We start from the raw sequence: 288,358 nt of genomic DNA, 5'->3' as shown, positions 1-288,358 counted from the left end.
GCCTGGCACTTGTGTGGCACGAATGTAACTTGCCACTTGTCAGCCCAAGCCTGGATATTGTCCAGGTCTTGCTGCATTTGGACATAGACTGCTTCATTATCTGAGGAGGCGAAGATGGTGCTGAACATTGTGCAGTCATCCGCAAACATCCCCACTTCTGACCTTATGATGGAAGGCAGGTTATTGATGAAGCAGCTGCAGATGGTTGGGCCTCGGACACTCCCCTGAGGAACTCCTGCAATGATGCTCTGGAGCTGAAATGATTGACCTCCAACCACCACAACCATCTTCCTTTGTGCCAGGTACGACTCCAACCAGAGAGCTTTCTCCCTGATTCCCATTAACTCAGGTTTTGCTAGGGCTCCTTGATGCCATACTCGGTCAAATGCTGCCTTGATGTCCAGGGCAGCCACTCCCACCTCACCTCTGGCATTCAGCTCTTTTCTCCATGTTTGAACTGAGGCTGTAATGAGGTCCGGAGCTGAGTGACCCTGGCGGAACCCAAATTGAGCATCCACGAGCAGGTTATTGCCGAGTAAGTGCCGCTTGATAGCACTGTTAATGATTCCTTCCATCACATTGCTGATGGTGGAGAGTAGACTGATAGGATGGTAATTGGTTGGGTTGGATTGGTCCTGTTTCTTGTGTACAGGACACACCTGGGCAATTTTCCAATTTGTCGGGTAGATGCCAGTGTTGTAGCTGTATTGGAACAGCTTGGCTAGAGGTGCAGCCAGTTCTGGAGCACAAGTCTTCAGTACTATTGCTGGGATATTTCCAGGGCTCAGAGCCTTTACAGTATTATGGCTGATCTCTTCCTGGTCTCGAATCCACCTCCCTACCTGACTACCATATCCCTTTAACCTGTTTATAGGACCAACCCTGTTCAATGAAGAGTGCAGGAGGGCATGGCAGAAGCGACACCAGGCATACCTAAAAATGAGGTGTCAACCTGGTGAAGCTACAACACAGGACTACTTGTGTGCAAAACAGTATAATCAGCACGTGATGGACAGATTTAAGTGATTCCCCAACCAACGGATCAGATCCAAGCTCTGCAGTCCTGCCAGATCCAGTCGTGAATGGTGGTGGACAATTAATCAACTCCCAGGAGAAAGGCTCCCCACCCTCAATGATGGGGCAGTCCAGCACTTCATTGAAACGATAAAGCTGAAGCATTCGTGCTAATCCTTAGCCAGAAATGCCAAGTGAATGACCCTACAGGAGGGAGATAAATCACTTGGTTGCATGGTGTACCGAAAACAACCTCTCTCTAAAGATGTCATGATGTGGAGATGCCGGCGTTGGACTGGGGTGAGCACAGTACGAAGTCTTACAACACCAGGTTAAAGTCCAACAGCTTTGTTTCAAACACTAGCTTTCGGAGCGCTGCTCCTTCCTCAGGTGAATGAAGAGGTATGTTCCAGAAACACATATATAGACAAATTCAAAGATGCCAAACAATGCTTGGAATGCGACCATTAGCAGGTGGTTAAATCTTTACAGATCCAGAGATGGGGTAACCCCAGGTTAAAGAGGTGTGAATTGTGTCAAGCCAGGACAGTTGGTGGGATTTTGCAGGCCAGATGGTGGGGGATGAATGTAATGCGACATGAATCCCAGGTCCCGGTTGAGGCCGCACTCATGTGTGCGGAACTTGGCTATAAGTTTCTGCTCGGTGATTCTGCGTTGTCGCGCGTCCTGAAGGCCGCCTTGGAGAACGCTTACCCGGAGATCAGAGGCTGAATCAGACTGCTGAGGTGTTCCCCGACTGGAAGGGAACATTCCTGCCTGGTGATTGTTGCGCGATGTCCGTTCATTCGTTGTCGCAGCGTCTGCATGGTCTCGCCAATGTACCACGCTTCAGGACATCCTTTCCTGCAGCGTATGAGGTAGACAACGTTGGCCGAGTCGCACGAGTATGTACCGCGTACCTGGTGGGTGGTGTTCTCACGTGTAATAGTGGTATCCATGTCGATGATCTGGCACGTCTTGCAGAGATTGCCATGGCAGGGTTGTGTGGTGTCGTGGTCACTGTTCTGAAGACTGGGTAGTTTGCTGCAAACAATGGTTTGTTTGAGGTTGCGCGGTTGTTTGAAGGCAAGTAGTGGGGGTGTGGGGATGACCTTGGCAAGATGTTCATCGTCATCAATGACGTGTTGAAGGCTGTGAAGAAGATGACGTAGTTTCTCCGCTCCGGGGAAGTACTGGACGACAAAGTATATTCTGTCGGTTGTGTCCCATGTTTGTCTTCTGAGGGGGTCGGTGCGGTTTTTCGCTGTGGCGCGTTGGAACTGTTGATCGATGAGTCGAGTGCCATATCCTGTTCGTACGAGGGCATCTTTCAACGTCTGTAGATGTCTGTTACGCTCCTCCTCGTCTGAGCAGATCCTGTGTATACGGAGAGCTTGTCCATAGGGGAAGGCTTCTTTAATGTGTTTAGGGTGGAAGCTGGAGAAGTGGAGCATCGTGAGGTTATCCATGGGTTTGCGGTAAAGCGAACATCTAAAGATGTCAGCAGCATCACAGATTGTGCAACGCCTGTGCCAGAAGATGGCGCATCTGAACCCGCGGGGATAAGGAGGAGGACACCCACTGCCGGTGGCCATCAAGATGATGGCCACCCGGAACCTTTATGCCGCAGGGTCCTTCCAGATGCCAAGTGGGGACCTGGCTTGGATATCTCCATTCCGCCCCTCCCCCCTCCCCCAGTTCCCCATTGCCCTCCTAGCTTCCCACCAGCATCACTACAGGGTGTTGGCCCTGGGTTTGCTGCCCCAGCAGACTAGGTCCATAGGGCACAGGATTATGACGACTCGCTGTGAGACGAGCTCTGGTGCTCCTCATTGTTTGACAAAGTCTAACTCCTGCCTTCACCTTCCACTGTCCGCCCGGGTGATCCCTGCATGTGTGCTGGCCATTCCATCTCACATGCCCATAGAACCTCTGGGGAGGTGGGGTTGTGGTTGGGTGGATGGGAGCGGGGGTGGGGGGGGGATTATGATTGTGGTGAGCTGTGTGATGGGTCACTCACTGGGTAAGCTGTCCTACTTGCCAACCCACATCTCTGGCCCCATTCCCTGCCGCCTCCAAGGGTGACCCAGGTGGAACATCGGACTGTCCTGGGGGCTCTGCCCTGTGCCTTCCTCCAACATCCATAACCCACACCACCCATGGCCCCCCAGCTGACACCCTCTACACCCAGTCCAGCACATCCCTCACATGCGTCAGATAGAGGATCTAGGCAAATCGGAACGCCTGTGAACAGGTAGTAATAGTGCTATGTACAATTATTGTGCAATTAACACTACCCTGTGCGCTGCACCTGTACCAATGTAGTTCCATTTCTGATCAATGGTGACCCTCAGGATGGTGTTGGTAGGGGATTTAGTGATGCTAATGCCATTAGATGTTAAAGGGAAATCGTTAGATTATCTCTTGTTGGAGATGGTCATTGCCTGGCCGTTATGTGGCACGAATGTAACTTGCCACTTATCAGCCCAAGCTTAAATATTGTCCGGGTCATCCTGCATGTGAGAAAAGGCTGCTTCAGTATCTCCGCAGTTAATGTGTAGTTTGGCATCCTTTGACATACTTAGGACGTCAGCTCACCTGGGTAGTGATGTCCAATATACATCTAGTTTCAGTTGATGAGCCAACCAAAGTGGAGCCCGGAAGGTAAGTTTTAATCTCTATTTGGGAGTCCACAAATATAACAACCGCATTTGGAACACTGGATCCTGAGATCCCCCTCTCCAAAGGAATGATCCCCGCCCTCCGGCATCTCCACCCCCCCCCCCCCCCCCCCCCAACAACCACTCTTATTTTATAAAAGTTCAGAGGTCACTCGACTCTACCAAAAAACCACTGGATGCCAGGGGTCAACAGAAAACTTTCAAGACTGAGATCTAATACATTTTTTGCAGGCTAAACATTTTGGTCGCCAAGAAAAGTGGGCAAGTGGAGTTGAGGCGCAAATCAACCAAGATCTAATGGTACGCAGTGTGTTTCAAGGGCTGAATGGCCTGTTCCTCTCTCTACATTGCCGCCCAAACACTATTGGAAGGCCAATCCTCCAGAAAGGATTGAACCTCTTTCTGGTACCATCACGTGGGGTGTTGGTTTTGCCCTTAACCTCTGGAGGGACAGTCTGTTCTGTGTTTTTTCTGCACTGCAATTTTCCATTTCACATTTGCAAAATTGCTGCTGTTATTTATGTACACTCTGTTCTAGGTGCTGGGATGTGGCGACTGGGGGCTTTTCACAGTAACTTCATACTTGTGACAATAAAAGATTATATACTGTTGTGATTTGATTAGTTTGATTTTTTAAAATCGAAAGTGTATCCGCCCGAATGTCCTACTTTGCAATGAGTATAAGAATTGGCAAGTCATGCTGCAGCTGTATAGAACCTTAGGCCACACTTGGATAGAGTGTTCAATTCTGGTCGCCACACTACCAGAAGGATGTGGAGGCTTTAGACAGGGTGCAGAAGAGATTTACCAGGATGTTGCCTGGTATGGAGGGCATTAGCTATGAGGAACGGTTGAATAAACTCGGTTTGTTCTCACTGGAACGACGGAGGTTGAGGGGCGACCTGATAGAGGTCTACAAAATTATGAGGGGCATAGACAGAGTGGATAGTCAGAGGCTTTTTCTCAGGGTGGAGGGGTCAATTACTAGGGGGCATAGGTTTAAGGTGCGAGGGGCAAGGTTTAGAGTAGATGTACGAGGCAAGGTTTTTACGCAGAGGGTAGTGGGAGCCTGGAACTCGCTGCCGGAGGAGGTGGTGGAAGCAGGGACGATAGTGACATTTAAGGGGCATCTTGGCAAATACATGAATAGGATGGGAATAGAGGGATACGGACCCAGGAAGTTTAGAAGATTGTAGTTTAGTCGGGCAGCATGGTCGGCACGGGCTTGGAGGTTCGAAGGGCCTGTTCCTGTGCTGTACTTTTCTTTGTTCTTTGTTCTTGCCACAAGAGGGCAGAATTTGCTTTGCAGTCAATGTGCTTGAGATTCTCATTTTCACTGAAACGTTTTTGGGAGCGATATTGCTACCGCAGCTTGTCACCTTAAGCTCTACATCACTGAATGCCTGGGGAATAGAAGTCCAGTACCTGTAAGTTTGTTGAATAAACAAAAGTGTAGGGAATCTGCACTGGAAGGATTTTCTTCATCCGGGGTTCCACTGTCTTAAAGTTTTAAAAAAACTGGAAATGGAGCAGAATTCAACACGAGATAGAAAAAAGGCAGTGCCTCTGTTGCAGCTTCCAATGTTATCCTTTTAAGCTTCTTTCCTGTATGTTTTTTGCCTCCATGATGCTGTCTGGATCTACATTCTGAATGTTGAGTATTCCACACAAACAACTTGCTGACATTGGGCCTAAATTTGCCTTCCGCCAGTTTGCATTGACTGCACCTGATCCTAGTGTTTATCAAACATTTTTTCTGGAGACCCATGTTTGGGACCCATGCCGGCCGACCGTCGCGACCCACCATTTTTGCTTATATTTAACGCGATAGGTGAACCTGCTTGGTCCTCTCGATCTCACTTGCTTTGTCATTCAATGTTACATTTCTGTATGGGTTGCTCATCAGAGGTCCTGGAGCTCACACCACCACTGCTTTGTCCTGTTGTGGACCCTCCTGAACAGCTCACACCAGCACTGCTTTGTCTGCTGTGGACTCTCCTGTGCAGCTCACACCACCACTGCTTTGTCCTGTTGTGGACTCTCCTGAACAGCTCACACCAGCACTGCTTTGTCCTGTTGTGGACTCTCCTGTGCAGCTCACACCACCACTGCTTTGTCCTGTTGTGGACTCTCCTGAACAGCTCACACCACCACTGCTTTGTCTTGTTGTGGACTCTCCTGAACAGCTCACACCATCACTGCTTTGTCCTGTTGTGGACTCTCCTGTGCAGCTCACACCACCACTGCTTTGTTCTGTTGTGGACTCTCCTGAACAGCTCACACCATCACTGCTTTGTCCTGTTGTGTACTCTCCTGAACAGCTCACACCATCACTGCTTTGTCCTGTTGTGGACTCTCCTGTGCAGCTCACACCATCACTGCTTTGTCCTGTTGTGTACTCTCCTGTACAGCTCACACCACCACTGCTTTGTCCTGTTGTGTACTCTCCTGAACAGCTCGCACCAGCACTGCTTTGTCCTATTGTGGACTCTCCTGTACAGCTCACACCAACACTGCTTTGTGCTGTTGTGGACTCTCCTGTACAGCTCACACCAACACTGCTTTGTCCTGTTGTGGACTCTCCTGAGCAGCTCACACCACCACTGCTTTGTCCTGCTGTGGACTCTCCTGTGCAGCTCACACCAACACTGCTTTGTTCTGTTGTGGACTCTCCTGTACAGCTCACACCAACACTGCTTTGTCTGCTGTGGACTCTCCTGAACAGCTCACACCATCACTGCTTTGTCCTGCTGTGGACTCTCCTGTACAGCTCGCACCAGCACTGCTTTGTCCTATTGTGGACTCTCCTGTACAGCTCACACCAACACTGCTTTGTCCTGTTGTGGACTCTCCTGTACAGCTCACACCAACACTGCTTTGTCCTGTTGTGGACTCTCCTGAGCAGCTCACACCAACACTGCTTTGTCCTGTTGTGGACTCTCCTGAACAGCTCACACCACCACTGCTTTGTCCTGTTGTGGACTCTCCTGTACAGCTCACACCACCACTGCTTTGTCCTGTTGTGGACTCTCCTGAGCAGCTCACACCACCACTGCTTTGTCCTGCTGTGGACTCTCCTGTACAGCTCGCACCAGCACTGCTTTGTCCTATTGTGGACTCTCCTGTACAGCTCACACCAACACTGCTTTGTCCTGTTGTGGACTCTCCTGAGCAGCTCACACCACCACTGCTTTGTCCTGTTGTGTACTCTCCTGAACAGCTCACACCAACACTGCTTTGTCCTGTTGTGGATTCTCCTGAACAGCTCACACCAACACTGCTTTGTCCTGTTGTGGACTCTCCTGAACAGCTCACACCACCACTGCTTTGTCCTGTTGTGGACTCTCTTGTACAGCTCACACCACCACTGCTTTGTCCTGTTGTGGACTCTCCTGAACAGCTCACACCACCACTGCTTTGTCCTGTTGTGGACTCTCTTGTACAGCTCACACCACCACTGCTTTGTCCTGTTGTGGACTCTCTTGTACAGCTCACACCAACACTGCTTTGTCCTGTTGTGGATTCTCCTGTACAGCTCACACCAACACTGCTTTGTCCTGTTGTGGACTCTCCTGTGCAGCTCACACCAGCACTGCTTTGTCCTGTTGTGGACTCTCCTGAACAGCTCACACCACCACTGCTTTGTCCTGTTGTGGATTCTCCTGTACAGCTCACACCACCACTGCTTTGTCCTGTTGTGGACTCTCCTGAACAGCTCACACCACCACTGCTTTGTCCTGTTGTGGACTCTCTTGTACAGCTCACACCAACACTGCTTTGTCCTGTTGTGGATTCTCCTGTACAGCTCACACCAACACTGCTTTGTCCTGTTGTGGACTCTCTTGTACAGCTCACACCACCACTGCTTTGTCCCGTTGTGGACTCTCCTGAACAGCTCACACCACCACTGCTTTGTCCTGTTGTGGACTCTCTTGTACAGCTCACACCACCACTGCTTTGTCCTGTTGTGGACTCTCTTGTACAGCTCACACCACCACTGCTTTGTCCTGTTGTGGATTCTCCTGTACAGCTCACACCAACACTGCTTTGTCCTGTTGTGGACTCTCTTGTACAGCTCACACCACCACTGCTTTGTCCCGTTGTGGACTCTCCTGAACAGCTCACACCACCACTGCTTTGTCCTGTTGTGGACTCTCTTGTACAGCTCACACCAACACTGCTTTGTCCTGTTGTGGATTCTCCTGTACAGCTCACACCAACACTGCTTTGTCCTGTTGTGGACTCTCCTGCACAGCTCACACCACCACTGCTTTGTCCTGTTGTGGATTCTCCTGCACAGCTCACACCACCACTGCTTTGTCCTGTTGTGGATTCTCCTGCACAGCTCACACCACCACTGCTTTGTCTTGTTGTGGATTCTCCTGTGCAGCTCACACCAACACCGCTTTGTCCTGTTGTGGACTCTCCTGTACAGCTCACACCACCACTGCTTTGTCCTGTTGTGGATTCTCCTGTACAGCTCACACCACCACTGCTTTGTCCTGTTGTGGATTCTCCTGAACAGCTCACACCAACACTGCTTTGTCTGCTGTGGACTCTCCTGAACAGCTCACACCAACACTGCTTTGTCTGCTGTGGACTCTCCTGTGCAGCTCACACCACCACTGCTTTGTCCTGTTGTGGATTCTCCTGAACAGCTCACACCAACACTGCTTTGTCTGCTGTGGACTCTCCTGTGCAGCTCACACCAACACTGCTTTGTCCTGTTGTGGACTCTCCTGAACAGCTCACACCAGCACTGCTTTGTCTGCTGTGGACTCTCCTGTGCAGCTCACACCACCACTGCTTTGTCCTGTTGTGGATTCTCCTGTACAGCTCACACCAACACTGCTTTGTCTGCTGTGGACTCTCCTGTGCAGCTCACACCAACACTGCTTTGTCCTGTTGTGGACTCTCCTGAACAGCTCACACCAGCACTGCTTTGTCTGCTGTGGACTCTCCTGTGCAGCTCACACCACCACTGCTTTGTCCTGTTGTGGATTCTCCTGTACAGCTCACACCACCACTGCTTTGTCCTGTTGTGGATTCTCCTGAACAGCTCACACCACCACTCCTTTGTCTTGTTGTGGATTCTCCTGAACAGCTCACACCACCACTGCTTTGTCCTGTTGTGGATTCTCCCGGAGCTCACACCACCACTGCTTTGTCCTGTTGTGGATTCTCCTGAACAGCTCACACCAACACTGCTTTGTCTTGTTGTGGATTCTCCTGAACAGCTCACACCACCACTGCTTTGTCCTGTTGTGGACTCTCCTGAACAGCTCACACCACCGCTGCTTTGTCCTGTTGTGGACTCTCCTGTGCAGCTCACACCACCACTGCTTTGTCCTGTTGTGGATTCTCCTGTACAGCTCACACCAACACTGCTTTGTCCTGTTGTGGACTCTCCTGAACAGCTCACACCAGCACTGCTTTGTCTGCTGTGGACTCTCCTGTGCAGCTCACACCACCACTGCTTTGTCCTGTTGTGGACTCTCCTGAACAGCTCACACCAACACTGCTTTGTCCTGTTGTGGACTCTCCTGTACAGCTCACACCACCACCGCTTTGTCCTGTTGTGGACTCTCCTGTACAGCTCACACCACCACTGCTTTGTCCTGTTGTGGACTCTCCTGTACAGCTCACACCAACACTGCTTTGTCCTGTTGTGGACTCTCCTGAACAGCTCACACCAGCTCTGCTTTGTCCTGTTGTGGACTCTCCTGTACAGCTCACACCATCACTGCTTTGTCCTGTTGTGGACTCTCCTGAACAGCTCACACCACCACTGCTTTGTCCTGTTGTGGACTCTCCTGAACAGCTCACACCACCACTGCTTTGTCCTGTTGTGGATTCTCCTGAACAGCTCACACCACCACTGCTTTGTCCTGTTGTGGATTCTCCTGAACAGCTCACACCACCACTGCTTTGTCCTGTTGTGGACTCTCCTGAACAGCTCACACCACCACTGCTTTGTCCTGTTGTGGACTCTCCTGAACAGCTCACACCAGCTCTGCTTTGTCCTGTTGTGGACTCTCCTGTACAGCTCACACCACCACTGCTTTGTCCTGTTGTGGATTCTCCTGTACAGCTCACACCACCACTGCTTTGTCCTGTTGTGTACTCTCCTGTACAGCTCACACCACCACTGCTTTGTCCTGTTGTGGATTCTCCTGAACAGCTCACACCATCACTGCTTTGTCCTGTTGTGGACTCTCCTGTGCAGCTCTCACCACCACTGCTTTGTCCTGTTGTGGACTCTCCTGAACAGCTCACACCATCACTGCTTTGTCTTGTTGTGGACTCTCCTGTGCAGCTCACACCACCACTGCTTTGTCCTGTTGTGGATTCTCCTGGGCAGCTCACACCAGCTCTGCTTTGTCCCGTTGTGGACTCTCCTGAACAGCTCACACCACCACTGCTTTGTCCCGTTGTGGACTCTCCTGAACAGCTCACACCACCACTGCTTTGTCCTGTTGTGGACTCTCCTGTGCAGCTCACACCACCACTGCTTTGTCCTGTTGTGGATTCTCCTGCACAGCTCACACCACCACTGCTTTGTCCTGTTGTGGATTCTCCTGCACAACTCACACCACCACTGCTTTGTCCTGTTGTGGATTCTGCAGGAGATCACACCAACGCTGCTTTGTCCTGTTGTGGACTCTCCTGCACAGCTCACACCAGCACTGCTCTGTCCTGTTGTGGATTCTCCTGCACAACTCACACCACCACTGCTTTGTCTGTTGTGGACTCTCCTGTGGAGCTCACACCAGCACTGCTTTGTCCTGTTGTGGACTCTCCTGTGGAGCCACAACAGCACTGCTTTGTCCTGTTGTGGACTCTCCTGAACAGCTCACACCACCACTGCTTTGTCTTGTTGTGGAATCTCCTGTGCAGCTCACACCACCACTGCTTTGTCTTGTTGTGGACACTCCTGAACAGCTCACACCACCACTGCCTTGTCTGCTATGGACTCTCCTGTGCAGCTCACACCACCACTGCTTTGTCCTGTTGTGGACTCTCCTGTACAGCTCACACCATCACTGCTTTGTCCTGCTGTGGATTCTCCTGTGCAGCTCACACCAACACTGCTTTGTTCTGTTGTGGACTCTCCTGAACAGCTCACACCATCACTGCTTTGTCCTGTTGTGGACTCTCCTGTACAGCTCACACCAGCACTGCTTTGTCCTGTTGTGGACTCTCCTGAACAGCTCACACTACCACTGCTTTGTCCTGCTGTGGACTCTCCTGAACAGCCCACACCAGCTGTGACCTCTGGGACTGTTTGTCTCTCTGGCCCTCTCTTCCTTATTACAAAATGATCCATTTTAAATTTTACAGTCCTGTTGCTTGTTTGCTGCTGACAAAATGGAGGAATCGCAATCCCGCCCAGAGCACGTGACGTCAGTGATCGGGATGCGTGACCTGCTCTCTGCCGTTGCTTCAGGCAGGAAGACTGCATTGAAAAATCTTCTCCTGGGTGTTATGGGCCAAGGTTTAGAGAACCCCAAAGTGTATCATGGAGTTCACCTGACGCACAACTTTTAATAGATTGTGGTATGGGGAGCACACGGCCCACTCTACAGGTGTGGTACAGCAGAAATGGAAAAGTATTTTTTAAAGCAAAACAATGTTTATTCTATGAACTCAAGTTAACCTTTTTAAAACATACAGTGAACATCTTAGCAACCATCAATTCAAATACAACCCCCAAAGAATACAACACTAAGTCATCCTTAATAACTTCCCAAACAACATTCAGAAGACAAAAGAAACACCTTTTAACAGAAGCACATTAGGTTTACATTCACTACTGAGAACATTTATAATTCTGAATTCACCAAATGATCAAGAGATAGTCTTTTCATGGTAGAGAGATCAACAGTACACCTGCTCTGTCTGGCTTCAGCTCCAACGCTGAAAACAAAACTAAAACACACCCTGCTGCAAACAGCCTAGATCGGAAGTAAAAAGCTGACAGACAGCCCAGCTCCACCCACACTCTGACATCACTGCAGTAATATGAGCAGCAAAACATTTCTTAAAGCGACATTCTCATGACATGGGTCGGGGCGCTGACGTCAGGAGGAGGCGGTGTTTCTTGCTGGGCTTCGGGAATATGATGAGCACTGATGAGCGAGCACGCGTGCGCAGCGCGCCCGCATTCTGAAAGCAAGTCGCGGCCGTCATTTTAAAGCCGGTCGAAGCTGGCAGTTTTTTAAAGCCAGCTGCTGCGGCCGTTGTGTATTAATTCCCGCGATCAGGAACGCCGCGATGGATGGCTCCGCGACCCTCCCGACACCTGCGGGTCAGGACCCCGGCTTTGAAAATGACTGTCCTAGAGTCACGGTTTAAGTTGAAATATACTGTTGAATACCTCCGATGCGTTTATAAGGCCTTTTCTCAGTTAGGAATCAAAGAATGATATAGAAGGGGACCATTCAGCCCACCGTGTCTCTGCCAGTACATTAATGGAGCTATCCAATTGGACCCAACTCCCTTGCTTTCTCCTCAGAGTCCAACATTTTTCCTTCCCTTCAAGGGTTTATCCAGTTCCCTCCTGAAAGTTATTGAATCTGCTTCTTCCAACCTTTTTTGGCTGTGATTTCCAACTCATAAAGCTCACCGAATGAACTTTCATCTTTCCCTGCCCTCCACGCCTCTGGCGAGTTACAATAAGAAGGCTCCGCATTCTCAACCTTGACTCCTCCGACAGAGGTGCGGTGACCCTCAGGTTAAATCACCACCAGTCAGCTCTCCCCCTCAAAGGGGAAGAGCAGCCTCTGGTCCTCTGGGACTGTGGCGACGTTTGCATTCACCTTAGGTCTGCTGCCTCTGGTTACCTGCCTGCCGGCCGCTGGAAATATGTCGCAGCCTGTCAGGGCTACCGCGCTCAATATCTCTCACAACTCAGTCATTTGCTGCGAGGGATCAGAATCATGAAGTATCCCGTTACACGCACGCATCCCTCACCTTGGTAATCACAAACTTCACAAAAGAACAATGGGAACAAAAGTCAGTATCGTTTTTCAGGGCCTAGTTTGGCAGGTCCGGCAGCTATAAATAGTGACGATAATACCACGAGCAGTACCGAAGAGCCTCAGGCAGCCATGCATAATAAATGAGGGGGTTATATTAAATGCTAATGAACACTCTGTAGTACAACGTGGAGAGAAATCGTCCCTCAAGAGCTGAGTAGGAGCTGTCCCTGACGGCTGTCGCTGAACCATTGGCAAAATGTTCCCCTTGTGGCGGGCGATGGTGATAAATTCCTGTCAGTATTGAGGAAAGAATGTGGAAAAGATACCACTAAACATTAACCAGTAACAGAAATTAGTTTGCCAGAAATGTTGTGATCCTGTGTGTGGAATATTTCAAATCTTAGCAATTCAAAGAATCCTTCACTAAAAGTTACAGCTTTTATTAAAGGACCTCAAGTTGTAAATAGCAATAAAAGAGAACTTTCAGGATTTTTAACCAATCCAATTGTTATTTTTTAATCATTTGCATAAATAATTGGTTTTCAAACATCACCAAAGATACAATTATGTTTATCCATTATTGACATTCTTTTTGAGTTAGAAGTACCATAAGTATAGAAACATAGAACGAGACAGCAGAGAAGGAGGACATTCAGCCCATTGTGTCTGTCCTGGCTTCTTGGCAGTACTGTCCCAACTGGACCAGAACCCCAATTTTGATTAAGATCCTGGATTAAACCTACCCTATTTTCATTTGGTAAAACTGTGAGGCAAGATTACTGGAACACAGAAGTGAGAACACTGGCTAGTATACAGCTAAAAACAAACTTTAATTTGAACACAGAATTAAGCACATGAGCAGCAAATAAATAGCTTTTAGTTACGAGGTACAACATTTTAACATACTTCCTGAAACCTGCCTCTACATTCCATTAAGCAACCGATATATTTCAGATGCCATTTATGGCCAAAGTTAACAGCCAGGTTTTACTTTCTTATCTTGGAGAGAGAAGCGTTTTTTACACCAAGCTGAAAAACATCTACTCGGCTTAGCGCCTTGGAAGCAACTCCCTTTTTTCCAGAGGGAAGTGAGATATTTAGCTACACCTGCTGCAGTCAAAGTACACAGCATTATTTTGTCTCTTGTCACAAGCTGTGCCTTGATTTGTCTAACCAGGCTCAAACTGTTGCAACATTACATTAGCTCTCTATCTGCAAAGAGGTTAAATGGCTTTTAATATCTATTAGCAAAACATTTCCTCTGCAAAAATCACAGATTACCTCATTTTAATCACAGCTCTAATAGACACACTGGGTGGAATTTACCGGCTGTTCATGCTGGCGGGATATTCCGGTCGCGACAAGGGGGGGAATAAAGGGAAATCCCGTTGACAACAGCAGAACCAGAAAACCCCGCTGGCGGGCTGCCTCCGCCGCCAAAATACACGTGGTGCGTTTGTCGTTAAATTTTGCCTACTGACTGTAAGCATTTTAACCTAGGTTTTAATAATATATATTTTTTTAAATATAAATTTAGAGTGCCCAATTATTTTTTTTTCCCCAATTAAGGGGCTTTTAGCATGGCCAATTCACCTACCCTGCACCTCTTTGGGTTGTGAGGGTGAGACCCACGCAGACACGGGGAGAATGGGCGGACTCCACACAGCCAGTGACCCAGGACGGGGGTCGAACCTGGGACCTCGGCACGGTGAGGCAAGGTTTTAATAATATTAATGCAAAAATACAAACTATAAGGTATGACAATTTCTTATATTTATCTCAGCTATTCCATGTGTAATTTACACTTTGTCCTGACCGTAATTTGCCTGTTTACTCAGGTTTAATTTGCATTGGTTCGTATTTGTGTTAAAGTCAAAGTTACAAAACGTAAAATCTTATTGGTAATTTTGTCATTTGGGATTGCTCATTAAGCTTGGTTTATCATTCCTCGTGGAGATCGTCACACCGTCCTCGTTGTGTATCGTCTCTCCCTGAGGAGTGAGCTGCACATGTTCTTCCATCATGGACAAGAAAATATTGGCCAAGCACCTCCTCTTCAATACAGTACCCTTGCTGAAGAATGCCAGGAATTTTATTGTTGGTAGGAATTTGTCAATGCTTTTTTTGAATCTAACTCAAAAGTTATTAAAACGAGGGTTGCAGCAACACATAAAGTTTTTGGGAACTGATGTTTATAGTGATAAAGTACCACTGGAGTACCACAAGGATCTGTTCTGGGGCCGTTGCTGTTTGTCATTTTTATCAATGACCTAGAGGAAGGCGCAGAAGGGTGGGTGAGTAAATTTGCAGACGATACTAAAGTCGGTGGTGTTGTCGATAGTGTGGAAGGATGTAGCAGGTTACAGAGGGATATAGATAAGCTGCAGAGCCGGGCTGAGAGGTGGCAAATGGAGTTTAATGTAGAGAAGTGTGAGGTGATTCACTTTGGAAGGAATAACAGGAATGCGGAATATTTGGCTAATGGAAAAGTTCTTGAAAGTGTGGATGAGCAGAGGGATCTAGGTGTCCATGTACATAGATCCCTGAAAGTTGCCACCCAGGTTGATAGGGTTGTGAAGAAGGCCTATGGAGTGTTGGCCTTTATTGGTAGAGGGATTGAGTTCCGGAGTCAGGAGGTCATGTTGCAGCTGTACAGAACTCTGGTACGGCCGCATTTGGAGTATTGCGTACAGTTCTGGTCACCTCATTATAGGAAGGACGTGGAGACTTTGGAGCGGGTGCAGAAGAGATTTACCAGGATGTTGCCTGGTATGGAGGGAAAATCTTATGAGGAAAGGCTGATGGACTTGAGGTTGTTTTCGTTGGAGAGAAGAAGGTTAAGAGGAGACTTAATAGAGGCATACAAAATGATCAGGGGGTTGGATAGGGTGGACAGTGAGGGCCTTCTCCCGCGGATGAAAATGGCAGGCACGAGGGGACATAACTTTAAACTGAGGGGTAATAGATATAGGACAGAGGTCAGAGGTAGGTTCTTTACGCAGAGAGTAGTGAGGCCGTGGAATGCCCTATCTGCTACAGTAGTGAACTCTCCAACATTGAGGGCATTTAAAAGTTTATTGGATAAACATATGGATGATAATGGCATAGTGTAGGTTAGATGGCTTTTGTTTCGGTGCAACATTGTGGGCTGAAGGGCCTGTACTGCGCTGTATTGTTCTATGTTCTATGTTCTATGATCTGAGGTGCCCTGCTGAATGTTATTTTCAAATGACAAGTAAACTCATTTGAATGGTGTCCCTTGTTCTGGCCACTTTTCCAATACTTCCAAACTTGCTTTCTTTGCTACAAGACTCTGTGGGGGGCACTGTAGATTCTTCCACCTGTTCCAATTAGGTACTCTTTCGGCATCTTCTCTCTCACAAAATTCTAACGAGGATTAAGCCTCACCTGCATTTTACATGAATGATGAAGTTAGCTTTTCACTCTGCTGCTCGTTGTCCATTGTTTTGTATTTGTTACTGAGACCATTGGCAGGATCAGACAGTAGACATTTAATATAGAATTTGGTCTTTTTGAATGAATGGGTTTTCTTGTAAATTAGTGTAGCCTGATGGGTTTCATAGAATCCCAACAGTGCAGAAAGAGGCCATTTGGCCCATCAAGTCTGCACTGGCCTTTGGAAAGAGCATTCTACTTAAGCTCATGCCTCCATCCTATCCCAGTAACCCAACTAACCTTTTGTGCACTAAGGGGAAATTTAGCATGGCCAATCCACCTAACCTGCACATCTTTGGACTGTGGGAGGAAATGGACCACCCGGAGGAAACCCACGCAGACATCCGAGGTCGGAATTTAACCTGGGTCCCCGGAGCCGTGAGGCAGCAGTGCTAACCACTGTGCTACTGCACCACCCCAAATCCATGAAGATGCCAGCAAAGCCTGATGGTTAAAAATGCTAATTCTGCATCAACATAAGAATTGTGGGAGCAGCAGAAGCTACTGTGATCTGCAAGAGGGAACAGGATGTGGAGCCAGAGAGTGGGCACGGGGGCTGATTGGACAGTCACCTCATACGAGACATGGCTATTGCTATGCCTCGGGATGATCAGTGATTGAACACAGACCCCTGTGAGTGCAAACGCTCAGAAACATAACCTCCTGAGGGAAAACCCAACCCCCCCGCCCCACAAGCAACAGAAGAAGCAATGGAACCCTGCGTCCGGGATTCAGAGTCATCAGAACGGACTCACTGGGAGGGAGACTGATCACCCTGCCGCGCTACGGGTAATATTCAAGTCCAGCTATATCTTTATAAAAGGGAGTTTGAAAATTTTGTATTAGGGTGCTTTGATACCTTTTATAAGATCGAGTTTGGATACTTTTTATAACTCTTTGTATCATGAAATTTTGATATTTTGTGGACGAGGGTTTGGTACCTTTTGTAATGAATCTTTCATGCTTTTGTGGTAGGTTGATAGAGTGCAATAAAGGAGATTATTGTATGATCATTTGAGAATCTGAGTGTCTTTGCGTCGTCAGTTGGCCCAATTCTGAGATGCAACATTTGGCGTCCCTGGGTGGGCACAGTTAAGTTGGTTGGTTTACGGTCAAATTGTGTTGAATCAAAAGGCATTGGTGGACAAATATGGATAGAAAATGGCTGAGAAGTACAAGTCTGGCAGAAGGTACTCCAGGAGTATCTGAACGGCAAGTAGCCAAAATAGGTAGAATATGCTGATAAGGTTTATGCGGAACAGGGAGCCGGTGATCTGCAGCATTGGGAAGCCGCACCTCCAATTTATGTAAGGCAGCAGCCATAGCCAGTTGTATGGAAGCATTCGGAAGTAGAAAATTCGAGGTTAAAACAGCAGTTAGAGGCTGCAAAACAAGAAGCAGAAAAGGTGAAAGGCATCAGAACCTTGGAAGTTGAACAAAGAAATGGAATGCAAGTGTTACATATGGACCAACTTCAGATGCAGAGTGAGAGAATAGAAAGAGAGTGAGAGAGGAGAGAGGGAGGACTGTGCAAGAAAGGGATGCAGAAAACAAGAAAATTGTGGAGATGGAGCCACAGTGTAATGACTTACAGGCTGCTGTGAAGGTTTTCCATCAATCCAATACATTCCAGAGGCAGAATTGGCTGACCACAGGAAATATCAGAAAGAGATAGTCAAATTAAAGTTGCAACTCTCGGTGCAAAGGATATGATGTGTACTTTTGGGGCCAGCCGGCAAGGTGAAGATGTTGACGGTGGAGGTGATGTAGATTGGGGAGGCGTGGAGGATCAGGCCAGAAGGGAAGGGGAGAGGATGATCCTCTCCTACCCTCCTCGCTGCCCTGGGACAGTAATGGGACAGTAATAATCCCCTGCAGGTTGATTGCCTGACAGAACCATCAGCCCCACCTGAGATAGTCCCTATTAAGACCCAGGAAGCTGAGCGTTAAGGTGAATGTCAATTTATTTACGGTCACCAAAGTTTGCCCACGGCCACGATTATATTTACAGAGTACAGTCCTGTTGGGTTACTCACACACAGATGATGAATCTAATCACCTCACGCTACAATTTGGGGACTTGATGTGTAAGCATGTCTGTGCACTGGTTAACTTGCACCGTCAGGCAGAGCATACTCTTAGCTCTGATTTAATGAGGAAGGGCCAGTTATCGTTTCACCCGGTCAATTGTTACATCAGGCATATGGGAGAAGTGACAAGTTTGCCCATTGAGGTCCCTAAAGGGATTTGTACAAAGAGAGCTATGGATGAGGCCCACTGAGATGACTGAGATTCGGCGCACAGGACATCTTAGGAAAATAGAAGTCTGTTTCTGCAAATCAGAAACATGAGGTTGGATTCTCCGCTGCCTCACGCCGGCAGAGAACTCCACGATCAGGTGGAGAATCCAGCATCATCAAAAAAACGGGGCACGCCGATCCGTTTCCAATGCCCTGGTCCCTCGCTGGCAGCGGAATCAAGGTTTGTGCCCAGCCAGTGGGAGCATGCAACCAGGTCAAATTGATCCATTTGCACCTTATTAACAGACTGGGCACCTGAGGCGTCATTCTCCGCCGGCGGGAGTCTCCGTTTTGCCGGCGCCCGGGGGTTTCCCGACGGCGTGGGGCTGCCCCACAATGGGAAACCCCATTGACCGGCTGGTGTTACGGAGACTCCCGCCGGCCGGTCGGGGCAGAAATGTGGCAGGGCGGGTAGGAGAATTTCGCCCATGGTCCTCAACGCCTCCGTGATTCTCCAGTCCTCTGGGCCGGGATTCACGTGGGGGTGGATTGGTGAAGGCATCTGTCAGCGTAGCCCCGAGAGTGGTGAACCTCGTGGTGGGCCAAGGGGGTACGTCTTTAAGTTTGGTGGTCCCAAAGCCCATTGGATGGCCCCCTCCCCCTCACAATGCAAAACCTGCCCACCCCACCCCACCCCCACAAGACACACCACCAGAGACCCCCACCAGAGAACGCCCCCTCCCCCCCCCCCCCCCAATAACAGGTTGAAGTCGTTGTTGATGGCCCTGACCCAAAACCCCAGAAGTTGTACAGGTTTCCAGAATAAGGGGAAAATGAGGTTTTAAAAGTTATTACCAGCCTATTGCAGCGGGGGATGCTGCAACTGGTAGCATCAACCACCTGTAGGGGAAATGGTAGCGTAGTGGTATTGCCACTGGACTCATAAACCCAGAGTAATACTCTGGGGACACAGTTTCAATTCCCGCCACTGCCGATGGTGAAATTTGAATTTGGGCAGCACAGTAGCACAAGTGGATAGCACTGTGGCTTCACAGAGCGCCAATGTCCCAGGTTCGATTCCCCGCTGGGTCACTGTCTGTGCGGAGTTTGCACATTCTCCCCGTGTCTGCGTGGGTTTCCTCCGTGTGCTCCGGTTTCCTCCCACAGTCCAAAGACGTGCAGGTTAGGTGGATTGGCCATGATAAATTGCCCTTCATGTCCAAAAAGGATAGGAGGGGTTATTGGGTTATGGAGATAGGGTAGAAGTGAGGGCTTAAGTGGGTCGGTGCAGACTTGATGGGCCGAATGGTCTCCTTCTGGAGTGTATGTTCTATGTTCTATGTATGGCTAGGAAGTCGGAGGGCTCCTGGCTGCTCACAGTAGATTATCAGGAACTCAACCGTACCATGCCTCCCACAGTTGCTACTAGTCCTGAGAGAATGATGAAACAGGCCTCCCAGGCGACGTACTTCACTGTTTTGGCTATCAGTATTGACTTTTGGTCCATCCCCCTCAAACGGGAGTGACAATATAAGATTGCCGTTACTCTTCAGGGGCAGCAGTATACACAACGTGTCTGCCCCAGGGATACCATAATTCACCCTCTATTTTGCATCAGAGTTTAACTCAGGGTTTGATTTTGTTCTCTAGACCAGATTGCCGAGTCCAATATGTCGACGACCTTTTATTGCAAACTGTCACCAAGGAGGAGCACCTCCAATGTTTGAGCGAGCTCTTAGCTGTACTGACAGCTCTAGATCTCAAGACTAAAACATGTGGGTGGGGGGGGGCGAGGTGTGGGGAAAGACCGAGGGCAACGTTTTACATATTTATGTTGATGGGTCCTCCACGCTGGAAATGGAATCATAAAACAGCAAGTGGTATCTATGTAGAAGATCATAACAGCAAACCACAGGCAGAAATAGCACTGCATCTGCCAGCAGAAGTGAGCAGTCACTAATATGGTAAGCCACAACGATAATGTTCCACCAAACCCGTGGCCATCACTCCGACAGCATGTATGTCTGTCATAGTCTCACAGATTTTCTACTGCTATGGGGAGCCAGAAGTCTTGTACAGCAGACAGCAAGGCCCCTCCATCTGCGCCTTTCCTGAAATATACTGCTCGAGCGACACAGGGATGGGAATATGATATATTGAAGTTAGAGCACATCAGAAATATTCCCCTGTGGTCAGACGAATTGGAAAAACAAGGGTGAAAAAGAATCATGGCTGCTTCCCATAGGAGGGCAAACAAATGCTGTCACCATTGATCAAACAAAAGCTGAGGATTTGATACATGTCCATGGATTATACGATGATTTAAAGAAGGATAGAGAAGGTCCAGTTCCAGAGGCCTTTTACAGATGGAAATCTCAGTTACAAGTTCAGGACGGGCTGGTCTTAAAGGAAGGATGGTGCGTGGTGCCAAGACTGTAAACAGGTGAGATACCAATGTCATGGCAGTCACGGGCATCAGAGAGTGGAAACTGCCACTGACTGAATCAAACGTTAGTGTTGGTGGCGCTACCTGGGAAAAGCTGTCCAACAATATGTGGATATTTGTTTGGCTTGTGTTCAAAACAACCCTGAATGCTCTGCCATGCACGGTAGCATGGTGGTTAGCACAAATGCTTCACAGCTCCAGGGTCCCAGGTTCGATTCCGGCTTGGGTCACTGTCTGTGCGGAGTCTGCACATCCTCCCCGTGTGTGCGTGGGTTTCCTCCGGGTGCTCCGGTTTCCTCCCACAGTCCAAAGATGTGCGGGTTAGGTGGATTGGCCATGCTAAATTGCCCATAGTGTCCAAAATTGCCCTTAGTGTCCAAAATTGCCCTTAGTGTTGGGAGGGGTTACTGGGTTATGGGAATAGGTGGGGGTGTTGACCTTGGGTAGGGTGCTCTTTCCAAGAGCCGGTGCAGACTCGATGGGCCGAATGGCCTCCTTCTGCACTGTAAATTCTATGATTCTATGATAATAAAGGGGTATCGCGACACACCAGACCCTGGACTGACCTCCAATAGATTACATGGGCCCTTTGCCACCCTGTAAAATGGGATACAAATATATTCTGGTAATCATTGACACCTTTAGCAAATAGGTTGTGGTCTTGTACTTCATTTTGATATTGGTCCAGAACACCATGTCCAGTTCAATGGGTTTCACCCCTCATGTCCTGATGTCGCAATGGCCAATGAGCGGTGCTGAGGCCCTCTCGTGAGAAGAGACAAAAGAATGCCTTATACTTTGGGTACAGATTATGTAGTTAATGGGAGGAGTCCGGTCTGTCTGTAGTGTCAGTAGGTTCTAGAACTTTAATCTGAACAAAGACGTTTCAGTTTGGTCCTGAAAGTTTCTCTCTCCAATGAGTCTACACAGAGAAAAGCAAGTAGAAACCTGGTGGGTAACTCGATTCATGAGTGGTGTTTAATATATATTGGTTTACTTAATTGGAATACAGAGGCAGATTTAGGAAGTAAGTTAAAGCAGCACGGTAGCCTTGTGGATAGCACAATTGCTTCACAGCTCCAGGGTCCCAGGTTCGATTCCGGCTTGGGTCACTGTCTGTGCGGAGTCTGCACATCCTCCCCGTGTGTGCGTGGGTTTCCTCCGGGTGCTCCGGTTTCCTCCCACAGTCCAAAGATGTGCGGGTTAGGTGGATTGGCCATGATAAATTGCCCTTAGTGTCCAAAATTGCCCGTGGGGTTACTGGGTTCTGGGGATAGGGTGGCGGTGTTGACCTTGGGTAGGGTGCACTTTCCAAGAACCGGTGCAGACTCGATGGGCTGAATGGCCTCCTTCTGCTCTGTAAATTCTATGATAAAAAAAAAGAACTGTTGTAACGTTTAGCAGTAAAGCTACTTCTTTGTTGTTATTGTGATTAATTCCATGTTTCAATTAAAGTTTGTTTTAATATAAAAGCTGTTTACTGGTCAGTGTTATCACTCCTGTAGTGCAGTAAACTTTCCTCACAGTTTTACAAATGGTTCTTGTCCAGGATCCTAACAGCGGATGTGATTTTACCAACCACAGGAGAAACTGAATGACCATCGATCTCAGAGCTCAACCATCCCCCGACATGGGCAACAGATCCACAGCAAAAGTAACCAGAGCAGCCATGGCAACAACATTCCCCAAAGAGGCAACATCACATCAGGAATGAGTTTGCACCAGACAAACAACCACGAACAACCCACATATGAAGACCTGAATGCTTTTGATATTGTATGCAATGGGCCAGACTAAAGTGGGACAGTCTAGAATGAACAGTTTCCTGTAGATGTGCGATGATTTTCATTGTAGACCATATCTGTGCATAACTTGCAACTTCAAATGAAAGTGTATGCAGGTTGTCTATTATTTTCGTGAAAAATAGTTTTTTTCTGAGAAGTGACTTCATGCACTGTGCTGGCTAGAGTCATGTGACCTCTGTCGTCCTTTTGTGTATGGAGGCTTGAGAGCAAAAGCCATTTCCGGCCTTGGGTGACTGTTTGTGTGGGGTTTGCACGTTCTCCCCGTGTCTGCGTGGGTTTCCTCCGCGTGCTCCGGTTTCCTCCAACAGTCCAAAGATGTGCAGGTTAGGTGGATTGGCCATGCCAAATTGCCCCTTAGTGTCTAGGGATGTGTATGTTAGGTTAAGGGATTATTGGGATAGGATGGGTAAGTGGGCTTGGGTGGAGTGCTCTTTCTGAGGGCCGAATGGCCTCCTTCTGCGCTGTAGGGATTCTATGGTTCTATGATTTAATCCACCACTTAGAACAAGTATTGGAATACATGCGAATAAACATTCTTCTTTTATTAACAACCTGCTGTAACTGTTAACTGTAAACCTATTACTTTGTTGCTAACATGGTTCATTCTGTTAAATTAAAGTTTGTTTTAACGTAACATAACTGGTCAGTGTTATTGCTGCTTTGCTGCAGGAACATTTCTTCACAGTTTCAAATATTGAAAATAGTTGGGCTCTCTTTCAAAAGTAAAAATTTCCTTTTCCATCTTTTGACTGCAGATGCCTGAGACCCATGTTTCGGTTACTTTTTCAATACTTCCGGGCTTATCCGCTTATTGTTTTCTTTGACACAAGGTGCTGAAGGGACCGTTGTAGATTATTTCACCTGTTTCAATGAGGCAGTCTTCAGCTTCTCCTCCCTCACAAAATTTAATCTAAGATCAAGCCTCACCCACATTTCATAGGGTGAATGATGAAGTTACTCTGCTTACAGTGCAGGTCTATCTAACTGCAAATTACTTTGGCGACCTTCTCTCAGTAACCTGCAAACGAGACAAAGTCCAAACTGCAACTAACTCTTCCAGCAAACATCCAGGTAAATTTAAACGAGAGAACTCCTCTAAGCTCCTATCATTTCCATTACAACGTAGCCTGCTCTGGGTTTTTCCTCAAACACGTTAATTATCCTTCCCTTACACTTCCTTCTTTGATCTGATGAAGTTAATGGATTTTATAGCCCTTCGAGGTTCATTGAATGCTTTTAAACTAATTTACACAAAACCATCTCCGTGGACTGTCTTATTGCAAGGATTATAGGTGCCATATCTCCAGTTCTTTAGGTAAATTAGACCAGATTATTTTGTTCTATCTCTTCTAGTCTAACTTGATCAAGCAAACATGGGTCACCTTTTGAACTGCTATTTCTTCCGATAATCTCAAAATCCTAGCATTTTAATAACCTTAACTTGACTACTTTAATCTTCCCAGAACTTAAAATTACTTCTGAAACATTAACATAACCCATGAACTAGACAGAATGTGGCTACTGGGGGGTTTCACAGTAACTTCATTGCAGTGTTAATGTAAGCCTACTTGTGACAATAAAGATGATTACTATAATCGTGTTTAATGGTATACGGTGGTGGGGAAAAGCTGGGGGTTCATTTCTGCCTCCATGAAAAGACACAGACTGAATGTTAGGTTCGGAGATTCGTGCTTGTAACATTAGTTCTTTCAATAAATGCATATAAAAACGTGTATAAAATGGCTCCTGTTCCAATCTTCACCTTTCTGGGGTGTAACATTTCTGAGTGACAACTGACATGTTTCTGTATGTATCGGGTTTAAAAATCAGACTCACATGCAGGAGTTGAAAGGCAAAAATTTATTTTCACTTCCTGTTCATTGACAATAGTTCCACCCAAACCACACTGCACATTTGAAATGCTTGAATGGACAGTTAGACCATGGAAACTCCTACAGAGACAACACTAGCTTGTAATATTACCACCAGCACAGTCAAATTCTATATTGAACAAAGGAATTTCCACACGTTGTCCCTTTCACAAGCATATTTAGCACATCACCTATTGAAAAAGCTTTTTGATGATTCCTTCAATAAAGTCTTAGAACCTGCAATGTCAACATTTTTGACAAGAGAATCTCCTCCGGGGTAGTCTTTACACTTGTGGCTTACTGGAACCTTTGAAATCAATTGACATGGAAACGACATTACTCCGACTGCCGCTAATTATTAATGTTCTCTCCAGCGATTTTTAAAAAGTTATTTTTATTTGCCCTCGAGTGTTGCTCGTTTTAGCCTTAGTTTACTTATTCTTATTATGTCACCTTTGCTCATGAGTCGCCAGGTATCTTTCTGATACCGCCACGTGGTTCAAGTCCGAGTAATGATTAATAATCCAACACACCGCTTAGTAAGAGTTAAATCAATGTTCATTTATTATATACAGCAATCAATACTTATACAATAATTCTACTTCTAAACTACTACCTACCACTAACAGGCCAATACTTAACTTTGGAAATGGCCCACCAGGTCAGGGAAATGAATGGTCTTTCGAATTGGTTCTGAGCCTGCGGGATTCAAAGGCTGGTACAAGTCAATAGTCAGGAGCGCCTATCTGGTAGCGATCGCTGGAGTAACACTTACAGTTTTCTTTGTCGAAGGGTCTCGAAGGTTGCGAGCAGGAGAAGAAGGGTCGAGTTGAACTTGGCCCCTATTCGTATAGTCCCCAGGGGCTTCCCGCCTCTCGGGGCGGACCTTGTACCTGGTTCCAAGTGATTGGACTTGGTCCCAATCACTTGGTTCGATATGCTCCAATACTGGAGTGATTCCTTGATCGGGGGGTGGCCGTTTACCTTTCTTTGTGTTAGCCCCTGCTGGCGCCGAAAGGTCTGGATCGGCTTTCAATTGCTAATTTGTAGCAATTGTTCCCGGGGATGGCTGATTAAAATGCAGATGTCTGGGTTGTTGTGATGTTGATGGCTGCAGGTATCGGTCTGGACTGACTTCCCCAGAGGCGAATACACTGTTTTACCTGCAGCTGTCCGTTTGAGTCCTGTTGGCTGATTTTCCCATCAGCCTCTTTCGTTCGCCATTTTAGATCGGGATTTGACCATTCTAATCGGGAGTCAGCCATTTTACGTGGCTACATTCCCTCCTTGTGATCCTAACGCGAAGCGTGAAGGATCACATCACTTTGTTACTTTCCATTCCCTGACCGGGGGGGGGCACCTCCTACATGGCCTCTGCTCTGACCCTAGCTATGCACAAAAAATTTTAACTAACAATTCTAAGGGCGCTATGTCAGACAGGGACATGCATTACAAAATAACAAACTTGGAACCTCTCATTTATCCTTATTACACTAACATCGCTAAACATTCCATTATTCTATCTTCCCTAATCATACAACAAAAAAATCACAACATTTCATATAATCTTTCCTGGCTTGGCAGTCAAGCTCAGGATCATACATTTTTTTTTGTTCATGAGAAGTTTTGTACATCTCTTTATTTACAACAATCAACACAAGTGAATGCACTTTATTATTTTATTATAGATCGCGGGGGTCGGGGGTCTGGTCATAACCGAATATAGGGGATCTGATCCTATACACCGGGGTTCGAGCGCGGTACGCTCTCCTTCTCCATTTACGTAGGCGCATAGTCTGCACTACACAGCAGAGTCTCACCAACGCTAACAGTGCTTCGATCACGTAGGACAGGGAGTACCAGGTTATGAACCTGGCACACCAGGAAGATGCAGTGTCGCTGGTGACTGGGCTCTGGGTACTGCGGGGCAGTGAACACATTAACGGCTGGGAGGTTTGAAGTCATGGGGTTCACGTTCCCGCGCAACCAAATGTCCAATAAAAAAATGTTGATCACGATGACGGAAGTCCTCATGGCTGTCCTCTTTTTCTTTCTTTGAGTTCTCTTTATTTTCTCCGATCCTGGAGCTTCTGGAGTTCTGTAGAAACAAGCATAGTATCTGTAACTATCTTTGTTTAATATCCGGTGTGCTAGTGTGTCTGTCCTCTGGTGCCAATTATACCCTTACAATTGGTCACTATGTGTGACTCCCTCATTTTTTTTCAAAATCAAATTTTAGGACACGGCACACTTCCCAATCATGAACCAGTGCTGATTTACCATCCCAATGTTCCAGGATGTAAGTAGCAGATGGCGACAACCTAAAGGTTACCAAAACAACAAAACTTTTTGAAATGAAAAATGTCAAATGAGGTGCGTATGGACCGCGACGGATAAGATTTGGATGGAGTCTCCGGGTAGGACGGCTACCAATGCCGTATCTCCCCAAACCGAGCGTGATTGACCTGGGGTCCCCAGGCAGGGCGGGTCTCACGCCGTTTCTCCACTGCCTGAGCAACCGACAAGAACGGGCAAAAATGTAGTCATCGTGGTGGGGCTGCCATAGTGGTTCTATCCTTCGAACCAGAAGTGCAGTTATGATCGGGCGTCTGGTACCCGAACAAGTATCAGCTGAAAAGCTAGTTCCTCTGAAAGAGCGCGTGGTCTCTTGACCAGTCTCTGCTGATAAGCTAGTTCCGCTGAACAAGCGTGTGGAAAAATTCTCCTGTACGACATACAACATTGAACAAACTTACAAACAACATAAAACATTCTGCAGGTTCCATCAGAATACGGGACATTGTAAATCACATTTGGGCTGGGGTGTAATTAGCATATGGAGGGAGTGCAGCGTGACCGAAGAAGAAAGGAAGGAGGAGTGAAACAAAAATGAAGTGGCCTTGCTGAGGTAACGCTGCCATGAGAAGTGGTGGGTAAGCGCTCACAGTTTGCATGGGGCAGCTGGGACCTTGTAGCTGCTGTGGGTGGTGTTCTCTTTCATATCTGGGGGCAAGTCTAGCTGGTGGGGATCTCCTGCAATCTCGGGCGAAGTGTCCTGGCTGCCCACAGTTGTAACATGACCCCTGGGGCACATAAGGTGGAGCAGGCTCTCTGGTGCATTGTTCCCTTGGGTATGGTTCCCTGGGTGGGGGGTCGGGGCTGTTAGTGTCTTCGCTGGTTCGGGGGGCATTTGTGGGCTGATTCCGTTGCAGTTTCAGGGGGGGGCTTGACATTCTCGTGCGTAATGTCCTAATTGTCCGCAATTATAACATTCCGGTGGTTTCTGGGGGGGGGGGGGGGGGGTGCTGTTGCTTCCTTCGTTTACCCATGCGGGGTTCTGGTGCGTTTTAACTGGATGCATGTCTGCCTGCTCTTCCTCGGGTTCCCTAACTGTGGGTTTGTCTGCTTCTGCCTGCTGTTCTTCGGGATTTTTAACTGTGGGTTTGCTCTGAACAGATTGCTCCCAAACGCGGGACAATCTTTTAACTACCCACTTCTCGTTATGGGCCTCTTCTGAGGGATCCTAACTAGTACAGGCATTCTGTCCTGCATCTGTGGCATGGGAGATAAGGGTGCGGGTCCATTTGGCCATGCTGTCTGGGGACAAATGGGCACGGTCTACGTCTCCGAAAACGGCTGTAAAGTGAATCCACAGGCGTCCAGCGAACGCTGTGGTGTGTTCAGACTTCTTCTGCCTACATTTATTGAGGCCATCTACGGGGTCACCCCAGTTATACCCGATCGCATCCAAGATCGCGGTATGCATTTCTGCAAGGGTGCCTCCTCCTACATTCTGTGGGTCGGGAAGGGCTGCTGCTACCGATGGATCTAAACTTAGAACCATGAGCCTTACATGCTCTCTCTCATCCAGGCTGTACATGTTCGCCTGATGTTTGACGGTGGCAAAGAAATGGTGGGGGTCTGAAGCGGGAGGAACGGTGTGATTTTTGCACACGCGTCCCGTAATTGGGTCACTGTTAGGGGGGTGGAATATAGTAATTCCGCCTCGTCCGATGTGGCTGTGCGGTGGGTTGTTACAGGGTTCATTGGAGCCTGAACTACCTGCTGTGTGGGGGGTGGGGGTGCTTTTCTCCGTTGGGGCTTTCCCTGCGCACATGTTCCCTGAACATATCTCTGCGCTGTTTCTTGTAATTCTTCCCAATCAGGGCCGTCTTCCTGGTCTAATTTTTCCCCAAAGGTTTCTTGAAATCCTTTCTGGACAGAAAGCAGTGATTGCAGGTCTGCAATTTGCTTTCGGCACTTTGCAAGGTCTATGGTGCTCTGTCTTTGTTCTGTGGTTGCATCGTGGAGCGCTCTCAAGGCTGCCTTGAGATCACTACATTGTTTCTGTAGCGTCTCCACCTGCTTTTCTGTCTCTTTTCTTACCAGGACTGCACGTTGCGTACTGTGATTGGAAACTGCTTAAATGCACCAGACAAGACTGGTGACCCTGTTTGGCGTCGGCCACCTCTTCATCCTTTGCTGCCAATTTCCTCCTTAACTCTAAATTCTCTTTCTCAACTTCGCTTACATCGACTTTACTCATCCGATGTATGCCCTCAACTTTTTTGCGAAGCGTCTTGACGACCTCCTCTGTGCCTCGCAATTGTGCCAAACAGGACACGATTGCCATCGGCTTGCGAGCTTTCGCTAAGCTCTTTTTGTGTATCTCAATCATGTTCTCCCACCAAGTATGCCCTATACTTCCGGGTCCTGATTCGTCATTATCGCAGAAATCATTCCACAGGGGCCATCCTTTGCCCTTGAGATATTTCCGGATTTCCTCTTCCCAAATGGGACACTGTCCCACTCTACTGCTCCTGGTCGCTGCGACCACAAATTCCTCTGGATTCATGAGGCGCTGCATTGCCTGCATGGCCATCTTTCCTATCCGCTTGCTTCGTTTAAATTTGGAACAGGGGGCTAAGGTGGTGTCGTAGATGCGGGTACGGCTTGCGCTAATTTCCGAAAATACAGACTTCCGACAGTTTTGACGCAACAAAAATCTATCAGTTTTACCTTATAGCCCTGTTAGTTACGCATGCATACACACACTTCCGAATTATGACTATTAATCAGAACTTGAACACTTATGGTTTTTTGTTTCCAATTGGATTCTAATTCAAAATTTCTTGGGTTCTCCCGGAGTGGTTTTCCACTTCTAGATCGGGTCCCGTCAGGATGTCGCCAAAATGTTGCTTGTTTTAGCCTTAGTTTTATTAGCTCTAATTCTGTCACCTTTGCTCATGAGTCGCCAGGTATCTTTCTGATACCGCCACGTGGTTCAAGTCCAAGTAATGATTAATAATGCAACACACCGCTTAGTAAGAGTTAAATCAACGCTCATTTATTATATACAGAAATAAATACTTATACAATAATCCTACTTCTAGACTACTACCTACCACTAAAGGCCAATACTTAACTTTGGAAATGGCCCACCAGGTCAGGGAAACGAATGGTCTTTCAAATTGGTTCTGAGCCTGCGGGATTCAAAAGCTGGTACAAGTCGATAGTCAGGAGCGCCTATCTGGTAGCGATCGCTGGAGTAAGACTTACAGTTTTCTTGTCGAAGGGTCTCGAAGGTTGTGAGCAGGACGAGAAGAAGGGTCAAGTTGAACTTGGCCCCTATTCTTATAGTCCCCAGGGGCTTCCCGCCTCTCAGGGCGGACCTCGTACCTGGTTCCAAGTAGCCCTGAGATGTTGGTAAAGCTACTTTTATTGCCTCTCTGTTGTAGCCCTGAGATTTTGGTGGTGGACCTTGCCCTTGAACTGCAGTTTTTGTCATGATGGCCCTCTGTCAAGGATGCTGGTTCAGGAATGACAGAATATTGACCCTGTGGCGTTATGAGAACAATAGAAAATTTCCAACAGCGCTGTTGACTCTTAACGGCCTTCTGAAATGGCCTAGGAAGCCACTCAAAGGCAATTCAGGGTGAGTAATATATGCTGGTTTTGCAAACGATGCCACATCCAATGAATAATATATTTTTTTCTTTTCTTGAAAATTTAAAGTACCCAATTATTTTTCCAATGAAGAGGCAATTTAGCGTGGCCAATCCACCTACTCTGCATATCTTTGGGTTGTGGGGTGAGACCCACGCAGACACTGAGAATGATCATTTTTTAAAAATTGTTATGACGCCCTGGGCTATTGCTTGGTGAATTCCAGCCCCACTTAACCCGGAGTCACAACACAATTGAAATTAAAAAATAATTCTTTGAAAATACCCAAAGTCTTTGTTCTCTGGCTGCCCAATAACAAAAGTCACCAGGTTTGTAAATTTAAACACAAAATTTTAAATTAATAATAACTATGATTAAATATGCAGCCAATAGGAGTGGTTAGCTATTATCTAATTCCTCCATCCCCCACCCCCACCCCCATTCCCCCCACTTTAACTCACCCCATCCTCTATACACTCACTAGACAGGCACACACAGAGTGGAAAGAGAGGTGTAAAATAATGATGAAAGTAAAAGGATAAGAGTATTTCTGGAGAAAGAGAGAGACACTGGCAGTAGCTCTTCTCAGCAACCAGTTCCTGCGTCCTCGGAAAACCATCCCACCCGGGTAGAACCCAATAACCGCCTGTCCCCGGGCAGAATACGGCCTTCAACCAATTCATTGACCACCAGCCAATTGAACCGTAAATCTCGCCACCTCTTTATCCTCTTTTAAGATGTTCCTTAAAACTTACCATTTTTGATCAAACATTTGGCCATCTTCCTGATTTCTCCTTCTGTGGTTTGATGTAAAAAAAATGCAAAATATTTTTATTGATATTGTTCTTGTTGAGCAGCCTGGGGCAATTTACTGCATTAAAGGTGCAGTACAAATGTAAGTTGCTGTTGCTATCCTGCATGCTTTAGAACAGAGGTATGTTGGCACATGATTAAGGTACTGGAACCTTCCGGCAGGAACTATAGTCAAACCAGCCATTATGTACGTCTGTAACCCTTCCTATGCAATGTCTATTATATAAAGAAAGCAAAGCAAAATCTGAAACAACAGTCACTCTGACGATATTATTCACCACATGGAGAAAAGCTCATCAATCGGCTGCATCTTTAAAAAGTTAATAAACTGCGCTTGAGAAAAAAATTGCAGGCACTTATTGAGTAACCCTGTATCAATGTTGAGCTTTGTAACTAATCACCCTCTAGACCCAGTCCATATATAGACCCAAGTTTAAAAGTGCAGTAAACTCAGAGAGCAGCTCATCTTCAAGACTAGACCTTATACTTGATGGAAAAAATTTGCATATTTCTATAGAATTATTACATTGCAACAATAACCTGAATTTAATTAACACAACTAATTCAGTAAAACACCCCAAGGTGCAGCACAGGAGCCATTACCAAGAAAAATTTAACACTAAGCCACAGAAGGAGACATTGAAACAAACAATCCAGAGGTAGGATTTTAAAGACCGTCTTTATGGCAGAGACGTAGAGGGGTGGAGAGGGTTAGGGAGGGAATTCCCGAGCTTGGGGCACAGTGTGGTGCTTTGTAACATGGGAATATTGCACAAAGCTGCCCCCAATGGAATCGGTGAAATGGTAATTTCCTTCAAAGCAGAGGCAAAACAGATAGCAAGTTTTTTCTAATAAAAATAGATTCAGAGGAGAAAGGGGCGTTTCTTACAGTTACTTCAGATATATCTGTGTCAAATCTAGATGCATACTGTTTACAAAAACCCAAATTAAAAGAGTCAATTTAGTACAGGTTTACTGTACTATCAGGGGGGCTGATCAAGACCAAAGCTTGGAATTTCCTCAGAACTGTTCCTGCTCCACAATCAAAATCCATCTCTCAGTGCCAGCTAGGCTTCCCCCGCCTCGGTCAGAGGGTTGGCTGGCCATCTGATGGAAATTCAGTTCACATGCTGAAATATAGAGAAATGGCAAGAGTCGTTTTCAGCTGAATCAGGATTGAAGGGTGGTGAATAATTTAACTATGACACACAGACTTTATTCAGTTCTCGTGTTAAAGTCATGCATGTCTTATTTTTGTATTTTCATATCAATTTCTATTTCCACATTATAACATAGCGGATGCCGGAATTGGGTCGTGGCCAGTAGATCCCGCAAGAGGCCTCTTCCAGGATTCCCGACGCCTCAGGAGATTTAACGAGATCTCGCGATATGTTGCAGTCTGGATCCCACCCACAATGGGCAGGATCCAGACCCGCATAGTTAAGAGAGTGTAACAGCTCACTTAACTCTGCCGACACTAGATCTAACCAGCGCCTGGGAACTACCAGCCTCGCTGAGGAGACCCCAGCTGGGCACCGTTTAGCACTGGTCCCCACAAACGGGTACCAGGTGGGACGGTACTTGGGGAGGTCTCCCAGGTGATCTGAGGCCCCCTGGTGGTCGGTCTTTGGGCAAGGTGGCATCCTGGCACTCCTGCTGCCACTTAGGCAGCTTGGCATTGCCAGCCTGGCACCACCACCTGGTCACTCTACCAGTGCCATCTGGGTGCCAGCCTGACACTGCCAGGATGCCAGATTGGCAGTGCCAAGGTGCCCAGGTGACATTTTGCTTGCCCGCGGATCGGACCCAGGGGTGACCTGCCCCTATGAGATGGGATGTGGGGGGCTCAAGGACCCCTCAACTGGTGCGTTGGGGCATCCTTCCTGCATTGGCCAGCGGAGCTCCGCAGTGCAAGAAATGTGACTGAGTGTGGCCTCAACAGGGCATTCCCTGCTGAGGGGAGAACAGGGTGTTGTTCGATAACGGGGTCAATTCTGGCACTTAATCCTTCGCAGAACGGACCTTATTTTTCGCCAGATCACGCCCAATATTTTCACATATTAAAAACGGATGTGTCCAGCTACAGGAATAATGTTAAGACAATTAAACATTTGCATTAATGCACCATGATTCACTTTGATGCTGCTTGAAAAACCCTAACCAACATTGGGCGGAATTCTCCATAGCCCGATGCCGAAATCGGAAACGGCGATCGGGCGGAGAATGGATTCCGATGCGCGGAATCGCGGCAGGTGCCGGTTTGATGCCGGTTCACGATGCTCCGCCCCCCTCCAAATCGGCGTCATCAAGACGCATGGCAGCCGCAACGTCGTTCACACATCATGAGCCAGGCCACCTGCGATGCTCCGCCCCCGATGGGCTGAGTTCCCAATGGCACGAGCCACATGTAGTCCCAGCGGTCGTGAGCCTGATGTGCCGGTTGTTGACAGTGTCCAGCGCCGCTACACTCGGTCGAGATCCTTGCCGCTGGCCAGGGGGGCTTCTGTTAGAGCTGGGAGGCGTGCTGGACGGTGGGCAGGAGGTGGACTGCGGGGTCGGGGTGGGAGGGTACGCGGTCCAGCACAGCCGCCGCCATGTATTCCGGCCCGACCGGTGAGGGTGTAGGCGTGCGCAGCTGCAGCTTGTCAGCCCTGCACATGCGCGGCCCGGGACCCGGCAATTCTCCAGCCGTTCTCCGTGCAATCCATGGGTGTTTTATGCGGCACCGGTGCTAGCCCCTCACCGGTACTGGAATCAGTGAGGGGTTCACGCCAATTTTCCCATCGTGAAAAACCATGGGTCCTCCGTTGGCTTTGGTACTTATCCTCAGAAACGCAGAATCCAGCCCATTTTCTTCTGTCAAACCTCCGAAACTTAAAATGTTCAATTATTTTCCTTGTCAGTAAGAGTCACACAACGGGGGCTTTTTTGTCAGTGAGGGTGGTCTCTTTATGGGTCTATATTGAATTTGAGCGTCTGAGAGACAGGAACGTTTAAAATTGGAGAACATTCAGTCTTCCTAAGGAGTGTTGGGCAAACATCTCCATTTTCTTTTATAAACACTCATGTGCTGATGCAATACACACACAGACACACGATGCTGTGTTGCCAAAACTTTGCTGTGTGACTTGCACATGATGTTAGCTCAACCAAAAAATATACACAGCTGTTCTGCTGCTCGTTTACCCCTTTTCAAAACACCTTAATAGATACTTAAATGTGAAAGGGGACAAGAATCAAATGGCATGCACTGGTGATCTTGAGTGTGTGTCCTTGATCAGCCAACATATCAATCCCCGCCTCAAGCACTTGTGCTTTAACAAGGGATAAAATTCCCAACTGGAACATTGAAATTAGCCTCCACACATTCACAATCTTGAATGGAAAATTGTGGGTGTACTGCTTTCTCTTTTAAAAAAAAGTATTTTATTCCAAATTTATTCAAACTGTTACAAAACTTAAATAATCACGGTGAACATGCTCCCCAACTCACAGTTTCGCAGTCTGTACAGGTTCACCCTCCCCCGCCACGAACATTCCCCACCGTGACTCAAAGCCCTCCGCTGAACCCCTCAGTTCGTACTTGATTATCCCTCTCTCCAGTCACTCCATCTGAACCTGTAGACTTAATTACCTGCAAAGACTGGCATTCAAAGTATCATCTTGCATCATTGGCTTTGTCTATATATATGTTTGTGGAACTCATCTCTTCATTCACCTGAGGAATGAGCTGAGCTCCAAAAGCTAGTGATTCGAAACAAACTTGTTGGACTTTAACCTGGTGTTGTAAGACTTCTTACAGTACGGTTAGCTTGCATTTCGGCAGAAATCCTGAACAGGGATATGGAGGTGAATTAGCTGCCTTTTCTATGATGACTGTCATCTTATTAAACTCTCCGGCTATCTTGGCATCCCAATAAAAAGGAATAAACTGAGCAAAAAATCTATCACGTGTAGCAATGGCACATTCACTTCTTACCCGTTACCTCCAATAGAGAAGGGAAATGACGAATAGCAGGCATCACGTACTCCAGATAACATGATCCTGACCAAAAACGTGGAAGCCAAGTATAGGCTCTGTGGTCACAAACAAAATAAGTGCCATTATAAGAAGTAAAGTGAGCACCATTGTTTAGGTACCAACAGACTGAGAAATTCCCACTGCTGTTAGTAGAATTGTGTAGGCCTGTCAATAGGGAGGAACCAAGAGCGACCTCTATTAACCTTGGCGTACATTTGTAAGCCCTACTTACATTAAAATAGTGGGTTCAATTACTGTATCCCATTTCCAGTCCCTTAGGGTGATAACTTGTCCAACATACTGATCCCTCCTGATTGAAGGTGGTTGGGAGGTTTCTATGGGAAGGATTATGGTCTCTGTCGTAATTGGGTTGATACCATCCTGAAAAGGTAGTCAGTCGGTAACCTGCACACCGCCATAACTGAGCCCGCTTTCTCAGGTAGACCCGAGATTTGGTTCCCCTCCATGTATTGGCTCCTTTAGGTGCTTGGGAAGACCGGGTGATGCTTTGAAAACTGCACCATTCTACTGGCACTAAAAGGAACAGACAAAAGGGGAATACCTTCCCCTGAGTGGGTGGGAATCGTGATACATACCCAACATTTGGAAACATTTGAAATCTTTGGTATAGACCTTGGACATATAAAGAAAAACGTTAATTTTTAACTCCTTGTGAGCCTTTGTGGGCTGGCCATGGTTTGTGAAGCTAAAAAATCAAAATGGCAGCAAACATTTTACAGAAATTAATTTTAACCAAAATGAGCTCTTTTAAAAAGAGAACTTGGATCCAGGATTTCTTTCCTTGGACCTTCGCAGCCGCTGGGGTTGTGAGTAGCTCCTGATAGGGTCCCTCCCACTTGGACCCCCAACGGTTCCTTCTGCAATTTCGTCACGTAGACTTCAACCCCTGGCATGAGGTCATGCCCGCCTTCTGGAGGGTCACCCCATGCTGCCAATACCTGTAAGGAAGCAGAACTGACGGCATTTGTTAGATCCTGACAATATTTAAGTAATGCATCACTCATCAAATGACAATCAGCTTTTCATAAGTTAGTAGTCCCGTGCAAAGGACATGGGTCTGCCAGTAATTGCTTCAAATGGACTCAAGCCGCTGGTTCTGTTTGGTGTTGCTCTGATACTGTAAGGCTCGAGGCCATGGCATTCCTTCTTGGTGATAATCACTCTTTCAAGGTCCGGTTTGTGCATGCCACTTGTCCTGAGGTTTGTGGGTGGTAAGGGCAATGCACTTCCCACTGGATAATCAATAGCTTACAAACTTCTTTGAAAACAGCGCCTGTAAAGTGGGTTCCGTTGTCTGAGTCTATACTAACTGGTACTCCCTATCTGGGAATATAGTCTTTGCATAGAACCGTAGCCATGTGGGTAGCAGCAGCAGGGCAGCCTCTACCCTACTGGAAATCTTGTCCACTATTACCAGGACGTCAGTGCACCTTTAACATGGTGGAAGGGTGATGTAATCGACCTGTATATACTGGAATGACCCTGCAGGGGGTAGGAGCTAGGTCCTGAATTGTTCTCCTGACAGGTGAAGCAATTGTCTGCTACCACCTGGGCATGTTTCCTGAATCCTCGACCCCATCAGTCCTTCTGGAATCGAGCCAACATCTGTTGAGGGGCCAGGTGCCCCCATGGGTTGATCTGTTGGGCCAAAAAGGGCATCAGTGGCTGCTTGTCTCCAAATGCCATCCTCACAGAATTTGATACCTGCTTCCATCCATGTCCATTTTTCTCCTTGTGAACACTCACTTCGCATTTTACGTAGGTCTTGTAACAGGCTGCATACTTCCAGTCTGTTGATTTGTTTTGGTCTCTCTGGAGAATTGCACTGTGAGGCGGCTTCTTTCGCTGCCCGGTCTGCGAGGGCTTCTCCTTGCGCTTCTGTGGTGTCCTCCTTAGCGTGGGCCTTACATTTCAGAATGGTCACTTCTTTTTGTCAGTTTTAAAGCTTCTAGTAGATCCTGTACCTCGTTCCCATTTCCAATAGGTGTCCCTGTGGCGGTGAGGAATCCTCTTTTCTTCCCTACTTGACCAAAGTCATGAAGCTACTCCAAAACCATACCTTGAATCTGTATGGATGTTAGCTGTTTGATCTCTTGCCACATGACATGCTTCGGCTAGGGCCCTTAACTCAGCTTGTTGAGCTGCTGTCTATGTTCTATAATAGTGTAAATGGGCTTTAGAATGGTTTCACAGGTCGGCGCAACATCGCGGGCCGAAGGGCCTGTACTGCGCTGTAATGTTCTATGTTCTATGAGGCCAAACTTCCCTTTGCCATAATGGTGTACAGGCTCGTGACTGCCCATCCTGCTTTCCGAATGCCATTTTCAACAAAAGAGGACCCGCCTGTAAGCAAAACTAAGTCCGGGTTTTGTAATGGATCTTTCTCTGCCAGACGCATTTCCTCTGTGATCTCAACACAGTCATGCTCTTCTTCTCCACCCTTTTGCTCCTTGGGGAGCGGGAGCAAAAATGGTGGATTTACCAGGCTTACCTTTAGAAATGGAGGTTAGGGACTTCCAAAGCTGTTGTCCATCTAGTCCACCTGGCTGGGATGACTTGTGTGACTCTATTCCTTGAAAGTAACGCATGAACTGTATGAGGACATTTAATGGTCAGCTTTTGGAGTAGGACAATGCCTGCAGTGACTGTTACAGCTTTACATGTATCCTCTACGACTTCGAGGCAACTTTCCCATCCGAGGGCTATTGTGTCCAATTTTCCTGAATAGTACCCAATTGGTCTCTGTTGATCCCCATGTTCCTGTGCTAGAATTGCTGTCATACATCCTTCCTTCTCATGAACAAATAAGGTAAGTGGTTTTCCGCTATTTGGAATTCCTGGAGCTGGTGCTGAGCACGAGGACTGTTTCAGATTTACAAAGGCTTTTTTCTGCTCTGCTGTAAAGACAATTTCCTCTTTTGATTTCCGATTTCCCTTTAAGAGGTCATTCAATTGATGTGCTGTGTGTATGAATCAATTCAACTTCTGTTAAAGTTACACAAACCCCCAAAATGATCTCAGTTATTTGGCAGTGGTGTGTTCTTTACAAAATACCTCTTGGACAGGTTCTCCCTTTGAAATCCTCTGACCTAAATAGATAACTTCATGTTGAGCAATTTGTGCTTTGGCCACGCTGGCTTCATGACCCACTGGCTGAGGCGATCCAGAAGAAAACGTAAATCTATCTCATGATCCTCTTCCTTAATGGTGGCTAACATAATGGTGAATGGTGGAGGGTAACTCAGGCAATTCGGTGAAATGATTTTGTTCGGCCATGTGAAACACAGTGGGACTATTATGAAAACCCTGCGGCAGTCTTGTCCAGGTGCTCTGTTGCTGTTGAATGGTAAAGACAAATCATGGTTATACCTTCTGTACTATCGGCACCGACCAAAAGCCATTGGCCATGCGTATAACTGAAAACCACTCAAGTTCTGGTGTTCGGGTATTAAAAATGCTGGACAGTTCAGCTACCAAAGAAGCTTTCTTATCAATACACACATTTGTCTTTCTGTAGTCAACGGTCAGGCGCCATGTGCCATTTTACAGGCCAAACTGGGCTATTCGATGCGCTGTGTGTTTCAATCAATACCCCCCTCTCCTCCAGTTGCTTTACTACAGCAGTATTCCTTCAATGGAGGACAGGTTGATGGGATATTGTTTGGTACATGGTGGGGCAATTCCAGTTAATGATGCTGGTTCCATGTGTAAGAGGTCACAATCATTCTTATCTTCGGCTCAAATTGGATGTTCATAAAGCTGGCCCTTACCCATTAGAGGGGTGGTTTCCAGGGGCCACTAGAAAGCTTGGGGGTGAAGGGGAGGATTCCAGAAAGTGGTGTTGGGGGGGGGGGGGGGGGTGAGTGGTGGTGGGAGGGAGCTGAAATGGGGGAGGGGGCGCAGAGATCGGGCCTGCCAGTCAAAATGCAGGAAATCAACTAAGTTTGTGGCCTCGGAGGGGAGAAATTGACGGTGAAAAGCAGGGTGAATCCCGGGCCAAAGGTGCCCGAAATATATAGACCCCCAAACTGCACTGGGGAGGTTGGGAATAGCATTAAACAAGAAATTAGAGATGCATGTAATAAGGGAATATCGGTGATCATGGGTGATTTCAATCTTCACATAGATTGGGCAAATCAAATTAGCCACAATGCCGTAGAGGAGGAATTCCTGCAGTGTATATGGGATGGTTTTCTTGACCAATATGTGGAGGAACCAACTAGAGAGCAGGCCATCTTAGACTGGGTACTGTGTAATGAGAAGGGAATCATTGCCAATCTGGCTGTACGAGACCCCTTGAGGATGAGCGACCATAACATGATAGAATTTATTATCAAAATGGAGAGTGAAGTGGTTGATTCGGAGACTTGGGTGCTGAATCTTAATAAAGGGAACTATGAGGATATGAGGCGCGAGTTGGCCTTGATAGATTGGGAAGTGTCACCTAAAGGGATGACAGTGGATAGACAATGGCACACATTCAAGGAACGCATGGGGGAACTACAGCAACTGTTCATTCCTGTCTGGCACAAAAGCAAAGGGGGTAAGAGGGCCAATCCATGGCTTACAAAGGAAATTAGAAATAGTATCCGAGACAAGGAAGAAGCATACAGATTGGCCAAGAAAAATAATAGGTCTGAGGATTGGGAGCAGTTTAGAATTCAGCAAAGAAGGACGAAGGGATTGATTAAGAAGGGGAAAGTACAGTACGAAAGGAAATTTGCAGGGAACATAAAGACTGACATGAAGAGTTTCTACAGATATGTGAAGAGACAGAGATTGGTAAAGAGAAATGTAGGCCCACTACAGACAGAAACAGGGGAATGCATAATAAGGGACAAAGAAATGGCTGAGTAATTGAATGCATACTTTGGTTCTGTCTTCACAAATGAGGACACAAATCATATCCCAGAAATGTTGGAGAATGAAAGGTTTAGTGAGAGGAAAGAACTGAGGGAGATCAACATTAGTAGAGAAATGGTGCTGGGAAAACGGATGGGATTGAAGGCGGATAAATCCCCAGGGCCTGAGAATCTGCATCCCAGAGTGCTTAAGGAGGTGGCTCTGGAAATAGTGGATGCATTGGTGGTCATCTTCCGGGATTCTATAGACTCTGGAACTGTCCCTGCAGATTGGAGGGTAGCTCACGTCACTCTGATATTCAAAAAGGGAGGTATAGAAAAAGCAGGGAATTATAAACCAGTAAACCTAACATCGGTAATGGGGAAAATGCTTGAATCCATTATCAAGGACTTTATAGCGGAACATTTAGAAATCAGTGGCAGGATCAGTCAGAGTCAGCATGGATTTATGAAGGGAAAATCATGCTTGACAAATCTGTTGGAATTCTTTGAAGAGGTAACCAGTACAGTCGACAAGGGGGAGCCAGTCGATGTGGTATATTTGGACATTCAGAAGGCGTTTGACAAAGTCCCGCATAAGAGATTATTGTGCAAAATTAAAGCGCATGGGATTGGGGGAAATGTATTGAGGTGGGTAGAAAACTGGTTGGCAGAGAGGAAACAAAGAGTAGGGATTATTTGCTCCTTTTCAAATTGGCAGTCAGTAACCAGTCGGGTACCACAGGGATCGGTGCTGGGACCCCAGCTATTTACAATATATATTGATGATTTGGATGAGGGAACAAAATGTAACATCTCAAAGTTTGCAGATGATACCAAATTAGGTGGGAGGGTGAATTGTGACGAGGATGCAGGGATCCTACAGCAAGATCTAGACAGGTTGGGCGAGCGGGCAAACCAATGGCAGATGCAGTATAATTTGGATAAGTGTGAAGTTATTCATTTTGGAAGCAAAAACAGGAAGGCAGATTACTACTTGAATGGTTGTAAATTGGGAGAGGGGAGTGTGCAGCGGGACCTGGGTATCCTTGTGCACCAGTCGCTGAAGGTAAGCATGCAGGTGCAGCAGGCGGTAAAGAAGGCTAATGGTATGTTGCATCATTGCAAGAGGTTTTGAGTATAGAAATAGGAATGTGTTGCTGCAATTGTACAGGGCCTTGGTGAGGCCACACCTGGAGTATTGTGTGCAGGTTTAGTCTCCTTCTCTGAGGAAGGATGTTCTTGCTCTCGAGGGAGTACAGCGAAGGTTTACCAGACTGATTCCAGGGATGGCGGGATTGTCATATGAGGAGAGATTGACTAGGTTGGGATTGTTCTCACTGGAATTCAGAAGAATGAGGGGGGATCTCATAGAGACTTATAAAATGCTAACAGGACTAGACAGGGTAGATGCAGGGAAGATGTTACCAATGATGGGTGTGCCCAGGACCAGGGGTCACAGCCTGAGGATTCGGGGTAAACCATTTCGGACAGAGATGAGGAGACATTTCTTTACACAAAGAGTGGTGAGCCTGTGGAATTCATTACCACAGGAAGTAGTTGATGCTAAAACTTTGAATATATTCAAGAGGCGGCTGGATATAGCACTTGGGGAGAATGGGATCTAAAGCTATGGAGAGAAAGCAGGATTAGGCTATTAGGCAGGATTTGGATGATCAGCCATGATCGTGATGAATGGCGGAGCAGGCTCGAAGGGCCACTAGGCCTCCTCCTGCTTCTAACTTCTATGTATCTATGAAAGCAGACTTAGTTTCAAGTCCGCTGAATTGCGCCCAATATAAAAATTCACATTTTTGTTTGGGCGGTATGGTGACTAACATTGTGGCTGGGTCTTTTGTTTGTGCATCAGAGTTACATTTTGAGAATATAAGGTAACTGTCACACTATTACCATGCCATTGAATGTGAAATAGTAGAGCAGATATAGGCCAATCCTCTGACCTCCCCACAGCATCTTTCCCAGCTGGGAGAGACGGCCCACCGTTGGCCAGCGGTGGTATCTTCTGCTACTGCCGCTGTCAATGGGACGTCCCATTGAATCCATCCTGCATTTCCGGGAAACCCACAACAAGAGTGCATCGTGGGTAGGTCCGCAGGATCCCATCGGCATGCCCAGCCGGAAGATCTCGCCAATAATATACAATAAAACCTGAACTACTTAATTTGCCTCCATAAGTAGATGGCTTGAAAGTCCTGAATTAAACAAGGCCAGTCAATACGGCTGACACATGACAACACCGGAAGAAACCTACACAGTCTTCACTTTGTGTCGCCGCTCTCTGGAAACCAGGAAGTCAGTGCTTTTCGTGAGAATGAAGAAGGAGATGACTTGAATGTCTGGATAGGTCAATGCAATGACATTGTGCGTGTTTGAAAAATTACTTCATCTCATCTCAAGTCATAGTTTGTAAAGTAAAAGTTGTAAAGTTTGCACTTTTTTCTATACTTGTTTAAATTTCTAAAGAAATGGGAATATATTTAAAACAAACTTTGTGTGTAAATGTAAGGATGCACATCTTCAACCAAAATTGCTTTAATTTTCAGCAGTAAAAAGTCTTGGGGCGCTATTCTCCCCCCCCCCCCCCCCCCTCCCACACACCGGGGCGGAGAATCGCCGGGGAGCCTTCACCGGGGTGGCCTCCGATGGGGCCTGGCCCACGATCGGGGCCCACCGATCGGCTGGCCAGCCTCTCCCCTCCCCCCCCCGGGCCTACCTCCTTCCGCGCGCGGCCCCAGAACACCGGCCCCATGTTGGTGAAGGGCCGGCGTGCGTAAGACGTTCCCCGCGCATGCGCAGAATGGCGCGGCCCAACTGCGCATGCGCAGGATTGGGCTGCCCCAACTGCGCGTGCGCGGGTGGGCACGGCGCCCATTTGGCACCGCGTAAGGACGCTGGAGCCAGAATAGGTCGTGCCCGGGCCCTGTTCGCGCCGTCATGAAATGCGGCGGCGTTGACGACAGCGCAAACAATTGGCCTCCATATCGGAGAATCGGCCCCATAAACTTCGAAAAATCAGCTATTATAAATAAAGTTTCAAAGTTAAAAAAAAGAATGTCGTCCGAGATCGGCCTTTAAATACAAACAATGGAGTCTTTCCGCCAGAACCGGCGGCAGAGAGGACACGTGCCCTGCACGGAAATTGACATCACACGCCCTGTACCTCCCTGTTTTGAGTGTAAAATCACAGGTTAGAAATTATTCAATTTTGTAGCTGCAAGAAAGCAACAGGACTGTGTGAAGAACTGAAGGTGGATTAGTTTGTAATAAGGGAGAGGGCCAGAGACACAAACAGGCCAGGAACTCACAACTGAATCCACTGCAGAGAGCTGCCCAGGAGAGTCTACAGCAGAACAAAGCAGTGCTGGTGGGAGCTGTATCCAGGGCTCCAGGGCCTCTGGTGAACAACCCATTAAGATGAAATTGAGAAGGGCAGCATGGTGGGGCAGAGGTTAGCACAGCTGCCTCACGACGCCAAGGCCCGGGTTCGATCTTGGCCCCGGGTCACTGTCCGTGTGGAGCTTGCACATTCTCCCATGTCTGCTTGGGTCTCACCCCCACAATCCAAAAGATGTGCAGCATAGGTGGATTAGTCATGCAAAATTTCCCCTTAATTGGGAAAAAATAATTTAAAGAAAAGAAACTGAAATCGGAAACAAAGCAGTATAATTCGGGCAGCACGGTAGCACAAGTGGATAGCACTGTGGCTTCACAGTGCCAGCGTCCCAGGTTCGATTCTCCGCTGGGTCACTGTCTGTGTGGAGTTCCTCCGGGTGCTCCGGTTTCCTCCCACAGTCCAAAGATGTGCAGGTTAGGTAGATTGGCCATGATAAATAGCCCTTAGTGACCAAAAAAGGTTAGGTGTTATTGGGTTCGGGGATAGGGTGGAAGTGAGGGCTTAAGTGGTTTGGTGCAGCCTCAATGGGCCGAATGGCCTCCTTCGGCACTGTATGTTCTATGTTCTAAAGATGATTTCTTGAGGTATGGCTTTGTTAATTGTGCCAATGCGAATCAAGGTGCAAAGTCCATGTGTGTTACATGCAGGGAAGTACTGGCAAATAAAAGTTTAAAACCCTCAAATCTTCAAAGGCATTTGAAGACTATGCATGGCGAGTTTGAGGGCAAACCTTGATTCTTTTCAAAGAACTTAAATCGTCAGTTGAAGTCCTTAGCAGAAATGTAACATTGAATGACGAAGCAAGTGAGATCGTGAGGGATGGGAATAATGAGCAGGTACTTTAACTGGCAGAATGTAGCTTGTGGTGCCCCACAAAGATTTGTGTTAGGGTTTCAACTGTCACTATTTATTAACTAGTGAAATTAAATTTGGATATTCTGGTCTTGGAGAGACTGCAACGTAGGTTTACTAGAATAATACCTGGAATCCAAGGGTTACTAGCATTGCTATGGGCAGATTACAAAAACTAGGATTGCAGTGCCTGGAATTTAGAAGATTAAAGGGTGGTTCGATTACATTTTCAAGCTATTAAGAGGAACAATTAGGATGGATAGAGAAAATAACTTGGTTGGTTGGGAAGTATAGGATGAGGGGGGGCGCTCCAAAATTAGAGCTCTCAGGGGTGAAATTGGGAAATAGTTTCATATCAAAGAGTTGTAGAAGTTTGTAATTCGTTTCTGAAAACAGCAATCAATGTTAGATCAATTGTTAGTTTTAAAACTGAGATAGACATATTTTTGTTAACCAAAATTTTTAAGGACAAAGGCAGTTGTAGATTAGCCATGATCGCATTGAATGGCAGTGAGCTCAAGAGGCTAAATGGCCCACTCCTGTTCCTATATTCCTAAGTGAGCAAGACAAATATTATCCTGATGTTAGTCTAATGCCTGATTTTATTTGTTTTCACATTTATCCACATACAAGTTTACCAAATTCCCAAACTATTTATGCGTCATGTGACATCCAAAATATGCAATACAACGATAATGACAATACAGATTATTTCCCAGTGCCTCTCTGGTAAGTCACTTAAAAATAGAATTTAACCAAATCAAACTGGCTTATCAACTTTAATTTCCTTAAAAAGAAAAGTGCAATATTCTAATCTACATTTTTTTAAAAAATCAATAACTGTACATAAAATCAGTTAACCCAAGCGATTAATTTTGAATAGCACAGCATCAATTTCAAATGCAACATTTTTTTATGTTGAAGCAACAAATATAATTAAAAGCAAAACGTTAAGACCAAACTGGATGAATCTACAATGAGCTCAAAGGTACTTTGGTAAATTTATACAGAGTTCTGTCAGGATAACTTGTACTTATCTTGTGTTACTGAAAATTATATTATACTTGTGATCGACCCAGGATTGCTTCAATTCTCACATGAGTTACCTTGGGAGCCGCTTCATTATTTTCACAAAGAGATGTTGTATAAGCAAGATAAAAAGATTGCGAGCAAATAATTTGACTAAACTACAGGGCCTCAAAACCTCATAAAATAGTTGATATATCAATGAACCATTATTGGCAATATAAAATATATACATGGACATTATTTCCCTGGCATAGAGCTTCCTGGTAATCAACTAAAATTTTAAGTGGATAAAGTTGCAGCACGTCAATCATTAAAAAGAGATTGAAAAGGTTAAGAATTATGGCAGTCAATATGAAGACAAAGAGCTCTTTACAGGCACATTGACAGGATAGTGCAAGAAGGGATGGAGACAAAGAAATCATCTTGTATTTAAAAGTAATTTGCTTTTAATTGAGATGGGTCAAAATGGAATGCAAAGAGGATATTAATAAATTGTCACTGCAGATAAATATTCAATGGGGCCAAATGTAGAGCTGTCCCAGAATACCACAAAGATGTTGGGAAGGAGCTATTACAGGCACTAACCATAAAAAGTATTTAGAAACAAGGATTGTTGAAGAAAGGATAAAGTAAAAAGTGAGCAAATTAGAAGCCAGGATCTTATCTCAACTGTAGAGAAACTACTGGAATGTAATGAAAAAATAGTGAAGACTTGCTGAGGCATGACCAAATCATGTTAATGACATGTTGGGACAGCTGCAGAGGTGGGCTGACAATTTCCCACTATCAGCCAGCACATTCCCGCCTCAGGGCCATTCTGGAAAGACTGCATCAGGGGAATGTCACCAACCAGTCCGCAAACATTTCCAGTCAACTTGCAAGACCCCTGCTGAGGCTATAACCCAGCCAATGAATGGAATCAGACCTAGAGGCAAGTGCTCCATTATTAAAGTTAAGCCTCCTCACAGCTGACCTGTGGAGGGGTACCCTGTCCAAATTGGCGCTCTATCAGCTGTAGCCACTTGTTATTTTAACATTTTGAAGATTTCCCAGAGGGTAACCCCCCCCCCCCCCATTTCTTAATTGATGAGCTCCTGTAGGCCTCTGGGTCCAGGAGAGAAAAATTCAGCCTTTGTGTTTGACGAACTTCGCAGAGCGTATAGGTAAAGGGAATGCAGTGGAAGTCGTATACATGGATTCCTCAGAAAGTATTTAATAAGCTTCCACAACAGACTCATTATGACGATTATAGACATAGTACAATAGAACATACAGTGCAGAAGAAGGCCATTCGGCCCATTGAGTCTGCACCGGCCCACTTAAGCCCTCACTTCCACCCTACCCCTGTAACCCAATAACCCCTCCTAACTTTTTTGGTCACTGAGGGCAATTTATCATGGCCAATCCACCTAACCAGGTGCATGATTTTTACGAGGAATATAAATATAAACAGATGTTTTTTGGTTGCGGTGCGCCCATGGATCTGTGCTGCAATATGTTGCTTTCAACTTTTTCTAGTGACCTGGCCTTAGACACCGAAGGAAAATTTAAGTTTGTTATGTTAACAAATTAGTGGGCTTGGCACTCTGATGAAGAATTTTCTAAGAGCATAAGTCAGGTTGAATGGAGATAGATGTAGTTCAATGCAGAGAAATGTCAAGCAGTATATGTTGTGGTGTGGGGAATAGTTAAAATATGTCTACTATAACCAGAAAAATCTGAATACAGGTGAACAATAGAAATGATCTAAGGATGTAAATAAATATGATGTGGAGATGCCGGTGTTGGACTGAGGTGAGCACAGTAAGAAGTCTTACAACACCAGGTTAAAGTCCAACAGGTTTGTTTCGAATCACTAGCTTTCGGAGCATGCTCCTTCCTCAGGTGAATGAAGAGATGGGTTCCAGAAACATATATATAGACAAAGTCAAAGATGCAAGACGATACTTTGAATGCTAGTCTTTGCAGGTAATTAAGTTGTTACGATTAAGTCGTTATCTGGACCTGTAACGACTTAATTACCTGCAAAGACTCGCATTCAAAGCATTGTCTTGCATCTTTGACTTTGTCTATATAAATGTTTCTGGAACCCACCTCTTCATTCACCTGAGGAAGGAGCAGTGCTCCGAAAGCTAGTGATTCGAAACAAACCTGTTGGACTTTAACCTGGTGTTGTAACACTTCTTACTGTAAATAAATAGATCTGAAAAGATGCAAGTAAAGATGGACAGATGTAAGAAGGAAAAGATCAGGTTGTAAAATAGAGGCACAGAAACAAAAGACAGGAATTGATGTTAAACGAGATGTTTATATGTCATCATTGAAATCTAAATGTCTCTGGACAACCTATTCACGGAAAGGTATTTGAAAGAAAAGGATAATGTACCTGGAATAACCGTAGGAAATGGCTTAAGATTTTGACAATTTTGTTTAACTGAAACAGGGAAAGTTATGCACAATGTTTGGAAGTTTTCAAGATGGTGAAAGGGTTTGAAATTAAACAGTGAAAGATTGTAGAGGATTCAATAAGAGGAAATGAGTTCAGAATTATCACTGGATGTATAAAAGGGAACGAATGGAAAGCGTTCTCAAATTTTTCAGCAAATACTTAGCAAAGATTGTAGTCATTCAAAGACTATGTGAAAAGGAAGATTATAGATAACAGGAAAGGATGGTAAAATAGCTAGGATTAGTGCGCGTGGCTCCAAACTACAAGCTGGTACCAGCAGTGGAACAGGCTGAATGCTGATGTGGAGATGCCGGCGTTGGACTTGGGTGGGCACAGTAAGAAGTCTTACAACACCAGGTTAAAGTCCAACAGGTTTATTTGGAATCACGAGCTTTCGGAGCGTAGCTCCTTCATCAGGTGAGTCACTGTAATTTCTATGAATCAATGGGTTACCTTTCTGTGCGAATGCCACAGAATATCTGTTTATGTCCACATTACAGTAGTGACTACACCTTAAAAGTATTTCATTGGCTGTAAAGCACTTTGGGACGGGTCCTGAGATTGCGGAAGGCACTATATAAATCTATGTTTCTTTTTAATCTTTCACGTGGGCACCTGACACAATATAGAAACAATTTTAAATTGAATAAACTATGAAGTCAACTTTACAGTATATAGTAAAACAAAAACAAACCATAATGGGGTTTCAAGTCAATTGTGAAAGCTATCTCAATTAGTACACACATTGGGTGGATTTTTATGGTCCCATCGTGGAATGGGTGTGGCTGAAAAACGTGGCAAGCTATTCAAGCCTCCTGACTTTGGGAGAGGAAAGTCCCACCAGAGTAAAATTCCACCCTTCCTTTTTAATCATTCGCTACACAAACGTCACACACTTGCATGAGTCAAACTGCACGTGCATTTTACACAGTTCGTGGCTCATCTCGAATCTTCATTATGTTGTGTACATGCTACTTTTACCAGCATGGTTTTGGAACTAAATATCTGTTCAATTTCTTTCTCGTAAGATGTGGCCAATTTGCCACCTGTTCATATAAGATTCAGTTTAGAATACACTCCTGCATTTTATTCAAGCATGTGTTCTTCTATGACATACTGTATAATATTTACCAAAAACACTTATCTCTGAGTTCACGATGCCTTAGACCTCTGATGCCTTCAAATTGCAATCTTTAAACATTAGTGCACAATTGTTTACTGTGTTGATCTGGTGTTTCTTTATCCACTGTTTTAACAGAGGTATTGATCTGCTTCTTTAGAATAGCAGGCAAATGAATTTCGAAAGAACTTTAAGGATTCATACACTAAACATTTGAAGATCCAAATTCCAAGGCATAACACATTGATTCATAGGAAAATAAAGTGCAAGTCTAAGAATGGACCATTTGGTGCAATCTAAGAAAATCCAAAGCAGTAAAAACCCCTGGGTTTATTCAAATGCAATGCATTACACAATTTGCTTTAGTCATGAAACCAGCATTCTGGACCAGATGGAGGTGTTGATGCAAATGTCTGACATCATTTGCAATGCAACTATTCAAATACAGTGTACAGGACAAGCTGCATCATCAGAATCAGTATCCAGAAAATAAATTGTTCCACATTTGGGAGAAGTCCTGGAGCTATACCACTAGGATCTGTTAAAAATCACAAAGAGATTACAATTATTCCCTCCATTTATCAATAAGAGAAAAGAAATGACTTTGTATAAATTGTTATCTGTATAACTGCAGCTAGAATGGTTTACCACTTAATAGGGCAATTTACACAACCAAACTAGATGCGTTTAAATGTTTGATATTTAGGAATATTCACATTCTCCTCACTATTTACATGAGTGGAATGCCTTGCTTGCTGGTCTTCCTCAGCAGTGTAGATGGAAGTGGTTTATCAGTGTGACAGCACAGTTTAGACTAAGAATTTACCACATGGGGAAACTTGAGTTTAAAACTAGCTCAATACGCTTCAAGAAAACAACTTACATTGGCCTTTGCCGCTATGCCATGTTACAGATAATCTAAGTTTTTGGCATACATTATGTTGATCAATACTCTAACATAGCCCCTCCAATGTCAATACAATGTGAATTATTTTAGTAACCTTAAATTTAACCTTAGTATGAATGATGTCAGAACCTGTAACAGATCATTTTTCAACATTGTGCTCTCTGAGTCAGAATCATCTAACTCTCTTTAATATCGCTCAAATAATTCAATTTAACCTCAACCTGAGAGACATATGGGGCTGGATTCTCTGTTTTTGTGACTATGTCCACAGACCATCGTAAAAACTGGGGCCTTTCACGCCAGAAAAACTGGCATGAAAAGGCTACTTATTCCAAGCCCTGCAGGGGGGCTAGCAGGGACCTGCCGTGTTTCTAGCAGTTTGAGCTGCAGATACGAGCGCCCGCACTTTCGGGTCTGAGGCCCCGCATGCGCATGGCAGCGGCCTCCAATGGCCGCGCCATGCTCCATGGCGGACTCAGACCGCGGTGCTGGACCTCCCAAGTAGTGCCCCGGACCACCCGCACATTAAAGGCCCCTATGAGGCCCCCCCTTGCCCTCCTAGCGGCCCCGCAGGTAGAGGATTCCTTGTGCAGCATACTCTCAGAGTACGCCGCTTTTCCGGGCCCGGAGAATGGGAACCGCCGCCGGTCCCGAATCAGTGTGTGAAACTGGATTCTCCGCCCAGGTGCCGGACGCGATTTTGGCGTCGGGGTTTGGAGAATTCAGCCCGTTATTCCTCATGTGGTACATCTTAACAATTGGGTAGAAACTAGAGTTGAGTTATAAGCAGTCTTTTCCTGTATCACTTTATCCACTAGGAACTGGATTGAGATTGCTGACAAACATATTTCACATGCAACCCATATAATCATCATAGAAAATATATTTAAATTGAGAGAGGCGAAATGGCAGTGTACTAACCCACTGTCCTACTGATTCCATGAAATATTGTAAATGTGTGATGAACGGTTACTGTATTACTGTACCCTTATCATCATGTAAGGTGATGTCCCCTTTAAGACCGGGCTTGGAACCCTGGGGGACTCCGCCTCCGGCTCCGCCCACCTGGGAGCCGTATATAAGGGGCCGCCTTGTGGGCGGCACCCAGTAAGCACCCGTCTCGGCACCAGGCTAGTTCATGTCGGGGCAGGGGATGGCGAATGAGAAGCGGGAGAACTCGTCGATAACGGTGAGGAAATAGGCATTACGGTCGGTAGCCTCTATGTTTGATAATGCACAACGGGGCAAAATAAGAAACGATAAAATTTTGAGGTGGAGGATCGGACTCTCCACCTGCACGGACGATGTCAAGTATCGTCCAGGGGAGCTCAACACGCGGCACGTGCGCCAACGCGCAGGAGGACTACCTGCAAGCCATCCACAATGACCTCTGTCACCCGGGGGTTACCTGGCTCGTCCACTTTATCAAGTCCCGTAACCTGCCTTACTCAACCAAGGAGGTCAAGGCCATGACCAGGGCCTGACAGATCTGTGCGGAGTGCAAACCACACTTCTACCAGCCAGACAAGGCTCGTCTCATGAAGGCCTCGAGGCCCTTTGAGCGACTAAGTGTGGACTTCAAGGGTCCTATCCCGTCCACCAACCGCAATGCCTATTTCCTCACCATTATCGACGAGTTCTCCCGCTTCCCATTCGCAATCCCCTGCCCCGACATGACCTCAGCCACCGTGATAAAAGCACTGCACAGCATCTTCACCCTGTTTGGTTTCCCCGCTTACATCCACAGCGACCGGGGTACATCGTTCATGAGCGATGAAATGCGTCAGTATCTGCTCAGCAAAGGCATCGCCTCGAGCAGAACGACCAGTTATAACCCGCGGGGAAACAGGCAGGTGGAGAGGGAGAACGCAACAGTTTGGAAGGCTGTCCTTCTGGGCCTACGGTCGAGAAGTCTCCCAACCACCCGCTGGCAGGGGTACCTACCCGACGCCCTACACTCCATTAGGTCGCTCCTCTGCACGGCCACGAATGAGACCCCTCACAGCCGATTGTTTGTCTTCCCCAGGAAGTCCACCTCCGGGGTCTCGCTTCCACCTTGACTGACGGCTCCGGGACCTGTTCTTCTCCAGAGACACGCGAGGAGCCATAAAACAGACCCCCTGGTCGAGAGGGTCCAATTACTACACGCGAACCCCAGATACGCCTATGTCGAGTACCCTGACGGCAGGCAAGATACGGTTTCCCTCCGCGATCTGGCTGGTTCCCCCACTACAGACGCCCCTTCCCTCGCAGCTCCCCTGCGGGATCCGGCACCCACAACCCCACCCCCCCCCCCCCCCCGCCCCACTCCCCGTCGGTGGACACCGACCGCGCATGCCCCCTAGCCCCCCACCCTCTACACACCCCGCCGGCACCGCTACCCCCAGCCCCAGCTATTTCCCCTGCGCCCCGATCCCCTACCCCGTCCACCACCGTGCTCCCGGACATACCCTCAACTAAGATGTCTGTGTCCGCCGCACCACCCCCCGAGCTGAGGAGGTCGATGAGGACGATCAGGCTGCCGAAACGAATGGACTTATGATGGCACTTCTCCCCCGCCGGACTTTTTTTAAACGGGGTGACTGTGATGAACGGTTACTCTATTACTGTACCCTTATCATCCTGTAAGGTGATGTCCCCTTTAAGACCGGGCTTGGAACCCTGGGGGACTCCGCCTCCAGCTCCGCCCACCTTGGAGCCGTATTTCAGGGGCCTCCTTGTGGGCGGCACTCAGTAAGCACCCGTCTCTGCACCAGGCTAGTTCTTAGCTTATTAAAGCCTTCTTTACCGTCTTACTCTCTAAGCGTCGTTATTGAGGGTACAACAAAAAGTGTCTGTGAATTGCACAACATATGAATCATAATAATATATACGGCAGCATCTCATCGTACATTATTATAAATGTGCATGTGATACAATGTTACAGTTGAATATAATTTGTATCTCTGCACTGGGTGCAATAATGAGAATCAAAACTTGACTGAATACTGGGCGTAAATGGGAGAGAATGGAATGGAGTTCTATACTTGGATCCAGCATGTACATGTGTAGTGAGCCACAGCAACATTGGAAGGGAGGCACGATTCATTCTCCGGTATTATCATTAGATATTCAACAAACACGATGGGCTGGATTTTTGTGTCCTTCTGGAGTCAGGAATAGAGTCAGGAATCGCCAAAACTTTGTTTTTCTTTGTGGCAGATTTAAATTTGCCATTTAAAAATAGGCCCACAGAAACTTCCCATTGATGGGAAGGGGTTCATGTTGGGGTCAGGTCATGACCCTACACACATGTCCCCTGATATTAGGAACACCATTGACAGCCCTAGGGGAATGTTTTTTTCCTGTCACCCTAGTCATTTCTTTTCGGCAGGCAAGCTTGGGAAAGTTGCTGAAAAACGTCTTGTCTGACAGTTTGTGGGATCTTACTGAGGAGTTGGAAGTATTCTGACAGATTACTGTTAAATGGCTTGTCAACTTCAACTATCAACATTAGATGTTATATTATTAATTAGATATGCTGTGTTTTTCAGTGGCATTTCTACTAGATTGTTAGAAATGTACTTTTTTATGTCAATTTCAAAGGATTCCTAACATTATTCCATGGCTCCTGAAGACTGTAGATATTGGGAGCAGTGGGGTGAGGAGGTTAAGGGGGATATGAAGGGTATGGGAGGTGAGGCTGAGGTGGCAGACAAACAATGTTAGAAAGTTGGGCCAATAATCCACAGAACTGAGGCTGGCCTTCTAACCAGCCTGCCAAAGCCAGCACTCCTCCAACACCGCCACGGGAAATAGAAAACCCAAACTTTGCACGCTCGCATCTCCAGGAGACGAAAATATGGTGGGTATGGACATAGGTGACGGACATGAGTTTCCGAAGTAGGGAAATAGCCCAAATCAGGTTTCCTGAGCCCAACACAAAAATCCAGCACTTCCTGTTTTAATATTTACAATGTTCCGCAGTAACCTACCTGATGTACATTTGCTAGAAGCCTTGAATTTACCCAGTTTCTCTTGTTGATCTAAATTGTCCAGTTTGCTCTCATCAACATCTCCTGAAAAGAGAAAAACATACTCTTTCAGAATTAGAACTGATGTAGCTTTGAGGAATACTGATCATAAACACCCTTAGTCTTGGCTATAACCTTCACATTTGAATCCAAAAGTTGTAGATTCAAGCCCCAATCTGGAAATTTGAGTATGTAATTTAAGCTGATCATTTAGTGCAAAACTAAGGCAGTGTTACACTGTCAAAGATGCCTTTTTCCTGATGAGATGTTAAACCAAGACCTCCTCGGGTGAAAGTAAAAGCTCTATGGCACTATTCAAAGAGAGATGTATTCTGCTGACATCTTGGCCAACCAACCCTCAACTCATATCACTAAAGCAGATTGGCTCAGATCTTTGGAGGAGCTACAATTATCTTTGGATTGCCACTCCATCCAGGAATGTTCCCGTCCCGACACTGATCCGCATTTCTGCCGGGATCTTCTCAACGCAATTGTCCAGGAAATGCAGAACTTGGTGTCCCTCAGAGAACTCCATCGGATTGTAATAGAGTATGGGAAGACACATGCCATTTTTACCGAATTAGCTGACATATGGCAAGTTAAAAATGTCTGGCCTGAACGTTAGTAAATGCGTAGGTGAGTCGATTTTTTTCCCCCAAAGAATCCTTACATAGAATCTCTACAGTGAAGAAGGAGGCCATTCAGCCTATCAAGTATGCACCCTACTTAAGCCCACACCTCTATCCTATCCCCATAACCCAGTAACTCTACCTAACCTTTTGGATACTAAGGGGCAATTTAGCATGGCCAATCCACCTAACCTGCACATCTGTGGGAGGAAACAGAGCACCCGGAGGAAACCCACGCAGACACGGGGAGAAAGTGCAAACTCCACACAGACAGTCACCCGAGGCCAGAATTGAATCCGGGTCCCTGGAGCTGTGAGGCAGCAGTGTTACCCGATGTGCCACCGTGCCGCCAGGTGTGGTTAGGAACACTGGGGAGATACACAGAAGTTATATTTCTGCCCAATGCCACATCTTTGCAGACGAGTGAAGGAGACAAGGCAACGACCAATCTCTGGGCAAAGCAAAGCGATAACAGATCAGCTGGCATGCTAAGCAATTTGTTCTGGTTATGCTGCAGCAGCTGGCCTTGGGTTACCAATGTGAGTAGTGTTACATCTCTTCTGGTCTTGTTTGCAAATGTCTACTGTATGTGTTGCTTATACTATTTTACATAACATTAACTGAGGTTCTTACGATCTTTGGTTCCAGGCAACAGCAAAGCTTATATGTCCATTTCATCAAATCCCCACATAAACCATCAAATAAATATTGGATGGAGTTTCTTTTCGTATAACTGATCACTGACTGGGGCACTGATACCCAATTGATTTACAATAGAGCAGAAAAGTTGATTCATATTTTAGCAGCAACTTGTACCAAAATGTAATTAACATGCAATGTAAACTAAAATATGAACAGAAAATGCCAGGAATAATCAGTAAGACAGGCAGCATTTGTGGAAAGAGAAATAGGTTTAAGGGCTTCAGATCAACGACCTTTCTTCAGGCACATGACCTTGAACTATAAGAAAACCCTGAATTCAAACTCACTGGCAGAGGTACAGGACCAAATAGCCCAAGGGATAAAAATGGCGTAATCCTTTAAGTGCCTATCAGGGGCGGGATTCTCCCCTACCCGGCGGGGCGGGGGGTCCCGGCGGGATGGAGTGGCGTCAACCACTCCGGCGTCGGGCCGCCCCAAAGGTGCGGATTTCTCCGCACCTTTAGGGGCAAGGCCCGCGCCAGAGTGGTTGCTGTCCCACCGGTTGGCGTGGAAGGCCTTTGGCGCCACGCCAGCCGGGGCCGAAGGGTCTCCGCCGGATGGCGGAGGTCCGAGCATGCGCGGGAGCGTCAGCGGCTGCTGACATCATCCCCGCGCATGCGCAGGGGGGGAGGTTACCTCCGCGTCATCCATCGCGGAGGCGATGGACGATGCGGAGGGGAAAGAGTGCCCCCATGGCACAGGCCCTCCTGCGGATCGGTGGGCCCCGATCGCGGGCCAGGCCACCGTGGGAGCACCCCCCGGGGCCAAATCGCCCCGCGCCCCCCCCAGGAGCCCGGAGCCCGCTCGCGCCGCCTGGTCCCGTCAATAAGGGAGGTGGTTTAATTCACGCCGGCGGGACCGGCATTACAGCAGCGGGACTTCAGCCCATCGCGGGCCGGAGAATCGCCGGGGGGGGGGGGGCTTACCAACCGGCGTGATTCCCGCCCCCGCCGAATCTCCGGTGCTGGAGAATTCGGCGGCCGGTGGGGGCGGGATTCGCGCCGCCCCCCAGCGATTCTCCGACCTGGCGGGGGGTCGGAGAATCCCGCCCCAGGTTTGTAAACAAATAAGAAACTACATTAAAGACATCCTGTTATTATAGACTCGTAAAAGTTTAAATAGTTTTTAGATCAATAAAAACACATGCTGAGTTGAAACCCAGCCAAGTATTAATCATGGAACAACTATCAAAACAAATCTTTCCAGCCGTACTGACAGAAAGATACCCATTTCCATTTCAAAGCAAAGTGCCTGTCAATCAATGGAAGGGGAACAGGTACAGACCATTTTTTCTACTTCCAGCAGCAGGGGTGATAATCAGTGCCTTCCCCTGTGGTGAGTTTGGTGGCGGTCGGGCATTTAATTGGGCATGATGGTGGCCGGTGGGCCACGGCCACCTTCCCACCCCCACCCTGATTAAATCTGCATTGGGAAAGCTCGTGGATGGTCTTCCTGCTCCGCCAAAATGAAGGCCCTTCCTTATCACGCTGCCACTGGTATTAATCCAGCATTAGGTGAGGCTAGCCATGCAGGGAATACAACAAGGAAACTCGAGGGAGGTTGTTTGCAGGCTTTCGGGGGTGGAGTCCCTCATTCACAGGTTCTGGATACTTGATCAATGAATCAGGCAATATGAAGGAGGGGTATGCTGAAAGCCACTCCCTCCACTTTCTGCAAACCTTCCTCAACCCCGGCCATGCGACCCTCCCAGCCCCTCATGCCATGACTCACCTATGGCCTGGGGTCCAGTGACAGTACTAGACCTTGGACAGGTGTCTTACCAACAACAGCCACCATCTCCCAGTGGTGCTGCCATTCAATAAAGCTTCCGGCTTCTGATTCGTGGACAGCTGTTGTCTGGTAGGACATCTGCTCCCAGGTCCTTGATCGAGGGGAAGTCTCGCCATTGGCCTGTCAAGTACTTGAATGGCATATGGTGTGGCAGGCCTTCTCTTAGGGATGCACCATCGGGCTCTTGTCAGCTGCACAGCTGGCGGAAGGGGCCTTGCCCAGGCGTGGCCCTCTTCCTCTCTGAGCAATACACTCTCCTGAGCTCCTCTGGGAGATGTGCTCGTCAGGTGCACGCCTTGGAAGGCCAGTTGGGCTTCACGCCAGTCTCCCCTCACGTCGATGTGAATGAACGTTCAGGCACAAAGGCCTGATAATTATCTGCTAATATATGGAAATGACATGCATTGCATCACTGGCGGAGGACGGGATAATCGTGTCAGGCATTTACGTCGGCGTGAAACGCAATTTGAAAACCTCACAAGATTTTCTGTTGCCGAACCCCCCCCCCGGCAACAACAAGAGCAGAAATTCCCAGCTCTACTCTTAAGGAAGCTACTGACATGCACAGAAACTCTGAGGTTGCTAATCATCAACTGAAGATTATTATTGGGGGAAGAGACGAGGCTTTGCAGTATGCTGAGAGGCAGTCTAGGCCTTACAAGCACAAAACACTCGAGAAAGGGAAGAAATAGTTACAGACGGGCTAGCAGAAAGATCAAGACTGGAGTAAATATTGCTGCAGAGGATGTCATGTGAAAGAAAAGGAAACATGCCCAGTATGGGAAAAACAGTGCTCTCACTGAATGCTGAATCATTTTGCATGCAAGTGTTTTGCTGCAAAGAAGAAATGCAAGCCTATGAAGATGGTTGTTGGAGAGTTGTCGGATGACGATTTGAAATATCAGTCTACACCCTAGAACAGGGTGGCAGAGCCAATTCTCAAAGTAAAAAATGGTTTATCACTGTTAAAATGATGGCTGCAGAAGGAGAGCATCAAGTTCATTCGGTGTCAGATACACACTGCTACTACAGGCAACATTATGAGCTTTCCAGGCCTGTGGGAAGTTGCCCAAGATGGCGACCCCAAAATAATAATAATAATCTTTAGTCGTGTCACAAGTAGGCTTACATGAAATGAAATGAAAATCGCTTATTGTCACAAGTAGGCTTCAGATGAAGTTACTGTGAAAAGTCCCTAGTCGCCACATTCCAGCGCCTGTTCGGGGAGGCTGGTACGGGAATTGAACCGTGCTGCTGGCCTGCCTTGGTCTGCTTTCAAAGCCAGCGATTTAGCCCTGTGAATGAAGTTACTGTTAAAATCCCCTAGTCGCCACATTCCGGCGCCTGTTTGGGTACACAGAGGGAGAATTCAGAATGTCCAATTCACCTAACCTGCCGTCTTTCAGGACTTCTGGGAGGAAACCGGAGCACCCGGAGGAAACCCACGCAGACACGGGGAGAATGTGCAGACTCTTCACAGACAGTGACCCAAACCGGGAATGGAACCCGGGTCCCTGGCGCTGTGAAGCGACAGTGCTAACTGCTGTGATACCGTGCCGCCCACACGATACCGTGCGCCCACCCCAAGAGGATGAATTAAGCTGAGAGCCCAATATAATAGAAAGGAAGAAGTCGAGCATCCTTTTGGGTGTAAGAGTTTCAGAGCCAAAGCCATTTCATCCACCACCATGTCTGAGGCGTTCAAGTCAAGCGACCCTGACCGATACAAGAGATCCAGGTACGACGTCCGCAAATTCATCAGGGATGTCAAGAGACAATATCAAACCAAGCTAGAGTCACAGACTAATGTTACAGACTCTCATTGATTGTGGCAAGGCTTGAACAATGTAACGGGCTACAAAGCGAAGCGGAGCAGAATCTCTGGCAGCAGCGCACCCCTCCCTGATGAACTCAATGCATTCTATGCTCAGTTCGAGCAGGAAACCATCAAACCGCTGTTGAGTGCCACAGAAGCCCAAAACACACCCATACCCTCCGTCACAGCTTCCGAAGTCAGATCGGCCTTCCTGAAAGTGAACCCTCGGACGGCGACGGGCCCGGACGGGGTCCCTGGTCACATACTCAGAGCCTGCCCGGACCCCCTGGCAGATATGTTCACGGACATATGTTCAAACTCTCCCTTTTCCGTTCCGAGGTCCCAGGTCCCCACCTGCTTCAAGAAGACCACCATCATACCGGTGCCAAAGAAGAACCAGGCAACGTGCCTCAATGACTACCGTCCGGTGGCCCTGACATCAATTGTAATGAAGTGCTTGGTCATGAGGCACATCAACTCCATCGTCCCAGAATGCCGAGGTCCACTGCAATTCGCATACCACCGTAACTGGTCCACAGCAAACGGCATCTCCCTGGCCCTACACTGATCCCTTCAGCAGCATGACTACAAAGTCTCCTACATCAATTATTGACTGCAGATCCGCCTTCAACACCATAATCCCAGCCAAGATCATATTAAAGATCCAAAACCTAGGACTTGGCTCCTCACTCTGCAACTGGATCCTCGACTTTCTGACACATAGACCACAATCAGTAAGAATAAACAACACCTCCTCCACGATAGTACTCAATACCGGGGCCCCACAAGGCTGCGTACTTAGCCGCCTACTCTACTCCCTATACACACATGACTGCGAGGCAAAATTTAGTTCCAACTCCATCTACAGGTTTGCTGATGATACGGCCATAGTGAGTTGGATCTCGAACAACGCTGAATCAGAGTACAGGAGGGAGATAGAGAACCTAGTGGAGTGGTGCAATGACAACAATCTCTCCCTCAATGCCAGCAAAACTAAAGAGCTGGTCACTGACTTCAGAAAGCAAAGCGTTGTACACACTCCTGTCTGCATCAACGGGGCCGAGGTGGAGATGGTTGATAACTTCAAATTCCTAGGTTGCACATCACCAAAAATCTGTCCTGGTCCACCCACGTCGACGCTACGACCAAGAAAGCACAACAGCACGTATACTTTGTAACCACCTGAAGTGACCAACTCCCGATTTAAAATGGTGAACGGCAAAGGCTGATGGGAAAGTCAGCCAACAAGACAAAAACCAGCAGCTGCAGGTTTGCTGTGTATTTACCTCTGCAAAACCCAGACAACATCGATACCAGCGACCATCAGCATAACAAAGTAAACAGCCATCTGCATACTGATGAGCAATCCCCGGGAACAATAAGTAACATTTTGACACACAAAGCAAAGCCAGACTCCTCGGCGCCAGCATGAGCCAACACAAAGGGAGGTGAACGAGCACCTCAAGACCGCCCATCGATCAGGGAACTGCTCCAGTATTGGAGAAAATCGAACCAAGCGATTGGGACAAAGTCCAATCACTTGGGACCAGGTACAGGGTCCGCCCCGAAAGGCGGGAAGCCCCTGGGGACTATAAGAGTTGAGCCCCAAGTTCAGATTGCGCTCTTCTTCACTCTTCACCTCTCTTCACCGCTCTCTTCTTCCTGCCCGGGTCACCCAGCAAAAGGAACCAACATTGACCGTGACCGGCGCAGTGACTCCAGTGATCATCGAAATCAGCAAGTCTTAATTCAACGCTCGCTACGAGATAGGCGCTCCTAGCTACCAATCCGTACCAGCTTCGAATCCCGCAGACTCAGAACCCGAACGAAAGGCCATTTGTTCCCCTGACCTGGTGGGCTAGTCCGAAGTTAAGTATAGGCCTGTTTAGTTGTAGAAGTAGCTTAGACGTAGAATTTGTGTATGAGTAGCAATTACTGTGTATAATAAATGTGCTTTGATTTGAATCTTACTAATCGGTGTATTGGGTTATTGATCATTACTCGGACTTGAACCTTGTGGCGGTATCATAAAGATACCTGGCGACTCGAGAGCAAAGGTAATAAAACAGAGCAATTGAACCAAGGAGAAAACCAGCAACAACTTCCTCAGGAAACTAAGGAAATTCATCCTGTCCACATTGACTCTTACCAACTTTTACACGTGCACCATAGAAAGCATCCAATCTGGCTGCATCACAGCCTGGTATGGCAGCTACTCGGCCCAAGACCAGAAGAAACTACAGAGTCGTGAGCACTGCCCAGTCCATCACACAAACCCGCCTCCCATCCATTGACTCTGTCTGCACCTCCTGCTGCCTTGGGAAAGCAGGCAGCATAATCAAAGACCCCTCCCACCCGGTTTATTCACTCTTCCAACTTTTTCCATCAGGCAGGAGATTCAAAAGTCTGAGAACATGCACTGACAGATTCAAAAACAGCTTCTTCCCCGCTTCTACCCAGGGAGATGTTACCAGACTCCTAAACGACCCTCTTATGGGCTCATGGACTGATCTGATCTCTTCACACATCTTCACCCGCTGCCTGCGTCTATGTATTTACATTGTGTATTTTATATTTGCCTTATTATGTATTTTCTTTTCATGTACGGAATGACCTGTCTGAGCTGCACGCAGAACAATATTTTTCACTGTACCTCGGTACACGTGACAATAAACCAATACACTTGGAACAAGTATTGTAATGCATGAGAACAAATCAAAGTGAAGGTGATAGTTGCCAAAGTCCCAGAGTACCATAGGCTTCGCCCGCCTTTGAGAGAGAGCTAATTGGCGATAATTTAACTCGAAGGTCACCATACCTCAGGCAATGGGGTAAGGTGGAGAAGAATAACTTCAGCTGGTACAGGATTTGAACCGGGCGGTTGGCATTGCTCCGCATCGCAAACCAGCCGTCCAGCCAACTGAGCAAACTGATCCCCTGTCCCTTCCCCAATGAAAACGATTACACAATACTGTCCAATGTAAGGGTCAATTAACCTCTGCACATAAATGATGAATCATTGCATTCAGAACACACCTACATTACAATACAGCACCTAACAGTGACCGGTGAAGGTGTCAAAATATTTTACGCCTACCCTTCGGAATTTTCATGGCTCCTCAGCAGCCTTTCCATTTTCTTTGTGAACTCTCAAACCTGGCATGCTATTAACAGGCTTCCAAAAGCCCCGCCTGGCGAAAATGTTGTGCAGGAGAAAATCTAATTATGGTTCCCCATTTAAAATGAGAAACACATCATCAGCAGGGGCAGGTTTGCACACTAGGCATGCTCTGCCCACCAAGAGCCAGTTGGGAAATGGTGTGGCTTCAGAAATGGGCAGGAAATCTTTTTTTAAGTAGCACGATCGGTGCCTCCGCGACCCAGTTGAAAATTCAGTCCTCATTGTAAAAGAAAATTCAAGTTACACAGCTTAATATATTTCCAGATCAGTGCTACGTTGCCAGGCTATCTAATGGTAAAATAGTTACTTTAATCTCAAAGAAATAAAATTCTTGAATAGTATCCAGCACTGTAAATTTTAATTTTAGCATGACAGCAAAGTGGTTTCACAAGAACATTAAAATCTTTCCCTGCACTGCAATCAGGGAGTGCTTAAATTATCACCAATCTATATTTGTGGCAGATCAGTTAATCAGTTCCACACAATGAAAGGGTTTCCATGTTTGACCTGACACACTGGAATGTGATTTTCACTTTCTCACGAGTGGTAATCTGGCTGAGCAGGTCATCTGCCTGCTGTAGACCCATCCCAATTCCAGTCCATTCAATTTGAAAACTATTCTCAATGTACCCTTGAACTATAGACACATTTTTAAAAATTCCTTCATGTGGGCTTTGCTGGCGAGGCCAGCAATCATTGCCCATCCTTAGTTGCACTTGAAAGTGGCAGTGAACTGCCTTCTCGAAATACTGCAAGCCGTATGGCGTAGGTGCACCCACTGTGCTGTTAGGGAGTCAGCTCCAGGATTTTCACCCAGCGACAGTGAAGTAATGGCGATATATTTCCAAGTCAGGATAGTGAGTGGCTTGGAGGTCAACCACCAGATGGCGGAGTTGCCATGTGTCTGCTGCCCTTATTCTTCTAGATGGTAGGGGTCGTGGATTTGGAAGATGCTGTCTAAGGAACCTTTGTGAGTTCCTTCAGTGCACCTTGTAGATGGTACACACGGCTGCTACTGTGCGTCAGTGGTGGAGGGAGTGAATGTTTGTGGAAAGGGTGCTAGTCAAGCGGGCTGCTTTGTTCTGGGTGGTGCCAAGTTTCTTGAGTGTTGTTGGAGCTGCACTCATCCAGGCAAGGGGAGAGTATTCAATCGCACTCCTCACTTGCGCCTTGTAGATGGTGGACAGGCTTTAGGAGTCAGGAGGGGAGTTACTCACCACAGGATTCCTAGCTGCTTACCTGCCCTGGTAGCCACAATATTTATATGGCTAGTCTAGTTCAGTTTCTGGTCAATCATAATCCCGAAGATAGTGGGAGATTTAGTGATGGTAATCCATGTCATGGGGCAATGGTTCAATTCTCTCTTGTTGCAGGTGGCTGTTGCCTGGCATTTGTGTGGTGTGAAGGTTACTTGCCATTCATCAGCCCAAAACTGGATATTGTCCAGGTCTTGTTTTGTTTGGACATGGACTGCTTTAGTAACGGAGGAGTTGTGGGTGGTACTGAACATTGTGCAGTCAATAGCAAACAACTCAATTTCTGACTTTAGAATTGAAGGAAGGTCATTGATGAAATAGCTGAAGGTGAGTGGGCCTAGGACACTCCCCTGAGGAACTTCTGCAGTGATGTCCCGGGACTGTGGTGACTGACCTCCAACAAGCGAAACCATCTTCCTTTGTGCTAGGGATGACTCCAACGAGCGGAGAGTTTTCCCCGTGATGCCCATTGACTCCAGTTTTGCTTGGCTCCTCGATGTGGCCCTGATATCAAGGACAGTCACTCTCACCTCACTTCTGGAGATCAACTCATTTATGTTTGAACCACGGCTGGAATGAGGTCAGGAGCTGAGTGGCCCTAGCAGAACCCAAACTAAGCGTTATTGCTGAGCAAGTGCCACTTGATAGCACTGTTGGGGCCGCCTTCCATCACGTAACCAATGGTTGAGAGTAGACTGATGGGACGGTAATTGGCCATGTTTGATTTGCCCTGCTTTATGTCTGCAGGACATGCCTGGGTAATGTTCCACATTGACAGGTAGATACCAGTGTTGTAGTTGTACTGGAACAGCTTGGCTAAGGGTATGGCAAACCCTGGAGCACAAGTTGTCAGTACTATTGCTGAAATGTTGTCAGGGTCCATAGCCTTCGCCGTCTCCGATGCCTTTAGCTGTTTTTGTTATCATGTGGAGTAAATCAAATTGGCGGAAGACTGGCATCTGTGATGCTGGGAACCTCAGCAGGAGGCTGAGATGGATCATCCACTTGGCACTTCTGGTTGAAGATTATAGCACTGATCTTATCTTTTGCACTGATTTTCTGGGCTCCCCCATCACTGAGGATGAGAACATTTGTAGAGCTTCCTCCTCCAGTGAGTTGTTTAACTGTCCACCACCATTGACGGCTGGACGTGACAGGACTGCGGAGCTTAGAGCTAATCCATTGGCTGTGGAATTGCTTTGCTCTGCCTATCACCTGTTGCTTATGCTGTTTGACACAAAAAGGTTGTCCTGTGCTGTCACTTTCCCGGATTGTTTGGTATGCCTGGTACTGTTCCTGGCAAGCCCTCCTTCATTCTTCATTGAACCAAGGTTGATCCCTTGGCTTGATGGTAATGGCAGAGTGGGATATTTGCCAGGCCATGGGGTTACAGATTGAGGTTGAGTACGAGGATGCTGCTGCTAATGGCCCACAACGCCTCATGGGCGCCAAGTCTTGAGTTGCTAGATCTGTTCAAAATCTATCCCATTTAACATGGTGGTCGTGTCACTCAACACAGTGGACGGTATCCTCAATGTGAAGATGGGAATTCACGCCACAAGGACTGTGCGGTGGTCACTCCTATCGATACTGTCATGGATAGAAGCATCTGCGGCAGGCAGGTTGGGGAGGATGAAGTCAAGTATGTTTTTCCCTCATGCTGGTTCCCTCACCACCTAGCAACCATGTACTTTAGGGCCCATCCAGCTCGGTCAGTAGTGGTGCTACCGAGCCAGTCTTGGTGATGGACTTTGAAGGCCCAAACCAGAGTACATTCTGCCCCTTGCCACCTTCAGTGCTTTCTCCAAGAAGTATTCAACATGGAGGTGTACTCATTCATCAGCTGAAAGGGTTGGGGGGGGGGTGGGGGGAGGTGTTTGTTTTAGTTCATCTTCACACATACACTTGTTTCCCTTTGGGGAATAGTGAAGGATGTTGTGGACGGATTCCCGAGCTGATTATCAGCCCGTTGGGGGGCGTTATTAATGCTCCTTCCGTGGCCAACAGGTCCGGGGTTGGACTTAAACCTGGAGGTTCTGGCTCAGAAGTTAGGACACTGCCGCAGTGCCACAAGTCCTCCCGCGTATGTTTGACCTGATACCTTGAGACTTCACGACACATAACGAAAGTGAACGCCAGAGGAGTTTGAATTGCCGGGAGGGAATGTGTTTCGTTATCTGCAGGTAAGGGATTTTGTGGGCAGGCAGATTTTGACCTTTCCGTTTCTCCCGCCACAGGGGACACAGGACAAGGTGGTCTCTAGAATGGGGGTGGGGGAGGGGAAGGTATTGGAAATCTTATGGAGTGGGAGGAAAGCCAGATAGGTGAGATAAAAACGTAAATGGGAAGATGAGTTGCGAAAGGGGTTAGAGGCGGGTCTGTGGGAGGAGGCTCTGAGCAGAGTCAACGCAACTTCATCATGCGCCAGGCTCAGCCTGATACAATTCAAGGTAGTTCACCGGGCATACATTTTAAAAAATATATATATTTTTATTCAAATTTTTTACATATTTTCAACAAACCCCCCCCCCCACTTACAGAAAGAAGAAAAACAAAGAACACATAAATAAACATCTTTTAGCTATGTCACGTATTCCCCAACTATACAAGTTTCCATTAAACGATAATAAACACAGTAGTAAACACAAAATATCCCCCACCCCCCCGGGTTGCTGCTGCTGCTGACCACCTCCTAACGCTCCACTAGAAAGTCGAGGAGCGGTTGCCACCGCCTGAAGAACCCCTGTACAGATCCTCTTAAGGCAAATTTTACCCTCTCCAATTGAATGAATCCTGCCATGTCGCTGACCCAGGCTTCCACGCTTGGGGGCCTCTCATCCTTCCACTGTAACAGAATCCTCCGCAAGGGCTACCAGGGACGCAAAGGCCAGAATACTGGCCTCTTTCACCTCCTGCACTCCCGGCTCGTCCGATACCCCAAATAACGCGAGCCCCCAACTCGGCATAACCCGGGTGGTTACCACCTTAGACACCGTCCACGCAACGCTCCTCCAGGACCCATCCAGCGCTGGGCACGCCCAGAACATTTGGGCATGCTTTGCTGGGCTCCCCGAACACCTCACACACCTGTCCTCCACTCCCCAAAAACGCCTTAGCCTTGCGCCAGTCATGTGCGCCCTGTGCAGAACCTTAAATTGGATCAGGCTAAGCCTGGCGCAAGAGGAGGAAGAATTTACCCTACCTAGGGCATCCGCCCACGTACCCTCGTCTATCTCCTCCCCCAGCTCCTCCTCCCATTTACCTTTCAGCTCCTCCACCGAGGTCTCCTCCTGCATCTCCTGGTAGATCGCCGAGACCTTGCTTTCTCCAACCCACACCTCCGTCAAAGCCATCGCCAAAGGTTCAATTGCCAACGCAAATAGCAGGGGGGATAGGGGGCACCCCTGCCTCGTCCCCCGGTACAGCCAAAAGTATTCCGACCTCCTCCAATTTGAGGCCACACTCGCCACCGGGGCTTCGTACAGTAACCTAACCCAACTAACGAACCCCTCCCCGAACCTCCTCAACACTTTCCACAGGTACCCCCACTCCACCCTATCGAAGGCCTTCTCCGCATCCATAGCCGCCACTATCTCCGCTTCCCCCTCCACTGCAGGCATCATGATTACATTTAGGAGCCTCCGCACATTGGTGTTTAGCTGCCTTCCCTTCACGAAACCCGTCTGGTCCTCGTGGATCACCCCCGGAACACAGTCCTCAATTCTGGTAGCCAACACCTTTGCTAACAGCTTCGCGTCCATGTTGAGGAGAGAGATTGGCCTGTCCGACCCACACTGTAATGGGTCCTTGTCCCGCTTCAAGATCAGCAAGATCAGCGCCCTGGACATTGTCGGGGATAGGGCCCCCCCTCCCTCGCCTCATTGAAAGTCCTCACTAGTAGTGGGCCCAACAGGTCCATATACTTCCTGTAAAATTCCACCGGGAACCCATCTGGCCCGGTGCCTTCCCCGCCTGCATACTCCCCAGCCCCTTAGTCAGCTCCTCCAGCCCTACCGCTGCCCGAAGCCTCGCCACCTGCCCCTCCTCTACCCTCGGGAACCTCAGCCGGTCCAGAGAACGACGCATCCCCCCCTCCTCCGTCGGGGGCTCAGACCTATACAGCCCCTCATAGAAGTCTCTAAATACCCCATTTATTCCCACCGCACCGTGTTCCCCCCTTTATCCCTAACTCCCCCAATCTCCCTCGCCACCTCCTGCTTCCGCAGCTGGTGTGCCAGCATCTGGCTAGCCTTCTCCCCTTACTCATACACCGCCCCTTGCGCCTTCCTCCACTGCACCTCCACCTTCTTGGTAGTCAACAGGTCGAACTCGACCTGGAGGCTTTATCGCTCCTTGAGTAGCCCCTCCTCGGGGACCTCTGCATACCTCCTAACCACCCTTAAAATCTCCCCCACCAACTTCTCCCTCTCTCTCCTCTCCTTCTTCTCCTTGTGGGCCCTCGTGGAGATTAGCTCTCCCCTAATCACCTCCTTCAGCGCCTCCCAGACCACCCTTACCTGTACCTCCCCATTATCGTTCACCTCTAGGTATCTTTCAATCCACCCCCGGATCCGCCCGCTCACCTCCTCATCCGCCAGCAAACCCACCTCCAGGCGCCACAGCGGGCGCTGGTCCCTCTCCTGCCCTAGCTCGAGCTCCACCCAGTGCGGGGCATGGTCTGAGATGGCTATGGCCGAATACTCCGTGTCCTCCACCCTCGGGATCAGCGCCCCGCTCAAAACGAAGAAGTCAATAGGCTTGGAGTAGGCTTTATGGACGTGGGAAAAGAAAGAGAATTCCCTGGCCCCCAGTGTAACAAACCTCCATGGGTCCACTCCTCCCATCTGGTCCATAAAAACCCTCAACACCTTGGCTGCCGCCAGCCTCTTACCCGTCCTGGACCTGGAGCGGTCCAATGCTGGGTCCACTACCTTATTAAAGTCCCCCCCCCCATTATCAAGCTCCCTGCCTCCAGGTCCGGAATCCGGCCCAACATGCGCCGCATAAATCCGGCAACGTCCCAATTCGGGGCATATACATTCACCAAGACCACCCGCACCCCCTGCAGCTTACCACTCACCATCACATACCTACCTCCATTGTCTGCCACGATGCTCAGCGCCTCAAACGACACCCGCTTCCCCACCAAAATCGCCACCCATCGATTCTTTGCGTCCAACCCTGAGTGGAAAACCTGCCCTACCCACCCCTTTCTCAGCCTAACCTGATCTGCTACCCTCAAATGCGTCTCCTGGAGCATAACCACATCTGCCTACAGTCCCTTCAGGTGCGCGAACACACGGGCCCTCTTGACCGGCCAGTTCAGGCCTCTCACATTCCAAGTTATCAGCCGGATCAGGGGGCTGCCCCCCTGCCCCCCCCCCCCCCCCCGCCCGCCCCCTCCCTCCCAGGGGGCTGCTCCCCGCCGATTAGCCATCTCCCTTTCTAGGCCAGCCACGTGCCCGCGCCTCCCGCACACTCCTTTCCGCCCAGCGGCAAACCCCCGCCCCGACTCTCTCTTCAGGCTCCAGCTTCCCTTTGGCCAATGCAGCAGCAACCCAGTTCCCCCCCCTCCCCTCCCCCCCAAGCTAGGTCCCCCCCTAGCTGCGTTGCTCCCCCCATAGCACTCCCGTAAGTCAGCTGACTCCTGCTGACCCTGGCCGCACCCACCTATCCAACGGCCTCCCAGTGTGAGAATCTTCCCCCCCCCTCCTGTCCATCAGTGGGTGCTCCTCTCCAGCACCACCCCTCCCCCTGACCCCGCCCCTATCCTTCCCTAGCGCGGGGAAAAGCCCGCGCTTTCCACCAAGCCGGCCCCTCCCCCTCAGGCGCAGCTCACTTTCGCGGCCTGATCCCAGCTCCCCCACCTCGGGCCTCCCCTCTCCCCTTCCCCCCAATGGGGCCCCCTCCTCCAACCACCGACGCCCACACTCTCAACAAACCCCCACTATGAACCATTTCACCCTACCCCACCCAGCACCCAAAAAAACCCAGTACCAAACAGAACAGAACATCCCCCCAAAACACAACAATCACATCAATCCCCTCTCGCCATCCCCTCGCATCCGACCCTCAATCCGAGTCCATCTTTTCGGCCTGGATAAAGGTCCACGCCTCCTCCGGCGTCTCGAAGTAGTGGTGGGGGTCCTTGAAAGTGGCCCACAGTTGCGCCGATGGCAACATTCCAAATTTCACCCCCTTCCGATGCAGAGCCGCCTTAGCCCGATTGTACCCGGCCCTCTTCTTGGCCACCTCCTTGTTCCAGTCCTGATATATCCGGACCTCTGCATTCTCCCACCTGCTGCTCCGCTCCTTCTTTGCCCATTTTAGGACACACTCCCTGTCCACCAAGCGGTGGAACCGCACCAATACCGCCCGCGGCGGCTCGTTGGGCTTGGGCCTCCTCGCCAGGACTCGGTGGGCCCCCTCCAGCTCCAGGGGCCCCGGGAAGGCCCCCGCGCCCATCAACGTGATCAGTATCATGACCACGTATGCTCCAACATCCGACCACTCCCTCCAGGAGACCCAGAATCCGCAGGTTCGTCCTCCTCGACCGGTTCTCCACGTCCTCGAACTTCTCCTGCCATTTCTTATGCATCGCCTCGTGCGCCTCTACCTTCACCGCCAGGCCCAAGATCTCATCCTCGTTCTCCGAGGCCTTTTGCTGCAGCTCCAGATTCACCGCCCCTTGGGCCTTCTGGATCTCGAGCAGCTTGTCTATCGAAGCCTTCATCGGCTCCAACAGCTCTGCCTTCAATTCCGTGAAGCAGCGCTGGAGAAACTCCTGCTGTTCCTGCGACCACTGCGCCCACGCTGCCTGGTCACCACCTGCCGCAATCTTGATTTTCCGCCCTCGCACTTTTCGCTGCTCCAAAACTACTTTTTTCACCGCTCCACTCCTGGTCCAATCCATACAGTGCTGGGGAAATGTTACTGTCACCTTCCCACACTGGGAACCATCGAACAAATGCCGCTGGGGCCCTGAAAAGAGGCCAAAAGGCCGTTTCTGTCGGGAGCTGCCGAACGTGCGACTTAACTCCGCATAGCCGAAACCGGAGGCCGTTCACCGGGCACACATGACGGTGGCCCGGATAAGCAGGTTTTTTGTGGTGGAGGACAGGTGCGTGAGGTGTGAAGGAGGGCCCGCAAACCACATGTTTTGGACATGCCCGAAGCTTAGGGGATTCTGGCAAGGATTTGCGGATGTCATGTCCATGGTACTAAAAACGAGGGTGACGCCAAGTCCAGAGGTGGTGATCTTTGGAGTGTCGAAAGACCCGGGGGCGAAAGAGACTGACAGTTTGGCCTTTGCCTCCTCGGTAGCCTGAAGACAGGTGTTACTAGCGTGGAGGGTCTCGAAGACCCTGAAATCAGGGGTTTGGGTTTGCGACATGGCTGGGTTTCTTAGACTTGAGAAAATTAAGTTCGCCCTGAGAATTTCAACGTTCGGGTTCGTTTGGAGGTGGCAGCCGTTTATCGACTTCTTCGGTGAAAACTAAACTGTTAGCAGGTTCAATAAGGGGGGGTTAGGGGGTAAAGGGGGTGGGGGGAGTTAGGAGGGAACAGTGGGAGATGGAGGGATGTGTTATGCACTGAACTATGTTTGCTTGTGTATTTATTGTTACAAAATCATAAATACTTTAATAAAATATTTATTTTTAAAACAACTAAACAACTTTCGAAGATTTGAGTTTAGAAGGGCAGCATGGTCGGCACAGGCTTGGAGGGCCGAAGGGCCTGTTCCTGTGCTGTACTTTTCTTTGTTCTTTGTTCTTTTAACTCCCAAGGTTGTGTCAGATACTCAGGGGGTGAGTTTAGTCCCTACATTTTTAGGTAGTTAACATTGACAGGGTCAATGGCGGCACGGTAGCACAGTGGTTAGCACAGTTGCTTCACAGCTCCAGGGTCCCAGGTTCGATTCCCGGCTTGGGTCACTGTCTGTGTGGAGTCTGCACGGGTTTCCTCCGGGTGCTCTGGTTTCCTCTCACAGTCCAAAGATGTGCAGGTTAGGTGGATTGGCCACGATAAATTGCCCTTAGTGTCCAAAAAAGGTTAGGAGAGGTTTCTGGGTTATGGGGATAGGGTGGAGGTGTGGGCTTGGGTAGAGTGCTCTTATCAAGGGCCGGCGCAGACTGGATGGGCCTAATGGCCTCCTTCTGCACTCTAAATTCTATGATTCTACCTGCTGAAGAGCTGCTGGGAACTGTCCTTCTGCAACTTTCACTTGCTCAACTGAACAGGCGGCAAAGAGACCTGCCCGAAGCTGGTGGGGTGCTTTTTTTAGCCTCTGTAGGCCATATTGCCATGACTTCATCGGAACCCGACAGCCTACGTGGAAGGCAGCAGTGTGTTCTCCCTCAGAACGCTTGGGCACAACAGGAAAAAAAGGTTACATTTTGATTGGCTTTTCTTACTGAGTGGGGATAAGCAGAAATGCTCCTCTGGACCCCACATGGAAATTTAGGCCTCCCCTGATGTAATCTCACCCGCTCACCGCCAACACATCATTCAGAAACAAATATTTTTCATTGCTGACGTCTGGTGTTTACTAAGAGGATTAAGGGATTTCCTCTGAAAATTACTTTCCTCATTAGCAACACGTACAGCAGGGAGACTTCTTGTGTCCAGTACTTTGGAAAATTAAAATAAAAACATTTTAAAAGAAGATATTCATGATCCCCGTATATCAAGAAGACTTCCTCTAATTGCCAACGTTTACAACATTGTTGACAGATAGCAACCAGAGGAAATCTTCCCTCAGGATTACTCTGACTCCATTTTAACTCAAAGATGACTAAGTGTCTATGCAGCCGGCAGTTAAAAAAAAAATCACTTTCTACTTTCTAGATCCCCTTTGCAAATTCCTGAGATAAATCAATCAGCTTCTTCCCAGACTCCGCTGAAAGTGCTCTCGAGTCAGTGCTACTGAGTACTTGGCAGAGCTGTATGTTAGCTTGGCTACTGACTCAGTGTTTCCTCCCTGTAAGAGTCTTAAATCCCTGCCCGTGAGAAAGCCTGGCTAAGATTAGCAATTCACCAAGGAACAAATTATCATCCAACTCACATCCTGCCAATCTACATCAGTATGAGCTTATTGGTGTCCTGTACCCACACTCAGCTCCTCGATCCATCTCTTTTACAATGTGTGAGCTGTTTCAAAAATAGGTTTTATGGTGATAAGAAAATTATTCTCAACGGGTTTGAATCTCATAGTTTGGGACAGTTAAGGGAGCGAGATTCTCTGGCTGCCCACCACGCCCGTGTTTCTCAGTGGCAGGAGGCAGCCAGTAGTTGGATCTTCTGGATCTGCTGCTGTCAACGAGATTTCCCATTGAATCCACCCTATGTGCCGCCAGCGGGATCAGAAGACCCCCACCGACGTTAACAGCCAGAAGACCTCCCCCAGATGTTTCTTTTTATCTTAAGAAACATTTATGTTTTTTTGTGTTCATTAAGATTAAAATGTCAACACTAGGAAATGGAACACTTTCCCAGTCAGAATGGGCATTTGAATGTTTTGTCTCTTGGCATAAAAATCTGATGGTCATTATGTTAGCCTATTTTGAATAAATAGGTTAATGCCACTTTAAAGCAAAAGATAATGAAATTATAAACTATCAAAATAAACTAAAAGAAGCTTTGCGGAGGTGAAGGAGACACATCCTGAGTGAGTGAGACACATCCAGAGTGGGAACTGGAACTTGGTAATTTGGTGCAGTGAGGTAATTTAGTGCAGAGTGGGAGAAGGTGCTTTATCCCTACCGTTTTGTTCTCTTTCTTCTGGCCTGTAACTGTTAATCTGCAGGGAGGGAACCAGAGAGAATCCTGGGAAGGTAAGTGATTTTTATTACCTTTTCAAATTGTGGGGGGGGGGGGGTTGGGAACTGTAAGTGACATCACAGTAAAGCTGTGACCTGATTGGCTGGTTGGGAATCTGTTAAATTTGAAAAAAAAATAATATTGCAAAAAAAAAAATCTAATTGATTAACTAAACCTGAGGGCAGAAATCGGTATTTAGCATTTAATTTTACAGTAAAAATCGTAGCGCCAAGGCCATATAGTTAATTGTAACTCAATCTAAAATAATTCAAGTGTTTATTTTAAATTAATTAATTAGTGCTTAAATGTCACTCAGCGGGGTGAGTGCTCCAGTTGTGAGATGTGGCAGATCTGTGACACTTCCAGCATTCTGGTCGACTACATCTGCAGCAAGTGTAACCAATGGCAGCTCCTCGCAGACCGCGTGGTTCGGTTGGAGCAGCAATTGGATGCACTTAGGAACTTGCAGGTGGCGGAAAGCATCATAGATAGGAGTTATAGAGATGTAGTCACACGCAAGGTGCAGGCAGAGAGATGGGTGATCACCAGAAGGGGCAGGCAGTCAGTGCAGGAATCCCGTGTGGTTGTCCCCCTCACGAACAGGTATACCACTTTGGATACTGTTGGGGGGAATAGCCTATCAGGGGAAAGCAGCAGCCAGAGCAGTGGCACCACTGCTGCCTCTGATGTTCAGCAAGTAGGGTCAAAGCGCAGACGAGCAATAGTCATAGGGGACAGATAGGCGCTTCTGAGGACGTAAAAGAGACTCCAGGATGGTATGTTGCCTCCCTGGTGCCAGGGTACAGAATGTCTCCGAACAGGTAGCGGGCATACTGAAGGGGGAGGGCAAACAGGCAGAGGTCGTTGTACATATTGGTACTAATAACATAGGCAGGAAGGGGCATGAGGTCCTGCAGCAGGGGCTCAGGGAGCTAGGCAGAAAGTTAAAAGACAGGACCTCTAGGGTTGTAATCTCGGGATTACTCCCTGTGCCACGTGTCAGTGGGGCTAGAAATAGCAACATAGAGCAGCTAAACATGTGGCTAGACAGCTGGTGTAGAAGGGAGGGTTTCCGTTATCTGGACCACCGGGAATTCATCCGGGGCAGGTGTGACCTATATAAGAAGGACGGGTTGCATCTAAACTGGAGAGGTATAAATATCCTGGCCGCGAGGTTTGCTTGTGTCAGATGGGAGCGTTTAAACTAGTATGGCAGGGGAGTGGGTACCGGAGCAATAGGTCAGAACATGAAAAAATTGAGGGAGAACTAGGGAATAGGGCCAGTATGCTCTGAGGAAGAGCAGACAGGGAGATGTTGCTGAAAACAGTGAGACTGGTGGCCTGAAGTGCATATGTTTTAATGCAATAAGTATAACAGGTAAGGCAGATGAACTTAGAGCTTGGATTAGTACTTGGAACTATGATGTTATTGCCATTACAGAGACATGGTTGAGGGAAGGAGAGGATTGGCAGCTAAATGTTCCAGGATTTAGATGTCTCAGGCAGGATGGGGGGGATGTAAAAGGGGTGGAGGACTTGCACTCCTGGTTAGGGAGAATATCACAGTTGTACTGCAGGAGGACACCTCAGAGGGCAGCGAGGCTATATGGGTAGAGATCAGGAATAAGAAGGGTGCAGTCACAATGTTGGGGGTTTACTACAGGCCACCCAACAGCCAGCAGGAGATAGAGGAGCAGATAGGTAGACAGATTTTGGAAAGGAGTAAAAGCAACAGGGTTGTTGTGATGGGAGACTTTAACTTCCCCAATATTGACTGGGACTCACTTAGTGCTAGGGGCTTAGACGGGGCAGAGTTTGTAAGGAGCATCCAGGAGGGCTTCTTAAAACAATATGTAGATAGTCCAACTAGGGAAGGGGCTGTACTGGACCTGGTATTGGGGAATGAGCCCGGCCAGGTGGTAGAAGTTTCAGTAGGGGAGCATTTCGGGAACAGTGACCACAATTCAGTAAGTTTTAAAGTGCAGGTGAACAAGGATAAGAGTGTTCTTAGGGTGAATGTGCTAAATTGGGGGAAGGCTAATTATAACAATATTAGGCAGGAACTGAAGAACCTAGATTGGGGGTGGCTGTTTGAGGGTAAATCAACATCAGACATGTGGGAGGCTTTCAAATGTCAGTTGAAAGGAATTCAGGACCGGCATGTTCCTGTGCGGAAGAAGGATAAATATGGCAAATTTCGGGAACCTTGGATAACAAAAGATATTGTAAGGCTCGTCAAAAAGAAAAAGGAGGCATTTGTCAGGGCTAGAAGGCTGGGAACGGACGAAGCCTGTGTGGAATATAAGGAAAGTTGGAAGGAACTTAAGCAAGGAGTCAGGAGGGCTTAAAAGGGGTCACGAAAAGTCATTGGCAAATAGGGTTAAGGAAAATCCCAAGGCTTTTTACATGTACATAAAAAGCAAGAGGGTAGCCAGGGAAAGGGTTGGCCCACTGAAGGACAGGCAAGGGAATCTATGTGTGGAGCCAGAGGAAATGGGCGAGGTACTAAATTAATACATTGCATCAGTATTCACCAAAGAGAAGGAATTGGTGGATGTTGAGTCTGGAGAAGGGTGTGTAGATAGGCTGGGTCACATTGAGACCCAAGAAGACAAGGTGTTGGGCGTCTTGAAAAATATTAAGGTAGATGGGCCCCCAGGGCCTGATGGGATGTACCCCAGAATACTGAAGGAGGCTAGAGAGGAAATTGCAGAGGCCTTGACAGAAATCTTTGGATCCTCACTGTCTTCAGGTGATGTCCGGGAGGACTGGAGAATAGCCAATGTTGTTCCTTTGTTTAAGAAGGGGAGCAAGGATAATCTAGGGAACTACAGGCCGGTGAGCCTTACGTCAGTGGTAGGGAAATTACTGGAGAGAATTCTTCGAGACAGGATCTACTCCCATTTGGAAGCAAATGGACGTATTAGCAAGAGGCAGCACGGTTTTGTGAAGGGTAGGTCGTGTCTCACTAACGTGATCGAGTTTTTCGAGGAGGTCACAAAGGTGTTTGATGCAGGTAGGGCAGTGGGTGTTGTCTATATGGACTTCAGTAAGGCCTTTGACAAGGTCCCTCATGACAGACTGTACAAAAGGTGAAGTCACACAGGATCAGGGGTGAGCTGGCAAGATAGATACAGAACTGTCTAGGTCATAGAAGGTAGCAATGGAAGGGTGCTTTTCTGATTGGAGGGCTGTGACTAGTGGTGTTCCGCAGGGATCAGTGCTGGGATCTTTGCTATTCATAGTATATATAAATGATTTGGAGGAAAATGTAACTGGTCTGATTACTAAGTTTGCAGACGACACAAAGGTTGGTGGAATTGCGATGAGGACTGTCAGAGGATACAGCAGGATTTAAATGGAGACTTGGGCGGAGAGATGGCAGATGGAGTTTATTCCGGACAAATATGAGGTAATGCTTTTTGGAAGGTCTAATGCAGGTAGGGAATATACAGTGAATGGTAGAACCCTCAAGAGCATTGACAGTCAGAGATCTAGGTGTACAGGTCCACAGGTCACTAAAAGAAGCAACACAGGTGGAGAAGGTAGTCAAGAAGGCATAAGGCATGCTTGCCTTCATTGGCCGGGGCATTGAGTATAAAAATTGACAAGTCATGTTGCAGCTGTATAGAACCTTAGTTAGGCCATTCTTGGAATATAGTGTTCAATTCTGGTCGCCACACTACCAGAAGGACGTGGAGGCTTGAGACATGGTGCAGAAGAGATTTATCAGGATGTTGCCTGGTATGGAGGGCATTAGCTATGAGGAGCGGTTGAATAAACCCGGTTTGTTCTCACTGGAACGAAGGAGGTTGAGGGGCGACCTGATAGAGGTCTACAAAATTATGAGGGGCATAGATAGAGTGGATAGTCAGAGGCTTTTTTCCAGGGTAGAGGGGTCGATTACTAGGGAGCATAGGTTTAAGGTGCGAGGGGCAAGGTTTAGAGGAGATGTACGAGGCAAGTTTTTTACACAGAGGGCAGTGGGTGCCTGGAACTCGCTGCCGGAGGAGGTGGTGGAAGCAGGGACGATAGTGACGTTTAAGGGGCATCTTGATAAATACATGAATAGGATGGGAATAGAGGGATACGGACCCCGGAAGTGTAGAAGATTTTTAGTTTAGGTGGGCAGCATGGTTGGCACAGGCTTGGAGGGCCGAAGGGCCTGTTCCTGTGCTGTACTTTTCTTTGTTCTTTGTTGATATGAGTTTTTGGTAAATAAAATGTTGGAATCCTTTCTATTTTCCCCTTAATTTCCCCTTTCTTTTATTTTGCCATTATCATTATTGATCCATGGATGATTAATAGACATGTGTCTTTAAGTCATGCAGCAAAGAGAAGTGAGGAATTCAGAAGTTACAGGAGAGAACACTCTGCCAGCCTCTGCTAGTTTAAACAGGAGCTTTAGATTTTTTGGCACGAGAGAGAGAGATTGGGTGGAACTCAAGTTTGATTGATTGGCTGGTGGCCACTGAATTGACTATACTCTGCCCGGTAACAGGTGGTGATTGGATCCTATCCCAGTGGGATGGTTCTCAGAGACCTGAAGGAGCAGCTGAGTCCTAGACACACAGAGACAAGGTCCTGCTTTCTCTCCCTCTCTGGAAAGGCAGGATGTGCCGTATTTCTGAAGCTGCAGATGAATCAACAGGGAAACCATTACAGGTTGCAAACAAAGAGAGTAACCTGTTCTCTCACTCTCTCTCAGAACGGCTGTGAGTGTTGCATTTCTGAAACTTCAAAGACTTGAATGAATCTACAGTAAAACCTCGAACTAAAAGCAAAGTTTGAAGAGGAAAAGGATGCTAAAAACCACCACCTGAAACAAAGACTATTTTTTCCTTTCCCTTACTATTTTTTACCCCTTCCTTACCCTCTGTGTTTGTCTGTTTTGTGTGTGTGTGTGTTGTGGATGGGGGGGGGGGCAAGTTAAAGCAGGGAATTAGATCATGGTTAACCAGTTGTATTTGTTGCATATTTCATTACAGTTCTTGTTATTAATAAAAAGTAATTGTGTTTACATTTACAAACCTGGGGCGGAATTCTCCGCAATCGGCGCGATGTCCGCCAACCGGCGCCAAAAACGGCGCGAATCAGTCCCGCATCGGAATCCTCCGCATCTTGAGCGGCCGAGACCTAACCTTGAGGGGCTTGGCCCGAGCCGGACTGATTTCCGCCACGCCAGCTGGCGGGAAAGACCTTTGGTGCCCTGCCAGCTGGCGCGGAAATGACATTGCCGGGCGGCGCATGCGCGGGAGCGTCAGCGGGCGCTCACGGCATCCCCGCGCATGCGCAGTGGGGGGGGGGGGGGGTCTCTTCCGTCTCCGCCATGGTGGAGACCGTGGTGAAGGTGGAAGGAAAAGAGTGTCCCCACGGCACAGGCCCGCCCGCGGATCGGTGGGCCCCGATCGCGGGCCAGGCCACCGTGGGGGCACCCCCGGGGCCAGATCGCCCCTCGCCCCCCCCAGGACCCCGGAGCCCGCCCGCGCCGCCTTGTCCCGCCAGTAAGAGAGGTGGTTTAATCCACGCCGGCGGGACAGGCATTCCAGCAGCGGGACTTCGGCCCATCCGGGCCGGAGAATCGCCGGGGGGGGGGGGGGCCAACCAGCGCGGCGCGGCGCAATTCCCGCCCCCGCCGAATATCCGGTGCCGGAGAATTCGGCAACCGGCGGGGGCGGGATTCACGCCAGCCCCCGGCGATTCTCCGACCCGGCGGGGGGTCGGAGAATCCCGCCCGGTGACTGTAATTACTGACCAACCAAGGGCCAAAGGCCTTGGGTATTTTTCTAAGAATTATTGGTTAATTAACTTATGTTGTGACTCCGGGTCAAGTGTGCTGGAATTGACTGCGCACTAGCCCAGGGTGTTGTAACAAAAAGGATTATTGCCTTTGATGATATTACGCTGGAGGTAGCAGCAACAATAATCAATACTTAGATGGTCAACTTAATTTAACAAGACATCCAAAAGAACTTCCCAGGGGAGGGAAAGGAATAAATTCAGACACCACGGGCGGGATTCTCTGACCCCCCGCCGGCGTGGGTGGGCTCCGCGATCCTGGGATCGCGGGGCGATCTGGCCCCGGGGGGTGCCCCCACGGTGGCCTGGTCCGCGATCGGGGCCCACCGATCCGCGGGCGTGCCTGTGCCGTGGGGCACTCTTTTCCTCCACCATGGCGGAGGCGGAAGGGACCCCCTCCACTGCGCATGCGCGGGGCTGCCGTGAGCGGCCGCTAACGCTCCCGCGCATGCGCGGCCCGGCAATGTCATTACCGCGCCAGCTAGCGGGGCACCAAAGCCCGTTCCCGGCAGCTGGGGGACGGAAATCAGTCCGGCGCGGGCCTAGTCCCTCAAGGTTAGGGCTCGGCCACTCAAGGGGCGGAGGATTCCGCACCTTTGGGACGGCGCGATGCCTGACTGATTTGCAACGTTTTTGGCGCCGGTCGGCGGACATCGCGCCGATTACGGAGAATTTCGCCCATAGGATTGGGAGAATAACTGAACTAAAAGAGAAGGTTCAATGTGATGCCGAAAGAATACTTTCTTTTCTCACAAAAGCACTGCAGTTGTTAAATAGAACATGTTTGAGAGCTTGCCTGCCATGTAGAAGCTGACTTCCTGGCATCCCTTGGTGTTGGGAGCCGTTGGGCTCCCTGGTAATATCGTCATTCTCCAGACAGGAATCCCCAGAACTTCAGCAACGGTACTGCGGAACTCATACCTAGAAAGACAAATTCCTTTTGTTTGTTAAAATGTACAATTTGTGACACATCCTGATCGTCAAACACCAAACTGTCAGGCATTAGGCTGTGAATTTACATTGGCGAGGGATTGGATTGAGATTTGCTGAATGTGTTCCACATAACAGCATTACAGCTGATGGAGATGAACATCAAATCTGACTGGATATATCCATGTTGTTTTTTTTAACGCTAACTTCAGCGAAGACGGTAAAAGACATGACTTCAAGATGGTAAGATGAATAATAATAGAATGTTTCCATGGGCCACTGATAAGGCTCAAACATAAAGAAAAAGCGAGTTAAAAAATATGTTTTACACAGAGATAGTTAGAATATAGGGTGAAATTCTCCCCCAACGGCGCGATGTCCGCCGACTGGCGTCAAAAACGGCGCCAATCAGACGGACATCGCGCCGGCCCAAAGGTGCGGAATGCTCCGCATCTTTGGGGGCCGAGCTCCAACATTGAGGGGCTAGGCCGGCGCCGGAGGGATTTCCGCCCCCCCAGCTGGCGGAAATGGCGTTTGGTGCCCCGCCAGCTGGCGCGGAAATGCGGCGCATGCGCGGGAGCGTCAGCGGCCGCCGACAGTTTCCCGCGCATGCGCAGTGGGGAGAGTCTCTTCCGCCTCAGCCATGGTGGAGGCCGTGGCGGAGGCGGAAGAGAGAGTGCCCCCACGGCACAGGCCCGCCCGCGGATCGGTGGGCTCCGATCGCGGGCCAGGCCACCGTGGGGGCACCCCCCAGGGGTCAGATCGCCCCGCGCCCCCCCCAGGACCCCGGAGCCCGCCCACGCCGCCTGGTCCCGCCGGTAAATACCAGCTTTGATTTACGCCGGCGGGACAGGCAATTTCTGGGGAATTGAGAATTGAGCGGGGGGGCCGCCAACCGGTGCGGCCCGATTCCCGCCCCCGCCCAATCTCCGGTACCGGAGACTTCGGCGGAGGCAGGGGCGGGATTCACGGCGGCCAACGGCCATTCTCCGACCCGGCGGGGGGTCGGAGAATGACGCCCATAGACTTCTTTTAAAAAATAATTGGTAGACTCTAGACAAAGAGAATTAATTGTTTGAAAATGGAATATTAAAGGTGTGGGGCGTGAGCAGGAGAATTTCATTATGCCCCTCACTTACATATTAAACAGGCCTCATCTCAATTTTAGGCATCAACACCCATGCAAATTAGCTGCAGGACATCCCATTGCTCAATTGGCATGCTTTGAATCCAATTTACACCCCAAACACTGTGGGCGGGATTCTCCGGACCCCCAGCCGCAGAATTCTCCTGACCCCCAGCCGCGGGACTCTCCGGACCCCCAGCCGCGGGATTCTCCGGACCCCCAGCCGCGGGATTCTCCGGACCCCCAGCCGCGAGATTCTCCGGACCCCCAGCCGCGGGATTCTCCGGACCCCCAGCCGCGGGATTCTCCGGACCCCCAGCCGCGAGATTCTCCGGACCTCCAGCCGCGGGATTCTCCGGACCCCCAGCCGCGGGATTCTCCGGACCCCCAGCCGCGGGATTCTCCGGACCCCCAGCCGCGGGATTCTCCGGACCCCCAGCCGCGAGATTCTCCGGACCCCCAGCCGCGAGATTCTCCGGACCCCCAGCCGCGGGATTCACCGGGACCCAGCAACGGGATTCTCCAGACCCCCAGCCGCGGGATTCTCCGGACCCCCAGCCACGGGATTCTCCGGACCCCCAGCCGCGGGATTCTCCGGACCCCCAGCCGCGGGATTCTCCGGAACCCCAGCCGCAAGATTCTCCGGACCCCCAGCCGCAGAATTCTCCGGACCCCCAGCCGCAGAATTCTCCGGACCCCCAGCCACGAGATCCTCCGGACCCCCAGCCGCGAGATTCTCCGGACCTCCAGCCGCGAGATTCTCCGGACCCCCAGCCGCGGGATTCACCGGGACCCAGCAACGGGATTCTCCGGGACCCAGCAACGGGATTCTCCGGACCTCCAGCCACGGGATTCTCCTGACCCCCAGCCGCGGGATTCTCCGGACCCTCAGCCGCGGGATTCTCCGGACCCCCAGCCACGGGATTCTCCAGACCCCCAGCCGCGGGATTCACCGGGACCCAGCAACGGGAATATCCAGACCCCCAGCCGCGTGTTTCTCCGGACCCCCAGCCGCGGGATTCTCCGGACCCCCAGCCGCGGGATTCTCCGGGCCCCCAGCCGCGGGATTCTCCGGACCCCCAGCCGCGGGATTCTCCGGACCCCTAGCCGTGGGATTCTCCGGACCCCCAGCCGCGAGATTCTCCGGACCCCCAGCCGCGGGATTCTCCGGACCCCCAGCCGCGGGATTCTCCGGACCCCCAGCCGCGAGATTCTCCGGACCCCCAGCCGCGGGATTCTCCGGACCCCCAGCCGCGGGATTCTCCGGACCCCCAGCCGCGAGATTCTCCGGACCTCCAGCCGCAGAATTCTCCGGACCCCCAGCCGCGGGATTCTCCGGACCCCCAGCCGCGGGATTCTCCGGACCCCCAGCCGCGGGATTCTCCGGACCCCCAGCCGCGAGATTCTCCGGACCCCCAGCCGCGAGATTCTCCGGACCCCCAGCCGCGGGATTCACCGGGACCCAGCAACGGGATTCTCCAGACCCCCAGCCGCGGGATTCTCCGGACCCCCAGCCACGGGATTCTCCGGACCCCCAGCCGCGGGATTCTCCGGACCCCCAGCCGCGGGATTCTCCGGACCCTCAGCCGCGGGATTCTCCGGACCCCCAGCCACGGGATTCTCCAGACCCCCAGCCGCGGGATTCACCGGGACCCAGCAACGGGAATATCCAGACCCCCAGCCGCGTGTTTCTCCGGACCCCCAGCCGCGGGATTCTCCGGACCCCCAGCCGCGGGATTCTCCGGGCCCCCAGCCGCGGGATTCTCCGGACCCCCAGCCGCGGGATTCTCCGGACCCCTAGCCGTGGGATTCTCCGGAACCCCAGCCGCGGGATTCTCCGGAACCCCAGCCGCGGGATTCTCCGGACCCCCAGCCGCGGGATTCTCCGGACCCCCAGCCGCGGGATTCTCCGGACCCCCAGCCGCGGGATTCTCCGGACCCCCAGCCACGGGATTCTCCGGACCCCCAGCCGCGGGATTCTCCGGACCCCTAGCCGCGGGATTCTCCAGAACCCCCGGCCACGGGATTCTCCGAACCCCCGGCCACGGGATTCTCCGGACCCCCAGCCGCGGGATTCCCAGACCCCCAGCCGCGGGATTCCCAGACCCCCAGCCGCGGGATTCCCAGACCCCCAGCCGCGGGATTCTCCGGACCCCCAGCAACGGAATTCTCCGGACCCCTAGCCGTGGGATTCTCCGGCACCCCAGCCACGGGATTCTCCGGACCCCCGACCACGGGATTCTCCGGACCCTAAGCCACGGGATTCTCCGGACCCCCAGCCACGAGATTCTCCGGGCCCCCAGCCGGGGGATTCTCCGGACCCCAGCCGCGTGTTTCTCAGCAGCGCACCATTTGCTGGCGGTGGGATTCTCTCTCCCTGCCGCTGGTCAATGGGATTTCCCATTGGAGTCAGCCCACGTTACTGGGAAACCTGGGGGTGCGCTGCCAGCGGGAACATCAAATCCCAACGGCAGGAGAATTCTGGCCTGTGAAACTGCATACCAATTGCTTGTCCAGTGGGTAGGATCACTTTTTGGCAAATCTGCTTTCAGTGCGAGCCAGTAAGCCTTACTCTAATGTACAGATTCCCAAGGTACCTGAGGCTTTAGGATTCAATCTCTTAGCCTCGGGCGAGCGCCGTCTAGCACTGGTCCCCACAAACAGGTACCAGACGGAACGGCACTCACGTGGGGTTTGGAGGCCCCCAGCTGCATGTCCTTTGGGCAGGGTGGTATCTTGGCACAGCTGGTGTCACCTGGGTACCCTGGCAGTGCCACCTGGGAGCAATCCTGACACTGCCTCGGTGACACTGCCAGCTGCTGGAGCACTGCCATGGTTCCAGGTTGGTGGTGTTAAGGTGTCATTTTTTGTGCAACTGCAATTGGGCTGGGGTTGCCCACCGTGGGTGTTGGGGGCTGCGAGGGGAGGGGACAGGGACCCTCCCATGTTGCGTTCGGACTGAGCGGAAGCGTCCCGATCTCTCGCTACAATGGGTTAGTTACGGTGAGCGGAGATCCCCGTTGCAAAAAACGGGGCTATGTGCAGCCTCGGCCATGCTTTCCCGTATAGGCCCCTTATTCAACACGAGTTGGGTTGAATAGCCACTTGTTTCTTGGCACTGCGAGTGCCGGGAAACACACGGCTAAAAGCGCTCGCTAGGGAACTTTGTTCCCTTTTGGGAAGATCATGCCCTAAGATTCTATGGCACAATTTCAAAAAAGAGCAGGGGCATTCTCCCCAGTGTCCCGGCTACTATTTATTCTTCAAGCAATATCACTAAAAAACAGGTTTTCTGTGCATTATATGATTGTTGTTTTTGGGAGCTTGCTATGTGCAAATTAGATGTTAGGCGGGATTCTTTGGAAACCGGCGGGGCGGGCAACTCCGGCGGGAAGGAGTGGCGTGAACCACTCCGACGTCGGGCCACGCTGAAGGTGCGCAATCCTTCGCACCTTCAGGGGCTAGGCCGGCGCCGGAGTGGTTTGCGCTGCGCCAGTCGGCGCGGAAGGGGCTTGGCAGCATGCCAACCGGCGCCGAAGGGCCTCCGCCGGCACAAGTTGGCACATGCGTGGGAGCGCTAGTGGGTGCTGGCGCCATCCCAGCACATGCGCAGGAGGGTTCGTCTCCGCACCGGCCATGGCGGAGGTCCGCAGCAGCCGGTGCAAAGGGAAAGAGTGCACCCATGGCACAGGCCCGCCCGCGGATCGGTGGGCTCCGATCGCGGTCCAGGCCACCATATGGGGCACCCCTCTGGGGCCAGATCCCCCCGCACCCCCCCCCCCCCCCCACCCCCGGAGGCTTCCCGCGCAGCCAGGTCCTGCCGGCAAGGACCTGTCAAAATGTATGCTGGCGGGACTGGCCGAAAACGGGCAGCCACTCGGCCCATCGCGGGCCAGAGAATTGCCGGGGGGGGGGACGCTGCTAGCGGCCGCCAACTGGCGCGCCGCGATTCCCACCCCCGCCAAATCCCCACCGCTGGAGAATTCGGCAGCCAGCGGGGCAGGATTCACGCCGCCTCCCGACGATTCTCCGACCTGCCGGAGGTCGGAGAATCCCACCCGTTATATTTTGTTTCCAACAATACAATAGTGACTACACTTCAAAAGTACCATACTCTACAAATGGCTAGTATCTTACGCACACTAAAGACTGAAACCACTAGATTATATTCAGGATCTCTGAACAACTGAAATATATAATAGGTCAATCAAATATTTAAAGAGAAAATAAGAATGACAGCTTCACCAGATTGATTCCGGGGATGAAAGGGTTGACGTACGAGGGGAGATTAAACAGTTTGGGCTTATACTCGCTGGAGTTTAGAAGGATGAGAGGGCATCTGATTGAGGTGTATAAAATACTAAAAGGGAATGATAAAGTAAACGTAGAACAAATGTTCTTCCCCATTGTGAGACAATTTAGAACGAGAGCTCACAGATATAGGTTGAGAGGCGGTAGATTTAGAACTGAGATGAGGAGGAACTACTTCTCGCGGATGGGGGTGAATTTGTGGAACTCGCTGCCCCATAGTGCGGTGGAATCTGAGTCATTAAATGGTTTCAAGAAGGAGATCGATATATTTCTGATTTTTAAAAAATAATAATAATCTTTATTATGGATTAAATGGGTTAAAGGGATATGGGGAACAGGCAGGGAGATGAATTCGAGACCAGGGAGAGAACAGTCATGATCTGATTGAATGGCGGAGAAGGGGCTGAATTGCCTACCTGTGATCCTAATTCCTATGTTCTTATATTTCAGGTATGTAATTTTAGATTTGATGAAAGGGAGGCATTTGAGTAAGGCTTGAAAGTAAGAGAGAGCAAGGTGGGCAGAGCAGAAAAGGAAAAGAACAGAAAAGTACAGTGCAGAAGGAGGCCATTCGGCCCATCGAGTCTGCACCGACCCACTTAAGCCCTCAATTCCACCCTAGCCCCCTAACCCAATAACCCCTCCTAACCTTTTTGGTCACTAAGGGCAATTTATCATGGCCAATCCATCGAACCTGCACGTCTTTGGACTGTGGGAGGAAACCGGAGCACCCGGAGGAGACCCACGCAGGCAAGGGGGGAACATGCAGACTCCGCACAGACAGTGACCTAGCAGGGAATCGAACCTGGGACCCTGGTGCTGTGAAGCCACAGTTCTATCCACTTGTGCTACAATGCTGCCCACGAAATGGGGGTGGGGTGGGGTGGTCTCCAGCCATTCTCGCCAGCAAGACCTTCCGGTCCTGCAGACGGCGAACCCGGTGGCATGTGGTTGGATAGCAATGGGAAATCCCATTGACAGCGGCGGAACAGGAGGATCCCGCCACTGGTCAACGACGGACCGCCTTCCTCCGCGGAGAAACCGGGGCAAGCGTGAAAAATCCCCCTGGGTCCAATGACCTGCAAAGATTACTGATGTTGGTTTGGCACGTCAGTTCTCAAGCTTGAAAGATTGCTCAGTGGGTAATATCGATGCCAATTCGGGTCACATATTTGCCCAGCAGTACACAACCAACACAGAACTTAAGACTGACATCTCTCAATTGACATCTCGAACCGGGAACATAGCTATTCACTCAACATTAACTGGGTGCTTATTTTATGTAGGGTTGGGAGATGACATGAGAATTCCAGCAGATGGATCTTTAAATACAACCTGTTCACCGAAAGGAAGGGGAAGAATTTTATATGAAAAAAATACTCCTCGAAGAGAAACAAGATCTTGCCAAAATAATCTATTTGGGAAGTATCAATCTCCAAAGTAATGCTCATAACTTCCTGTCAAATCCAGAGGACACCTTAGTTGCTGTGAAAATGGGGAAAAAAAGATTTGGCACAAAATTTTCCAGACGGTGATCTCTCAGCAACTTGAACAAATATCAGAAAGTTGCACTGTTGAATTGTGTACAATGCCCTTTTCAGATGCTAAACGTAATACCTTCTGATTGAAGAGAAATGGCACCTGCTTTATACAGAACTGAACTGTGCTGAGTTTACGCTTAACAGAAATAATCTACAATGAAATAATAAAGAGCTGTTTTAATATCAGTTACAAAGGAAATCATCAACCGTACAAAAATACCGCGAATAGATGATATTCACCCTGTAATGAAGGTTTCCTTGAGGTCAAGGTGACTTGCATCGATCTGCCTAAAGTTGGGGAAGTTGATGATCCGATAACTAAACCAGACTGATCCTTCCTATTCCAGAGGACTATTACTGAGCCAGTCTGTCTGGGTGATCCTCAAGGAGAGGGGGTGGGGGGGAGGAGCTGGTTACTGGGGCTGGGTCTCTTTCCACTCAGCTCCAGGTAACCTACAGGTTAATAAACTAACTGCCAGAGTTGTAATTAGCTTTGGAAAGCTTACTAATTGGTCTGTGCTGCTAGGTTGTGTACTTGTAACATAGAGAATCCCGACAGTGCAGAAGGAGGTCTTTCGGCCCATCGAGTCTGCACCGACCCTCTGAAAGAGAACTCCACCTAGGCCCACTTCCCCAACTATTCCCATAACCCCACCTAACCTGCACATTTTGGACATTATGGGCAATTTAGCATGGCCAATCCACCTAACCTGTGCATCCAACTAAACTCCAGCTGTACCCATTTGGCAGTTCCTAACTCTTTCCTGAATTTCCATCCTCCACATTATAAATTTCAACTCACTCAAGCTGAGGAAATTGTGGAGGCATTGGTGATGATCTTTCAGCAATCACTGGAGGCAGGGAGGGTCCCAGAGGACTGGAAAGTGGCTAATGTAACACCACTGTTTAAGAAGGGAGGGAGGCAGAAGATGGGAAATTATAGGCCGGTTAGCCTGACTTCAGTCATTGCTAAGATTCTAGAGTCTGTTATTAAAGATGAGATCGCGAAGCACTTGGAAGTGCATGGTAAACTAGGACTGAGTCAGCACGGCTTTGTCAAAGGGAGGTTGTGTCTGACAAATCTGTTAGAGTTCTTTGAGGAGGTAACAAGGAAGTCAAAGGAGTACCAGTGGGCGTGATTTATTTAGATTTCCAGGCCTTTGACAAGGTGCCGCATCAGAGACTGTTAAATAAGTTAAAAGCCCATGGTGTTAAGGGTAAGGGGTGTCATTCTCCGCCGGCGGGAGTCTCCGTTTTGCCGACGCCCGGGGGTTTCCCGACGGCGTGGGGCTGCCCCACAATGGGAAACCCCATTGACCGGCCGGTGTAACGGAGCATCCCGCCGGCGGGTCGGGGCAGAAATGTGGCGGGGCGGGATGGAGAATTTCGCTCAAGATCCTGGCATGGATAGAGGACTGGCTGACTTGCAGAAGGCAGAGAGTGGGGATAAAGGGCTATTTTTTAGGATGACTAGTGGTGTGCCTCAGGGATCTGTGCTGGGACCACAACTATTCACAATATACATTAATGATCTGGAGGAAGAAACTGAAGGTACTGTTGCTAAGTTTGCAGATGATACAAAGATCTGTCGAGGGACAGGTAGTATTAAGGAAGCAAGGAGGCTGCAGAAGGATTTGGACAAGCTAGGAGAGTGGGCAATGAAGTGGCAGATAAAATACAATGTGGAAAAGTGTGAGGTTATGCACTTTGGAAGGAGGAATTTAGGCATAGACTATTTTCTAAATGGGGAAATGCTTAGGAAATCAGAAGCACAAAGTGACTTGTTCACGATTCTCTTAAGGTTAATGTGCAGGTTCAGTCAGCAGTAAATAAGGCAAATACAATGTTAGCATTCTTGTCAAGAGGGCTGGAATACAAGACCAGGGATGTACTTCTAAGGCTATATAAAGCTCTGGTCAGACCCCATTTGGAGTATTGTGAGCAGTTTTGGGCCCCCTATCTAAGGAAGGATGTGCTGGTCTTGGAAAGATCCAGAGGAGGTTCACAAGAATGATCCCTGGAATGAAGAACTTGTCGTATGAAGAACGTTTGAGGACTCTGTGTCTGTACTCATTGGAGTTTAGAAGGATGAGGGGGGATCTTATTGAAACTTACAGGATACTGCGAGGCCTGGATAGAATGGATGTGGAGAGGATGTGTCCACATGTAGTAAAAACTAGAACCAGAGGACACCATCTCAGACTAAAGGGACGATCCTTTAAAAGAGAGATGAGGAGAAATTTCTTCAGCCAGAGGGTGGTGAATCTGTGGAACTCTTTGCCGCAGAAGGCTGTGGAGGCCAATTCACTGAGTGTCTTTAAGACAGAGATAGGTAAGTTCTTGATTAATAAGGGGATCAGGGGTTATGGGGAGAAGGCAGGAGAATGGGGATGAGAAAATATCAGCCATGATCGAATGGCGGAGCAGACTCGATGGGCCGAGTGGCCTAATTCTGCTCCTATGTCTTACGGTCTTATGGTCTCAATACTCTGGTGCCTGAGCCCAAACTTGCTTCAAGCACCATTCTCCCGTTACTCCTGTCCTCACTGAACTGCTTTGGCTCCAGGCTCCAACACCTCTAAATTAAAATTATAATCCTTGTATTTAGCCCCAGCATGCTCTTTCATTTCATACCTCTAGCCTCCTCCAGCCACAAGCCCCATTCCCATAATTCTTTATTTCTCTGACTGACTTCGCTTTTTGCTTATTCTGTCATCTCTTCAATCCGCCATTGACAACTGTGCCTTCAGATGCATGGATCTCATTCTCTGGAATTTTGTCCCTAACCATTTTGCCTCACCACCTCTTATTTCTCCTTCAGGTAAGGTAAAGTCACCATAGTCCCAGATGACCATAGACAGCATTCTCCTTCGAGGGTGGGAGCTGACTGGAGGTGATTTAACCCGAGGATCACCACACCTCAGGCGAGGGGCAAGATTGAGAAGGTGGGGCCGGTATGGGGATTGAACCCACGCTGCTGGCCTCGCTCTGCATCACAAACCAGGGGCGTCATTCTCCGACCCCCCAGAGGGTCGGAGAATGGCCGTTGGCCGCCGTGAACCCCGCCCCCGCCGGTTGCCGAAGTCTCCGAAGGGAGAAAGGTCGGCGGGGCGTTAATGTCGCCGCTGCCGCGGAGAATGGCACGGGTCTGCGCAAGGCAGCCGATTTTCGGCATGCCGATAGTCTCCCTTCCGGATGGGCCGAAGTCCCGTCGACGTGATGACCGTTCACGTCGACGTAAATTAAACCTCCTTTTCATCGGCGTGACCCGGTGCTCCAGGCTCACGCCGACCAGCGTGGAGGTGAGTGACGGGCTGGGCTCCGGGGGAGTGCCGGGAGGGGGTCAGTGCCGGGGAGGTGGATGGGGGGGGGTCCGTGCCGTGTCGGGGTGGAGGTTGCGGGGGGGTCCGTGCCGTGCCGGGGTGGAGGTTGGGGGTTGGGGGGGGTCCGTGCTGGGGTGGAGGTTGGGGGGGTGGGTCCGTGCTGGGGTGGAGGTTGGGGGGGGGGTCCGTGCCGGGGTGGAGGTTGGGGGGGGGGTCCGTGCTGGGGTGGAGGTTGGGGGGGGGGGTCCGTGCCGGGGTGGAGGTTGGGAGGGGGTCCGTGCCGGGGTGGAGGTTGGGGGGGGTCCGTGCCGTGCCGGGGTGGAGGGGGGTCCGTGCCGTGCCGGGGTGGAGGTTGGAGGTTGGGGGGGGGTCCGTGCTGGAGTGGAGGTTGTGGGGGGTCCGTGCCGGGGTGGAGGTTGGGGGTTGGGGGGGGGTCCGTGCTGGGGTGGAGGTTGGGGGGGGGTCCGTGCTGCGGTGGAGGTTGTGGGGGGTCCGTGCCGGGGTGGAAGTTGGGGGGGCTCCCTGCCGGGGTGGAGGTTGGGGGGGTCCGTGCCGTGCCGGGGTGGAGGTTGGGGGGGGGGGTCCGTGCCGTGCCGGGGTGGAGGTTGGGGGGGGGGGGTCCGTGCCGTGCCGGGTTGGAGGTTGGGGGTTGGGGGGGGGGGTCCGTGCTGGGGGTGGGGGGTCCGTGCTGGGGTGGAGGTTGGGGGGGTCCGTGCCAAGGAGGGGGATGGGAGGGCAAGTGAGTTGGTCCACCTGGCCAGGTGCCAGCCTCCAACAGTTGGACCCATGCGGTCCATGCCACCTGGCTGGGGGGAGGAGGGGATATGGGCAATGATGACATGTCGTCGTTCCCCTCCCCCCCACCAGGCCGTCATGTTTTCAGATCATCCAGCGATGTTGGCCGCCGTGGTGGCAGCTGCTAATGTCTATGTTGCCCTGGATGAGGAGGAGGAGGAGGAGGAGGAGCGTGCCAGAGAGGCGGCGCAGGCTGCCGCAGAGGGGCAGGCGGCAGCCGCCCAGGCTGGAGGGACACCTGACCGACAGGATGAGGAGGGGGAGGAGGACGTCGCGGCCCCACGGCAACGGAGGCACCCGAGGGCGCCCCGTGTGTACCGGCCCCGGCAGTCATACCAGGACCTCACGGACCGGGAATGCAGGAGGAGACTCCGGATGAGCCGGGAAACCGTGGCACACATCTGCCACCTGCTGGCACACCTGTCACCGCGTGGCACTGGCGGGGGACACCCTCTCCCCGTGTCCGTCAAGGTTACGGTGGCCCTGAACTTTTATGCAACGGGGTCATTCCAGGCACCGAGTGGGGACCTGTCCGGCATATCGCAGACATCGGTGCATCCGGGCAGTGACAGATGCCCTATATGCCATGGCGCACCGCTACATCCGCTTCCCCGTGGACCGGGCCAGCCAAGATGCCCGGGCCGTGGGCTTCTCTGCCGTGGCCGGGTTCCCCATGGTCCAGGGCGCGATCGATGGGATGCACGTCGCCATGCGGCCACCTGCAGATAACAGGGCCGTGTTCACTAATAGGAAGGGGACCTATTCGATGAACGTACAGGTGGTCTGCGACCACCGCATGATGATCCTGCACGTCTGCGCCCGTCACCCAGGCAGTGTACACGACTCATTCGTGTTGTCGCGGTCATCCATCCCCGGCATGTACGAGGGACGCCATCCCCGGATGAGGGGCTGGTTGCTGGGCGACAGGGGCTATCCATTAAATCGTGGCTGATGACGCCTATACGGAGGCCACGCAATGAGGCGGAGAACCGCCACAATGATGCCCATGTAGCGACAAGGGGAGTGATCGAGAGGTGCTTTGGCGTGCTGAAGATGCGTTTCAGGTGCCTGGACCTCTCTGGGGGCGCCCTCCAGTATCGGTCAGATAGGGTCGGCCGCATCATTGTGGTGTGCTGCGTCCTGCACAACATAGCCCAGCAGAGGGGCGATGTGCCGCAGGCAGAGGAGGGCGGAGTGGAGGAGCAGCAGGAAGAGGCCCAGTCCTCCCCAGATGAGGGGGATGGGGGCAATGGTCAGGGCAGACGGGCTAGACACAGGCGGGTGGCTGTCCACCGTTACCGGCTGGCCCAGTGGGCACGGGACAGACTGATAGACGCCCGCTTCACTGACTAGATGGGCGTGGGAATCGGGTAGTATGACCACAGACCGCACACCATGGCAACAGCCGACCACCCACACCCCCCACCCATCCACCCACCCAGCACCCTCAACCCCCTCCTCCCCAACCCCACCCACCCCACCCGCATGCACACCACCCTCCCCCCCCCCTCCCCCCATTGCCGATCCACCTGCGGCACAACGGGCCGGGCTCACACAGTTGCGGGTGGACGCGTGTCTATCGCAGGCCATGGAGGATGATGACAACCCGCCTCCGATGAGCTCCTGGCTCTACATCGTTGGACTATGTCTGACCATCCAACCGGACCATCCCTGCATGCGGCTGTGACACTGCAACGCACGGTCCCGTCCTCTGCCCGGGGGATGTTGATGGCGGCCCAGGGGGAAGGGGGCAGACTCACCTGGGGCTGAGGTAAGACCACCCCTCACACACACACTTGCGCTCAACGTACATGACACCCCCGCACACTTTGGACAGAGCACAAAGGCAGCTTCGGTAGGTGTAACATTGACTTTAATAACCAAAGGAGTTCATGCACGTGCCCTAGCCTCTAAAACTCATCTGTGCCCTGCACCCGTGCCAACTTACTCAGTGTCTAATTGTTTGGCCTTACGGGCCCTTTGACTACGTCTATGTGGTTCCCCAGACGGTACAGCAGAACTGGAGGTGGACTCCTGTGATTCCTGCCCTCTGACACTGGATCCCTTTGGCGGCCGTTTCCTGGGGCGTCCTGGCCTAGATGGGCCAGGCTGCGGCCCGGGCGACTGGGATGGCGAGCTGCCAGCCTGTCCTGCCCGTTGCCCATCCGATGCACCTGGGAAGGAAGGGCGGGGAGTCCGAGGTGTCGCGGTGTACCGGGACCTCCCCTACAGAGGGAGCCGGGACGGACCACACCACCTCCTCCTCCCTCGGGGTGCCCGATGGCCCCCAGGCCTCTACATGGGTGGGGGATGCGAACGGACTGGCCATCCGACGCACCCCCGACATCTGGCGCTGCCAGTCCTGGAGGCCCGTGCTGGTATCGACAGGGGTCTGCAGGTTTGCAGCCATGGAGCCCAGGGGATTGGCAAACCCTGTCTGTGACAGTGCGACGCCGGCTCGCACATGGCCACTGGCGCCGATGCCCTCAGCGATGGCCTGCAGAAACTGGGCCATGGCCTGCTGAGACTGGGCCATGGCCTGCAGAGACTGGGCCATGGCCTGCAGAGACTGGGCCATGCCTGCACGAAAGGCCCCAGGCCTCGCAAACCGTTCCCAATGTCTGACACCGTCGCACCCATTGCCTCCACCGCGGACGCCACCCGTGCGGTGTCGGCCTGGGTGGCACGCTTGACCGGCACCACTCCCAGCTCCTGGACGCGGGTGGACTCCTCCACCTGCGACTGCAGCCGCCGCAAGCCGCCCGTCACCCTCTTCGCTCGTCTCCGGGTCGGTGGTTGCATCGGATCTATGTGTGGGTGTGGTAACTGCAGGAACCTGGGATCCATCTGGGCGGCAGATGTTCGCTTGGGCTGGGCTGCCCTCCGACCACCCGGTCCCTCTGCTGCTCCTACCTCCACCTGCTGTACCGGGACGGCTGTGTTGTGCGCACCAGTGAGTGTACCAGACGCCTCATCACTAAAGTGCCCAACCGTGGTGAGTGTTTCTGCGATGGTGGAGGGTGTTGGTGACAGCAGTGGCGTTGTGTCGTGCTCTTCGTCCCACTCTGAGTCCATGGCACTTTGGGGTGGGGGTTCGTCTCCACCCATCCACTCTGAGTCACTGTCCGGTATTTCGTCTTCCTGGGTAGTGCTGTACCGGGTAGGGGTGTCCTCGGTAGTAGTGTCCTGGGTAGTGGTGTCCTGGGTAGTGGTGTCCTGGGTAGTGGTGGCCTGGGTAGTGGTGTCCTGGGTAGTGGTGTCCTGGGTAGTGGTGTCCTGGCTCGGATGTGACGGGGGCCTGTGGCTGCCCCCCTCGTCGTTGGGTTGTCGCTCACGCATGTGACGGGGGTGTCGTCTCCCTGTTGCTCCACGTCTCTCCGTCTCCCGTGGTGTGCGAGGGGCATCCAGCGGGCGTCGCATGCTGGAGGGTCCGGGTCTCTCCGTCTCCCGTGGTCTCCGAGGGGCATCCTGCGGGCGTCGCATGCTGGAGGGTTCGGGTCTCTCCGTCTCCCGTGGTTTCCGAGGGGCATCCTGCGGGCGTCGCATGCTGGAGGGTCCGGGTCTCTCCGTCTCCTGTGGTCTCCGAGGGGCATCCTGCGGGCGTCGCATGCTGGAGGGTGCAGGTCTCTCCGTCTCCTGTGGTCTCCGAGGGGCATCCTGCGGGCGGTGTGCATCTGCGGGGATGGGTGCCTGGACGTTTGGTCCTGCGATACACAATGAAGCATGCATGGTTAGACATCAGGCAGTGATCAGCTGATACGGGGGAGGGGGATATAGGGGAGGGGGGATATGGGGACGGGCTGTCGGTGGCTCACTCGCTATTACGCCCCCGACCTCTGCATCAGCAACCTCCCGGTCCTCAGGTCCGCCAGCCAGTTCCAGGGCCCTTTTCTCGTGTACGGTCAGTGGCCTCTCATCAGCGGGCCCTCCTACAGTCCTCACATGCTCCCTATTGTTGTGTGCGCGCTTCCCCTGTGGGGGGGGTGGGGGGGGCAGGGGTAAAAGGCAACAGTGTTAGGCAGGTATATGAATGCACGCCATCGGTTGCGCGTGCATTGCAGAGGTTAAGGTTAGGGCTGGATTCACTTGGGGATATGGGGGATATGGGGGAGGGGGGATATGGGGGAGGGGGGATATGGGGGAGGGGGGATGTGGGGGATATGGGGGAGGGGGGATATGGGGGAGTGGGGATATGGGGGAGGGGGGATATGGGGGAGGGGGGATATGGGGGAGGGGGGATATGGGGGAGGGGGGATATGGGGGAGGGGGGGATATGAGGGAGGGGGTGATATGGGGGAGGGGAGTGATATGGGGGAGGGGGGATATGGGGGAGGGGGGATATGGGGGATATGGGAGAGGGGGGATATGGGGGAGGGGGGGATATGGGGGAGGGGAGATATGGGGGATATGGGGGAGGGGGGATATGGGGAGGGAGGATATGGGGAGGGGGGATATGGGGGAGGGGGGATATGGGGGATATGGGGGAGGGGGGATATGGGGGATATGGGGGAGGGGGGATATGGGGGAGGGGGATATGGGGGAGGGGGGATTTGGGGGAGGGGGATATGGGGGAGGGGGGATATGGGGGAGGGGGGATATGGGGGAGGGGGATATGGGGGAGGGGGATATGGGGGAGGGGGGATATGGGGGATATGGGGAGGGGGGATATGGGGGAGGGGGGATATGGGGGAGGGGGGATATGGGGGATACGGGGAGGGGGGATATGGGGGAGGGGGGATATGGGGGAGGGGGGATATGGGGGAGGGGGGGATATGGGGGAGGGGGGATATGGGGGAGGGGGGATATGGGGGAGGCTCACCCTGCCTGCTCTGACGAGGTTGTTCACCTTCTTGTGGCACTGGGTGCCTGTCCGTGGTGTCAGGGCCACAGCGGTGACGGCCTCTGCCACTTCCCTCCACAGACGCCGGCTGTGGCGTGGGGCAACTCTGCGGCCGTGCCCGGGATACAGGGCGTCCCTCCTCTGCTCCACCGCGTCCAGGAGCGCCTCCACATCGCGTGACTCGAACCTCGGGGCTGAGCGACGGCCAGCCATCCAGTCGGGTGTTGCGGTCGGGTGTTCCGGTCGGGTGGGGGGGAGCAGCGCGGCCTTATGAGCCGTCACGCCGTGAACCACTGCGCAAGCGCGGATCCCGTTACGTCGCTGCTAGCCCATTTTGGGCCGGAGACTATCGACCCATTTTTCCGACGTGACGCAAGTCGGATTTGCGCCGTTTTTTGCGCCGATCGGCGGACTTTCCGCCTATAACGGAGAATTTCGCCCCAGCTGTCCAGCCCACTTGGCTAACAAAGCTTTTTGTTCCTCTTCCTAATATCTCTCTCTTTGGATCCACAACCATTTTGGATTGATTATACCTCTGTGAAGATCCTTAGATTTCCCTCTGCTCAATGCAAATTGTTGTGCCCACAATTAGTGGGGCAGTTCAATCTCCCGAACCATATGGTGTTAAGCATGTTTAATATATTAAATGTTCATAACAAATTAATATCAATGCATGAAAGCAATGTGTAAACATCTGCATGGCAATAAATACACCAGCTGCTACAAAACAAATCTCCCCGCTGGTTGACATTAATTAGAACTTATTCGGACTTCCGGGTGCGGCGATGACCAGCTGAGTCGCACGTTTGGGCAGCTCCCGGTGGAACGGACTTTTGGGCTCTTAATAAGAGCCCCAACGGCAATTTTAACGGCTAAAAGTACTGTGCGGTGAACCAGAAGGGAGTCCCCCCTGGATACGGATGAAAAGAGGGGAAGGTGGCCGGATTGCGGTGGATCCTTTAGAGCAGCGGCAAGGAAGGCAAGCAAAAACCAAGATGGCGTCGGAAGGTGGCAGTTTAATATGGGGCCCTGAACAACACGAGTTTTTGAAACGCTGCGTGGAAGAACTCAAAAAGGAAATGAAGAAGGAGCTGTTGGCCCCGATATTACAGGCGATCGAAGGGCTAAAGGAGGAGCAAAAGACCCAGGAGCGGGAGCTTCAGGTCGTGAAGGCAAAGGCTGCCGAGAATGAGGACGACATACAGGGCCTGGTGGTGAAGACGGAGATGCACGAGGCACACCATAAACGATGTGTGGAAAGGCTGGAGGCGCTGGAGAACAACGCGAGGAGGAACAACCTAAGGATTCTTGGTCTTCCTGAAGGTGCGGAGGGAGCGGACGTCGGGTCATATGTGAGCACGATGCTGCACTCGTTAATGGGAGCGGAGGCCCCGGCGGGTCCGCTGGAGGTGGAGGGAGCATACCGAGTGATGTCGCGAGGACCGAGAGCAGGAGAAATTCCTAGAGCCATAGTGGTGAAATTCCTCCGTTTTAAGGATAGAGAGATGGTCCTTAGATGGGCAAAGAAAACTCGGAGCAGTAAGTGGGAGAACGCGGTGATCCGCGTATACCAAGACTGGAGTGCAGAGGTGGCGAGAAGGAGGGCGAGCTTTAATCGGGCCAAGGCGGTGCTTCACAAAAAGAAGATAAAATTCGGAATGCTGCAACCGGCAAGACTGTGGGTCACATATCGAGAGAGGCACCACTACTTTGAGACGGCGGATGAGGCGTGGACTTTTATCGTGGAAGAAAAATTGGAATGAGCGGGTTATTAAAAAAAGAACGTTTGAAACAAAGTGGTGGGGCGAGTATGGGGGGCGAAGAGGGGGGTATAAAGGGGGGAAAGAGGAGTTTTATGTTATTAATCCTGCGATGTGGTAACTTTTCTCTCTTCCACAGGAGGTGGTGGGGGGAGGAAAGGAGGTGGAGGAGATGGGGCGTTGGCCATTGGGGGCGGGGCCAAGGGGGAAGCGCGGGCTCGGTTCCCGCCCTATGATAATCATGGCGGGAATAGGGAAGCAGGAAGGAGGGGGCGTCGCACGGTGCGAGCCGAGGTCACGGGGGGAAGCCGAGGTCGGCCAGAGTTTGCTGACTTCTGGGAGCAACATGGGGGGTGTAACTACGCTAGTGGGGGATCTAGCGGGGGGGGGGTGGGAGGGGGGAATTATTGGGCTGCTGCTGCTGGGGAGAGGGGGGAGCTGGCATGGGGTGGGATGGGCGGGGGGGCACCGCCTGGGGGGGACACAGCTGCGTGGGAACCGGGTGAGGAGCTGGAAAAAGGGAATGGCTAATCGACAAGGAGGGGGGTAAAAAGCCCCCCAGCCCGGCTGATCACGTGGAACGTGAGAGGGCTGAACAAGCCGATAAAGAGGGCACGGGTACTCGCGCACCTTAAGAAACTTAAGGCAGACGTGGTTATGTTACAGGAAACGCACTTGAAACTGATAGACCAGGTGAGACTACGCAAAGGTTGGGTGGGGCAGGTGTTCCATTCGGGGCTAGATGCGAAAAACAGGGGGGTGGCTATATTAGTGGGGAAGCGGGTAATGTTTGAGGCAAAGACTATAGTGGCGGATAGCGGGGGCAGATACGTGATGGTGAGTGGCAAACTACAGGGGGAGACGGTGGTTTTGGTAAACGTATATGCCCCGAACTGGGATGATGCCAATTTTATGAGGCGTATGCTAGGACGCATCCCGGACCTAGAGGTGGGAAAGTTGGTAATGGGGGGAGATTTCAATACGGTGTTGGAACCAGGGCTGGACAGGTCGAGGTCCAGGACTGGAAGGAGGCCGGCAGCAGCCAAGGTGCTTAAAGATTTTATGGAGCAGATGGGAGGAGTAGACCCGTGGAAATTTAGCAGACCTAGGAGTAAGGAGTTTTCGTTTTTCTCCTATGTCCACAAAGTCTATTCGCGAATAGACTTTTGTTTTGGGAAGGGCGTTGATCCCGAAGGTGACGGGGACCGAGTATACGGCCATAACCATTTCGGATCACGCTCCACATTGGGTGGACTTGGAGATAGGGGAGGAAACAGAAGGGCGCCCACCCTGGAGAATGGACATGGGACTAATGGCAGATGAGGGGGTGTGTCTAAGGGTGAGGGGGTGCATTGAAAAGTACTTGGAACTCAATGATAATGGGGAGGTCCAGGTGGGAGTGGTCTGGGAGGCGCTGAAGGCAGTGGTTAGAGGGGAGCTGATATCAATAAGGGCACATAAAGGAAAGCAGGAGAGTAGGGAACGGGAGCGGTTGCTGCAAGAACTTCTGAGGGTGGACAGGCAGTATACGGAGGCACCGGAGGAGGGACTGTACAGGGAAAGGCAAAGGCTACACGTAGAATTTGACTTGCTGACAACGGGTACTGCAGAGGCACAGTGGAGGAAGGCACAGGGTGTACAGTACGAATATGGGGAGAAGGCGAGCAGGTTGCTGGCCCACCAATTGAGGAAAAGGGGAGCAGCGAGGGAAATAGGGGGAGTGAGGGATGAGGAAGGAGAGATGGAGCGGGGAGCGGAGAGAGTGAATGGAGTGTTCAAGGCATTTTATAAAAAATTATACGAAGCTCAACCCCCGGATGTGAGGGAGAGAATGATGGGCTTTCTGGACCGGCTGGAATTTCCCAAGGTGGAGGAGCAGGAAAGGGTGGGACTGGGAGCACAGATTGAAATAGAGGAAGTAGTGAAAGGAATTAGGAGCATGCAGGCGGGGAAGGCTCCGGGACCGGATTGGTTCCCAGTTGAATTTTACAGGAAATATGTGGACTTGCTCGCCCCGCTACTGATGAGGACCTTTAATGAGGCAAAGGAAAGGGGACAGCTGCCCCGACTATGTCTGAGGCAACGATATCGCTTCTCCTAAAGAAGGAAAAGGACCCGCTGCAATGCGGGTCCTATAGACCTATTTCCCTCCTAAATGTAGGCGCTAAGATTCTGGCCAAGGTAATGGCAATGAGGATAGAGGATTGTGTCCCGAGGGTGGTCCATGAGGACCAAACTGGGTTTGTGAAGGGGAGACAGCTGAATACGAATATACGGAGGCTGCTAGGGGTAATGATGATGCCCCCACCAGAGGGGGAAGCGGGGATAGTGGTGGCGATGGATGCCGAGAAAGCATTTGATAGAGTGGAGTGGGATTATCTGTGGGAGGTGCTGAGGAGATTTGGTTTTGGAGATGAGTATGTTGGATGGGTGCAGCTGTTGTACAGGGCCCCAGTGGCGAGTGTGGTCACGAATGGACGGGGATCTGCATACTTTCGGCTCCATAGAGGGACAAGGCAGGACTCCCTCTGTCCCCATTATTGTTTGCACTGGCGATTGAGCCCCTGGCAATAGCATTGAGGGGTTCCAAGAAGTGGAGGGGAGTACTTAGAGGAGGAGAAGAACACCGGGTATCTCTGTATGCGGATGATTTGTTGTTATATGTAGCGGACCCGGCGGAGGGGATGCCAGAGATAATGCGGACACTTCGGGAGTTAGGAGAATTCTCAGGATATAAACTGAACATGGGGAAAAGTGAGTTGTTTGTGGTGCATCCAGGGGAGCAGAGCAGAGAAATAGAGGACTTACCGCTGAGGAAGGTAACAAGGGACTTTCGTTACTTGGGGATCCAGATAGCCAAGAATTGGGGTACATTGCATAGGTTAAATTTAACGCGATTGGTGGAACAAATGGAGGCAGACTTCAAGAGATGGGACATGGTATCCCTGTCACTGGCAGGGAGGGTGCAGGCCGATAAAATGGTAGTCCTCACGAGATTCCTCTTTGTGTTTCAGTGCCTCCCGGTGGTGATCACGAAGGCTTTTTTCAAAAGGATCGAAAAGAGTATCATGAGTTTTGTGTGGGCCGGGAAGACCCCGAGAGTGAGGAAGGGATTCTTACAGCATAGTCGGGATAGGGGGGGGCTGGCACTACCGAGCCTAAGTGAGTACTACTGGGCCGCCAATATCTCAATGGTGAGTAAGTGGATGGGAGAAGAGGAAGGAGCAGCGTGGAAGAGATTGGAGAGGGCGTCCTGTAGGGGGACTAGCCTACAAGCTATGGCGACGGCCCCATTGCCGTTCTCACCGAAGAAATACACCACAAGCCCGGTGGTGGTGGCGACTTTGAAAATTTGGGGACAGTGGAGACGGCATAGGGGAAAGACGGGAGCCTTGGTGGGGTCCCCGATAAGAAATAACCATAGGTTTGCCCCGGGGAGAATGGATGGGGGATTTGGAATATGGCAAAGAGCAGGAGTAACGCAACTGAAAGATCTGTTTGTGGATGGGAAGTTCGCAAGTCTGGGAGCGCTGACCGAGAAATATGGGTTGCCCCAAGGGAATGCATTCCGGTATATGCAACTGAGGGCTTTTGCGAGGCAACAGGTGAGGGAATTCCCGCAGCTCCCGACGCATGAGGTGCAGGACAGAGTGATCTCAAAGACATGGGTGGGGGGCGGTAAGGTGTCAGATATATATAGGGAAATGAGGGACGAGGGGGAGATTATGGTAGATGAGCTGAAAGGGAAATGGGAAGAAGAGCTGGGGGAGGAGATTGAGGAGGGGCTGTGGGCGGATGCCCTAAGTAGGGTAAACTCATCGTCCTCGTGTGCCAGGCTAAGCCTGATTCAATTTAAGGTGTTACACAGGGCGCATATGACTGGAGCACGGCTCAGTAAATTTTTGGGGGTAGAGGATAGGTGTGCGAGATGCTCGAGAAGCCCAGCGAATCATACCCACATGTTCTGGTCATGTCCGGCACTACAGGGGTTCTGGGTGGGGGTGACAAAGGTGCTTTCGAAAGTAGTGGGGTCGAACCAAGCTGGGGGTTGGCTATATTTGGGGTTGCACAAGAGCCGGGAGTGCAGGAGGCGAGAGAGGCCGATGTTTTGGCCTTTGCGTCCCTAGTAGCCCGGCGCAGGATACTGTTGATGTGGAAGGAAGCCAAGCCCCCGGGGGTGGAGACCTGGATAAATGACATGGCAGGGTTTATAAAGCTGGAACGGATTAAGTTCGTCCTAAGGGGATCGGCTCAAGGGTTCACCAGGCGGTGGCAACCGTTCGTCGAATACCTCACAGAAAGATAGAGGGAATGGAAAAGAAGAAGGCAGCAGCAGCAGCCCAGGGGGGGGAGGAACCAGAAGGACTCTCAGGGTTGTTAATATATATGTATAATATGTATAGGTCGTTGCTATAAATAATTGTATATTGGACTGTTAAATCATATTTTTGGAGAGTGTTTATCTGAGACAAGGCAGTTGCCATTTAGTTTTAGTTTTCGTTTTTGTTATATATTATTTATTCTTTGTTTATAAAACAGGTCATTGTTATTTATACTGTTATATTATTGTGTAAAGGATACACAATGTACTGTGATGATTGGCCAAAAATTTTCAATAAAATATTTTTTTTTTAAATTAGAACTTATTCTGGGAACCAAGTGAAACTGACATTTATTGAACTGGTGCTGCCATTTTATGAGTACTATTTTTGACTTTTTCAGTTTAGTAATGTTGGTTTCATTATAAAGAAATCAGGAATAGAAATTGGGGAAAGCACAATGTGGTATCTTCACGCCACACAGAAAGCAGAAGGACAATTAAAAATAAAATAATTGGGCAGAATTTTCCACTCTGGAGACAAGCGCAGTGGCGGGTGAGAATGTCAAAGTAGTCCCTACTGGATGGATTTCCATGCCAGCCCTTCCACTTTTCAGCTCATTTGTTATGCATCAGTGAGGAGCCTGTCAAATCCCAAGGCGGGGCAGTCGGGGATTCGCTCGTCCCATCATTATCTCATGGGGTCAAAGGTCCTGACGCCTTATTTAAAGGGCACCCAAACACACATTCACTCACTGCAGGCCAGGTGTCAGCTGAAGGTCTAAATTAGGATCGTGGTCAAAAGAAATAAACCCTCTGCTGGATGGTTCAACGGAGCCTCCCTGGAGAAACTCCCCCAGGCCGCCCGGGAAAGGCGGGAGGTCCCCTTTCCTTGAGATTGGAGCGAGAAGGTCAACCATCCTGATAACAGCGGCCTGGGAGGAGAGCACCATGAGCCACAAAAATGGACTGCCCTGCAGTGACGAAAAGGAATGAATGATTAGATCTTCTCCGCCAAGGTAAGTGAACTTTCTCACTCCAAATTCCCACTCTCATCAGTCAGTCCAAGGATTAGACTCCACAGGGATGTCACACACGACCAGCAAATGGGACATCAGCACGGATTGTCTGCCAGCTACTTTAAAAGCCCCACCTCATGGGATCCTGCACAAATGGTGTCTTCCTCCATTACTGGGGAGGGCTCAGCACAGGAAGCGCGGATACTTCTGAACTGCTCTTTCAGCTGTGGTGCTGTGGGCGGCACAGTGGTTAGCACTGCTGCCCCACAGAGCCAGGGACCGGGGTTCAATTCCAACCTCTGGGGCGTCATTCTCCGACCCCCCAGCGGGTCGGAGAATGGCCGTTGGCCGCCGTGAATCCCGCCCCCGCCGGTTGCCGAAGTCTCCGAAGGGGGTAAAAGTCGGCGGGGCGTCAATGGCGCCGCAGACCTCGGAGAATGGCACGGGTGTGCGCAAGGCAGCCGATTTTGGGCCTGCCGATATTCTCCCGTCCGGATGGGCCGAAGTCCCGTCGACGTGATGACTGGTCACGTCGACGTAAATCAAACCTCCTTTTAATCGGCGTCAACCTGTGCTCCAGGTTCACGCCGACCAGCGTGGAGGTGGGTGACGGCCTGGGGGGTTGGCTCTGGGCAGGCGATGACGTGGCCGCAGTGTGAATGTGTGGGGAGAGGTGTGTCTAGGGTTGTGTGTGTGTGTGTGCGACGGTGGGGGGGAGGCTAGAGTGGGCTGGGCTCCGGGGGAGTGCCGGGAGGGGGGGGTCAGTGCCGGGGAGGAGGATGGGGGGGGGGGACCGTGCCGGGGAGGAGGATGGGGGGTCCGTGCCGGGGAGGAGGATGGGGTCCGTGCCGGGGAGGGGGATGGGGGGTCCGTGCCAGGGAGGAGGATGGGGTCTGTGCCGGGGAGGGGGATGGTGGGTCCGTGCCGGGGAGGAGGATGGGGGGTCCGTGCCGGGGAGGAGGATGGGGGGGTCCGTGCCAGGGAGGAGGATGGGGGGTCCGTGCCGGGGAGGAGGATGGGGTCCGTGCCGGGGAGGAGGATGGGGGGTCCGTGCCGGGGAGGAGGATGGGGTCCGTGCCGGGGAGGGGGGATGGGGGGGTCCGTGCCGGGGAGGAGGATGGGGTCAGTGCCAGGGAGGAGGATGGGGTCCGTGCCGGGGAGGAGGATGGGGGGTCCGTGCCGGGGAGGAGGATGGGGTCCGTGCCGGGGAGGAGGATGGGGTCCGTGCCGGGGAGGAGGATGGGGTCCGTGCCGGGGAGGGGGGATGGGGGGGTCCGTGCCGGGGAGGAGCATGGGAGGCCCGTGCCGGGGAGGAGGATGGGGGGCCCGTGCCGGGTAGGGGGATGGGGGGTCCGTGCCGGGGAGGAGGATGGGGTCCGTGCTGGGCAGGAGGATGGGGGGTCCGTGCTGGGCAGGAGGATGGGGGGTCCGTGCCGGGGAGGGGGGATGGGGGGGACCGTGCCGGGGAGGAGGATGGGGTCCGTGCCGGGGAGGAGGATGGGGTCCGTGCCGGGGAGGAGGATGGGGGGGTCCGTGCCAGGGAGGAGGATGGGGGGACCGTGCCGGGGAGGAGGATGGGGTCCGTGCCGGGGAGGAGGATGGGGTCCGTGCTGGGGAGGAGGATGGGGTCCGTGCCGGGGAGGGGGATGGGGTCCGTGCCGGGGAGGAGGATGGGGGGTCCGTGCCGGGGAGGAGGATGGGGTCCGTGCCAGGGAGGAGGATGGGGTCCGTGCCGGGGAGGAGGATGGGGGGGTCCGTGCCGGGGAGGAGGATGGGGGGACCGTGCCGGGGAGGAGGATGGGGTCCGTGCTGGGGAGGAGGATGGGGTCCGTGCCGGGGAGGGGGATGGGGTCCGTGCCAGGGAGGAGGATGGGGTCCGTGCCAGGGAGGAGAATGGGGGGGTCCGTGCCGGGGAGGAAGATGGGGGGGTCCGTGCCGGGGAGGAGGATGGGGGGGGAGGTCCGTGCCGGGGAGGAGGATGGGGGGTCCGTGCCGGGGAGGGGGGCTGCGAGGGCAAGTGAGTTGGTCCACCTGGCCAGGTGCCAGCCTCCAACAGTTGGACCCATGCGGTCCATGCCACCTGGCTGGGGGGAGGAGGGGATATGAGCAATTATGACATGTCGTCATTCCCCCCCACCCCACCAGGCCGACATGTTTTCCGATCATCCAGCGATGTTGGCCGCCGTGGCGGCAGCCGCTAATGTCTATGTTGCCCTGGATGAGGAGGAGGAGGAGGAGGAGGAGGAGCGTGCCAGAGAGGCAGCGCAGGCTGCCGCAGAGGGGCAGGCGGCAGCCGCCCAGGCTGGAGGGACACCTGACCGACAGGACGAGGAGGGGGAGGAGGACGTCGCGGCCCCACGGCAACGGAGGCACCTGAGGGCGCCCCGTGTGTACCGGCCCCGGCAGTCATACCAGCACCTCACAGACCGGGAATGCAGGAGGAGTCTCCGGATGAGGCGGGAAACCATGGCACACATCTGCCACCTGCTGGCACACCTGTCACCGCATGGCACTGGTGGGCGACACCCTCTCCCCGTGTCCGTCAAGGTTACGGTGGCCCTGAACCTTTATGCAACGGGGTCATTCCAGGCACCGAGTGGGGACCTGTCCGGCATATCGCAGACATCGGTGCACCGGTGCATCCAGGCAGTGACAGACGCCCTATATGCCATGGCGCACCGCTACATCCGCTTCCCCGTGGACCGGGCCAGCCAAGATGCCCGGGCCGTGGGCTTCTCTGCCGTGGCCGGGTTCCCCATGGTCCAGTCGCGATTGATGGGATGCACGTCGCCGTGCGGCCACCTGCAGATAACAGGGCCGTGTTCACCAATAGGAAGGGGACCTATTCGATGAACGTACAGGTGGTTTGCGACCCTCGCATGATGATCCTGCACGTCTGCGCCCGTTACCCGGGCAGTGTACACGACTCACAAGTGTTGTCGTGGTCATCCATCACCGGCATGTACGAGGGCCGCCATCCCCGGCTGAGGGGCTGGTTGCTGGGCGACAGGGGCTACCCATTGCGATCGTGGCTGATGACGCCTATACGGAGGCCACGCAATGAGGTGGAGAACCGCTACAATGATGCCCATGTAGCGACAAGGGGAGTGATAGAGAGGTGCTTTGGCGTGCTGAAGATGCGTTTCAGGTGCCTGGACCTCTCTGGGGGCGCCCTCCAGTATCGGTCAGATAGGGTCGGCCACATCATTGTGGTGTGCTACGTCCTGCACAACATAGCCCAACAGAGGGGCTATGTGCCGCAGGCAGAGGAGGGCGGGGTGGAGGAGCAGCAGGAAGAGGCGCAGTCCTCCCCAGATGAGGGGGATGGGGGCAATGGTCAGGGCAGACGGGCTAGACATAGGCGGGTGGCTATCCACCGTTACCGGCTGGCCCAGCGGGCACGGGACAGGCTGATAGCCGCCCGCTTCACTGACTAGATGGGCGTGGGAATCGGGTAGTATGGCCACAGACCGCACACCATGGCAACAGCCGACCACTCACACCCCCCACCCACCCAGCACCCTCACCCCCCTCCCCAACCCCACCCACCCCACCCGCATGCACACCACCCCCCCCCCCATTGCCGATCCACCTGCGGCACAACGGCCGAGCTCACACAGTTGCCAGTGGACGCGTGTCTATTGCAGGCCATGGAGGATGATGACAACCAGCCCTGCGATGAGCTCCTGGCTCCACATCGTTGGACTATGTCTGACCCATGACCACAGTACCACCATCCACCCGGACCATCCCTGCATGCGGCTGTGACACTGCAGCGCACGGTCCCATCCTCTGCCCGGGGGGATGTTGATGGCGGCCCAGGGGGAAGGGGCAGACTCACCTGGGGCTGAGGTAAGACCACCCCTCACACACACACACACTTGCGCTCAATGTACATGACACCCCCGCACGCTTTGGACAGAGCACAAAGGCAGCTTCTGTAGGTGTAACATTGACTTTAATAACCAAAGGAGTTCATGCACGTGCCCTAGTCCCTAAAACCCATCTGTGCCCTGCACCCGGGCCAACTTACTCAGTGTCTAATTGTTTGGCCTTACGGGCCCTTTGACTACGTCTACGTGGTTCCCCAGACGGTACAGCATAACTGGAGGTGGACCCCTGTGATTCCTGCCCTCTGACACTGGATCCCTTTGGCGGCCGTTTCCTGGGGCGTCCTGGCCTAGATGGGCCAGGCTGCGGCCCGGGCGACTGGGATGGCGAGCTGCCAGCCTGTCCTGCCCGTTGCCCACCCGATGCACCTGGGACGGAGGGGGGGGGGAGTCCGAGGTGTCGCGGTGTTCCGGGACCCGGGATGGACCACACCACCTCCTCCTCCCTCGGGGTGCCCGATGGCCCCCAGGCCTCTACATGGGTGGGGGATGCGAACGGACTGGCCATCCGACGCCCCCCCCGACATCTGGCGCTGCCAGTCCTGTAGGCCCGTGCTGGTATCGACAGGGGTCTGCAGGTTTGCAGCCATGGAGCCCAGGGGATTGGCAAACCTTGTCTGTGACTGTGCGACGCCGGCTCGCACATGGCCAATGGCGCCGATGCCCTCAGCGATGGTCTGCAGAGACTGGGCTATGGCCTGCTGAGATTGGGCTATGGCCTGCTGAGACTGGGCCATGGCGTTGAGCGCCTCTGCCATCTGGCGCTGGCTCATGGCCTCCTGTGAGAGGGCAGCCATGTCCTGTGCCACAGACGCCGCCTGCACAGAAAGCCCCAGGCCTCGCAAACCGTTACCCATGTCTGACACCGTCGCACCCATTGCCTCCACCGCGGACGCCACCCGTGCGGTGTCGGCCTGGGTGGCACGTATGACCGGCACCACTCCCAGCTCCTGGACGCGGGTGGACTCCTCCACCTGCGACTGCAGCCGCCGCAAGCCTGCCGTCACCCTCTTCGCTCGTCTCCGGTTCGGTGGTTGCATCGGATCTATGGGTGGGTGTGGTAACTCCAGGAAACCGGGATCCATCTGGGCGGCAGATGTACGCTTGGGCTGGGCTGCCCTCCGACCGCCCGGCCCCTCTGCTGCTCCTACCTCCACCTGCTGTACCGGGATGGCTGTGTTGTGCGCACCAGTGAGTGTACCAGAAGCCTCATCACTAAAGTGCCCAACCGAGGTGAGTGTTTCTGCGATGGTGGAGGGTGTTGGTGACAGCAGTGGCGTTGTGTCGTGCTCTTCGTCCCACTCTGGGTCCATGGCACTTTGGGGTGGGTTTCGTCTCCACCCATCCACTCTGTGTCACTGTCCGGTATTTCGTCTTCCCGGGTAGGGGTGTCCTGGGTAGTGGTGTCCTGGGTAGTGGTGTCCTGGCTCGGCTGTGACGGGGGCCTGTGGCTGCCCCTCTCATCGCTGGGTGGCACACGCCTGCGTCGTCGCACCCGCACGAGACCGGGGCATCGTCTCCCTGTTGCTCCAGGTCTCTCCGTCTCCCGTGGTCTCCAAGGGACATCCTGCGGGCGTCGCATGCCGGAGGGTCCGGGTCTCTCCGTCTCCCGTGGCCTCCGAGGGGCATCCTGCGGGCGTCGCATGCCGGAGGGTCCGGATCTCTCCGTCTCCCATGGCCTCCGAGGGGCATCCTGCGGGCGTCGCATGCCGGAGGGTCCGTGTCTCTCCGTCTCCCATGGCCTCTGAGGGGCATCCTGCGGGCGTCGCATGCCGGAGATTCGGGTCTCTCCGTCTCCCGTGGCTTCCGAGGGGCATCCTGCGGGCGGTCTGCATCTGCGGGGATGGGTGCCTCGACGTTTGCTCCTGCGATACCCAATGAAGCATGCATGGTTAGACACGCAGGCAGTGATCAGGTGATATGGGGGAGGGGGATATAGGGGAGGGGGGATATGGGGACGGGCTGTCGGTGGCTCAATTGCTAGTACGCCCCCGACCTCTGCATCAGCAACCTCCCGGTCGTCAGGTCCGCCAGCCAGTTCCAGGGCCCTTTCCTCGTGTTCGGTCAGTGGCCTCTCATCAGTGGGGCCTCCTCCAGTCCTCACATGCTCCCTATTGTTGTGCGCGCGCTTCTCCTGTGGGGGGTGGTGGCAGGGGTAAAAGGCAACAGTGTTAGACAGGTATATGAATGCACGCCATCGGTTGCGCGTGCATTGCAGAGGTTAAGGTTAGGGCTGGATTCACTTGGGGATATGGGGGAATATGGGGGAGGGGGGATATGGGGGAGGGGGGATATGGGGGAGGGGGGATATGGGGGAGGGGGGATATGAGGGAGGGGGAATATGGGGGATATGGGGTAGGGGGATATGGGGGAGGGGGATATGGGGGAGGAGGGATATGGGGAGGGGGATATGGGGAGGGGGTATATGGCGGAGGGGGGATATGGGGAGGGGGATATGGGTGAGGGGGGATATGGGTGAGGGGGGGATATGGTGAGGGGGATATGGGGGATATGGGGGAGTGGGATATGGGGAGGGGGATATGGGGGAGGGAGGATATGGGGGAGGGGGGATATGGGGGAGGGGGGATATGGAGGAGGGAGGATATGGGGGAGGGAGGATATGGGGGAGGGAGGATATGGGGGAGGGGGGATATGGGGGAGGGGGGATATGGGGGAGGGGGGATATGGGGGAGGGGGGATATGGGGAGGGGGGATATGGGGGAGGGGGGATATGGGGGTTATGGGGGATATGGGGGAGGGGGGATATGGGGGAGGGGGGATATGGGGGTTATGGGGAGGGGGGATATGGGGGAGGGGGGATATGGGGGAGGGGGGATATGGGGAGGGGGGATATGGCGGATATGGGGGAGGGGGGATATGGGGAGGGGGATATGGGTGATATGGGGAGGGGGGATATGGGGAGGGGGGATATGGGGAGGGGGGATATGGGGAGGGGGGATATGGGGAGGGGGGATATGGGGGAGGGGGGATATGGGGGAGGGGGGATATGGGGGATATGGAGGAGGGGGGATATGGGGGAGGGGGATATGGGGGAGGGGGGATATGGGGGAGGGGGAGATATGGGGAGGGGGGATATGGGGAGGCTCACCCTGCCTGCTCTGACGAGGTCGTTCACCTTCTTGTGGCACTGGGTGCCTGTCCGTGGTGTCAGGGCCACAGCAGTGACGGCCTCTGCCACCTCCCTCCACAGACGCCGGCTGTGGCGTGGGGCAACTCTGCGGCCGTGCCCGGGATACAGGGCCTCCCTCCTCTGCTCCACTGCGTCCAGGAGTGCCTCCACATCGCGTGACTGGAACCTCTGGGCTGAGCGGCGGCCAGCCATCCGGTCGGGTGTTCCGGTCGGGTGTTCCGGTCGGGTGTTCCGGTCGGGTGGGGGGGAGCAGCGCGTCCTTATGAGCCGTCACGCCGTGCGGCGTGTATGACGCTGCATGGCGTGAACCACGTGAGCAAGCGCGGATCCTGTCACGTCGGTGCTAGCCCATTTCGGGCCGGAGACTTCGCGACGTTTTTGGCGGCGTGATGCAGGTCGGATTTGCGCCGTTTTTTGCGCCGATCGGCGGACTTTGCGCCGATAATGGAGAATTTCGCCCCTGGTCACTGTGTGGAGTTTTCACATTCTCCCAGTGTCTGCGTGGGTTTCCTCCGGGTGCTCCAGTTTCCTCCCACAGTCCAAAGATGTCCAGGTTAGGTGGTTTGGCCATCCTAACTTGCCCATTAGTGTCGGAAAGGTAGGGTAGGGTTACGGGGTGGGGTGAGGGAGTTGACCTAGGTACAGAGAGGGTCTGTGCATTCTCGATGGGCTGAATGGCTTCTTCTGCACTGTAGGTATTTTATGAATCTATGAAAGCTGTCAGTCAATTCAATTGCCTTTCTGCAGGACAAAATTTCCCACAGCAAATGGAGAGGTCGAAGACCAGATTGAGGACCATCTCCCTGCACAAAGAACAGGCTGCAGAGCTTCTTGCATGGAAGGCGAGATCAGCCATCTCCCATCTCATAAAGGAAGATGGTTGTGGTCGTTGGAGGTCAATCATCTCAGCTCCAGTACATCACTGCAGGAGTTCCTCAGGGTAGTGTCCTCGGCCCAACCATCTTCAGCTGCTTCATCAATGACCTGTCATCCATCAGAAGGTCAGAAGTGGGGATGTTCGCAGATGACTGCACAATGTTCAGCACCATTCGCGACTTCTCCGATAATGAAGCAGTCCATGTCCAAATGCAGCAAGACCTGGATAATATTCAGGCTTGGGCTGGCAAGTAGCAAGTTACATTCGTACCACACAATGACCATATTCTACAAGAGGGATCTAACCATTGCCCCTTGACATTCAATTGCATTACCATCGCTGAATCCCCCACAATCAACATCCTGGGGGTTACCATTGATCAGAAAGTGAACTGGACTAGCTACATTAACACTGTGGCTACCAGGACAGGTCAAAGGCTAGGAATCCTATGGTGCGTAACTCACCTCCTGACCCCCCAAAGCCTGTCAACCATCTACGAGGCACAAGCCAGGAGTATAATGGAATACTCTCCACTTGCCTGGATGAGTGCAGCTCCAACAACACTCAAGAAGCTCAACACCATCCAGGACAAAGCAGCCCGCTTGATTGCTCCTCCTTCTACAAAGATTCAAACCCTCCAACCCCGATGAAAAGTGACAGCCTTGTGTAACATCTACAAGATGCACTGCAGTAACTCACCAAGTTCCAAAACCCATGACCACTACCATCTAGAAGGACAAGAGCAGCAGATACCTGCGAACCGCACCACCTGGAGATTCCCCACCACGTCACTCACCACCGGGATTTGAAAATATATCACAAGTCCTTCACAGTCGCTGGATCAAAATCCTGGAACTCCCTCCCTAACAGCACAGTGGGTGTACAAAGAACAACAAAGAACAAAGAAATGTACAGCACAGGAACAGGCCCTTCGGCCCTCCAAGCCCGTGCCGACCATGCTGCCCGACTAAACTACAATCTTCTACACTTCCTGGGTCCGTATCCTTCTATTCCCATCCTATTCATATATTTGTCAAGATGCCCCTTAAATGTCCCTATCGTCCCTGCTTCCACTACCTCCTCCGGTAGCGAGTTCCAGGCACCCACTACCCTCTGCGTAAAAAACTTGCCTCGTACATCTACTCTAAACCTTGCCCCTCTCACCTTAAACCTATGCCCCCTAGTAATTGACCCCTCTACCCTGGGGAAAAGTCTCTGACTATCCACTCTGTCTATGCCCCTCATAATTTTGTGTACCTATGTGTACCTATGTGTACCTATGTGTACCTATGCCTGAAGGACTGCAGTGGTTCAAGAAGGCAGTTCATCACCACCTTCTTAACGGCAACTAAGGATGGGCAATAAATATTGGCCAAACCAGCGACGCCCACATCCCAAAAATTAATGTTTTTAAAGCCCCAACGCACTAGGGGCGGGTCCCCGGACCCCCTCAACCTCCCAACACCCTCGCAGGCCACCCCAGGCCCGATCGCCAGAGCACAAAAAAGGCCAGTCCCTTGCAGCTCACAGTGCCACCTGGGCAGCTTGGCAGTGACAGGCTGGCGCCCAGGTGACACTGCCAGGGTGCCAGGCTGTCACTGCCAGGGTGCCCATTTGGCACCAGCACCTTCAGGGGCTAGGCCCGCCGCGGAGTGGTTTGCGCCGGCCGGCCGGCGGGAAAGGGGCTTGGTGCCACGCCAACCGGCGCCGAAGGGCCTCCGCCGGCCGGCGCGAGTTGGCGCATGCGCAGAGAGCTTCGCTTCCCCACCGGGAATGGCGGACCGGTACAGCCTCCGGTGCGGAAGGATAGAGTGTCCCCACGGCACAGGCCCGCCCGCGGATCGGTGGGCCCCGATCGTGGGCCAGGCCAGCATGGGGGCACCTTCCGGGGCCAGATTTCCCCCGCGCCCCCCAAGGACCCCGGATGGCGCCCGTGCCGCCAGGTCCCGCCAGTAAGGACCTTTACGCCGGCGGGACTGGCAAAGAACGGGCGGGACTTCGGCCCATCGCGGGCCTGAGAATTCGGGGGGTCCCAGGGCCCACTGAGTCGCGCCGGACCCTGCCATTCTCCGACCCGGCGGAGGGGTCAGAGAATCCCGCCCCATATTTGCCTACGATGAGACCACATGGGGTCAGATAACAAGTAGCAGGATGGATAGCTGGCTACAAAACAGAAAAGCGAGAAAGGGATTTAAAGGCAGTTACTCACAACAGGTTAAAAGTGGGAAGTGGCTTTCGAGAAGAATTGGTGAAGTGGCCACTGTTATTACACAAGTCATTTGGACTCAGGAATACAAACTACAATCTCAGAATTTGTGGACAAAGTATAATGATACAGATGGGAACTGTGACAATGTACAAGGGCGGGACTGTGGCACAGTGGTTAGCACTGCAGCTTCAGGGACCCGGGTTCAATTCTGGCCTCAGGTGACTGTTTGTGTGGAGTTTGCACTTTCCCCCCCGTGTGTGCGTGGGTTTCCTCCGGGCGCTCCGGTTTCCTCCCACAGTCCAAAGATGTGCCGGTTAGGCAGATTGGCAAGGATTTTACAATTAATGAACAATTCCATAGGGTAGACATAGAAAAGATATTTTCATTTGCGGGGCAGAACAGAACAACAAGCAATAAATATAAGATAGTGACCAATAAATCCAACAAGGAATTCAGAAGAAGCTTCTTTGTCCAGAAAATGGGAAGATTGGGGAACATGCTAGCAAGTTGAGGTGACCACATTCATTGCTTATAAGGGTAAGTTAGATAAACTCGGGGTGGGGGAGAAATTAGTAGAAAGATATGATGATGACGTTGGACAAAGAAGATTGAGGGCAAGTTCACGTAAACATAAACACCAGCATGGTCCGATTGGACCCAGTGACTTGTTTCTGTGGTGTAAACACTATGCAATGCGATACTTTGTACCATGTAACTTACACCGACCTATCAATTCTTACCTGTTGAATGGGTCCACTTTTAAGAAAGTAAGTGATTTTACGGGATATTCAGCGACAATGTCAGCACAATCCATCAAGGTTTTCTGAGGCCCTTTCTTGTGAATCACTACAGCTCTGCCCACAACTAGAAATACAGAAACCGGTGATAACATGTCTCCAAAATCAAATACTGCAGGTGTGGAAATATGAAATAAAAACAGAAAATGCTGGGACAGCTCAGCAGGTCAGGTATCATTTGTGGAGCGAGAAACTGGGTTAATGGGCGGGATTTACCGACTACCCCTGCCACGTGGTGTTCGGCGGGATAGGTGACCTGCCAGCAGTCAGCCGATTCCGCCGTTGTCAACCCCCCATCGCCGGGAAACCCGTGCGCTGTCGCGGGACTGGAACCTCCCGCCGGCGTGACCAGCGGGTTAATGCCGGCCAACATTTTAGGTCAATGACCTTTCTCTCTCTCTCACTGATACTGTGTGACTATCTGGGTATTTCCACCATTCTCTGTTGTTGTAAAACATTACCTGTCCTTTCTTAAATTTGTTTCTGCATTTTTTTCCTTTTCATTCAAACAAGTTCTTTCTATTCAAAAGGTAAAATGTGCATAAGCCATCAATGCCGGTTCAGCAAGTAATGGATTTGTACTCTGCATTTAATATAAGTGGTCTATTTAACAACAGACAGTTCCACAATCAGGAGAAATTGTGTGTAAAGATACCAGTTGGCACTTTGCATCAATGTTTTAGTTAGCTTAGGGGTTTTCAGGTGCTGCTTAAACCATGGAATTTTCTTTGGTGGAGTATAAATGATGATCTTGTAACAGCATTGACAATCATCAAATTCACTATTATTATAAAGGATCAGTATGCAAGAGAGCATTTCTCTGTTAATGCATGCTGAATTTATGTTGATTTTTATTTAATTGTCACATGCGTTATGAAGATGTGTTGTATAAAATATTAATCGGCTGGACAGACATTCTTTTATAATGTCATCAGCTAGACGGTTTGACAAATGTACAGTTACGATGTTGCATTTGTGAAGGACATGCGCTGCATTTCACAGAGGCCAGGGGTCCGCTCCATTACTGTTGCTAACGAGAATTTGGCCTTTCCACTTGCTGGTGGCAGGGTTCTCTACTCCCTCCGCTCGTCAATGGGATTTCTCATTGAAGCCACACCGCCGGGAAACTCATCTCCATCTTAAAAGGGAGACCTCTTATTCTTAAACTGTGCCCCCCGCACAAGAAGAAACATCCTTCTGTTATACTCTCTGTCAAATCCCCTCAGGATCTTATATGTTTCAATAAGATCACCATTCATTCTTATAAACCCAGATCAAACCCCAATAGTGGCTGGGACCAAAACCCCAATATTTTACTTTATTTTAAAGGTGTCGATGGTAGCCATGATGTGGAGATGCCGGCGTTGGACTTGGGTGAGCACAGTAAGAAGTCTTACAACCTGAGGAAGGAGCAGCGCTCCGAAAGCTAGTGACATCGAAACAAACCTGTTGGACTTTAACCTGGTGTTGTAAGACTTCTTACTTTATTTTAAGATCTCATAGAAAGAATGACTCACTCCAGGAGTAATTGCATGAAAAAATAGGGCTTTGGTATTTCTAAAACAAAACTGTTTTATGAATACAATATTAAACTTTTAACTTCACACCCAAAAACAACAGTTTACAATTACCCCTTAACACAACTATACAATTTACCATTAAACAACAAGAAAAGAAGCATACAGCACTTAATCCAGCTTAAAGTTAACAGGACATAAAGTAATGCTTGTTTTATAAAACAGATTTGGCTCTGGTTGGAACACTTTCAGACTCTGGCTGAATATCTTCAAATAGCTGCTTCAACTAGGTTGCTTCAGCCTCTTCCTCGTCTTCAGACAAAACTACTCTGCTTTAAAATATTATTACTCTTTTTTTTCTAACTCTCCTACTTGGAAAGAATTGCGGATTCAGAGTCAGTCAGATCAGAACTCAGCTCCTCTCTCTCAAAGCTTCCCTGAACTCACTGCCTCTCTGAGCTCCACCCAGCAATGGCCTCATCTCCCCTCGCTGAACAACACAATCTCTGCAGGATGAAAATGCACATCAACTCCCAAGGGACATCCCCAGTCAAACCACTGTGCATTAGTCCGGCCTGACAGACACATTCCTTCATCAATTTAATCTTCCTGCTGCTGAAAACACCCAGGCTCTGCAAATTATTTTTAAAATCATCACAACTGCAGTCAAACGCACACTAACCCACAGGCTTTTAACTCTTAACTTGTCCCAATATTTAGAAGCCAATATTCCCAAAATCGTCCAATCATCACACAGTTAATTATAAACCTCCCTTTTAAATTCAAACTCTGTTATGTTAAACTGAGGATTGAGAAAAAGAGTTCTGATCGTAACACAATAAAAGTTTTAAATAGTAAAATGTTGTCCATCAGCCCCTTCTGTTGGAGCCATTTGGAGATTACTTTCTTTTAAGGTTGTGGATCTCTACGAGGATCCAATAAGATCCGACCCTTCTCAGTACAGTTTAGGTACATTCCTGGGGGGAGCGGACGGAGGGCGTCTACAGCCGGAGTTCCCTGGTGGTGAAGGAGTTAGGGTGAATTGGGAAATGTGGGTCTATGTATTATCAAATTGACATAATGTCAAAGGAGTGTCAAGGTGAATATAAAAATTACAAAGGAAAACTTAAAAAGGAAATAAGAGAGGTAAAGAACCAGTGTGAGATTGCATTTGCAGATAACATAAAAGGGAACCTAAAGGTCTTAACATTAAAAGAGTTGCCATAGCCGGGGGTGGTGCACGAAGACCAGACAGGGTTCGTAAAAAGGAGACAACTGAATGTTAACGTGCGACGACTATTAGGGGTGATAATGATGCCCCCAGTGGAGGGGGAGGCAGAGATAGTGGTGGCAATGGACGCAGAGAAGGCATTTGATAGGGTGGAGTGGGAGTATTTATGGGAAGTGTTAAGGAGGTTTGGGTTTGGGAACGGGTTTATTAGCTGGGTTAGACTTCTTTATGGGGCTCCAACGGCAAGCGTAGTTACAGGTCGACATAGATCGGAGTATTTCCGACTATATAGGGAAACAAGACAGGGATGCCCGCTGTCTCCATTGTTGTTCGCGTTGGCAATTGAACCTCTGGCCATGGCGTTGAGAGACTCCAGGAAATGGAGAGGGGTGATTAGAAGGGGAGAAGAACACCGAGTCTCGTTATACGCGGATGACCTATTGTTATACGTGTCGGACCCAGCGGGGGGGATGATAGAGGTTATGCAAATTTTGAGGGGGTTCGGGGATTTCTCGGGGTATAGGCTAAACATGGGGAAGAGTGAATTATTTGTGATACATCCAGGGGACCAGAGTAGAGAGATAGAAGGCTTGCCTCTAAGGAAAGTGGAAAGAAACTTCCGATACCTGGGGATTCAGATCGCTAGGAGCTGGGGAACCTTGCACAGACTTAATCTGACACGGTTGGTAGAACAAATGGAGGAGGACTTCAAGAGGTGGGACATGCAGCCTCTATCGCTGGCGGGCAGGGTGCAAGCAATTAAGATGATGGTCCTCCCGAGGTTCTTATTTGTATTTCAATGTCTCCCTATACTAATCACCAAGCCCTTTTTTAATAAAATAGACAGGAGCATCACGAGCTTTGTGTGGGCAGGGAAAGTTCCGAGAGTAAGGAGGGGGTTCCTTCAGCGTAGTAGGGACAGAGGAGGATTGGCACTACCGAACTTGGGCGATTACTATTGGGCCGCCAATGTGGCAATGATACGTAAATGGATGATGGAGGGTGAGGGAGCGGCGTGGAAAAGACTGGAGAGAAAGTCCTGTAAAGGGACGAGTTTAGAGGCGCTGGTGACGGCGCCGCTACCGATCTCACCTAAAAAGTTTACCACGAACCCGGTGGTGGCGGCAACATTGAATATCTGGGGACAGTGGAGGCGACAGAGAGGGGTGCGGGGAGTCCTGGTGGGGTCCCCAATCAGGAACAACCATAGGTTCGCCCCAGGAAGAATGGATGGAGGATTTCAGAGCTGGTACCAGTTGGGAATTAGGAGGGTGGGAGATTTATTTATTGATGGGACTTTTGCGAGCTTGGGAGCATTGGAGGAAAAGTATAAGTTGCCCCGGGGAAATTTCTTGAGATATATGCAGGTGAGGGCGTTTACTAGACAACAGGTGAGGGAATTTCCGTTGCTCCCGACACAGGGGATACAGGACAGGGTGCTTTCAGGGGTGTGGGTCGGAGAGGGCAAGGTGTCAGAGATTTACCGAGAGATGAGGGAAGAGGGGGAGGAGTCGGTGGGCGAACTAAAAGGAAAGTGGGAAGAAGAACTAGGGGAGGAGATAGAGGAGGGTATGTGGGCTGATGCCCTAAGCAGGGTAAGTTCCTCTTCCTCATGCGCCAGGCTTAGCCTGATTCAATTTAAGGTGCTACATAGAGCACACATAACGGGAGCAAGATTGAGCAGGTTCTTTGGAGTGGAGGACAAATGTGGGAGGTGTGGCGGGAGCCCGGCACACCACGCACATATGTTTTGGGCGTGCCCGGCACTGGAAGGGTATTGGAAGGGAGTGACGGGAGTGATTTCTAAGGTGGTGAAGGCCCGGGTCAAACCAGGCTGGGGGTTAGCTCTATTTGGAGTTACGGAAGAGCCGGGAGTGCAGGAGGCGAAAGAGGCCGACGTTGTGGCCTTTGCGTCCCTAGTAGCCCGGCGCAGGATCCTACTCATGTGGAAGGAGGCGAAACCCCCCGGACTGGAGGCCTGGGTAAATGATATGGCGGGGTTCATTAAACTGGAGCAGATAAAGTTTGCCCTGAGAGGATCAGCTCAAGGGTTCACCAGGCGGTGGCAGCCATTTCTCGACTACCTAGGGGAACGTTAGAGGGAAGACAGATGACCAGCAGCAGCAACCCAGGGGGAAGGGGGGGGGGGGGGGAGGGGGGAGGGGGGGGGGGTTAGTTTAGTTTAGGTCAAAGATAAAGGGGTTTTGTTACTTGTGTATTGTTAAAAATTTCTGTATTGTTATTGTTGCGTTTGCTTTGTAAGAGGGGAAAAATTGTTGTTTGGGAAAAAAATTTCAATAAAACATATTTTTAAAAAAAAGAGTTGCCATAGCTGAGGTGAGGTTGTTAGGGGCCAATGTGGAAACCTATCAGAAAACGCAGAACACATGGCTGAGGTGCTAAAGGCGAGGTGCTAAATGAGGACTTGCAATGAAGGAGACTTTGCCAAAATCATCATAAACTAGGAATATGTCAGGTTACTGCATGAGGTAAAAAGAAAGAGAAGATATTCGCAAGAAGTTAAAGTGGATAAATCACCCGTTCCAGATCGATACACCCTAACTTACCGAAGAAAGTAAGGTTAGAAATTGTGGAGGTACAGGTCACGGTCTTCAAACATTTCTTGGATACAGGGATAATTCCAGAGGACTGGTGGATTACAAAATGTTACATCCTTGTTCAAAAGAAAGAGGATGAACCTGGCAGAAGCTTTTAGAAGCAAAGATTTGGGAGAAAATGAATAGCCATTGGGCAAGCATGGACTAATAAAGAAGGACGAGCATGAATTTGTTACGGGCAAATCATGTTTGACTAATTCAATTGAGTTTTTGTTGAGAAAATATGGAAGGTAGATGAAAGCAGTACAATGGTGTTCTGTATGTAAACTGAAGCCCATGGGGTACAAGGAACAGCAGCAGCATGGATACAACATTTGCTGTGGGATAGAAGACAGATTTGTGGGGCATGGTTCTTATTAGGACTAAAGGGAGGTAGAGAATGGTGTTCTTTAGAGTTCATGACTATCCTGCTGTTATGGATATATCACTGATTTGGGTTTGGAGGCACAGGATATAATTATATCATTTCAGAATTATAATTATGAAATTTGTAGATTACACAAAACTTGGAAGTGTATTAAACAGAGTGGAATATAATAGCAGACTTTAATAGAGGGATGGGATGATTGGAGAATGTCAGATGAAACTGAATGCAAGCCATGTGAGGTAATACAATTTGATAGGGAGAATGAGGGCAGACAAGAAAGGTTAAATTGTACACTTTTAAGCAGGGTCAGAGCTACCCGGGGGTGTTAATGCACAAACCTGACATGTTCTGATTACAATTATGCACAAAGGTGGAAGGACAGATTAAGAATGCAGCTCATCAAGCAAACAAGATCCTGGGATTGACAGAGACCTTAGGGCAAGCTTTATGCTACCGAAGCTGTAGCTTTAGTTATAGGGTCCTTCAGAAAATGCCCTTCAGCCCATCACGTCTGCACCGGTCAAAAACCACCCAATTTTTCTAATCCTATTTTCCAGCATTTGGCTCATGCCCTGGGATTGCAAGTGCACATGTAAATACTTCTTCAATGTTATGAGGGTCTCTGCCTCCAACACCCTTTCAGGCAGCGAGTTCCAAACTCCCATTACCCTCTGGGTTAAAAAGCTTTTCCTCACATCCCCTCTAAACCTGCTGCCCTTTACCTTAAATCTATGCCCCCTGGTCATTGATCCCACCATCACGGGGAAACGTTTCTTCCTATCGACTCTATCTATGCCCTTTATAATTTTATACATCTTAATCATGTCCCCCCTCAGCCTTCTCTGCTCCAAGGAAAACACTTCCAATTTATCTTCATAAGTAAAACTCTCCAGCCCAGGCAACATCCCGGTAGATCTCCTCTACACCCTTTCCAATGCTATCACATCCCTCCTATTATATGGGTTCCAGAACTGAGTACTCTTGGCAGTCCCATCTCAGTTTGAAGGGTCCCATTAGACCCAGCTTTTGCTCTGGGGAGGTGGGACCAGATAGAGCCAGACTAGGACTAGTCAACCTCAGAAGCAGATCCTAGGTGGCCAAGAAGGCTGGCAAGTGCTGAGGTGGGTGGTTAGGAAGCTGACTTCAGTTCTCTTGAACTCTGTCCCAATTGTTTTAGAAGTTGTTAGGCCCTTTAGCTCTCCTCTCTCATTCCCCCATTGGTCCGCAATGCCAACTCACATCCCCATTCACTCCATGTCCTCTCATATCCCCCATATCACCTCCATAGCCACTAATCCAGCATGGGCAAACCTCAGGAACCATGTAGGGATGACAAAAAGAAACTTCTAACAATAAAGTACAGCTCTTGCTCAAAAGCCCTTGTAGTGGGAAAAAGCCATTAATTAAACCTATTAAATCTTGTGGTTAATCTTTTATAAAACAAATAAACTTCTATCCATACCCCACATCAATACAATACTTTAATAGCCTCTTTAATCTGTCAATCAATTTGTGATCACAGAGCCCTTGCTTTGATAGCTGTATCTTCTGAAACTCAACCAAGCATTCATAAAGACATAATACTAGTCCTTGAAAAGTAGCACCAAAGACCTCTATAGAAATTGCATGAACAGTTGATACTGATTTTTTCTAACCTACTCCAGATGGTCTTTTAATCTGTTTCCCGTGTTTAAAACGCAGGGTTTTTAGAATATGAGACTTTTTTAAAAGTTATCCACCCTTCAAGGGCTTTTACATTTTCTCCATCAATTTGTGATTCCCACGCTGAAGGTTAACACCTCTGGACCAGCCAAAATGGGGTCTGTTTGAACTCAGAACTAAGTTCAAATGGCCTTGCTGAGTTTGGGTTTCCCTGCCAAGTGAGTCACACTGAGTCCCTTCCCCCGCTAGCAACAAATTAATCTGTTGTAAATGGGACTTCCACATCCAGATTCTGCCAGCCATTTTTAAAAGGCCAATTGTGTCTTCCCAAAAATCTGGTCCTTAGTCTTAAAAAGCCAGGAGGCTATATTAAATCTGTATAAAGCTGTATATTGGTGGGATAGATATAAAGAGAGACCCTGGTTCTGAGGTGAGAGGCTAGGAAGCTCTTAAAGATCAGTTTCAGAGGGGGCTGGGAGCAGATGACCAATTTCTCATGTCTGGCCCCAAGGGCCTGACAACAGAATGTGCAAGGTAGCTAATGGTCAAACGTTAGTGGTCAAAATCAGTGAATGCTCAATGCACCACATCTCCTTCACTTACCCAGTTCCTCGCGCTCGTGCCTAATCTACAGATACTCAATTCATTATCACACACACCCACCAATGCTATCAGCCTCACAACCAGCTCTTATTTCCTCTGCATACTTCCAGTTATTTAGCTATGGCAGGTACATCACCCAAACCCAGTACTACATAGTCACTCATTCTGCCCTTTCTCTTACAGGAAAGAAAGGGCGGAAAAAAGAATGTTAGCAGTTCCACATGACTCAGTGTAGGACCATTACATTTCCAGATATATATCAATGTGCTATCTCCAATAGCGGCACGGTGGCACAGTGGTTAGCACTGCAGCCTCACAGCACCAGGGACCCAGGTTCAATTCTGGCCTTATGTGGAGTTTACACATTCTCTCCATGTCTGCGTGGGTTTCCTCCGGGTACTCTGGTTTCCTCCCACAGTCCAAATATATGCACGTTAGGTGGATTGGCCTTGCTAAGTTGCCCCTTGGTGCCCAGAGAGTTGCAGGTTAGGTGGGGTTGCGGGGATAGGGCAGGGGAGTGGGCCTAGATAGGGTGCTCTTTCAGAGTATCGGTGCAGATTCTATTGGCCGAATGGCCTCCTTCTGCACTGCAGGGAGTCTATGAATGGAAATGGAAATCGCTTATTGTCACAAGTAGGCTTCAATGAAGTTACTGTGAAAAGCCCCTAGTCGCCACATTCCGGCGCCTGTTCGGGGAGGCTGGTACGGGAATTGAACCGTGCTGCTGGCCTGCTTGGTCTGCTTTAAAGGCCAGCGATTTAGCCCAGTGTGCTAAACCAGCCCCTGCTGGTTTCTGCCCATATGATGCTATGGATCTGAAATTTCACACCCTCTATTCCTCCATACAAGTTATTGATATTGAAAATGAAAGTCGACATAGGCTGCTCTGCCTGTATTTTGAGAGAGCGGACTGGTGGTGATTTAACCACACCTCAGCCGAGAGGCAAGGTTGAGAAGGAGGGGCCTTCTTGGATAATCTCAGTCGCTCCACATCATGAATCGGCCGTCCAGCTAACTGACCCTCGAATGTTATTGATAAGTAAGTATACCAGTTACATTCTGCATGTGTTACACGTATGCTACACAGCACGGTAGCATTGTGGATAGCACAATTGCTTCACAGCTCCAGGGTTCCATGTTCGATTCCGGCCTGGGTCACTGTCTGTGCGGAGTCTGCACATCCTCCCCGTGTGTGCGTGGGTTTCCTCCGGGTGCTCCGGTTTCCTCCCACAGTCCACAGATGTGCAGCTAAGTTGGATTGGCCATGCTAAATTGCCCTTAGTGTCCAAAATTGCCCTTAGTGTTGGGTGGGGTTGCTGGGCTATGGGGATAGGGTGGAGGTGCGGACCTTGGGTAGGGTGCTCTTTCCAAGATCCGGTGCAGACTCGATGGGCCGAATGGCCTCCTTCTGCACTGTAAATTCTATCTACACTATTTAGATGTCAAAAAGCAAAAACAGTACTTGCAAGCTTGCACATTCTAATGTTAGTACATTAGCAAACATATGTCTACATATTGGGCATGAACCTACCAGTAAAATCTCCATAAAGTGGCAGATAGACGTCATTTTTCAAATGTCTCTTATTGAGACTAAGGAAGCCCTGTTTGGATTCTAGGTCTCCCACTTCGCAGTGCAAAGGATAGGCTGAAGAGCAACTGAACTGGTAACTGTCCTGCAAAATAAGTGGGGGGAAAAATCAATTCTTGATCAATCCATTTCAAATGATACCCTTAAAACACTGCTGGTAGTTTATTGAATTGCTTCCAACTGATAAACTAAGCAACATTATCTCATTTGGCCACGGTGATATCATGCCACCTACCACGCATGGGAATTAATCTTCCAGTACTCTACAAGGATCTAGAAATTCAGATGTATCTATAAACTATACACCTGAAGAATGAGGGCTGAGGCTTCACCTGATATTGGGCTGAGGCCTCAGTTCAGCAGAGCTGGCGAGATGCGCACAGCTACCAGCAAAGCATAAATGAGGAAGGGAAGCGGACAGGCCTGAAAGGGTGTTGTGAGGAAAAGATGGCCACAAGCGATCAGTGGAAATGGGACAATTGTTCGAATGTGGAGTTGAGAAAAGCAAGATCCACGTTCAGGTTAAGTATATTTTAAAAACTTGCCTTATTATTTGCGGCAAACTGGTGCCTGTTGAGCCGTGTGCAGACCCGGTTTTACGGAGTGTCAGTCCCCCAGGGCAAAGTAAAATTGCATTGGGGGCGCCAAAGAGGCATTAGCCTTTTTATTTGCACATGAAAATGTAGTTTGGAACTAATCAGTGGAACTAATAAGCGAGGGATGAATTTAGGTTACACCCTACTTGTATCCCACAGAATTCATACAGAGGTGACTGAACTATTTCAGGCTTGGGAACACCAAACTGATTTTTGGCTTTACTGATATGGCAGGCAATGCATTTCTGGTCTGTAACAAGCAGGCGCTTCCTGTTCACAATACTGGGGCTCAGCAGGTCATTAATTGTCTGAAACGCAGGAGGAGTGTGGCTGAATTTCAGGACAATCACATTAGGAGAGTCGATGGCTGGTGAAAATAGCTGAGCCAGTTAGTAAGCTGTCTCAAATAATAAAGTACGACCGTCAACACGTTTATTCTTGTAAACTTCCATGAATTTTCCCCTGATGGAGTTATTAGCACATAAATTTGTTTCCAGAATATTTGGGTTAAACCCTGTGGCTTGAATTTCCCGGCCGTTGGGATTGTTTTTTTCCCGCCGACAGTACACTTCCACCCGCAGGATTCCCAGCGCCTTGGGGTGGCTTCAATGGGAATCCCATTGACAAGTGGCGGGAAGAAAGAATTCCGCTGCCAGTGAATGGTGTGCTGCCAATAACCAGTGGCTTGGGGACGGTAGAATCCCGCCCTGTAACTGGTTTCGCACAGAATTCATACATGGATGATTGAGACAACGGGCTAAATTCTCTGCCTCGCGACGCCGCACATGTGAATCGTGATCAGGCGGAGAATCGACCGGCCAAAGTCGAGTTCCACGCTCAGTGCTGATTTGTACCCCTTGCTCCCGTCCCTCACTGGCTGTGATACCGAGGTTTGTGCTCCACACTACCGGCGGCATACAAAACCGGCATTTGCATGCTTTCAATGTGATTAGCGGGATGCATACAGAATGCTCCGCCCTTCCATGATGTTCCGCTCCTCAGGCAGATGTCTCGAGGATGCGAATTACTATATGTATTTACAAACATGGACTGGGTGCCATGGCATCGGAGGGAGAGTGGGAGACTAAAAAAAACAGTGAAAAACCATTAAACACTGTCAGGCTTGCCTGGGGTGGCTGCCCTGGCTGGGTACAGTAGCAGGTAGTGACTTGGTGCCAGGTCCGTGGACTTGTGGTGTCCCCTCAGCATCGGGGGTTGCCCTGGCTCAGATCGCCATTTCTGCAGCCTGTCTTTCAAACGCACCCCTTTGGTGCGACTCACAGGATCCTGGCTGCTCACACTGCTGAGTACTGCCTGTGTCCTTTCAATGCTCAGAAGGCCTCTGGTCATCTGGGAGCCCACCCAGACCCTCTGGACACCCTCATACCCCAGCTGTATCATCAAGGGCCAAGCTCAAATAGGAGCCCACCAGGTGTTGGCACGCCTCGGAAGTGCTGCCCCATTACAGAGGAAGCAGGGAATCACCAGAACTCACCCCAACCAGAGGACACCCGGCGGCTTTGGAACCCTCCCTGCTTCTCCGCCCTTCTCGTGGCAGAGGACTCATCAGTGAAACCCCCCCCCCCTCCAGATCACCAGCTGTCTCCTCCTGGTGAGACTGGCAGCGCTGCCTGCCCCTGCCACCACCTCCCAGGCAGTGTACAGGAGGGCAGGCTGCGGCCCATGCTGGGGAAGAGGGTGTCCCTCCATTCCTCATTGGCATGGGGCTGTGGGTCCAACTCGGACTCCGGTCCTCGGGAGGGACAGAACGTCTCTGAGCCACCTTGGTGCTGCAGTGAGTCTGTGGTAAGTGGAGTGCTTAAAAACAACTCCAGCTGCCAGGCTCTTTAGCGATAACACCAGCCCCAGCGGTTAGAATACCCACTGGGCCAGAAATTGCTCAGAATTCACGCCAGATTAGCATGTCCTGAATTGCTCCACAAGTAGCGCCCCCGACGGGAATGTGAACTACGTGCAATTCAGTCCAGGCATCAACACTAAGGCCAGAATTCTCCGGTCGCTGGGATTCACTTTTCCTGCTGGCAGTGCACAATGCCCATAGGGCTTCTCAGTGGCATCCGATGGTTACAAAGTGGAAATCCCGTTGACTGATGGATCGTATCCCACCGCTAGCGAACGGCGCGCCGCCAAGAAACACGTGGCTGGAGAATTGTGGCCAATGGACCCTGCTGCCAGAAACCCCCCCAAATCGCCAAACTCAGATTAATGACATTGTCATCAATAAAATAAAATCTGAAAGCTCTGCTTCATTTTATTTTGCAACAGAGGGCGATTGTTCGCACTTGTAATTCTCCTTTCCCAGGTCCCACTGGTAAAACCTTTTTTTAAAAACTTGCAACAGGCTTGCAGATGTGGAAAACTTTACCTCGTTAGCACCTGTGACTCATACTGTGCTGACGTCACTCAGAGATCACTTTGCAGAGAACAGCCACTACTGTCATTTGTGATCCAATTAAATTTGGACACAGGCATTGGTTGTCATTAATGATTTCCTCCGGTTTCCTGCTGCAAATGTTTCCAAATAACAGCTCAGTAAAATTCTAATATTGTGCACCGTTTCCCGCTGAAAAACAGGAATTTCACACTCTCAAGTTCAGCAAGTTCAGCGGGCAGCACGGTAGCATTGTGGATAGCACAAATGCTTCACAGCTCCAGGGTCCCAGGTTCGATTCCGGCTTGGGTCACTGTCTGTGCGGAGTCTGCACATCCTCCCCGTGTGTGCGTGGGTTTCCTCCGGGTGCTCCGGTTTCCTCCCACAGTCCAAAGATGTGCGGGTTAGGTGGATTGGCCATGCTAAATTGCCCATAGTGTCCAAAATTGCCCTTAGTGTTGGGTGGGGTTACTGGGTTATGGGGATAGGGTGGAGGTGTGGACCTTGGGCAGGGTGCTCTTTCCAAGAGCCGGTGCAGACTTGATGGGCCGAATGGCCTCCTTCTGCACTGTAAATTCTATGACTCTATGTTTTGTTGCAAGAGCTTGCCAAAGTTATTACTCAGAAACAAGTGCTCTGTTCCTTTATGTAAACTGCTGTTTTTTGCCGATCATTTGTTGACATTAAAAAGTTCACAGAGTTGATTCTGTAAATGCCAAGAGTAAGACACATAACAGATGGGGTCACTTAACAGACCAGAGCAGGAAGATATATACTTCCATTACCTACAGAAACAAACACTCCTGATCCCAGTTCAGGAAATGTACACACAATAGAGATGGAATCTTGGATTAGAATCTCAGATTGACCGAGTATCACAAACCACATAATAATCTTCTGTGATCATAACACAATAATAGCAATATGATGCTATATCACAAATTTTGGGCGACATTCTCCGACCCCCCGCCGGGTCACGCCGGTTGGCGGGCCCCCCCGCTCGATTCTCCGGCCCGGATGGGCCGAAGTCCCGCCAATAAATTACCTGTCCCGCCGGCGTAAATTAAATCACCTACCTTACCGGCGGGACCAGGCGGCGTGGGTGGGCTCTGGGGTCCTGGGGGAGCGCGGGGCGATCTGACCCCGGGGGGTGCCCCCACGGTGGGCTGGCCCGCGATCGGGGCCCACCGATCCGCAGGCGGGTCTGTGCCGTGGGGGCACTCTTTCCCTTCCGCCTCCGCCACGGTTTCCACCATGGCGGAGGTGGAAGAGACTCCCTCCACTGCGCATGCGTGGGAAACTGTCAGCGGCCGCTGACGCTCCCGCGCATGCGCCGCCCGGAGATGTCATTTCCGCGCCAGCTGGCGGGGCAACAAAGGCCATTTCCGCCAGCTGGCGGGGCGGAAATTCCTCTGGCGTCAGCCTAGCCCCTCAATGTTGGGGCTCGGCCCCCAACGATGCGGAGCATTCCGCACCTTTGGGGCGGCGCAATGCCCGTCTGATTTGCGCCGTTTTGGGCGCCAGTCGGCGGACAGCGCGCTGTTTCCGGAGAATTTCGCCCTTTATTTTGTTGTGATACAATATAATGCAAACCTTTCCATTGTTTCCTTCATTCTTCAAGTTACAGAGTCAATTTGCAGCGTGGAGAGGGCAATCCCTTAATCCATCTCATTGCTTGCTCCAAACACAATTCAAATTCAAATTGAAGCCAATTCATCATCTCCACAAGAGAGACATACAAGATCCAAGCTGACAAGAAAAGGCATCACACCTCATCCTGGGCTCAATCAGGGGCTTGATCTCAGCCATAATCTTTCACAATCTAACAGTAATAATGAGCTCAACTAACAATTAAAGGCACAGATAATTTTGGTAGGAATAACAGCAAAAGGGATTATTATTTAAATGATAAAATATTAAAACATGCTGCTGTGCAGAGAGACCTGGGCGTGCTAGTTGCAAAAAGTTGGTTTACAGGTGCAACAGGTGATTAAGAAGGCGAATGGAATTTTGTCCTTCATTGCTAGAGGGATGGAGTTTAAGACTAGGGAGGTTATGATGCAACTGTATAAGGTGTTAGTGAGGCCTGGAGTATTGAGTTCAATTTTGGTCTCCTTACTTGAGAAAGGACGTACTGGCACTGGAGGGTGTGCAGAGGAGATTCACTAGGTTAATCCCAGAGCTGAATGGGTTGGATTGCGAGAGGTTGAGTAGACTGGGACTGTACTCGTTGGAGTTTAGAACGATGAGGGGGAATCTTATAGAAACATATAAGATTATGAAGGGAATAGCTAGGATAGATGCGGGCAGTTTGTTTCCACTGGCGGGTGAAAGCAGAACTAGGAGGGCATAGCCTCAAAATAAGGGGAAGTAGATTTAGGATTGAGTTTAGGAGGAACTTCTTCACCCAAAGGGTTGTGAATCTATGGAATTCCTTGCCCAGTGAAGCAGTAGAGGCTCCTTCATTAAATGTTTTTAAGATAAAGATAGATGTTTTTTTGAAGAATTAAGGGTTATGGTGTCAGGCCGGAAAGTGGAGCTGAGTCCACAAAAGATCAGCCATGATCTCATTGAATGGCGGAGCAGGCTCGAGGGGCCAGATGGCCTACTCCTAGTTCTTATGTTCTTATAAGGAGCAAGATTTTGCAATTGGGGTCAGGCCCCTGTAGTGGAACCATTTCTTGATCCTGACTCCTGTGCTGGGGGAGGTAATCACAGCCCACAATTGTTGCCCAAGTTTGTGGGCTAGTTGGCTGGAGAGCGAGTTTGGCAGCCAATTAGTGGTGGGGTCATAGGGTGGAGGAGGGCCTCTTAAAATGTGGTCTGATTTAAAGGCCTTCACCGTGGCAGCTGTGTTGCATAGCAATGAAAGACTGAAGTCTGCAAGGGGAGAGGCAGAGGTTTGGCACCCATTTCAGGGCTAACCACACTTTACCAACTCTATTTGAGGCCGTACATGAGAGGCGAAGGATGGCAAGAGAAGGCCACCCAGCCAAGCAAAGCAAGGCTGGCTGGAGACAGCAGAATATGAAACAGGTTCATCGACAGTCTTTGCTCTGGCAAGGTGAGTGTAAAGTGAAACCGAGACGACAGACCTTCACGGAAGCAGCCTCCAGCATACACACCATATGAGGCATCCTGAGGGCATATAGAGTGCCTGAACATTTGAGAGATGTGGGACAGAGTATTTACTGACTATCAGCAAGGCTCAGAGATCTCGGAGACCATTGAAAACCTCACAGAAGGCGGTCTTGTTGGATGTGTACCACTGAGGTGAAATGTGCCTGGATCAGATGCACCCTGGCATTCACACCATCCCAATGAGAGCTCCTGACCAGGCCTCCGCTACTCCACCCTGCACCAGCACGGTCTGGCTTTACTAAATTTACTTTAAATATTGCACCCATCTCTACTATTGTGATCCCTAGATATCTGTCTTGATCTTTTCCGTGGGCTATGATCACCATTCACCGTCTGAAATTACACAACCTTTCCTGGCTTTCAACATTTTTATTTACTTCCGGCAAACCATAGGCCTGATATGCTGTACCGTGTCTTGGGTTTTCAGCCAGTTTTTGTATTTCCCTGCAGCCTTTCCTGCCCTTTCTCTTCTCGTGGTTTCCCTCCACTTGTTAGCCGCTTCCGGCATATATGCCAACCTAATTGCAACTTCTTCACTATCACTTGGTCTACTCTCAGTTAATAAGTTATCTGCCACAATTTGTTGTTCATACAGGTCTGGCATACATGTGTACAAAGTGCATGGCGCATCTTCAGTTTCCATCCTCTGTTCAGGTTCTGTCATTGCGTAATCAGTGCCAGTAAACGGTATGGAATATATCCTAATAGTTTGGTTAACATGTTGCAAGATTGCAAGACTGTCATTTTGCCATCGGTGCCTGCAGCTCTTTCTGTGTCCCTTGCATTCCCTCTGCCCTTCTCTTCTATAATACACCACGTCCCCCCAGCTTCAAATTTATTTTGGATGGCCTGATTCAATACCCCAAAGCGCTCCTGAAACCTCCACCTTAATATGTTCTTCTCTCTGCATGCATGGCATTCAAACGTCCTGCAAAAGTTGAACTAAAAGTAGTTCCCTCCAAAGCTGGGGAATGGTTCCACATTATCAAAGGTATCTTTGGATTTCTGCCACAAACGAATTGATAGGGGCTGTAACCCCCCAGCCATCTGAAGCGTTTTGTTTTTGCATGTACGGCCCAAGTTAGAGCAGTTGTCAATTTACAAAGAATTTTGTTGATCGCAGTGTGATTTGTCTCACATATCCTATTGCTGAAAGGACTTTCTGCTGCTGTGTGCATCCCTTCAATATTCGACTTTTCACACATACTTCTGAATTCAGCTTTGGGAAATTCTCTTCCCTTTTCTGTTGAGAATTTTACCGGCCCACCCAACTCCGATCCACCTTTTCATTATTTTATCAGCTTTCTTTTCTTTATTAAAAATTACTGTTGACAGTCTAAATCTAGCCACTTCAGGGACAAAATGTAGAAGAAGAATGTTCTTCTCTTTATCACATCTTTTGAAGTCCATCGCCAAGGTTTCATTAAAGTCTCTCACCAATGGAAGACTTATTATTGGGCATGATGGCGTTCTCCTGTACATTTTACAAATATCACGGGTGGGTTTCTCCGCTTGCTGACACCGACGCGATTGGGCGGAGAATAGATTCTGACGCCAAAATCATGGTGGGCACTGATTTGACGGCAAATTGTGATTCTCCGTTACCTCGACAGCGGCATCAATGTGTACCACACAGTGGACCCCGTTTGTATATCATTAGCGGGCTTGACCCGGTATTCTCTGGGCCTCCGCGATGCTCCATCCCCGATGGGCCGAGTTCCCGAAAGCGTGGTTCACTTGTGCTTTTAAAAATCGTGAAACCGGCTTGGTGGCTGCTAAGGGAGAGAGAAGGGGGGCGGAAAGTATCCAAAATCGCCAGAGTTTGCTGATGGCTGTGCCGCTGGCCGGGGAGGCTTCTGCCAGGGCCGGGGGGGGTGGGGCAAGAGGTGGGCTGTGGTGTCGGGGTGAATGGGCATGGAACACCATTGCTGCACACGCTGCTGACTGCCCACCGTGGACTGAGGGCCACGACTCATATAGCCCCCCCCAGGCCATCCACCTGGGTGCCCTCTCGCCCCAGACGACCCATCAGCTGTATGGGCGCCCTCCAGCTCAGCCAGTGCCAACTTGTTGGCTGGGATGAGTGTATGTGGCGATTGTAATGTGTATATGCAGCTGCAGCTTGTCAGCCTCCCGAGTATCAATCACGGATCAGGGAATCCTGCACCATTTTCCATTGGAATCGATTGTGTTCCACGTGGCTCCGGTGCTAGCCCCTTAACAGTAGCGGATTCGGTCCAGGTTGGTGCCAATTTTGCTGTCGTGAAAGTCCACAAATCCTGCGTTGGCATCAACACTTAGTCTCAGAAACGGAGAATCCCACCGCACTTTTTTCACAAATATCATTGACAAGTCTATCGTATTTCTGCATCTTTTAACAGAATCTTCAACCTCCGGCCAGACGAATGTGCAAATTGTCGAAGTACTTTGGCAACAATTTGCTTCTCCTCCTTTAAATCCTTATCCCCAGCTGTCAGTAATACCTCTTTAACATTCTGTCTGGAGATGAGGCCAGGATTCTCCGAGCCTCCGCGTCAAAATTGCGCTCGGTGCAGGGGCGGAGAATGGGGCGTCAGACGCGCGATCAGGTCCAACGCCGGGACGCGAACCTCCGGCGACCGGAGAATGGGCGGCAGTCGTCGCGGCGCGGTTGGGGGCTGTTCAAAGAGGCCCCCGCGACGATTCTCCGCAGTCGACCAGTCGAGTTCCCGCCGGCGTGGTTCACGTATGGTTCCACCCGGCGGGAGCCTGGCGTCGCGGCTGTGGTAGCCCTCCTGGTGGGGGGGGGGGGGGGTGGGCGGGGGATCAGTCTCCGGGGGGGCCTCCACAACGGCCAGGCCCGCGATCGGGGGCCACCGATCGGCGTAGAGTGCGATCTGGGGGGGGGGCCTACCTTCTTCCGCACTGGCCCGCTGTGTGGGCCCACCATGTCGCGCAGGGCCAGCGCCAGATGTGCAGGGCCGCGTATCGGCAGCCGGAGCTGCGTGGAGCACTCCACCGCCGTGCTGGTCCCCTATGGGCCACGGAATCGCTGGGCCAAGAGGCCCGTTGACGCCGGCGTGAAACCCTCCGGTGTTTACGCCAGCGTCAACATTTAGCTGCCGTTTTGAAGAATCCCAGCCGATAGGCCTTGAAGGAATACAATAATGTCCAGAGTGTGTAGATTGCAAATATACAGATCTACCAAACACAATCGCTTTATCATTCTTTAAGTCCAACTTCATTTGGCCTTTTTCATTGAAGCCTTACTTAACAGGGAGCCGGTTTAGCTCAGTAGGCTGGACAGCTGGTTCATGATGCAGAGCGAGGCCAACAGCGTGGGTTCAATTTCTGTATCAGCTGAGGTTATTCACGAAAGCCCATCTTCTCAAACTTGCCCCTCAACTGAGGTACGGTGATCCTCAAGTTAAATCACCACAAGTCAGCTCTCCCCTTCAAAAAGGTAAAGCAACCTATGGTCATCTGGGCCTATAACAACTTGCTTATTTGCATTAAAGGTATTTCACGCAATACAGCAGCTCTTCACCCCTGCTATTTTACATGGTGTACAACATGGTCCGGGCGCGCACGAATCTGGCCTGCCAGATAGTACCCCCCTGTAACCCCCACCACCACCCCCAGACCAACCCCCACAGTCCCCCCCCCCCCCCACCCCAGCCCCCGATGAAGCCCCCCCCTGCCAGTGGAATGGCTCCCACCTTGACTGTGGCAGTGCGGGACACAGTCAACAACCGCCACGCCAGGTTCAAGAATGTTGAGAGGATCCATATCCCACGCCGTTGAGAATTTGGCCCATCAGCGGCGGAGCATTGGGGGAGGGCCTCAGGTAACGTCCTGAGGCCGTCCCAACAGCTTGACGCTGTTTTTGAGGGGGTGGAGCATTCGAAAATCGGTGCCGTCCCCGAGTTCCCGAGCGCAAAAACGGATTCTCCAGCCAATCGCAGAACGCAATTTTGGCGTCAGCAATCGGAGAATCCCGCCCACAGCTTTTCACCTGGACACCTCACAAAGACATCCAATAGGTATAGAACTGTAAGCAAATGAATAACTGACTCCCAGTCAAAAAAGCATGAATTAAATAAATCAGGTGAACTATCACTCGGATAAAAGCAAAAACTGTGTATTCTGGAGATCTGAAATAAAAACAAAAGGTGCTGGAAAAACTCAGCAGGTCTGACCTCTCTGTGGAGAGAGAGAAACAGAGTTAACGTTTCAAGCCCAGTGTGACTTTTCCTCCATTGATACTGCCAGGCCTGGTTTCTTTCAGCATGTTTTCTTTTTATTACCTAACACCCATAATTGACTAAAATTGTGGGAATACTATCGATCTTCAGTCAGGCATCAGAGATGACCGGACCCATCGCTATGAGGCATTTCATGTGGGTTGTGGGGGAAAGTGACAGTATTCTTTCTTGTCTCGCGTGATGATTAATCACAGAATGATGAAATGTCCATGTCCCAAACTATCCCTTATGCAATGGCAGACAGGATTAACTTGGTCTATTTTTATTGTTGAACCATTTTTATATGTCTCTCTAATTTGAGAGACAGCCATCACTATCTGACATTACCTTCCAAGGTCCTATCAAATTAATCTGAACAGAGTTTATTTTACTTTCTGTACAAAGTTCAATATGTGTTACTAAATTGATATCATAAACAAATAAGAATTTAGTAAAATAATGTTTAACTTTCCACACAATGAAAATATTGATTCCTTTTTTTAATAATACTAATGAATACTTTATTATTAAAAGTCAAGTGCCCAACTTCTACTTAATACCTCTGCAATTTTCAGTGATTGATGTTTTGTTTTCTCTGTATAAAGAGATTAAAATGAGGCACCACTTACCCCTGTGTCTATATTGTAAGGATTATAGTGTTTTCCTACTCCACTGCAGTTCTTGCTGTACTGTCGAGGGTTGGTATGAACATGCCACATTAGACCATTAGTCTATGGAATAAACAAATGTAATTGCATAATGTAGAAACCAACATTTTTATCACAAGATTATTAATAATTCTGCCCATAATTACCGACGTGACTCAACCATCAGCAAGTAATTTGTTGGAAGTGAAGAATTTTGTGTATCGTGGAACATCATAGAGCTTAGTAGTGTAATGGTTATGTTACTGGACTATGAATCTGGTGACCTGGACAGATAATCCAATAATGTGAGTTTAAACATGACCATGACAGCTTGAGAATTTTAATTTGGTCTTAAAATCTGGAAATTAAAAGTTGATATCAGTAAAGGTGATCATGAATCTTCTGAGTTACTGGAAAACGCAAGGTCTGGCCGAAATGTTACACCTATTCTGTACCAATGCATTTGACTATTTATCAAGCCACTCAGCTGTATCAAACCATTACAAAGAATAAACTGCCCAAGGTTGAGGCCCAGCACCACCTTGTCTTGTGGGGCAATCTAGAATAGAATTTACAATGCAGAAGGAGACCATTCAGCCCGTCAAGTCTGCACCGGCTCTTGGAAAGAGCACCCCACTTAAGCCCACACCTCCAGCTTATCCCTGTAACCCAGTCACCCCACCTAACCTAAGGGCAATTTAGCATGGCCAATCCACCTAACCTGCGCGTCTTTGGACTGTGGGAGGAAACCGGAGCACCCGGAGGAAACCCACGCGGACACGGGGAGAAGGTGCAGACTCCGCACAGACAGAGACCCAAGCTGGGAATCGAAGCTGGAGCTGTGAAGCAACTGTGCTAACCACTGTGCTACCGTGCCTCCCATTGGAGGTTATAGTCTCAGGTTAAGGGGTAGCAAATTTAAAACAGAAATGAGGAGAAACTACTTCTCCCAAAGGGTTGTGAATGTGTGGAATTCTCTACCCCAGAGTGCGGTGGATGTTGGGACAGTGAGTAAATTTGAGTTGGACAGATTTTTAATTAGTAATGGGTTGAAGGGATATGGAGAACGGGCAGGACGGTGGAGTTGAGGTCATGACGAGATCAGCCATGACCGTATTGAACGGTGGAGCAGCCTCGAGAGACTAATTTGCCTACTCCTGCTCCTAGTTGTTATGTTCTAAGAAAGAACTATTCTGTCTAATTCCACCTTCCAACTCTTGGTCTGTAGCCCTGTAGGTCACAGCACCTCAAGCATAAATCTGGTGTTCTTGATTAATAAGGGGATTTCTTGATCAATCAGGGGATCGGGGGTTATGGGGAGAAGGAAGGAGAATGGGGATGAGGAGCATATCAGCCATGGTCGAATGGTGGAGCAGACCCGATGGACCGAATGGCCTAATTCTGCTCCTGTATCTTATGGTCTTGGAATTCATTTCAAGTTCACCTGACTCAAGATAAAAAGCAATGCACGGAATAGTGCTGACACTTACATCACCCGCATTAAGCTCGGTTGGCTCAAGGGCTATTTCCATTGTCGTGTCACTTGAACTCCCATCTGCAAAGACCTGTTGTGACTGGAAACAAAAGGAGAACATGTTAAACATCAACATTTTCAACAGGCAACACTTCATTTCAACTTTTTTATTTTGTGTATTTCCTACAAAAATCTTTCATATTTTAAATGAAGAAAGAGGGAAACAAAAGGCTGTTCACTCATCATTAGAAGCAATATCAGCATTTGACCTTCTAAACCAATATGTGCACACGTTCTCCCATCATCTATTCCCGTTCCCACAATCATGAATCATTCTTTGCTCTCCTTAGGTCATTTTCTGTTCAGGCAACAACAACCCTTCCTAATATTTTTGCTGATTAATATTAGCACCGGTAACATTACTTCTGCACCTGGTTTGTCGCAAAGTGACCAGTTTCAGTAATCATTGGTTTTTAAATCAATTTAGAGTACCCAATTCTTTTTTTTTTAATTCAGGGGCAATTTAGCATGGCCAATCCACCTACCCTGCACATCTTTGGTTTTTGGGGGTGAGGACCTCGCAGACACGGGGAGAATGTGCAAACTCCACACGGACGATGACCCAGGGCCGGGATCGAACCTGGGTCCTTGGCGCCATGAGGCAACAGTGCTAACCACTGCGCCGCCGTACCGCCCCAGTTATCATTGGTTTTATGGGCACAATGAAGGGGAGTGCTACCTGACACACGAGGCCCAATTCATGCCTACAATTGGACCAAAATATATCAGCAACAAAATAATTTTCATAGTACGGGACAATTTGAAGTGCTGAAAACTGAGCAACATCCTACACGTTTCCTCAGTGAATTGTTTTAAGTTATATCACCTTGTGACTAATAACCTGAAGCTTGTTATGTGCCAAGTATTATGTGTATAGAGTACTTTGTTATTGTGCACATTGGTTTATGTCTGACCAAAAACAAACTGAATGCTTTCCGCTCCTCAAGCAACTTTTCATTTAAGGAAGGGAGTGTGCGCATGAACTTTCAATTCACAGGTATATCTCATTCAAAGTTTTCTTAAATTTTTTTAATGTATTTTATTCCAAACACGTGTAAAAAGCAGGAACATATATAATAATCGCTCATTATCACAAGTAGGCTTCAATGAAGTTACTGTGAAAAAACCCTCGTCGCCTGTTTGGGGAGGCTGGTACGGGAATTGAACCCGCGCTGCTGGCCTTGTTCTACCAGCTGTTTAGCCCACTGTGCATAGATCAGCATAGCAGCAGTAACATATATAACACACTCCACAACTTCACAGTCCACAGTTTGTATAATTTTTCCCCTTTTACCCCCAACCCTCCTCCTCTCTGACCCCACCCCCCACGACGAACAGTTCCTCAAACATTGTCATGACCAACTCCCACCATGTCTTGAAGCCCTCCACTGACCCCCTCATCTCAAACTTAATCTTCTCCAACCAGCGAAAGTCGTACAGGTCTCCCAGCCAGGCCGTCACCCCTGGCGGCGTATCCGATCTCCAATTTAGCAAGATCCTTCGCCGGTCAATTAGATAGGCAAAGGTCACAACATCGGCCCCCTTCGCCTCCAGCAGCTCCAGCATTTCCCACACAGTGGTGTCAACAACGACATCCCCTCCAACAAAAGTGTCTCTGCAGCTGATTTCACACCCTAATCGTTGACTGTACCACCGGGCTCCCGTATACTTCCCAGGAGCGAGTGGCAGTGGAGCCGTTGCCAAAGCCCTCACACTGGATCCCCTACAGGACTCCTCCTCCACCTCGATCCACTCCGCCCACAGCCCTCCACCATCACCTCACCTTCTCCACATTCGCCGCTGCACAATAATAGTATAGCAGGTCCGGGACCGACAACCCCCCCCCCCTTTCTGTCTCTGCCTCTGTAGCAGGGTCCTCTTTACCCTCGGCACCTTCCCCGCCCATATAAACTCCAATTTCCAGAAGAAGGCCTTGGGGAGAAAGATCGGGAGGGTCTGGAAAACGAACAAGAACCTTGACAGCTCATTCATTTTTACCACCTGCACTCTCCCTGCCAGTGTCAGGTGTGATGTTTCCCATCTCTTAAAATATTTCCTAATCTCTTCCACCAACATTGTCAAATTCCACCTGTGCGTCGTCGCCCATTCCCTCGTCATCCGAATCCCCAAGTACCTGAACCTTTCCCTAGCTACCTTGAACGGCAGCATCCCCAAGCCAGCCCCCACCCCGCTGCATCCCACCAGAAACACCTCACTCTTCCCGACTTTTAACTTATACCCAGAGAAGGCCCAAACCTCTCCAATATTCCCACGATCCTACCCGTACTCTCCAATGGATCTGACATGAAGAACAACAGGTCATCCGTGTACAACGGCACCTGGTGCTTCTTGTTCCCTCTCACAATCTTCTGCCACTCTACAGACCCCTAAGGGCCATTGTCAAGGGCTCTATCGCCAGCGCGAACAACAACAGCGACAGCGGAAACCCCTGACCCCCTATGTAACCCAGAAGTCCGTGAACCCATCCCATTTGTACATACACTTGCCACCGGAGCTACATATAACTGACGCACCCACACCACGAACTGTGGGCCAAACCCAAACCTACCCAAGGGGCGAAATTCTCCGGAAACGGCGCGCAAATCAGTCGGGCATTGGGCCGCCCCAAAGGTGCGGAATGCTCCGCATCTTTGGGGGCCGAGCCCCAGCCTTAAGGGGCTAGGCCCGCGCCGGACGGATTTCCGCCCTGCCAGCTGGCGGAAAAGGCCTTTGCTGCCCCGCCAGCTGGCGCGGAAATGACATCTCCGGGCGGTGCATGCGCGGGAGCGTTAGCAGTGGAGGGAGTCTCTTCCGCCTCCGCCATGGTGGAGGCCGTGACGGAGGCGGAAGGGAAAGAGTGCCCCCACGGCACAGGCCCGCCCGCAGATTGGTGGGCCCCGATCGCGGGCCAGGCCACCGTGGGGGCACCCCCTGGGGCCAGATCGCCCCGCGCCCCCCCCCCCAGGACCCCGGAGCCTGCCCGCGCGTCCTTGTCCCGTCGGTAAGGTAGGTGGTTCAATCCACGCCGGCGGGACAGGCATTTTAGCGGCGGGACTTCGGCCCATCTGGGGGGGCCCGCCAATCGGCGCGGCGCGATTCCCGCCCCCGCCAAATATCCGGTGCCAGAGACTTCGGCAACCGGCGCAGGCGGGATTCACGCCAGCCCCCGGCGATTCTCCGACCCGGCGGGGGGTCGGAGAATCTCGCCCCTGGTCACTGCCGGCGGGAACAGCGCGGAAACGCTGGGGGGGGGGGGGGGGGGGGGCGGCCTGTCGGGGGGGGGAGGGGGGTTCCTGCACCGGGGGGCCTCAAAAGGGTCTGGCCCGTGATCGGTGGGGGGTCGGAGAATCTCGCCCCAGATCTCAAATAAATATCTCCACTCCACTCCACCCAATCAAAAACCTCCTCTGCATCCATAGAAACAATGCCCTCCAGCACCCGGCCCAATGATGGAGCCATAACCACATTTTAACACTCCCCTCGCCCTCCATCGCTGTCCTTCCCGTCTTCAACCTATCGAAACTGCCCCTGCAAACTCTTCCTCTCCGTCAACTACGTTTTAGTGGAGGGCCCCCAATTATCTCCTGAGCACCTCGAATATCTCATCCAACAACCGTCCTCGCCCCTCCCTCCTCCTCCTGTCCCTGTGCGCCTTGAACAAGATAATCTCCTCTCCGACCACCGGCTCCAATGTCTCCCAGAACGTGGCCACCGACACTTCTCTGTTCTGGTTAGTCTCCACGTAATCCCTAATCGCCAACCTCACCTTTTCACAAAACCCCTTATCCGCCAGCAGACCCGAATCTAGCCTCCATCCCGGCCTCAGCACCTGCCCCGCACTAAGGCTCACCTCCAGCCAATGCAGCTCATGGTCAGATATCACAATCATTGAACATACAGTGCAAAGGAGGCCATTCGGCCATCTAGTTTGCACCGACCCACTTAAACACTCTCTTCCACCCTATCCCCTTAATCCCCGCATACTCCAACCCCAACAACACCACTCAGCTCACCACAAGGAAATCAATTCTCACGTACACCTTTTATACGTGTGAGGTGTACCCCTACCCCAGGTTCTCAAACCGCCATGGATCAACCACTCCCATACGCTCCATAAACCCTCCCAGCTCCTTCGCCATCCTCAAACTTCCCATTGACTCGGGGTTCGGCCTGTCCACCCTCGTTTCCATCACACAGTTAAATTCTCCACCCGTGTACAACTGGAGCTTATCTAGTTCCTGGATCACCCCCCCCCCCCCGCCGGTCTCGCACTTCCTCGGCTCCCACAAACCCCGTCCTTTTGTTCAACAAAATGGCCACCGCCCGCTGCTTTGAGTCAAACACCGAGTGAAATACCTGTCCCACCCATCCCTTACTCAACCTAAATTGATCCTTCACCCGGAGGTGTGTCTCCTGCAAAAAGATCACCTCCACTTTTAAACTCCTCAGGTGTGCAAAAACCCAAGATCTCTTAATCGGTCCGTTCAATCCACAGACTTTCCACGTTACAATTCTTACCGGAGGCTTACGCCTCCAGTCCCCTCTACCATCCGCCATTATCGCCCTCCGGCTCTTCCTCCTCTAATACCACCCTAAAACTGGGCATATTCAAGATGACCCCCCCTTCCCCGTCCATGACCACACTCAGTCTCTAACTCTGCGAAGTTGCAATCCCCCCTCCCCACCCCGCCCTCCTTCCCATCCATCACCAACACCTCTCCCCTCCACCGCCTGGCCACCTTTTGCGACCCCCCCCACCCACCTCCGTTCACCAGCATCACCGCCTTGGCCAGCGTGACAGCTCCCATTCGAAGGTCCCTCCTACACACCCCTCTGCCCCACCCTCTCCCCCACCAGTCCCTCCATAGCCTGTGCAAACAGCCCCCCTACCCACCTGAATACCCCATCCAGCTGGCTCCGCCATATAGACCCCTTACACGTAAATAAATAACATCCAAAATCGCAAAAAAAGAAAAGTGCCACAGATGTCGGGAGGAACGGGGGTGGGGGTGATTACCCCCTTACAAACTTATAACTCCCCAAAGAAACCACCCCCCTCTCCCTCCGGGAACACACAATAGCTATAACCTCCAACCTTTGCAGCTAGAGCTCCTCCATCTCACACCAACCCTCAGTTCTCACACAGTTTGTGGTCCGTTATAAAATCATTGGCCTCTTCTGGCATTTCAAATAGCACTCCCAGCCTTCAAAAGTGACCCACAGTTTCGCCGGGTACAGCACCCCAAACCAAATCTTCCTCCTGTACAACACCGCTGTGGGCCTGTTGAATCCAGCATGCATCTTCGTCAGCTGTGCACCAACACCTTGATATATTCGGACACAATTCCCCTCTCATTCGCAGTCTCGCTTCTCCCTGGCCCATTGTACAATCTTCTCCTTCTCAACAAATTTGTGCAACCATACAATCACCACCCACAGCGGCTCCCCTGCTCTCAGCTTCTGTCTTAAAGGCCTGTGGGCCCTGTCCACCCCTATCCAGCATCCCCGCCTGCGCCCGCCCGGCCAGCATCCTCGACACATACATCATGGCACTCATTCCTTCCACACCCTCTGGCAGACCCATAAATCGCAGGTTCTGCCGCCTGGATCTGTTTTCCTGCTACTCCACCTTCACCCTCGACGACTTACAAAGGTCTCCCAGGACCTCCACCTCCAAGGGCACAATCCAACCGTCTCCACCTCTCATATCATCGCCCCTTGTGTCTCAAGGCACTTCTCTACCCGGTCCATTGATCCTTGCAGGAGTGCTACTGCTCCCTCAATCACCTTCGACCAGCCAATGCATCTCCTTCTTTTGCTGGCGAAATTACTTTTTGATGAAGGCCATCAACTGTTCCATTGGGAGCTTTCCCACTGGCAATGACCCTTCCCCCAACGCCATTCTCACAATTGTTGCTGCGCCATAGGTCCCCTCCAATTCCTTAGCCAGGCTTTTAACTGTTTTGTGCTGGGTCTGGTAGCCAGTAGACATGCCAATCTTGGGGAGAATCTCTCCCTCTACACCTTCTGCAGCATGTTCCTGCCGGAGCTAACCCCCTAACGGGTATTAACTGCCCAAACCAACGGCCTTGAGCCGGAGCTACCCTGTGTGCGACCACTCACTCCATGGCCACCACCGGGAATCTCCATCATTTAAAGTTTTCTAAAGGCGTAATCTACCCAGATGGAAACAAAGTCCTCTAATGCGGGCGATTAGCTGGGCTCCGAATGCCAGGAAACACCAGGCTATCGAACGACCATTCAGGTAGATTGTGGTCCTCAGCGGGGGACACCCCGGCGAGGCTGCAAGTTGTTCCATTTTCTGCATGGAGCTCCACTTGCCGTGTCTGCGTGGGTTTCCTCCGGGTGCTCCAGTATCCTCCCACAGTCCAAAGATGTATGGTTACGGGGATAGGGTGATAGGGTGGGGGAAGTGGGCTTGGGTGGGGTGATTTTTCAGAGGGTCAGTGCAGACTTGATAGACTGAATGGCCTCCATCTGTAATGTAGGGAATCTATGGAAATGTTGGGTCATGTACTACTTATCTAGTTCTCACATAGCAATGCAGTATCCCCTTACATTTGGCTTCAAGCGAGTTTATCAACTCTGTATCACATTTCAGTCTATTGTTAAGGAGAATGAAATACTTCTTTACCTTCTTTTGCGACCTACATTGTCAGATTTTTTGATTGCTTGAAGGCTACTGGGCACTGGAGCACAAGGCCTGAGATCAGAGCTTGGTGGGGCGGGGCGCAGGTAGGGAGTGGAGAAAATAAACCAAAACAAAATCAACATTAGCAGCAGTGAGAAGGGACCACGATCAGCAGAAAGGAAGCCAAAGGTTTCCTGGAGGGGGCTGCAGGGAGCATTCCTGGCCCATGAAGCATGCTCTAGACAGAGTAATGTGCTGGAGCTGGCAGCTTAAGTTCCCATGTTGCTGCCAGGGTTCCGAAGCCCTGGAAAACTTGGTTGACTGCTATTGAGCTTAAATCCGGCTTCCAATTGCACTGTGGGAGCTTGATGTAAATGTGATAATAAAATGTTCCAACTCTCCGAGATAGGAAACGCGCACAACTCGCAATCCATTGACGTAAAAATAGTTCGGAGGCATTGCCCAATTTCTAATTTCAATCCCCACCCACTGACCCCAAGTGGGGTTAATAGCAAAGCCACAGCGTTCCACCCAATAGGTGAAAAGAGACTGCTTTGGAGAAGGAAAGATCTGTTCTCATTCGCACATATCTTCCAGCAAGGAGTGAGTCATCAAACCTGGCAACATACACAAGAATGGTAGGTAGAGGAAAATCTTCTATTCCCCTTAACAATAGACTGAAATATAATACAGAATTTGTTAACTCATTTGAAAACAAAGGTAAAGGATACTGCATCGCTCGATGAGAACAAAACAAATACAGTAGTACATAATCCAATAGATTCTGCTGTTCTGGTAGCCGAATGTAAAATGACTCCAATTTAGATAAATATGCTTGAAGTTGCTGGTAATATAATTTTTTCTTTGCATGCTGCTATGTTTGGCTTTGGCCAAATATACTGAACCTTAATCAAGTTACATTTACTTCTTTGTCCTTCTGCATTATTTTCCCCTTCGTCTCTGCTGTGCTGAGGAACGGGCTTTTTGCCAGATTCCCAGGATACAAATAACTAGTTCGGCTACTATTACTGGGACATATTTTCCTCTTCACTTAGTGGGTGGAGGGGATTGCTCGCGTGAAACCCTTCCTGATTTCCATTTCATTGATTTCAGTGGGTGAACTGTTCAGTCAGATGTCCGTGCGTTGAAGGCGAAAAGTTATCCTGTCGTGTTAAATAATGGGCCTCCTGTTGTGGTCCCCAATGATCCCTAGTTGCAGTCTCCTACAATTGGTTTTAACAGAAGAACAGAAGAACGTTAGGATCAGGAGTAGGCCTCCATGCCTACTCTGCTATTCAATGAGATTGAGACTGATTTTCAACTTCAACACCATTTCCCTACATTTTCCCTGTACCCCTCGATGTTTCTAATATGTAGGAATATGTAGAAACCTCTGCTTTAAACATACTCAATGACTGAGCCGCTATAGCCCTCTGGGGCAGAGAATTCCAAACTTTCACCACTCTTTGAGTGAGGAAATACCTTGGGCTTGATTCAACTAAATGGGAACAAAGTCAAGTTCATTTGGCCGGGTGTTTCCCGGCACTCACAGCGCCGATACATGGCTATTCAGCATGACTAGTGTTGTACAAAGGCCTCAGCAGAGAACGCATGGCCGAGGCCGCTCATAGCCCCATTTTGTTCAGTGGGGAGCTTCGTTCGAGGCCCCAATGAAATCCCTGATCCCCCCCGCGCCACCCTCCAGTCCAAACGCACTATGGGAGGGTCCCTGCTGCCCCTCCCCCACCCTCCAGTCCAAACGCACTATGGGAGGGTCCCTGCTGCCCCCCCCCCCCCCAAACACCCGCACTGGGACTGATCACATGCACGCACAAATACCAGCTTGGCACTTTGGCAGTGCCAAGCTGGCACCCTGGCAGTGCTGCTACCAGCTGACAATGCTACCTGAGCACCTTGGCAGTGCCAGGCTGGCACCCTGGTGGCACCCAGGTGCCAGGCTGGCATTGCCAAGATGCCCAGGAAGCATCAGCAGTGCCAGGACATCACCCTGCCCAAAGGGCATGAAGCTGGGGCCTCCGATCCCCTAAGAGACCCCACAAGTGACGTTCCGTCTGGTCCCCATTTGTGAACAGCGCACTCCTGAGGTCCCCGAGGCTAAGGAGATGAATGCCAAAGCCTCAGGTACCTCGGGACTAATTGTCTTATTCTAATATGTAGATTTGCCAAAATGTGATCCCACCCACAATGGGCGGAATTCACATTGCAACGTCTCGCAAGATTGCGTTGGATCTCGTGAGGTGTTGCGAGCTGGGTAGATCCCGGGAGTGGGGTCTCCCAGCTTGTATCGGCCGCGCTGCGCCAGAGCGAGCTGCTTTTTGGGAGCATCGTGGCCATTGGATCACGCCACTCCTCATCTCAGAGCTAATTGGTGTCCTATTCTGAGACTGTGTCCCCTAGTTCCAGGCCCCCAACCAGGGGAAACATCCAGCCAGCATCAACTCTGTCGAACTCGAAGAGGTTTGTATGTTTGAACAGATTACTTCCCATTCTTCCAAACTCCATCGAATAAAGACCCAGTCTATTCAATCTTTCTTCAAAGGACAATGCCTCCGACCCAGAAATTAGTCTAGTGAACCCCCTCTCTGGCAAGTATATCTTTCCTTAGACAAAGAGAACAAAACTGTACACAATACACCAAGTGCACAATACAGAGACTCTAATTTATTACAGTCAGACATCTTTACTCCTACACACAAATCCTCTTGTAATAAAGACCAACATACCATTTGTCTTCTAATTGCATGCTGTGCATGCATGTTATCTTCCAGTGACTCATGAAAAGGACATCCACGTTCTTCTGAAGTCCAACATTTCCCCGCCTTTCACCATTTAAGAAACATTCCTTATTTCTGTTTTTCCTACCAAGGCGGTTTCTCCAAATTATATTCCACCTGAAATGTCTTTGCATCCTCCTCAGGACTCACACGTCCATCTAGTTTTGTGTCATCAGTAAACTTGGAAGTATAACATTCAATTCGCACATACAAATCATTGATATAGATTGTAACAGCTAGGATCCACGCACTGGTCCTTGCAGTATACACTAGTCACAGCCTGCCAACCTGAAAATGACCCATTTACTCCTACTCTCTGTTTTCTGCCTGCAAACCAGTTTTCGATCCATGCCTGTTTCCCCCAATTCCATGTGCTCTAATTTTGTTTGCTAACTTTTTATCAGAATTTTTCTGAAAATCTAAATATACCTCATCCACCAGTTCCCCCTTTTCTATTTTGCTAGTTACATCCTCCAAAAACTCCTAATAGGTTTTTTAAAACTTTTATTAGTCCATGTTGACTCTGTTCAATCCCATAATTATTGTCCTGTAGTAATAATTCTTTATTATAGATTCTAGCATTTTCCCTGTGAGTAATGTTGGGCTAACAGGACTGCTTTCTCTCTCCCTCCTTTTTATATGGTGGGGTTACATTTTCCACCTTCCAACCTGCAGGAACCATTCCAGATCTATAGGAGGGATTCCGCCCGTGCCTCCTTGTCCCGCTGGTAAGAGAGGTGGTTTAATCCACGCCGGCGGGACAGGCATCCTAGCAGCGGGACTTCGGCACATCCAGGCCGGAGAATCGCGGGGGGGGGGGGGGCTGCCAACCGGCGCGGCGCGATTCCCGCCCCCGCCGAATATCCGGTGTCGGAGGAGTCGGCAACCGGCGGGGGCAGGATTCACGCCAGCCCCCGGCGATTCTCCGACCCGGCGGGGGGTCGGAGAATCTCGCCCCTGGTCACTGCCGGCGGGAACAGCGCGGAAACGCTGGGGGGGGGGGGGGGGGGGCGGCCTGTCGGTGGGGGAGGGGGGTTCCTGCACCGGGGGGCCTCAAAAGGGTCTGGCCCGTGATCGGTGCCCACCGATCGGTGGGCCGGCCTCGCTGAAGGAGGACCTCCTTTCCTCCGCCGCCCCGCAAGATCCATCCGACATCTTTTTGCGGGGCGGCCGCGGGGAGGACGGAACAGCGCACGGCGTGCCTAAATGACGTGGCGCCGCTCCTAGCCCCCGGGGGCGGGAGAATAGGGGGCTGGGAGCGGCCTCCAATGCCGGAGTGAAACCTTCCTCAAGGTACTGCATGAGAAAACCATCTACATTCCAATAATTTGTCCAATTAGGTTTATCAAGTCTACATGTAGATTCAAATCTCCCATGATTATTGTATTATCCTCGTTATACATACCTCTAATTTCCTGACATATACTGTGATCTACGTTACCAATGCTGTTTGATTGCCTATAAACTACTTCTACCAATGTTTTGTGCCCCTTGTTGTTTCTTAGCTCCAAATTGATTCTACGAGCAAGGTTTACCAGCTGCATCCCGCCGGAATCGGGAAGGGACGCGGCCGGTAGATCCTGGGGAGAGACCTCTCCTGGCAGGCGTTACGCCTTGCGAGATCGAACCAGATCTCGCGAGACGTCACGATCTGGATCCCCCCCCACAATGCACTGCAGTAACTCACCAAGGCCAGCACCTTCCAAATCCACAACCAGAACTAGAAGGACAAGGACAGCAGATACATGGGAACACCACCACATGGAAGTTCCCCTCCAAGTCACTCACCATCCTGACTTGGAAATATATCTCTGTTTCTTCACCTGGATCAAAATCCTGGAACTCCCTCCCTAACAGCACGGTGGGTGTACCTACCACCACATGGGCAGCAGCGGTTCAAGAAGGCAGCTCACCACCGCCTTCTCAAGGGCAATTCGGGATGGGCAACAAATGCTGGCCTAGCCAGTGAAGCCCACATCCGATAAAAATAATTTTTTTTAAATTCGCATTTTTGATTTACTGTCAGCCTCACATACCCCCGATGCAGAACCTCCTTCCTAGCTCTACCTATTCCATTGGTCCATTATATGGACCATGGCAACTGGATCCTCCCCCTCTCACTGCAAGTTTCTCTCCAGCCGACAGCAGATAGCCTGAACCATGGCACTGGGCAGGCAACATAGCCTCCTGGATTCTCACTCTCGACTGCAGAAAACTGCATCTCGGGACGATACTGTCCCTATACTACTGTTACGTTCCTTTTAATTTCTCCAACTTGATTGGCTTCCTGTACCATGGTCAGACTGCTCATTTACAGTACAATCTTCTCTCGTGTCCACACAAGCAGCACAAACTTCGACATTGTTGCTCAATTGCTGCGGCTCCTCCCCTCCCACTTTCTTGGTGCCCTTATCTGCAGTCACACCCTCCTGTCTCTCGGCACTGACCAAATCAGACGATGCTAACCTCAGGGGTGTAACTGACTTCTGGAACAAGTGCCCAGGTAATTTCCCCCACCCTGTCTGCAGCCTGGCCTCCAGCTCATTAACTCAGAGCCCAAGCTCCACAAGCCACAGATACTTACTGCAGATGTGGTTGCTGTGGATTGCAATGGTATCCAGCAGCTCCCACATGCTGTAGCTGTGACACATCACCCATCTTGCCACCTTTATTGGGCAAATTAAATTTATTTCTCCGAACTAATTAAAAGGCCGGGATTCTCCCTTCCGGGGACTACGTCACCATGCCAGCGGGAAAACCAGCGCCAATGACTCCGGCGTCAATGGGTCCCCAAGCTGAGGAATTCTCACCTGTCTCGGGGGCTAGGTGGACGCCGGAGAGGTTGGCGCCTCTCCAGCCGGTGCCGAAGGGACGACGCAAGTTCACGCATGCACCAAAGGGCCGGCGTGATCACACGCATGCGCGAAACCTCCGTCGTGCCTTGCTGCATGCGTGGGGGGTTCTCTTCTCCGCGCCGGCCATGGCGGGGAGCCCTACAGGGGCCGGCGCGGACGGAAGGAGTGCCCCCACGGCACAGGCCCGCCCGCAGATCGGTGGGCCCCGATTGCAGTCCAGGCCACCGTGGGGGCCCCCCCAGGGTCGGATCCCCCGCACCCTCCCCGAGGACTGCCCCCTGCCAGATCCCGCTGTGTGGGACCATACGTAACACACGCCGGCGGGACTGGCCAAAAACAGACAGCCGCTCGTCCCATCAGGGCCCGGAGAATTGCCGTGGGGGCCGCTGACAACAGCTCCCGACCGGCGTGGCGTGAAACCCGCCCCCGCCCAATAAACAGCGCCGGCGTCAGTGAGGGATTCGCGCCGCCCCCCGGGGATTCTCCGACCCGGCGGTGGGTTGGAGAATCCCGCCCATAGTTTTTCCTTCACCTAACTTCCTCACTCGCAAACCCCCAGCTTCAGCACTCGAGTGGCACTTAGTGCAGACAAGTAGCACTGAGATAGTCCTGTATTTATACTCTCTGAAAAACAATGATGTTCTGCTGAACCTCAGAAACCAGATTAAAGGGCGGCACGGTGACGCAGTGGTTCGCACTGGGACCCGGGTTCAAATCCCGGCCTTGGGTCACTTTCCGTGTGGAGTTTGCACATTCTCCCTGTGTCTGTGTAGGTTTCACCCCCACAACCCAAAGATGTGCAGGTTAGGCCACGCTAAATTGCCCCTTAGTTGGGAAAAAAATAATCGGGTACTCTAAATTTTAAGAAAAAGAAAGCTAGCTACCCTCACGGCGATCATGAGGAATCATTCACTGATCTCCCTGTGGAGTACATGCGTTCCAATGGCAACGGGCTGGGGCCCGCCCAGCTGGGACTCCTTATCGAGCCTTTTAAATATTGCCCCATTCCCAGACTGGGAGTTCCCGTTAGCCCCGGGCTGGGTCACTAGTGTGTTTGCCGCGGTTGAGGCTTTGCTTTGGAGTTAAAATAAATTTTGTTGAACCCTTATCTTTGTGTCTCCTGGATCACTGAACTTCCTAATTATCTGGCTGAAGCTGCTCTCAGAGAGCTTGTATATCCCCTTTTATGCCTGGAAGAAACTTAACTTACCCCTGAACTTAAACAGCAACTTTTAGTTAACTGCTAAATGCAAATAAAAACTAGAATTTAGAGGAAGATGAATCCTTCAGACCCCCCTCACTCACCAAAATCCCAGCTTCCACACGGTTTTCTCACTTGTCCAACCAGCCAACTGCTGGGTGAGAAACGGAAGGGGGAAATGTGAATGAAATGAATAATATCGGCAAGATGCCTGAGTGCACTGGCTTTCCGGGTTTTAGATGTACGACCATGCTCCTCCCCACCCCCCCCCCCCCCAGAGTTGAACTTCTGACAATATATCGAGGCCATCACTAATCCCACCTTTCTGTCCCACCTCAATTCCACTGTTACTGAAACTCTCACCCATACATTTACTCCCTCTAGACTTGATTATTACAGAGCATTTCTGGCCAGCCTTCTATTTCCCACAAACATAAGTTCGGTTCTTCAAGAATGTATTCCATGGTTAAATCCGGCAGGGACTCCAAACAAAACAATAAAGATCATTACAGAGGACAAAAAAAAAACAAAGCTTCCATGAGATGAACCTCCATTCAGTAGAGAAGAGAAAAAAATGTTTGGTCTCCATGGATAGAAGATGAAAAAACTGAGCTCCAGAACTACTTATGCCTGCAGCCAAGTTGCTCTAGAACAGTTACAGTTATCCAACAAAGTGAAAAATTACCCAGATGTGTCCGGCCTACGACAAGCAGGACAAATCGAATGTGGCCTGCTCCCAGCCCATCACTCTGCTCTCAATCATCAGCAAAGTGACAGAAGCGGTCACGGCAGTGCTATCCAGCAGTACTTATTTATCAGTAACCCGCTCACGGATGCGCGGTTTGGGTCATGCCATGATATCTCTGCTCCTGACATCGTTCCAGCCTTTGTTCAACGGTGAACAAAAGAGCTGAATTACAGATACGAGGTGACCTTGACACCTAAGCATCATTTCACCAAGTACGAAATAAATAAGATTAAAGTCAATGGGAATCGGGGGTAAAATTCTGCACTGGCTGGAGTCATATCTAGCACAAAGGAAGATGTGGTTGTGGCTGATAGAAGCCAATCATCTCAGCTCCAGGACATCACTGCAGGTGTTCCTCAACAGTGCCGTAGGCCCAACCATCCACAATTCCTTCCTCAATGATCTTCCCTCCATCATAAAGTCAGAAGTGGGGATGATCACTGATGATTACATAGTGTTCCAATTGCAATCTGCAGATAACAAAGTGGCAAGTAACATTTACGCTACATATCTGCCAGGCAATGACTATTCCCAAGAAGACCATCTCCAAACAACACCCCATGAAACTCAAAAGCATTACCGATATCAAATTCCTCACCATCTAATGCCCTGGAGGTCACCATTTACTAGAAACTGAATTAGACCAGTCACATAAATACTTAGTTGCAAAACAAGGTCAGGGGTTGAAAATTCTCCAGTGTGTGACTCACCTTGTGACTCCCAAAGCCTTTCCAAACCTACAAGGGACAGGAATGTGGTGGATACTTTCCACTTGCCTGGATGAGTGCAACTTCAAATAGACTGAAGAAGCTGACATCATCAAGGACAAAGCAGTCTGCTTTGACTGGTACCCCATTTACCATTTTAAACATTCCCTCCCTCCACCATCAGTCTGTACTGTGGCTGCAACATTTGCCATCAACAAGATGCACTGCGTCAAATTGAATTTATAAAGTGTGGGCCCCTTTGGGGGTTACAACACATTATTAAGTCGCAGGCATTTTAGATATCTCCAACTTTTCCCTTAGACAGTGACCCCTTGTTCTGCTTTGCATGTTTAAAGATAATGTAGAAGGTGCTCACCCATTGAGAAGTTTATGCCTGGCAAGTAAGAAACTCTATCTCCACAACCTGAGGATGACCTATCAGCAAAGCCATCGATACTGCAGGTGTACAGCAACCATTGTTGCACTTTCAAATTAAATTATAAAAATCTATGCCTCACAATTCGATTTTCCAAGTGTTATTCACAAATTATATTATCTAGAATAGTTTCAGTAGCGCTATTTTCATATAAAACCTTGAACAAAACCAAAATCCTTTCGAACACAAATGAGTAACTGTAAAAATGCAGTCTCACAGCTTCGACTGTTATTCTTAATTATACTGAGAAACCCGAGTTTCGTGCTCAGGATCTGTTTATAAAGATTACCTTACTGTGGATACAGCTCAGAGATTATTGCCTGAATTTCACTATCCACGGGCACGATTTAACGGCCACGTCGCACCTGGCGAGAATCCGCGCGAGTCGGTTTGATCGCGCCAGCGGCCTAAATTGCGACCCTCGCCAGGCGGCAAGCGATTTGCGGACAAGCCAGCACGTTCCCGTTGGCAGACTCCGGAACTCGTCCAGGCGCGGTGAGAACCCACTAATTACCACTTAAGACCAATCTCCACCTCATTAATGAGATGGTCGCCGTACTGACCGGCCTCCTGGGATCGAGCCGGCTCGCCAGCGAGAGGTCACGTGAGCGATGATTGGTGCTCATTATAAAAAACAAAAAGCTGGTGCAATGGCTGCGGAGGGGATCGGAGGAGGTGAGTAGCCGTCCCCCACGTTTGGGCATGCGGATCAGAGGCACCAGAGCTGCTGCCCCAGTGCATGGGGAGGGGCCCAAAGCCTCCCAGGGAGGGTGGGGTTGGTCGAGGGGCAGGGCGAAAACAGCCGGGGGCCAACCCTCGGCTGAGAGGGGGGCTCAGCACCTGAGAATCGTCGCTCCCCCCACCCCCGTACGTGTGCCCCATAACAGGGGCAACTACGGCTGCTGCCGCCTAATGTTCCCGACAGGATGTCTGGGTCCAGGGGATGGTGTGGCACTTGTGCCACGTCTTTGCGGACTTGGCACCACATGAAGGAGAAGAAAATTTGCTCCCCATGGCTGTGACGGTCACCACAGCCCTGAACCTTTCGTTTGGGGATCATTCCTGGGCCTTGAGCGGGGACTTGTACGGCATTTCTCAAGCCACAGCCCACAAGTACATCTGTGAGGTCATGGCTGCCCTGTTTGCCCAGGCAGCCAACTACGTAAACTTTGACCTGGGCCAAGCTCATCAGGATGCCCAGGCAGCATGTCTCCACCATTGCTGGGATGCGCTGGGTCCAGCGGCAATAGATGGCACACACGTCGTCTTGTGTGCACCAGGGCAACAGAGAGAGCCCTGCATTAACAGGAAGGAGTTCCACTACCTCAACATCCATCTTGTGTGCGACCATCAACTCAAAATCATGCACGCTTTCCCGGGAGTGTGCATGACTGCTATATCCTGGGCAGTCGGAGATCCCCGGCATCTTCAAGTGATTCCCAGGGATGAAGGGCTGGCTCTTTTTTTTAAAATGTATTTTACTACAAACATGTATCAAAGCAGGTTACAACCAATAAACACCCCGGGAAACATACTTCCCAACAATCAACGATACAGTCTGTACAGATTTTCTCCCTTTTTCACCCTCCCCACCCCTCCCCCTGTGACGAACAGCTCCTCAAACACGGTCACAAACATCCGCCCCCTTTTCTCAAACTCCCCTGCTGAGTCTCTTAACTCATACTTTATCTTCTCTAACCGCAGGAAGTCGTACAGGTCACCCAACCATGCTGCTACCCTCGGTGGCAATGCCGGCCGCCACTCCAGCAAAATTCGCCGGCGTGCAATCAGACAGGCGAAGGCCACGACATCGGCCTTCCTCCTCTCCATGAGCTCCGGCTTCTCTGAAACCCCAAATATCGCCACCAAAGGGTCCAGGTCCACGTCTTCCGACAGGTTGGCTCTTGGGGGTTAAGGGATACCCGCTGAGGTCCTGGTTGATGGAGCCAGGACGAAGGCCGAAGACTGCGGCAGAGCCCCGATACAATGATCATCGGACTGCTCACAATGTGGTTCTAAAGCCTGGACAACTCTGGTAGTGCACTGCTTATACAATATATTGGTGGTATTAGTTGTAGCCATTCGTTTCCCTGACCTGGTGGGCCATTCCCAAAAGTTAAGTATTGGCCAGTAGTGGTAGGTAGTAGTCTAGAAAGTAGGATTATTGTGTAAGTATTTATTGCTGTACATAATAAATGACCGTTGATTTTAATCTTACTAAGCGGTGTGCTGTCTTATTAATCATAACTTGAGCTTGAACCACGTGGCGGTATCAGAAAGATACCTGGCGACTCGTGAGCAAAGGTGACAGAATTAGAGCTAATAAAACTAAGGCTAATAAGAGCAACATAGTACACAGGGCAATCAGGCTAGCAAGGAAATATAATCAGGAAGGAATTTGAAAGAAGCAATGTTGCCAAGTAACCAATATAAAACAACTTAATTTAACACTAGTAATTTATGGAAAACAATTCACTGCGCATGTGTTATTATAACATTACCTTACTCCGTTGGCATTTTGGCATATTTCCAGCAAATACGACAGAAAAATGTTGTATTTTGGGAAATACTGCTATACAGGACCTCACCTTCGTGAGGTACTTTGGGGCTCTTTCCACAAAGACACAATGGGCTCGATTTACCACAGCGTCATGCCTGAACGGGAGCCTATGCGTCCGGTAGATGCCGGGAGAAGCCTGCTCCAGGCTCCCCAGCAGCCAAATCTACCCAGATCTCGCGAGAAGTGGCGATCAGGATCCCGCCCACAATGGGCATGACCATGCCACGCGCATCTAGGTAGGTCTGAAACCTACTAAGGCATAATCACCCAGGATCTGCCGGCATTAACAGCCTCCCCATGGAGTCCCCAGCCAGGCGTGTTCAGTACTGGTCCCCACTAATATGGACCAGGCAGAACGGCATCCAGGGGGTCTCCCGGGAAATTGAGGGGCCCCTAGTTGGGCAGGGATAGTGCAGGGTGGCTCCTGCCCTTCCCCTGGATAATAGGCACCTTGGCATTGCTACTCGGGCACTACCAAGGTGCCCAGGTGGCACAACCAAGCTGGAAGGAGCACTACCAGAGTGGCAGTGCCAGAATGACTGGATGCCAGGGTGGCACTGCCAAGGGACAGGGCCTGAGGGGGGCCATGCCCAAGAAAGGAGGGTGGAGAGGGCTTTGAAGGGTGAGATTGTGCCAGGCAAGTATAAAGGGGCTTCTGGAAGGTTGGGAGGGGTGAAATATGGGGGTCCTGGAAGGAGGGGCCTGAAAGGGGGTTGTGAAGGCCTGAAGAGTGGGGGCCCTCATCGACCCCATAGCAGGGTGTCAACATTTGGGGTGTGGTGTGGGGTAATGCCCATATGTGTGGGTGGGGGTGACATAGCCTGGGGAGGGGGGGGGGGGCTCACTTAGCGATCGGGGCAGTCTGAGAAACATCCCTCAGTGGCACAGTGATGCCACTCAGATTCAAAATGGCAGTCCGATCTCTGAGGAGCCGGTCTGGCCAATGAGTTGAACTCACTGAAAGTGCGGTCTAAACCGGTGAGAAACCACTCAGGGCCCAAAAAGGTGTCTAAGGGTGGGATCTACTGCTTTACATTGCGCCCGAAAAGCAGCACGGCGCAAGACGACATGTAGATGCCAGGAAATCACACGTCAGGGGGCCCTTCAGGGAGCCTACTTATGACAATAAAGATTATTATTAATTACTGCCTCCTCGGTGCAACAGAAAGGAATTTCTGCAGGAAGCCCTGCTCCACATGTTTTACCTGGGTATCTGTAAGCAGCAAAATAATTGCTACAAGAGCAAACGTTATTTTTCCCAGAGGCCAAGATTAGCATTTTAAATCTGAACTAATGGAACAGGTTGTCCAGGGTTTTTTTTAAAATTTATATTTTTTTCAGTCATTGTCTTTGCACTTTGCCATAACCCCTACTCCATGGCTACCAACACCTTCCCTCTCACTGGCCGTTAGCCCTTGTGTCATACCTGACCCGGAGATGAACTCCCAACCACATCACCTACATAATGTTGCCCAACTCCGCCCCATCTCGGCTCATTAGCTGCTGAGACTCTTTGTTACCTCTAAACTTGAATATTCCCGTGCACTCCTAGTAAACCTCCAACATTTTAATCTTCCGTAAACCTGAGGACATACAAAACTTTCTGAACCTTTCCTTACTTGCATCAAGGCCCATTCATCCATCAGCCCTGTGCTTGCTGATCTATATTGGCTCTTGATCAAACAATGTCTCAATGCTTCATTGCCCAATCCTCACTATCAATCTTCTCCACTCAATTAAACATTCCAAGATATCTGTCCTGATCCAGTTCTGGTCTTTTAAACATCCCCAATTTTAAATGCTCCATCATTGGTGACCTGGGGCGAGATTCTCCAACCCCCTGCCGGGTCGGAGAATCGCCGGGGGCTGGCGTGAATCCCGCTCCCTCCGGTTGCTGAAGTCTCCCACACTGGATATTCGGCGGGGGCGGGAATCGCGCTGCGCCGGTTGGCGGGCCCCCCCGCTCGATTCTCCGGCCCGGATGGGCCGAAGTCCCGCCGATAAATTGCCTGTCCCGCCAGCGTAAATTAAATCACCTACCTTACCGGCGGGACAAGGCGGCGTGGGCGGGCTCCGGGGACCTGGGGGGGGCGCGGGGCGATCTGACCACGGAGGGTGCCCCCACGGTGGCCTGGCCCGCGATCGGGGCCCACCGATCCACGGGCGGGCCTGTGCCGTGGGGGCACTCTTTCCCTTCCGCCTCCGCCACGGTCTCCACCATGGCGGAGGTGGAAGAGACTCCCTCCACTGCGCATGCGTGGGAAACTGTCAGCGGCCGCTGACGCTCCCGCGCATGCGCCGCCCCGAGATGTCATTTCCGCGCCAGCTGGCGGGGCACCAAAGGTCGTTTCCGCCAGCTGGCGGGGCGGAAATTCCTCCGGCGTCGGCCTAGCCCCTTAATGTTGGGGCTCAGCCCCCAAAGATGCGGAGCATTCCGCACCTTTGGGGCAGCGCGATGCCCGTCTGATTGGCGCCGTTTTGGGCGCCAGTCGGTGGACATCGCGCCGTTTCCGGAGAATTTCGCCCCATGTCTTCAGCTGGCTAGGCACTACATTCTGGAATTCCCTCCCTATAGCTCACTCCAGCTCACTTGCCTCCTCCAAGATCCTCCTTAAAACCTACCCTTTTGACCATCTGCACTAGTTTTGCCATAGACGGTTGAGTGTAGAGTTTTGCTTTACGATAGTCCCATTAACATGTCTTATTATGTTAAAGATACTGGCTGGAATTCTCTGGGCATTGGGATTCTCTGTTTCCGCTGGCAACATACCGCTGCCCGCGGTTTTCCCGGCAGCGCGGTGTGCCTTCCAAGGGAAATCCCGTCGACAAGCGGCGAGGGTAGAGAATCCCACAGCCACCGAGAAACACGCAGCTGGGGGAATCCCACCCACTATATAAATACAAATCGCTGCTGTTGTTAAACAGGAAAAATAACTTCTAACCATAACATTTCACAGTATTGGAAAACAAACTGCCGCATTATAGGAAGGATGTGGAAGCATTGGAAAGGGTGCAGAGGAGATTTACCAGGATGTTGCCTGGTATGGAGGGAAGATCTTATGAGGAAAGGCTGAGGGACTTGAGGCTGTTTTCGTTAGAGAGAAGAAGGTTAAGAGGTGACTTAATTGAGGCATACAAGATGATCAGAGGATTGGATAGGGTGGACAGTGAGAGCCTTTTTCCTCGGATGGTGATGTCTAGCACGAGGGGACATGGCTTTAAATTGAGGGGAGATAGATATAGGACAGATGTCAGAGGTAGGTTCTTTACGCAGAGAGTAGTAAGGGCGTGGAATGCCCTGCCTGCAACAGTAGTGGACTCGCCAACACTGAGGGCATTCAAATGGTCATTGGATAGACATATGGACGATAAGGGAATAGTGTAGATGGGCTTTAGAGTAGTTTCACAGGTCGGCGCAACACCGAGGGCCGAAGGGCCTGTACTGCGCTGTTATGTTCTGTGTTCTATAAACTTCACCACATCCAGTTACACGATTCCAACAGGTTCAACCTGTGCCCAACAGCTTCACCGATATGGTGGACACAATATATGCAGGATACAGCTGTCAGGAAGGAAGCATTAAAGAAATGGGTTTATAGAATGTCATTGAGATGTTTGTCAGAAATATCTGTAAAGGTTTAATGCACAATGAGTTACATGGTGCAATTACTATTTCTATTTGATTAAAAATAAAATTAAGGCTTTGGGGCATATTCTAGGCTGAGGCTTGGGTATTCAAACATCCCTTGTTTCTCCAACGTCTAGAATGTCTTTATGCTGCTTAATACTGTCTGATACAAAGACCATGGGCGACATTCTCCAAACGGCGCGATGTCCGCCGACTGGCGCCCAAAACGGCGCAAATCAGACGGGCATCGCGCCGCCCCAAAGGTGCGGAATGCTCCGCATCTTTGGGGGCCGAGCCCCAACCTTGAGGGGCTAGGTCGGCGCCGGACGAATTTCCGCCCCGCCAGCTGGCGGAAAAGGCCTTTGGTGCCCCGCCAGCTGGCGCGGAAATGACATCTCCGGGCGGCGCAAGCGCAGGATCGTCAGCGGCCGCTGACGGAATTCCCGCGCATGCGCAGTGGAGGGAGTCTCTTCCGCCTCTGCCATGGTGTAGACCGTGGCGGAGGCGGAAGGGAAAGAGTGCCCCCACGGCACAGGCCCGCCCACGGATCGGTGGGCCCCGATCGCGGGCCAGGCCACCGTGGGGTCACCCCCCGGGGCCAGATTGCCCCGCGCACCCCCCAGGACCCCGGAGCCCGCCCGCGCCGCCTTGTCCCGCCGGTAAGGTAGGTGGTTTAATTTACGCCGGCGGGAGAGGCATTTTAGCGGCGGGACTTCGGCCCATCCGGGCCGGAGAATCGAGCGGGGGGCCCGCCAACCGGCGCGGCGCGATACCCGCCCCCGCCGAATCTCAGGTGCCGGAGACTTCGGCAACCGGTGGGGGCGGGATTCCCCCGGCGATTCTCCGACCCGGCGGGGGGGTTGGAGAATCTCGCCCCATTTGTCAGTCATCTATCAACCTCCTGTTTAACCTGTAACCAGGTGTTAAGCATTAATCAATCCCTGTTTTTGCCTGATTGTTTCTCTTCTCTCCTTTTTCAGATTCAATTAAAGTTGTTTTACATCTTTAAGTTTTGCTTGTGAAGAAGGATTTTGGGGAGGTGCTGAGAGCAGTAGATTGCTCATTGACTTTGACTGGCATCACCTCATAGATTCACCCTGAGCACTTGGCAGGTTTTTCAGATGTTAGGCTCCTGTATCCACAAGTTAAATTAGTTCAAGTTCTCTGATCTCTTATAATGTATCTTGTGGAGCGGCATTTCTTCCGGCATCCGCTTAAATCTGACCTACATTAACATTTGTACACATTCAATTCCAACATAAAATGTATCTGATAAATAGGTTCAAATGCAACAAAAACAGAAAATACTGGACAATTGCAGCAGATCCGACAGAATCTGTGGGCTCTTTGCCGAAGCTTTTACAAAGAATCACGCAGACTCGAAACGTTAGCTCCCTTCTCTCTTCACAGACGCTGTCAGACCTGCTGAGATTGTCCAGTATTTTCTGCTTTTGTTAAAATTCCAGCATCCGCAGTAATTTGCTTTTATCTTCAGGTTCAAATGGAATATATGAAACATCACGGCATTGACAAGGCGGTTGATACGTTAGAAAAAAGATGCAAAATTGACCCAGATCTTTTTTTTTTTAATTTTAGAGTACCCAATTCATTTTTTTTCCCAATTAAGGGCAATTTAGCATGGCCAATCCACCTAGCCTGCACATCTATGGGGGGGCGAGACCCACGCAAACACGGGAAGAATGTGCAAACTTATTCTTTTCCCGTTCTAGCTGCTCCCTCATCAACCATTTAATTATATATAACTTCAAAGCAGATTATGATTTCTTTCTGCAATTGGCCTGTTCAACAACAGGAAAACCGCAGCTGTTGAGCAGTTAAGAGGTACATGATTCAATACAATTTGAGCAGATTTGTTTGAAACATTCAGACGAAGATTGTGACATTGGCCAGAATTCTCTGCGGGGTTCCCAATGGCGTGGGGAGCCTCAATGGGAAATCTCAGTGACAAGCGGCGGGAGTAGAGAATCCCACCACCAGAGAACAGCACACCGCCGATAAACACGCGGCTGGGGGGGGGGACAGAGAATCCCGCCCATGAACTGCACTTCTTCCTACAATAAACGTCCTTCGGTATCTTTCACCAAACTAGGTTGAAATCACAATATCACCTGCCCAAGAATATCTGTTGCGGTTCCCATCCAAACACACAGTGACTGGCTTATTTTAAAGGCTTTCGTTCCTACTGAATTTGGCAAATATTTTGTTTGCTCTTAAGTTTTAAAGATAACTGATTCAAGTAAAAACTTTAAAAAAGCATACAAAATGCAGAATAAAGCGCAAATCCAGGTGAATGGGAGGGATTACAAAGAACTGCAAAGGGTGGCAAAATAGACAGTAACAAAAATGGAGTATGAAAAGAAACGTGTCTGGAATGCCAAAATCAACACACAATCTTATACAATAATGTTAGGAAAGAGAGGGTGGCCAGAAACAATGTGGGCCACTTGAAATCTGCTAATGGTGATACTGTCAATGAAAATAAGGAAACGGCTAACAAAGTGAATAATTACTTTGCTCCAGTATTTACAGTAGAGGAAGAGGATTGTACACCAGACATCCTATGGAAACTAACATTGACTCAGTCAGAGACAGGGACCCACCAAAATTAACGTCAGCAAAATAATAATAATGAAGAAAATAATGGAATGAAATAGCCAGAAATATCCAGGGCCAGATGTTTTCCATCCCAGGTATTTAATGGCAGCAACTGAGAACATGTTGATTCCTGAACTATTATCTCCCAAAGTTCTTTTAATTCTGGAACGATTCCTTCAGGTTGGAAAACTGTGCATGTTGTGTTATGCTTCTTCATGTAGCATAAGCTGCTTCCTTGATGTATACTCTGACAAAGGAAGGTTCAGACTTGGAGATAGGTTTAACACATTTATTGAACAGTTAACAATTCTCCGACTCGAGTTCGACGCTCCTGCTAATCTTGCTATAGTAACTCAATCTAACTAACCAGTCTGCTCTAATCCATGCGGTGGGTGTGATGCTTCCGATCTGCCCCTGTGTCTCTGAGTGTCGCCTATGGAAAGAGCAAGAGCATGTGTGCCCTGTCCTTTTATATGGGTTGCCCCCTTGTGATAGTGTCACCTCTGGGTGTCTTGGCTGCCCAGTGGTCGTGTCCTATTCTATGTGTTCATTAGCTGTATGTCTGCATGTCATGATATCTCTGGTGCTCCCTCTAGTGTTTACTCAGTCCTAGTGTATCTACATTAACCCCTTGTGTATTTACAGTGATGCATATCACCACACATGTCATTCTTCCCTTCAAAAAGGGGAGAAAGGGAATCATGGAATTATAGACCAGAAAACCTGGTACCTGTTGGGATGGATTCTCCATTGCCCAATGCCAGTATCGAGTTTGCCGAACCGGCGGAGAATGGAGCAACAGTGAAAAATGGGATATGCACCGGGCGCCAATCCTGTTCCGATGTTCCAGTACCTCATCAGCGGCGGCAGCGAGTTATACATCATGAACCAGCGGAAGGATGCAAATGGCTGATTTGCACCCATTTGCATCCAATTAACAGACTGGAAGCCCGGATCTCCAACCACCCCCATTATACACCAACCCCACCGTGGGAAATCATCCTGGCAAGGTTTCCAAAGCATGACCCTGACACATTGGAACCCAGGGTGGGTCAAAGGAGACAGTGCAGAAATGGGGTTCCCCCAAAATTCATCGGAAGCCTCCCATCACTCCACAACACAAATTCTGCTCCCTCACCTTTCCCGCCCCCCCCCCCCCCCGAGCTCCCCAACAGACCCCCTATCAAATCCCCACCAACTGGCACCCCACAACTGACACCCCAACAGAGATCCCAACAGAGACGCCTGTCTGAAAGCTGAAGAGCAGTCCAGGCAGTAGAGTGAAAAATCACATTTCCCTTACATCTGCTGTGGACACAAATGTTTAAAACAGCAGCTGTTACAAGTGTCAGAGGCTTCCTTGAATGCCCAGTACACTTCAAAGGGCTTCAAGCCCTTGATAGCCTTTGAAATGCAAATTTGCCATTCAATTTCACACAGCAATACATTGCATTAGCCTGTGAATGACAGTTTTATTACTCCAAACACAGTTTGGTGGAATGTTAATCTATCTTTCCCTTCATACTCAAATGCATCTCCTACTTTGATGCTAACCACAATGTTTAAAGACATTCTTGCTATGATTGGCAGCTTCTCACAACATCAAAAGCAGCAAAATGTTTTCACTTTCTCTTTTTTTAAAGGGCACCCTATTCTCAAGTTAGCCCTACAGCTGCCCTCTTCCCCCATTAATGACTGAAAGTCCGCGATGGGGTCACCAAAGGCCCTGCCTTCAGGCCCTCCTGCTCCCATACAGGCCCCTCCTAATGCCCCTCTGCCCTCCTCATGTCCCCTCAATCTCTGTCCCCCTTTCATGGCCCTTCTCCCTCGTACCATGGCAGCGCCCCTTTGCACCCTGACCCTGGCGATGCCAACCTGGCACCCAGGCAGTGCCAAACAGGAAATTTGCCAGTCCTGATTCCCGCCAGACTCGGGCTGTGCTGGCAGGGGGCAGAGAATCCCTCAGCCGGGAGACTCCGGCTTTGAATGGGCTGAGCATATTAGTTTAAAGACTAATTTAAATATGCTTATCTGGCTCACGCCATTGTGTCGGGTGCCACGGGCCGGGAGCATTGCGCTCCATTTGGCACCTGCACAAATCCCGTTTAGGGGCTCTCCTGCTATTCTCTGGGAAACGTGGGAGATGCCCTGGGGGCAATGCTATCAGAAAATCATCCCCCTCAGCTGGAATGTTGTGACAGTTCTGGGAATGATACCATAGGAAGGATACACTCATCCTGGAGGCAGTGCAGTGTAAGTTTCCAAAATATTACTGAGGGCTTCAGCAGTGAAATTATGCGGCGTGATTACATAAATTCGGCTCGAACTTCGAAGTTGACTGATCCAGGTTTTCAAGCTATCAAGATGAACAGGCAGGGTAGGTAGAGGCAAACTATTGTCACTGGTTTGGGAGTCTAGAATTGGCGAACATTTGGGGCGGGATTCTCCACTCCCGCGCCGAAGTGCCCACGCCGGCGTGTACGCCGTCGTGAACGGCCCCGATCCCAACCGATTCAGGCCCCGACAATGGGCTAGGATCGGGGCCGCGTCATCTACACGTGCCAGGCCTTGTCGCCCGCGTAAAAGCGGCGCCGCATAGATGACGCGGCCGGCACCGCATAACTTGCGTCACCCGCGCATGCGGCGTTGCCGTCCTCTCTGAGTCCGCCCCGCAAGAAGATGGCGGACGGATCTTGCAGGCCCGCGGAAGGAAGGAGGTCCTCCTTCAGAGAGGACGGCCTGACGATCGGTGGGCACCGATCGCGGGCCATGCCACATTTGAGGTACCCCCCGGTGCAGGATCTCCCCTCGCCCCTCCGCAGGCTGCCCCCCCCCCCAGCGTTCGCACACTGTTCCCGACGGCAGCGACCAGGTGTGGACGGTGCCAGGGGGAACCCATCGTTTTGGCCTGGCCGCTCGGCCCATCCGGGCCTGAGAATAGCGGGGGTACCGGAGAATCGCCATTTTGGGTGTCTCCGGTGATTCTCCGGACTGCGGCCCGCGGAACTCGATGTGGCCGTTCCCGCTGCTTGGGAGAATCGCGACGCGGGAGGGCGTCGGACCGGCGGCCTGGGAAATTTTGGCGGCCCAGGCGATTATCCCAACCAGCGCGGGAGTGGAGAATCTCACCCATAGTCTAAAAATTTGTGCCAGATTTTTCAGGAGAGAAAATAGAAATCGTGACTAATGTTAAGGAGGGAATTCTCCGTACCCACCCACTCCAGCCAAGTCGATGGCTATTTACATTCCTCGCCATTACCATTTTGGGGAACCTGTGGTAAGGGACTTCAGCGGGATCTTGGGGAAGGACTGGAGTGTTCTGCCCGAAGCGTAATGGAAATTTGGAACTCACTTTCACACGCTGCAATTAATTCTTGATCAATCGGGAATTTTAAATCTGAGATTGATAGATTTTAGATTCTAATACCAAAAAGTATTAAGGGATATGGGGAAAAGGCAGATATATGGGGCGAAATTCTCCCCCAACGGCGCGATGTCCGCCGACTGGTGCCAAAAACGGCGCCAATCAGACGGGCATCGCGCCGGCCCAAAGGTGCGGAATGCTCCACATCTTTGGGGGCCGAGCCCCAACATTGAGGGGCTAGGCCGGCGCCGGAGGGATTTCCGCCCCGGCAGCTGGTGGAAATGGCGTTTGTTGCCCCGCCAGCTGGCGCGGAAATGCGGCGCTTGCGCGGGAGCGTCAGCGGCCGCCGACAGTTTCCCGCGCATGCGCAGTGGGGAGAGTCACTTCCTCCTCCGCCATGGTGGAGACCGTGGCGGAGGCGGAAGGGAAAGAGTGCCCCCACGGCACAGGCCCGCCCGTGGATCGGTGGGCCCCGATCGCGGGCCAGGCCACCATGGGGGCACCCCCTGGGGTCAGATCGCCCCGCGCCCCCCCCCAGGACCCCGGAGCCCGCCCACGCCGCCTGGTCCCGCCGGTAAATACCAGCTTTGATTTACGCCGGCGGGACAGGCAATTTCTGGGCGAGTCTTCGGCACATCCGGGCTGGAGAATTGAGCAGGGGGTCCCGCCAACCGGTGCGTCCCGATTCCCGACCCGCCCAATCTCCGGTACCGGAGACTTCAGCGGGGGCGGGGTCGGGATTCACGGCGGCCAACGGCCATTCTCCGACCCGGCGGGGGGTCGGAGAATGACGCCCATGGAGTTAGGTCACAAATCAGCCATGATCTTACAATGGCTGTACGGGCTCAAGGGACTAAACAACCTATCCCTGTTCCTACGCTGTAGAAATGCAGCAACCCAGGACCTCAGTGAATTGGGGCCGCACGGTAGCATTGTGGAGAGCACAATTGCTTCACAGCTCCAGGGTCCCAGGTTCGATTCCGGCTTGCGTCACTGTCTGTGCGGAGTCTGTACATCCTCCCCGTGTGTGCGTGGGTTTCCTCCGGGTGCTCCGGTTTCCTCCCACAGTCCAAAGATGTGCAGGTTAGGTGGATTGGCCATGATAAATTGCCCTTAGTGTCCAAAATTGCCCTTAGTGTTGGGTGGGGTTGCTGGGTTATGGGGATAGGGTGGAGAATTTGACCTGGGTAGGGTGCTCTTTCCAAGAGCCGGTGCAGATTCGATGGGCCGAATGGTCTCCTTCTGCACTGTAAATTCTATGATGTGAATTCTATGAACTAGAGTACACTATGAATAACCAGGTCCAATTCACTGTAGAGAAAAGATGCATGCTGGTGTGCAATCAAGTCAATTATAGCATTAAATGTATTAAATAGCGCAGAAAAATAACCTCTTCAGTGATCAATGCATTTCTATTTGCTTATGTCACCACCTGAAAATGCTGGCTCCCACTATAAGCTCAAGGTACCTGAAACATCAAATCACAGCAAATATGGCTTATATTAAATAGACTAATAAGATATCACAAACACGATATTAAGTTTCAGAGAACTTGTGAAAATCATTCACTCGAGTTTCAAACCCATAATTTATGGTGCTGTCAATGTGTTTTGATTGTATATTGTCTTGTGCTCCCGCTAATTTGGTTTTACATGCGCGTTACTTTGCATGTGGCTTAGCGTCGTTTCTGTGAGGTACATAAATCTGATGAGTGTTCTGTGGTCTTCTGATGTAGAAGAAGGTAACAGTGTGAACATACATCTGCGCGGTGAGTGTAACTCTGCCACACAGACTGCAGCGGTTCAAGGAGGCGGCTCACCACCAGCTTCTTAAGGGCAATTAGGGATGGGGAACAAAAGTGCTGGCCTCCTTGCCAGTGATGTACATGTCCCACAAAAACAAACGTGGTTTCCTGTTCAGATTACACAGTCCACTTTTTCCTTCCTCTTGCTTTATTGCTAAAGCTACCTTCCTTGTACAAACGTTTCAACCAACTCTGCTCAAATGTGCACTGAATCATGTCATGTGCTTATTATCATTTCTTACTGGTTGTGCTAACTCACAAGTCCTGATCGTCTATCATCCTGGTGTTTGCTGACCCTTGAGCAATTCCTTCCTCGGAGTGGTAATTAGTATTGGATTATCACCCTGCACCCACTTACCGGAGCTAAACTTCTTCAGTGACAGTCTCACCTGACCGTCCTGACTCAGGCTGGAAGATTTGGATTTGGATTTTGTTTATTGTCAGGTGTACCGAGGTACAGTGAAAAGTATTTTTCTGCGAGCAGCTCAACACAGATCATTAAGTACATGAAAAGAAAAGGAAATAAAAGGAAAGACATAATAGGGCAACACAAGGTACACAATGTAACTACATAACACCGGCATCAGGTGAAGCATACAGGGGTGTAGTGTTAATGAGGACAGTCCATAAGAGGGTCATTTAGGAGTCTGGTAACTCATCCAAAAGATCCAGGTAGCACAATGGCTCCCCAAGCCCAGCATCGGAGTCTAAAAGAATCGCAGCAAAGGAGGACACATCCACTTTTTAACGACACTAGCTGCCGTAAGGCAAGTGAGGTTAAATACCACATTGAAAATAGCAGGCCAGGGAGAAGCTGAGTATCCAAGGCAAACAAATAGGATTTGGTAGTGGGGAGGGGAGGCCAGGTCGGGTCAGGGAAGGGGTCTAGCCGAGTTGGGGGCAGGGGGGTTGTCGGGTCAAGGGTATCGGCCCAGCCAACTCAGGTTGTAGGAGTCAGGTAAATGGGTGGTGGTGGTGCGGTCCCCAGCCAGCCAGTTCGGGTTGAGTTGATGTCTCTCTCGGGCATGGTAACTATAGGAGGAAATTCAACTAAAATTTTATTGATCCAAAATTTACTCTTAACGTAACAGTGAGACTAATGCTGCTTAGTGTTATTGACACAGAAATGCAAAAGCAACTATTGCTAAAGGTTGAACCACGGAAATCCAAAGGTTGCTGCCTGAATTGTGCCATTTTCCAATGCACTGAATAATGTGAATTTGCTGCATTTAGGCATTAGCTATGAACTAAACCATTGTTACGGTACCCTGGGCTAGTGCACGGTCTATTCCAGCCCCACAGACCCAGAATCCCAATAAATTAACCATTCATTTGTATAAAGTTTCTGAGATCTTTGGCCCTTGACTGATACAATGATTTACAGGAACCAGATTTGTCAGTGAAACATAATAACTGTTTATTTATAACAAAAATAGAGATAAGACATACAATACCCAGAATAACGGCCAACTAATCTACTACTCCCCCTTTTAGCATACCACCCTACCCAAACACGCACAAGACAGACACATACAGAGGGAGAGGCAGGGATAAAAATAATAGGAATTAAAATGGAAGATGAGTGTCTTTGCTTCAGTTGTTGAAGTCGTTGTAGCGGTAGGCTGTCCTTCCTGGACACTTGAGTGAGTGGGTTGGATTTGTCTATTATCACGTGTACCGAGGTACAATGAATAGTATTTTTCTGCGTGCAACTCAAACAGATCATTTAATTTAGGAATAGTATTTTTCTGCGTGCAACTCAAACAGATCATTTAATTTAGGAATGCCCTCTGAATAGTCTAGCAAGCTACTCAGTATAAGGGTAATTAGGGGTGGACAGTAAATGCTGACTCAGCCAGTGATGCCCATGGCTGGCATTCTCCGGCCGTAGGGAATCTCTTTTCCCGCCGGCAGCACACCCCCACCAGCGGGTTTCCCGCAGGGTGGGATGGCTTCAATGGGAAATCCCATTGACAAGCGCTGGGAAGAAAGATGTCCGCCAGTGAACCGCACGCCACCAAAAAACAGGGAACTGAGCGACCGGTGAAACTAGCCCCAAATCCAGTGTTGGACCTCATCTTGAATGGCAGCCTTTTAAGAGAGGTTGCTGCCGAGGTATGGGAAGTGCTCAATACATTCCAGTCTCTTCTGCAACATACAAGAGAGGTGGAATATTTGGCCGGTAATAGTGGTGTCACGATATGCATTCTATTATATTTTCAAGCATCAACATGAACAAAGCTATCTGGGGCAGTGCAGATAAACGTTGGATCAAATGCACGACTCGGTGACGTGACAAGGCCATTGAATTTTGCGAGAGGCCTCACGCGAGATTTGCGATGCTCGGAACTCCTCTTGAAGCTAAAACAATGAGTCCCGTTTGACAGTGGGGTGGTTCTCGGCGCTGCAGGTGCCAGGAAACACCCCATGAAACGCAGCCAAATTGGGACTCCCTGTAAAATCGTGGCAAAATCTTCCATGTAACTGATTTCACAAAGGATTTTATTTGCTAGCTTTTAAAATGCCAAGAACAATTTATTTGGTTATAATGTTAAAACTGGTTTTCATACGATCTTGCATCTATTCTAAAATAGCATTCCTTTGACTTGTTCATGCACATTAATTAATTGCTTAGCTAATAGAACAAAGAACAAATAAAATGACAGCACAGGAACAGACCCTTCGGCCCTCCCAGCCTGCGCCGATCCAGATCCTTTATCTAAACCTGTCGCCTACTTTCCAAGGATCTACTTATATATCTGTCTAGATGCATCTTAAATGATGCTATTGTGCCCTCCTCTACCACCTCTGCTGGCAAAACGTTCCAGGCACCCACCACCTTCTGCGTAAAAAACTTTCCACGCACATCTCCCTTAAACTTTCCCCCTCTCACCTTGAAATCGTGACCCCTTGTAATTGACACCCCCACTCTTGGAAAAAGCTTGTTGCTATCCACCCTGTCCATACCTCTCATAATTTTGCAGACCTCAATCAGGTCCCCCCTCAACTTCCGTCTTTCCAACGAAAACAATCCTAATCTACTCCATCTTTCTTCATAGCTAGCACCCTCCATACCAGGCAACATCCTGTTGAACCTCCTCTGCACCCTCTCTAAAGCATCCACATCCTTCTGGTAATGTGGTGACCAGAACTGCACGCAGTATTCCAAATGTGGCCTAACCAAAGTCCTATACAACTGTAACATGACCTGCCGACTCATGTACTCAATACCCCGTCCGATGAAGGCAAGCATGCTATATGCCTTCTTGACCACTCTATCGACCTGCGTTGCCACATTCAGGGTACAATGGACCTGAACTCCCAGATCTCTCTGTACATCAGTTTTCCCCAGGACTCTTCCATTGACCGTATAGTCCGCTCTTGAATTAGATCTTCCAAAATGCATCACCTCGCATTTGCCTGGATTGAACTCCATCTGCCATTTCTCTGCCCAACTCTCCAATCTATTTATATTTTGCTGTATTCTCTGACAGTCCTCCTCACTATCTGCAACTCCACCAATCTTAGTATCATCTGCAAACTTGCTAATCAGACCATCTATACCTTTGTCCAGATCATTTATGTATATCACAAACAACAGTGGTCCGAGCACGGATCCCTGTGGAACACCACTAGTTACTTTTCTCCATTTTGAGACATTCTCTTCCACCACTACTCTCTGTCTCCTGTTGCCCAGCCAGTTCTTTATCCATCTAGCTAGTACACCCTGAACCCCATATGACTTCACTTTTTCCATCAACCTGCCATGGGAAACTTTATCAAACGCCTTACTGAAGTCCATGTATATGACATCTACAGCCCTTCCCTCATCAATTAACTTTGTCACTTCCTCAAAGTATTCTATTAGGTTTGTAAGACATGATCTTCCCAAAACCATGCTGCCTATCACTGATAAGTCTGTTTTCTTCCAAATGTGAATTGATCCTATCCCTCAGTATCTTCTCCAACAGTTTGCCTACCACTGACGTCAAGCTCACAGGTCTATAATTCCGTGGATTATCCCTGCTACCCTTCTTAAACAAAGGGACAACATTAGCAATGCTCCAGTCCTCCAGGACCTCACCCGTGCTCAAGGATGCTGCAAAGATATCTGTTAAGGCCCCAGCTATTTCTTCCCTCGCTTCCCTCAGTAACCTGGGGTAGATCCCATCCGGACCTGGGGACTTTTCCACCTTAATGCCTTTTAGAATACCCAAAACTTCCCCCTTCCTTATGTCGACTTGACCTAGAGTATTTAAACATCCATCCTTAGCCTCAACATCCGTCATGTCCCTCTCCTTGGTGAATTACCGATGCAAAGTACTCATTAAGAATCTCACCCATTTCCTCTGATTCCACGCATAAATTCCCTCTTTTGTCTTTGAGTGGGTCAATCCTTTCTCCAGTTACCCTCTTGCTCCTTATGTATGAATAAAAGGCTTTGGGATTTTCCTTAACCCTGTTAGCCAAAGATATTTCATGACCCCTTTTCGTCCACTTTATTGCGCGTTTGAGATTTGGCCTTCTTTCCCGATATTCCTCCAAAGCTTCATCAGATTTAAGTCGCCTAGGTCTTATGTATGTTTCTTTTTTCATCTTAGCTAGTCTCACAATTCCACCAGTCATCCATGGTTCCCTAATCTTGCCATTTCTCTCCCTCATTTTCACAGAGACATGTCTGTCCTGCACTCCAATCAACCTTTCCTTAAAAGACTCCCACATTTCAAATGTGGATTTACCCTTAAAGAGCTGCTCCCAATCCACATTCCCTAGCTCCTGCCGAATTTTGTTATACTTGTCCTTTCTCCAATGTAGCACTCTTTCTTTAGGACCACTCTCGTCTTTGTCCATGAGTATTCTAAAACTTACGGAATTGTGATCACGATTCCCAAAGTAATCACCGATTGAAACTTTAACCACCTGGCCGGGATCATTCCCCAATACCAGATCCAGTATGGCCCCTTCCCGAGTTGGACTATTTACATACTGCTCTAAAAACTCTCCTGGATGCTCCTTACAAATTCTGCTCCATCTACGCCTCCAACACTACATGAGTCCCATTCAATGTTGGGGAAGTTAAAATCTCCCATCACGACCACCCTATTGCTCCTATATTTTTCTATAATCGGTCTACATATTTGTACCTCTACTTCACGCTCGCTTTTGGGAGGCCTGTAGTAAAGTCCCAACAATGTTAGTGCACCCTTCCTATTTCTTAGCTCTACCCATATTGCCTCAGTGCTCGAATCCTCCATCGTGCACTCCTTAATCACAGCTGTAATATCATCTCTGACCAGTAATGCAACTCCTCCACCCCTTTAACCTCCCTCTCTATCCCTCCTGAAGCATCTATACCCTGGGATATTTAGTTGCCAGTCTTGCCCTTCCCTCAACCAAGTCTCCGTAATACCAGTAACATCATATTCCCAGGTACTAATCCAAGCCCTAAGTTCATCTGCCTTACCTGCTACACTTCTCGCATTGAAACAAATGCACCTCAGACCACCTGTCCCTTTGCGTTCTTCATCTCTTCCCTGTCTACTCTTCCCCTTAGTCACATTGAGTTTATTATCTAGTACCTTACTGGCTTTAGTTGCTGCCTCTTTACTGACCTCTGACTTCCTAACCTGGTTCTCATCCCCCTGCCACATTAGTTTAAAACCTCCCCAACAGTGTTAGCAAAAGCACCCCCTAGGACATTGGTTCCAGTCCTGCCCAGGTGTAGACCATCCGATTTGTAATGGTCCCACCGCCCCCAGAACCGGTTCCAATGTCCCAAAAATCTGAACCCCCTCCCTCCTGCACCATCTCTCAAGCCACGTATTCATTCTGACTATTTTTGAATTTATACTCTGACTGTCTCGTTGCACTGGTAGCAATCCTGAGATTACTACCTTTGAGGTCCTACTTTTTAACTTATCTCCTAACTCCCTAAATTCTGATTATAGAACCTCATCCCGTTTTTTACCTATATCGTTGGTGCCTATATGCACCACAACAACTGGCTGTTCACCCTCCCCCTTCAGCATGTCCTGCAGCCGATCTGAGACATCCCTGACCCGTGCACCCGGGAGGCAACATACCATTCGAGAGTCTCGTTTCCGACCACAGAAATGCCTGTCTACTCCCCTTACGATTGAATCACCTATGACTATAGCCCTGCCAGTCTTTTTCCCGCCCTTCTGTGCAGCAGAGCCAGCCACGGTGCCATGAGCCTGGCTACTACTGCCTTCCCCTGGTGAGTCATCTCCCCCAACAGTATCCAAAACGGTATACCTGTTTTGGAGGGAGATGACCGCAGGGGACACCTGCACTGCCTTCCTGCTCTTTCTCTGCCTTTTGGTCACCCATTCCCAGTCTCCCTCACCAACCCTAATCTGTGGTGTGACCAACTCACTGAACGTGCTATCCACGACCTCCTCAGCATCGCGGATGCTCCAAAGTGAGTCCATCCGCAGCTCCAGAGCCGTCATGCGGTCTAACAGGAGCTGCAGCTGGACACACTTCCCGCACATGAATGAGTCAGGGGCATCGGCCGCGTCCCTGAACTCCCACATTGAGCACGAGGAGCATAACATGGTCTGGGATCTCCTGCCATTTTTACACTTTACCGTAACTGATTGCAAATATATCAAATAATGAATAAGTGAAAGGAATAAGGATTTTACTTGCCAATCACAATACTTACCAACCCACGAAGAGTTAAATTTCTCCCAGCTACTTACTTTCCCGACAGACCCCTGGCCACTGCTCCCGCCAAAAATCTGAAGCTATAACTTGCGGATAAAAGAAAAAGAAAAGAGAGAGCTTACCTGATATTCACTCACCCCCTTAGGTTAGAGGAGGTGGAAGGGCGGGAGACACAAGTGTAGTGTCTCGGGTTTTGCAACCGCCCAACTTAAATAGAGGTAAAAATCAAACACTTGAGCACCTACCTGATTCCCAAGCTGCACTCCGTCTCCATCTCTCTCTCCCGGAAATGAAGGCCGCTGGAACCTGGGGGCAAGTTTAAACACCTCCCTGAATCCCAAGCTGCACTCACTGCGCTCTGGCTCCCTCTCTCTCTCCCGCTCCCGGAAATGAAGGCCGCTGGAACCTGGGGGCAAGTTTAAACACATGCCTGAATCCCAAGCTGCACTCGCTGCGCTCCGGCTCCCTCTCTCTCTCCCGCTCCCGGAAATGAAGGCCGCTGGAACCTGGGGGCAAGTTTAAACACCTGCCTGAATCCCAAGCTGCACTCGCTGCGCTCCGGCTCCCTCTCTCTCTCCCGGAAATGAAGGCCGCTGGAACCTGGGGGCAAGTTTAAACACCTCCCTGAATCCCAAGCTGCACTCGCTGCGCTCCGGCTCCCTCTCTCTCTCCCGGAAATGAAGGCCGCTGGAACCTGGGGGCAAGTTTAAACACCTCCCTGAATCCCAAGCTGCACTCGCTGCGCTCCGGCTCCCTCTCTCTCTCCCGCTCCCTGAAATGAAGGCTGCTGGAATGGCTCGCCTTTTGTTGAGATCTGCCCTTCACAATGTGGCTCAGTGACAGCACTCTCGCCTCTGAGTCAGAATGTGGCGGGCTCGTCACTTTTGACACTTCAACTCAAAACCTACACTGACACTCCAGTGTATTATAAAGGGAATGCCTCAATGCTACCTTTCTGATAATACCCGATTGTGAGACGACATTAGCTCATTCTAACACCTCGTTCTAGTTTACAATAACCTTGCTCTTTGACTGCAGTATGAAAATGAGCTACCTTCCGTCCAGCACCTCACACAGCAGCATTGCTAAAACAAACAATTCACTCAGGTCATTTTCCCATGTTGCCAGATGTCAGTTGTTGCTTACTGGCTGTACACACACCTCGAGTCATAATGTGGTGGATTCAAGTTCCATTCCTGAAACTGGAGCACTAGAAAATTATAGTCTGCTGTGTGGATACATTACAGCTGATATGCTCACAGCAAGGTCCCCCCCCCCATAAACAGCAATGAGGTAAATGACCAGATAATTTGTTATTTGTGATGTTGGTTGAGGATAATTGCTGCTGGAACATAAAGAAGAACTTCCCTGTTCTTCTTCAAAAATAGTAACCGGAGGCGAGGGCAGATAATGGCCGGATTTTCTGGCCGTTCGCTGGTGGCGGAAGACTCTGGTTCCGCCGGCAGCGCACCCCTGCTTGCGGGTTTCCCGGCAGCGTGGGGTGGCTTCAATGGGAAATCCCATTGACAGCAGCAGGAACAGAGATCCTTGCAGCCAGTTTCACCAGGATGTTGCCTGGGATGGAACATTTTAGTTATGAAGAGTGGTTGGATGGGCTTGGGTTGTTTTCACTGGAGGAGAGACGACTGAGGGGCGACATGATCGAGATGTCCAAGCATGGACAGGATGGATACGGAACAACTGTTCCCCTTAGTTGAAGGGTCGGTTACGAGGGGACACACGCTCAAGGTGAGGGGTGGGAAGATCAGGGGCTGGTTAGCACAGGGCTAAATCGCTGGCTTTGAAAGCAGACCAAGGCAGGCCAGCAGCACGGTTCAATTCCCGTAACAGCCTCCCCGAACAGGCGCCGGAATGTGGCGACTAGGGGCTTTTCACAGTAACGTCATTTGAAGCCTACTTGTGACAATAAGCGATTTTCATTTCATTTCAGGGGGGCATGTGAGGAAAAACGTTTTTACCTAGAGGGTGGTGACAGTCTGGATGCACTGCCTGGGAGGGCGGTAGAGGTGGGATGCCTCACATCCTTTAAAAAGTACCTGGATGAGTACTTGGCACGTCGTAACATTCGAGGCTATGGGCCAAGTACTGGAAAATGGGATTAGAATTGACAGGTCAGCTGCTTTTCATGAGGTTGTGCAGACTCGATGGGCCGAAGGGCACCTTTAAAACTGTACTATTTAATTTATATTTGTTTCTACCTATACTCCCTACGAAATTAAATCATGAAGTACTTCCCTCTAGTATGAGAAACATCTGTTCACCACCATTCTCTGCTTTCTGTCCCTTCGCCAATTTCATATCCCATGACTTTAATTTTGCTAACATGTTAATGAATGACAAACCTTTCTAATTTTAATTTGTTCTCGTGTAGTCTGATTAGTATTGCAATCTTGAGATAATGAATGTACTTTTGGCTACCTATCATTAAACATTGCCTTGGCAACTGCCTCTTTTTCTCTGGCTGTCTGTAATCCGTGTACTCTCAATTTGACAGGTACATATGGCAAAGACAGGATTAGAACCAGGTTGCTAATGTTGCTGGGCTGCTGTGCATTGAAAAACAGGAAACGATGAACAGACCTGATAATGAGCACTGCAAGACTCCAAACCATTATTGGCTAAAGTATCGTCAATATGAAATAGATTAGATGTCATATTTTTGTGGCAGCCCAAACGTGGGTTACCCAAGCAAGATAAAAATTACAAAGGACTGGATCTCACCATTTAATACTAGTCTTCCACATGAAGAATGAATACTAAATTAAATCAGGAAGATTAAGATGTACCACACAGGATGTGAAGCTAAAATGTATTTGGAAGTGCAGCGCTAAATGAACCAGTGCAAACAGCACTTATTGTGAAGGTTAAGTGGTGTGGGGGCCAGGTGAAGTGGTGTGGGGGTCTTACAGAGTAAGTTCTGATGTGGTGTATCTCCTTCATTAATTCTGAATGTGTAAAATTCACCACTATTTGGCTGAAAATTCTGGGGCTCTGTTCCATGGATGTTATTGCAGAAGGCATCTTGCACAGGGCTGGAGACACCTTTCAACTCCTGGGATAATTTGAAATGAGCAAGGCATGCCGTCAATGCCTGCATGGGCACAGCTACAGTGCCTTGCCCTTACCATCCTGTTCTGCCCCTCAAATGTAGAGCGGCCACTCAGCTGGAAGATACCCATAGGCCCCAAACCTGCCAAAGAAAATCATGGGCGCAATTCTCCGATCGCGGGACTAAGTGTCCGTGCCATCGTGAATGCCATCACGTTTCAAGACAGCGCGAAACGGGCGCGAGGACAACCGATTATGCCCCAGCACGGCGCTGGAGTGGTTCATGCCGCTCCAGCCTCCCTTCCCGGCGCCAAATGGGCGCCACGCACGCGCAGTTGGGCCGCGCCAACCCGCACATGCGCGGGGGACTTCTTCAGCGCGCCGGCCCCGACGCAACATGGCGTGGGGGTTTAGGGGCCGGTCGTGCAACAAAGTAGGCCCGGGGGGGTGGGGCGGGGGGGGGGGGGGGGGGGGGGGAAGAGGCCAGCTCACCTATCGGTGGGCCCCAATCGCGGGCCAGACCCCATTGGCGGCACCCCCCCCCCGCCCCCCAGTGAAGGAGCGCTTTTCCCTGCCCCACAGGCTGGCCCCCGACCCTTTGCGCGGAGATCTCTCCGGCAGCAACCAGGGGTGAAGGGCGCCGGCGGGACACTGCTTTTTCCGCCCGGCCGCTCAGCCCATCCGGGCTGGAGAATCGGCGGCCCCGCCGATTCCAGCAGCCAGTGCCCAGCGCCACGTCAAACGCACCGGCGCAAATGGCGCCGATTGCCTGCCCCTTGGAGAATTGCTCGCCGGCGTCGGGGCATCGTGGCGCGGTTGCGGCGATTCTCCAGCCCGGCGCGGGGCTCGGAAAATTGCGCCCCCTATATTTTATCAAGTCTGGCATTAGACAAAGCAACTAATCGATATTTCCTGTTGCTGAAAAAAGATGTGCTGCTGATGTTTTTCATCCAGCGCACAGAAGGACAAATACAAGAATACCAAATTTTTAAATCAAAGCTATCCTGATCAGAACATTGTTCATTGTGTATCATACAAACTCTTAATGGGCCAAAGGCTGCCACCTTCAGACCTGAAAAATACCTGGGGCGAGATTCTCCAACCCCCCGCCGGTTCGGAGAATCGCCGGGGGCTGGCGTGAATCCCGCCCCCGCCGGTTGCCGAATTCTCCGGCACCGGATATTCGGCGGGGGCGGGAATCACGCCGCGCCGGTTGGTGGCCCCTCCCCCCCACGATTCTCCGGCCTGGATGGGCCGAAGTCACGCTGCTAAAATGCCTGTCCCGCCAGCGTAGATTAAACCTTACCGGCGGGACAAGGCGGTGCGGGCGGGCTCCGGGGTCCTGGGGGGGGCGCCGGGCGAACCTCCGGGGTCCGCGGGCGGGCCTGTGCCGTGGGGGCACTCTTTTCCTTCCGCCTTCGCCACGGTCTCCACCATGGCGGAGGCGGAACAGACTCCCTCCACTGCGCATGCGCGGGAAACTGTCAGCGGCCGCTAATGCGGGCGGGGCGGAAATTCGTCCAGCACGGGCCTAGCCCCTTAAGGTTGGGGCTCGGCCCCCAAAGATGCGGAGCATTCCGCACCTTTGGGGTGGCGCGATGCCCGACTGATTTGCGTCGTTTCGGGCGCCAGTCGGCGGACATCGCGCCGTTTCCGGAGAATTTCGCCCCAGGTCTACATCCAATTACCCTGAAAAGGCAAAGTATCTCATAAATTTGGACTCTAGGTTAAGCAAGTCAATTCACACTGCTTTTTTTAGATTTTTAATCTTTATTAGTGTCACAAGTAGGCTTACATTAACACTTCAATGACGTTACTGTGAAAAGCCCCGAGGCGCCACTCTCCTCGCCTGTTCGGGTACACTGAGGGAGAATTCAGAAATGTCCAAACTACCTCACAGCATGTCTTTTGGAACTCGTGGAAGGAAAAGGAGCGGCATGATGGCACAGTGGTTAGCACTGCTGCCTCACAGCTCCAGGGACCCGGGTTCAATTCTGGTGTCGGGTGACTGTCTGTGTGGAGTTTGTACTTTCTCCTGAGTTTACCCCCAGGTTCTCTGGTTTCCTCCCACAGTCCAAAAATATGTAGGTTAGGTGGATTGGCCATGCTAAATTGCCACTTCATGCCCCAAAAAATTAAGTGGAGTTACAGGGTTATTGGGATAGGGTGGAGGTGTGGATTTAACTCGGGTGCTCTTTCCAAGGGCAGGTGCAGTCTTGATGGGCCGATTGGCCTCCTTCTACACTGTAAATTCTATGCTGCTATGCAGTGGCGAGGCGAGTGGTATTTTCCACTAACAAAATGCTGCCATCAGTCCAAAAAGACATTCTACTTACTACAGAACCGAGCACCAATCTGCATGAATTTCAGTGCCAGTGCGATACCAGGCACATAGGCCTCGGGAGGTGGCGCGAATCCCGCCTCGCCACGCCGGCTGCCGTATTCTCCGGCACCGGTTTTTGGGCGGGGGTGGGGATCACGCTATGCCGGTCAGGGGCCATTAGCAGCGGCCCCCCGGCAATTCTCCGGGCCCCGATGGGCCGAGCGGCCGTCGGTTTTTGACCTGTCCCACCGGTGTGGATTGGACATGGTCCCACATGGCGGGACCTGGCTGGTAGGTCGGCTGGTGCGATCCTTGGGGGGCGTGGGGGGATCCGGCCCTGGGGGGGGGGGGGGGTGGCCCCATGGTGGCCTGGTCCGCTATCGGGGCACACCGATCTGCGTGCGGGCCTGTGCCGTGGGGGCACTACTTCCTTCCGCACCGGCCCCTGTAGGGCTCCGCCATGGCCGGCGCGGAGAAGACACCCCCCAGCGCATGCACCAGAATACGCCAGCCAGTCTGCGCATGCGCTAAACCATGCCGGCGGGTCTGGCTGGCTGGTGCGCCACCAACCCCTCCGACACCGGCGACTTCCGGTTGGCTCGCTGCCAGAGTGGTTCGCGCCGCTCTTGGCTGATTGATCAGTATGCTCTTTCCATTGTTCTTAATAAGCAGAGTTGAGGCTTTACGCAAAGAGCCTGTGCTTGCAAGACTCAAAACAAAACATCTAGACTATTAAATATGATTCTGCTTGTTGAATGATTCTGAGTGCACTCATAGCTATGCTAAGAACCAACTTAAGATAATCAATTGAGCTTGTAATGTGGCTCATTTATGCTTACTAGAAGCAATATACATGTTACACAGCAACCCATTTTCCACAACAAATAAAATATATTTAAGCCTTGCACCTTTTTTCAGTTACCTGAGATCTTGAGGCGCCCATAGTTTACTCTTGCTTTCTCTGTGGCAACACCGTGACTAACCAGTCGGATTGCCAACCAATTAGCACCCTTTCTCCTGTAGTACAAATTGTGATCATTTGAAATTTGGCTGTCTTGTGTTTGTTCTGATGAGTGATGGTCACAATGCTCTTTCAAGGGTTGATGCATACTCGATGGGCCAAATGGCCTCCATCTGAACTGTAGGGATTCTATTTTATTCTACGAACATGTCTCTCTTTTCAGCAATACTCAGGTTCTGGACTACCAAGTGACTGAACTTTTATAATTGGAAAGACAATGGATCAATAGTAAAGCAAACACTAAATAACCAAATTTAGTATGCTTTCCCCCCATCTCCTATTGTTTAACATGGGGACTCATCTCAGAGTCACAAGTTGTGGGTTCATGATCCACTCCAGAAATTTGAGCAGAAAACCTCGGCCGAACGAGCATCACACTGTTAGACATGCCGGGCGGGATTTTTATCATAGAATTTACAGTGCAGATTTTCCGATTCACCCGCCGGGCCGGAGAATCGCCGGGGGGGGGGGGTGTGAATCCCGCCCTGCCGCCGGCTGCCGGAATCTCTGGCGCGTTTTTTTTGTCGGGGGCGGGAATTGCGCCATGCCGGTTGGCCCCCCCCCGGTGATTCTCCGCTTCGCGATGGGCCGAGCGGCCGCCCGTTTTCGGCCAGTCCCACCGGCGTAAATCACACAAGGTTCTTACCGGCGGGACCTGGCTCTGCGGGCGGCCTGCGGAGTCCTCAGGGGGGATCTGGCCCCGGGGGTGGCCCCCACGGTGCCCAGCCTGCAATCGGGGCCCACCAATCCGCGGGCAGGCCTGTGCCGTGGGGGCACTCTTTCCCTCCGCGCCGGCCGTTGTAAAGGTCCGCCATGGCCGGTGCAGAGAAGAACCCCCCTACGCATGCTCTGGGATCACACTGGATCCTCCTGGCGCTCCCGCGCATGCGCCAGCTGGCAGAGGCCCTTCGTCGCCGGTTGGCGCGGCGCCAACCCCACCGGCGCCAGCCTAGCCCCCGAAGGAGCGGAGGATTCCGCACCTACCGGGCGGCCCGACGCCTGAGTGGTTCATTGCATGAGAAGATGTTGTGTTCTGATGAGGGCCTCCCGAGCGTCCCTGCTGATAATTAAGCAGGCAATTAAGCCCATTAAAGAGGAAACAAAATTGATTTTACATCTAATTTTACAGTTGGCGGGCGGGTGAAGGCCTTTACGTTTTCAATGCAATCTCGGTTCAGGGCTGAATGAAATGTGTGGGATGAAATTTTTTTTTAATATATAAGGGCGGGATTCTCCGTCAGCCGAATCGGGAAATGCGATTGGGCGGAGAACCGATTCCGATGCCAAAATCACAGCAGGCGCCGATGTGACGGCAAATCGAGATTCTCCGTCACCTCAACAGCGGCACCAATGAGTTCCAGAACGCTCGTACAGTAAACACTGTTTGCATGTCCTTAGCGGGCCTGACACGGTATTCTCCGGGTCCTCCGCGATTCTCCGCCTCTAATAGGCCGAGTTGCCGACAGCGCCACTCACGTGCGGAACTGGCATGGTGGCTGCTGAAGGACTGAAAGAGGAGGTAGGACACGGAGAGGAGCGACTGCGGGCTGCCGGGCCAGACACTGGCTGGGGTGAGGGGGGGCCTGCCAGGGCTGGGGGAGTGGGGGGAGAACATGCCAAATGGCCGGGGTGACCCTCCCACTGGACTGGGGGGGTCACAGGACTGGGGCGATGCCCAGGCACGGACCGCCATTACCGCAACCGGCAAGGAAGCCATCTTGCTGCGCACCACACTAACCCCACCCTGGCTCTGCAGAGTGACACCTCACCCTGGCGGGACAGTGCCAGCTAATGGTACCTTCAGTGCCGGGCACCAACAGGCTCAAGGGGGTGGGGAGGAGGAACATATGAGCGCGGATCCTGCAGTGCCAACCAAGGCCGCCATTTTGCCTGATGAACCTGGTTCGGCACGGGGATGCACACCATGCTAACGGGGGCTGGGGATTGAGGGTGATTTAGGGATGTGGATCAGAAATTGGCTAGCTGAAAGAAGACAGAGGGTGGTGGTTGATGGGAAATGTTCAGAATGGAGTTCAGTTACGAGTGGCGTACCACAAGGATCTGTTCTGGGGCCGTTGCTGTTTGTCATTTTTATAAATGACCTAGAGGAGGGCGCAGAAGGGTGGGTGAGTAAATTTGCAGACGACACTAAAGTCGGTGGTGTTGTCGACAGTGCGGAAGGATGTTGCAGGTTACAGAGGGACATAGATAAGCTGCAGAGCTGGGCTGAGAGGTGTCAAATGGAGTTTAATGTAGAGAAGTGTGAGGTGATTCACTTTGGAAGGAATAACAGGAATGCGGAATATTTGGCTAATGGTATAATTCTTGGAAGTGTGGATGAGCAGAGGGATCTCGGTGTCCATGTACATAGATCCCTGAAAGTTGCCACCCAGGTTGATAGGGTTGTGAAGAAGGCCTAATGGAGTGTTGGCCTTTATTGGTAGAGGGATTGAGTTCCGGAGTCATGAGGTCATGTTGCAGCTGTACAAAACTCTGGTACGGCCGCATTTGGAGTATTGCGTACAGTTCTGGTCACCTCATTATAGGAAGGACGTGGAGACTTTGGAGCGGGTGCAGAGGAGATTTACCAGGATGTTGCCTGGTATGGAGGGAAAATCTTATGAGGAAAGGCTGATGGACTTGAGGTTGTTTTCGTTAGAGAGAAGAAGGTTAAGAGGAGACTTAATAGAGGCATACAAAATGATCAGGGGGTTAGATAGGGTGGACTGTGAGAGCCTTCTCCCGCGGATGGAAATGGCTAGCACGAGGGGACATAGCCTTAAACTGAGGGGTAATAGATATAGGACAGAGATCAGAGGTAGGTTCTTTACGCAAAGAGTGGTGAGGCCGTGGAATGCCCTACCTGCTACAGTAGTGAACTCGCCAACATTGAGGGCATTTAAAAGTTTATTGGATAAGCATATGGATGCTAATGGCATAGTGTAGGTTAGATGCTTTTGTTTTTTGACTTCCCATGTCAGTGCAACATCGTGGGCCGAAGGGCCTGTACTGCGCTGTATCGTTCTATGTTCTATGGTCGATGTATGGGCGCGCCCCCACCCCCACCCAGCCACCACCAGCCGGCGGCCCACAAAGGGCAGCACCCACAGTAGCCCCTACAGGGACCACAGTGCCTCACCCTGGCGGGACAGTGCCAGCTAATGGTACCTTCAGTGCCGGGCACCAACAGGCCCAAGGGGGTGAGAGGAGGGACATATGAGCGCGGATCCTGCAGTGCCAACCAAGGCCGCCATTTTGCCTGATGAGCCTGGTTGGGCACGGGGATGCGCACCATGCTAACGTGTTGGCCTTTCAGCCCCTGCAGACAATGGATATTGGAATTCAACTGCCAATGGTGGCCTTCCTGCTGGTCGCCACAGCCCTGAGGGATGCCCTGCGGCTGTACAAGCGGGCGCTGCTCGAGGATGAAGAGGAAGCTGCAGCAGCAGAGCGTGCAGCAGCGGAGTGGGCAGCAGAGGAGCATGTGGCAGCCGTCCAGGTTGGAGTGCAGGCTGCCCAACAGGACGAGGAGGTGCCAAGGAGGCGCCGCATGAGCCCTCATGTGTACCGGCACCGCCTGTCATTCGAGGACCTGCCGGACCGGGCATGCCGTTGAAAACTCTGGCTGAGCAGAGAGACAGTGCAACATGTCTGCCAGATGATGGTACACCTGGCATTGTGGTGGCATGGGGGAGGACACCCAACCCCGGTGGCCATCAAGGTGATGGTCGCCATGATCCTCTACGTGACGGGGTCCTTCCAGGTGCCGAGTGGGGGCTTGTCCGGGATTTCACAGACTTCGGTGCACAGGTGTCCGTGCCGTCATGGAGGCCCTACATGCCCAGGCGGCTCAATACATCCACTTCAATATGGACTGAGCCCACCAGGATGCCCAAGCAGCAGGTTCGCTGCCATCAACGGGATGCCTCGGGTCCAGGGTCTGATCGACGGGATGCATGTCCACCTATGGGCACCTGTCGATAACAAGCTGCTATACAAACCAAAAGGGTTTCCACTCGATGAATGTACAGTTGATATGTGACCATCAGGTGATCATCATACAGGTCTGTGCCCGGACCTGGGCAGTATGCACGACTCCTTCATCCTGGCACACAACGATTCCTGACATGTTCGAGACGCACCCCAGGCTGGGGGTTGGCTCCTGGGTGACAGGGGTTATCCACTGGTGTCGTGGCTGATGACGCCTATCCAGACGCCACAGACCAACGTGGAGACCCGCTACAACAAAGCCCATACCATGACCGGGGGCGTGATTGAGCGGTGCGTCGGCCTCCTGAAGATGCAGTTCAGGCGCCTGGACCGCTCTAGAGTGGCCCTCCAGTATGATGCTTGGCCCACCGCGAGGTCCACCACGCCAGGTACACAATTGTGTTCTATATTTGAGTACACCCAAGTCTCTCTGAATATCAATATTTATAATGTTCATGGTTTCATAAACTAGGGTTGTATTCCCTGGAATTTCGAAGATCAAGGGATGGTTTGATTGAACTTTCCAGGATATTAAACGGAAGATAGATAGAGAGATTCCCGCTGGCTGTGAAGTCCAGAACTAGGGGTATTGTCCAAAAGTTTGAGCCAGTCCTTTCAGCAGTAAAATTAGGAATCCCTTCTACATACAAGTGGTGGCAGAAGTTTGAAACTATCTTCTGCAAACGGAAATTGATGCTAAATCAAGTGTTCAAACTGAGACTGATTGAGAATATTGAGAACCACATTTATTTAGGGATATGTGTCACCAGCGAGTAAATTCAGATAGCTTGCAGAATCCAACACAGAACACACATTGTCAACAACAAAAGGTTGCTGATATGAGCATGGTTATGTTAGCACCAGTAAGTTAATAAATCACTCTCCATAGCAATCAGTAAATTTATAAAGCAGCAAGCACCAGAAAATTCACAAATCATAAATTAACAAAGCTGCTAGTGTAGCTTGAATTAAAAATGAATGGGTTAGTGGAGACCATGAATTAGTTCAGATACAGACAGGAATAAATTCAGATTAGTGGATACAATATTCAATAAATGTGCACAGAAACAGATACCGGTGAATTAACGAAACAGTGAGTACACCAATAAATTAATGATGAAAGTACACTGGTCAATTAATAAATTACACATCAGTAAATTAAAAATTAATACAACAGCAAATATGTCAACAATTCAATAAGTTAACAGAACAGCAGATTCCAGCAAATCAATTAATAAAGTACAAAAGAAAATCAACAAAGTGATGAAGCAATTCGCGCCCATAAATGTTTCAAGAAATTAATAGTAAGAAGTCTTACAACACCAGAATAAAGTCCAACAGGTTTGTTTGGAATCACTAGTTTTCGGATCGCAGCTCCTTCATCAGGTGAGTGAGGAACCAACACTCACCTGAGGAAGGAGCAGTGCTCCGAAAGCTAGTGATTCCAAACAAACCTGTTGGACGTTAACGTGGTGATGTACGACTTCTTACTGTGCCCACCCCAGTCCAACGCCGGCATCTCCACATCATAATAGTTAACAGGCACTGGACAATGATAAATTCATTAAAAAAATGAACACCTCTGTATCAAAGTCATTGATACATTGATCTGGGGCATTCTATATTATAAACGGTGAGTTAAAAAGGTGGTAGAAAATCTCAGCAACAGGATAGAAAAGCCATTGGCAAGAAATGGGAACACACAGGAGGGCTAAATTTAGGGCGCAATGTAAATATGCCTATTGATTACAATTATTTCAGCACCAGTCAACAGTAATGTTATAACTTGCCAGATTATTATTGGCTGGGGACTAATGGCAATCCCACAATCCTTAGTGAGTATGAGCTCCCATAATGAGGATGGCAGAGAAATCATTAGCAGTCACCTGCATAAATAGAACTGGCCAGTGTGGAACCAGCTAGAGGAACGAGCAGTGGTGGATTACTACTGTTGTATATATGTAATTGTAAATAAAGTTATTTCTTTTTGATTCTACAAACTCATGCTGGATTCTTCGTGGCCCTCACAAAAAGTAACAAAGCTATTCATTGACTGGACACATCAGCAGAGGACCAATTATTATGAGTGGCTAGCATTTCTTCTTCATATTAGGCAGTTCTTTGGAATTTAGAATTACTTTTTTAAAAATAAATTTAGAGTACCCAATTTTTTTCCAATTAAGGGGCATTTTAGCGTGGCCATTCTCCCCGTGTTTGCATGGGTCTCGCCCCCACAACCCAAAGATGTGCAGGCTAGGTGGATTGGCCATGCTAAATTGCCCCTTAATTCGAAGAAATTAATTGGGTACTCTAAATTTTTTTTAAAAAAAGATTTAATGTGGCCAATCCACCTAGCCTGCACACCTTTGGGTTGTGGGGGCGAAACCCATGCAAACACGGGGAGAATGTGCAAACTCCACATGGACAGTGACCCAGAGCCGGGATCGAACCTGGGACCTCAGCGCCGTGAAGCAGCAGTGCTATCCACTGCGCCACCATGCTGCCCTGGAATTTAGGATGGCTTGCTTCTGCCCTGATTTGATGAGTTTGGAGATGGCAAATAAGTCCAACGTGCGACCTGCAGACTCTGTCTCATGTGGGGCAAGTCCTGGGCAAATTGGTTTGGGAGAAGATGGTGTTGTTTGACTGACTTTCCCGACACTGGATTTGGAGGATCCCGAGAATGCACCACTGATGGTAGTTCACCAGTGCTTTGAGGTACCTGCTTAGGTAGCTCAAGTCTCCGAAGAATGTTGGCATGCAATGAACACTGCTGCCCAGTCGGTCATGACTTTAGTCTGGGTTTGAGATCCTGGTACGCAAATTCTCTTTAGTCAGTCAAAGGCCACACTGAAGGTGATGATGAATTTTGTTAGCCATGTCTGCATTCATTGAGAGGAAACTCCCAAGATACAGAAAGTTTTCCACGATTACCAGGAACTTATCACTGATCTTAAGCTAGGGATGGGTGGTGGTGGGAGGTGTTGTGTTGTGGACGCTGGTTGGAAGATAACGTGAGAGTGGAGCAAAATTGAAAGAGTAGCATCAGAATGACATCAGAGGAGCGGCAGAACTTGAGGGAACTAAGATGGTGATTGGGGGTAAGGGTTACCATGGCAAGCTCATGTCAAATATTTATTTTTACCAACATTTTATCATCGGCTGGAAACAAGAATCGGACTTTTAAAAAGCCAGACTTGTTCGAAACAGGCTAAAGTTGTTTCAACCTTTGGCCAACACTAACTTACATTATTATATATTCCAACCAATTGACAGTACTTCATATTGCACCTTCCAACCCTATGGAGAGGAGATAGCAATCTGCAAAACCCACCAAAGAATTGTCACCCCCAGGGATAGTGAACAACCTTCCTTCCTATTAACAAGATATCGATGGAAATCACCTGAAGTATTCAACTGCTGGTGAACGATTGAAATTTAATTGCTTGGCTAATGGGGCCTCGGTTTTAAGATCGTTTTCCAGGCACAAGTTAATCGAGTTACATATCTTTTTATTAAAACAGTAAAAAATATATACAAGGCCAAAGGGTACAAACACTAATTTTGTGTTGGAGAAACAGGGTACCCTCCCCTCAGTACCAATGTACGGGGAGGCGGGGGGTGCATACTCTGATTATTAAAACAGTTCACAACACGTTTCTATAAAAAACAAATGGTGCAAGCACTAAGCATTGTGCTGGAGAGACCAGAGACCCGTGCCTTTGTACCAACAGAAGGGAAAGAAAGGGGGTGGTGGGGAGAGAGGGGAAAGGAGGGTGGTGTAATAATAATAATAATCGCTTATTGTCACAAGTAGGCTTCAATGAAGTTACTGTGAAAAGTCCCTAGTTGCCACATTCTGGCGCCTGTTCGGGGAGGCCGGTACGGGAATTGAACCCGCGCTGCTGGCATTGTTCTGCATTGCAAGTCAGCTATTTAGCCCACTGTGCTAAAGTGAAATGTATAATTATGTTTGAATTACTGGCAGTCGGAGAGTGAGCTCACATGACAAGCAAAGTCTTGTGTGTTTTACGCACATTTCCCCAACAGAACTGAACACGCCGCTGAGAAGCTAAGTGGGGCCCTCCCTGCCTCTCTCTCTCTCTCTCCACCCAATTAACAATTTTGGACCCTGTCTACTAATTGAACTTTGTCTCCATTCTGCAGTGGACAGAGATTTTAAAGAAAGAACTCAACTCCATAGCTGTGCCTCAAGAAGAATAACTAATTCCAGAGTTTATGGCCAAAATCTAAATGCTTTGACAGACCAGCAAAAGGTCAGTTCACCTTGGGTAGGAATTTCCTGCCCCAGGATGGGCTGGACTGGAAAATCCCACCCTTTCAGCACGATTCAGCAGACATAAATCAAAGTCCGCTTTCGGGTGGGTTGGAGATTCTCCCATTGGGACCGGCTCCGTGCCGGAGGTAACACAGTGGCTGAATCTCACCCTTTAAATCGGGCGCATCAAAACCATAGAATTCAGTCAACAGCCAGTAGAGACTCCAAGCTACCTCACAATGTGATGTTTGCATGTAGAATATTAATCTTTAGTTTCATCAACTGGTCAGATATATATTGAACTTCTTTAGAGGGATCAAGGTCCCAGCAGATCTGCCAAGATCTATCAGGAGAGAAACAGGGGGGTGAATTCTCCGTTTCCCCAGCCGCGTGTTCCATGGCAGCGCGTCGTCACTGGCAGCGAGCTTCCCCATTCCCACCGCCAGACAATCGGTTTTCCATTGTGGCCACCCCTCCCCGGGGGGGTGCACACTGCCAACGGAACGGAGAATCCCGCCAGCGGAGAATTCACCCCAGAGTTAACTTTTCAAGTCCATAGACTCTTCATTGGGACTGAAAGGAGGGTGAATCTTGGAGCAAAAGAAACTGCAATGAAAAGTAGCAACTTTAAGAACAAAAGCAAATGGCCTGGTGTGAGAGGGGGAGGGGGTGCTCTGCACTGAGGCAACATTCAAAAAGGGGGTTTAAGATGGAGGAGAAAGGTCAAAATCTAATTTTTAACTCCGCGCTTAATCTGTATTTGTGTGTGGATCTGTTTGGACTTGGATTAGTGTGTGAGCGTGGGTGTGAGTGGAAATTGAAGCGCATTTTATTATTTTACTCTGATTAGTTTAAATATAATAAAACTAACATCCTTCTTTGTAATGCACAAGAAGGCCTACATGTTCCTGGCATGTAGACAGTTAATTTCACATTAAATTGGCTAGTATATCCTTTTCCCAAAACAAACAATAAAACCTGTTGCGTCAATGAAGGAGAGGGCAAGTAAGAGAGTCGTTTGACCTCCCCCATATTGTCATAACAGTAAGTATGCAGGATCCTGGGCTTTTATAAACAGAGACAGTACAGAAACAAGGCAATGGTGATGTTCAATCCTTAGAAACGCTGCTTCAGCCACAACTAGATTATTTGCCCAATTCTGGACACTGCAATTTTTGAAAGATGTGAAGGCCTTGGAGAGGGTCAGAAAAAGTTTACTCGAATGGGTCCAAAGACAAGGGACTTCAGTTACGTTAATGAATTGCAGAAGCCAGGGTTGTTCTGTTTAGAGAAAAGAAGGTTGAGAGGAGGGATACGATTCAATGGAAAACAAACAGACTCCTGTTTTGGGCGCATTTAGTTGGGTGTTTCCCGACTCTTGCAACGCAGAGAATGACCCCGCTTTTAATCGGGGCTCCGCTTCATTTTTGGGCCTCGGCGAGTAACGCCCCGCCAAAGCCGCACTTAGATTCATTTCCCCAACTGATGAACTCGGCTCGCCAGTGCAGATAGAGATCAGGCGTCATTTTTAATGCCAGGGTGGCATCGTCAGTGTGGTGCAGCCAGGGTGGTGCTGCCAAGGTGGCATCGGGAGTGCCAGGTATCACGCTGCCCACTGCCCGACCACCTGGGGGCCTTCGATCACCTGGGAGACCCCCTCCCCCAAGTGCCCTTACACCTGGTCCACGTTTGTGAAAACCAGTGCTAAACGGCGCCACAGCGGGTCTCCGGGGCGAGGCCATTTGATCCCACGCCTTGGGTAACTCCGGCACAGACATATTCAAGTGAGACTGACTACTCACTAGAATATGAAAATCTGGATCCCGCCCCCCTGAGGACAAGATCAAGATTGCGCACCTCGTGAGATCTCATTAAATCTCGTGAGACGTAACGAGTATCGTAAATCTCTCCAGAGGCCTCTTGCGAGATTTAACAGCCTTAGCGCACCTGGGATTTGATAGAAATGTGCAGAATTGTCCCAAGCAGAGTAGATAGCAAGAAACTGTCCTCATTTTCACAAGGACCATAAACTCAGACTTAAGGTGATTGGCAAAAGAAAAGCACCACAAGAAACACCTTCCATGCACCGTGTGGTTATGGTCAGGAATGCACTGGCTGAATGGGTGATGACGCAGATTTATTCATGGCTTTCAAAAGGGAGTTGAGCAAATACTTGAACTGGAGTCATCAACAATATCCTCAGCAATAAGTCCTTGTCTCTCAGTGGCTATTCTTTGTTTCCTTGCGGTGGGCGCAGTGAACTATCACAGAATTAAGACATCAGTACTTCTGCAATTATACCAGGCATTGATTTGCCTGATTCACACCTATGGTCACACACTAGCTGGATACAGAGTGGAATCCTATTTAGTTCCTCTGAAGGGTAGAATTGACATGCAGTGCTGACAAAGATATATATGCAAATCTCACCCTGCACTGTGGGGAAGCCTACATTCCTGACCAGCCATACGTCTGCTCAACCTGCTTATCCAGGCAGGTTTTTTTGTTTGAATAAAGAGACAGTAAATTGCAAGATGTTGCAAATATCCCCAGTTTCAGCCTGAAAGGAGCCAGATGCATGAAAGTTCATTGGCAGATCACTTTACTGGTAACTGGCAACACAGCTCTTTGCTGGATCTAAGTGGGCTCTGTTCATTCTCCAAGTCATGCTGCATTCCAAAACTAATGCCTATTCGTGTACCCGTATCCGTGATCAATGTCATAATATCCACTCATGTATATAATGAGATGCAGACAGGCAGTGATGACACATAGGATGACCAGTAAGCATACAACACAGCACAGCCAATCACCAGACAGGACACCACCACTATAAAGCCAGAGGGCACTAGGTTTCCCGCTCTCTCGGGACCCAGCTACTGAGTCAGAGTCCACGAGCTAGCAAGCACAAACACCATGCGGTAGCTAGTAAGTCTGGTCAGGATACTACAAGGTCACTAGTCAGATCAGTATAGTGTCGACCCACAGCTGAATATGTACAGCAGTTCATCTAGTTGAATAAAACAGTGTTGGATCTTCTCCTGTGTTAGACGTCTGTTTCTAACTTCCCTGCACTGAATGCAGTCCACATCGAACCAACCTGCCTAACATATCAATCAACTGCTCTGTACAGAAGCCTTGAAGTCAACAAAAACTCCTTCAACATTTACAACACCACTCCCAGGTTACTTCTGCAACTTTAAGCAACTATGGCACACAGCAACTACTTGTAGAATCATAGCAACAAATCAACCACCAACTATGTGGGTGGCACGGTAGCACAGTGGTTAGCATTGTTGCTTCACAGCTTGGGTCGCTGTCTGTGCGGAGTCTGCACGTTCTCCCTGTGTCTGTGTGGGTTTCCTCCGGGCGTTCCGGTTTCCTCCCACAAATCCCAAAAGACGTGCTGTTAGGTAATTTGGACATTTTGAATTCTCCCCCTGTGAACCCTAACAGGTGTCGGAATGTGACGACTTGCGGCTTTTCACAGTAACTTAATTGCACTGTTAATGTATGCCTACTTGTGACAATGAAGATTATTATTATTATCATTATTCTTTAAGTTCCAAAATTGCACTGCTGACATTAAATCATTATTGCTGATTGATGCCATGACCCGCCTGCTCTCTGCAATTCTAACAGGTATTCATTGCCATCACCCTCACCAATATGGCGTCTAGTGTGAATAATCCCAAAAGTGTATCAAACTATTCGGAAGGACAGAGTGGATGGTAAGGGAGGTGGTGTAGCACTGTTATTTAAGGATGACATCCGGGCAATAGTAAGGGATGACATCGGTGCTATGGAGTATAAGATTGAATCCATTTGGGTGGAAATCAGGAATAGTAAGGCGAAAAAGTCACTGATAGGAGTAGTCTATAGGCCACCAAATAGTTACATTATGGTGGGGCAGGCAATAAACAAAGAAATAACTGATGCATGTAGAAATGGTACAGCAGTTATCATGGGGGATTTTAATCTACATGTCGATTGGTTTAACCAGGTCGGTCAAGGCAGCCTTGAGGAGGAGTTTATAGAATGTATCCGCGATAGTTTCCTAGAACAGTATATAATGGAACCTACGAGGGAACAAGCAGTCCTAGATCTGGTCGTGTGTAATGAGACAGGATTGATTCAGAATCTCATAGTTAAGGATCCTCGCGGAAGGAGCGATCACAATATGGTGGAATTTAAAATACAGATGGAGGGTGAGAAGGTAAAATCAAACACTAGTGCATGAGTCCTGGGTGTGCTAGTGCACGAGTCGCAAAAAGTTGGTTTTCAGGTGCAACAGGTGATTAAGAAGGCAAATGGAATGTTGTCCTTCATTGCTAGAGGGATGGAGTTTAAGACTAGGGAGGTTATGCTGCAATTGTATAAGGTGTTAGTGAGGCCACACCTGGAGTATTGTGTTTAGTTTTGGTCTCCTTACTGGCGCTGGAGGGTGTGCAGCGGAGATTCACTAGGTTAATCCCAGAGCTGAAGGGGTTGGATTACGAGGAGAGGTTGAGTAGACTGGAACTGTACTCGTTGGAATTTAGAAGGATGAGGGGGGATCTTATAGAAACATATAAAATTATGAAGGGAATAGATAGGATAGATGCGGGCAGGTTGTTTCCACTGGCGGGTGAAAGCAGAACTAGGAGGCATAGCCTCAAAATAAGGGGAAGTAGATTTAGGATTGAGTTTAGGAGGAACTTCTTCACCCAAAGGGTTGTGAATCTATGGAATTCCTTGCCCAGTTAAGCAGTAGAGGCTCCTTCATTAAATGTTTTTAAGATAAAGATAGATAGTTTTTTGAAGAATAAAGGGATTAAGGGTTATGGTGTTCGGGCCGGAAAGTGGAGCTGAGTACACAAAAGATCAGCCATGATCTCATTGAATGGTGGAGCAGGCTCGAGGGGCCAGATGGCCTGCTCCTAGTTCTTATGTTCTTATGTACACTGGTGTCACAGCACAAAGAGCATTCCTAGCCCTAAACAAAATGGGCTCAAAATACCCTAAAATGTCTTCCAAAACCTTTAATAATGCAGATAATTAAAGGAACAGTCAGAAATTGAGTGATACTAACATATATGGCTAATTTGGAAAAATACAAACTCATCCCAATTCTCCTGCCTCCTCCTCATAACCCCTGATCCCCCTATTAATCAAGAACCTATCTATCTCTGTCTTAAAGACACTCGGTGCCCAGTCTTCTGCGGCAAAGAGTTCCACAGAATCACCACCCTCTGGCTGACGAAATTCCTCCTCATCTCAGTTTTAAAGGATTATCCCTTTAGTCTGAGATTGTGCCCTCTTGTTCTAGTTTTTCTTACAAGTGGAAACATCCTCTCCAGGCCCACTCTATCCAGGCCTCGCAGTATCCTGTAAGTTTCAATAAGATGCCCCCTCATCCTTCTAAACTCAAACAAGTACAGACCCAGAGCGGGATTCTCCCATCCCGCGGTAGAGTGTCCACGCCATCGTAAACGCCGTCGCGTTTTACGACGGCGTGAATGGCCCGCTCCCACATCTAATTCTGGCCCCTACAGGGGGCCAGCACGGCGCTGGAGCAGTTCGCGCTGCTCCAGCTGCAGATCCCGGCGCGAACTGGGAGCCACGGGATCCGCGCATGCGCAGTTGCGCCGCGCCAACGCACGCATGCGCAGTGACCTCCTTCAACGCACCAGCCCCGATGCAACGAGGCGCAGGGCTAAAGGGGCCGGCACGTAGGAAAGGAGGCCCCCAGCCACAGGGGCCAGCCCGCCGATCGGTGAGCCCCGATCGCGGGCCAGGCCACTTCGGAGGCCCCCCCCCCCCCCCCGGTCGCCCCCCTCCTCCCATCCCCGCTCCCACAGGCCGCCACCCAACCCTTACACGCCGAGGTCACGCCGGCCCAGAGCAGGTTAGAACGGCGCCGGCGGGATTCAGCTCTTTTCCTACGGCCACTCGGCCCATCTGGGCCGGAGAATCCCCGCGAGCGGCCCCACGCCAGTGCCAATGGCGCTGATTCTCCGCACTGCGGAGGATCGTGTGCCAGCGTCGGGGCGGCGTGGCCCATTCGCGGGGATTCTCCGGCCCGGCGTGGGGCTGGGAGAGTCCCGCCCCCCCTGTGCCCTCAACCATTCCTCATACGACAAGCCCTTCATTCCAGAATGTCATATGACTGCCAAAATTGATCACCAATATTGCAAACGCCACAATGAAAATGAAGCACTCAATTTACGAAGGAAACAAGGAAAATTATTTTCTTTTAAGGAAAAATTTAATCACAAGATATTTAAAGTTAAAATTGGAAGGCATTGGGCATGAATTTGTAATTCCATGAGCCGCGGGCACAAATCTCATAATGGCCGTAAAGTATGGCGAGTGCTCAAAAACGGGGTTTGAGCCAGCGTGATTTCAGAACGCAATGGTCCAGAGCCTTCCCCGATGGCATGATCAGGTTCTCGCATAGGAAGGGTAAGAACCAGACTCGAATGAATTTTAATGTGTTTTAATCTAAGTAGCAAATTTAAAGTTGAATCTTCAAACCTTATTGAATGTTCCCCACCACCAACCCGATGGGGCTCGCAGCTGGTGTCAGTTGTTATGAAACCTGGAGGCTGTGTATTTCAGAAAGCTTTCTGAGCGCTGTGTCAGTCTGCAGGCTGTGTATTTTGAAAAATTCCTAGAATCCCTAGTGCAGAAGGAGGCCATTCGGCCTATTGGGTCTGCACCAGCCCTCTGAAAGAACATGCTACCTAGGCCCAATCCCCCATTCTATCCCCATCTAGGGGCAATTTAGCATTGACAATCCACTAAACCTGCATATCGTTGGACTGAGGGAGGAAACCAGAACACCGGAGGAAACCCACACAAACATGGGGAGAATGTGCAAACTCCACACAGATAATCACCCGAGGATGGAATCAAACCCGGGGCCCTGGCACTGTGAGGCAGAGGTGCTAACCACTGTGCCATCATTCCGCCCACCGAGTGCTGTGTCAGTCTGAAGGCTGCGTATTTTAAAATGAATGGAGTCCAGGATTCGTCTGAATTTTTTCTAAGTGTCTAATGTTATGGGCCAGGGTTTAGAGAACCTCAAAGTGTATCGTTCACCTGACCCACAACTTTTAATAGATTGTGGTATGGGGAGCACACGGCCCACTCTACAGGTGTGGTACAGCAGAAATGGAAAAGTAATTTTTAAAGCAAAACAATGTTTGTTCTATGAACTCAAGTTCACCTTTTTAAAACAACAGTGAACATCTTAGCAACCATCAATTCAAATACAACCCCCAAAGAATACAACACTAAGTAATCCTTAAGCTTTCCTTTTAATATCCATAAGACTTTTAAAAAACTTTTAACAGAAGCACATCAGGTTTAAATTCACTACTGAGAACAGTTCTCCCTCTGAATTCATCAATGATCGAGAGATAGTCTTTACATGGCAGAGAGAACAACATTACACCTCCTGTGGCTGACTACAGCTCCAACCCTGAAACAAAACCAAAAAAACACAGCCACACCCAAGTTTTTCTCAAAGTGAAACTAAAAAGCAGAGCCAGAGCTCAGCTCCACCCACACTCTGACATCACTGCAGTAACATGAGCAGACAAACATTCCTTAAAGTGGCATTCTCATGGCACTAAAGATTGCGAGGCCAACAGCGAGTAGGGAAAGAGGGGGGGACGGGGGAGAGCAGACAAGAACGCATAAAACGAGGAGGTACTAACGGGGAAGGGGGGAGGAGATGAGGAGGAGACCCAAGGGAGCCACAGAGAGAAACATGGGGAAAAAAGGGGGATGGCAGGAAGCCCCTACCCTCCCAAACCCACAAGGTCAACAACAAAAAAGCAGAAAAGAAGAGCAGAGCTCAGGAGTAGGACACCTAGGCGGAGGAGGGGGCTACCAACGAGGGGACAGGGAGGGGGCAGGGAGGTGGGTAAGGGCAGGGGGAATGTATGTTAATAAATATGTATGTAAATAAGAAACCGGATAACATGTAAATACCAGGTACACCATTCGTTAAAAGTAGCACTCTGCAAATTTGAAAAACGCCAATAAAAACACTTTAAATTGGAATAAAAAGATTGTGATTCGGATCGCGCCAACGGGATCGGCGGGATTCGCACTGATTTTTGTACCGAAAATGACACTTTTGCCATTTCTTCAGAAACTTCTGTTCATTGTTTATTTCACAATTAGGTAAAAAAAAACAATTACTCATGGAACATTTCCAGTTTTTAATTTCGAAACTGACGCACACATGTTTCCACACTTGAGCTTCATGGCTTTTATTGACCTTGCATCAAGCAAATGCTCTCCTCACTGATTAAAACTAATCCAAACTGCAGACTCTCTTTCCTAATCAAACATCCTCTCTGGTGTTCAGATATGTGCTGATTCATTCTCTCATTAATGTTCTCCAGTTCCCCTCATCAACAAAAAGATAGTCTGTCCAGATCCTAAGCCGAATGCTCTTTGTTTAGAAGTCAAACACCATCCTGAAAACTGACTATAATTAATCTGTCAGGACATTAACATAGTAATGACTAATACATATAAGCACCTTCCTTTTCATTCAAGAATATGGGTTTCAATTTTTGCTAACATTGTGGCTAAAGTTACCTCTTCAATGGCATTTAAAGTCACACTTTGTCAAAATACTGCAATAAGGCACCACTATGGATGAGAAAGTTATCCATTTCCAACAGTACGTTCCCACGGGAATGGAAATATTATTTTACCTTTGGCTTTTGATCTGTTTTTATCCAACTTTTTTTTTGCCAAGGAATTCATATGCTGATGGAGAATAATAATTCAAATAGTCAATCATCTATTAAATTCAGGCTAGTTATCACCTAATCATTAATTCTTAATGCAACCTAATCTTCTCTCTGATCTCTGCCAATCTTAGTGGTGCATATGGGACTCAGCCCATCAACAAACTACCCAATTTTCTCCTGGGGCTGGTTTAGCACACTGGGCTAAATCGCTGGCTTTTAAAGCAGACCAAGCAGGCCAGCAGCACGGTTCAATTCCTGTACCAGCCTCCCCGAACAGGCGCCGGAATGTGGTGACTAGGGGCTTTTCACAGTAACTCATTGAAGCCTACTTGTGACAATAAGCGATTTTCATTTCATTTCAATTTTTAAAAGAAATGAATGATGGCATTACGCAATCAGGAAATTAAGACTTTGACACATCACGGGGCACATTAATGTACTCATTCTGTCCCCTATATAATTTTGAATTCATATACCCCCTCAGGCAAGAGTCAATTTGGAACAAATCTCTGAACCTTCACTGAAATAACTTATTTAAATATATCTTTAATTAAAAATATAACAGATTTGTCAGCCAAATTGGATGGTAATATCTTTGTCTGCAGGACACCTTTAAATCCTATTACCAAGGGACTATGTCAGAAGTGATGGGTTGCTTTCTCAATCCCAACCTGGTGCAACAATAGCAACGAGCACACAGTGAAAGGTAGTTTACCATGGGGGGGATGATGGTCATGTTACTAGACCAGTAATCCCGATGGTCATGCTAATGGTTGGCATTGGTTCAAACCCCAACATGGCAACTGGCGGAATTTAAATTCAATTAATAAACTTAAAAACTCATCTGACCGTTTAGGAAATCTACTGCCCTTAGCTATAGTCAACACGGGTAAGCCTTGCCTCACAAATTTGATTGAATTCATTGAGGAGATAACTAAGTGTGTAGATGAAGGTAGAGCAGTTGATGTCGTATACATGGATTTTAGTAAGGCGTTTGATAAGGTTCCCCATGGTCGGCTTATGGAGAAAGTAAGGAGGTGTGGGATAGAGGGAAATTTGGGCAAATGGATAAGTAGCTGGCTATCACATAGCAGAGAGGGTGGTGGTGGATGGAAAACTTTCAGACTGGAGACCAGTTACCAGCGGTGTACCACACAGATCAGTGCTGGGTCCTCTGCTATTTGTGATTTTTATCAATGACTTGGAGGAGGGGGCTGAAGGGTGGGTCAGTAAATTTGCTGATGACACCAAGTGGATGAGGTGGAGGGCTGTTGTAGGCTGCAAAGAGACATTGATAAGATGCAGAGCTGGGCTGAAAAATGGCAGATGGAGTTTAACCCTGATAAGTGCGAGGTGATTAATTTTGGTAGAAAAAATTTGAATACTGATTACAGGGTTCTGAGGAATGTGGAGGAGCAGAGAGATCTTGGGGTTCATGTCCACAGATCTCTAAAGGTTGCCACTCAAATGGATAGAGCCGTGAAGAAGGCCTATAATGTGTTAGCGTTTATTAACGGGGGGCTTGAGTTTTAAGAGCCGCGGCATTATGTTGCAACTGTACATGACCCTGGTGAGACCACATTTGGAGTATTGTGTGCAGTTCTGGTCACCTCACTATATGAAGGATGTGGAAGCATTGGAAAGGGTGCAAAGGAGATTTACCAGGATGCTGCTTGGTTTGCAGGATAGGTCTGATGAGGAAAGGTTGAGGGAGCTAGGGCTTTTCTCTGGAGCGGAGGAGGATGAGAGGCGACTTAATAGAGGTTTATAAGATGATGAGGGGGATAGATAGAGTGGATGTTCAGAGACTACTTCCTAGGGTGGATGTAGCTGTTACAAGGGGGCTTAACTATAAGGTTCAGGGTGGGAGATATAGGAGGGATGTCTGAGGTAGGTTCTTTACTCAGAGCGGTTAGAGTGCGGAATGGACTGCCTGCTGTGATAGTGGAGTCGGACACTTTAGGAACTTTCAGGCGGTTATTGGACAGGCACATGGAGCACACCAGAATGGCAGAGAGTGGGATCGCTTGATCTTGGGTTTCGGACAATGCTCGGCACAACATTGAGGGCCGAAGGGCCTGTTCTGTGCTGTACTGTTCTATGTTCTATGTTCTATGTTCTATGTTATCTGGCCTATATGTGACTCCAGACCCACTATAGAGTGGGCAACAAAAGCCAGCATGCATCATGTATGTATCGAGGCCTGGGTCATGATTTGTATGCCCTGAAGAAATGTCTCTTTATTTAATTTTCTTGACTTCCTTTCAAAGAGGGTGATGAACCATGCTTCTATGGGAGCCCTGCCACCACTCTGGAGCAGGGCATCTACACTGCATTTCATTGTGTCCCTTATCATAGTTCCATGGATTCAAACCTGATTATTAAAATTAGCAAACTTCCTCCACCCTGGAAAGTCCGAATGTCCAGGTCTGTCGATCCTAGCACTTATGTTTAGCACAGGGCTAAATCGCTGGCTTTGAAAGCAGACCAAGGCAGGCCAGCAGCACGGTTCGATTCCCGTAACAGCCTCCCCGAACAGGCGCCGGAATGTGGCGACTAGGGGCTTTTCACAGTAACTTCATTTGAAGCCTACTTGTGACAATAAGCGATTTTCATTTAATTTCATTTCATTATGCTGGGAACAAAGACCGTGGGCGCAATTTAGAGTAACCGTTTGCCTTGGGCGCAAATCCCGTTATGGCCGGTAAATGAGAGGGCCACAACAGGATTTGCACCAGTGAGATCTCGGTTTGAGATCTTCCCCGCCGGTGGCATGATCTGATTCGCATCCAGAAAGAGCATGAACCTGACTTCCGTGAACTCAGGATTGGTATAATAAAGATGTCTCAAAGTATTGTAACAGCACAGGTCAAGAGCAAACCAGCAGGCAAGGGGCTAAACATATACCAAGGGAAAACCAGCAAGCAAGGGGTTAAAGTCACCCACATTGGAAATGATTTAATCATCTCACAGAGCATTTGAATATGAAAAGGGAAACACAGGAGGTCCCAGTAAGTCTAAGGGATCCATTGCCCAACACATTCGCACCTCTTCTAGAAGTTAAATATGTTAAGCACAAACCCATGAGATTGTAAGGAAACATTGTATTCTTTAATCGTTTTCCCATTACGGGGACCAGAAAATATGCATACTGATCACTTGGTATTGTTCTGAATGATTCAGTGACGTCACTACCTGCTTGTGACTCCGAAGAACTTTAAATATATATGCATGTAATACTGAGGCCAGGCAGAGATGGCTTTTGCGAGCTACAGGATAGTTGCGGAATCTATCTCTCCTGTGTGCACACAGTTTTTCCAAAATAAACAAAGTTTTACCAACACCACGCGGTCGAGAACAGACTTTGAGGTTTTTCTTCCCTCCAACAGCCGCTAAATGGGAGAGCCACAACAGGATTTGCACCAGTGAGATCTCGGTTTGAGATCTTCCCCGCCGGTGGCGTGATCTGATTCGCATCCAGAAAGAGCGTGAACCTGACTTCCGTGAACTTTAATAAATTTAAATATACTTAAACGGATTTACGCTGTAACATCCGCCCAGTCAGCGAGACGTCATGCAGGCGCAAATCACTATTGATTTTCAAAAACAAGAACCCGTCGAGATGACCCGGCAGGGGGGGGCCCCGGGGGTGAGGGACATGGCCGGGCAGTGCTCTGGCACTGCCAGCCTGGCACTACCAGGTTGGCACTGCCTGGGCAGGCCTTCTGGGGAACCTAATGGGGGGATTCCACTGATGTGCTTGGGGTGGTGGAGGGCCTTTATAATGTAACTTTGAGATCGGGGCGCCCTTTAAAGATGGCACCCTGATCTCAGAATCCTGGCACTGCTGGTGCGTTTAGGACTCAACTGGCTGTCTGGCCCTCGCCAGCACTTTGAAATTGCATATAGTGTTGTTCAATCAGGTGAGAAAAGGCATCAGTGAAGCCAACCAGTTTCACACAGCTTGTCTCGGCTGATCTAGCACTCTGTGCAATTTGGGGAATATTCCGCCTCATGAATTTTGAATCCCAAGTTATTCACAACTACCGTTTAAAAGTGATAAAAGATTACATATGCAAAATGGTCCACGGTTTTTCAGAAGTTATCAATTTTCTAATTTTTGTGCAAAAACATCCTTGCTGCCGGGCAGAGCACAAATAGTAGGATACTTTGCGTTTGAACGCATGGGCGTTGGGTAACCTGAATTAGTGTAGATGCTTTTGATGCTCAACTCTGCCTCCCTCATAGTGAGAAGGTGGTTTTCTCACTGACACCGAATACGCAGGACATTCTCAGTAAAGGTGTAGTCATATTTCCAGTTAGCTGAATTGCGAAAACAAGGGCTAGACAATTGGTAAAATACCTTATGGTGCATCAGAAGAACTTGGTCACTTCAAAACTCTGCAAAAAGCTATTCAGCATAGAAATTCTGCTTATATTTCACAGTTAAAAAAAGCTTCTTTTTCTCAAACTTATTTGTTTGTAATTGTTAAAATAAGTTTCAAAGTCCAAGAATATGCTTTATTATTTTCGCGGTTTCCAGGAATGTCTGGCATTTTAGATTCTTATGACTTAATTCGATGAGGAATGTCCATATTTTATTTTTTAAAGCAACTATGTATTATGACACCATTAGTAATAAAGCAAAAGAATTTGATAAGTGAACAGCTGAGATAACTTTGACACTTTCGATTGGGGCGGCACTGTGGCGCAGTGGTTAACACTGTTGCTTACGGCGCTGAGGACCCGGGTTCGATCCCGGCCTGGGTCGCGGTCCATGTGGAGTTTGCACATTCTCCCCGTGTCAGCGTGGATTTCACCCCCACAACCCAAAGATGTGCAAGTTAGGTGGATTGGCCACGCTAAATTGCTCCTTAATTGAGAAAAAAATAATTGGGTACTCTAAATTTAAAAAAATAACTTTGACATTTTTGGGTCAAACATAGCAATAAGACAAAGATTTTTATAATGGTGTATTTGGAAAACAACTGCTTGCATTTCAGTTGTGTCTTTTATAACCAAATCAAGTATTTTTGAAGTGCAGACGCTGTTGCGATGTAGGAAACACAACAGTCAGGGTGGCACAGTGGTTAGCACTGCTGCCTCATGGTGCCAGGAACTCGAGTTTGATTCTGACCTTGGGTGGCTTTTTGCATACGTGAATTTTGCATTTTCTCCCCATGCCTGCATGGATTTCCGTTTGTTTCCTCCCACAGCCCAAAGATGTGCAGGCTAAGTGGATAGATCATGCTAAATTGCCCATTAGTGTCCAAAGGTTAGATGGGGTTACCGGGTTAGGGCAACGGAATGGGCCTAGGTAGGATGCTCTTTTGGAGGGTTGGTGCAGACGGAATAGGCCGAATGGTCTCCTTCTGTACTGCAGGAATTCTATGATTCTAATTTGTGGACAGCAAGTTCTCAGAAACAACAATGTGAAAATGACCAGATAATTTGTTTTATTTTTAAAATTGAGGTTAGATTGAAGAATATGTGTTTGGTGGGAAATTGCGGTGAGTTAGCAGATGCTAATGGTAATTAAGAATGAGTAAGTACAGTCTGTACTATAAACCTAAAGGGAGGTGGTCAAATAGGGCTGGCAGTGTTTTACCCCATGATTCACCCCAAAGGGCCTCCAATCCCCTGGGAGACTCCCACGAGTGTTGTTCCGTCTGGTCCCCGTTTGTGGACCAGACGGCCCGAGGTCTCCGAGGTGAGGGGGGGGTGAATCCCAAAGCCTCAGGCACCTCGGGAATTTGCACATTAGCCCGAGACTGGCTGCCTCGCTCGAATGTGCAGATTTGCCAAAAGATGATCCCGCCCACGATGGCAGTTCACGTTTGTGGCGTCGCGAGGCGGAGAATTGTGCCCCACAGTTGCAGCATTGTGGACAAACGGTCATCTAATCATCAGATGGTGAGATTGTCCCTGAATGGATATCCAGGTCTGCAACAAAAATGATGTCACTTATAAGGCAGCTGAAAAAATGAGACATATATTCCGTGGAAGAGTGCAAACTTAAAAGTGACCTCATTTAAAATTGTAAGATTCTGAAAGACATTCGAGCCATAATTGGAAAGGGTACATATTCCAGAGGGCAAAGAATTTTAAAAAGGTAAGTGAGGAGAAAATAATTTGAGGCTGTGCAGGTAGTAGACATGTTTGTGAAGAGACAAATACTCAGGATTGAATTTTCCAGCCTTTCCTGCCAGCGGGATCAGCTGGTCCCAATGATGCCGAACCCCCTCCACTGTCAGAAAATACACCATGGAAGAAGCAGAAAACCCCACCCTAGGTTTTCCAACTTGCCACCCAGACACAAAACTGGCACTGCCAGTGGGCAGTGGAATAGAAATGAAAAGCAGGTCATTATGAGATGCCGATCCACATGCCAGCTTCATGCCTGGGCAACAAGCTGAAAAATTAACCAACAAGTTGAGAGATGTTGTGAGATGGCAAGTGGATAAATGCAAGGGTTTGCTATGCCTACGAGGCATTTTCCTGTTCCTAAAATATATATGACATTCTTACTGCATTCTTATGAATCAAAATGACAGTGGTGTGGGAGTATGATGTGGTCACAATTAAATGGTTTTCTTTCTCAGAAAGGAACTGGATTTAAGGAACTCATGATGGTCCAATCCATTGTTGCTCAAGCCTAGGTGGGCGACAGTTCTCTGAGTTTGTTAGTTACAACAACCATGTCAAGTCATGGTGACAAAGCAGCACATTGACCCCAGTATTAACTAGTGTGTGTAGAAATGAGTGAAATGCCGTAAACATTTTTTTACTGTGTGCACAAAAGGTGGCGCAATAACAGTTTCCATCACTACGTAACCTTTTTAATAACTGCATTCATTAAAATGGTAAAAACTTTCACACCAAATAAAATGTGACACTGGCACAGTGAAAACTTGTCACAGATGCCAAAAGGGCGCCATGGCAATGATGTCTCACAAAAGTGGTGTACCCCTTCCAAAATTGAAACGCTATCACATATCACAACTGAGGTTTTGCCCAGAGGGTAAAGTGGGATAATACAGACTACCCAAAAGAGAAATCTTGTTTTACACACAAGAGGTTTTGCCTATTTAGTCATTTGTGTTATTTATGATAACAGCAAGCAATTATTCGGTGAGTAGGGCGCCCGCGTTTGAGCCAGAAGCTCTGGGTTTGGGTCCCCCAGGACTTCATGGCCAAGGAAGGTGCGTTCATAATGCTGTCAAATCGGTGGAGTGTGTTAACACGCAAATCTTTCCAGCATGCCAATGATGGCTGGCAGTAAGAGCGGGAGAGACACCTCATCAGCCATTCTTAATGTGGAGTGGCACTCCTCAAGCAGTGCGTTTCCTTCCTTCACTACCATCAAATTCTTTAGCGTAGGTTTAGGTGTAAAAAGTGTGGCTTTCGAGATAACATACTGTAACAACAAGGGGCGCGATTCTCCGATGCCGCGCCAGTTGGGAGAATCGCCGATCGTGCCATTTTTTCCCGCGACGCCGGTCCGACGCCCTCCCGCGATTCTCCCAAGCGGCGAGATCGGCCCCGTCGAGTTCGGCGCGGCGCAGGCCGGAGAATCGCCCGAGACACCCAAAATGCCGATTCTCCGCTACCCCCGCTATTCTCCAGCCCGGATGGGCCGAAGTCCCGACGGCGTGACCCCAGTTCACGCCGTTGCCGTTCACACCTGGTAAATAAAGTCGTCAGCCGGTCGTGCTGGCTGATGCTGAGCAGTGAGGAGGTGAGCGGACTGTTCCGGAGCTCCTGCAGACCGGGTCGGCTTACCCGAGAACGCTGCGGCCAACAGGGGGGTGGGAGGGTGGGGGGGTGAGGGAGGGAGGGAGTGGAGGTGGGAGGGGGGTGAGGGAGGGAGTGGAGGTGGGAGGGGGGAGGGAGAGTGTGGGGGTGGGGGGGGGGATGATGGAGGGAGTGGAGGTGGGAGGGGGGTGAGGGAGGGAGTGGAGGTGGGAGGGGGGAGGGAGAGTGTGGAGGTAGGAGGGGGGAGGGAGAGTGTGGAGGTAGGGGGGGAGGGAGATGTGTGGAGGTGGGGGTGGGATGATGGAGGGAGTGGAGGTGGGAGGGAGTGAAGGTGGGAGGGGGGGTGATGGAGGGAGTGGAGGTGGGAGGGGGGTGAGGGAGAGTGTGGAGGTAGGAGGGGGGAGGGAGAGTGTGGAGGTAGGGGGGGAAGGAGAGTGTGGAGGTAGGGGGGTGGGATGATGGAGGGAGTGGAGGTGGGAGGGAGTGAAGGTGGGAGGGGGGGTGATGGAGGGAGTGGAGGTGGGAGGGGGGTGAGGGAGAGTGTGGAGGGTGTCGTCCATCCGCGGATGCCACATGTCAGCCGCCCTGATATGGCAGACGATGACGAGGACACGGCCGCAGGTTGTCGTGTGGCTGATGGGCACAGGCGACTGGCACACTGGTGAGGAGGACGGTGTGAACTGACCATTGGACGCAGACAGTGACCAGGTGTTAGGCTGGCTGCGTATCTGCAGCGCGACCAGGCCACCGGGACACACAGGGGTCCCATGCAGCCCGGCTGGCGAGGTGTGGAAGAACCTCCGTGTAGCATGTTGTTTCTCTGCCCCCCACCACCCTCCTGCAGGTCACCATGAATGCCAACCAGACAGCGATGTTCACTGCCGTGGTTGGAGCTGCAGCTCTGCAGGTGGCCATCCGGCAGCGTAGACTGCGACGGCCCACAGTGGCTGCAGATGCAGCGGTTGCTGCTGCAGCAGAGGGGATGGCCGCGGAGTGGCCCGTCGTCGCCGTGCAGGCCGCAGGCGCTCAGGCCCGGAATGACCAGGGGGATACCGAGGGGAACATTGACCCCCCGACGGCAAGGAATGGACAGGAGGCGGGCAATGATATTGAAGTGCTTGGGGGGGTGGGGGGGGGGGGGGGGGGAGGAGTCACTGATGGTGGTGCCAGGGCGCCACAGGCGTCCAGCAAGGCCGAGGGTGTACCGTGACCGAATGTCGTTCGAGGCCCTACCGGACATCACATGCAGGAGGAGACTACGGTTCAGCAGGGAGACGGTCGCACGTATATGCCACCTCGTGGCGCACCTCGCACCACTTGGAACGGGTGGAGGACATGCTATACCAGTCTCCGTCAAGGTGACGGTGGCCCTAAACTTTTATGCTACCAGTTCCTTCCAGGCACCGAGCGGGGACCTATCCGGGATCTCACAGGCATCGGTCCACTGGTGCATCAGGGCCGTGACTGACGCCTTGTACGCCATCGCGGACAGGTACATTAAATTCCCCGAGGACCGAGCACAGCAGGAAGCACGGGCACGTGGATTCGCCAAGGTGGCCGGGATACCGATGGTCCAGGGTGCCATCGATGGTGCGCACGTCCCCATGCGCCCACCTGCAGCCAACAGGGAAGTGTTCATGAACAGGAAGGGCGCATACTCCATTAACATTCAGGTGGTGTGCGACCCCCACATGAAGATCATGCACGTGTGTGCAAGGTACCCCAGGAGTGTGCATGACGCCTACATTCTGGCACAGTCGTTCATCCCCGCAATGTTCGATGGATGCCCTCCCCGGCTGAGGGGCTGGTTGCTGGGCGACAGGGGCTATCCGTTGAGGTCATGGCTGATGGCGCCAATACGGAGGCCTCAGACCAACGCGGAGAGCCTATACAACGAGGCCCATGCAGCAACCAGGAGTGTGGTGGAGCGGTGCTTCGGTCTGCTGAAGATGAGATTCAGATGCCTGGACCGCTCCGAGGGTGCAGTGGCATGAGTGTGAGAGGGGACGGGATCGGGGGTGCAGTGGCCAGTGTGTGAGGGGGGAGGGGATCGGGGTGCAGTGGCCAGAGTGTGAGGGGGGAGGGGATCGGGGGTGCAGTGGCCAGTGTGTGAGGGGGGAGGGGATCGGGGGTGCAGTGGCCAGTGTGTGAGGGGGGAGGGGATTGAGGGTGCAGTGGCCAGTGTGTGAGGGGGGAGGCAATTGAGGGTGCAGTGGCCAGTGTGAGGGGGGAGGGGATTGAGGGTGCAGTGGCCAGTGTGTGAGGGGGGAGGGGATCGAGGGTCCAGTGGCCAGTGTGTGAGGGGGGAGGGGATTGAGGGTGCAGTGGCCAGTGTGTGAGGGGGGAGGCCACTGAGGGTGCAATGGCCAGAGTGTGAGGGGGGAGGGGATTGAGGGTGCAGTGGCCAGAGTGTGAGGGGGCAGGGGATCGAGGGTGCAGTGGCCAGTGTGTGAGGGGGGAGGGGATCGGGGGTGCAGTGGCCAGAGTGTGAGGGGAGGGGAGAGAGGGTGCAATGGCCAGTGTGTGAGGGGGGAGGCCACTGAGGGTGCAATGGCCAGAGTGTGAGGGGGGAGGGGATTGAGGGTGCAGTGGCATGAGTGTGAGGGGGTAGGGGATCGGGGGTGCAGTGGCCAGTGTTTGAGGGGGGAGGGGATCGGGGGTGCAGTGGCCAGTGTGTGAGGGGGGAGGGGATCGGGGGTGCAGTGGCCAGTGTGTGAGGGGGGAGGGGATTGAGGGTGCAGTGGCCAGTGTGTGAGGGGGGAGGCAATTGAGGGTGCAGTGGCCAGTGTGAGGGGGGAGGGGATTGAGGGTGCAGTGGCCAGTGTGTGAGGGGGGAGGGGATCGAGGGTCCAGTGGCCAGTGTGTGAGGGGGGAGGGGATTGAGGGTGCAGTGGCCAGTGTGTGAGGGGGGAGGCCACTGAGGGTGCAATGGCCAGAGTGTGAGGGGGGAGGGGATTGAGGGTGCAGTGGCCAGAGTGTGAGGGGGCAGGGGATCGAGGGTGCAATGGCCAGAGTGTGAGGGGGAGGGGATTGAGGGTGCAATGGCCAGAGTGTGAGGGGGAGGGGATTGAGGGTGCAGTGGCCAGAGTGTGAGGGGGCAGGGGATCGAGGGTGCAATGGCCAGAGTGTGAGGGGGGAGGGGATCGAGGGTGCAATGGCCAGAGTGTGAGGGGGGAGGGGATCGAGGGTGCAGTGGCCAGAGTGTGAGGGGGCGATGACTTGCTGGGGGTGGAGAGGACATGCAGGGTCCTCTCACTTGCATCTGCGCCTCCGACCTGGCATGGCGCGACCTCCCGGGTGGCGGATCCCCCAGCGAGGTCCAGGGCCCTCTGCTCGTGAACATTTAGGGGGTGCAGCACAGGAGAACCCCCTCCAGTTCTCATACGCTCACGTTGGTTGTGAGCTGTCTTGTCCTGGGGAGGGGGGGGGGGTGCACCCTGAACACCCCCCCCCCACTTCCTCCCCCCATGTGCCCGGGGGTGGGGGGGGTTGGTTGTGACCCGGGGGCACCCTCATGGCACTTACCCTGGCAGCCCGAGTGAGGTCGTGCAGCCTCTTCCGACACTGCTCCCCGGACCGGGGGGGGTGCCCCACAGCACTCACAGCGGTGCGAACCTCACGCCAACCGCGCCTCACCATGCTCGACGGCTGACGATGCCCACGTCTTGGGCAGAGGGTGGCCCTTCGGTTTTCAACCTCATCGAGTAGGGTGTCCAGGTCCGTGTCCAGGAACCTCGGTGCGGCTCGTCGGGGCTCAGCCATCTCTCCTCCTTCTCCTCCTCCTGGGTCCTTCCGTGCGCGGATCTATGGCGCAGCGCCGCGTCATTCGGGCATTGCGCGCTTACGACGATGCTGTCGCGCCCCCCCCCCCCCCCCCCCCCCGAGTTCCTCGCGGCCCCGCTCCTAGCCCATTTTCGGGCCCTGAATCGATCGCGATCGGGGCCGTTTCGCGCCGTCGTGAAACTCGACGCCGTTCACGACGGCGTGGGCAGTTAGTCGCGGGAGCGGAGAATCGCGCCCATGGTGTCTACCACAACACCCCATCCAAAATGCCACCTGGTTTAGGGTGGCACAGTGGTTAGCACTGCTGCTTCACAGCGCCAGGGACCCAGGTTCATTCTGGCCTCAGGTAACTGACTGTGCGGAGTCTGCACGTTCTCCCAGTGTCGGTGTGGGTTTCCTCCAGGTGCTCCGGTTTCCTCCCTCAGTCCAAAGATGTGCAGTTAAGGTGAGATTACGGGGATAGGGTGGGGTAATGGGCCTAGGCAGGATTGTCCCTCAGAAGGTTAGTGTAGACTCGATGGGCCAAATAGCCTCCTTCAGCACTGCAGGGATTCTATGCAACTTTGCTCCGAAACCTGGTGCTTTATGCAAGCTGCTGTTAAGGGGCAGTATCAGAAGAATCAGAAGAATTAAGCAGTGAAATTGAATTTTAATAGATTTAACAGGGTGCATGGCGACAGGGGATTAAGTGCTTAACAGTGCAAAGAAGAATGGAATTAGATGGAGGAATTAGCATCTCGAAGTCAAGAAAGAAGAATTCTCAACATTAGAATATCCGGAATGAAATGAGAAATGGGTTTTTATACCCTGACAATTAAAAAGGCAATGGGTGCAATTTAATGCGCTAAAGAAGAGTCCCGTTTTGGGCATGTGTAGCAGGGTGTTTCTCGGTGCCTGAAGCTCTCGGAACGACCCTGCCATCAAACAGGACTCTGTCGTTTTTTCTGACCTCAAGACCCCCTCACGCTCCCCGAAGGGCAGGGCACCCCCTGGGCCTGGACCATGGCATGGGCAACCTGGCACCGCCAGCCCTGCACCCTGGCAGAGTCCCCACCAGCCTGGCAGTGCCACTCAGGCACCCAGCAAGGGCAAGATTCAGCTCGCAACATCTCGCAAGATCTCGTTAGATCTTGCGAGGCGTCCCAAGCGTCATTTATCTCGCAAGGGGCCTCTTACGACACCAAGTCATATGCAACGAGGCCATTCGATCGGGCCCAATCATGCTCACTATCGTGCATGATATTGATGCTGAGAAGAAGATGGATTGCTTACTTTCAATCCCCATCCCCACCACTGGAATGGAGAGAAATCAAGGACATTTTCAGAAACTCCAGCCATAAGCTTTTTGATCATTTTTACAGTGGAAAATGGCGGTATCAAATGATAACTCACCATGTGACCATGTAACATAAAAGCATTGGCGGTATGTAATTAGAGAACTAGTTCAAATGAAACGTCACTGTATAGGGTGACATGGCAGCACATTCGTTAGCACTGCCAGCTCACAGCACCAGAGATCTGGGGCGAAATTCTCCCCCAACGGCGCGATGTCTACCGACTGGCGCCAAAAACGGCGCCAATCAGACGGGCATCGCGCCGGCCCAAAGGTGCGGAATGCTCCGCATCTTTGGGGGCCGAGCCCCAACATTGAGGGGCTAGGCCGGCGCCGGAGGGATTTCCGCCCCGCCAGCTGGCGGAAATGGCGTTTGTTGCCCCGCCAGCTGGCGCGGAAGTGCGGCGCATGCGCGGGAGCGTCAGCGGCCGCCGACAGTTTCCCGCGCATACGCAGTGGGGAGAGTCTCTTCCGCCTCCGCCATGGTGGAGGCCGTGGCGGAGGCGGAAGGGAAAGAGTGCCCCCACGGCACAGGCCCGCCCGCGGATCGGTGGGCCCCGATCGCGGGCCAGGCCACCGTGGGGGCACCCCCCGGGGTCAGATCGCCCCGCGACACCCCCAGGACCCCGGAGCCCACCCACGCGCCTGGTCCCGCCGGTAAATACCAGCTTTGATTTACGCCGGCGGGACAGGCAATTTCTGGGCGGGACTTCGGCCCATCCGGGCCAGAGAATTGAGCGGGGGGGTCCCGCTAACCAGCGCGGCCCGATTCCCGCCCCCGCCCAATCTCCGGTACCGGAGACTTCGGCGGGGGCGGGATTCACGGCGGCCAACGGCCATTCTCCGACCCGGCGGGTGGTCGGAGAATGACGCCCCTGGGGCGGGATTCTCCGACCCCCCCGCCAGGTTGGAGAATCGCCAGGGGCTGGCCTGAATCCCGCCCCCGCCGTGTCCCGAATTCTCCGGCACCAGATATTCGGCAGGGGCGGGAATCGCGCCGCGCCAGTCAGCGGGCCCACCCCCGGCGATTCTCCGGCCCGCGATGGGCCAAAGTCCCGCCGCTGTCAACCCTCTCCCGTCGGCGTGGATTAAACCACCTACCTTACCGGTGGGAGCAGGCGGCGCGGGCGGGCTCTGGGGTCCTGGGGGGGGGGGCACGGGCGATCTGGCCCTGGGGGGTGTCCCCACGGTGGCCTGGCCCGCGATCGAGGCCCACCGATCCGCGGGCGGGCCTGTGCCGTGGGGGCACTCTTTTTCTTCCGCCTTCGCCACGGTCTCCACCATGGCGGAGGCAGGAGAGACCCCCTCCCCTGCACATGCGCGGGGATGACGTCAGCAGCCGCTGACGCTCCCGCGCATGCGTGGACTTACGCAGGCCGGCGAAGTCCTTTCGGCCCTATCTGGCGTGCGACAAAGGCCTTCCATGCCAGCCGGTGGAGCGGAAACCACTCCGGCGCGGGCCTAGTCCCTCAAGGTGAGGGCTTGGCCCCTAAAGGTGCAGAGACTTCCGCACCTTTGGGGCGGCCCGACGCCAGAGTGGTTTCATAGATTATCATAGAATTTACAGTGCAGAAGGAGGCCATTTGGCCCATCGAATCTGCACCAGCTCTTGGAAAGAGCACCCTACCCAAGGTCAACACCTCCACCCTATCCCCATAACCCAGTAACCCCAGCCAACACTAAGGGCAATTTTGGACACTAAGGGCAATTCATCATGGCTAATCCACCTAACCTGCGCATCTTTGGACTGTGGGAGGAAACCGGAGCACCCGGAGGAAACCCACGCACACACGGGGAGGATGTGCAGACTCCGCACAGACAGTGACCCAAGCCGGAATCAAACCTGGGACCCTGGAGCTGTGAAGCAATTGTGCTATCCACAATGCTACCGTGCTGCCACAATGCTACCGTTCCTGCCACTCCATCACGCCGGGACCCCCCCGACCCGCTGGGTAGGGGAGAATCCCGCCCCAGGGTTCGGTTCCGACCTTTGGGGACTCTCTGTGTGGAGTTTGCACATTCTCCCCATGTCTGCGTGGGTTTCCTCCGGGTGCTCCGGTTTCCTCCCACAGTCCAAAGATGTGCAGTTTTGGTAGGTTGGCCATGCTAAATTTCCCTGTAGAGTGGGGTTGCAGGAATAGGATGGTGGATTGGGCCTAGCTAGGGTGGTCTTTCGAATGCAGACTGATGGGCCAAATAGTATCCTTCTGCACTATAGGGATTCAATGATTCTATGATCTGCTCTTTCCGCAAAGCCTAAAGAAATGGTCAGACGAAAGCAAAATATGCAGAAAATGTTTCTTCAAATAATGAAGACAGCTATACAAATAATTTGCATTTATATACCATTTAACAACTTACATTTATATAGCACCTTTAACATGACGAAACTAGAACATACAGTGCAGAAGGAGGCCATTCAGCCCATCGAGTCTGCACCGACCCACTTAAGCCCTCACTTCCACCCTATCCCCATAACCCAACAACCCCTCTTAACCACTAAGGGCAATTTATCATGGCCAATCCACCTAACCTGCACGTCTTTGGACTGTGGGGGGAAACGGGAGCACCCGCAGGAAACCCACGCACACACGGGGAGGACGTGCAGACTCCGCACAGACAGTGACCCAAGCCGGAATCAAACCTGGGACTCTGGCGCTGTGAAGCCACAGTGCTATCCACTTGTGCTCCCGTGCTGCCCTAAATATCCTAAGGTGTTCCATAAAAAGATTATTAAACAAAGAATGAAACTGAGCCATGTAGGGATATATTAGGACGGATAATCCAAAGCTTGGACAAAATGGTAGATTTTATAGTAGCATCTTAAAAGCGAAAGAGCTTGGCGGAGAGGTACATAGAACATAGAACATAGAAAATACAGCACAGAACAGGCCCTTCGGCCCACGATGTTGTGCCGAACCTTTGTCCTAGATTAATCATAGATTATCATTGAATTTACAGTGCAGAAGGAGGCCATTCGGCCCCCCGAGTCTGCACCAGCTCTTGGAAAGAGCACCCTACCCAAACTCAACACCTCCACCCAACACCAAGGGCAATTTGGACATTAAGGGCAATTTATCATTGGCCAATTCACCTAACCCGCACATCTTTGGACTGTGGGAGGAAACCGGAGCACCCGGAGGAAACCCACGCAGACACGGGGAGGACGTGCAGACTCCGCACAGACAATGACCCAAGCCGGAATCGAACCTGGGACCATGGATCTGTGAAGCAATTGTGCTATCCACAATGCTACCGTGCTGCCCTTAAGAACAAATAAATCTACACTATATCATTTTCCCGTAATCCATGTACCTATCCAACAGCTGCTTGAAGGTCCCTAATGTTTCCGACTCAACTACTTCCACAGGCAGTGCATTCCATGCCCCCACTACTCTCTGGGTAAAGAACCTACCTCTGATATCCCTCCTATATCTTCCACCTTTCACCTTAAATTTATGTCCCCTTGTAATGGTGTGTTCCACCTGGGGAAAAAGTCTCTGACTGTCTACTCTATCTATTCCCCTGATCATCTTATAAACCTCGATCAAGTCGCCCCTCATCCTTCTCCGTTCTAATGAGAAAAGGCCTAGCACCCTCAACCTTTCCTCGTAAGACCTACTCTCCATTCCAGGCAACATCCTGGTAAATCTTCTTTGCACCTTTTCCAGAGCTTCCACATCCTTCCTAAAATGAGGCGACCAGAACTGTACACAGTACTCCAAATGTGGCCTTACCAAAGTTTTGTACAGCTGCATCATCACCTCACGGCTCTTAAATTCAATCCCTCTGTTAATGAACGCGAGCACACCATAGGCCTTCTTCACAGCTCTATCCACTTGAGTGGCAACTTTCAAAGATGTATGAACATAGACCCCAAGGTCTCTCTGCTCCTCCACAATGCCAAGAACTCTACCGTTAACCCTGTATTCCGCATTCATATTTGTCCTTCCAAAATGGACAACCTCACACTTTTCAGGGTTAAACTCCATCTGCCACTTCTCAGCCCAGCTCTGCATCCTATCTATGTCTCTTTGCAGCCGACAACAGCCCTCCTTACTATCCACAACTCCACCAATCTTCGTATCGTCTGCAAATTTACTGACCCACCCTTCAACTCCCTCATCCAAGTCATTAATGAAAATCACAAACAGCAGAGGACCCAGAACTGATCCCTGCGGTACACCACTGGTAACTGGGATCCAGGCTGAATATTTGCCATCCACCACCACTCTCTGACTTCTATCGGTTAGCCAGTTCGTTATCCAACTGGCCAAATTTCCCACTATCCCATGCCTCCTTACTTTGTGCAGAAGCCTACCATGGGGAACTTTATCAAATGCCTTACTAAAATCCATGTACACTACATCCACTGCTTTACCTTCATCCACATGCTTGGTCACCTCCTCAAAGAATTCAATAAGATTTGTAAGGCAAGACCTACCCCTCACAAATCCGTGCTGACTATCCCTAATCAAGCAGTGTCTTTCCAGATGCTCAGAAATCCTATCCTTCAGTACCCTTTCCATTACTTTGCCTACCACCGAAGTAAGACTAACTGGCCTGTAATTCCCAGGGTTATCCCTAGTTCCTTTTTTGAACAGGGGCACGACATTCGCCACTCTCCAATCCCCTGGTACCACCCCTGTTGACAGTGAGGACGAAAAGATAATTGCCAACGGCTCTGCAATTTCATCTCTTGCTTCCCATAGAATCCTTGGATATATCCCGTCAGGCCCGGGGCTCTTGTCTATCCTCAAGTTTTTCAAAATGCCCAACACATCTTCCTTCCTAACAAGTATTTCCTCGAGCTTACCAATCTGTTTCACACTGTCCTCTCCAACAATATCGCCCCTCTCATTTGTAAATACAGAAGAAAAGTACTCATTCAAGACCTCTCCTATCTCTTCAGACTCAATACACAATCTCCCGCTACTGTCCTTGATCGGACCTACCCTCGCTCTAGTCATTCTCATATTTCTCACATATGTGTAAAAGGCCTTGGGGTTTTCCTTGATCCTACCCGCCAAAGATTGTTCATGCCCTCTCTTAGCTCTCCTAATCCCTTTCTTCAGTTCCCTCCTGGCTATCTTGTATCCCTCCAATGCCCTGTCTGAACCTTGTTTCCTCAGCCTTACATAAGTCTCCTTTTTCCTCTTAACAAGACATTCAACCTCTCTTAGGTTTAGGGAGGAAGTCCAGCGATTAGAGCTGAGGCAGCTGAATGCATGATCGTCAATGGTCAATAGTGTAAGAGGCCAGAACTGAAGGTGAATAGAGGGTAGTGGGACTGAACGAAGTTGCAGAGATGGGAAGGGGCAAAACTGAACATTTTAAATATCGAGGTGTTTCTGGACCAGAGACATTGGATAGGGGCAGCAGATATTTGCATGAGCTCAGTTTAAGGGGGGTGATCTTCCTCCTGCATTCAGCAACCTACACTAATTACTGTGATATTAATCCAATAATATTCAGAAGAAAGAGTAAGGAGACTGTCTTTAGACAGTAGATAACTCTATTGGCAGGGCAGATTTGACAAATCCAAGATGACAAATCTAAGCAATGAGGTTTAAGAAATGAACGCAAATGACTCCACCCAGCACTTTTACATCGGATGTTTTGATGGATGTTAAAATCCGCTGGTATTCATTGAAGAACCGAGAACACTTCTGCACAACACCAGTTTCCACATTTATGCTCACGTCACCCAGTTCAACCTGACCAATGAAGGAATTATAATGACTTGCTTGAAATTAAAAATAAATCACTCTCCTTGACAGATAGTCCACATGTGCTAAGAAGAGTAAAGAGTTCCGAATGAAATAAGGCCGATTGGTGACCAACTAGTACCAAGGCTACAGTAATGTACTGAAAATCCTTAGTGCTGCTCCATCGTTTGTGTGATTTCCAGGGGCAGGTTGGTGAGCAATGTTGACACAGAGAAGAATTGCTGGAAGGCTGCCTACTCCACAGCAAGTACCATTCGCCAAAGTCATTTTTAAAAAGCAACCCAACTGATCTCCTTTATAAGGGTGCCAAAAATCACCATTTGTGCCAGCTTTCTTGGCTGGGGACTCCAAGCTGGGACCCCTGGCTATTCAGGAGACCTGTATGGCAGGTGTATTCACAAATCCAAGTGTGTCAATGCGAGTGTGATTGAGGCCAAGGAAGCTCACTTTTTCAGGCTCAACTTTCTTAACGTCAAGAACGATGCCTGCTGCAGTGTTCGCCTATCCCAGGCACCTGTACAAATTTCTAATCAGCTGGATTCTGACCAAAAGCTAGCATTCTAAGGGGATTCACCATTCTGGAGACTAAGTTCTCCCGCCGGCGGAGAATCGGAATGCAAGCAGCGTTGATGGGGTGGAATTTTCATGGCTTGAGTGTACCAAAATATGCATAGCGCCAAACATGCCAATGTCCCTGCACTTACTGAGGTTGGGCCACCACTTTGCACAGGCGCTGCGATCCCAGCGTCAAGGAACAGGCCACCACCGCCGCCCCCCCCCCCCCCCCCCCCCCCCACACACTCCCCCCACCACCACCACCGCTGGCAAAGAGAGTATCCCCAACCCCTCATCAAGGAGGGGCATCCTTCCCCCCCCACCACAGAAATAATGATTGGGCGATCCCCTACACCAGACACGCATGATGGTGACCTGAACCCCCATCTGACTCCTTCAGCACCCCCTCAGCATCCCCCCCCCCCCGCTATGGCCAAATCCCCGCCCCCCCTGACTCCTTCAGCACCCCCTCAGCATCCGCCCCCCCCCCCCCACTATGGCCAACCCCCCCCCCCTCCCCCCTGCCCAGATCCTTCCTTTAGTCCCTGCCCCCCTAGCACGGCCAATGCTGTACTGCCCCCTGGCACTGACACCCTGGCAGTGACTCCCTATCCTGGTGTGATGGACACTTTGTGGGGTCAAGGGTGTGGGCCCACTGCTGATCTGCCCCTCTGCTGTTGCCAGGCTTCAGAGTGAGGAGCCCCCAAGCATCTTGGGCTGGTGGGCTTGGGGTGTGAGTAAGATGTTGACTCCAGGGCCCTCCCCTGGGGTTGGGGTCCTGTGTCTGGACTGTTCCTTCCAGCCCTGGGCAACTGGAAGTTCACTCTTGGCATGGTGATCTCAGGCAGCCCTCTGTTCAAGGTCTTCATCCTGGTCTGACCTGTTTTAACTCTGAAGTGGCCTTCTCACTCTGAACAGCTCTGCCTGACAGCTGATGAGTAGGTCAGACAGTTCAATAAAGAATCAAGCCCGGAACACTATTCATTTCCTCACATCTGCTTCCTCAACACTATTCTTTTGGAACTGCTGCTTTTTGAAGTTTCAGAACCTTACTAGAAAGCTCATACACTTCAAAAAATTTGAAATACCCTTGAAATGCTAAGCCTTCATTCAATTTCACGGTCTTTAACTTGCCTTTGATCACACAGCTTAATGGTTTAAGCACAGATATCAGGCGGTTATTTTATCTTTCCCTTCCCGCTTGAATACATCTGAAGTCCTTTCATTGATCCTAACCACAATGATTACAAACATTCTTGTTATGATTTACAGCTGCTATTGCTCCGGGTTTCTTTTTCTCATTCCTCCGGGTTTCTTTTTCTCTGTGTTTTTCTCTTTCGGGTCAATGAGGGTGGATGGGGCGGGTTGGGCACTGTTTTGGTTGGGTTGGTCGGGGGGGGGCTCTTGGAGGGGGGTAGGTAAACGGAACAGGGGGGTGGACGGCGGTGAGATGGGGCCCCGTGGGGAAGGGGGAGGCCCGAGTCGGGGGTGAGGGGACCGGACCTGTAAAAGGAGCTGCGTCAGAGGTGGCGGGGCCTGGTAGGTGGAAAGCGCGAGCTTTTACCCGTGCTGAAGACTGGAGGGGGTGGGGCAAGGCGGATGTGGTTATGCTCCAGGCGACACACCTGAAGGTGGCAGACCAGGTAAGATTGAGGAAAGAGTGGGTAGGTCAGGTGTTTCACTCGGGGCTGGATGCCAAGAATCGAGGGGTGGTGATCTTGGTGGGAAAGAAGGTGTCATTCGAGGCGTTGAGCATTGTGGCAGATAATGGCGGTAGGTACATAATGGTAAGTGGTAAGTTGCAGGGAGAGAGGGTGGTACTGGTCAATGTGTATGCCCCGAACTGGGACGATGCGGGTTTTATGCGGCATATGTTGGGTCGGATCCCAGACTTGGAAGTGGGGGGCCTGATAATGGGGGGAGACTTTAACACGGGGCTGGATCCAGCACTGGATCACTCCAGGTCTAGGACAGGTAGGAAGCCGGCGGCGGCTAGAGTGCTGAGGGGGCTTATGGACCAGATGGGAGGGGTGGACCCTTGGAGATTTGCAAGGCCGGGGGCTAGGGAATTTTCATTCTTCTCACACGTCCATAAGGCTTATTCCCGAATCGACTTTTTCGTTTTGAGTAGGGCGCTGATAGCGAGAGTAGAGGATACTGAGTATTCAGCAATAGCCATTTCGGACCATGCCCCGTATTGGGTGGACTTGGAGGTGGGGGAGGAGAGGGACCAGCGCTCACTGTGGCGCTTGGAGGTGGGGCTGTTGGCAGACGAGGAGGTGAGCGAGCGGGTCCGAGGAAGTATAGAGAGGTACTTGGAGATCAACGACAACGGGGAGGTCCGAGTGGGGATGGTATGGGAGGCACTGAAGGCGGTGGTGAGAGGAGAGCTGATCTCCATTAGGGCCCACAAGGAGCGGAGGGAGCGGGGGGAGAGGGAGGGGCTGGTGGGGGAGATGGTGAGGGTAGACAGGAGGTATGCGGAGGAGCCTGAGGAAGGATTGTTGAGGAAGAGGCGTAGCCTCCAGGCCGAATTCGACCTGGTGACCACCAGGAAGGCGGAGGTGCAGTGGAGGAAGGCCCAGGGGGCGATCTACGAGTATGGGAAAAAGGCAAGCCGGATGCTGGCGCATCAGCTTCGGACGCGGGACGCAGCTAGGGAGATCGGGGGAGGTAAGGACAGGGGAGGGAGTGTGGTGCGGAGTGGAGTTGGCATCAATGGGGTCTTCAGGGACTTTTACGAGGAATTGTACCGATCCGAGCCCCCACGGGAGGAGGGAGGGATGGGCCGCTTCCTGGACCAATTGAGGTTTCCAAAGGTGGAAGAGGGACTGGTGGCGGGATTGGGGGCCCCGATTGCGCTGGAGGAGCTGATCAAACGGATAGGAAGCATGCAGGCGGGGAAGGCACCGGGGTCGGATGGTTTCCCGGTCGAATTCTATAAAAAATATATGGACCTGTTGGGCCCGCTGTTAGTCAGGACCTTTAATGAGGCAAGGGAGGGGGGGGGCTTTGTCCCCCACGATGTCCCGGGCACTGATCTCCTTGATCCTGAAGCGGGACAAGGATCCCCTGCAAAGTGGGTCTTACAGACCGAGTTCCTTGCTAAATGTAGATGCCAAGGTGCTGTCGAAGGTCTTAGCCATGAGGATTGAGGATTGTGTGCCGCAGATCATCCATGAAGACCAGACGGGGTTTGTGAAGGGGAAACAGTTGAACGCGAATGTGCGGAAGCTTTTGAACGTTATCATGATGCCGGCGAGGGAGGGGAAGGCGGAGATAGTGGTGGCGATGGACGCTGAGAAAGCCTTCGATAGGGTAGAGTGGGGGTACTTGTGGGAGGTGCTGAAGAGGTTCGGGTTTGGGGAGGGGTTTGTCAGGTGGGTTAGGCTGTTGTATGAGGTCCCGAGGGCGAGAGTGGCCACAAACCGGAGGAGGTCCGAGTAATTTTGGTTGCACCGAGGGACGAGACAGGGGTGTCCCCTGTCCCCCCTGTTCTTCGCACTGGCGATTGAACCCCTGGCTATGGCACTGAGGGAGTCAATGAACTGGAGGGGGTTGGTGCGGGGTGGGGAGGAACATAGGGTGTCGCTCTATGCGGACGACCTACTGCTGTATGTGGTGGACCCGGTGGGAGGAATGCCGGAGGTAATGAGGATTCTTAGGGAATTTGGGGACTTTTCGGGGTACAAGCTCAATATGGGGAAGAGCGAGCTGTTCGTAGTTCATCCAGGGGACCAGGAGAGAGGGATTGGCGAGCTCCCACTAAAAAGGGCGGAGAGGAGCTTCAGGTATTTGGGGGTACAGGTGGCCAGGAGCTGGGGGGCCCTGCATAGGCTTAACTTTACAAGGCTGGTGGAGCAAATGGAGGAGGAGTTCAAGAGGTGGGACGCGTTGCCGCTGTCCTTGGCGGTAGGGTGCAGTCAATCAAAATGACGGTGCTCCCAAGGATTTTGTTCCTGTTCCATTGCCTCCCCGTGTTTATCCCGAAGGCTTTTTTCAGGCGGGTTAACAGGAGTATAATGGGGTTTGTGTGGGCGCGAAGGACTCAGAGGGTGAGAAGGGTGTTCCTGGAGTGAAGTGGAGATAGGGGGGGACTGGCACTGCCCAACCTCTGTGGGTACTACTGGGCCGCCAATGCGACGGTGGTGTGCAAGTGGGTGATGGAGGGGGAGGGGGCTGCATGGAAGAGGCTGGAGACGGCGTCTTGTGTGGGTACGAGTCTGAGGACGCTGGCAATGGCGCCGCTGCCGCTCCCTCCAAGGAGGTATACCACGAGCCCGGTGGTGGTGGCTGCCCTCAAAATTTGGGGGCAGTGGAGACGGCATAGGGGGGGAAGTTGGGGCCTCGGCGTGGACCCCAATACAGTGGAACCACCGGTTCGCCCCAGGAAGAACAGGTGGAGGGTTTTCAGGGTGGCACAGGGCAGGGATACGAAAGTTGGGGGACCTGTTTGTGGACGGGAAGTTCGCGAGCCTGGGTGAGCTGGAGGAGAAGTACGGGCTCCCCCCGGGGAACACCTTCAGGTATTTACAGGTAAGGGTGTTTGCCAGACGGCAGGTGGTGGAATTCCCGCGGCTACTGCCACACACAGTACAGGACAGGGTGATCTCGGGGGGGGGGGGGGGGGGGGGGGGGGGCGGGGGGGGGAAGATCTCAGAAACTTACCAGGTGATGCAGGAGGAGGAGGAGGCCTCGGTGGTGGAGTTGAAAGGTAAGTGGGAGGAGGAGTTGGGAGAGGAAATTGAGGAAGGGACGTGGGCAGATGCCCTGGGGAGGGTGAACTCTTCCTCATCGTGCGCGAGGCTCAGCCTCATACAGTTTAAAGTGCTGCACAGGGCACACATGACCGGGACAAGGATGAGCCATTTTTTGGGGGGTGAGGACAGGTGCGTTAGGTGCTCAGGGTTCATTAAATTGGAGAGGGTGAAATTCGCCTTGAGAGGGTCGGTACAAGGGTTCTTTAGGCGGTGGCAACCGTTCTTAGACTTTCTGGCAGAACGATAGGCATTGGTCAATGGCAGCAGCAGCTCGGGGGGGGGGGGGGTTACTTTATTATTGTTTATGTTATTTACACTGAAGGGCCTGAGGGGGTGTATACACCTGTTGTGTTAAGTCGGGGTGTTAATGTTAATTTATTATTTACGTACAGGGGGGGAGGGGTATGGGGGGGTTGCTTTTTTAGATTGTGTTTTGTACTTAACCCTGTTGGGTTCTTTTTTTTCTCATTTTGTTATTGATATTTTATGAAAACCTTTAATAAAAATTATTTTTTTTAAAAATTATTTACAGCTGCCGGCCCCTTCAAAGCAGCTAAGTGGTTCCACTTCCTCTTTTCTAACCTCAGAAAACACTTAGCATTTTCAAAAGCATATGGGCTGAGGAAGCGGATGTGAGGAAAGGGAAAGTGTTCCAGGGTTGGTTCTTTGCTGAACTATCTGATCTGCTCATCAGCTGTCAGACAGCAGAGTTTAAACAGGGGTTGGGGGTTCTCCCCTTGTCAGCGGGAGGAGATTAACATTTGCGATAGGGGCAGCGCCTGCTGTGGACGCTGGGATCGGGACGCCCATTCAAAATGGTGACCCGAGGCTGGAATTGTCCGCAGGATCTGTCTGGTCTTACCACCAAAAAGTCCCCCCCCCGCCGCATTAATGCTCCTCCGCCTGGTGCATTGATGCTCCGCCAAGTCACATATGACCTGCCGATACAGATGCAGAATGGCCGGGTCCGTAGCCGCGCATGTACACAGTGGCGGCCTGCAGCACCCGTGCCGTATAACATGGCACCGGCCGTGCCCGGACCCGGCCCGTCAATAAACGCCCCCGTAACTCTCCTCATCAACTCCGGGCCAGCCCCCCACCAGTCCCCCCTGCCAGCAGATTGGCTCTTCTCCCCCCCCCCCAACTGTGGTGGCGTTGGACACCATCCGCAGCCGCCACCGCGCGGTCCCCGAAAAGTGAGAGGACACGCGCCCCACGCCAAGGGGGGCTCGACCCATCGAGTACGCTGTTTCTGAGGGGGTGGAGCATCGGAAAAACGGCACCGCCCCCGATTATTCCGGCGTAAAAATGGATTCTCCAGCCGATCGCCGAACGCGATTTTGGTGTCGCTGATCGGAGAATCCCGCCCTTAGACTCTGGAACAGAGCATCCTGCCACATGTTTATTCAGAATGAACATCTGGGCTGGAATTCTCCCGCCATTTCCTGACGGCACGATTCTCTGATCCCACCGACAGCGCACTCCCGCCTGCGGGTTTCCCGGGAATTCCCATTGACAGCAACAGGATCCCTCCACCAGAAAACGGCGCGCCGCTTCCCACTGCCAAGAGACACGCAGCTGGGATCCAGAGAAACCCATCTCTGTTTTTTTGGACATTTTACTGAAAGCTATGGGAATTGGAATTTTGAATTGAGTGTATGTTTCCACAGGAGCAACCCAATGTACATTATAGAATGAATCACAAAGATATTGCACCTGTCCTTGATTCCACAAAGTTGCTGAAGCAATATGGGGGGGGAACCATCTTATCTTTAATTGTGCAGGAAAAAGTAATTGAAAAAAACAAACAGTGCCTTACCAGAGCAATTGTTCCTGTCACCGTACCATTAAACACTGCTTTGGCTCGAATATACTCTCCCTCTGAAGCCTTCACAGCCTGCAGATTTGCACATCGTGAACTTTAAGCATCAGTGGTATTGCAGCAATCAAAAAAAGAAAAAAAATTAAATTAGAAACAAGTCAAAATTAATATTATGATTAATCGTCTAATTATTTTTCAGTTCTGACTTTTTTTCAAAAAAAGTGTGCCATCTCTGAAACCCACAGAATAAACTTCAAAATAAAAACCTTGACAAGACTTGAACCATGGAATTCTATATACTTTGATTTAGCCTTTATAGTCTTCAATTCTTTCCCCAAATAGATAAACATTTATTTATTTCTCAAATTAACTCAGCCTACATAGAACCTTTGAAATCAGTAAGAAATGGATGCGACAAGTAGGAATCATTTTTTTTGAATACTAAAACTAGAGTGTAAATAAAATTCCAAAGGCTGGGTTTGATTCCCTTGGCTGAAGATTAAATAGAACCACATCTGGTGGGTTCTACTGAGTTCATAGAATCTATACATTGAGGATAGAGAACATTTCCAGTACAGACAGATGTGCAAGCTGGAATTATATATCAGCAGCATTTATGAATAATAATGATGTTACAAGGGGTAATATTTCTCAGAAAGCATAGTGTTTGGTCCAGTGACATCACAAGAATACTAATGCTGTCTTATCAGAGTTCATCGCAGAGACTCTTCTCAATCCTTTGCTAACTCCTGAAAACTCCTTGTCCACCCTCATCTCTATTTTTTCTCCTACATCAAGGGTGGTACATTACGATAGGTTAGAAGAAATAGAGGTCTGTGGAGATGAACAAATGACAGGGACATGGGGCTAGAATTATCAGGGCACCATAGTCGCTATTTCCCGTCTAAAACGTCAAGGCCAACAGGGGAACATCGGACAGCTGCCCTGCAGAAATCAGCTGTCAAGCAGTGCCACTCCGCGGAAGCAGTGTTTACTGCCAGTACTGCAGCAAGGTCAAGAGTTGGCGTGTGGTGGTGCCGCCCCTGGAATGTCAAGCGAGTCTCGCCGGGGTCTAGGCAAAGAAGGGATGCAGGGAGGGATTGGCACCAGGGTAGAAAGGCAGGTGGGGGAGGGAACCCTGAGGAGGTTACACCAGGGGACATTAGGTCCAGGGGAGACCTGTTAAGGAAGAACCCACAACCTGGCCCTCTACCTGTGCATGCAGAAAGAATGTGCCAGGCTAGACACATGGCATGGACCTCTCGTGCCACTGGTTAAATCCCAGTGGCTGGATGAGAACCTCAAGCAAGCATCAATTTCCCACTCTGGCCTCAATTGGCCCCAAGGCAGATGGACACCCTACTGGTAAAATTATGGCATGGAAAAGGCAGACGGGTAAGGTGCCCATTGCATTTAATATGCCCCCACCATCAAACCCACTGGGAGGGCAGCATTAAATCAGGGCCACAGTAAAGAAAAAGGAACACCCTTACGAAAACTTAACCAGCCAATATGGACGCTGCAATACACCCAGGATAAGTCTGAATACAGGAGGATGCTGCTTTAGTCCTGACCAATCGATCAAGGAAGAAGCCAGACCCAGTCTTAATTAACCCAGGGTTAATGCCAGCGGCAATGGGGTGAAGCTCTTAAGTGGGGATTAGTTACCCACTCAAGGACCTCAATTGGTAGCAGCGAAAGAAGGCCACACACATGCATTCTTACTACAGACTTGTTTGGGATAGAGGCAGAGTTCCCACCCACCATTCTCATGTCTGATTAAATAGTCCCGTCACAAAACTCACTACGGGGAGGACAAAAGATTCTATGTCAATAAATATTTCTTTATATGTACTCAAGGAAGCATCCAATCAATGCCCCTCCACCTATGTACTTTACTTCAATTGATACAACTAACAGTTGCCAGGTCGGCAAGCTGAATCCAGCAGGTAAGTAGAAAGGCACTTAACCTTAGGATCAGACAGTCCTCGCCTGGTGTAGTTGCTGGTTTACTGAAGCTCAAGAAAGTACATTCATCAAAGAACAAACAAAACAAAGAACAAAGAAATGTACAGCACAGGAACAGGCCCTTCGGCCCTCCAAGCCCGTGCCGACCATACTGCCCGACTAAACTACAATCTTCTACACTTCCTGGGTCCGTATCCTTCTATTCCCATCCTATTCATATATTTGTCAAGATGCCCCTTAAATGTCCCTATCGTCCCTGCTTCCACCACCTCCTCCGGTAGTGAGTTCCAGGCACCCACTACCCTCTGCGTAAAAAACTTGCCTCGTACATCTACTCTAAACCTTGCCCCTCTCACCTTAAACCTATGCCCCCTAGTAATTGACCCCTCTACCAAGGGGAAAAGCCTCTGACTATCCACTCTGTCTATGCCCCTCATAATTTTGTATACCTCTATCAGGTCGCCCCTCAACCTCCTTCGTTCCAGTGAGAACAAACCGAGTTTATTCAATCGCTCCTCATAGCTTATGCCCTCCATACCAGGCAACATTCTGGTAAATCTCTTCTGCACCCTCACTAAAGCCTCCACATCCTTCTGGTAGTGTGGCGACCAGAATTGAACACTATACTCCAAGTGTGGCCTAACTAAGGTTCTATACAGCTGCAACATGACTTGCCAATTCTTATACTCAATGCCCCGGCCAATGAAGGCAAGCATGCCGTATGCCTTCTTGACTACCTTCTCCACCTGTGTTGCCCCTTTCAATGACCTGTGGACCTGTACTCCTAGATCTCTTTGACTTTCAATACTCTTGAGGGTTCTACCATTCACTGTATATTCCCTACCTGCATTAGACCTTCCAAAATGCATTACCTCACATTTGTCCGGATTAAACTCCATCTGCCATCTCTCCGCCCAAGTCTCCAGACAATCTAAATCCTGCTGTATCCTCAGACAGTCCTCATCGCTATCCGCAATTCCACCAACCTTTGTGTCGTCTGCAAACTTACTAATCAGACCAGTTACATTTTCCTCCAAATCATTTATATATACTACAAAGAGCAAAGGTCCCAGCACTGATCCCTGTGGAACACCACTGGTCACAGCCCTCCAATTAGAAAAGCATCCCTCGATTGCTACCCTCTGCCTTCTATGGCCTAGCCAGTTCTGTATGCACCTTGCCTGTTCACCCCTGATCCCGTGTGACTTCACCTTTTGTACTAGTCTACCATGAGGGACCTTGTCAAAGGCCTTACTGAAGTCCATATAGACAACATCTACTGCCCTACCTGCATCAATCATCTTAGTGACCTCCTCGAAAAACTCTATCAAGTTATTGAGACAAGACCTCCCCTTCACAAAACCGTGCTGCCTCTCACTAATACGTCCATTTGCTTCCAAATGGGAGTAGATCCTGTCTCGAAGAATTCTCTCCAGTAATTTCCCTACCACTGAAGTAAGGCTCACCATCAGAAACCTGTTCATCCACAGTTAACTTCAAAACATTAAATATTACAATGAGTCTCACAACTTCATTACAATATTTAAAGAGCTACGCATCTCCTTGGAACAATTTGGTCACGCAAACCAACCGCATTCGTGTCTTGTCTCCATTAAAACCTGAAAAGGGTGGGTTAGGGACAAGTTTGTGTCAAGATTCTGATTTTTAAATATTTTAACCTGACCCCAAATCCTCCTTTGTGTGTAATGCTTGCCGACTCCTGTTGCTGCCACCTTAGCCCTGAACAGAATGTTCGCTACTTTGTCCCAATACGAAGCTGCACTACTTTTTATGAGATATAACTAACAAATCTTGTTAAGGCCTTAACAATCTTGTCAACCTTTCCCAGAATTTGTGTGTGTGCCTGCTGCATCATACATTGTAGATATGTCCTGAACATCTTTACTGATGCTGCTTGTTTCAGAAGAAAACACAACTCCTGAGGTCAGGGGCGAAATTCTCCCCCAACGGCGGGATGCCCGCCGACTGGCGCCAAAGCCGGCGCCAATCAGACGGGCATCGCGCCAGCAAAAAGGTGCAGAAGTCTCCGCATCTTTGGCCGGAGGGATTTCCGCCCCGCCAGCTGGCGGAAATGGCGTTTGTTGCCCCGCCAGCTGGCGCGGAAATGCGGCGCATGCGCGGGAGTGTCAGCGGCCGCTGTCAGTTTCCCAGTGCATGCGCGGGAGCGTCAGCGGCCGCTGTCAGTTTCCCGCGCATGCGCAGTGGGGAGAGTCTCTTCCGCCTCCGCCATGGTGGAGGCCGTAGCGGAGGCGGAAGGGAAAGAGTGCCCCCACGGCACAGGCCCGCCCGCGGATCGGTGGGCCCCGATCGAGGGCCAGGCCACCGTGGGGGCACCCCCGGGGTCAGATCGCCCCGCGCCCCCCCCCAGGACCCCGGAGCCCGCCCACGCCGCCTGGTCCCGCCGGTAAATACCAGGTTTGATTTACGTCGGCGGGACAGGCAATTCCTGGGCGGGACTTCGGCCCATCCGGGCCGGAGAATCCAGCGGGGGGTCCCGCCAACCGGCGCGGCCGGATTCCCGCCCCCGCCCAATCTCCGGGAGCGGAGACTTCGGCGGGGGCGGGATTCACGGCGGCCAACGGCCATTCTCTGACCCGGCGGGGGGTCGGAGAATGACGCCCCAGATTACTAAGGTTCCCCACGGTAGGCTATTGCAGAAAATACGGAGGCTGGGGATTGAGGGTGATTTATAGATGTGGATCAGAAATTGGCTAGCTGAAAGAAGACAGGGTGGTGGTTGATGGGAAATGTTCAGAATGGAGTTCAGTTACAAGTGGCGTACCACAAGGATCTGTTCTGGGGCCGTTGCTGTTTGTCATTTTTATCAATGACCTAGAGGAGGGCGCAGAAGGGTGGGTGAGTAAATTTGCAGATGACACTAAAGTCGGTGGTGTTGTCGACAGTGCAGAAGGATGTAGCAGGTTACATAGGGACATAGATAAGCTGCAGAGCTGGGCTGAGAGGTGGCAAATGGAGTTTAATGTAGAGAAGTGTGAGGTGATTCACTTTGGAAGGAATAACAGGAATGCGGAATATTTGGCTAATGGTAAAGTTCTTGGAAGTGTGGATGAGCAGAGGGATCTAGGTGTCCATGTACATAGATCCCTGAAAGTTGCCACCCAGGTTGATACAGTTCTGGTCACCGCATTATCGGAAGGACGTGGAAGCTTTGGAGCGGGTGCAGAGGAGATTTACCAGGATGTTGCCTGGTATGGAGGGAAAATCTTATGAGGAGAGGCTGATGGAGGCATACAAAATGATCAGGGGGCTAGATAGGGTGGACAGTGAGAGCCTTCTCCCGCGGATGGAAATGGCTAGCACGAGGGGACATCGCACACGCACACGCACACGCGCACGCGCACACGCGCACACGCACACACACAATTCCAGTCATTTCCAGGAATGTGGTATTTTTGCAGGTTGATGATTTAAACTCTGGTATCAGTCAGAGCGACGGTAATCTTTCCAAATCCATTCACGTTAATCACAAAGGCCTAGGTTTTATGCTGAATATTAAGATAGCAAACATTGAAACTTCAAGTGGTGGCATGTAGGGAGTGGTCGCACACAAGCGGGCTCCCGCCTGGGTACTTTATTGTTAGCCCTTTTCGCCCAGTTTGTTTGGGATGTTTGGCTTTAAACTTGAATAATTCGTTGGGATAAGGTTCCCGGATAAGAGAAATGCCCTGAAGGTCCAGGACAAAGAAGCCAGCAAGTAAAGAGTCGCTGACGGATTTGGAAACCTCGTGAGGCTTTTCTGCTGAGACAATAGCGGAGGCCGCTGCCGCGATTCAGGTCACTCTACTGATGGCCGAGATGCATACAGGCATCTTGGCAGCAGAATTTTAAGAACCAGTGGTAGGCTGTCTCTCAGGATCTCCATAACTCGACAGGAACTGTCCCTTGCTTCCATTCGATCGGTGCTGGCATAGACGGACAAGACGGTAAAGCAGCATAGTGCATCGTTGTAGGGTGTGGCGGCAGCTCTCTCGAAGCAGAGCGATCAGATTGTCTCCTATGAGGCTGAGATGGCAATGTTGGCCAGTGATAATAAAACTCTGCATGTCAAGGTGGATGATCTGGAGAATTGCTCCAGGAGTCAAAACCTCCGGGAGTGGAGGGCCCAAATCTAACTGATTGCATTTCAAAGACATTTTTTAAAAATATTTTTATTCGGTTTTTAACATTTGATGCATTAAACAAAACAATGTAAAACAACAACCAACACCCCAATAACTCAAAGAATAGCCCCACCCCCCCATCCTTACCCCTCCCCAAACACCCCCCTCCTCCCCTCAATGCTCCCCTCAAGATAAACGTAACCTTCTCCAAAGACAGGAACTCCATCAGGCCCCAAGCCATACTGAGGCACCGGGCGGAGAGGCTGACCTCCACCCCAACATGACCCACCAGCGAGCAATCAGCGAGGCAAAGGCTAGAACGTCTGTCCCCGCTCCCATCGGCTGCTCCAGTAAGTCCCTAAAATTTCTCCAACTTCGGACAGGACCAGAACACATGTACAGAGTTGGCAGGACCTCTCCCACACCGCTCGCAAGTGTCCCCCACCTCATCAAACAAAAATTTCGAAGAACTGTGGGAAGATGGTGGGGGACGGTGGCTCGACGTCCCCTCCTGAGTTGGAAGGGGAGTGACTGGAGCTTACCAGTCACTCCACCAGAAGCCCTGTTCTGGCAAGCCAACACCAGCAATCATTGTCAGGTTCCATAGCTCCCAGAAGAAGGAACGAGTTCTAAGCTGGGCAAAGGATCATCGAGACTATAAATAGGAGGGCCACGCCATCAGACTCTATCAGGATGTGGGAGTAGAACTGGCTAAAAGGTGGGCGGCACTTACCAAAGCCAAGGCCACATTATACTGGACATTCTGAATTCTCTGTCAGTGTACCCCAACAGGCGCTGGAGTGTGGCGACTAGGGGCTTTTCACAGTAACTACATTGCAGTGTAAGCCTACTTGTGACAATAATAAAGATTATTATTATAAGAATGGAGTTTGGTTCAGAGTGGGATACACTGCACGCCTCCAAATGACTTATGACTCAAAGACTATTATTTTGGTGCACCGGAGGAGGCTAATGCTTTTGCTAGGAAGCATGGGCTGAGGGCTTTGGATGGGGTCTCTTGGCATTATGGGGGAGGGCATGTGGTTATGGGGACTTGTTGGGGTTTCTTGTACCAGTTTCTATTTTCTTGTTCTTGTGGGGAAGTGGGGTCAGGGGGAGATTTCTGACTTGTTCTTTGTTTTGGTCTTGATGGAGAGTTTGGCGGCCATCTTAGGTCGGCTCGACGCCCGAACTTTCTCAGTAATTGTTGGGATTTTCTCCCTTGCCGGAAATGGCTGATTCGGGTGTGTGTGAATGTGGGGGGGGGGGTGTATGGTGGCTGATTCGGGTGTGTGTGTATTGGGGGGGGGGGGTATGGTGGTGGAAAACACCCAATTCAGCTGGTCACTTGGAATGTAAGAGGGTTAAACGGTCCAAGAAAAAGGTCTCCTTCTTCAACACCACGTCAGGGGTACATGATATCAAGCTGGAGCCTTAGCCGCTGGTGGCCATTTTTGGGATTTCAGGCTCCCCGATGCTGCTGACGGGCGTAAAGGCGGATGTCCTCGCCTTTACCTTGTTGATAGCATGGAGGCAAGTTCTGCTGGGGTGGAGATCTCCTACTCCGCCCAATGCATTGGCCTAGTTGGGTGATCTAATCATAGAATTTACACTGCAGAAGGAGGCCATTTGGCCCATCGAATCAGCACCGGCCCTTGGAACTCCCTACTTAAGCCCACACCATCATGCTATCCCCCTAACCCAGTAATCCCACCCAACCGTTTTTGGACACTAACAGCAATTTATCATGCCCTATCCACCTAACCCGCACGTCTTTGGACTGTGGGAGGAAAACGGAGCACCCGGAGGAAACCCGCGCAGACACGGGGAGAACGTGCAGACTCCGCACAGACAGTGACCCAAGGCGGGAGCTGTGAAGCAACTGTGCTAACCACAGTGCTACCGTGTCTCCCCCCCCCCCCACCCCCCACTAATGGAGTTCCTATATCTAGAGATGGTCAGGTACACCATTGGAGGGTCGGTAAAAGGGTTCTACTCAGGATGGGAGCCATTCATATCTTTTTTCAGAGAGTTAGTCACCATCAGTTGTTAGCGGGGGCGGGGGGGGGGGGGAGGGGAGCAGTTTATTTGTCTTTTCAGTTGTATGATGATCGATATTTTTGATTGTGTTATTCATGTATTGTACCTTTATGTACTTGTTGTTTAGTGTGGATTTATTTTGCAACAATGAAAATTTTTGCAATTACAATAGATTTTTAAAAAAAGATAGTGAACATCAAATAGTAACAAAATGACAAAAAACTGGGTAACACAGCACCTGCTGTTGGTATAAATGGACTAAATTTCCTAAATGTGCAGAATAAATAATGAAAAAGGTTAATAGTCAGATTTAGCCTCACTCAAAAATCTGCTCCATCAATGTTCTTTTTTTTAAAATGTACCTTATTACAGCCAGAATTACCATATTCAGCAGATTAATATTGGTACACATTTTGCTGGTAATTGCTTAAGACTTAAAACACCTCCTGACGCTAATGCAAAACCAGCTTGTGGCGATAGTGAAGCTAAATATATATATATTATATACACACAAGTTTTTGTACAGAATTCACACCCAACATAAATATCATAACATTCGTTCTCTATACCAAACTGTTCGTGGAATAATTTGCTGTTTCTCCCAACTGGTTCATTCCTATGACACATTTTTTTAAAATGCAGCTGTGGTTAAGGTCAGGGATTGTTTCAACATACTTAACCACATAAATTGTAACAGTTCCAGAGCAAGGAATGTGTAATAAATGCTGGTCTTACCAGTGATACCCATATCCCAGGAATGAATTTTAAAACTGCCTGAAAACTGACGGCCATGAGCTGTTTGGTCACACACAAGGTGGGAAACAGAACAAAGCATTTGAAGCTTGTTGGTTTCTCCTCCAATGTGGGATGTCAGCAGGTTATAATACCAGGCTTAAAACCAATAACGCCACCGCTCAAGAGTTGGAGGACCCTCGAGCCACAGCGAAGGAAAGTTTGGCGGAGTTTGCCGTGTCGTCGTCACCCTTCCCATTGGCTTTGGAGCAGTTAATGAAGTTTATTACTGGGGAATTTAAGAAGCACTGGCAGGAGTTGCAGGATGACCTGATCCAGGGCGATTGAGGTGGCAACAGCACCTCTTCGCGCGGAGCATTAGAAAGGGTGGAGAAGGAAATGGAGTCACAGGGTGCGATGATTCGAGAGGTGGTGAAGGTGGTCTCGGATCACAGTGACCAGATCGTGTCTCTGGAGGCAGAGGCAACAATGTTGATGAAGGCTTACAACGTGTTGAAGGCCCGAGTGGGCAATCAGGAGAATCGATCCGGGAGACAAAACTTAAGAATAGTTGGATAAAATCAAATTACTGCGCATGCTGGAATCTGAAACCAAAGAGAAAATGCTGGGAAATCTCAGCAGGTCCAGCAGCATCTGGAGGGAGAGAAAAGAGCTCACGTTTCGAGTCCAGATGACCCTTTGTCAAAGCTTTGTCAGCTTTTTTTTTTTTTTACAGAATTTTGCAGAACTGATGGAAAACATCAAAAGAAGGAGGAATATCTGGAGTTAGAGAGGAAACTGAGCATTGACAGAAACAAGATTACCATTTTAGTTTGAAAAAGGGCGACGGTAAATTGAATGATTCAATTTCTGGAATAGGTATTGGTTTTCCTTCTCCATAACCTGCTTTTTCCACAAGGCACATTGGATCTTTCTATTTTTCAAGCAGGACTTTTTTTTATATTCATTTCTGGGATGTGTGTGTTGTTGGCTGGGCCAGCATTTGCCTTAATTGCCCTGGAACTGACCTTGAAAGGTCATTTCAGGGTGGGGGGGGGGGGGAATGTTCAGAGTCAATCACATTGCTGTGTGGGTCTGGAGTCATATGTAGGTAAGGACAGCTAATTTCCTTCCCTGAAGTGAACCAGGTGGGCTTTTACAACAATTGGCAAAGGTTTCATGGTCATCATTTTGCTTTTAATTCCAGATTTTTATTGAATTCAAATTTTACCATCTGCCACGGGATTCGAACCCAGGATCCCAGAGCATTACCCTGAGTCTCTGGATTACTAGTCCAGTGATAATACCACTAGGCCACTAACGCCCAGGCTAAGTAGCAGCCAGCCCGAAGGATCAAAGTGAAGAACATTTCACTATTCCCATCGATCTGTGACCTGGGTGAAGCGGACTAGGGAATCAGTGTCCAAGGCTGCTGCCAGAAATAGATAAAAGCATCCTATGATGTATGAAGGGGTTACAATGAATGAATGCAGTAGAGCGGGGTTTTTCAAAGCGCGGGTCGTGACCCACAGGTGAGTTGTGGGTGGGTGTCGGGAAGGTCGCGAAACCATCAGTTGTGCCGTTCCCGCGGTGGTCCTGATTGCAGAAATGCCCAATGGTTGCTACCAGCTTTTAAATTAATAATGGCGGCCACTGCCACCTTTTAAACGAAAAGAAATGAGGCTGTGTGCAGCACTCCAGCCAGAGGCGGCAGCAGTGAGCAGGTCACGTGCCCTGCACATACACTTAACATCAAGCGGCCTCCACGTACGTGCTTTTGGCACCGAATTGTGGAGGAGAGTTGCTTCCATTTTCCAGCTGCTGGCAAGCAAGGTAAGAGGTCTGTGGAGATGGATTGTTTCCTTAGAAGAGATGGCCAATGACACAAATAGACAGTGTACCAACTGGACAGAATCTCACAACAGAATCAGCTGGAGAGAGCTGCTCAGGAGAGTCCAGGGCAGGACAGAGCAGTGCTAGTGTTATCTCTGTGCAGGGTTCTAGGGCCTCTGGTCAACAGCTGCCAAGAAGAAACTTAAACTTGAGAACAAAGCAGACTAAAGATGATTTCTTGAGGCATGGTTTTGTCAATTGTGCCAATGCAAATAAGGATGCAATGTGTCATATGCAGGGAAATGCTGACAAGTGAGAGAAGAAGTTTCAGATCTTGAAAGAGAAGTGGCGGCTAAAAGATTCCTTTGAGATTGAGATGCCAAAGTCAGTTGTTAACTTGCAGCTGACTCCAACTGTACCTGACCTGTGATACCACATTAAAAACACACCACGTTAAAAACACGCCAAACGCCCATGAGGCTGCCAGCATTCTGGAGGTGCATCAACCAGGAGTATCCAGTGCTGAGTAAAACAAGCATTTTCTTGCTATTGCCCTTTACGACGACCTACATGTGCGAGGTTAGATATTCTTTTCTCACAAAGATAGAGATGGCACAAAGGAACTGGCTGAAGTCTGCACCTGAGATGCACATTTTCCTCTCCTCCTTTGAACCTGATTCAAGGAAGGTTGTGACGCAAAGGTCAGATGGTTGGTACAAGTGGGCCCTAGGGTAGACGTTTGATCTCAGTATCATTCAAAATCATCGTTCTGTTCTCTGCATTCAAAATCCTTTATGCAACAAACATTAAAACACCTCCGACTTGTGCATCAAATTAGTGCAGTTTAACTTGTTTCGGAGTAGTCACTATAGCTGGAATTCACCAGTTGTTGCGATTCACTTTTCCCTCCGGCAGTACACCCCTGCCTGCGGATTTCAGGCAATGTGGGGTCACTGCAATGGAAAATCCCATTGACAAGCAGCGGGAAGATAGAATCCCGCCACCAGCAAACGACATGCTGCCAAGAAACAGGAGGCTGGGGCACCGGAGAATCCCGCCCTTTATTTCATACTGCATTTTGTAAGTATAGAATTAAGTTCTGTAAATAGCTTTTGTAACTCTTTAGTTCTTTTAAATTTTAGTATCTGTTAGTTGACTGTACTGTGTTATGTTTAGCAGACCAATCATGTTCAAGAAACTTTACTACCCTCAAAAGTAAAGTAACTCATTCCTAGTAAGCAAAGAGAGAAGTAACAGCAACTTTCAAATAACCTGTCCAAAACAGAGCCACCGATTGGCTAATGGAGTTTTGAGACAATGAGTTCAAGATATCAAAACCTTCTTTCATCTTAGCAAAAAGTAACAGAAACAAATTTTAATAAGATCCAAGAAGTCATTGACACCTTAAGAAGGCCAGTCAGAGGACTTTGGGATCCCAGAGTTTTTGATTTTGCAGAAAAAAAGGGCCTCTAGCAAATTATATCAATCAAGAAACCAACTAGACCAATCACGCACCTCTTAAGCCAATTAAGAATTAGTCTTGACTCATTTAGGCCAATTAGAATGCAATAACACGATTGATTGCACTGTAGGTTGTGCCTTGCAATTAGGTCATAAACAGCAACTTACACTGATCAAGTTGCACATTGAGTATGACATCCGTTTGTCGTGCCTACTGTTCCATATAGGAACTGTCAACTGCTAATTTGGCCCATTTGGGTAAAGCCAAGAGTCAAAAGGGGGGATTAAAATCATTGACTGCAGTAGTTCCTCTGTGAATTAAGTGCAGCAGAGTTCCCCTGGGAAGCTGATGTGAAGTTTCCATAGCTGCAGATGGGCTGCACCAACAAAATGAGCAAGAGACAAGAGAATAGGAACGTGGATAAGCCACAAGAAAGCATCCATAACAAGCCAAGATCTGCCGGTGTGGATGTTTGGATGGTGTAACTATATAGAAGTCCTTTGTTAGTAACAAATGTATACTTGTGATTGGTATATGTAAGATACCTGTAGTAGCTCAATAACGACACGAGAGTGTGGAATGGTAAATGACGGCTTTAATAAGCAGAGAGCTAGCCAGCTACAGAGACGTCTGCTTACTGAGTGCCGCCTACAGGGCGTCACATTATATATGGCTCCCTGGTGGGCGGAGCCAGAGGCGGAGTCCCCCAAGGTTCAAAACCCGGTCTTAAAGGGGCATCACCTACATGGTGTTAAGGGTACAGTAACCATTCATCACAATACCCAACGGTATCATTTCTGCCGCAATATATGGCTGAGAGAGCTGCCTACATCTGGTCTATTGCATTGAGGAACAGAACCAATGTGGTTGGATAGACGGTAGTTCCCCCAACAACATACATAGGACCAAAACACAATTTTGAACTTCAAATACATGACCCCTGTGCGTTGCAAGCTCCACTCAGCAAGCTATATACTCAAAGTGACCAATGGTGGAATCACCAAAACTGCCATTTTGAGAATTTTGTCGGGCTAAAAAGTGCCCAAATGTTCTGCCTGTGCCTCTATGACGACCTTTCACCAATGCACGGCATCATCACCCCACTAAAAGGTCACAACCCCTGGTTCAATTCATTCGGGTATGAACTGGATTCCCCACGCTCATAGGCATGAACTGCCCATCAGTAATTCTTTACTCATCAGTATTAGTTCAGTCAGGCCAGATCATTAAAATTGCTCTAATTAGGATCACTAATAGCGGATATTTCACTTCCCTGTGAAGCGTAATGGCAAGGAAACATTTGCGACAAGTAAAGATTCAGTTACATTATATAAACTCAGAACATGAAATCAAGAGGGCTGATGTAAAATTCTGTATGCCAGGGTACCTGGCAGCTGGCCAAAAAAATAGAACTTATGGCGCTTGGGCGTTGCTGCCAGATCCCTTTCCAGGGAGCCTGCTGCCATTCCATACTCGTCCAACCACTATTTGGCCTTCAGGTCTTGCCCCCCAATTAGTCTTAAAGTTTCCCTTTTTAGCTTTTAAATGTGGCGCAACATAATTCCCTTACCTCTTGTTCACATATTGAAACAAAATGACACAATATATTTATGTTCAGTACATAAAGAAATCCAAACAAAATACATCAGCAGAATTCTCCTTCAGCGGGATCCTCCGCTCCGCCGGCAGCAAACCCACGCCCCCCGGGTTTCCCAACGGCATAGGGTGTCCACAACGGGACATTCCATTGGCCGGTTCCGGGAACTGAGAATCCCACTGCCGGCGGCTGAGGGGGGGGGTGCGTCACGCCGGAAAACACGGTTGGCAGAGACCCGAAAATCCCACCCAATAGCTATTTTGGGAAACGTCTGCCTGTTACGACCCTAGTTGATGTAATAACTGGACGGAAAGATCCCAGATTGGAACCCTGGCTCAAAGGACCGCAACTTTTATTGCTTTTTTTTTTAGAAAACGTGGAGGAACAGTCAAAGGACAACGAACTAATTTTAACAAAAAGAAAAAAAATGTATTGAATTATAATACTCTTATACTCCCCCCTTTGCATAACAATTACACACAGGTTTTAGGATTAACATCGATTACAAAATGTTATGATCCCCTTAGGGGCCAAACCCTACATTGTCTGCGGTTCCCCTCCGACACCTTGGAGTATGAGCTCCCCAGGTGATCAGGGGCAGAGCCTACCCCTGATTGGCGGAACCCCACAGGCTATAAACACCAACCTGGGAGCAGGTCGGAGAGGGTGACCCTGCGGGAAGAGGGGTAGAGTAATTATTGTATTGTAAGTAGTAAATAAACCGAGTTCTAGCCTTGTTTGGGTTACCGGGTGGACAGCCAGGGCCCCCAGCCAGTAGAAGACAAGGTGCGAGCAATCCGGCAGGACCCCATCCATCCTGATGGAGCTCCGCTCTTTCCCCGGGCTGGTCAATTGCTAGGGGAAGTTCATACCCTGGATGGCCGCATTGCTCAACCCACTCCACCAGCTTTTGGAAAAAGGACAGCGATGGGACCCCCGACACCAGAAGGTTTTCTAGGAGATCAAGCGGGTGCCTCTCATCCCGACAAACTGCTGACCTATTTCGACCCGTTGAAACCTTTGCTCCTAACGTGCGACACCTGGCGTCAGAGTCGTCTTGGCACACCGGATGCCCAACGGATCGGGGAGGCCAATAGCTTTCTCAACCCACATGTTCGCAGATGCCGAGCGCAATTACGCACAGTTCGAGAAAGAAAGCTTGCCCGTCATATTCGCAGTGCGGACGTTTCACCAGCATGTTTACAGGCATATATTTACGATATATGAACCACAAGCCCCAGCTGGGATTGTTCAAAGAGGACCAAGTGATCCCGCCAACTGCGTCAGCCCGGATTCAACGGTAGTCTTTACTGCTAACAGCCAATGAATACACCCTGGAGCACTGCCCGGGCACAAAAATTCCACACAACGATGCGTTGAGCCGCCTGCCCATATCCACAAAGCCGCCAGCACCCACGCTGACTGCAGAGGTGATCGCCGCCCTCCACTTCAAGGCCACCTTACAATTCACGGCAACCTGCAGTGGACCCAGACTGGCACAAAATTGTCACAAATCCGGCACATGGTTGTGATGAACGGTTACTGTATTACTGTACCCTTATCATCATGTAAGGTGATGTCGTGTTTAAGACCGGGCTTGGAACCCTGGGGGACTCCGCCTCCAGCTCCGCCCACCTGGGAGTCGTATATATGGGGCTGCCTTGTGGGTGGCACCCAGTAAGCACCCATCTCAGCACCAGGCTGGTTCTTAGCTTATAGAAGCCTTCTTTACCATTTACTCTCTAAGCGTCATTATTGAGGGTACAACAATTTAATAAGCTAAACTACATCAGGATGGATGCAGGCCTAAAACCAGAGAAGCTCAATCTGGAAGCACGGACACCGGAGGCAAAATAAATTTTTAAATACTGGCTCCGAAGTTTCGAGTCCTACCTAGACTCCTCAGAGACTCCCATCCTGGGACCACGCAAGCTGCGCTTACTCCACGCCCGGGTGAGTCACAGAATCTCCGCCATGCTCGAAAAGGCGACTACCTACGAGGAGGCGGTCGAGTTACTACGCAAGCGGTTTGTCAAACCCATCAACGAGGTACATGCCCGGCATCTGCTCTCTACCTGTCGGTAGCGATCGGGGGAATCACGAGACAAATTTGTAGAAAACCTCACCGCACTCGCCAGGGACTGTGACCATCAGGATGTGACAGGGGAAACCCATATGAACCTGCACATCAGGGACGCTTTCGTGTCCGGCATCCGCTCGACCTACATCCGGCAGCGGCTACTCGAAAACTGGGCAAAAGACCTCTAGGACACTCTAACGCCTCCTCGCTGGAAGTGACCAGACAAAATTTGGGCACGTACCCCGCGGACCCCCCTCAGATTTCCTCAGGCTTGGCCACGTTACGGGCCTGCGCCGCGCGGCGACCCGCCCAGACCGGGGGCACACCATGCTACTTCTGTGGGCAGAGCCAGCATCCATGCCCACGCTGCCCAGCCTGCAGCGACTGCTGGAAAAAGGGGCATTTTGCGAGGGTCTGCCTGGCCAGGCCCAAAGGCCAGAAACACAAAGAACAGCAGGCCCGAAAATTAGGCTCACAGGCCCGCAGGCCTCGCAATGCGGCTGCGCATCGACCCGACACGCCCCCTTCTGACGCGTCATCCGCCTCGTGCGAAACATGGGGTGGCCATCTTGTCAGTGGCCATCTTCTTGACCCTACACATGTGACCGACGGCGGCGGCCATTTTACGAATCTGACTCGGCTGAGGACTCAGACTACCCGCAACTGGGAGCGACTACCTTCGACCAAACGTGGCCAAAACATCTGCAAAACTCGATGATGAAGGTCCAGGTCAACGGGCGCGCCACTCCATGCCTTTTCGACTCCGGGAGCACGGAGAGCTTTATTCATCCTGAGATGGTAAGACGCTGCAACTTGCGCACCTATCCCGCGTCCCAAACCATAGCCCTCGCATCCGGGTCCCACTCGGTACAAATCAAGGGGTACTGTATCGCGGATCTCTCGATCCAGGGCACCGAATACACCCGTTTCAAACTGTATATCCTCCCTCACCTCTGCGCCCCCCCTGCTGCTCGGACTGGATCTCCAGTGCGGCCACCGAAGCCTGACACTGAAGTTCGGCGGACCCTTGCCCCCCCTCACGGTATGCAGCCTTGCGTCACTGAAAGTCACACCCCCCTCTCTATTCGCTCACTCCCGGCTGTAAGCCAGTCGCCACCAGGAGCCGGTGGTACAGTGCCCAAGACATGGCTTTCATCGAGTCAGAGGTCCAACGTTTACTGGAAGAGGGGGTCATCGAGGCTAGCAATAGCTCTTGGAGAGCACAAGTGGTGGTCGTCCGGTCCGGGGAAAAGAAACGAATGGTCGTGGATTATAGCCAGACCATAAACCGCTTCATGCAGCTCGATGCGTACCCCCTTCCTCTCATAGCAGAAATGGTCAATCGGATCGCTCAATATCGGGTATTTTCCATGGTCGATCTCAAATCCGCCTACCGTGATAAAAGCACTGCACAGCATCTTCACCCTGTTTGGTTTCCCCGTTTATATACACAGCGACCGGGGTACATCGTTCATGAGCGATGAACCGCGTCCGTATCTGCTCAGCAAAGGCATCGCCTCGAGCTGAACGACCAGTTATAACCCGCGAGGAAACGGGCAGGTGGAGAGGGAGAACGCGACAGTGTGGAAGGCTGTCCTTCTGGCTCTACGGTCGAGAAGTCTCCCAACCACCCGCTGGTAGGAGGTACCACCCGACGTCCTGCACGCCATTAGGTCGCTCCTCTGCACGGCCACGAATGAGATCCCTCAAAACCGATTGTTTGTCTTCACCAGGAAGTCCACCTCCGAGGTCTCGCTTCCACCTTGGCTGACGGCTCCAAGGCCTGTTCTTCTCCGGAGGCACGCGAGGAGCCATAAAATGGTCGAGAAGGTCCGATTACTACACGCGAACCCCAGTTACGCCTACGTCGAGTACCCTGACGGCAGGCAAGATACGGTTTCCCTCCGGGATCTGGCACCCGTTGGTTCCCCCACTACAGACGCCCCTTCCCTCGCAGCTCCCCTGCGTCGGTGGACACTGACCGCGCACGCCCCCTAGCGCCCCCCCCCTCTACACACCCCGCCACGCCGGCACCGCTACCCCCAGCCCCAGCTATTTGCCCTGCGCCCGGATCCCCTACCCCGACCCGGACCAAGGCTCCGACCACTGTGCTCCCAGACGTACCCTCAACTAAGACGTCAGTGTCCGCCGCACCACCGCCCGAGCTCAGGAGGTCGATGAGGACGATCAGGCCGCCAAAATGAATGGACTTATGATGGTACTTCACCCTCTCCGGACTTTTTTTTAAAAACAGGGGGTGAATGTGATGAACGGTTACTGTATTACTGTCCCCTTATCATCATGTAAGATGATGTCCCCTTTAAGACTGGGCTTGGAACCCTCGAGGACTCTGCTTCCGGCTCCGCCCACCTGGGAGTCGTATATAAGGAGCCGCCTTGTGGGACGCACCCAGTAAGCACCCGTCTTGGCACCAGGCTAATTCTTAGCTTATTAAAGCCTTCTTTACCGTTTACTCTCTAAACGTTGTTATTGAGGGTACAACAATGGCCCACTATGGGGCCCAGTATACGGCGCTGCCAGATGATCTGAAGGCCTATACCACAAAAGTGCCAGAACTGAGCATCGAGCAGGGGTTTGCAAACTCAGGGTCACGGGCAGGTTTCGGGAGGGTCGCGGTACTTGGTCACGATAGCCGGAGGAACGCGTGATGGCTGGGGCTGGCTTTTTAAAAAGCCGGCTATGACGGACTTTTGAGATTGTCGGCCTTCCCACGCATGCATGCCAGATCAAGCAGCGCTTAAGCCCGGAGTCCAGCGAGGTGGACTGCCTCCTCCTGACATCAACGCACTGTCCAAGATCACTGTCCAGGGCCAGTTTTCAGCAAACAGTGGAATCCTCCCACCAGAAGCTGTGGCAGAGAGCAGGTCATGCTGACGTTACGTGTTCTGGGCGCAAGAGAGATTCCTCCATTTTGCAGCTCCTAGAAGTGCTGGTGTGAACTCCTGGGCCTGTGGTGAACAACTCTGATGAAGAAGCTGAAAACAGGAACAAAGCAGCATAAAGATGATTACTTGAGGTGAGAGTTATTAATTGTGCCACTGCAAATCAGGATTCAAAGTTTGTGTGTGCTGTATGCAGGGAAGCACTGGCAAATGAAAATTTATAACTCTCAAAGTCTTCAAATGCCTTTGAAGTTAAGCATGGCGAGTTCAAGGACAAACCTCTTTACTTTTTCAACGGTGCAATCAGCTGAAGTTGTTATCAGAAATGTAATGTTGAACAACAAAGCAAGTGAGATCATGAGGACCAAGCAGGCTCACCTGTCACATTAAAGGCACGTGAAACTGGTGGGTCGCGAAGACAGCCAACGTGGGTTGCAAAGGACTGGGAAACCATGGTCCCATGTCTACATCGACTGTGATGGCCCGTTTCAGGGGGCCATGTTCCTTATACTAGTGGATGCCCATTCAAAATGGCTTGAGGCCCACCGGGTTTAGACCGTGACCATGCGGACCACCGCGGACAAGCTATGGCACATTTACAGCACGCACGGCTTACCCGAAGTCAGAGTGTCCGATAATGGGATGGCGTTCACAAGCGAGGACTTTGCATCATTCATGACTGAGAACAGAATCTGACATGTACGGACTGCTCCGTACCTCCCGGCCTCCAACCGGTTGGCCGAATGGTTGGTCCAAATCTTTAAGGGCGCCGAATCTTCGGAGACACATTTTCTGTTCAGCTACCGCACAACGCCACATGCCACCACCAGGATTGCACCAGCAGAGTTGCTCATGGGATGGTGGCTTAGGACTCTACCTCACCCTTGTCCCCCGATGTTGGGGCACAGATCCACCAACGGTAGTACCCCTCTGAGGCAGACTCACGCTCACAACTGCGCTCTTTCGAGACGGGCAATGTGGTCTACATGTGAAATTTTGGCGCCAGAGCCACATGGTTCCCAGGCATGGTCCTCCATGCGATGGGGCCGGACTCCTACGTGGTCCAGCCGGAAGGCAATGAGGCAAACCACCACCACCTGGACCATATTCGTTTATGCACGCAAGAGGCACTGAAGCGGAGTCAGGGTGCCCGCTCCGGGTTTGGGCACAATCCCTCTTGCAGTCTAGGAGGATCCCGGAGGCTCCGCTGGAGCCAGACCACCACTCGCTATCACCGCTGCCTGTCGGAAATCCAGAGGCCGACGTACCCGCTGCGGCCACGGGGCTGGCCAGCAATGATGATGACAGCAATTCCATTTCCGTCATGGGCACCGGACAGTCGGACGACGGCTTGCCACCACCGTTAGCGCCAACGCCCTTGCCGGCCGAGCCATTCCCACTCCGGCACTCTTCGCGGAAAAGACGGTCGGCGGGTGCATTAAACACCTCCCAGGCTGAATGCACCACTTCTGGACCCCCGTTCGCTGTCAAAGCGATCAAGGGACACACCTCCGGAAAACATGGATGTTTCTCCCAGATTGCGGGGGAGAGGGGGAGGTGTTACAACCCCCGAAGGGCCCAAACCCTATATTGCATATGGTTTAGCTCCTACACCTTGGAGTGATCGGGCAGGGCCGAGCCTCCCCCTGATTGGAGGAGCTCCACAAGATATAAACCTTGCCCTGGGAGCAGGTCGGAGAGGGAGACCTTGCAGGGAGATGAGAGAGTACTTATTGTATTGTAAGTAGTGAATAAACTGAGTTATATCCTGCCTACCTGGTCAAGTGTGAAGTCCTTGCCTTCGACCTTAAGACAAAAAAACGGTCTCAGTAATACAAAGTCCCTTTCAATCACACAAGATGAATGTGGGCAAATACACTATCCACTCTGAACCCCAAGTGAATGTTTGTGCATATCTCTTTGTAATCCCTCCAGATGATTGTCATGTGAGAATTCCCAAACTCCACTCCCAAAAACACATATCGCGCATATGTAAGCTTTTCCTGAGCGGTTTGCATTCCGAAATACCAACCAGTTTTTCCAAATTACACATTTAAAACAAAGTTTCTTCTCCACTTTTAACAGCGAATCCAGTCCAGGATTTCATAGCAACTCCTTTTGGATGTCTTTGTCTTGACTGCTATGCAAACTGCTCACAATTGCTTTAACTTTGTTTTACTTTTGAAGGCTGTAGTCCCATTTTCAATCGGACTACTGCAATTGTCAGAAGTTCCTCTATTTTACAAGGTCCCAGTTGCTAAGCAACCGCCACATGCTTATGCCTTGTTTTAATTTTTCACACTCTAAGCACAATAGAAAAACAGTTCCAACTGAACCAACCTCCACACATACAAACACTTTTTGTCCAGCAGGAATCTACCTATAGGTTTTACACTCCCAGGCGCAGAAATATTAAATTAAACCCACTTGAAAGTACACCTAATTTCTAAGGTTTACCAATACAAATATAAATCCTTTAAAACTATCTTTGTTTTCCTCACACTGCCCAAGACTCTGATGAGCTTTACACCATGAAGTTCCCATTTTAACTCTTGGTACTTCTAAATGATTTGAAAATACATTTCAGCCAATTCAATTTCTTGACCATTGTGTCTAGTCTCTCAAAACCTTCACTTCTGGGCTTTTTGTTAGGATCCCAGACAACAACTGAGGAAATGTTACTGCACCACAGGAGTGATAACACTGACCCATAGGTATCTTATGCTAAAACAAACTTTAATTTAAACACAGCATTAACCACATTAGCAACAAACAAACAGCTTTACAGTTAGCAATTGTTAAGTAAAACAGAAAACCTTTACTTACTTCCTAAACCTGCCACTATATTCCAATTAAGCAAACCAATCTATTTGAAATACCACTGAATAAAGTTAACAATAGGTTTCTACTTGCTTTTCTCTATACAGAATCTTTGGGAACCTTTCAGGCACAAATTGAAACACTTCTGTTCAGGTGAGAGTTCTAGGACCAATGGTCCATTCTTCTCACATCTCAAAATCACGATAAAGCACCTGCAATTATGTTTATAAAAATAAATTACTGCGGATGCTGGAATCTGAAACAAAAAATAGAAAATGCTGGACAATCTCAGCAGTGTTGTGTTCTCTATTTTGCTTTACCTGGATGGCTCAGATGCGTAGTGTTGAATAAAGAACAAAGCTTTGTTAACAAACAAAACTTTACATTTATTACATTACTAACCAAGTTTTGATCACATTCCTAAAGTAGGTTTCTCTATTAACCTATGCTATCTCTAACTAACAGACTTTCTCAAGTGCAACTGTTCTCTCTCTCTCTCTCTCTCATGCCTCACTATCTCATCCCAGAATCCCCCAAGTCACATGAATATATATATATATGATTGATCCGTGGTTCCCTCTAGTGGTAAGAAACATTGTCATTAACTTGCTAACTCTTACATCCCAGTCAATATACATATCATTACATCTCCTTTTTTTCAAAGTTGTTAAGAGATTTCTACAAATATGTGAATGGTCAGAGCATAGTATGTTCTTTACATGTAATTGGGTACTGATATTGTACAGTAGTTAACTATTTTTTTTAAACTTTCTACAGTCCACAAATTGAGTCTGTACTCAGTCTTCACTCTGGTGGTGTGGTACATAACTAACAAGTCATCAGATCAAATCGATCAGATGTTCGACTGGTTGAGCCACTTTTGTTGTCAGACCTGGTCTTTTTTCTGTGCTTGTGGTGTCGATTTTGTGTGTCCTTTTCCTGAAAAACCGGTTTGGTTTCTGGTCTTTGAGCAAATACCAACTTGTTAAATTTGTTAGAATGACTTATTTTTTGTCTAAACAGTGTCCTGTTCCTCTGGCATTGGTGCCATCATGTGTGAACTTTGCATTGTCTACACACGCATTTGTCCATGTTACCTCGACTGGTGGCTGTTTTTCCCACACTGTCCTGCAGCACCTTACTCGGTTGCCATCTGGATTGCTATCCATACTGTATGGTCTGTCAAGTGTGACTGCGAGTTCAAACACTTTCTTGTCATTGCATTGGATTGTGCTGTTCAGTTGTCCTTCAGTTTCATAGCCAACCCTTTGTGTATAGTCTGTTGTTCCGTAGTGACTGGTGTGCTCAAAATCCGTTCCTTTTGGCTTGTCTGATTCATTTCAACCATTATACCATCAGTGCCCTTTGTATTATCTGATGTTTTGCTGCACTTTATGATCTTGGGTTCCTGTGGGTGATCTGATGTATCGTTGAGCTTTGTGACATCGGTCCCTTCCGGATGATCTGATTTATCTTTGATCGCTTGGTGCTCCCCTTCTGGAGTAAACTTCTCCAAGATGTCATTTTCTTGTAGGCTGTTCACCATTGATGTGCTCTCACTGATTTGTTTAATGTTGCACTCCTGATTGTCAGCCTTCGTACAGCTCATTGTCCGTTTCTTCACTGTTGTCCTTTAAGCAAATACAGTTTATAGACTTTCAGAGTCTTCTTTTTCTGGCTCAGCAAATATACAAGATAAACCTTCCTAGTCTGCTTCTTATGGCTCAGGAACTAGAGAGACTTTCATAGTCTTCTTCTGGATCAGCAAATAAATATTGTATCTTCTTCAATTTGTCAGATTACTGTTGTCCGATGTCGCAACAATCTGTCATTCCATCAATGTATTGGACTCATCGACCTTTCGTAGTGTGCTATTTAGATTTTCAATCGTGTTACTAACGGAATGATCAGTTAAACCAAATATTTCTGCCACGTCTTCGTAATACTCTTCAATGTAGGAGTTATCTTTATTTAGATATTTTTACATTTTCTTCTTGTTGTTTGCTGCAAACATTTTTTTCCATGGTGCTGCAAATTTCTTCTTCAGCTATTTGTTCAAATTCAGGCAATTTTCTGCCCAGGGAGGTAAAATTCTGTTGTTTGGTGCCTTTTAAAATTGCCAGGCATTTTTTCCGTAAATGGGCGTGGCCACAATGTCCTGACATCATCACGTCCATGACATCATGCGCAAAGTCCCATTGCGCATGCGCAAACCGATCCTCGTTCGGAGTGCGCTTTTTTTCTGCATGCGCAGAATGGTATTCCTCCGAATCGTGTCGGTTTTCAATGTGCACATGATTTGTTATGGGCCAGGGTTTAGAGAACACCAAAGTGTATCATGGAGTTCACCTGACCCACAACCCTGACCCACAACCTTTAATAGATTGTGGTTATGGGGAACACAAGGGCCTACTTTACAGGTGTGATGCAACAGAGATATAAAGTACTTTTAAAACAAATCCATGTTCATTTATGAATCCAGTTAACACTTCATAAACACACAGTAAACATCTTAACAACTATCAACAATTAATCCCCACAGATACAATAATCTATAAGTAACCCTTCATAACTTTTCTAACAACATCCATTAGTCCAAAAGACCCTTTTTACATAAAGACAGCAGGTTTAAATTCTCTGCAGAAACAGGTATTACTTTGAAATCACAAATGATCTGGAGACAGTCTTTAGATTGCAGAGAGAGATCAATGCACCTCCTTGCTGTGACTGCAGCTTCTTCAACTCTGAAAACGAAACTAAAACACAGATGCACACCAGCTTTTTTGCTCAAAGCGAAATTAAAAGCAGAGTCACAGTTCAGCTCCACCCACGCACTGACTTCACTGCAGCTATTTGATAAACACCCATTTCTTAAAGGTACATCCACTACAGCAAATTTGATAAACAGTCATTTCTAAAAGGTACTCTCACATGACAGTGTGAACTGGTCCCGCACATGCGCAGAACGTTCAAGAAGCGAATCGCGTTTTTTCTTTGGGTGCGCTTGCGCGAATCGGCCATCTTTTTGACCGCGCTGAATTGCAAGCTGCGCCAGAGCTTCAACAGAGTTGAGAATTTTCGTGCCATGTTCCCGATTCTACATTTTGGCACATCTATTTTTAAGATTCTTTACTGGCACGGCACATTTTAATTGAATCTTCCAGCATTGCTTTTGCAGTTGTTTACTGAGCTTTCCATTTCTTTTAAGCTCACAATAGTTATCAATTTTTTTAAAGACCACTTCAAACTTATTTTTTTCAACTTCATTCTCAAAGTGGAATGAATGAGTTGTACGCTTCTATAGCCTGCGGTCCAGCCAAAATGGGTAACAGCGCAATCTTTCGCTTCTCACTGACTGCTTGGAGATTTAAGGCCGAGAGATACACTAAAATTTTCCAGTTCACTTCTACATTACCCGATGTCCTGAGTAACTTTGAAATCTGCAGACCCTCCATGAAGCTTCGGCTGGGTATTTCTTTTTGTTTTGTTTTGTGATGTTACGGGTTGCTGCAGGAGTCTTGATTGAGATTTCCTTTTCGCATGTTTTTTCCTTCTTCGAACAGAGATTCTTTCTTTCTCCCTAAACCTGACTATTGTACTCTAAGACCAGTCCTGGTACCATGTTGTGTTCTCTATTTTGCTTTATCTGGATGGCTCGGATGCATAGTGTTGAATAAAGAACACAAAACCTTTTAACAAACACTACTAACTAAGATTCGATCAGATTCCTCCAGTAGAAGGTTTCTCTATTGAACCAAGCTATCTCTATCTAGCAGGCTTTCTCAAGTACAACTGCTCTCTCCCTCTCATGTCTCACAATCTCATCCCAGAATCCCCCAAGTCACATGACTATATATATGACAGTTCTGTGGTTCCCTCTAGTGGTAAGAAACATCATCATTAACTTGTTTACTCTTTACATCCTAGTCAATATACATATCATTACAAGCAGGTCTGACAGCATCTGTGGAGAGGATGGAGCTTTGTTGACGCCAATACCAAACTCAACATTTCCTTTTCGATGGTCAAATACTTCTTTTGATAAACATTTCGATTTCTGGAAAAATAACCAACAGGTCTTTCTATATCTTAGTCATCTTCTTGTTGACGGCCGTCTTCTGGGGCGACCGTGCTTGGCTGCTGCTCAGGTGACTCAGGTGGCGGCGTGGTGCCGCTGCCCACCAGATGTGCCAGGGACAGGAGGGGGGGGGTGGAGGACATCTGAGATGCTACGGTGTTCCGGCACCTCATCGGCTCAGGCCCCATCACCTCTTCCTCCCTCGCGGTGCCCGATGGCCCCCAGGCTACTCCATGGGACAGGGGTGCACTCGGAGCTATCCCCCGTGGCTCCCCCGCCACCTGGCCAGTCCTGGAGGCAAGCTCTGGTCTCGACCAGGGTCTGCATACTGGCGGCCACAGAGCACAGGGAGTGGACCATTGCGGTCTGGGACTGAGCCACATCACCCATTGACTGTGCCACCATCTTCGGAGTCTGTGTCACATAAGCCAGCGACTGCGCCATCTCCCTCTGGGACTGGGCCTCCTCCCTCTGTGCCTGCGCCACGTCGGTCAGTGTCTGGGCATTGCCGCTGAAGTTCTCAGTCATGGCCCACTGTGACTGGGCCACGCTCAGGAGCATTGCTGCAATTTCCAGGTTGCTGTCGCACATGGTTGCTCTTGAGGTGGCAACTCTATCCTGGGTCTCAGCCAGCACCTGCACAGAATGCACCAGGCCTTGGACATGCTGATCCATAGCCGCAACCCTTGCCACCCAATGCCTCCCTCGGGAACATCGCCCGTGTGGTGTTGACCTGGGTGACATGCATGGTCGGCACCACCTCCAGCACGCGTTTGGACACCTCCACCTGCAGGTGCTGGATGCTCGTCGACAATCCCTCATGTAGACCCTGACTCTGCGACTGCATCTCCACAATCGATGGGACTGTCCATCCCTGAAGCCCAAAACTCATTTGGACGGCAGCTAGTTCCCTCCGGCCGGCTGCCCCTCGGCTGCTCCAACCTCCACCTGATGCACCAGATAGTGTCCGAGGAGCCTCTTCACTAAAAAGCGCCCAACCGAGGTGAGTGTCGCTGTCCTTAAATTCAATAATCCCAAGCCAAGCAAGGAATTACACTTTTTAAATCCCAGCAAAGCGCCCCCTGTTTTGTTATGACGAAGGATGAGAACCCAACTATTAGAAATTTGTAAAACTGAGGAAATGTTACTGAACCACAGGAGTGATAACACTGACCCATTAACCACATAAGCAAGTCAATAGCTTTACAGTTAACAGTGAAGTAAAAGAGAAAACATTAACTTACTTCTTAAACCTGCCACTATATTCCAATTAAGCAAACCAATATATTTCAAATACCATTCATGAATAAAGATAACTGCCAGGTTTTTACTTGCTTTTCTCTGTGCAGAATCTTTGGCGAGAGAACTTTTCAGGACCAAACTGAATCACTTCTATTCAGCTGAGAGTTCTCGTAACAACTGACTTTTTAGCCTCCTTTCATCTGTACCCAAAGCATAAGGCATTCATTTGTTTCTTCTTACAAGATGTCCCTTGACTTGTTTAGCCTGGACCAAAAACAATACCCTGCATGAATTATCTACACCGCAGGCGTCCTTCAAACATAAACAATATTCCAGTAGCTAGCTATCTGTAAACAAGCAAATGGTTCTCAAGATCTATCAGCAGAACACTTCACTTGCAAACCAATGATTACCTCACTTTTATGACATCTTAAATCACAGCTCTAGCAGTCATACTCCCTGTATGCATCTTAACCCAGGTTTTAATAGTGTTACTGCAAAAAAAAAACACAAAGTATCCCAATGTCTTAGATTCATCACCTTTGCATAATGAGCCAAGTTATGTATAAGTTACGTATTCCTTGGAAACAATAGAAGATAAATGTGATAAATGAAACACCAATATTAAAGAAGCCATCCAAACCAATTGCTTTACTTATATCAAATGAACCTGCCATCTAAACCTATATCAAATTAACCTTTCTAAATAATTTATTACCAACTGGCTTGAAACTGCAGTATCACATGGATTTCTTAACTTAACTACCTGTCTCTATTTCCCAGAAAATGGAAACATGATCATCAAACATCAGGCTACAAATGTTCTTGTATTTTATAGTGTCAGAATCTAACTTTGATCCCAGTTACTCTGCTCAATACAAAACGTTCTACAATTTTAAGAGTAAGGGCATGGTCACCATTTTCAAAGCCTTTGCCCCAGAATCGTGTTAAATAATGGGGAAAAATCACATGAATCTCCATCTTCCCTCACGTCTCTGTCCGTAGAAAACATAGTTGGTATCACAGAAAAAATACAGTGCACAAGAGGGTCTTCGGCCCATCGGGTCTGCACCGACACATGTAAAACCCTTGATCTGCTGGTTTACTCAGCAACACTTAAATACATTCTTGTTTAAAGCTGGCATTTCAGGTAATACGCATGATGACAAATGTGAAATGACACTGACTTGCAACTTCTATTGGGAGACACGAGAGAGAATAGGTCCATCAAGTTCACTAGTATTTTGAGTCTCTAACTTACTGCCAGTACTTGGGCAGCTAGTACACAGCCATGGGTGGCATAGTAGCACAGTGGTTAGCACAATTGCTTCACAGCGCCAGAGTCCTAGGTTCGATTCCCGGCTTGGGTCACGGTCTGTGCGGAGTTTGCACGTTCTCCCCGTGTCTGCGTGGGTTTCCTCCGGGTGCTCCAGTTTCCTCCCACAAGTCCCAAAAGACGTGCTGGTTAGGAGAACTGGACATTCTGAATTCTCCCTTTGTGTACCCGAACAGGCGCCGCAGTGTGGCAACTGGGGGATTTTCACAGTACCTTCATTGCAGTGTTAATGTAAGGCTACTTGTGACAGTAATAAAGATTATTATGTTGTCATTCATGAGTAAATCCTAATGGGGTGGGAGTCACCTTGAAAAAGTCAAGTACTGCCAAACTCAAAAAGTGAACCCAACCTCACATAATATGTATCAATTAGCTGAAGGCAACGTTCTCTCCCAGTTCAAATATGAAATTCTACTGATGACTTAATTGGATACAGCAAGTGGAACTACATGATGTATCTAACATTGTAAATGTCCCAAGGACTTCACAGATTCAGAAATAGACAGATTGCTGCATATCTTAAAGAGACCACATCTTATGTGTGCCCTGTTTGTACTCTGTGCGTTAAACTCAGAATTGCTGCAAAGTCGCACAGCTTGGTGGGAATGTTGCTGGTAGGCAATAGGAAAGGAATTAGAGGAGGAAATTAAAGGCAGGTTTTAGAAGAGAGAGACTGCATACTTTCAAACTTGAGAAGTGAAACAAAAAAGTAGGAGTTCAGCATTCCATAACATAAGGCCAACCTGGCCGAAAGCTTTGTTCATGATTTGCCTTGCATTCTGGAATGCTAAATCTCTACCTTGCCATTTAATTGCTCTCGAACTTTGAATTTCATTGTGCCATGCAGATCAATAAAAAACAGTTGATCTCCGGCTCGCACTCAGTTACCACATTTCAGTCAGGTTGAACCGATACTTCACAATTAGCCAGAGAAAGAAAATATCAGCCAGGGCTTTCAATCATAATTGCCACCCAGTAATCTCTGACGGAAAGTACAAACATGGATTCTAGGTGAAAACAGGAGTGGGCTACAACACACCCAAAGTTCAGTAGGTTGTCATCACTCACTATCTAGGCTGACACATATGAAAACCAGCCACTTAAGCGGCACGGTGGCGTAGTGGTTAGCACTGCTGCCTAAGGCGCTGAGGACCCGGGTTCAATCCCGGACCCAGGTCACTGTCTGTACGGAGTTTGCACATTCTCATCGTGTCTGCGTGGGTTTCACCCCCACAACCCAAAGATGTGCAGGTTAGGTGGATTAGCCACGCTAAATTGTCCCTTAATTGGAAAAAATAATTGGGTACTCTTACATTTATTTTTACAAAATAAACCAGCCACTTGGCCAAGATAGGAAGTAACTACCCGTCAAGTGGCACTGTATTCCTATCTGAGACATCTCGTTGAAGAGTGGAGTAAATTGGGAAAGAAAAAATACCTTTGGATACTTAAGAATCTAAAGCCCATGTTGAGAGTATTGAGAAGGTTGGTGTGCAAGCAGAGAAAATTGACAGTTTGTAAAACTTACCGTAACCCGTTTGTCGAATAAATAACCAAAGAGCGTCCTACAATGCTATGAGGTCCAAACAAGGGCATGTTCATGTCCATGTACTTGGCATTTAATTGGTTCAGATCAGTCAGTGTTCCAAATTTCCCACTGATATCACCAACTTCATACTGGTCAACTGTACCACGGCCTGGCTCAGGGGACAAAGGTCCGTTCACATAGAATGGGTTGTATCGGCCTTCAACACTCGCATTTGAACAGGCATCTATGTTAGACAAATGAGCTTTGATGGGAAGAGTGTGGATGCTGTAAGTTCCTGCTTCACGATTGAGATCTGTTAAGTTAACCTGCACAGCAGTACGGTCGAAATCAGAAAACTGTTTGAATGCCACATCTCCATTTATTGTTTCAACGCCCCTCCATGAATCAATTTCCAGTGAAGTTGGGCGAAGAATGGTGACATTAGCACACGCTAAGAGAGAGGTTACAATATTCTTTTTATTAATGACTACAGATCGAGAAACGATGGACAATGGCCCCGCAAGTGCTGATGTAGTATCAGTAAAAAAGTTCTTGGTGTCAACTGCACTGGTGTGGTTGATGAGATTTATGGCTTTGTGTTTTTTGCTGTAGTCTCCAACTTCACAGCGGAAAGGGCTGGTCGGACCACATTCAGTTTGATATTGACCACCAACATCTACTTTGAAAGGGTTAAAAATCATCTTGGTACTTGAGCAAGCATTTGAGTCAGAATCCAATTCCGAGCTTATGGGGTACTCATGAATCTGCCAAATGTGATCAGCTGTAGCGGGAGCAGATGAATTGGTATAAGAGAGGTCCATGAAAATGGACAAGTCTGAATAAGGATTGCTTTTCAGCTGTCGAAGAATGATTCTTCCTGCCACTGGGCTTTTAAATATGGCTACTGCTGTTATGACCTCACCAGAGTATCCAATTGTAGCGCACAACCATCGTGTTGAATTGGGGTGATGGATAACCACAGAACGCCCAACAATGCTATTCGTCCCAAACAATGGGAGATTCCAGTCCTCAAAGGTGGTGCTATAATTCATCATCCCATTTAAAAAACCGTGTCTTCCACTCAAGTCCCCCATTTCGTATTGGTCATGAGTTTCATTTGTGTCCCGAGGGTAGGAAGGCCCAGTAGCCACCTTCCCAAATGGATTCCAGTGCCCTCCGAGATTATCATTCCCACAAAGTACATCTTCAGGAGTGCGGCGAAGAGGCACTGGGAAATTGTGAACATGATAGGCCTTGGCCATGTCTCGCAGATTGAACAGAGACAGGGTGTAGTGTGTGGTGTCAAATGGGGAAGCTTGGCGAAACTTGAAAGTTCCTTTCACAGCTTCCATGTCTATGTGAGCCCAGACTTGCTTTGCTTCTAGCTGCCGAATTTCGGCACAAGACCACTTGCTGCCATCGTACATGTACAGAAGCTGTTTGGAGCTCCAGTCTGATAGAGTGACCCCATCGCTGCGACTTTTTACAGGGTTCAGAGGGGTGCCCACTTTGAATGTGCCCAGCGATGGCCAAGTGGTCTGCCCCGAGAGGGCACAGTGCTCTGCCCCAGCCTGCAAGTAGAGAGATACATTCACTGGCACCAGGCTACTGTTGATGGCCATCAGGTCGGTCAGTATCCTTGACCAGTTCCCATCATCATTCCGGCGGATGTAGACATCCCCGGCCACGGGGGAGAAAAATTTCCCTTGCCAAGTCTTAGTGGTGCTGCCAACTTTGCTGACCGTGGCGCACGCTTTGCTTTGGTTGCCACAGCCCTCTATAGTGACGGCCAGATCGGAGAGGTCAGGTCTCAGCAGGTTCGCCTCCAGCGTCCAGTCCGCACCGTTCGCCCTGATTTCGTGGATTTTCTCGCCGATGTTTGACTCGTCGCAGGGGTTCTCGGAGTTGCCGTACATGACCGGGAATGGGTGGAGAGAGAGGTTAAAGAGCCCGCAATCCGCGGACACCTTTATCCAGATGGGCTGGGAAGAGGCGTTCAGCGTCACTGTCGCCTGCACCCCTGCCATGTTTATATCGGCTGTGTAGTATTGGCAATTCACCCACCCTGCAAAAAAAAACACACCATCATTACTTTCGAAAGCCGTGGGCGCTAACTCTTTAACTGTTAAAATGTCTCAAACTGAATCAGTCCCAATCAGCAATTTGCAAAATGAAGTTGTGCAGATTAAAGATCACTTACCAAGCATTGCAGCCAGCAGCACACTGCACCTTAAAGCCATGTTACTGCTGCTCTTCCCTGGGCTGCACAACTGTCTCTCCACCCGTCTTGAGAGTTTGAGCTTTCACCACTTTCTTTTATAACTCAGCCCATTCGCAGAGCCGCCTCGCGATTGGCTAACTCCCAGGTTGTTCAGCCCAGTATTCCCTGTGGCTGCCTGCATGTCGTTTTCAGAGGTGGAAGCTTTTGAAGCTGCTTTTCAAATGCCTCTCTAATTTAACACAACCTACATGGCACTCTCCCACCCCTCGGTTTAATTGTACACATTTGCACACCAAGGGTTCAGTTGTTTCAACCCAATGTTTCCAGTATTGTTTTTGAACCGTTAATTCTGCCCTCTCTTCCCATTTGGGCAGGAACTGTACAGCCCGCAATTACGCCTCTGGAGGCTCCCAACTTTTTTTTCCCCCCTGTGTGGGATTGCCGCCTCCCAAACGTCGCTTGGATCATGAATCATGTAGACAGGCAGACAGAAAACAGAGGGTTTGTGCTCACCCAACGTCACCATTAAATCTGTATTCCAGGGAAACAGCCACATAGATTTAGGGCTGTCATGTCATTTAACGAATAGTAATGCGGGGTCGAACGGGAGGGGGCTGCTGGCTACCTCCCTGTTTTGGGGGAGGAGGAAGGGGTGGCAGTGAATGATCGGACCCAATACGGCGGCCTTCAGCTTTTAAAGGCAGTATGTCCATCTTAAAGGGAAGCCACACTGAGTTCCACTGGGTTGCTGCTGCAATGCGAAACAAGGGAATGGGACACCAGCGCAGAGAAAGGACACTTCGTGTCACATGTGTAGCACTGGAAGCCTTAATAGTGCAGGCAGACAGGAGGAGAGATGCCAGGGGGCAGGGGGACTTAAAGGATCATCTTCAGAAGGGATTGGTCGCTGGAGATCAGTTCCCAGCATCTGGACCCAATGACTTGGCTGCACTGCCATAAATCTTCTAATGACTTGACTGTGTGGGTCGTCAAGGTCAGTAAAATGCATCTTCAAGTGTCGTCATCTTCTCACCATCACACCCACAAGTCTCTCACGCTGTTCAATCCCCATCATTCACCTTCACCAGCAATAGTCCCTAGCAGTCAGGACTAACATTTAGATACTTGCCTTATATTAACATTGCAATGAAGTTACTGTGACCCATACTAGCGCAGCTTTTTAGTCACACACCTTTTAAAAAAATAATCTTTATTATTGTCACAAGTAGGCTTACATTAATGCTGCAATGAAGTTACTGTGAAAATCCCCCAGTCGCCACATTCCGGCGCCTGTTCGGGTACACTTAGAGAGAAAATGTCCAATTCACCTAACCAGCACACCTTTGGACTGTGGGAGGAAACCTGAGCACCCGGAGGAAACCCACACAGACACAGGGAGAATGCACAGACAGTGATCCTAGCTGGGAATCGAATCTAGAACCCTGGCGCTGTGAAGCAACAGTGCTAACCAGCGTGCGACCATGCCACCCGTGCTCACTGCCTCCACATACCTCCAGCTTTTCAGCTACGGTAGGCACACCTTTCAAACACAATTCTACACGGACACTATTCCCTCTCTCGTGCAGGACATGGAGTCACACAGTAGAAGAGAGCAAAGCAGAATGAAGGGCAGCTGCTTTTCCTGAACTCCAGAGAGGAGATGGCTCTCAGCATTATCATAAAAGCAAAATACTGCTGGAAATCTGAAAATAGGACAGCAAATGCTGGGAAAACTCAGCAGATCTGGCAGCATTGCGGAATATCTTTGGTCAGTCCACAAGTATGACCCTGACCTTTCTGCTGCTTGCCATTTCAATTCACCATCTTATCTCACCCTCATATATCTGTCCTCAGCTGCTACAATGTTCTAGTGAAGCCCAAAGAAAGCTGGAGGAGCAGAACCTAATTTTACGATTAGACACTTTACACCTTTTTGGACACAACTTTGAGTTCAACAGCTGAAGACCACGAGCTTTGTCCTCCATTTTGAATTGTTCACCCAAGTGCCAGCCTGTATCTTGTTCTCATGATTTTGCTTTCTGACAGTACTGAACTTAACTCTACTATTAACACATACACGGGACCAATGCTTGTGTCTTTAATACTATCACTGCCTTTGCCTTGTGTTCCATGCCATCTTTATCATTTAATCTCACCCATCCTCTAACCTATCCCTGTCCTCTTTTGCTCCACTTGCCCCTCCCCCCTTTTTCAACAACGTAAAACCCATCACACACCTACCTCTTTTCAGCTTTGAAGAAGAGTCGTATCGGACTCAAAACCTTAACTCAATTTCTCTTTCTGACAGATGCTGCCACGTCTGTTCAGTTTTGCCTGCAGTTTCTGTTTTTATTATTGCTATTAACGTTATGAGGCCGGCTGCGACAGAGCCTCTGGTGTCCGGCATCGCTGAGGAGATTGAGGATTACAGTGTGTTCCTGCCTTCTACCCTGTCTCAAATCTGCCCATTCATTGTCAGCCTGTAATCTGACAAGATGAGCAAGCTGCAGATATGGCCACCATGGACCTCCTGCTTCACCCCAACCCACTTCCCTCATCCCATCATCCCCTTCTGATTTTCTTGTTTTCAGATACTCAAGAACAGCAGGCCCAGGAGGAGAAGGAGAGGGAAACAACACAGTACTAATAAAGAGGCCCTGTCACTTATCTGGCACTCACAGCCATTAGGTCCGATACTGAAACAGCATGTACCTTGGGGTTAAGATCCTTATTTGATGAGCCAGCATGGAGGAGAAGCAGGCCGCCGGTACAGGCTAGTTCTATTGCCAGCTCACTTGACGCCAAGGTCACTGAAGAATTCTCCTGGGCAAAGGGCCAGTTGGGCTGTGTGAAGTCAGCTGCTTCCAGGGTGAACAGGGAACACTGGCGCAAGCTTCCTTTGACAGGGCATGGGGTGCTCAGATCATGACGGAAGTAGCTGGTAGTACAGTGCCACCCGCCCCATCCAAAGCATGTTTCTTGGCGGCATACCGTTCACTGGCAGTGTGATTCTATCTTCCCGCTGCTTGTCAATGGGATTTCCCTTGAAGACACCCCACGACACAGGGAAATACGCGGGTGGGGATGCGCTGCCGGCGGGAACAGAGACTCGCAACGGCCGGAGAATTCCGGCCACTGTTGCTAAAGGGAGAGAGCATGATATAAACATCAGCATTACCTCCATCTCACTTCTGATACAGAAGGTAATTCAAATACTACCTCAGACTCTTAAGAACATAATGCAGTGCAATACCTTAGTGAATGTTCCACTTTTGAAGATGTGGGGCGGGACTCTTCTGTCCACCAGCCATATTTTCCTGGGCGGTGTCCCCTCGTTGGTAGCGGGATTCTGCATTCCTGCCACCTGCCAATGGGATTTCCCACTGTGGTCACCCAATGCCGGGAAACCCATGGCATGGGTGCGCTGTTGGTGTAACAGAATCCTGCCGGTGGAGAATCCAGCCCGTGATCTTTGCCTTGAATTCTTAAACAAACATCTCATCTATTCTCTCAAATGGACTCAAAGATTCTATCCCAAAGCAAGAAAACAGGGTAACTCTTCCAGTATCCTTGGCAACATTCATCCTTCAATCAACACCAAAACAGATGATGTGGTCAGTTATTCCACTGCTGGGACTTTTCTGTGTGCAGATTGCCAGATTACCTGCATTGCCAGCCGTGACAACACGTCAACAGTACTGTTATTGTCTGTAACACACCTTGGGATGTCCTGAGGTGGTGACAAGTGTCACATAAATGTAGGTCTTTGTTTTAGAGCTGGTAAATGGATGAGATGCGGGTTACCATTTTTAAAAATTGAAGCAATTGTAAATGCTTCTTACTTTTAAGAGCGTGAACATGAAAATAAACCATATTTTAAACAAAAAAAAGAATAAGTCTCAGTCCAAGTAATTAGATTTGGAAGAATTCTGCATTCATTCGGCACAATAACACCAACTTCATAGAGGGGTTTTATAACAACTGAGGCAGACTGAAAACTAGCATAATGTGCTCAAGAACTTTTTAATGACAAGAGTCAAGCAAAGTTTGATATTGATTATGATTTATGGAGCTTTAAAAACAAAATCAGAAGAATCTATTCTTTGAAGTTGATTTTAAATGATGGACTTCCGGTGTCGGCGGGCGGGAGGCAGCCGCACATTGGAAGGCTCCCGTTCGGGAACGGCATTTTCGCGGAGTAACGCCCGGTCCTAGGGCCAGCGACGGCAGTAAAAGTCGGGGGATAGCGCAAGGAGAAGAAGGATGTTGAAAATCACCAAAAAAGCGGCTGAAAGTCCTTTGGAGAGGGGAAAGGTCACCGCGGGGTCAACAAAGAAAATGGAGGCTGGAGCACCAGGGGAGGCTGCAGTGCTTACGGCTGAAGAACTAACTAAGGTGATGGCTGCGGAATTCCAAAAGCAGTTGGCGCAGATTGAGAAATGTATGGAGATGGTGAGGAAGGAGATGAGGGAGGTTTTGAATGTGCTGGTGGAGGAGGCGGTTTCCCCGGTGAGGACGGAGGTGGCGAGCGCAGTGGCGGAGGTGCGAGAGCAAGGGGAGGCACCGAAGGAAGTGGAGGAGACGGTATTGCAGCACGGTGATCAACTTGCCTCGATGGGGAAGGAGATGCGGAAGGTGATGGACACGAACAAGAATCTGAGAGGAAAAATGGAAGATCTGGAAAACAGATCCAGGCGACAGAATTTGAGGGTCGTGGGGCTGCCCGAAGGAGTTGAAGGACCGAAGCCGACTGAGTATTTTGCCGCGATGCTGGCAAAACTACTGGGGGAGGGGGAGGACCCCTCCCAATATGAACTGGATCGGGCTCATCGGTCGTGGAGGCCTGTACCAACGGCGAGTGAGCCGCCAAGGGCAGTGACTCTGTGCTTCCATAGGTACAGTGTGAAGGAGAAGGTCCTGAGCTGGGCCAAGCAGAAGCGGGTGGTGCAGTGGGCTGGAGTTGGTACACGTGTATACCAGGACTTTACGATGGAGCTGGCGAGGAGGCAGGCTGCCTTCAACCGGGTGAAGAGGGCACTGTACATTGGCAAGGTGCAGTGCGACATTGTATATCCAGTGAAGCTGAGGGTGACTTACAAGCTCAGGGACCTTTATTTTGGAACGGCGGAAGCAGCGGAGGAGTTTGCGAAGGCAGAAGGACTGTGGCAGAACTGACAAATTGAGGAATGTTCATGTGCCGATGTAACCTCCTGACTGTATTTTCTTCTTTTTTTTTGTATCACTGCGCGCGGGTGTAGAGGCTAAAGGAGCCAATGTTGCATATATTTGGACAAGGGAAGGGACAGGACTTTCACTCGAAAGGAGGGCTCTTTGGGGTGTAGGTTGATATGCGGGGTTTGTGTGCTAAAAGGTGATCTTTGGGCTTTCCTAGGGCCGGGAAAGGGACCCAGGCGGGGGCCTCCACGCTGGCCGATTTAAGCCGGCCAGTGAACGGGAGTGAGGTGGGGGGAGGGGCTGCGGCCATCGGAGCCTGACAGAACGGGGTCCGAGTGGTCCAGCCGGGGTGGAAAGTTGGGGGGAGGGAACCGAGGTTGGGGGAGGGAACCGAGGTTGGGAGGAAGAGTTTTACAAGAGGCATTGGACGGGAGGAGCTGGAGACTGGGGAGGGCGGGGGGCGTACAACTTTGGGGTATCATGTACGGTACTCTCTTAGAGGCTGGATGGCATTGGTTGGGGGGGGGGGAGGGTGGGGGGGGGGTGGAGAGCCGTGTAGATTAAGGGTGACTACGGGTAATCCCTGATTCATTTTTGTCATTTGTTCATGTAAACATGCGGGTTGAGGTTCGGAGGTTGGTGGGCGGATGTGATCGTTGTTATTATGGGGATTGACATATCTTGTTGATTATTGTTTATTGTTGATGGGTGTAAATGTGGGAGAAAACGTGAAAAAGGAGGAGAATAAAAAAAAAAATTTTAATTTAAAAAAAGAAGTTGATTTTAAACAGTTTCTCTGACATGGACTACTGAGAGCTAAATACAAGCGCTATCTTAGGCTTCAATATTCCGGAGCTATTGGAAAAGCTTCTGTTTACTTTAATCGTTGTACATAAACAAAGTTAATTTTCGCATACAGTGTAAAAATTCCCTATTTAAGTTGATGTACTGTCCCTTGTATAACGACACACAGTTCGTTGGCTGAGAGACAGGAAGCAGGGGTGTCAAGGTCACAGAGCTATTAGGTGCAAAGTTTATCATCAAAAAGGAGCGTGATAGAAGGCATTTTTAAAGATTTTTTTCTCCAACCATCTATGACAAATTTTGCCTTCCCCTACTGTCCTCTCTCCACTTTCCAAGGGTATCCCCACCACTACTCTTTGTTAGACTATGACTCCTTGCTAGGATACTGTTCCGTGGATACAATTCTTCCTCCTGTGCCTTGTCCATGTTACCAATATTTTTGTGTAAATTTTGAAGGTAGGTTTTTGGCAGGCTATTATCAAAATCAACTCACATCATCTGCTACTGTTTTGATCTGAGCTTTCTTGACCCCTTCCACAAACATTCACTCCCTCCACCATCGACGAACAGTGGCAAACACATGCATCATCTACAAGGCGCACTGCAAGAGCTCACCAAGGCTCTTTAGGCAGCACCTTCCAAACCCATGACCGCTACCAACTAGATAGACAAGGGCAGCAGATATCTGGGAACACTACCACCTGGAGGTTTCCCTCCAAGTCACTCATCATCCTGACTTGAAAATATATTACTAATCCTTTACTGTCACTGGGCAAGCTCGTGCTATCTGGAGCCACTGCCACACTCCCGCAGATGAGGGCCTCAGCAATCCTAGTACTCCATTGGAGAATAGATTGCTAGACTGCTGTGAATGTCTTGCAAGCCCCTTTGAACACTAAACTACAATCACGATGGCAATGGCTTAAGTTTGCATGTCAGCAAGCTAATTTTGCATGACAGAAGTTTGAGCTGCCACTTCAGCATCCAGTCATGTGACCACTGCTGCTTTTGCTGCGATGGAAGTTGTGACATCCGCTATCATGTGGTGCATCATGATTGGGTCGGCAGGTATGCAAATGGAGTTAGCGACCATTTCCACACTCGAACTGAGGTGCTCAAAGCCCTGTGCATCTCGCAATCCTTGGCATTGACTGTTTCTTTTCCGACAAACTTCCCAAAACACCAATAATTCTGTTGTACTTTCAGCAATCTTGATTAATGCTTCCTTCCAATATCTTGCCACACTTCTTTCTTCACCCAGAAGTTTTCACAATCCTAGTTTCCACAGCAGGTTCCTACACTCCAAGTTACTTCTGTTGCCAATTTGCACTGGAGACGCCAATAATGTTGCTCTTTTTAACTGGATACTGATATGACAGTTATTAATGATGATATTACTTTCAGAGTCGGCAGGTATCAGATGATACCACCACAAGGTTTAACCGGCTATCGATCAAAGACCCAACAACCAGTTAGTTAGTTCACGTTCAATAATAGTTTATTTAAACACAAGAATCACTTCGACATGCAACATAAAACACTACAAGCTAAATTACACCTAACTCTACAACAACCTGTACTTAACTTCAGGCACCCGGCTTTATGCAGAGGAACAAGGCCTTTGTTTGGATCTTGCGTGGCTGGGTGGAAGAAGTGACTTCATTTCTGCTGGGCTCATCCGTCTGGTAGCGATCGTTGGTCTTGAACTTGCTTCTGGTCGTGGTGCTGCAATTGGTATCAGGCGTAGGCTGGGCCAAGAGAGTGCCTGTGCGCCGGGGCCAAAAGAGACTGAACACATGGTAGTGTCTCTTTTTTATCCTTCGGGGGTTTCGCGCTCTTTTGGGCGGTCCTTAGCTTTGGACCCAATAATTCGTCAGGCTTCGATTACTGCCTTCGATTTTGGCCAATAAAGGGGCGGGTGCCTTGATGGCTGGGCGTGTCCTGAGCGGTCATTGATCTTGGCTGTTTGGGCTTCGTGGGTGAAGGGAGTGGCGCTGATGCATCTGTATCTGTATCTGATACCTGAGTACAAGTCTTTTGTTCTGGGGAAATGGGCCATTAGAGTGCAAATCAGCTGGGGGTTTCGATCGTGTCTGGTTATCTAGTGGCAAATATACACTTAAGCTCTGAGTTCGTCTGGATCCTGCATTGGCAGGATCCCGTGATTCTTTGCAAGTGGCCATGTTTCCCTTTGTAAGTGGCCATCCCAGATGGCTACACTTCAGAAATGGTACCAACACAGCCCATTTTAATTGGCAGAGGTAGGCCTCTGGTCTCCGGCGTGTCTTCAAACCAAGCATTCTTCATCTATTATCTCATAAACTAACTAATTAATTAATTTACCAAGGGCAATTAGGGATGGGCAGTAAATGCTGGCCTGGCTAGCAACCCCCACATCCCATAAATAAATTTAAAAAAAATATTTGATAATAATCAAAGTGGGCTGGATTCTCCAGTCCCCCAGTCGCATGTTGCTCAGTGGCGCGCTGTTCGCTGGTGGCAGGGTTCTCTAATCCTGCCACTTGCCAATAGGATTTCCCATTGATGCCACCCAAAACTGCTGGGAAACCCACGGGGGGCGGGGGGGGGGGGGGCGCGAGGGGGTTGCTGCTTGCAGGAACAGAGGATCCCAACAACCTCAGAATTCCGGCCAAAGTTACTTTTTACATCTGCCTCCTAGATATTAAATAAGTGTGACACAACTCAAATAGCATATGTTAATGTATGAGGATTGCAACCTGAGGTTTCAAAATTACACTCCTTAATTTGCTTACTTCTATCTTCCATCCTCTACTGTGGGTACCCTTTTAGCCTTTCCTCCCTATTCCCTACCTCTGTGCTTGCTTAAACCTGATACATCAATGACATTTTTCAGTTCCAATGAAAGATTATCAACCTGAAATGTTAACTTTGATTCTCTCTTCACAGATGCTGTCTAATCTACCCAGTATTTCCAGCATTTTCATGTTGACGTTTCAGGGTAGCCTGATCACTGTTCAGTGATGTCTGAGATCAAGGGAACAGATGACAGATGACTTTGCCAATAGAGTTAAATGAGGAAAGGCGAAGGCTTAAGCGGAGCATTAACACATGCATGAACAATTGGGCCAAATGGCATGTTCCTGTGCAATGCATTCTGTGTAAATCAATGTAATATCTCACAAACTTCACCCCTACCTACAACCACAGTTAATTAGTTCTTCAACACTTAATGTATGACGTTATAGGTTCCGAATGCTGTTGCTAACTTTTGGCTGGCTCTTAAATCGTAATTTGCTCTGTTTGTTTAACCTTTGCTCTAGAGTCGCCAGGTATCTTTATGATACCGCCACAAGGTTCAAGTTCAAGTAATGATCAATAACTCAACACACCAATTAGTAAGATTCAAATCAAAGCACATTTATTATACACAGTAAATCACTACTCATGCATAAACTCTACTTTCTAGGCTATTCCTATCACTAAAAGGCCTATACCTAGCTTCGGACTGGCCCACCAGGTCAGGGGAACAAATGGCCTTTCATTCAGGTCCTGAGTCTGCAGGATTCAAAAGCTGGTATGGACTGGTAGCTAGGAGCGCCTATCTCCTAGCGAGCGTTGACTTGAGACTTACTTGGTTGGAGGCAGCGAGACAGGTCACTGTCAAGGGTTGGTTCAAGTTGCCAAAGAAGGACGATTTGAACTTGGGGGCTTTACTTAACGTCCCCAGGGGCTTCCCACCCTTTGGGGTGGACCCCATACCTGGTTCCAAGTGATTGGACTGCGTTCCGATCACTTGGATCGATTTCTCCAATACTGGAGTTGTTCCCTGATCGTTGGGCGGTCCCTAAATGTCCGTTGGCCTTCCTTTGTCTGGGCTCCTGCTGGCGCCGAGGAGTCTGGCTTTGCTTTATTCACCTCAACTGTTGCCATTGTGCCCTGGAATCGCTCATTACTATGCAGATGGCTGCTGTATCAGTGCTATCTGGTTCCTTACAGGTTTCAATATACATGATTTCTGTATTTGCTAGTCTTTGCCTGTGTTGGCTGAATTTCCCTTCAGCCTTTGCGGTTCTCCATTTTAAGTCGGGAAGTGGCCAACTCAGGTGGCTACAATGCTGAGATGGAAGACATGCCAAACAAGTGATTGAAAAAATAACCAATCTAAGTTAGTACTGCTGCCATACAGCGCCAGGGACCCGGGTTCAATTCCAGCTTTGGGTGACTATGTGGAGTTTGCATGTTCTCCCCGTGTCTGCGTGGGTTTCCTTCAGGTGTTCCAGCTTCCTCCCACAGTCCAAAGATATGCAGGTTAGGTGGATTGGTCACGTTCAGTTGCCCCTTAGTGCCCATTGATGTGCAGGTTAGATGGGTTAAAGAGGATAGGGTGGGGGAGTGCGCCTAGGAAGGGTGCTCTTTCGGAGGGTCGATGCAGACTCGATGGGCCAAATGGCCTCCATATGCACTGTTGGCATTTAATGGATTCTATGCATTCTAACTATGTGCACCTGCTAACCTTGTACCTCTAGCTTGTAGAGGTTGCAGGTTTCGAAGGTGCTGTCAAAGGAATCTTGCTGCAGTGCATCTTGTGAGTTGGTAGTGGAGGACAAAGATGTTGTAAGTGGTAGATACGGTGCCAATCAAGCAGACTGCTTTTTCTTGAATTCTTTCGAGCTTCTTGAGAGCTGGTGGAGCTGCACTCATCCACGCAAGTTGAGATTTATCCGTCAGACTCCTGACTTGTACCTTGCAAATGGTGGACAGGCTTTAGGGAGCCAGGAGATGAGTTACTCAGAGCAGAATTCCCAGTCTTTGAACTGCTCATGTAGCCACAGTATTAATATGGCTGGTCGAGTTCAATGGTAGTCCCAGAATGTTGTGTTGAAGTAAAATGTTTGAAAAGTGTAATATCGCTGGCAACGTTTTTCATTTGGAGGTCATTCAGCAAATTTGATTATTATGGTTTGCACAACACCATGGACAAGATTCACCGGGATCCTCAGGAGACTAAGTATTGCTGCCGGGACTGAATTGCGTGCGGTTCACGTTTCCATTGTGGGCACTATTTGGTAAGAAATTCAGGGTATGCAAATGGACCAGCAATCTGCCAGCATGAATTGAGAGCAATCCCTAGCCCAGCAAGCGTTCTAACTGCAGGGGCTGGAGTTAGTGCTAAAGAGCCTTGCAGCTGGAGCTGTTTTTAAGTGCTCCACTTACCACGCACTCATTGCAGCCACCAAGATGACTTACAGAAGACCTGCTCCCCAAGTTTGGGAGTTTGAGGTGGTCTCACAGCTCCATGCCAGTGAGAAGTGGAGTGACACCCTCTTCATTAGGGTGGGCCGCAGACTTAACCTTCTGACTCAGGGGAGTGTGCTGCCCACTGGGCCATGGCTCATATTAAATTTACTAACCAGATACTTTACAGATATTAAACAATCGTGACACATAATGCATAGGTTTGTGTACAATGTTAGAAATAGATATCCTGAATTTCCGAATTATGCTCTGCTCCAATGAATATGGTCAGAATATCTTTACCAATGGTCTGTAACATCCTCCAACATTCACTGTCAGTCCTGTTTATTCAGGGTCACTTTGATTCTCATGCTCTTGTGATCAGCTTGTTCTATTCTTTCAGACAAAAGAATTAAATGTTTGCAATAGCCTTTTAATTTCTTGGAATATATGGCAAATTCTGAGCAGACATAAAACACTGCATATCATTGATACAAATTTATTGTGCAATAATTGTTCTGATAGATTGAATGAATCAAAAGAGTCTTCATTTATAACATGCTTGTGAACACATTGAAAGAATGGAAACTGAAAACATAAGCCACCTCCTGAATTTGCGAGTTCGATACACAGGAACTGTATGGCCACATGAAACATTATCAGCCTTAGTTCTACAACATAATACAATGTATTAATTTATATCTTTATACAAAGATAATTCTGGTTTTATATACTCCAACGCAGTGACAGTACGATGAAGTTCAACACACTTCCTCCAACTTTAATTTGCTTTTCCCAAACAAAGCACAATAGGACCATTTCTTGATGTCTTCATCAGCCATTAAAGAGCTTCCAAGGTGGCGAAGATGGGTTTTGGGCTGATGTTTAACAATGACTTTTGCAATACAGAGGGTTTTCTGCAAAATTCTGAAGATTTCAGCCATGTTTTATCAGTATTTATTCCAGAAAGTATCGGAAGACTTCACCTGAAAAGAGTGAGTGCTCCTCTACCTTTTTGGACACCTTACTGTCAACAGAAGAAAGGGTGTTCTTACTCAGGGTACCCATTGGTCAGCTATGGAATGAAAGGAAGAACAAGAGTAGAGCAGTGGCAGCTTCTGCAGGACAATGAGACAGGAAAGCAAAATGGGGTCCTCCTACTCCCCGCCACTGTGGGAACAAGATATCCCTCCTGCTCTGGGTCTCCACCCTTTCCGTACTACATCCAAAAACTTGTGCTCCCTCTCTTCCAGTCCCTGAGCCATCCTGAAATCTGTTACTGTGTAATGGCAGTGTAGTTTACATCTTCATTGTGAGAGGGTGCGTGGAGCGCACATATACTGCTCCACAAAAACAAAACTTTTTAAAAAAACTTTTTATTGGCATTTTCAAACTTAGATACATTGCTGTTCATTTTCATTTATTGTACAGTCACAAAGGTTCCTTCTTAGATTTCTCTATTTGCAGTCTGTTGCTGTCTGGCTGGCTCAGCCTACAATCCTCCCTATCCTCCCCCCCTCCCCTCCAGCTCCTCTCATTTGACGCCCCCCCCCCCCGCTTTTTCACTGCTGTTCCCCATTTTTTCTTGCTGGGTTTTGCTATCTCACCTTACCCCACCCCCCTCACTCCCCGGTCCTCCCTCGCTTTCCTCTTTCTATCTTGTCCTGGCTATTTCCCCCTGGCTTCAGCCTATTTATTTATTTATGTGTTGGCCACAAACGGGTCTCGGAACAGACGGGTGAATGGCTCCCATGTTCTGTGGAAGCCCTCTTTCGACCCATGGATAGTGAATTTGATTTTCTCCATTTGGAGAAATTCTGATAGGTCGGACGGCCAGTCTGCAGCTTTAGGTGGTGCTGCTGATCGCCAACCAAGCAGGATTCTACGGTGGGCGATCAGGGAGGCAAGGGCAAGGGCATCCTCCCCATGAAGACCCTCATCCCCACCACTTTGGACATTGCCTCGAAGAAGGCTGTCCAGTACCCAGCAAGTCTGGGGCGAGATCAGAACATGTGGGTGTGGTTGGCCGGGCCTCCTTGGCACCATTCGCATCTATTCTCCACCTCCGGGAAGAACCTGCTCATTCAGGTTCTGGTCAAGTGGGCTCTATGTACCACTTTTAGCTGCGTTAGGTTGAGCCTCGCGCATGTGGAGGTAGAGTTGCCTCTGTGCAGTGCTTCTCTCCAGAATCCCCACCCTATTTCGAACCCCAAGTCTTCCTCCCATTTCCTCCTTGTCGTGTCCAGTTCGGTGTCGGCCCTCTCTCACAGTCGTTCGTACATGTTCCTTCTGCCTAGGATGTCTGTGTCCAGTAGCTCTTCTAATAATGTCTGTTGTGGTGGTCACGGGTATGTCCTTGTCTCCTTTCGTAGGAAGGTTTTGAGCTGCAGGTATGAGTTTGTTGCCTTTGGCTAGTTGGAATCTCTGCGTCGGTTTTCCAGTGTTGTCAGTGTATCGGTCCCTGACTGCCGATGTCCCCCCGTCCTGTCTCCACCTTTTGAAGGTGGCGTCGGTGAGTGCTGGTATGAATCTGTGGTTATTGCAGATGGGGGCTTTCATAGAATTATCATAGAATTATCATAGAATTTACAGTGCAGAAGGAGGCCATTCGGCCCATCGAGTCTGCACCGGCTCTTTGAAAGAGCAGCCTACCCAAGCCCACACCTCATAACCCAGTAACCCCACCCAATACTAAGGGCAATTTTGGACACTAAGGGCAATTTAGCACGGCCAATCCACCTAACCTGCACATCTTTGGACTGTGGGAGGAAACCGGAGCACCCGGAGGAAACCCACGCACACACGGGGAGAACGTGCAGACTCCGCACAGACAGTGACCCAAGCCGGGAATCGAACCTGGGACCCTGGAGCTGTGAAGTAATTGTGCTAACCACCATGCTACCGTGCTGCCCCTTAGAATTTACAGTGCAGAATGAGGCCATTCAGCCCAACGAGTCTACACCAGTCCTTAGAAAGAGCCCACACCGCCACCCTATCCCTGTAACCCCACCTAAGCATCTTGGACACAAAGGACAATTTAGCATGGCCAATCCACCTATCTGCACACATTTGGACTGTGGGGGCTTTGTCGGACATTTGGGTCAGTCCGAATTGCTGCCGTAGTTGGTTCCACGTCTGGAGGATGACTATCACCACTGGGCTGCTGGAGTGTTTCTTGGGCGGGGATGGGAGTGCCGCTGTGGCGAGGGCCCGGAGCAAGGTCCCCCTGCAGGAGGCCTCCTCCGCATGCACCCACTTGGCCTCTGGCTCCTTTATCCATCCCATCACTCTTTCTGCCGTCGCTGCCCAGTGGTAGAATTGGTAGGGTTGGGAGGGCCGGCCCTCCCCTGGATTTTGTTTTCTGTAGGAACTTCTTTGTGATCCTAGCATTCTTTCCCCCCATACAAAAGCCATGATTAATTTGTCCAGTGCGTTGAAAAAGGCCCTGGGGATATAGATCGGGATGGATCTTAGTAGGAAGAAGTATCTGGTCAGTACGTTCATTTTGATCGTCTGCACTCTCCCCACCAGGGAGAGTGGGAGTGTGTTCCACCTCTGCAGGTCCTTTTTAACTTCCTCCGTCAGACTGGTCAGGTTCCATTTGTGGATCCCCGTCCAGTCATGAGCGATTTGGATCCCCAGGTAGCAGAATTTGTTTTGGGCTTGTTTAAATGGCAGTCCCACCAGTGCTGCCCCTTCCCCTTGTGGGTTCACCGGGAAGATCTCACTTTTGCTCATGTTGAGTGTGTAGCCCGGGAAGGCACCAAACTCTTTCACGAGCGTGATGATTCCGTCCATGCTGCTTTGTGGGTCCGAGATGTAGAGGAGCAAGTCATCTGCGTAGAGCGAGACTCTGTGCTCTCTGCCTCCTCTTTGGATCCCCCTCCAGTTCTGTGCTGTTCTGAGAGTGATCGCTAATGGTTCGATCGCGAGGACGAACAGCAGCGGCGACAGCGGTGCCCCTGTGCAGCTGGAAGTACTGGGAGCTGGTGTTGTTTGTCCATACGCTCGCCATGGGAGCAGTATACAGGAACTTCACCCATGAGGTGACTCCTTTTCCGAGCCCGAACCACTCCAGCACCTCTAGAAGGTACTTCCACTCGACTCTGTCGAAGGCTTTTTCTGCGCCAGGGAGGCGATCGCCTCAGGTGCTCTGTCCCCGGATGGGGTCATGATCACGTTCAGCAGGTGCCTGATGTTCGATGTTAGCTGTCTACCTTTGACAAAGCCCATTTGATCCTCTGCGACCACCTGTGGTACGCAGTCTTCTAGCCTTTTGGCTAGGATCTTGGCCAATATTTTGGCATCTACGTTCAGTAGCGAAATGGGTCTGTAGGAACCACATTCAGTCGGGTCTTTGGCTTTCTTAGGTATTAGCGAGATTGAGGCTTGTGCTAGTGTAGGTGGCAGTGTACCTCACGCCAGCAAGTCTGTTGCGAATGTTTTGTAGAAATCCGCTGGGAACCCATCTGGTCCCGGCACCTTCCCCATCTGCATGGAGCTAATGCTGCCCATGATTGCTCCCACGCTATTCTTATATTATTAATTGGTTTTGGAATGTCTTCAAGTCGTGAAAGGTGCAATAGAAATGGAAGAGTTTTCTTTCTTACATTCAATGCAAAATTTGTATTTCCTAAGGCTCTATGCTGCAATGGCAACTCCATGACATCCACACTTCCAGAGTGTTTCTATCGTCCTTCTCATTGGATTGGATTGGATTGGATTTGTTTATTGTCACGTGTACCAAGGTACAGTGAAAAGTGTTTTTCTGCGAGCAGCTCAACAGATCATTAAGTACATAGGAAGAAAAGGGAATAAAATAAAATACATAATAGGGCAACACAAGGTACACAATGTAACTACATAAACACCGGCATCGGATGTAGTGTTAATGAGGTCAGTCCATAAGAGGGTCATTTAGGAGTCTGGTAACAGCGGGGAAGAAGCTGTTTTTGAGTCTATTCGTGCATGTTCTCAGACTTCTGTATCTCCTGCCCGATGGAAGAAGTTGGAAGAGTGAGTAAGCCGGGTGGGGGGCGTCTTTGATTATGCTGCCCGCTTTCCCCAGGCAGCGGGAGGTGTAGATGGAGTCAATGGATGGGAGGCAGGTTTGTGTGATGGACTGGGCGGTGTTCACGACTCTCTGAAGTTTCTTGCGGTCCTGGGCCAAGCAGTTGCCATACCAGGCTGTGATGCAGCCCGATAGGATGCTTTCTATGGTGCACCTGTAAAAGTTGGTAAGGGTTAATGTGGACATGCCGAATTTCCTTAGTTTCCTGAGGAAGTATAGGCACTGTTGTGCTTTCTTGGTGGTAGCGTCGACGTGGTGGACCAGGACAGATTTTTGGAAATGTGCACCCCTAGGAATTTGAAACTGCTAACCATCTCCACCTCGGCCCCGTTGATGCTGACAGGGGTGTGTCAGTACAGTACTTTGCTTCCTGAAGTCAATGACCAGCTCTTTAGTTTTGCTGGCATTGAGGGAAAGATTATTGTTGCTATACCACTCCACTAGGTTCTCCATCTCCCTCCTGTATTCTGACTCATCGTTATTCGAGATCCGGCCCACTATAGTCGTATCATCAGCAAACTTGTAGATGGAGTTGGAACTTAATTTTGCCATGCAATCGTGTGTGTACAGGGAGCAGAGTAGGGGGCTAAGTATGCAGCCTTGCGGGGCCCCGGTATTGAGGAGGTGTTGTTGTTCATTCTTACTGATTGTGGACTGCTGGTCAGAAAATCGAGGATCCAGTTGCAGAGTGGGGAGCCAAGTCCTAGGTTTTGGAGCTTTGATATGAGCTTGGCTGGGATTATGGTGTTGAAGGCAGAGCTGTAGTCAATAAATAGGAGTCTGATGTCGGAGTCCTTGTTGTCAAAATGCTCTAGAGATGAGTGTAGGGCCAGGGAAATGGCGTCTGCTGTGGACCGGTTGCGACGGTATGCGAATTGCAGTGGATCAAGGCGTTCTGGGAGTATGGAGGTGATGCGCTTCATGAACAACCTCTCGAAGCACTTAATTACGACTGAAGTCAGGGCCACCGGACGGTAGTCATTGAGGCACGTTGCCTGGTTCTTCTTTGGCACCAGTGGTCTTCTTGAAGCAGGTGGGAACCTCGGAGTGGAATAGGGACAGGTTAAAGATGTCCGCGAATACCTCTGCCAGCTGGTCCACGCAGGCTCTGAGTGCACGACAGGGATCCCGTCCGGGCCCGTCGCCTTCCGAGGGTTCACTTTCAGGAACGTCGATCTGACTTCGGAAGCTGTGATGGTGGGTTTGGGTGAGTTATGGGCTGCTGGGGCACTCGACAGCGGATTGTTGGTTACCTGCTCGAACCAAGCATAGAATGCATTGAGTTCATCAAGGAGGGGTGCGCTGCTGCCAGAGATACTATTCAACTTCGCTTTGTAGCTCGTTATGTTGTTTAGTCCTTGCCAGAACCGCCGAGAGTCTGTCTCTGACTCCAGCTTGGTTTGATATTCTCTCTTGGCATCTCGAAGGGCTTTGCGGAGATCGTACCTGGATTTCTTATATAGATCAGTGTCATCTGACTTGAACACCTCAGATCTGTCCTTCAGTAGGGAGTCAATCTCGCGATTGAGCCATGGTTTCCGGTTGGGGAACGTACGTACTGCTTTCTTTGGCACGCAGTCGTCCACACATTTACTGATGAAGTCTGTGACGGTGGTGGCATACTCATTTAAGTTGGTCGCTGAGTCCTTAAATATGGACCAGTCCATTATCTCTAAGCAGTCACGTAAGAGCTCTTCTGTTTCCTCGGACCAGCACTGCACAACCTCCTTTGCTGGATTCTCCCCCTTGAGTTTCTGCTTGTATGCCGGGAGAAGGAGCACCGTCTTATGGTCTGATTTCCCAAAGTGCGGGAGATGGAACGGTAGGCGCCCTTGATTTCTGAGTAGCAGTGGTCAAGAGTGTTGTCGCCCCTGGTGGGACAGGAGATGTGCTGGTGGAATTTTGACAGTACGCTCTTGAGGTTGGCCTTGTTGAAGTTTCCGGCCACGATGAACAAGGCCTCCGGGTGTTCTGTTTTGTAGTTGTTTATAAGAACCAGAACAAACAAAGAACAAAGAAAAATACAGCACAGGAACAGGCCCAACGGCCCTCCAAGCCCGTGCCGACCATGCTGCCCGACTAAAGTACAATCTTCTACACTCCCGGGATCCGTATCCCTCTATTCCCATCCTATTCATGTATTTGTCAAGATGCCCCTTAAATGTCACTACCGTCCCTGCTTCCACCACCTCCTCTGGCAGCGAGTTCCAGGCACCCACTAAGCCCTGTGTAAAAAACTTGCCTCGTACATCTACTCTAAACCTTGCCCCTCTCACCTTAAACCTATGCCCCCTAGTAATTGACCCCTCTACCAAGGGGAAAAGCCTCTGACTATCCACTCTGTCTATGCCTCTCATAATTTTGTAGACCTCCATCAGGTCGCCCCTCAACCTCTGTCGTTCCAGTGAGAACAAACCGAGTTTATTCAATCGCTCCTCATAGCTAATGCCCTCCATACCAGGCAACATCCTGGTAAATCTCTTCTGCACCCTCTCTAAAGCCTCCACATTCTTCTGGTAGTGTGGCGACCAGAATTGAACACTATACTCCAAGTGTGGCCTAACTAAGGTTCTATACAGCTGCAACATGACTTGCCAATTCTTATACTCAATGCCCCGGCCAATGAAGGCAAGCATGCCGTATGCCGTCTTGACTACCTTCTCCACCTGTGTTGCCCCGTTCAGTGACCTGTGGACCTGTACACCTAGATCTCTCTGACTTTCAATACTCTTGAGGGTTCTACCATTCACTGTATATTCCCTACCTGCATTAGACCTTCCAAAATGCATTACCTCACATTTGTCCGGATTAAACTCCATCTGCCATCTCTCCGCCCAAGTCTCCAAACAATCTGAATCCTGCTGTATCCTCTGACAGTCCTCATCGCTATCCACAATTCCACCAACCTTTGTGTCGTCTGCAAACTTACTAATCAGACCAGTTACATTTTCCTACAAATCATTTATATATGCTATGAACAGCAAAGGTCCCAGCACTGATCCCTGCGGAACACCACTAGTCACAGCCCTCCAATTAGAAAAGCACCCTTCCATTGCTACCCTCTGACTTCTATGACCTAGCCAGTTCTGTATCCACCTTGCCAGCTCACCTCTGATCCTGTGTGACTTCACCTTTTGTACCAGTGTACCATGAGGGACCTTGTCAAACGCCTTACTGAAGTCCATATAGACAACATCCACTGCCCTATCTGCATCAATCATCTTTGTGCCCTCTTCGAAAAACTCGATCACGTTAGTGAGACACGACCTACCCTTCACAAAACCATGCTGCCTCTCACGAATACGTCCATTTGCATCCAAATGGGAGTAGATCCTGTCTCGAAGAATTCTCCCCAGTAATTTCCCTACCACTGACGTAAGGTTCACTGGCCTGTAGTTCCCTGGATTATCCTTGCTACCCTTCTTAAACAAAGGAACAACATTGGCTATTCTCCAGTCCTCCGGGACATCACCTGAAGACAGTGAGGATCCAAAGATTTCTGTCAAGGCCTCTGCAATTTCCTCTCTAGCCTCCTTCAGTATTCTGGGGTAGATCCCATCAGGCCCTGGGGATTTATCTACCTTAATATTTTTCAAGACGCCCAACACCTTGTCTTTTTGGATCTCAATGTGACCCAGGCTATCCACACCCTTCTCCAGTCTCAACATCCACCAATTCCTTCTCTTTGGTGAATACTGATGCAAAGTATTCATTTAGTACCTCGCCCATTTCCTCTGGCACAACACATAGATTCCCTTGCCTATCCTTCAGTGGGCCAACCCTTTCCCTGGCTAACCTCTTGCTCAGTGTACAGTGAACTTGTGTACAGTTCGTCCAGCGCCTTCCTCATTTCTGCCTGGGGTGGTGTGGTAGTCACCACTGATGTATATATTGTATATATAGGATGTTGATATAGGTGCTTTACGTTAAGGCCCCTGTACTACAGGTACGGGGATAGATCCCTGCCTGCTGGCTCCGCCCAGTAGGCGGAGTATAAATATGTGTGCTCCCAGAACAGCAGCCATTTTGTCAGCTGCTGTAGGAGGCCACACATATCAGTGTAATAAAGCCTCGATTACATCCTACTCGTCTTTGAGTAATTGATCGTGCATCAATTTATTACACTGAGTTTTTCAGAAGATGGACCTCCGCACAAAGCTGGATCGCCTGCAGCTGGATTTGCAAGCAGACAACGCCAAAAAGGACTTTGAACATTGGCTAGCCCGTTTTGAAGCGTACATCGGATCTGCGCCAGACGATATTCCAGAAGCACAGAGAGACACATTTGATACGGGCATAGGGTCTGACTACATCCGCCAGCGCCTCCTAGAGGGGGCCACGCTCGACCTCGCGGCAACCAAAAATCTAGCGCTTTCACTTATGATCGCATCACGCAACATTCAGGCCTATGCCCCCGACCGCGCGGCCCACCCCCCCTGTGCATCGTGGACTCTGCAGACGGCCACCCCTTCGTGGACCCCATCAGCGACCGCCCTCAGCCAATCCCACACCTGTGCCACGCGGCAGCGAACCAACCCCGGGGGGCCCAAATGCTACTTCTGTGGGCATTCAAAACACCCCTGACAGCACTGCCCGGCGCGGAGCACCCTCTGCAAGGCCTGTAGCAAGAAGGGACATTTCGCTGCAGTGTGCCAGGCCCGCTCAATCGCCGCTATTGTCCCGGCACCCCCCACGTGCAGCCAGTGGGTGCAGCCATTTTCCCCTCCTAGGACCATGTGCGGCCAGTGGACGCCGCCACCTTGCCTGACTCGCAACACGTTGGTGCCGCCATCTTGTTCCTCCCAGGACCAATGGGCGCCGCCATCTTGCTTCCCCCATGACATGTGCGGCCTGTGGGTGCCGCCATCTTACCCGACTCAGGACCCATGCCCGTCGGGCACCTCATCCGGCCGCTTATTGCCTGCAACCGCCAACGACCACTCGTGTCTCGCCTCGGTCGCGATTGACCAGTCTCGACCACACAACCTTGCGACTGCTTCAACTAAAGTGAAGGTCAACGGGCACGAGATCTCCTGCCTGCTGGAATCCGGGAGCACTGAGAGCTTCATTCACCCCGACATGGTAAGGCGCTGCTCCCTCGCGGTACACCCCGCTAACCAGAGAATCTCCCTGGCCTCCGGGTCCCACTCCATGGCGATCCGGGGGTACTGCATAGCCACTCTCACTGTCCAGGGCGTGGAGTTCAGCGGCTTCCACCTCTACGTCCTCCCCAACCTCTGCGCTGCCTTGCTACTCGGCCTGGACTTCCAGTGCAACCTCCAGAGCCTAACCCTGAAATTTGACGGGCCTCTACCACCCCTTACTGTGTGCGGCCTCGCGAACCTTAAGGTCGACCCACCTTCCCTTTTTGCAAACCTAACCCCGGATTGCAACCCAGTCGCCACCAGGAGCAGACGGTACAGCGCCCAGGACAGGACCTTCATCAGGTCTGAAGTCCAGCGGCTGCTTCGGGAAGGCATCATCGAGGCCAGCAACAGCCCCTGGAGAGCCCAAGTGGTAGTGGTCAAAACTGGGGAGAAAAACAGGATGGTACACGCAGCTCGACGCGTACCCCCTCCCACGCATATCTGGTATGGTCAATCAGATTGCACAGTACCGGGTCGTCTCAACAGTAGAGCTGAAATCTGCCCATCACGAGCTCCCCATCCGTAAGGCGGACCGCCCATACACTGCGTTCGAGGCAGACGGCCGCCTTTACCACTTTCTTAGGGTTCCCTTCGGTGTCACCAACGGGGTCTCGGTCTTCCAACAGGAGATTGACCGAATGGTTGACCGGTACGGGCTGCGGGCCACTTTCCCGTACCTGGACAATGTCACCATCTGCGGCCACGATCAGCAGGACCATGACGCCAACCTTGCCAAATTTCTCCACACCGCCACTCACGTATAACAAGGAGAAGTGCGTGTTCAGCACGAACCGCTTAGCTATCCTCGGCTATGTGGTCCAGAACGGACTTCTGGGGCCCGACCCTGATCGCATGCACCCCCTCATGAAACTCCCCCTCCCCCACTGCCCCAAGGCCCTCAAACGTTGCCTAGAGTTCTTTTCGTACTACACCCAGTGGGTCCCAAACTATGCGGACAATGCCCGCCCACTCATTCAATCCACTGTTTTTCCTCTGACGGCCGAGGCTCACCAGGTCCTTAACTGTATCAAGGCTGACATCGCCTTAAAGATTGCACGCGGTCGACGAGACGCTCCCCTTCCAAGTCGAGAGCGATGCATCAGACGTCGCTCTGGCCGCCACCCTCAACCAGGCAGGCAGGCCCGTGGCATTCTTTTCCCGCACCCTCCATGCCTCCGAATTTCGACACTCCTCCGTCGAAAAAGAGGCCCAAGCCATTGTTGAAGCTGTGCGGCATTGGAGGCATTACCTGGCCGGCAGGAGATTCACTCTCCTCACTGACCAACGGTCGGTTGCCTTCATGTTCAATAACACACAGCGGGGTGTGGTACTCTAGGTATTACGGTACCTGAGAGGCTAAAGTACCATTGGTAGAATCTGTATGTTTGCTAATTGGCTAGAGTGTATAATATCTCCGCCCTGATAGGCGGGGTATAAGAACCGGTGCCGCCCCAGCAGCCCTCATTCTGTACCTGAGCTGCTGGGGGAAACATCTAGCTTATTAAAGCCTTCAGTTGGACTACAACCTCGCTTTAGTGGTCATTGATCGTGCATCAATTTAATAAGCTAGATTTTTAAGAAGAAAGGATGGAGCTCCGAATCAAGCCGGAGTGTCTGCAACTTAGCCCCCATGCGGTGAACTCAGCGGCAATCTTTAAGCACTGGCTGGCGTGTTTTAAAAGGTATCTCGAGACAGCCAAAAACGCACCCACGGGAGAGCTGAAATTGCACGTCCTGCACTCGAGGGTGAGCCCGGAGATTTACACCCTCATCGAGGAAGCGGAAGACTTTGGTGCAGCAATCGAGCTGCTAAAAGGCCACTATATTCACCTGGTAAACCAGGTCTACGCCCGGCACCTGCTTGCAACAAGATGGCAAACCCCTGGGGAAACATTGGAGGAATTCTACCGCGCACTCCTGGTGCTGGGAAGAAGCTGCGGTTGCCCGCAAGTTTTGGCGAACGAACACACGGAACTCTTTCGTGGCAGGTATGCTTTCATCACAAATCCGCCAGCGCCTGTTAGAGAAGGACACCCTGGGTCTCAGGGAGGCACGGGCCCTTGCAAGCTCCCTGTACGTGGCCTCCAGGAACGCCCGTGCCTATGTTCCCGACAGCGTGGCAGCCCCCTGGGCAGCGTGGAACCCCGCAGCGGCCGACCCCGAGACTTCCCCCGTTCCCCCGCAGGCCTGCGCTGCAAGGCAGCCTGGCAACCCTGAGGGGCCTGGCTGCTATTTTTGCGGGTAGACCAAGGACCCCCACCAGCGCTGCCCGGCCCGCGCATCCACCTGCAAGGGATGCGGCAAAAAGGGCCATTTCGTGGGGGTATGTCAGGCCCGAGCGGTGGCCGTGGTCTCCAGCGGCGAATCCGGATCGCCACCACAAACTTCTCCACGGGCCCCGTGTGGCCAGCGGTCGCCGCCACCCCCATATCCCAGGGCCACGTGCGGACCCCGGGCGCCGCCATCTTGTTCCACGGACGCCACGCTTGAGGGATGGGCGCCGCCATTTTGTGCACACCCGGCCATGTGCGACCTATGGGAGACGCCATCTTGGATGAACCCCCAGGACCCCAGCTCGGCCGACCACACACTGCCTGAACAGAATTCCCAACTACTGCAATTGGCCTAGGTGACTCTGGATCAGTCTCGACCTCGAACACTCTCAACCGCTGCGACGACCATTTTCATCAACGGGCACGAGACGTCCTGCCTAATTGACTCTGGGAGCACGGAGAGCTTCATACACCCTGACACGGTAAAGTGCTGTTCTCTCCTCATCCACCCTGTTAATCAAAAAATCTCACTGGCCTCCAGTTCCCACTCAGTGGAGATAAAGGGGTTTTGTGTAGCAAACCTCACAGTCCAGGTAAGGGAGTTCGAAAATTTCCGTCTCTACGTCCTTCCCCACCTCTGCACGGCTACACGCCTGGGTTTAGACTTCTAGTGTAATCTTCAAAGTCTGACCTACCAATTCGGCGGCCCAATACCCCCCCTTACTGTCTGCGGCCTCGCAACCCTTAAGGTCGACCCGCCTTCCCTGTTTGCGAACCTCACCCCGGATTGCAAACCCATCGCCACCAGGAGCAGACGCTACAGTGCCCAGGACCGGATCTTTATTAGGTCAGAGGTCCAAAGGCTTCTGAGGGAAGGGGTCATTGAAGCCAGTAACAGCCCCTGGAGAGCTCAAGTAGTGGTGGTAAAGACCGGGGAGAAGCATAGGATGGTCATCGACTACAGTCAGACCATCAACAGGTTTACGCAGCTGGACGCGTACCCCCTCCCCCGCATATCCGACCTGGTAAACAGGATCGTGCATTATAAGGTCTTCTCCACGGTGGATCTCAAGTCCGCCTACCACCAGCTCCCCATCCGCACTAGTGACCGCAAATACACTGCCTTCGAGGCAGACGGGCGGCTCTATCACTTCTTAAGGGTTCTCTTTGGTGTCACTAACGGGGTCTCGGTCTTCCAGCGCGAGATGGACCGAATGGTTCACCGGTACGGTTTACGGGCAGCATTCCCGTATCTCGATAATGTCACCACCTGCGGCCACGACCAGCAGGACCACGACACCAACCTCCGAAAATTTCTCCAGACCGCTAAAATCCTTAACCTAACATACAATAAGGATAAATGCGTGTTTAGCACCGACCGTCTCGCCATTCTCGGCTACGTATTGCGAAATGGAGTTATAGGCCCCGACCCTGAACGCATGCGCCCCCTTATGGAGTTCCCCCTCTCTCACTGCTCCAAGGCCCTAAAGCGCTGCCTAGGGTTTTTTAGCTACTGCACCCAGTGGGTCCCCAACTATGCGGACAAGGCCCGTCCCTGATCCAATCCACAGTTTTTCCCCTGTCGATAGAGGCCCGCCAGGCCTTCAGCCGCATCAAAGCAGACATTGCAAAGGCCACGATACACGCCATCGACGAGTCCCTCCCCTTCCAGGTCGAGAGCAATGCGTCCAACGTAGCTCTGGCGGCCACCCTCAACCAAGCGGGTAGACCCATGGCCTCCTTCTCCCGTACCCTCCATGCTTCCAAAATCTACCACTCCTCAGTCGAAAAGGAGTCCCAGGCCACAGTAGAAGCTGTGCGACATTGGAGGCATTACCTGGCTGGCAGGAGATTCACTCTCCTCACGGACCAACGGTCGGTTGCTTTCATGTTCGATAATGCACAGCGAGGCAAGATAAAAAATGATAAGACCATGCGGTGGAGGATCGAACTCTCCACCTACAACTACGAGATTTTGTATCGTCCCGGGAAGCTAAATGAGCCTACTGACGCCCTGTCCCGCGGCACATGTGCCACCGCGCAAGTGGACCGCCTCCGAGCCCTCCACGAGGACCTCTGCCACCCGGGGTCACTCGCTTTTTCCATTTCGTCAAGACCCGCAACCTGCCCTACTCGATCGAGGAGGTCAGGACTGCCACCAGGGACAGCCAAATCTGCGCGGAGTGCAAACCGCACTTCTACCGGCCAGAGAGAGCTCACTTAATAAAGGCTTCCCGACCCTTTGAACGCCTCAGCATGGACTTCAAAGGCCCCCTCCCCTCCACTGACCGCAACACATACTTCCTGAACATGATTGACGATACTCCCGGTATCTCCCGCCATCCCCTGCCCCGACATGACCGCTTCCACCGTCATCAAGGCCCTGCATAGCATCTTTGCACTGTTCGGGTTCCCCCCCCTTACATACACAGCGATAGGGGGTCCTCCTCCTTTATGAGCGATGAACTGCGTCAATTCCTGCTCAGCAAGGGCATCGCCTCGAGCAGGACGACCAGTTACAACCCCCGGGGTAACGGACAGGTAGAGAGGGAGAACGGAGCAGTCTGGAAGACCGTCCTACTGGCCCTACGGTCCAGGAACCTCCCAGTCTCCCGCTGGCAAGAAGTCCTCCCGGATGCCCTCCACTCCATCCGGTCACTACTTTGTACAACCACCAATCAGACACCTCACGAACGTCTCCTCGTCTTCCCTAAGAAGTCCTCCTATGGGACCTCATTCCTGACCTGGCTGGCAGCACCCAGACCCATCCTGCTCTGAAAACACGTGCGGGCGCACAAGTCGGACCCGTTGGTCGAGAGGGTCCATCTTCTCCACGCTAACCCCCAGTACGCCTACGTAGCGTACCGCGACGGCCAACAAGATACGGTCTCCCTACGGGACCTGGCGCCCGCCGGAACTCCACGCACATTCCAGCCACCAGTCCCACCCTCCCCTCCACCGCAGCACCTTACTGGAGGATCGGTCCTTCCGCCGCCCCAGTCTAGGCCCCCCACCCACCCACCGACGCCCCCCGCAGGCGCTCTCTTCCCAGGTCAGCCGTTTTCCCCACCAGCGCCGTCTGGGGGTGACGAAGCTGCCATGGAGATCGAAGCCATGCTCCCGGAGTCACAGATGCCCGAGCCTCCACCGCTGAGGCTCCGACGATCACAGAGGACGACCAGGGCCCCCGATCGACTGATTGCTTCATTTTAACTGTAATCTGTAAATATAAAACACCAAATGTACATAGCCACCAGACTTGTAAATAGCTACTAAACACTATACGGAGGTATTACGGTACCTCCATAACTAATTATACCATGTTGTTATGTTTTATTGTTTCTGGCCACCAACCCCGCCGGACTTTTTTTAACAGGGGGTAAATGTGGTATTATAGGTATTACGGTACCTGAGAGGCTAAAATACCATTGTAGAACCTGTTTGCTTGCTAATTGGCTAGAGTGTATAATAGCTCCGCCCTGATAGGCAGAGTATAAGAACCCGTGCCGCCCTAGCAGCCCTCAGTCTGTACCTGAGCTGCTGGGGGAAACATCTAGCTTATTAAAGCCTTCAGTTGGACTACAACCTCACTTTAGTGGACATTGATCGTGCATCACGGGGCAAGATCAAAAACAGTAAAATCTTGAGGTGGAGGATCGAGCTCTCCGCCTACAACTACGAGATTTTGTATCGCCCCGGTAAGCTCCTGTGGACCGACTCCGGACCCTGCACGACAACCTCTGTCACCCAGGGGTCACACCTTTTTACCATTTCATCAAGGCCTGCAACCTGCCCTACTCCATCGAGGAAGTCAGGGCTATCACCAGAGACTGCCAGGTCTGCGCGGAGTGTAAACCGCACTTCTACCGGCCAGACCGTGCATGCCTGGTGAAGGCCTCCCGCCCCTTTGAACGCCTCAGCGTGGACTTCAAAGGACCCCTCCCCTCCACCGACCGCAACACGTACTTTCTCAGTGTGGTCGGTGAATATTCCCGATTCCCCTTTGCCGTCCCATGCCCCGACATTACATCTACCATCGTCATCAAAGCCTCAACACCATCTTCGCTCTGTTCGGCTTCCCCGCCTATGTCCACAGCGACCGGGGATCCTCATCCATGAGCGATGAGCTGCACCAGTACCTGCTCAACAGAGGCATTGCCGCGAGCAGGACGACCAGCTACAACCCCAGGGGAAACCGGCAGGTGGAGAGGGAGAATGGGACGGTCTGGAGGGCCGTCCAGCTGGTCCTACGGTCCAGAAATCTCCTGGCCACCCGCTGGCAGAAGGTCCTCCCCGATGCACTTCACTCTATTCAGTCGCTCCTGTGCACCGCGACTAATGAAACCCCCCCTGAACGTCTCTTCGCCTTCCCTAGGAAGTCCACCTCCGGGGTTTCGCTCCCGACATGGCTGGCAGCTCCAGGACCCGTTCTCCTCCGTAGACACATTCGACTCCACAAGGCGGACCCGTTGGTTGAGAGGGTACAGCTACTTCACACCAACCCGCAGTATGCCTACGTAGCGTACCCCGACGGCCGCCAAGACACAGTCTCCCTCAGGGACCTGGCACCAGCTGGTTCCACACACACACACCCCCTGCCCCAGCGCCACCCTCCCCTCCTCCGGCGCACCCCACCACAGCCCCGCTCTGGGACAATCCGTCCTCCCCTTGCTCACACCCGGGGTTGAAGAGGATTTCGACACGCTCCCGGAGTCACCGAAGACCAAGTCGCCACCAGCACTGCGGCGCTCTCAACGGCAGATCAAGGCACCGAACCGCCTGAATTTGTGATATTATCTGTACTTTTAAGACACAACTTTCTGTATATAGTTCTCCACCACCCCCACCGGACTCATTTTTTTAACAGGGGGTGAATGTGGTAGTCACCACTGATGTATATATTGTATATATAGGATGTTGATATAGATGCTTTCCTTTTTTTTTAATTAAATATTTTATTGAAAATTTTTGGTCAACCAACACAGTACATTGTGCATCCTTTACACAATATTATAACAACACAAATAACAATGACCTATTTTATAAACAAAAAATGAATAAATAATAAATAACAAAAATGAAAACTAGCCCTAATTGGCAACTGCCTTGTCACAAGTAACACTCTCCAAAAATATAATTTAACAGTCCAATATATAATTATCTGTAGCAACGACCTATACATACTATACAGTATATATTAACAACCCTGAGAGTCCTTCTGGTTCCTCCTCCCCCCCCCCCCCCCCCCCGATCCTGGGCTGCTGCTGCTGCCTTCTTTTTCCCATTCCGTCTATCTTTCTGCGAGGTATTCGACGAACGGTTGCCACCGCCCGGTGAACCCTTGAGCCGACCCCCTTAGGACGAACTTAATCCGCTCTAGCTTTATAAACCCCGCCATGTCATTTATCCAGGTCTCCACCCCCGGGGGCTTGGCTTCTTTCCACATTAGCAATATCCTGCGCCGGGCTACTAGGGACGCAAAGGCCAAAACATCGGCGTCTCTCGCCTCCTGCACTCCCGGCTCTTGTGCAACCCCAAATATAGCCAACCCCCAGCTTGGTTCGACCCGGACTCCTACTACTTTTGAAAGCACCTTTGTCACCCCCATCCAAAACCCCTGTAGTGCCGGGCATGACCAAAACATATGGGTATGATTCGCTGGGCTTCTCGAGCACCTCGCACACCTATCCTCCACCCCAAAAAATTTACTGAGCCGTGCTCCAGTCATATGTGCCCTGTGTAGTACCTTAAACTGAATCAGGCTTAGCCTGGCACACGAGGACGACGAGTTTACCCTGCTTAGGGCATCTGCCCACAGCCCCTCCTCGATCTCCTCCCCCAGCTCTTCTTCCCATTTCCCTTTTAGTTCATCTACCATAGTCTCCCCTTCGTCCCTCATTTCCCTATATATATCTGACACCTTACCATCCCCCACCCATGTCTTTGAGATCACTCGGTCCTGCACCTCTTGTGTCGGGAGCTGCGGGAATTCCCTCACCTGTTGCCTCGCAAAAGCCCTCAGTTGCATATACCTGAATGCATTCCCTTGGGGCAACCCATATTTCTCGGTCAGCGCTCCCAGACTCGCGAACTTCCCATCCACAAACAGATCTTTCAGTTGCGTTATTCCTGCTCTTTGCCACATTCCATATCCCCCAACCATTCCCCCCGGGGCAAACCTATGGTTGTTTCTTATCGGGGACCCCCCCAAGGCTCCAGTCTTTCCCCTATGCCGTCTCCACTGTCCCCAAATCTTCAGTGTAGCCACCACCACCGGGCTTGTGGTGTAGTTCCTCGGTGAGAACGGCAATGGGGCTGTCACCATAGCCTGTAGGCTAGTCCCCCTACAGGACGCCCTCTCTAATCTCTTCCACGCCGCTCCCTCCTCCTCTCCCATCCACTTACTCACCATTGAAATATTAGCGGCCCAATAATACTCACTTAGGCTCGGTAGTGCCAGCCCCCCCTATCCCTGCTACGCTGTAAGAATCCCTTCCTCACTCTCGGGGTCTTCCCGGCCCACACAAAACCCATGATGCTCTTTTCAATCCTTTTAAAAAAAGCCTTCGTGATCACCACCGGGAGGCACTGAAACACAAAGAGGAATCTCGGGAGGACCACCATCTGAACCGCCTGCACCCTCCCTGCCATTGACAGGGATACCATATCCCATCTCTTGAAATCCTCCTCCATCTGTTCCACCAACCGCGTTAAATTTAACCTATGCAATGTGCCCCAATTCTTAGCTATCTGGATCCCCAGGTAACGAAAGTCCCTTGTTACCTTCCTCAACGGTAGGTCCTCTATTTCTCTACTCTGCTCCCCTGGATGCACCACAAACAACTCACTTTTCCCCATGTTCAATTTATACCCTGAAAAATCCCCAAACTCCCCAAGTATCCGCATTATTTCTGGCATCCCCTCCGCCGGGTCCGCCACGTATAGTAGCAAATCGTCCGCATACAAAGATACCCGGTGCTCTTCTCCTCCCCTAAGTACTCCCCTCCACTTCTTGGAACCCCTCAACGCTATCGCCAGGGGCTCAATCGCCAGTGCAAACAATAATGGGGACAGAGGGCATCCCTGCCTTGTCCCTCTATGGAGCCGAAAATATGCAGATCCCCGTCCATTCGTGACCACGCTCGCCACTGGGGCCCTATACAACAGCTGCACCCATCTAACATACCCCTCTCCAAAACCAAATCTCCTCAACACCTCCCACAAATAATCCCACTCCACTCTATCAAATGCTTTCTCGGCATCCATCGCCACTACTATCTCCGTTTCTCCCTCTGGTGGGGCCATCATCATTACCCCTAACAACCTCCGTATATTCGTGTTCAGCTGTCTCCCCTTCACAAACCCAGTTTGGTCCTCGTGGACCACCCCCGGGACACATTGCTCTATTCTCATTGCCATTACCTTGGCCAGGACCTTGGCATCTACATTTAGGAGGGAAATAGGTCTATAGGACCCGCATTGTAGCGGGTCCTTTTCCTTCTTTAAGAGAAGCGATATCGTTGCTTCAGACATAGTCGGTGGCAGTTGTCCCCTTTCCTTTGCCTCATTAAAGGTCCTCGTCAGTACCGGGGCGAGCAAGTCCACATATTTTCTATAGAATTCGACTGGGAATCCATCCGGTCCCGGGGCCTTTCCCGCCTGCATGCTCCTAATTCCTTTCACCACTTCTTCTACCTCGATCTGTGCTCCCAGTCCCACCCTTTCCTGCTCTTCCACCTTGGGAAATTCCAGCTGATCCAAGAAGCCCATCATTCTCTCCCTCCCATCCGGGGGTTGAGCTTCATATAATTTTTTATAAAATGTCTTGAACACTCCATTCACTCTCTCCGCTCCCCGCTCCATCTCTCCTTCCTCATCCCTCACTCCCCCTATTTCCCTCGCTGCTCCCCTTTTCCTCAATTGGTGTGCCAGCAACCTGCTCGCCTTCTCCCCATATTCGTACTGTACACCCTGTGCCTTCCTCCATTGTGCCTCTGCAGTGCCTGTAGTCAGCAAGTCAAATTCTACATGTAGCCTTTGCCTTTCCCTGTACAGTCCCTCCTCCGGTGCTTCCGCGTATTGTCTGTCCACCCTCAAAAGTTCTTGCAGCAACCGCTCCCGTTCCTTACTCTCCTGCTTCCCTTTATGTGCCCTTATTGATATCAGCTCCCCTCTAACCACCGCCTTCAACGCCTCCCAGACCACTCCAAACCTGGACCTCCCCATTATCATTGAGTTCCAAGTACTTTTCAATGCACCCCCTCACCCTTAGACACACCCCCTCATCTGCCATTAGTCCCATGTCCATTCTCCAGGGTGGGCGCCCTCCTGTTTCCTCCCCTATCTCCAAGTCCACCCAGTGTGGAGCGTGATCCGAAATGGCTATAGCCGTATACTCCGTTCCCCTCACCTTCGGGATCAATGCCCTACCCAGCACAAAAAAGTCTATTCGCGAGTAGACTTTATGGACATAGGAGAAAAACGAGAACTCCTTACTCCTAGGTCTGCTAAATCTCCACGGGTCTACACCTCCCATCTGCTCCATAAAATCTTTAAGTACCTTGGCTGCTGCCGGCCTCCTTCCAGTCCTGGACTTCGACCTATCCAGCCCTGGTTCCAACACCGTATTAAAATCTCCCCCCATTATCAGCTTTCCCATCTCTAGGTCCGGAATGCGTCCTAGCATCCGCCTCATAAAATTGGCATCATCCCAGTTCGGGGCATATACGTTTACCAAAACCACCGTCTCCCCCTGTAGTTTGCCACTCACCATCACGTATCTGCCCCCGTTATCCGCCACGATAGTCTTTGCCTCGAACATTACCCGCTTCCCCACTAATATAGCCACCCCCCTGTTTTTCGCATCTAGCCCCGAATGGAACACCTGCCCCACCCATCCTTTGCGTAGCCTAACCTGGTCTATCAGTTTCAGGTGCGTTTCCTGTAACATAACCACATCTGCCTTAAGTTTCTTAAGGTGTGCGAGTACCCGTGCCCTCTTTATCGGCCCGTTCAGCCCTCTCACGTTCCACGTGATCAGCCGAGTTGGGGGGCTTCCTACCCCCCCCTTGTCGATTAGCCATCACCTTTTTCCAGCTCCTCACCCGGTTCCCACGCAGCTGTATCTCCCCCAGGCGGTGCCCCCCCGCCCATCCTCTCCCATACCAGCTCCCCCCTCTCCCCAGCAGCAGCAACCCAGTAATTCCCCCCTCCCACCCCCCCCCCGCTAGATCCCCCGCTAGCGTAATTACTCCCCCCATGTTGCTCCCAGAAGTCAGCAAACTCTGGCTGACCTCGGCTTCCCCCCGTGACCTCGGCTCGCACCGTGCGACGCCCCCTCCTTCCTGCTTCTCTATTCCCGCCATGATTATCATAGCGCGGGAACCAAGCCCGCGCTTCTCCCTTGGCCCCGCCCCCAATGGCCAACGCCCCATCTCCTCCACCTCCCCTCCTCCCCCCATCACCACCTGTGGGAGAGAGAAAAGTTACCACATCGCAGGATTAGTACATAAAACCCCTCTTTGCCCCCCACATTCGCCCCACCACTTTGTTCGAACGTTCTTTTTAATAACCCGCTCATTCCAATTTTTCTTCCACAATAAAAGTCCACGCTTCATCCGCCGTCTCAAAGTAGTGGTGCCTCCCTCGATATGTGACCCACAGTCTTGCCGGTTGCAGCATTCCAAATTTTATCTTCTTTTTATGAAGCACCGCCTTGGCCCGATTAAAGCTCGCCCTCCTTCTCGCCACCTCCGCACTCCAGTCTTGATAAACGCGGATCACCGCGTTCTCCCATTTACTGCTCCGAGTTTTCTTCGCCCATCTAAGGACCATTTCTCTATCCTTAAAACGGAGGAATCTCACCACTATGGCTCTGGGAATTTCTCCTGCTCTCGGTCCTCGCGCCATCACTCGGTATGCTCCCTCCACCTCCAACGGACCCGCCGGGGCCTCCGCTCCCATTAACGAGTGCAGCATCGTGCTCACATATGCCCCGACGTCCGCTCCCTCCACACCTTCAGGAAGACCAAGAATCCTCAGGTTGTTCCTCCTTGCGTTGTTTTCCAGTGCCTCCAACCTTTCCACACATCGTTTCTGATGTGCCTCCTGCGTCTCCGTCTTCACCACCAGGCCCTGTATATCGTCCTCATTCTCGGCTGCCTTTGCCTTCACGACCCGAAGCTCCCGCTCCTGGGTCTTTTGTTCCTCCTTTAGCCCTTCGATCGCCTGTAGTATCGGGGCCAACAGCTCTTTCTTCATTTCCTTTTTGATCTCTTCCACACAGCATTTCAAGAACTCTTGTTGTTCAGGGCCCCATGTTAAACTGCCACCTTCCGACGCCATCTTGGTTTTTGCTTGCCTTCCTTGCCGCTGTTCTAAAGGATCCACTGCAATCTGGCCACTCTCTCCTCCTTTTTCCATCCGTATCCAGGGGGGATTCCCTTCTGGTTTACCGCACAGTGTTTTTAGCCGTCAAAATTGCCGTTGGGGCTCCTATCAAGAGCCCAAAAGTCCGTTTCACAGGGAGCTGCCGAAACGTGCGACTCAGCTGGTCATCGCCGCACCCGGAAGTCCTCATAGGTGCTTTCCTAAGGCCCCTGTATTACAGGTACAGGGGTAGTTCCCTGCCTGCTGGTTCCGCCCAGTAGGTGGAGTATAAATATGTGTGCTCCCCATACAGCAGCCATTTCGCCAGCTGCTGTAGGAGGCCACACATCTCAGTGTAATAAAGCCTCGATTACATCCTACTCTCGTCTTTGTGTCATTGATTGTGCATCAGGTGGCATGTAGACCACTGTGATAATGGCTGAAGTGAACTCATGTGGAAGATAATATGGGCAGCACTTCACGGTCAGGTATTCCAGGTCCGGAGCAGTAGGTCACCAGGGTCACCACATCCAAGCACCAGGAGGAGTTGATGAGGAGGCAAACCCCTCCACCCTTTGCTTTGCCTGATGACGCGGTGCGTCCGCCCGGTGGATTGCGAAGCCTTCAGGTTGTAAGGCACAGTCCAGTGAGGCGGGGGTGAGCCATGTCTCTGTGAAACAGAGCACAAAGCAGTCTCTTACTTCCCTCTAAAAGGTAGGTCTGGCGTTAAGTTCATCCAGCTTGTTTTCGATCGCTTGGACGTTTGCCAGGAGTATGCTGGGGAGAGGGGTCTTGAAACCGCGTTGCTTCTGTCTAACCTGCAGACCGCCGCGTTTCCCTCTCTTACTCGGTCGGCGGCTGTGGCTGGATGATCCTGGGATCCGATGGGAGAAGTCTGACCTTGTGGAAGGTAGGTGGTTGCGCCTGGCAGGGCCCAGGGCGCTGGCAGGGACCAAGGCGCTGGTTACGTTTCAGGGGTCGCGTCTGGCAGGGTCCCGGGTGGTGATTGAGGTAGAGGGGTTGCTAGGGGTGCATGTTTGCGACCCGGATGGGTCCTGGTGTTCTGCGTGCACGGGAATACCTTGCAGCGCGTTCGGGTCCTTGCATGGGGTCTCCGCCATTTTGGGGGTCCTGGGTCATGGGCAGGAGCTTCCTGTAACAGGTTGGTCT

At 50.2% G+C, this 288,358-nt stretch overlaps 1 protein-coding gene across 1 annotated transcript; it reads right to left on the bottom strand.

The window, feature by feature from the left end:
• Positions 1 to 49,298: 49,298 nt before the first annotated feature.
• cusr (Copper-only SOD repeat protein) lies at positions 49,299 to 253,374 on the bottom strand. Its single transcript, XM_072479539.1, has 10 exons — positions 253,113 to 253,374; positions 250,913 to 252,977; positions 221,149 to 221,248; positions 135,877 to 135,960; positions 134,369 to 134,470; positions 123,331 to 123,472; positions 113,745 to 113,868; positions 79,711 to 79,835; positions 53,883 to 53,966; positions 49,299 to 49,539 (listed from the first exon to the last, which is right to left on the bottom strand). Exons 1-10 carry the CDS (start codon positions 253,150 to 253,152, stop codon positions 49,436 to 49,438), a joined length of 2,970 nt encoding a protein of 989 aa, XP_072335640.1. The 5' UTR covers positions 253,153 to 253,374; the 3' UTR covers positions 49,299 to 49,435.
• Between the last annotated feature and the right edge of the window lie 34,984 nt (positions 253,375 to 288,358).

The sequence above is a fragment of the Scyliorhinus torazame genome, chromosome 16 (genome assembly GCF_047496885.1).
Source record: "Scyliorhinus torazame isolate Kashiwa2021f chromosome 16, sScyTor2.1, whole genome shotgun sequence".
Lineage (NCBI taxonomy): Eukaryota > Metazoa > Chordata > Chondrichthyes > Carcharhiniformes > Scyliorhinidae > Scyliorhinus > Scyliorhinus torazame.
This window is presented reverse-complemented; position numbering and strand designations above follow the sequence as displayed.

Coding starts and splice junctions, on each gene's coding strand:
- cusr (XM_072479539.1), bottom strand. CDS start 253,152: ATGGCTTTAAGGTGCAGTGTGCTGCTGGCTGCAATGCTTG. Junction 221,249..250,912: donor TATTCGACAAACGGGTTACG/GTAAGTTTTACA, acceptor TGATGCTTAAAG/TTCACGATGTGCAAATCTGC. Junction 123,473..134,368: donor CTTACAATATAGACACAGGG/GTAAGTGGTGCC, acceptor CTTATTTTGCAG/GACAGTTACCAGTTCAGTTG.